The following is a 285,084-nucleotide window of genomic DNA, read 5'->3' as shown; positions in this document are numbered from 1 at the left end:
AACCCAACAAGGAACCTAGCCAACTCTATCCTCCAACAGCCGTTATTGCCAACATCCAAACTGCCATCAAAACCACTGTGACCATTATTGTAAGGGGAATTTGATTCTACACCCAAATTGACACACCTCTTTTAGAATAAACCCATCCATAAATGTGTTTTAATATACACCCAAACCAATTAATTAGATTTATGCAAAATAAAAAACCTATTAAATAGACTAAATAATAAAACCCAATGCTGTTAAGAATTACTGAATCTGCCACTTTCAAATTCCCATTCACCTATTAAATAGGATTGATAATAAAATCCAGTAATGTTGCTGATGGAAGTCGATCATGAAACGGCTGCCCATAGACGTCGCCCAGAATTACTCAACCCTTGATTTCAGCAATTGATAATTCTCCTCTGGGTTGGAGGTTACGTAACTTCACATTGAAAAGTGTAATCTGCACATTCAAAGCTGGTGTCAATATCTCTACAAGCTTGTGATATAAATGGATTGCACAATCAGAGGTTGGTGGGTTGCCTGTGTTCGACAGCATATCCGATTGGTACGGTTGATGAGTATTGTGATTGCTATCTATTCAAAAGGTGTGTGTGCTCCTGACAAAGAGGTATTTGTTTTGTAATGGTTCTAGATTTTTGATATTGAGTAGGTATGATAGACTATACAAGTTCTTGATTGCAGGGTTTTGTTTCATCTTCTTGTTTCTCAATAGATACTACAAGTTAATTTTGATGGCTAAAGAGTACACCCACCTGGAATTTAGGTGCGACCTTCTCAAGTTTGGACGTGTTATAACTGACGAGTTAATGGCTGAAATTACTGAAGTGCGCTTGATCTGATTGCACCCTCCATCATCTACAATAACATGGACCCTATTATGAAAAATTAATGAACATGGAATATTGATTCTATACCTACGCCTATTGGAATGGGGAATCAAATTTCATTCAAAAAAAGGGAAGGAAAAAAAAAGCAAAATGACATACCTTGATGAGAGGATGTTTAATCACTACATGATAGGAATACCTCCACAAAAGGATGTTTAATCATATTGAGAAATCTACGAAATCTAATAGCAATATCTACACAACCACATCTACTTAAAAATAGCAAATATAAAGATCAAATCTGAAAGGAAGAGATATACAATAATTAAGACCATTAATCTTTTTAAATAAGGAATATCTACACAAACATATCTCCTAAAATATGGCATCAGTTAATGGCAATTGATCACGTTGACATATTTAATAATAGGATTATCTACACAAACATATCTACTAAAAAATGGCAAATATATAGGTCAAATAAAAAAGGAAGAGATATGCAATAATTAAGGCAAGTAATCGTTTTTAAATCAGGAAAAATAAATTGATGGTATTAAATTCTAATTTGTGTTTATAACTCATGCCATATTTAAATTAAAAAAAAACACCTATATTTGAGGAATTTTTTCCTTCTTCGACGATATAGGTAAAATAGTCAAACTAAAAAAAGAGAAAAAAACTTAATTATAGACTTAAAACTCATACGGTAAGTTTAATTATGTGAATGAGTGTAGATTAAAAGAAAACATATGATTGGGTTTCCCTTAAAAGGAGCTTCATTTTTTGGGTTTTTTTCTAATTTTCTCTTATTGTAATGTTCCTCTCTGCCTCTAAACCATAAAATTTCAATGAACACGAAATCTGATGATTTCCTAATTTTCAGGTCTTTGGATTTTTTTTTTTTTTTTTGCCGGTACTTTGGATTTTGGGTGTTTACTTATTTCATACCTTTGTAGCTCAATATGCAAAGTCAAGTGGTTCTCTTAGCAAGAAGGCAAGGGTGGCAATTTCACTTGGATCTGTTACAGTTTTTATTCTCTTACTTACCCTTTATTGGTTGGTAAGGATGAAGATGAAGGGTAAATAAATTAACCTGATCTTGCCTTCTATTCATTTATCAACATTTTCACCTCACTTTTATGTAAACTCCCCCATTTTGCTTATGAAATATCATCTCATGTGGCTAACTAACCTTGACTATTTCAAGATATGAATATAGAAACAAGCTTATAAAAAATTACCTTTTTGTGTTTGATAACAGGTAAGCGTAGGCAAAACAAATGTTCATTCGAACTTACTGCTGGGTCAACCTACTTCGAAGAAGCTACTAGTGGATTAATTCTTGATGATAGTAGAATAAACTCGGAGTTACTATTATTTCATCTAAACACCGTAGCCACTGCCACAAACAATTTCTCCATTGAAAACAAGCTTGGAGAAGGAGGGTTTGGCTCCGTTTATAAGGTAGCTCCCCTTGTTATAATGTATGGAATTAAAAAAATAATAATAAAAAAAAGGTTCATGCATCGCATCAACTACTCTCTTTGATTTCTCAAATTCAAATTTTAGGGGATGCTTTACGATGGAAAGGAAATAGCTGTAAAAAGACTATCCAAGTTTTCTAGCCAAGGAGTTGAAGAGTTTAAGAATGAAGTTCTTCTGATTGCAAAACTCCAACACAGAAACCTTGTTAAGATTTTAGGTTGCTGTTTTGAAGATGAAGAGAAGATTTTAATATATGAATACTTGCCAAACAAAAGTTTGGACTCTTTCATCTTTAGTAAGTCTTTCTTTGATATATATATATATATATATATATATCTACAATTATTATTTGAAAGTTTCTTCAAGCAAGCAAGAGTAATTAGTTACTCTATATTTCTTACTCTATCCAGATGAACCAAAGAGAGCACTTTTAAGTTGGACAAGACGCTTCGAGATTATCTTGGGGATTGCTAGAGGGCTATTATATCTTCATGAAGATTCAAGACTAAGAATTATCCATAGAGATCTAAAGGCCAGCAATGTTCTATTGGATAATTCTTTGAACCCAAAGATTGCAGATTTTGGTATGGCTAGAATATTTAGAGGAGAGCAAACTGAAGCAAACACAAATCATGTGGTTGGAACATAGTAAGTTTCCTCTAAAATTAGAAAATCTCATAATAACTTTTTGGTCTATGTGTTATCAGACTCTTAACAAACACTAAAGAAGTACAAATAGCTTGTGGCAAGCGTACCCAATATAATTGTTATTGAATGAAGCTTAACATTCGATTTTTGTGTTCTACAGTGGTTATATGTCACCAGAATATGCAATGAAAGGGCTGTTTTCAATAAAGTCTGATGTGTATAGTTTTGGTATTTTATTGCTAGAAATCATTACTGGCAAAAAGAATGCTGGTTCCTTTGAGAAGGATCCATATTCAAATTTGATTGGACATGTAAGAGGTGCAAGTCTGTCTATTTTTAAACAATGATTGTCATAATATACACCCTACTTATAATGCTAACTTGATAATGACCAAACTATTTTCAGGTTTGGGAGTTATGGAAAGAAGGCAGAGCCGTGGAAATCATTGATTCATCTATAGGTGAATCTTACCTTGTTAGTGAAATTATAAGGTGCATTCAAATCGCACTCCTGTGTGTGCAAGAATTTGCGATTGACCGGCCAACCATGTCGGTAGTTGTTTCAATGTTAAGTAATGATGTAGCTTTTACTTCACCAAAACGACCTGCATTTTTACTAAAGAGCATGAGTCCTAGTGGAGAACCATCCAGCAACAAAAGAGTTAGTTCAATAAATGATGTCACATGTACAATTGTAGAAGCTCGCTAAGAAAGAATCTTGCGTGGGGCGGACCGCACAGCCAAGTGGTGGGGCAGATCAATCACTGCCCAGCAAGGGAGGTGTTTTGGATATTGCACTTTAAGGAGCAGGGGCAGTTTCAAAAAAGAGAAAAAATGTTCTTTCTTCTAATTTGTTGGCCTTAAAGCCACGTGGTGGGGAAACCCCCACCTAAGAATTTCTCACTCGCAAAAGGTTTATTGTATGTCTAGTTGCAACAGTAATCTAATTGAGCAACGTATGGAAGATTCTATTATCTTCCAATTGGGCTTCTGAGTTATAAAGAATGTAATTAGGGTGTTATCTTGAAGCATATAGAGATAAAGGTGATCTCTATCCAAATGAATTTTGATTGTTAGTTTCTACCCAGTTGCACCCTAATATATTTGATTGTGAGTTTTGATTGTTAGTTTTGATACCTATAGTATAACTATGTCACCAAGAATAAGTAATACCCTTTTAGCACATGAGCCAAGGTGCTACCCGACCATGACATGGATCTCGTATACCAATATCCAAGCTATCCCGTAGTGGTCAAAGGTGGCCAAGACCAATATCCAGGATGCTTCATAATAGGCATTTCTAGACTCTCTTACATCCCACATTGGAAAATAAGTTGATGGAAGAGAGCTCCCTTACTCATAAAAGGGACCTCCTCCCACATAGACAGGAATCCCATTACATCTTGTATTGAACTTGGGCCTCAAGGCCCAAACACATAGTAAAAGGTTTAAGTGGAAGTAGTCTCCTTTAAAGTGAGAGGCGAACCACTATACTTCTCTTTCTCTAACATTAACTTAATAACGTTAACAATCTACATTATAACTTTTATTTATTGTACCCCCAAGTTAATTCATAATTTGTTGAATGGCAACTCAATTTGCTTATTCATACAAATACCACAGTACTTCAATAAGCTTTGATGATATTTTGCCTTGTTTTTGTTTTGTAAGCATCAACATCAGATTAAAGCAATGTGGAAAGTTGTAACCGTCTAAGGGATTACTTGATTAGAAAGAGATATGTCAACAATGAATTATGCCCATGCGTTTTCAGTAATAAGAGAAGTTTCGGGTTTGCTACTGTTGAGGTATATTTCGATAACATGAACCTAATTAGAACTCTAGATGTGTTAAAGGAAACCGCAGAGCAACTGAAATCTCAAATTCGAGATGAAAGATCTTGGGAAAACTAGGTTTTTCCGTGGTTTAGAACTTGCACACCACGTTGATGGAATTTTGATTAATTGGCTTGCACACAAAAGATGCTTAGGCATTTTAATGAAGATAAAGTTAAGCATGTTAGCACTCCCATAGTCATTCGAAGTCTTAACCCTAAATAGGATCCGTTTCATCCTAAGGATGATGACGAAGACCTGTTAGAGGTTGAAGTATCCTATCTAAGTGCAATAGGCGCATTAATTGTTGTACTTAGCACAATGCACAAGACCGGATATCTCCTTGACTGTGAACTTATTAGCTAGATATATCTTCGCGCCAGCGTGACGCCATTGGACTGGTGCAAAGAATATCTTTCTATACCTAAAGGATACAGTAGATGTGGACTTATTCTTTCCCCACATAGAGAAAAACAAGTCTGATATGATGTGATTTGGTGCTTGAACGCATCTTACGTGCAACAAGAACATGGTCATCAAAGAATTGATAAATATTTAAACCTGAAAATATCATACCTCGGAGATCTTGAGGTAACTCAAATCCAATGATTTATGGGTCACAAAAGGCACTTGTTAAACTAAAATAAAATTGGAAAGTGGCTAAGTGAGACACCAAGTCTCACGCATACCTGGCTTAGGTCTCACTAGGCCTAAAAAGTAGCCAAGAACACACCAAAATAAATGGGTAGGCTCAAGGCCTTATGGTACTTACAATGAAAAATGTGAGTAAATTTTTGAGGGAATCGACTTTTGGTTTTGTAAATTAAAAACTAGGAAATTAAAAATTGCAAAAAGTAAAGTGCTTGAAATTTAAAGCTTTGGAAGACAATGGAAGGAATGCTGCCTAGACCTCCAGCCATCATAACTACACCTCCGGCATCCTCGGCCCACCACCATCTTTAGTTGACCTTGTTGGCACCATAATCATCTCACCACCCACAAGGAACGCCTACAGATCTGTTGCCAACTTGCCATCGATTTTAATGATGTTTTTTAAGATTTGGGTCTTGTCAATTTATGCATGTTCTATGGAAGAAATGGTATCTACAAGGTAATTTTATTTTCTTCTTTTCTTGATATCTAGGTTTGTAATAGTTGAGATATGGGTTTGTAAAAATTGATATTTGAGTTGTATTTGGATTTCGATAGTCTGCCTTTCTACATCGGTGATGCTGCTTTTGCAGTTTTGTTTGTTTTGTTTTGTTTAGTTGGCTGTATTTCATTGCTAGAGCCAAGAAGGCGGTCTGGCAGATGATCGCTCGAGAGCATGATCATTTTTAATTAAAAAAAAAAAAAAGAAGCTTAAATCCCGTACTGGGCCAGGGCCCGAACCGAACCCATTCGGTTTTTGGTACCGTTTGTACCAACTTTGGAAAATCAAAATCTCATCCCAGCTTGTGCCTAGCCCTACTAGGGCATTCACATTCCCATAGTACAAAAATAATGTACATCTGGGCTAGGGCATTCACATTCTCATCAACATACACATAATTAAGACCGGACTAGGGCTCCTAAAATGCATATAATGGCATTAAGTTCAATTTTAGAGATTAACAATTTGCTCATGACAACATGCTCATTCATAAAATTGAGCCATTAATTAAATGAATTTCATGATAAAGACAAGAAACTAGTCATAAAATTGGCTAATTTCTATAACAAATTTTCATCAAAAATTACGCAGAGTCATGAACAAAAAACCACAACACACTTTCATTAAGCACCAAAAATTAATGTCATTACATGGTAAAAATAGCTAGAGCTTCAAGCCCTAGACCCACATAAGAAACTACTCATAATCCACCAGCCTACCCACAATGAAATTCATCAATTGCAAGAAATTAAAGTAAGGAGAGTTAAGAAAAGAGGGAGAGACCAACACTAATATATTAATCACAACAACACTAAAAAGTGAGCATGAGAAGATTGGAATTGTACTCTCTCTTGGACCTAAACCCCAATCCTTGACGAAATGATGGAATTTGATTTAGCTATAGTGAAGAATGGATGAGAGGTGAGAGAGAGATGGTGGTCTTGGTGGTAAGGGAAGAAAGGATGAGAGGCTGCCATGTTTTTGGTCTAGAGGAATGAGAAGAGAGAATGAATAGATGGGTGGGTCGGCTGGTATTGTAGAGAGAAGGAACAGAATGAATTATATGGTCTCGTGGTCAAAGAAAGAAGTAAGAAGGAAAATGGGTGCAGCGCTGTGTGGTTGAGAGTGTTGGCGTGAGTCACGCTCCATAATTGTAGGAATTATAGTATAATTAGGATTGTATAGTTAAGGAGGATATCATGCAGTTAAGGGGGAGGATATCATGCAGTTAAGGGGGAGAATATCATGGTGTAATTAGTTTCCTATTAAGAATGTGTATACTTTGTATATATACTCTATCTTTGGAGAAGATCAATATATCAGAAATTCCCAAACTTTCATTCTTTGTCTTTGTTCTGTTTGACTTGCTATCAGAGCAAAGATTTGTCTGGACTCTATTCGTTTGTTTATGCTACAAATTTGTCTTTGTACTCTTTAAGAGTTTGTCCTTTGTCTTCCTCCTATGTTCCTTTTGCCCTAAAAGCCTAAAGTTTGCAATACCTTGTTGTCAGCCTCTCCTTCCATAGCCGTGTCAAATTTTGTGGTTTGTATTCCTGCTTGAAGAAGAAGAATAGCAGATTTGTCCCTTAGTTCGTTGTTCAACAGTCAGGTGACTTGCAACTATTGTAAAACTGTTGGCCACTACAAGAGTCAATGCCTGAAGTTGCTAAGACTCAACTCCAATAACTCTGGTTGGAAAAGAAGTAAAAATGGTCAGAAAAGCAAGGAGGCAATCCAACTGGTGCAGGAGCAAGAACCTGATTTCTATGATATGGAGGGTCAAGATCAAACTAAGGGTAATATTTCCCTAACTCAGGAGAATCGTGGTAAAATTGGTGTCAGTTTAAATGTTTCTGGCTTTACTGGTAATAATACATGGATAATTGATTCTGGTGCGTCTGATCATATGACCTATGATAAGTCTTTCTTCATCACGTTTTCCTCCCCATCCATAACACATGTCTCTAATGCCAATGGTGAGTCCTTTCTAGTCTTAGGAATTGGGTCAGTCCAGGTCACACCATCCATTACTCTTTATAATGTCCTCTATGTACCCTCTTTATCTCATCATCTTTTGTCTGTGTCTCAATTAAACACACAAAACAAATGCTCTGTCACCTTTTATCCTATGTATGTTATCTTTCAGGATCTGTGTACTCGGGTGATAATTGGCAAGAGAGATCTGAGGGAGAGACTGTTTCACTTGAATTGCATGTACGGAGGACCAACACAAGCACCATCAAGTCCACAAGGTCCTGTTGCCCCGACATTGAGTTCTGATTGGATGAATGAATTGTGGTTGTGGCCGTTTGGGCCACCCATCCTTTAGTGTCATGAAGAAGTTCATGCCTTCCCTTTTTTAGGAATAAGTGATTCTAGTCTACCTTGTGAAACCTGTTCTTTAGCCAAGAGTCATAGGTCTAGTTATCCTTCTAGATTTCAGTCTAGTACAATGCCTTTTGAATTAATTCATTCCGATTTATGGGGACCTTCCAACAATTCAACTCTTTCAGGAATGCATTATTTTGTTTTATTCATTGATGACTTCACTAGATTAATTTGGGTTATTTTGCTTAAGTCAAAAGATGCAGTTTTCTCTGCCTTTACAGCCTTCCATAAACTTGTTCGTACCTAATATAATGCTCATATTAAGGTATTTCAGTCTGATAATGGGGGGGAGTTTGTTAATCATTCATTTCATGATTACTTCCAATCTAATGGAATTGTTCACCAAACCACTTGCCCATAAACACCATAACAAAATGGGGTCTCTGAGTGGAAGAATCATCATTTGTTAGACATGGGTCTCGCCCTTCTCCTTAGTGCCAATATGCCTAAATACCTTTGGGGAGAGGCAGTGTTGTGTGCCTCCCATCTTATTAATCGTCTCCCATCTTCCTCTCTTCAAGGTCGTATTCCATTTGAGGTATTGTCTAGTTATGTCTCTATCCCATCTCTTAATACCCTTCCTGCTTGTGTGGTTGTGTAGCCTATGTCCATCTCTATAAGAACCAACGTTCAAGTTAGATGCAAGGGCTCTCAAGTGTGTCTTTGTTGGGTATGGGACTCAACAGAAAGGATACAAGTGTTATCATCCTCCCTCTCAATGATTTTATGTCACCATGGATGTGACATTTAGTGAGGATACATGTTATTTTTCACCTTCTACGACTCATAGTCAGGGGGAGCAGGGTGTTTTTTATGAAGGACAGTGCCAAACAGGGCCAATGATTGATCGCTTTATCTCAAACGATCGATCGGTTAGTGAATAGGAAGTGTCCAATGCCCCAGAAACCAACAACACTCCTGCAGAAATAGAAAAGGCAATTGCCGAATAGAGCGTTGCTAGTTCCGAAAGAGAAAAGGAAATTGCTGAATCGTCTAGCCTTCGCCATGCAACTATCTAACAGATCATTACAAGTTCTGAAACAGAAAAGGCAATTATTGAATCGTCTACTCTTCTCCATGCAGCTGCCAAACAGAAAAGACAATTGCCAAATCGTCTACCCTTCAAGAAAAAGCTCCTAATCATTCAGTCTCTCCCTCTCCATCAGTGGTCTCCCCTGTTCAATCTTCATCTGAGGTACGTAGTAGTTTGCCTTTGTCCCATAACCCACCTTTGTCTGATAGTGTTACTCCTTTAACTGATCCTATACATGTTCTAACACGAGTCTTACCAGAACGGTCCAATTGTGGCCAACCTACCAAGAAATATGAACCAAGTTTGTGTGCTAAGACCAAATATCTTGTAGCTAACTACGTGTCTACTCATAGGTTGTCTAAACCATATGTAGCCTTTGTGAATCAATTAGCTTCTGTGTCACTTCCTAGTAAAGTGCAGGATGCAATGAAGGACGAGAAGTGGGCAAAAGAAATGGCTGTGGAGATGGATGCACTTGAAAAAAATCAAACATGGGAGTTAGTATCACTACCTCCTGGAAAGAAAACAGTTGGGTGTATATAGTGAAGCACAATTCAGATGGTTCTGTGGACAGATATAAGGCAAGGCTAGTAGCAAAGATCAACACAATCCAAGTACTTCTGTCTCTAGCTGCTAATCTTGATTGGCCTCTGCAACAATTTGATGTTAAAAATGCCTTCTCGCATGGTGATTTGAATGAAGAAGTATACATGGACTTGCCTCCGCGATATGGTACTTCCACTGGAGTCAAGGTGGTGTGTCATTTAAGAAAGTCCCTATATGGCCTCAAACAATCTCCAAGAGCTTGGTTTGGTCGATTCACGACATTCATGAGGAGGATTAGATACAGGCAGAGCAATTCAGATCATACCCTATTCCTTAAGCATCAGAAGGCTAAAGTGACAGCTTTAATTATTTATGTGGATGACATGGTGGTGACAGGTAATGATCTTGAGGAGATTAAGAAGTTGCAGAGTGCATTGTCAGCATTATTTGAAATGAAAGACTTGGGGAGTTTGAAATATTTCTTGGGAATTGAAGTTGCTAGAGGAAAAGATTGTATTATGTTCAGCTAGAGAAAATATGTCCTTGACTTATTAGTAGAGACGGGTATGCTCAATTGGCAACCAGCTGACACACCGATTGAGCAAAACCATCAGTTAGCTGAGTATCCAGATCAAGTACCCACGAATAAGGCAAGATATCAGAGGTTAGTTGGAAGATTAATTTATTTGTCACACACTAGACCAGACTTAGCTTATGCAGTTAGTGTTGTGAGTCAGTTCATGCATAATCCTAGTAAGGCTCATATGGAAGCTATAGTTAAGATCTTGAGATACTTGAAGTCTGCTCCTAGAAGGGGGTTGGTGTTTTCTAAGCATAGGCATTTGGATGTTTTGGGATATATAGATGCAGACTGGGTAGGTTGTATAACTGATCGACGATCCACTTCCAAATACTTTACGTTTTTAAGAGGGAATTTAGTTACTTGGAAGAGTAAGAAGCAGAAGGTGGTGGCTCGTTCTAGTGCTGAAGCAGAATATAGAGGAATGGCTCGTGGAGTTTGTGAGATGTTGTGGTTAAGGCACTTGTTGAGGGATTTGGGGTTCAAGCAGAAGAAAGCCATGCCCTTATTTTGTGATAACAAAGCTGCAGTTGAAATTGCTAATCCTATCCAACATGATCGCACAAAACATGTGGAGGTTGATAGACACTTCATCAAAGAGAGGCTGGATCAACAAATCATCTCTTTTCCTTTCGTACCTACTGAGGAGCAATTGGCGGACATTCTTACAAAGGCAGTTTCTAACAAGGCGTTTTGTGACTCACTTGACAAGTTAGGTATCCGTGATCTATATGCTCCAACTTGAGGGGGAGTGTTGGCGTGAGTCACTCTCCATAATTGTAGGAATTGTAGTATAATTAGGATTGTATAGTTAAGGAGGATATCATGTAGTTAATGGGGAGAATATCATGGTGTAATTAGTTTTCTATTAAGAATGTGTATACTTTGTATATGTACTCCATCTTTGGAGAAGATCAATATATCAGAAATTCCCAAACTTTCATTATTTGTCTTAATTTGTTCTGTTTGACTGAGAGCAATGACCAAAATATTGAGTATTGAGGAAATATCGATGGTCTAGAAAATGAAAATTTCGATGGAAATATCGAGAAAATTTCGATATCGATAAATTTTCAAAGAAATTACTGAAATCGGGAGAAAACCATTGAAATTTTAAGTGAGACTTTGTGAACTACTTATTTGATCAATTATCTATTATATTGAAAAAAAAAAAGAAAGGCGAAGCCTCTTCATTTCATAGTGAATTATAGTAATTTAGAGTAAATGTTTGATGTCACCCTTATAATATTTGGTACTTTTACAATAAATAATTCTAATTAGAAATTTTATAAATTTGTAAAACTATTCAATCACTAAATACAAATGAATTAATATTACTACAATGTGGTAAAAGTATTTAGGAATGTTAGAGTCAAAAAACTAAAAATTTATAATTGCTAGAAATTATATCTTAGAAGTTAGAGGTGTAAATTATTATTTTTTTTTTTTTTGTGAAGAATATCATGTGATATATATTAATACTCAGGCCAGAAATGACCATTAAATATCCTCCCTCTACCATCTCTGGGTAGATAAATAGTTTGAGGAAAACCACAGCGATACATAGATTAGGTCCGATCATTTGATAGTACCCATGCTCACTTATTAAAGTAATCCTATAGACTATGAAATAACATAGTAAATAAGCAAGCCTAAAAATAAAACTTATAGTTGCCCTAAAAACAAAAGCAATAGAGTTCCCTAAAACAAAGGGAATTATTGTAACTAGACTCACTAAAACATAAAAAGGACTAGGGCAGAAACTCCAGCCCAAATCACTCATCCCAAGAGGGCAGCCCCAAGACAAGAGGCCCAAACTCAGGCCCAGCAAAGATTGCTTGACCCAGCCCAAACTTCATCTTCCACTCCACTAGCCGAAAGTACAATTCCGGTGCAGTTCCATCAGTCCCTTCGCCGCGACCCAAAGCTGTCCCGCACATGCCGCCGCGACCTTCAGCGCCTCACCTCAAGCCGCCATGCCCCAAGCCGCCCCGCCCCAATCCGCCAATGCCTCAAGCAGCAACGCTGTCCCGATCCCCACTGCGAGCTGCGCCTCCACGAACCAGCTTCACCACACCGACATTCCCTCCGATCCAACATCCTTCATCCCCGCCCAGATCTGGACGACGTGCATGAACACACAACCACTGCAAGGAAGATGGCGTCTGAGACTTATTGCCAAACCCCCCGGCCCAAAACCCAATTCAACCCCTCTCCAAGGAGCCCCCAGGCATGTAGTATTCAAATTCCCGTCCGGCAGCAGCCCTTGACCGGCGAGGCCGACCAAACTTCGACCATGAGCGCCGCCGGACAAGAAGAAAGTTGCAACCTTTAGACACCGAGCGGTCCGAGTTTCGCGGAGCAGCTGGATTTTACCCTAGAGGTGTAAAGTAATTGTCCAAAGGAATTAGTAATCTGTTTCATCAAAAAACATACTAATATAAAAAAAAGTACACAAGAACTAAAATCAGCCCCAGTCGAGTTGGTTGGGGTGTTTGACTTGATATCGGAAGGACATGTTAGCCTTTGTCAAGTTTTTCCTTTATTTTATTTGAGGAATATTCACTAATATTTGCTAAAATTTATGAAATATCGCACATTTATGAAAATATCGCACGAAATAATGTTGGTAGGCATCCAAAATATAAGAGTCTCAAAAAAATGAAAATTTCATTGATATTTCGGCAAAATTATCAATTTTTCAGTCATTGGTTGAAAGAGAAAATAGGAAGATATGATGCCACGTGGCAGCACAAGACTGGAATAGTGGAAAGAAAGAAAGGAAAAGAAAGGGCATTCACAATTATGCTCAATGACCAAAATATCAAATTTTGAGGAAATATCGACGGTTCGAAAAAGGAAAATTTCAATGGATATCAAGGAAATTTCAATGGATATCGAGGAATAATGAAATTGGTAAATATTTAAGAAAAATGATGGAAATTTAGAGAAAAACATGAAATTTTGAAATGAAACTTTAAGAGATGTTTATTTCATTATTTATCTACCATATTTCAAATTAAAATGTTAAACCAACATTACGACATAAGACTTATAATACTTTAAGGTGAATACTAGAATATTGAGTCACTAACAGTTCTTGAAATATGATTTAATAACACTTATTATTATTATAGATAATTATTGTCTGAATAAAGTCTCTATAACAGAGGAGTTTACTAAAAGTAGTAAAGTCAATATTAAGTGTTAACATATATATATATATATATATATATATATATATATCTATCTAATTTTATATTAAAAATGTAGGGGCGAAAAATGAAGTTGCAAAGGTGAATTGTGTCATGAGTTTAATGAAAATAATTTTATATTCTATTTATAGATATAAATTTTTTAAAAGATTGAAATTAAGAATGATAGATACAACAGCACTACGAGTCCTTCACGTATCAACCCATAGCACTACAAGTCCTTCACGTATCAACCCATAGCCACCGGATGTTTCAGCAATGCTGGATTTACCGGCAGTGTTGGTTGGTTCAAAGAAAGCGCCTGAGAGAGCTAGTAAATCAAGCTTGAGCTCCCAATCTATTTACTTCTGCACCCACTCCCCTTCTCTTCACCATTATGGGAATGTCAGCGTAAGCATTTGAAGCTCAAGTTGAATCTTTTCGCTCAAACCCTCAAACAATGGCTGTTAAACCTAGTCCAGATGTCTCCAATATTTTTGGGGACAAAGGCCGGTGTCTCTTGCCTTTGTCACTTTCAGCAAGTGCTCCAAACAACTGGTGAGTTTTTCTGTACCAATTCATTTGGATTTTGAACCCAATTTAGAGTTACCTCAACTTGATGGACCTTTGGTGGTGTCACTGACAAAGAAGCGCAAAGTTGGGGTTGGTAGGTAGCAAGAACAAACCTAAGGCCGAAGATGTCAAGCCTTGAAAGGTGAAGCCGGTCTCAGCGGGTTTGAAGAAACCAAGAAAGAAGCGTACATTGAAGCGTGCTCCAATTCTTGAAGAGGAGGAAGCAGAGACTTAACGTTTCTTGGCATCCTGGGGATGCCCTTTTTGCGTAGGAAAGTCCTGTGAGTTTATGAATAAATTGAATTTTGAATTGGACCTAGTTCGGTTTAATCTCTGGTAGTGTTAGGTTATTTCGTTATTTGAGGAACGCCGATGTCCAAGACATTTACTTAGGATTTCTAGTTTACTAGGGCCTCTAGGTAGTAACTCATTTTTTAACATGCCTAACATTTTGTGTATAATATATCTCTCACTATATTTTACTGGATTGACACCTCTTTTTGATTGAAAAAAAAAAAACAATAAAACATTTTACAATTCTTTATATGTGTGTAATACTCATTGTCATATTATAATTTACTATTTGATAATAACGACTAGTCTAAATGGGCAAATGTTTTGAAATTTGACCTATTTGGTATTTGGGGAATTTGATTCTACACCCAAATTCACACACCCCTTTTAGAATAAACCCATCTATAATAGTGTTTTAATATACACCTAAACCAATTAATTAGGCTTATTCAAAATATAAAAAAACCTATTAAATAGGATAAATATTAAAACCCAATGTTGTTAAGAATTACTAAAACTGCCACTATCAAATTCCCCATTCACCATTAATATTAAAATCCAGTCTTGCTCCCGATGGAATTACTCAACCCTTGATTCCAACAATTGAAAACTCTCCTCTGGGTTGGAGGTTATGTAATCTCCACATTCAAAAGCCTAATCTCTACATTCAAAGCCGGTATCAATATCTCCACAATCATGCGATTATGTTTTTGATTTCAAATTGTGATTGTGATATAAATGGATCAAACAATCAGAGGTTGGTGGGTTGCTTTTGTTCAACTGCATATCCCTTTGATCCAATTGGCACGGTTGATGAGCATTGTGTTTGCTACCTATTCAATAGGTGTGTGTCTTCCTGACGAAGAGGTATTTGTTTTGTGATTTTTTAGGGTTTATGCTATTGAATAGGTATAATAGATTCTACAAGTTCTTGATTACATGTTTCTTTTTCCTCTTATTGTTTCTCAATAGATTCTACAAGTTCTTGATGGCTAAAGAATACTCCCACCTAGAGTTTAGGTGCAACCTTCTTCACAATCATGCGATTATGTTTTTGATTTCAAATTGTGATTGTGATATAAATGGATCGCACAATCAGAGGTTGGTGGGTTGCCTTTGTTCAACTACATATCCCTTTAATCCGATTGGCACTGTTGATGAGCATTGTTTTTGCTACCTATTCAATAGATATGTGTCTTCCTGATGAAGAGGTATTTGTTTTGTGATTTTTCAGGGTTTATGCTATTGAATAGGTATAATAGATTCTTCAAGTTCTTGATTGCATGTTTCTTTTTCTTCTTATTGTTTCTCAATAGATTCTACAACTTCTTGATGGCTAAAGAATACTCCCACCTAGAGTTTAGGTGCTATCTAATAATAGGAATATCTCCACAAAAAATGTTTAATCACGTTGAGAAATCTACGAAATCTAATAGGAATATCTACACAAACATATCTACTAAAAATTAGCAAATATAAAGATCTGAAAGGAAGAGATATACAATAATTTAGGGCTGGGCGCGGTGCGTTTTGGTTCGGTTTGAGGCTCAAACCGCAACTAAACCGCTTTTTTCGGTTGACCTATTGTGATGCCCCGGAAATTCGTAATTATTTTCTGAAGATTTTTCCAGAATTAATTTTATAACTATTGGACGGTTTCGTGGCTCGTGGATGGAGCGGAAGTGTTTCGGGCGAATAATTAATTGAAGAATATGGTTTTAGGGGGGTTGCTAAAGGTTGACTTTTTATTCGTCGAGATTTTCCGAAAACTTCCTTCACGAAAGTTGTAGAGCGCGTCGATACGAGTTCGTGGACATGTGGAACGCGAGAATCGGAGTTCGTATGAGGAAGTTATGGCTATTGGAAAAAGTTTCCATTTTAGTATATAAAGGAAAAATCAGTTTTTTTTTTCATTATTCCTCATTTCCGTTTCCGGAAGCTTTTTTTTTCTCTCTCTCTTCTCTCTCGTCCGCTCCCTCAGTATCGAAGAAAACCGCCTGACCCGACCCGAACCCGGCCGATCCGACCCGACTTTTCCGGCCAACTGCGGCGGTCTCCGGCCTTGAAACTTGGCCAGCAGGGTCGTCTCCTCCGTCTGGTCGTCCCTCTGGTGTTCTCTTACGGCGATTCTCCGTCTCGGTGGCAGTTCAAGGCGGTGCAGACTGGAGAAATCGGACCCGACCGGAAAACACAGTTCCGACGTCGGCACGGCTTCGATTTTCTTGGGTTGAGTTCAGAACAAGCTCCCTGGTCGATCCATGGTGGTTGTTTGGATCGATTCACGTGAAAATTCGATCAACTCAGTTGGGATTACTGTTCACGGCTTGTGAGGTAGTTTTCGATCCCTTAAGCTTGTTTTCTGACTTCGAGCTAGTTATGAGAATTCACAAGCATGCTTAGATGAAGAACTTTGATGTTGGGAGTTTTGTGAAATAATGTGTTTTGGCCGGTGGCGGTGCACCACCGTCTGTGGTGGCGTTCCGGCGGTGTTCCGGCCACTTAAGGAACTGTTTTTGGTATTATATATGTTCTACTCGTTGATACGAGCGTTTCGATATATAATATGCAAATTTTGGAGTTCGTATGGAATTGTTATGATTTTTGCAATTTCATACCGATCGATTATTCTATCCGTGAGGATTTGAGCGTCCGATCGACTTGTGGTTTGGTCACATCGATCGTGGACGTATTCCAGAGACTTCGGGAGGTCTCGGATGTGGTTTTGCCTCGATTGGCGCCACTTTGGGGGATTTTAGTTCAAAACAGGGGTTTCGGACTTAAAATTGGTTATGAATCGTTACTGATTTGAGATCATTGGTGAATAGGTGCTTCTAGAAGGTGAATTGGACGAGTTGTTGGTGATAGTGTACTAGTTCGGTTCTGTATAGAAGACGCAGCGGGATTCTGAGGTGAGTAATCTCACGAAGTTCATTTCACGAACGGGAATACCCTTATTATTTTGAGAGTTATTTAGTTAACTGCAAACTATAGATGGTATTAGTGGCACTTTTGAGTAGATGATTACGTGTGTATATATGTATATTATGGGATGTATATATATACATACGTATTCATGTATTAGTAGATATATGTTTACGTGAAATATATATGTTTTGGGTGGTTTGTGGATTTATGAAAACAATATGCATGAAATGATGCTTTTTATTGTTTTGGGGTGTGGCTTTTGGAAAACAAATGATTTGTGGAAATGATTGATTCGATTTGTTTTGAAAAGCGTTGAGATTTGAGAAAAGTGTTGAGATTTGGGTATGAAAACAATGGGCATGAATTGATGCTTTTTATTGTTTTGTGTTATGGCTTTTTCGGAAAACAATGATTATGGAAATGTTGATTTCGATTGTTTTCAAAAGCGTTGCGATTTGTGTAACATTTTGGGTCAGATGCGACTCCTTTAATGTTTTGCTCCAAGGGACATTGCGGCCCGAGGATCGAAGGTCTAAGACCTTGGGCAGAATCTCAGGTGACCACGTCTTTGGCCGGACGAGTGGTTACGTTTTTCAGTTAGAGCTCTAATCTGTCTGCCATATAGGTAATTCATGGGGTAACGGGAATTGGTTATTTACAACTCATGACATTACGTATTTTTAGGGAACAAGGTGTGAGTTGCTTCCTTATTAATGGTTTTTAAGGGGACAAGGTGTGAGTTGTTTTCCTTATTAACGTTTTGATAGAAATCAAGGTGTGAGTTGCTTTCTATGGTACGATTATGGTACATTTGATAGGAAACAAGGTGTGAGTTGTTTTCTATGTCTTACTGATAGAAATCAAGGAGTGAGTTGCTTTCTATGTTTTACTGATAGAAATCAAGGAGTGAGTTGCTTTCTATGTTTTACTGATAGAAATCAAGGTGTGAGTTGCTTTCTATGGTACGCTTATGGTACAACTGATAGAATTCAAGTGTGGGTTGTTTTCTATGTTTCGTTTTAAAAGGAAACAAGGTGTGAGTTGCTTTCTTTTATTTCGATTTGAAAGGAAATTAAAGTGTGAGTTATTCTCCTTTATTTCGTGTTTTAAGGAATCAAAGCGTGAGTTGTTTTCCTTATTTTTGGCGTGAGTTGTGTGTGGTTTGAGTTACTCATACGGGCTTGCAAAAGCTTACCGGGTTTGTTGTGTGGCAACCCGGTGCACCATTCCAACGGTGTAGGGGTTAATCCTGCAGGTTAGGATAATCGAGGTTGAGGCAGTGAGCTAGCAGCTTTACGGTAGGAAGCCAATTTTGTGACTTTACCGTTATTTGGACTTCCGTTGTAGTGAGCTCTGAGGAGCATTACGTTTATCTTGTTGTTGACAATTTAATTCGTAAGCTTGTGTAATATATAACTCTTTGGAGTGAGTGTATATTAACTTTGAGGGTTCAGGGCATCAATAAGTGTGTAAGTTTAAGGGAAAAAGATTTCAGGTATTTTGTATTGATGACTGGACGTTCACGCATATATAATTATGGGGTTATATATATCGATTTTCATGTGTGTAAAATCAGGGGCGTGACACCTATATATCAAACCGCAACCGCATTACAAAAGGGTTGAACCGTTTATTTCGGTTACACCATTTTTCGGTGCGGTGCGGGTCGGTTTCGGTTTGGAGCAATTTATTAATTTCAACTTAAAAGAGAGGGCCAAAATCAGGCTTATTTTTACCTAACAATTTCAATAAGGCATAAATAAATTTTGAATGCATTTAGAATCCATACAAATCAGCAAATATCACCCAAATATCAAGCAACTTGCAGAAAGACCATAACAACTTATTATACACACACACACACACATATATATATATATCAATGATCAAGCAAACATAACAACTTATTACAAACTGAAAACCTAATCAAAAATGGATTTCTTATATATTGAAAACCAACATTTCCATCATTAGAGAAATAATAAATAAATAAAATGTAATTAAAATAAATTCGGTGTGGGTCAGTTTAAATCGGGCGGTTTATGACCTGAAATAGCAACCGAACCGCTTTTATACGGTTCGATGCGGTGTGATCATAAAACGACACCGTTGTAGTTTAGTGCGGTTACCAAACTGTTTTTTTGGTGCGGTTCGGGTCGGTAACCGCATTTTCGGTACAAAATGCCCACCCCTACAATAATTAAGGCAATTAATCTTTTTAAATAAGGAATATCTACACAAACATATCTCCTAAAATATGGCATCAGTTATATACTATAATTAAGGCGATTAATCACGTTGAGATATCTAATAATAGAAATAGAAATATCTACACGAACATATCTACTAAAAATGGCAAATATATAGATCAAATCAGAAAAGAAGAGATATACAATAATTAAGGCAATTAATCATTTTTAAATAAGGGAAAAATAACTTGATTGTATTAAATTCTAATTTGTGTTTATAACTGATGCCATATTTAAAATTAAAAAAAAAAAACTATATTTGAGGAATATTTTCCTTATTCAACCAGAAGGGTAAAATAGTTAACCTAAAAAAACGTGAAAAAAACTTAATTATAGACTTAAAACCTATAAGGAAGGTTTAATTATGTGAATGGGTGTAGATTAAAAGAAAATATAGGAATGAGTTTTTCTTATTAAGAGCTTCAGTTTTTGAGTTTTTTTTTCTAATTTTCTCTTGGTATTTTCATTATTTTTTATGTTATCACACATCATCGCACTTTTAGATTATTATGGAATACAAATCTAACCTGTTAATATCCATCTGCCTTTAGATGTAAAAGATATTTCAATATAAATGTAATAAAGATAATCTATTGCCTTGGCCGATATAAATACTGCCAAGTTGAAAGACCAAAGTTGAGTCACCCAAACCTTCCTCGTTGAAGCTATTGAGGAGCATGGAAATGTTTTGCTCTTCGATTTCTCCCATAAATTGAAGCAAAGCTCTTGCCTCCCCGATATACTCTTTTTTATTATCAAATTGCTCTTTTTTATTATCAAACTGCTCAAGAAATGGCTGAGCTGAAATCAATTGGACTTTGTAATGTCTTGTATCGAATTTGCTCAAAGGTGTTAGCTAACAGGCTAAAGAGAATTTAGGAGTTGTGATTTCTCCATTGTAGAGTGCATTGTACCAGGTCGATTGATAGCTAATAATACCTTAGTACGTGGTAATAGAAGTAGCACACTTTTTGCACACTAGTAGAAGGGGTAGTGAGGAACACTTTTCATTAAAGTTGGATATTAGTAAAGCCTATGATTGGCTTGAGTGGCACTACTTGAAGAGTATGCTTTTGAAATTGGGGTTTGCTGAAGAATGGGTGGAAGTGGTGGTGGCTAGTATTCAAACTGTTAGCTATTCATTCCTGGTAAACGGAGAAGTAAGAGGGTATGTAAGGCCAACTAGGGTTATCAGACAAGGTGATCCACTCTCACCCTATATGTTCAATCTTTGTGTGGAGGGTTTATCATCTCTTGCTGAGCACTTTGTGAACCAACAATGGTTAAAAGGCATATCGGAATAGCTCCGACAGCACCCACCTTACATCACCTCTTATTTGCCGACGATAGCTTCTTGTTTGGACATGCAGATGAAGAGGAATGCCAACAATTCAGGAATAGTCTCCATACTTATGAAATTGCATATGGTCAGCATGTTAATTTGCAAAAGATCAGTGTTGCATTTAGTAAAATATGGAGCTTGAGTGATAAGAATATCTGGCTGCTATACTCGGGGTACAACGAGTAGAAAAGCATGATAGATACTTGGGGTTGCCGACACATGTGGGGAAGAATAAACTTGCTGCTTTCGCTTACTTGAAAGAAAAGCTTACGAAAAAGGTAGTGAGCTGGAGGTGTAAGCTACTTAGTGGAGCTGGTAAGGAAATTTTAATTAAAGCAGTAGGACAATTGGTTCCCATGTATGTGATGAATTGTAATAAACTCCCTGTGGGTCTTTGTGATGATCTACATCAATTATGTGATGTTTTTTTGTGGGGTGATTTTGAAAGAAAAAAAAGATTCATTGGCGTTCTTGGGATTGGTTGTGTGTCCCAAAACAAGATGGAGGAATGGGATTTAAAAATTTACATTGGTTTAATTTGGCTATGTTGGCAAAGCAGAGTTGGAGGCTATTACAGAATCTTGATTCCTTAGTTGCTAAATTGTACAAAGCTATTTATTTCCCTACTGAAGAGTATGAAACAGCTGAGTTGGGAGTTGCACCTTCATTTTTCATGGCACATTATCTTTGAAGCTCGACAAGTGCTGCTACAAGGGTTGAGATGGCAGGTTGGTGATGGGTCAACTATTGAGATTTGGAACCATAACTGGATTCCGGATAAATATCCTAGATACCCTTCTTCTCCTCCTCCTCACGAATCACGATCACCTAAGAGCAACTCTAACAGATTCTCCATATCTTGATTTTTCTCCATTTTAGGGAAAAATTTGGCTATTTTGCTCAAACAGATTTCCTATAATTATCCCTAAAATAGAGATAGAGATGAGAGAGAAAAACAAAATTCCCTATATTTACAGTAATATGTAAAATTTAGGGAATGATTTAGGGAATAATTATGGAATCTGTAAAATAGAGAATTTGTTGGAGTTGGAGTAGATACTTTTTTGGAGATTTTAATTTTTGTTTCCCTATAATAATATCTCATAAAGAAGCTGTTGAAGATGCTCTAAATATGTGTCAGAGCTTATTCACAATGTTACTTGGAGATGGGACGTGCAATTATTGACCAGGTACTTTACTCAAGCATATATTGACTTACTTTTGAGCATTCCATTGAGTAGAAATGCAGCTATAGATCGGCAGATATGGCATTTCAACAAGAAGGCTAGGGTGTCTTCACTACAAACAGTGCATATTATGTAGCAAGAGATTTGGCTTTGGGGCTGATCTTATCCCCTCAACCACCTACTGACCCTTTAGAGGTGGTCTGGAAGACTATATGAAGTGTGAAAGTACTAGGTAAAGTGGCCTTGAATGCATGGCGAATTGCAGCAAATATTCTTCCTACAAGAAGAAATTTAAGCTTGAAAGGCTATGATGGTGATACGGGATGTGTTTTGTGTAGCCATGATCTGGAGGATAGTTTACACTTGTTTATTAATTGTCCTTAGGCAAGTGATATTTGGTCAAAGGCCGGTTTACAATGGTCAGTGAATGGTGCTGCGTCTATGCATGAATGCTTATTGGATACACTTCCTAGATTAAATAAGGAAGAAGTGAATAAGACACTTATGCTACTTTGGGGAATTTGGAAAAATCGTAATAGCCAAGTATGGGAACAAAAGAGTAAGCATGCTTCGAAAACTTTCCTGATTACTCTTGGCTGGTATGAAGATTTCAAGAGGAGCAATACTATTCCAATAGTATGTTGCAGACAAGGAGTTAAGTGGGTTAAACCTAGGGCAGGACAGTTTAAGATGAACTGTGATGGAGCGTATATAGCTTCAACTAGACGTGGAGGAGCTGGGTGTGTATTGCGGAACAGTGAGGGTGAGTTTTTGGCTGGTACATCTCGCCGTCATGCACTACTTACCTCCCTTTTTCACACCGAGCTGCTTGCACTAAAGGAAGGCTTAAGGATAGCGATGACTTTATAATACACAGAGATAACGTTTGAGAGCGACTGTGCTCTTTTGGTTCAAGCCTTCCAGCAGGAAGACCAAGACTTATCTACTATGCGCCTATTGATTGACGAGATTACAAGCATGCTTCAGGGGAATCCTGGTTTTCAGGTTACTCATGTACAACGAGAAGCAAACACGGTTGCACTTGTTAGCTTCTCATATAGCCAATCATGGTTTGTACAAGCTCCTGACATTATAAGGGGTGTCTTTTGAAACGAGAGTTCTCGTTAATTGATTCAATGAAATCACTTTTCAGAAAAAAAAAAAAAAAAAAAGAAGTCTGCAATAAATTTTTGAACAGCATCCCATTGTGGCCAATCTCAAGTCTAATCTTAATTGTTCTTATCTTGCAGGGATTCTGAAAAGTTTTGCCCATATTTCTGCCATAAATTGTAGTAAACCTCTCGCTTGACAGGTATGCTCTTTTTTTTACCAAATTGTTTTCCAGATATAATTTTCAATTTAAATTTTGGTCGGCGTCCCACTGGGGCAATCTCAAGTCTTACCGTAATTGGTCTCATCTTAACCATTTCTAGTTGCTCTAAAAAATTGGATCGACAAATCTTCATACCTTTTTTTCTTTTTTTTGATCAAGAATAACTTCATTAATAATGAACTGCTTACAACGAGTTTTATACAACAACTCTAACACAGAAATAGCCATTAGATTTCACACTGGAACTCTATAATGACTAACACTACAACTAAATGACAAAGACAACAAGCGTCGGAGCATTAACATCTCACCTCTCATCCAGCCAAGAAGAACACTGAAACTAGACAACTCACTTGTGTCGACACTAACTCGCCCCCCAGAGTTCACCTGACCATCTTTGATCGACCAAGCCAACACTCGTTGTGACCTAAACCCGACCAAAAGGATTGTCGGACATTTAGACCTAGGACTAAAGTAAACCTAACATCGTCACCACCCTATTGTCAACACTGTCCACCCACAATTGCTCCAAGCCGCCATCGCCTCCGACCCAAAACCAGACAGGAACGACCCTCTAGAAGGCCAATAATGCTCTTCTGTGCACAACCAAACATTTTCGCTGACCCAAAACCAGATAGGAACGTCCCACTAGAAGGTGTAGGAGAAGATTGTCTCTGTCACAACCTGTAGTGTCTTATTACCAAAAAAAAAAAAAGACAAACCCTAAAACACTATTAACAGTCAAGCCCGCCACCATGGCAAACCCGATCTAGTCGCACAGCCACCATCCCACCACCACCCTTGACGAACAAGCGGCGCCCCACCCACCACGATCTCCACCTATCAACCCCTCTTTTGCCATCCACGTAAAACCTGGATCACATGCTCAACCATCCACCAACCAAAAGGAACCAGCAACAAAACAATTAAAAAATAAAGACTAAAAGCCCACCAGCCAGGGCCCAAAGCCATAGACCCGGCCCAAAAACCTCCATCCTCCCAAACCTCCAGACTGATCGCAGAGAGCCAATCCCACTGTCGTCGGATCTGTGGCAGCACCACCAACGAATCATTGCTCAGCAGTGAACAACTACCTCCAGCTGACATTAGTGGTGAGACCATCGGACAACCAAATCTATTTTGGATCCGTGTTGTCCCACATATCGGAAATTCCACCACTGGTCAGATCTCTGATACTCCCTCGCCAACACCATGGAAAAAACCACCATGCATGCCCGCTCTGGTGACCCCAGATCCCGCCGCCAGCCATTAGCCCCCCAACGACTGACCTCTGTCACGATCGGCCAAGCCTCCAGGTAAACAGATCGCATCGATCCATCAGGCCTAAAATTACCGCGCAAACATTCATCTCTAGCCACCCCTACGCCAAAGAGTCCCGGCGGTGGTCATTGGATCGTCACAGGCCCGTCCGACGACGACGCCCCAAGATGATCCGCCGGATGGAGCATAACTCACTCACAGATACCAAGCGCGTGCAACGCGTTCTACAGACTATCACTTGTTGACTTTATATACGAGACGAGTAAGTTAAATCTTCAGACCTTAAATACTTGTTTCTTGTTTAAATTTAATTTCTTTACCTCTTAAACTATCAATTGATATATAATCAGCCTCTCATCAATGACTTAGTGAAGCTTTTGAGACTTAATATAATTGATCTTGTTTTATACACATTCAAGCTGAATCCGAACATTGCACTTTGCATAATCAATAAGTAACACATATTATTTTCCTTTGTTATTTTTCATTTTGGATCAAAGAACCTTTCATGTAATTGGTAAATTTTTGTTTTGATTTTGGGTCTTTGTATCTTTTATATGATTAAATTTTGAAATTATATAATATTCAAAAACTTATGGGTTCAAATGTGGCCACCCCATCTGAATTTGACGGGAAAAAAAAAACAAGGGTAAACGTTATAAATGGTCCCCGTGGTTTGGGGTCATAGCTATGTTTGCCCTTATGGTTTAAAAATATCTAATTTTAGTCTTTGGGTTTGATAAATCATTTAATCTTGGTCCACCTATAACATTTTGTCTAACACTGTTAGCGAAGCTTTTACATGCGCATCTCATGCTGGGGTAATTTTGTCTTTCACATTTAAACTATAGTCACGGAGTCATCCACTCCTTATTTACAACGCCACGTTTCAATTGCGTCGCATTCTTTACATCTGAATGTTTCCCGAAGAAAGAACTGCATAAACCTAGTGGTCGAAGCTGGTAGTGCAGGAGACAACCCCATAATCATTTCGACTTGCCATGCCAACCGAACAACAATTGAATAAAGTTCTCTGTGTTTCCTAAATGGAAGGGAGAGATTGAAATATTTATGATGTGTAAAAGCTTCATCAGTAGGCAATTATCCGAGTCATATAGTAATACTTCTATTTCTTGAGACTTATAATGTATGCTTGGGACAAAAAAATTGACTGGAATAGGAAGATCAAGAACAGTCTCATGTCTGTCATTGCATGATACAACAAATCCAGGATACCCACGATGATCTGGGTGTCTATCTTTCAGGCGAAAAGGGAAATAGATAGGCAGGCCATGATTCAAACACTTCCATGTCTTCTGTGCATGCATTTTGGGTTGATCCAAGAACATTGAAGAAAGTGGTGATCAATATATACGAAAAACGAAAAGATTTGCCGCAATCTGTTATATATGTCTTGGTCTTGGAAGAGAAGTTTCATGAAACTTGCGATAGGCCCATCTTTTAATTGGTTCGGAGCTATTCCCAAAAATTGAAATTGATGTCATACTTCACTCTGCATCGCCCATTCGATTTTTCTCTATTATATCTAATACCTAAGCCTCCTTTCACTCTTTGAAAATGCAATTCACATATATAGTCAGCCAAGAAGGATTGGTTGGGAATAATTTGACCCTTATATTCTCAATGCCTGTGCTCGAGTTTCTGATATTGTATCTAGCTAGTAGGCTCAAGCTTGTGCATTGAAACTTGGGTTCGAATCATCTGTTCGTTTCTAAACTTGAAAGACATGGGTAATTGCAGCTTAAATGCAAAAGACAAAATTATCCTAGCATGTGACGAGGTGAGGGTTTCACCAATGGTGTTAGATGAAATGTTTTTTTTTTTGAATAAAGGGCTGGTGTGGCTGCCCTCAAGCCTTGATTAATGAAACTGTCGAATATAAAGGGGGGGACATTGAGCCTAAATCTATGATTACAATAAACACCTAGAGTATTTTCCGAAATAATATCAGAAAGCTCTACAGGAGACTTGTATTCTAACAAGCACGATAAAATGTTATAACTAGACCAAGATTAATTGATTTATTAAACCCAAGGACCAAAATTAGATATTTTTAAACCAAGGGGCACATGTAGCCATAGGTCAAAACCACGGGGACGATTCGTAACATTTGCCCAAAAAACAATAATAATAAAGAAGGGGGAAAGTTGCGAGTATAGAAGGCAGAGCGTTGTTCTGAAAACTCGCTCATCGGACTCATCAGACTCATCCCCCACATTCATTCCACGTCAACCCAGTTCAAATCCAATTCGATTCACCAGCCCCCAAACCCTAATTCCCAATTTATGAGCCATTGCAAATTAGGAAAGCTCGAAATGGCTTTGACCCTCACGCATTTATACTCTCTGCCTCCTTCACTGTCTTTGCTTCTTGGCTTCAATGGTTGCCAAAGCTTCGTGCTTTTTCTGCAAGGCCGAGAGTGATCAGTTCGTTAATGGCTGGGAGCTCAAGGATGGGTCTTTCGCCCAGCTCTGCAAGAAATGCCGGTCAGCCCAGTTTTCTTTTTTATGTTTTTAATTTTGTGATGATATTGGTCTGTTTTGATTGAATTGAATTGGGTTTTTTGTTTACGTTTTTGCGTTGAGGGATTATGTTTCTTTATGTAAATTTTTTTTTTTTTGATTGAATGGATGGTTTGTTTCTGTGTGTGGTTTTGGGTTGAAAATGATTTGATGCTCCAGTTGATTTGTCATATTGTCTTTTGGTTTTAATTTGGTACAGTTGTTCATCTGTTTGTGGAAACAAATCCAACGCCTATAGAAACAAATCAGAAAACAAACCAGGTAATTGGAAAGAAAAAATGGTCTTTTTTTTTTTTTTTGGTTTTTATTACTCAACCTTTATTAGTCATAAGTTTCTATGATTTCCAGTTATACTTTGATTTCAAGTTTTCACCAAGCAAGTGAGCTACTACTCTGTACTTGAGTTTGATATGTGACATCATTGCTTCTAATAAGAACAATCTCCAAGGGACATTGAAACAGGTCCAACGCCTGTAGATACAACTCTGAAAGCAGACCAGGTAAATAGCGTCTTTTTGACTACTTGACCTTCATTCCAATCATATGTTTCTATAATTTTCATTCATATTTCTTTAAGCTTTTACTAAACAACGAGCTACTACTCTGTGATAGAGTTGTGACATGTTCTTTCATTGCTTCAAATGGGAACAATCTCCGATGGTTATGGAAACAATTCTAATGCCTATAGAAACAAATCAGAAAACAAACCAGGTAAATTTTTTTTTTTTTGGATTACTCAACCTTTATTACAATCATATGTTTCTATGGATTTCTAGTTATACTTGATTCTAAGTTTTTATGAAACAAGTGAGCTACCACTCTGTTCTCGATTTTGATATGTGACATCATTGCTTCTAATAGGAACAATCTCTAAGGGACTTTGAAACAGGTCCAATGCCGGTAGAGATACAAGTCTGAAAACAGACCAGGTAAGTAGCTTCTTTACGAGTACTTGACCTTTGTACAATCATATGTTTCTCTATAATTTCATTTATATTTCAATTTTATGCTTTTACTAAACAAGCGCTCGCGTGGTTGGATTGTGATATGTGATATATTGCTTCTAATAGGAACAAACTCCAAAGGATATGGGCGTGCACCTAGTCTTCTAGTCTTTTTTGTCTAGGCTTGCCATTTTGGCTTGCCTTAAGCTTGTGAGCGACCAATGTATAATGAGTGACCTATCACTATGTACCATCGTGGTACCACCACAACTTCTTGACTGTCTTTAGATGGCAGCGGAAGGGTATGTAATGGCTATTCTGGCTTCGTATCAATGATATGTCTAAGACGCATTTTCAAAAAAAAAACTCCAAAGGATATGGAGACAAGTCCAACGCCTGTAGAAACAAGTCAGAAATCAGACGGGGTAAATAGCTTCTTTTCTATTGTTTCAGTTATACTTTGATTCTGAGTTGTTAGTTTGTTACCACTGTGATGAGAGATATTATTGCTACTGATAGGGACAATCTCCAATGGATATGGAAACAGGTCCAACACCTGTAGAAACAAGTCTGAAAACAGACCAGGTAAACAGTCCCCCTTTTTTTTTTTATTACTCGACCTTTATTACAATCATATGTTTCTATGATTTCCACTTTTCCAGTTACAGTTTGGTTCCAAGTTTTTACCAAACAAGACAAGTAAGCTACTACTCTGTAATTGGCAGCTTGTGATAAGTGTGCCATTGCTTCTAATAGGAAGAATATCAAAGGGATTGGAAACAGGTCCAACACCAGAAGAAACAAATCAGAAAGCAGACCAGGTAACTAGCTTCTTTTGGAGCATTCTCCCCTCATTACAACATACTTTTCTATAATTTCCTGTTATACTTTGATTTCCATTCAAAAAAGAAAGTTATACTTCGATTTTTAAGTATTTACCAAAGAAAGTAGCTACTGCTCTGTTATTGAGTTATGATATGTGATACCATTGTTTTAATAGGAACAGTGTCCGAGCGATATGGAAACAAGTCTGAAAACAGACCAGGTAAATAGCCTTGTTTTGAGTATCGAACCTTCATTACGGTTGTATGTTCCCAGGTCATACTGTTTTTTTTTTTTTTTTTAAAATAAATGACTACTGTTAATTAAAAGTATTCACCATTCATAAGGGTGTCACAGAAGTCTTCCGCACTAGGCTTTTCAAACTTTTTGCTCCAAGGGGAAATTGAGTAATTTTCTATGTTGTTTCCGTCGAATATTATGACTGTAATCTGAAATGATAGAGGAGATACTTTTAATTATAAATTGCAGCCATATATACGTTTTAAGTGTGAGCCCTGGAAAAATTCAAAGATTTTAGTAAGATTGTTTAAAGAATTAGACTTTTGATCAGGATGGTTACTTAAATCCTCGAGAATATTAACTCAAACTTTCCACAAGGTGGAATCTGTAATTTTTGGACTCAATGCTAAAACACGCGACGCGACGAGTCCGTGAGAAATTTCTGGGAATTTTTTCGGACCCTTAATTTTTACGAATTTTGAAAGTTTTGAGATCAAAGAAATCAATTACGGGAAAATAGGAAATCACGTGGAGCTATCTCAGCCCTCCAATTCTCTACCGCTTAATCTTAACCGTTCAAATTCAAATAAGGGCAGCCTATAAATAGGCCTTCGATCTGATGAATGACTATGAAACCTCCAGAAGGATTCAGAGCCTTCGAGACCCGGCGACCCGTATGGAAGACCCGACCGGAACTTCCGCTTCCGGCGACGAAACGACGGCGGACCACCCGCGTTTGGCTCGTCTCCTCAGCGCTGACATGCCTATGATGGTGGATCGTGCAGGGAGATTCGAAGCTCGAAAGGTTTGTACTTTCCAGCGATGTTTCTGCAATTTCCGGTGATCTTCGGGGCTATATAAGGTAGGAAGACTAATCCTCTCTTCATGATCTCCACGCTAGTGTACTCAGTTTTTGAATTCGATCAAGTTTGGATTAAATCGCGTCTTGGTTGGTTTCGGTCTCGTTGCGGTTATCGGCACCGGCGGTTGTTCTAGCTCTTCTGGGTTCATTTTCCGTCTTGCCTGTACCTGCAGACGTGTCAACCTCAACTAGAGCTGAGTTTTCGAAGTTGCTGGGTTGGTGTACATCTGCTCCTTCGTTTTTCACCGTCGAAATTCCGGGAAGTACCGTGTTCTGAAATTGAGCCTAGAAATGATGAAGTGAACGGTACCCAGAGTTCGGAATTACCTCTGCTCGTTGTGCACAGAGCAAGTTGCTAATGGGTACTTTGCTTTTAGTCAAATTGATGAAGTTGGATTCTGATCGGGTTCTGTTAATTGTTTGTCAAAGGTAAATTTGGAATTCCGAAACAGAAATGTTCTTCTGTCAAATTTTGTTTGTGACTTTCGATGATGGTTTGTGTTTGAAATTGAGATTATCTCTGCTTGGTATTGTTGTTAGAATGGAAATATGGAAATTGAATGGATGTTATGATATTTGGAACATACTGTGATGTTTGCTGGGATTGAAGTCATTGAACTATAGATTGATTCCTAGATGGAAAATTGAGTGAATACCCCAAATGTGAAAGTGAAATTAGCGTGTGCCATGTTGGATTTCGGTTAGAACTTGATTCCTGTTGTGAAAAGTGTGATTAGTGAAAGGTTGTTTAAATCAAAATTGGGTGTTCATTGTAATTTGAGGGAATTACTATGCAACGAGATTACTAAGGAAAATTTATTGTTAAAAAAGCATGGGAGTTGGTCGGTATTCCAATTTTAAGTGAAATGTTCAGTAGTTGGGCTAATTATCGAATTTGTCAAGCTTAGGAGGGTGTATTGTATTTGGATTTGTACAGACTTTTTTCAAATGACAGACTTTTTGAAAAGTTCACAGATTCTTTAAAAAGTTGATAGACTGTTATGGATTTCTTAAAGCCATTTATTTTAGCAACAGATTTTTATTGATTCATGAAAATCTATATACTTTATTATGAATGACTTCTACAGATTACCTAGGATGTACAAAATATAAAAAAAAATAAAAAAATAAAAAAACAAATGCAGCCCAAACACAAAACAAAATAATAACTTGTTGTCTCTTCAATACTCCAGTATCTTCTAATAGAAATTGACTCAAATAAATGATTGTTAGTCTGTCTAGGAGTTTGTTCTCATTCCTAATCTCCCAACAACATAAATACACAATATAGATCACTTGATGTTTATGATTAATTATTCTCATCAATTTTATTTTCGCCGATTAACATATATTGTAGCAATATTGGTCAATGTCTTGATCTATAATCAATCAATTGAAATTCAATCGTTCAACCTTTGTTTGAACCATAATATAAATTCAAATTAATGAGAATAATTAATTAATAAGATAAAATTTAGTATGGTTCAAGGTCTTAGGGTTAGACCACAATATTTGAGTTTTAAGGTTTCATAAATCATTTTTATTGCTATTAGGGTTCGAAGTATCACAATTGAAAAAAAAAAAAACAAAACAAAAATCACATTCAACAACTACAATGAACATGTTGGATATCAAAAAAGGTTGATATCATAAAAGATTAGAAAAAAGACAAAAAATTAAGAAAGAGAGATGATGAAGGACAAACTTCTTCGCGCGTAGAGAGAATAACTTTGATAGACCTTTTTTTTTAAGAGGAAACTTTGATAGACTTTGAAATCTTTGGTCTGGAGGTTGGAAAATTATTGGAGTTTGGTATGTATAGTTAACACTACAAAGTCCATGATTATCCATGATTTTCTAATTCCATAAGTATGAATGATATTTTGAATACCTCTGTACTTTTATTCATTTTTAAAAGTCCTAATTGAATACCCCTAGATTTTAGTGGAATTCATGAAGTTTTTAAAAATCATAATTGAATACCTCAAGACTTTCATGGATTGTTAAAAGTCTATATTGAATATGCCCAGACTTTTAAATTCCATAGATTTCTTTAAAAGTTCCACTAATTTCATATACAATACACCCCCCTTAGTCAACGTTGGCAATTTGGGGCAAACTTTGATAAATTCTAGTCAAATCAGGAAAAGTTGGTTGGGCGATTAGACAACCGTTGAGACATTAAAGAATAGTTTTGACGGATTATTGCCGCTCATTATGTCGGAATTTAGGACTCTAATTACCCAAGGAACGGAAGGTTTGTGAATCTCAGACAATGTGAATTAAGCGACTTCGGAATTCAGATAGGGGATTCGAGGTCTTTTCTCGGTTAGTATCTTTGTTGTTTTATATAAAGCGATGCATGTTAAATTGCATGGTGTGGTAATGTTTAAATGCAATGCATACTAACCACTTCTTGAGAGATAACATTGATGGCTTGAGAGCGAAGGGTGACACTGACTTCATTGGGTTCGATCCTCAAAACCTCCGGAGGGTTAGCTACACCAGTCGGACGGTGCGCGATCGTAATGACAACCCGATTCTGTGTGTGTAGCTAGGTAGCGGATGCTCTCGCTACGCTTACCTGGTTATGAATTGATTTGAGGTAAGGTCGTGTAGTTGGCCTATGGGACCGGTCATCAGGTTGGGTCCACATTCATTTGGAATTCATGCATCGGATTTTATATCGGAAAATAATTTAAGTTTGTAGTTCTTAAAGAAATTGTATTTACATTTGTTTTATACTGGCACCATAAAAGATAAAAAGTTTTCAAACCTAGCCGGGGTGAAGCCCCTACTGAGCACGAAAACTCACCCCTATAACAGTGTGGATGCAGGTACTGTGCATTGGTGACGGGATTGTTGGACGGAGTGAGTGTGTAGATTCAGCTTGGGTAAATGTTTGTAACAGAAGGTTCCAAAGTTTAATTCAATTTCTTGAGTATTTAATATTACCTCGGATATCGTTGGTTGATCATCCAATTCAAATTCGATATTCGATATTCGAACAAGTTGATTATTTCTTGTTTCCTTATTTACTCAAGCTTTAGATGAACAAACATTTGAAATAAAGGTTTTAAAGTTTTCACCTCAAAATTATTTTAAACATTTTCGCTGTGCGGTTTACGAAAAATTATTTAATAAAATGCTTTGCGGGTTTCTGGAACGTAATTCGAACTATCGGTTTATGTTTTAGGTCTTGCAGCACTGTGACGTGCTCAAGTTGGTGAGGTGCAGTTTGGGGTGTTACATTAAGCGCACTTCAAATGTATTAAGGTTTAAGACAAATTTGAAGATACAAAACGACCATCACAAAACAGAGGTTATCCATTCATCAAACGAACCGACCGGAGAAATAAAAAATGTCAAAATCAGAAATTGGGAAGAAAACAAAACCTTTGGATAGAAATCTTGCGCATGGGAAGAATTAATGGCTCATTGTAGTTATTGGTAAAAATCTCTAATAAAAATACAACTTTTGAATATTACAATCCAATCAAAAAAGAAAAAAAAAACTTTTAAATATTAGTTTCTTCTTGATAAAAAAAAAAAAAGTATCCCGACCTGAAACCAAAACCGATTCTAAATTCAGACTTGGAGACGACCACTAGGAAATTGCAGAACCCGCATCAAAATTGTAGACGAGGATGGCCATACCAATACAACGACCCTGAAAACTCCAATGTCATACGGCAACATTGATGCCAAAAATGAATAACTAGTCTACGTTTTCCGGAGATTCATTTTGCCTTTTTTTGTTGTATCGATAACAATCATACTAGCTTCTGCACTAAAGTTAGTTTAGTTAATTAATTAAGCATCTAGGAAGCTACATCATATCTAATTCTGTAGACAAGTAAGAGAATTTTGTAATCAATTGAGAGAAATTGGAACCATGCTTTAATGTTCGTAGGAAGCTACGTCTTATCTACGTCTTATCCATGATACAGCGAATCAGCGATTCCGGCCACCTAAACTTTCAATCACTTCCAATGGTCTATCCACAAGCTTCGAAGTCCCATGTGACGAATTATTCGAATCGGTGAATTCTATACGGAAGAGCTAAATGCAATAGGGTTTTTTACTTCAACAGTGTTTGAACTCTTCAAGGACTTTTGAAATGATACCTGAACTTTCAAAGTTATCAATGTGATACTTGGACTCATTTTTTCGTATCAACGTCGTACCTGCGGTCGATTTCCGTCACAGAACCGTTAACTATGACCACGTGCCAGCACGTGAGGCACTTAATGGGGTTAAAAGACTAATTTACCCTCAAAAGTATATACTTCAACAGTGTCTGAACTCTTTGAGGATTTTTGAAATGATACATGAACTTTCAAAGTTATCAATGTGATACCTGAACTCATTTTTTCATATCAACATCGTACCTGCGGTAGATTTCCGTCACAGAACCGTTAACTATGACCACATGCCCAGCACGTGAGGCACAAAATAAGGGTAAAAATGACCTTTCCCACTTCCTTTAGTTCTTCACGTGTCCCGTCGTACCTTCAGTTCTTCTTCTCCATTTCTATTTCCTTTTTCATCTGCAAAATGCAATCAGATGGGATGATGACATTTCCTAGCAAAATGCAAAACCCAAAGTAAAACTTGAATCCAATTCTCTGATGGATGGACACCGCCGGGGACTCCATCTCGTCGGAGTTCTCCAAGCACAACTTACTCGACAGCTTTGCTTCTATGAATTTATTGCAGGCCGGAGCGGTGTAGACGGTTTCACGACTCTTGGCCTCCAGATCTGAGACTTGGAATTTACCTGAGATTTCAGACAGAGGGATTAGAGAGAGAGAGAGAATATGGCCGGCGGCAATCCAGACCTTCTTGTGCAGCTTGCCGGAGATATGACCTAGGCGGGCCACGCCGTCGTGGCACTTGGCTTCCAAACCGCAGCTAACATCACAGCATAAGTTCATGAATTTCAAAAATAGTCTGTGTCTTTGTAATTGAATCAAAATTTGCAAAAGTGAAGGAGACTAAGAGTCTCTCTCTTTCTCCTTTTGCAACTCTCTTTCTCTCTCTCAACAACGGTGAAAAGGCGAAGGATGGTGATGATGGGAGAAAACTCAAAACTGATTTTTCCGCGACTGCATGTCTGTGTATAACTATATCTATCTGTATATGATTTATCGAACAATGGGGCAATGATCATTTCACTGATTCCAGCTTCTAATCAATTTGTCCAAAAAAGAACCGGCCTTTGGTTATTTGCGGCTATAATATCAGTACTTAGTGGGAGCATCGGACGAGGTACTCCGTCGAGACAATCGGCGGCGGTTGGGGCGGGTAAGGAACAATCTGAGTGTTTTACGACGGCAGAGGTGGATGATGGGGCTGGCGGATGGGCTGCGCGTGGGGATTCAGGCAACGATGGGGTATTGAGTGGCGAGGAGCTTGAATTTTTGTAAAGTAGCCATATCGATCTAGCTGAGTTCAATGTGGTTGTAGTCAGGTAGTGCTTGGAAAAGGTTGGGTGGTTGAGAGAGAAGGTGAGATCTGATTGCGGCCATGGCTTCCAATCGGAGGGGACAAATCAAAGGGAAGAAGACGTCGAAAAAGAAAAACAAGAAAGAAAGAAAGCAAAAAAAATAAGAAACAATACTTTTGAGGGTAAATTAGTCTTTTAACCTCATTAAGTGCCTCACGTGCTGGGCATGTGGTCATAGTTAACGGTTTTGTGATAGAAATCGACAGCAAGTACGACGTTGATACAAAAAAATGAGTCCAGGTATCACATTGATAACTTTGAAAGTTCAGGTATCATTTCAAAAGTCATCGAAAGAGTTCAGACACTGTTGAAGTAAAAAACCCCGTGAAGAACTAAAGGAAGTGGAAAAGGTCATTTTTACCCTTATTTTGTGCCTCACGTGCTGGGCACGTGGTTAAAGTTAATGGTTCTGTGATAGAAATCGACCGCAGGTACGACGCTGATAAGAAAAAATGAGTTTAGGTATCACATTGATAACTTTGAAAGTTCAGGTATCATTTCAAAAGTCCTCGAAGAGTTCAGACACTATTGAAGTAAAAAACCCAATGCAATATGTAGCTAGCTTCAGAGACCTGTGGGAATCCCCAAGCTTTGAAACCTCATGGGAATGCCCAAGCTTCATAGGACGCTACGTCTTATCCATGTTTTGGCGATTCAGGCCACCTAAAACTTGCGATCACTTCTGATGGTCCATACATAAGCTTCGAAGTCCCATGTGACAAATTATTCAGATTGGTGAATTCTATACGGAAGAGCTTAATGCAATATGTAGCTAGCTTCAGAGACCCATAGCAAATGCAATATGTAGCTATCTCCAGAGACCCATGGTTACAAGCTTTGGAAACCTATTGGAAAGCCCAAGCCCAAGCTTGGAAGATTTCCCAATCTTCGAATACGGCGAGCCCTTTGGATATAAAAGCTGGATAGACTCATGGAAGTCATGGCATGAAGCGTACTGTGAGACATATAGAGAACGAATCATCGTTAGAAGCTTCGTCTCTCGAAAAGCACTTCCACTTTCGAAGCTTCATCCAGATATTCTATGTGAACTCCTTCTGAGTGTTGAGCAACATGGGTGGAGTACACCTATGTTTTTAAACTGGGGACGATTGAAAATCTTACCGGAGAGGTATGGAACGTGTTTCGAAGTTCATATATGTGTTTTCACTAAAAGTTTGGCAGACTCGGAGAGCGGACTAGAAAACCTCTCAAATCTCTTCGAAGCTGCGAATCATAGTAGCAATGTATAAAAAATAGTGCTACCAATATTCTACTGTGTTGATCCCTCCGATGTACGACATCAGACTGGAGGTTTTGCACAAGCCTTTGCCAACTATGAGAAAAAGTACAAGGATGATCCACAAAAAGTAGAAAGATATATGGAGAGCTGCTTTAAGGAAACTGGGAAATCTCGCTGGCTGGGATTCAAAGCACTGGTATATATTAATATATGCTTTTTTTTTTTTTTTTTTATCAGGTGAACTATCATTTATTAAAACTGCAATTACAACGCTGCCGCAACTACAGCACCCAAGCACGGGCTTACAATTAATCGAGTAAAGTAGCAATTGACTAGTACTACGCGTACTTACTCTGAAGACACTAAACTGGTATATCAATGTATCCAACGACGAAAACTAAATTGGATGGCTAATCGAATTAGCTAGGCCAAAATAAGTCGCACTATCTGGGATGGGGTCAAGCCACAATAGATAACTATTGGGCGGGCCATCCCAGGATCTCCTGGAAACCTCAGCAGAGGCTGATAATAAAATGCACGGCCAAAAGCCTGGCAAAAGACTAGATCCTATTAACCCTAAACTAACCATCCAACTCAAACCATTCATCAGAATCCATGACACTAACCCTAACAAGTAGGGACTTATTAACACTGCAAAAAACTGAAAAAACACAAACCAAACAAAACTAAAAACAAACAAATAGAGGCCCAAATAGCCAGGCCCTAACACAAAAGCCCGGCCCAACCACCACTCCCCACAAGACTCCAGCGCCGCAATCCACCAAGGCTGTCGCCAGTGCCTACACGCTCCGCCGTCCTTCCACCTTGCACGGCCCCGCCGCCACAAAGCATCCCAATGCCACAACACCATCACACCACAAAGCCAACCACACCAGAACCTGGGTGGTGTCCGAGATCGAACCCCGAGAAGAATCAGAACCCTACTGGGCTCAGTCTGTTCCATGAAATCGAGAACCCAGCCACCGCCCAGCATCCATCCTTATCCGAGACACCTGCAACAACCGGCAAATCACACCACGCCGGAAGTCCTTGCCAGCTCTCACCCACGATCGACGAAGAAAGGAACTAGATCGGTTATCTTCGTCACGATCCAAGCTGAAGCCGTCTACTTCCATCCCTAAGCCAGGCCTCCGCCATAGAGCCATACCGCTAGCCCTTATTATCATCCTCTCCCGGACCGGAACGCAGCGGCAGGGGCGTCGCCAGCGTTCGGCAGGGAGAAAGCGCTCTCGTTCTCACTGTTTTTCTCCGCGCGTGAGGCGTGTTCTCTCGCCCTAAACCTAGACACGTTTTATGCATTGTTACTTGTTTTTTTTTCCTTATTTGTCATCTATTAGTATTAAAAAAAAATTTAACACTTCGACTGATCAGTATGTGAAACGTCCTATATAAACTTGGGTCCAAGGTTCTAGCTAACAGAATCAAGCCGCTATTGAATGATATCATCTCTCCTTTCCAAAGCGCGTTTGTTCTGGGAAGGTTGATCTCTGACAACTCCTTGTCGGCATTTGAAATAGCTCATTTTTTGAAAAATCGCATATGTGGCCATGTTGGGTTTGGTGCTCTGAAGCTTGACATGAGCGAGGCGTACGATCGGGTCGAATGGAGTTTCCTAAAAGCAGTTCTTTTGCAACTTGGCTTCAGTCCTATTTGGGTTACTTGGGTGATGCGTTGTATTACGACGGTGTCTTATTCTTTTGTCATTAATGGGACTCCAAGGGGAAGGATTGTGCCGTCTAGAGGATTAAGGCAGGGTGACTCCATCTCACCCTATCTTTTTCTCTTTTGTGTGGAGACTCTATCTAGGCTAATTCTTCATGCAGAGGAGTTGGAGCTTATTCATGGCGTCAAGATTTGTACAGGTGCTCCTTCTATTTCTCACCTCTTCTTCGCTGATGACTCTTTTATTTTTTTCAAAGCAGAAATGGAAGAGTGCCTTGTGTTGAAGAATATTTTCAAGCAGTATGAAGAGACATCTGGGCAAACTATTAACTATCAGAAGAGCTCAGTGGCATTCAGCAAAAAAGTGGAGAGGCCCAAGCAAGATGTTTTGGTAGCAAGTTTAAGTCTTGAGCGGGTTGATAAACATCACAAGTATCTTGGCCTCCCCATTGAAATTAGTTATTCAAAGTCTGAGGCTTTTGAGTACCTCACAGAGAGCCGAAAGCACACACGAGGATGGAAAGAGAAGACGTTAAGTGCGGCAGGAAAGGAAATTAATTTTGATCAAGGCTGTTGTTCAATCAATCCCTACCTATGTCATGAGCTATTTTGAGCTTCCGCAACATTTGTGTCAGGATATGCATAGCTTAATGGCTAAATTCTGGTGGGGTGACAAGTCAAATGAAAGGAAAATCCATTGGCTAGCTTTGGAGAAGCTTTGTGTGCCTAAAGCAGAGGGTGGCTTCGGGTTTCGGAATATTGGTCTTTTTAATCAGGCTTTGCTTGCCAAGCAAGGGTGGAGAATCCTCCAAAACCCTAACTCCCTTATTGCTTCACTTTATAAAGCAAAATATTTTCCAGGTTGTAGTTTTTTGGATGCTGAATTGGTGAGTGGAGCCTCGTATGCATGGAGGAGTATTATTCATTGGCGTGAATTATTGAAGAAAGGGTTGCGTTTTCAGGTTGGTACTGGGTCTAACATTGCAGTTTGGTCTGATCCGTGGATGCCTCTTCCCTTCAGTTTTAAGCCTTTTACAAGACCACCGGATGGGTTGGAGAATTTACGGGTGGCTGAGTTAATCGATAGCGATTTACACGAGTGGAATTTAGAGGTATTGCAGCAAATTTTTTCACCTTCGGAAGTGGATATAATTGGGCGTATTCCCTTGAGTATGAGTGCTCCAGAGGACAGATTAACATGGTACTATGACAAGAAAGGGTGCTATAGTGTCCGATCTGGGTACCATGTGGCTCGAAGTGCAGGTGAACGTGGTTCTAGGGCTTCTACCTCTAATGGTTCCTCTGGGGTTCATAGTAGATTCTGGAGAAGGCTTTGGTGTGAGCCCCTGAAAATTTTAGATAATTTCCGAAAGTAATTTCTTGCCAATAAGATTTTTCCGCAAGGTGATTCTGGAAAAGGCTTTGGTGTGAGCCCCTGAAAATTTTAGATAATTCCGAAAGTAATTTCTTGCCAATAAGATTTTTCCGCAAGGTGATTTAAGTGAAGAAATTGACCTTGGAGATTAATTCGATGTCGAGACTTCGATTTGGGCCTTATAATTTATGTTTGGGCCAGAGTCCTTCGTTTTGGGCCTAGAAGGTTATTAAAGTTCATTGAAGCAAAAGATCGTCGAAGCAAATTTGAAAGGAAGGCGAATTGAGTTGTAGTGAAGATTTGAATTTTTAGTTTTAACGAAATTGAGTTTTGGGCCTAGGACTACATCGAGAAATAAGTTAGGAAGTTTCCGACGAAAAAAAAATAAAAGAAAAGTTACGAGCCCAAAATCGAAAGCAATTAGCTAGGAGAGTTTCGTAACTCGTCGCAAGGGAAAATTTGACTTTTCTCGCAAATGAGTATAAATAGGAACTTGAGAAAAACCCTAGCCTCATTTCTCTCCCTCTCTCCTCTCTCGGCCGAGTCTCTCTCCCCGACCTCTCGCACTCTCTCTCTTCTTCCCTATGCAAATGCCGGAAAACCCCATCTCCGGCCACCACCTTGCAAAACCACCACCACCAATCAACGCAGCAACCAAAACCGACCCAAACCCAACCGGAATCTTAGCCATGCACCACCATCCTCCTTCACACGAACACCCCAAGAATGCGCGCTACTGTCCCTTGACCTTTGCCAGTTTCTGGCGATTTTCCTTGCCCTTCTACCACCGTCATTCTACTCAGCAAGCAAGGCGGAGCCAAGCCCAAAAACCCTTCAGCTGGCCGACGCCTGACGAAGCCGTTCGAGCATCACCGGAGCTCAGCCCTGCATGTCTTCGTTTTCCTGTCTCCAGTCCGAAACAAGCCAAACCAACACCATACATGGAGTCAGCACCTCAAGGTCTAGAATAGCCCCTAACCTGGACCTCCGATTTCGACCAGAGCCACCCAGCACGCCGTGAGAGCCACCGACTTACTTCTTTCATCTGGTAAGCTCGATTTCGTCACCTCGTTTAGTGTTGAGGCCTCTGTTTAATTTCAGAAAGAAGTGGGTTTCTAACTTAGATTTTCTGGATTGGAGTTTGGAACCTCAAGCTCAGAGGTGAATGGAGAACACAGGAGCTCAATACGGATTCTGGAGGAGTTGTGTATTTCTGCGTTTTTTTGGAGTGTTGGAGGAGAGAGAGCTAGTGGGTTAATTTCAGTTGAATCTGGGAAGGTAAGGATTCAAGAACTCTGTTTTGGGATGAATTTGGTTAAGAGTTGGATTGTTGATCTTATTGTATCTGTAGGGTGTCCAAAACAATTGTTGGAGCTGGATTGCAGCAATGGCGAATTGGCTTCTAGTTTGGGAAAGAAGACTTGGTAAGGGCTTGGGTTAATTGGAAAGTAGTGATGCTCTGTTCGAAATGGTTATCAATGAGTTGATTGAGTTTGAAACTGAAATGGGGTTGTTTTGGTGATCTTATGATTATTGTGTTACATCTATTATAAACTTTGATTGTTGGTGACCTTGGTATGTGCTGAACGTGATGAAATTAGTATGAAGTTACTTTGGTTAACATAACTTTGGAAAGAAAACGATGTTGATGAAATAGTGAAGGGTTTGTTCAAAGCCATATGTTTTGGTAATGCGAGGCATAACTGTTGTCCTGGTTAATCAAGTTGTGGAAATAGTTAAGTTGGTTATTGTTAAAGAAAGTGCAAATGGAATGAGTTAAATTGATTTGTCAAGTATGCCAAATTTGATAAGGTACAATTTAAAATATCCTAATCTTATCATATCCCGGAATGACTTAAAGTGGCGAAGTATTTGGGAATGGTAATTATCATTTGTTTCCTTAAAGTAGAAATGTTAAACAAATGAAGGTGAATGTGTCAAGTATGGTCACCATATCCCAAATGATTTAAATGCTATATCATTTGGATTATTTGAGAATGGTGGTTGCTATTTAATTGCTTAAGGTTTAAAAGCTAAATAAAATGAGGTCAAACCGGTTGACCAAAATTTTAACATGGAAAGAAGTGTGATCACCATCTCCCGAATTAGCTTACTACGTTAAGTGAACTGTTCAGGAATGGTTGCAATTAATTATTGGTTAGAGATAAATTGGTGACTCATACAGAAATTGAGCAAATGAGTTATGAATTGAGTACTTATTGGATTTAGTTTTTGTTAAAGGACTTCAGCGTGTGCACATGAAATTGGATGAAGTATCGAAAGTCGGAAACAAAGCTTAGTTTGGGCAAGCACTCCATATCCAGGTAGGGTGAGCTGTCCCTTCCTTGTTAGAGGCTTTTCTATATGTGGAATGCTCTACTATAATAATATGTTGCCTGCAAGTACGTTTTTGGTTGTTCATTAGTCGATGCCTCATGATATCTGTGTTTCCATAACTGATATTTGTTGATTGCGAAAACCGAGGCTAGACTTGTATGTTGAGATACTGTACCCCATTGTATGTTTATACTTGTGACCTGAAAGTGAATGGGACCTAGACGAGTAGATTCCTAGGGATCCCACGATGTCGATAACCGTGAACCTCCAGAGGGGGCTGTGCTCCTATGTTTGTCAAGGAAAAGTGAGTACAGACAGTGAACCAGTCATAGGAGACTAAGAGCCAGGAAATGAACACTTTCGCTACTTGTAGTCACAAGGACTACAGAGTAGTTGGCCGGTTCTCGAAGGATGACAAACCGAGTCGGTCACCGATTTGTTTCAGTTTAGCCGGCAGGTAAGTATCTCGGAGCTCCAAGTTGTGTGAAGCATGCTGCATATGTTTTATAAAAGAAAACAAATGTTTGTGGTTGCCTCTTTTCTTAAAGCATTTTTCGATAAACGTGCACAATATTATGTAGTAAATATTTTCAAGTATATTATCTTTCAAACCTAGCATGGTTGGGTCGGCCCCTACTGGGCATGCGAGGACGAAAGCTCACCCCTACAATAGTGTGCAGGTTCGAGCATGTGGTCGGGAAGCGTACATGGGAAGCACATGGTCCGGCTTGGCGCACTTCTCTTTAACTCTGTTAAAAGAAGGTTTTGGTCCCTTGTTGGGTTTTGAAATCACTTGTTTGGTTACTTTTTTATTTATTTATTTCCTACTCGTTTACGAAAATTCCGGGAGACCTGTAACCCTGGGGCGCGTCTCCCATGCTTGTAGTTACTTAGTGTTTTATTTTATTTTCCAAATTGGGCTCCAATTACAAGCCCAAAACTCTTAGCCCATTTCAAATTCCGCTTTTGAAAATGTGTTGTTTGGTTGCTAGAATGACTTGTCCAAGAAAGTGTTTTGTAAACCAACAGTCTGAACCCAAAAGGCCTTGCGATTTCAGGTTGATGAGTTATCGGGATGTCATTCGCGACATGTCAGTTTCTCATTGGCTCGGGGTCGCGGCGCCTTCTTTTCTGTGGCGACCCAGAGACCGGATTACCACAGCGCCGCCTCCCTAAGGAACCCTACACCCGCAACACTTGGTGTAAGTGTTTTGGGCCTAGAATTCCTCAAAGAGACAAGGCCTTTAGGTTGGAAAACAAGATATCTATAAGCCCGAAATTCTTAGGCTCATATAGTGGGTTTGGCTCGTAACCACAAGATTACGAACTACGCGAGGAAGAGGAAAGGAAGGTGGTGTTGTGTTGATTTTTAGAACCTATGTCAATTTTTAGTTCGTAGCCCAAGTTTGCATTAAGTTCATTGAATGTAATTTACGTGAGTCTTCTAGGTCTAGCCCACTAGGACCTAAACCCAAATGGTCTGGTTATTAGTTGGTAATTAGATTAAGGGAAATGTTTACTTCGGAGAGTATTGAGAGTGAATAGCGAGCCTAGTTTATCGTTGTTAACGTCGCTTATTGATCTAGGCTCGATACTGTGGTGACCCGAGAGAGGGGTCCCACAGCGCCGCGACCCCGAGCCAATGAGAAACCGACATGTCACGATTGACATCCCGATAACTCATCAACCTGAAATCACAAGGCATTTTGGGTTCAAACTGTTGGTTTACAAAACACTTTATTGGACAAGTCGTTCTAGCAACCAAACAACACATTTTCAAAAGCGGAATTTGAAATGGGCTAAGAGTTTTGGGCTTGCAATCGGAGCCCAATTTGGAAAATAAAATAAATCACTAAGTAATTACAAGCATGGGAGACACGCCCCAGGGTTACGGGTCTCCCGGAATTTTTGGTAAACGAGTAGGAAATAAATATATATAAAAAGTAACCAAACAAGTGATTTCAAAACCCAACAAGGGGCCAAAACCCTCTTTTAACAGAGTCAAAGAGAAGTGCGCCAAGCCGGACCATGTGCCATTCACTTTCAGGTCACAAGTATAAACATACAATCGGGTACAGTATCTCAACATACAAGTCTAGCCTCGGTTTTCATAATCAGCAAATATCAGTAGTTATCACAACTAGAATTATGCTCATAGACATCACGTCATTTAAATCAGTTCAGATTTCACCTGATGTAAAAAAAATTTCTAACATCAATTTCTGAAAATCCGATTTCTATTTATATGATTAACATCGTATGTTACTGTTGACCGATGTCTATATTTTGATTCCAAAATTTTCAAAAACACGAAAGACTAAGTTAAAAGTTTTCGTACACGCGGGGAACAAAATTTTCATTCCCCCCACACTTAGTCAGTTCTTCCACTTTTACCTTCTCTCACTTTATCTTCCAATTTCACACTCTCCCTCTTCCGCGAAGCCCTAGCCCCATCCTCCTTCCTCTCCGCTATCTTTCCACGGCCACCTCCGCCTCCCTCTACTGTCTCTCTCTCATTAACGGCCTCCTCCCTCTCGCCGGCATCATTGCCTCTGTTGGCAAGCTCTCTCTCTCTCTCTCTCACTTACTCTCTCTAAAATCCTCTGTCTCTCTCTGGAATTGAAGAAGATGAAGTCTATGCAGCCGTGCCGCAATTTCTTACGGGAGACGATGAAGCCAAGCCTCCCCAATCGCCAAACCCTATCTCCGGCAAGCCTCCAAGGAGAATGCGCCTCCGCCTTCAGATCTAACTCGTCATCCTTTTTTATTCTTACAGACAGAGATTCCTAAATCCTCCCTCTTTCTATCAAGAATCGATTCACGACGACCCCTTTTTATCCTGATTCAATTTCCCCAGGTAGTGTGTTTGATTTTTGGTATATGGAGATGAATTCTGTTCCATTTTGAGTGGTTTCAGTTTTAGATTTTCAATTTTGAATCTTTTTTGTTTGGGGTTTCATTTCAGGGGGATGGCTGTGATGGTGCAACAGATGGCTACGATAGTGGCCTTTTTTGGTGTACTGTCTTTCATCTTCGAAATTATTGCGGAAAACAAGAAGGTATTGTGTGTTATGGGTCAAATTGGTGATTGTTATATCAGAAAGACTGACACCTTTGTGCATGTGTTCTATTTTTCCCATGTGTTGCTTCGTGCATCCTGAAATTTGATCCATGATATTCTTCGGTTGTTATTTGTGGATGGTGGTTTGTTCGTTTATTAGGGATTATTGATTAGTTATTTTGAGTGTGTTCTATCTCTGTGAGGTTGGATTTTGTGTAATTATACACCTTTGCCTGAAGCAGGGCTTGTTTCCCATGGCTTTATTACATCTGAGCAGTAATAATCTCATAAAGGTATTGAATATGTTAGTCTTTGCCTTCTATTTCCTTGTAATTGAGTATTTACCTAAAAGCATAAGCATCCATGTTAGGTATTTTCTTACTGTTACGTGCTGCACTTCATTTATAATTCCAAAATCCTGAGATTGATTTGCTGACTTCTTTTTTATGTCATATATTCTACAGACTTTATTGACTTCTTTTTATGTCATATATCAAACCATTTAGGGGTTCAAAAAGCTAGGTTTTGTGGGATGGTTCAAAGGATTTGTGGGCTGGAAACTTTTTGAAAATGGAATTGATCACCTCATGTCTCATTCTTTTTCTCTTGAAGATGGTATTGAGCATGCTGGAACCCAAACTGTTGGGAAGAGTAAGGTGTTGTTCATTGCTTAAATTTCTAAGTGGTTTTTTCTTTTTCGTCCAAATCATAAGCTGCCATATTATGCTTGTTAATCAAGTTTAATTGTCCTTTTCATCTTTTATGGGAATGATATCCACATGCACTTCTTTTCTTACCTTTGAGCTACATTTGGCAGTCTTTGACTCATCTTTATTTAATAATTAGTTGATATTGTAAAAGGCTTGTTGCTTTCCAAGATCTTTCATTACAATCAATTTGACTTTTACAATGAAAATGCTCCCTTTTTATGTCTCATATCTTTTCCTCTATCTGTGAATCTTTAGGTAATAAAAGATGCTACTAAAGAGTGAACTTGGGAAGACGATGTCACTCTATGTTTTGGATGCAATCATCTGTGTAGATCATGAGAGATATTTCCTGGGCCAACTTCAAAGCAAGGGTTTCCTAAGTTCTTGTCTTATGAACATCAGCAGCTTATCTTATCAGGTGCTTCTTTAATCAACTAAGTGAATTTCTGATAATTTGTTGGCTAGACATCAATTAAAAATAAAATAAATAAATAGATAAGAGTTAAAGCAGACCATGCTTAGGGTTGGGAGCCTCTTGTGGTCAATTTCCTTTTCTATAAGTCAGCTTGAATAATCTGGCTCCCAAATTGGCTTTTTCAATCATAAAATGGTCAGAAAAGAGGTATAATATCCATTTTCTGAACATCAAATAACTATTATGTATACACTGCAGATTTGCGACATAAATGAAGTATCAAGAGAGGAGGTGGATGAACTTACATCCGCCTATCAATATGTATGCTTAGCAAGTAGTGTTTCATCATCTGACAATATACAGAAAAGGTACTCCCTAAGTTTCTTGGGAAAAGTAGGCCAATTTAATGTGAAGGTTCTTCTGGATTCATTTCTCAAAGAATTTGGTTTAGCTGTGGTGCAGTTTACTTTCAATGTGAAATTATATATATATATATGTGTAATGCAAGTTTGAGTGTTGAAGGTATTTTAAGCAATAGCGAACAGGAAATACAAGTAATAGTTGGTGAAAAAAAGAGAAAAAAAGTGACAATTAAAGCCTAGTTTAGTGCTAAGTTTGTATTTCATTTTCCCTGGTAAAAGTAACAAGCTAATGTCAGTTAGATAGCCATATGTTCTGTCCATCACCATTTAAATCACATACTCTCTGGAGTAGTTAAATTACGTTTTTGTTTTGTTTTTTTTATCATGAAGCATCTGTTTTCTAATTGATTCGTTGATTCTATAGGAGTTATAATGCGATGGTGGAAATATGCTACGTTGTCGGGAATTGATATCAGTTAATAACTATATTACTTCCACTAGTAAATATGGGCACCATTCACTAAATATTCTGTTTATCGGGACCATCTACTTATGTGAAATCCTCTCTGTTTTTTTTTTTTTTTAAAGAGGGCTAGTACGGCTGCCCTTAAGCCTTGATCATTAATGAAACTGCAGAATACATGGGGGGGGACATGAAACTTGAACCCCAATTTACAATAAGCATATAGAGAACTACTCGAGATAATAACAAGAGTCTCAACAAAAAGTTCGTATTCTACCATGCACCAATTAGCGAAGAGTGCACTTCTGACTACTCTATTCGCTTTACAGAGGTGGTGACATACCGGAAAGTAAATGCTTACTTGAAATTCTGGGTGTCTTTGTCTCATCATATATATATTTTTTTTTTGGTTGAGAAAACTTTGGTATAAATACTATTTTTAAGGAGAGAACTGGAGCTTCTGTAAAGGTTTACCCAGTCAGAGTTCTTCCCGGTGAGTCAGTCCAGATTTTTCAGCACCGTTAATATGAAATTCCGGATTGAGAGTTTGAGATGAATGACCCAGTTCAATTTACTTCAGAAACTGATACAGGGTAAGGGTTTAGCTGTTGATGCTTAAATTTATTAATTTTGTAATTTTCATTCTCTATATTAATTTAGCAATTGAAATTGGTCGGTGCTTTTATGCTTTATATGTTTCAATGTGTCCGGAATCCAGCATATTATACATAACCTATAGTTGCATTCTCCCTGTTTTGGAATTAATTGTCTGGAAAAGAAGATTCATTTTTGCTTTTCAATTTTCCTCTTCAGAGTACAGTGGGACATGGAGAAGTGCAATTTTATACAAATGACCTCAGCTTTGTTTTCCACATGATTCAGTAATCTCTATCTCTTGTGTTAATATTTTGTACATTGATGAATTTGCTCCTTTGAAATTCTCAACATGCTTGAAATGGACAGTTCCCTAGCCAGAAACCAACCTTTAACCATGTATGATATCTCTCAACATAAGAAAGGGGCTGGTCTGATATATCTTGGTTTTACTTAATGGTAGGTTGAATTGTTTTTATCAGCTGGAGCAATTCAGTGCCTTGAACCATCCTGAATACTTTATGCTAAATATGAATGAAGTATGTAGGGAATGCATAGGGTGAAGAAGATGATTAATGATTCTGTAGCCATCCTCTCTCTCTCTCTCTCTCTCTCTCTCTCTCTCTCTCTCTCTCACTCTCTCTCTCACACACACACACACACACACCCACACCATATTGTTTATAACTTGGGAAATACACACACGCACCAGCTTCTTACTGTGACTAGTATATATATATATATATATATATATATATATATATATATATGAACCATGCTTTTGTAACTTTGTTGTCATCCTACCCTTGACTGATGCCAAATTAATTTAAGGAACGTACCTTGAAGCTTTATTTGACAGGACCCGCCCCGGATTTCACCTTGAAATCCAAAGTGGCCCTGCGGGGCCCACCTTAGAAGAAATTCTACCAAAAATTTGGCGGAACTCCCTCTAAAAGTGAACTACCCAAAAACCTGTAGAAAGACATTTACACTTTTAAAATAATCCACCCTTATTCTTCTGGAGCCACCCTGCTCCCCGTATCACAACGTCTCCCATTTCATAAACAATTCTGAACTTAAGAATATCAATATCCTGGGTTATCAGAGCAATCTAATGTACAGGCGTACAAGAGAATAGAATACAAGATAAAGGACCGATACTTTTATAATGCAGAAGCTATGGTAGCTATGCCTCAACCCCATGTACGCTCGACCTCAAGCTAAACTAGCCTGCAAACTGGGCATTTAAAACCGAAGGGCCCAGGGGAAAACATTTAAAAACCGTAAGAGTGAGTGGACGAAAAATAAGTAATTTCGAATGAATAAGTAAAACTTAATGTCTTCCCAAGTTATTCTCTAAAACCTCGCATGCAGTAACAATATTGGAAATACTTTTAATCATCATCTTTACTGCAATCTTAATCATGTAAAAAATAGAACATCTTGCAATCTCTTAAAATCTCATCCTCAATCCTTATAAAAACATCCTTTTCCAGAGGCTCGTTTGATGACTAGAAAGACTGCTGTTTAGTAATCTCATGCCATCTAGGAGGGACTGCCACCCAGATGGCGCATCAGAAGGGACTGCTAACCGAAATAGGAGGCGGTGGGTAGAAGGGACTGCCAACTAGCCACAGGTAGTTAGAAGGGACTGCCAACTAACTAGCTCATGTCATCTGGAAGGGACTGCCAACCAGAATAGGAGGCGGTGGGTAGAAGGGACTGCCAACTAGCCACTGGTAGTTAGAAGGGACTGCCAACTAACTAACTCATGTCATCTGGAAGGGACTGCCAACCAGGTGACACATCGGAAGGGACTGCCAACCGGAATGTAGTCTGGAAGGGACTGCCAACCAGACTATTACCTAGAAGGTACTGCCAACTAGGTAATATACACATGCGCCGAACATAGCCTCCTCAATAAACTGAATAGCATCCTCAATAAACTGGAAACAACATCTTTCAACTACTTGCTTTCGGAAAGAAACTCGCTATTGCTTCAATAAAACATTAATAATTCACCGGAAGCATAACTCAGGATTATCTCGCTAACTCAAACCTCAATATCTCAATAAATCATCGAAAGCATAAATCAAATACTCTGAAAATCAATAAATGCTTTCGGAAGAAATCTCAATCTAACTTCAAGGCTGATAAGTGCAGAGCTCAAATATTTGCTAAATCCTTCGTACTCGTATATCATCATATAAACTGATATTTGAAATCAATCATTCTCATAATATTTTCTGAATCAGTCACTTCCCGAAAATCATTTCCCAACTCAATAACTCATAAATAAATAGCTTGAAAAATCTATTGAAAGCCCTCGGGAAGGAAATCCACTAAAAATCCCGTAACTCATAGAGCATAATAAATCCCAAGAAATCAAGCTCATAAAATCATAATACTCAATAATTCAAATAATAAATTAAACCTCAATCGGAAAATAATATACTGCATGCACATTTAATTTAAAATAAATGTCCACTCACAGTACTGTTTAGGCGACCATGCATACGAGTTCCTTCGTCGAGCAATAGCTCGGTACGTCGCCCTGTACACAATTATTTTCCGTGAATAACTATTCAACAATCAAATACGATTCTCAAAATCAAATCCTCATAAATCATCTTTCCACTTCTTCTCTGATTCAACCCAAATTTTACATCTAATACCAATTCGTTATTTTAAAGGTTCCAAGTCAGAACCAAGAGATATCCGATGGTCGGATTCTCGTAAATCGATAATCGAAATCCTAAATTCCCAGAAATTCATAATCAATTAAAAACTTCTCCAATTCCAACCAAATTCACATATTCAACCTCTACAAAAATTATAGGATTTAACTAGCTAAAAAAAATATAATTTAAATTACTGTTTAAAGGCCACTACTGTTCACGCACGCACTGTTCACGTATGATACTGTTCATGTGGCGGCCAACTCCTCCTCCGGCCACCAAATTTCAACCACAGAATCATCTCAACATTCTAAGCAATTTTCATAACTGTGACCAAGTGAGAAAATACCTTGAATTGCTCCAATTTTGCCGATGAACACAAATCCAGAAATTTCCAAACCCACCAATTTGGAAATCCTTTAAATTCTCCTACCAAACGTGGAAATTTCAGCTAGAAGCCTTCATAGAAAACGATCAGTGGCTCGAGGTGCTCCTAATAGGACCAATTTCACCTCCGGAAATGGCTGGAAAACGGAGAATTTTTCCGGAGAAGCAAACTGCTACAGTAACAATGATTGCCGGGATTCGAGGTTTTTCGGCCAAATCGCCGATACCCACTGGCACCACCGTGTAGAAGAGGAAGAGACGGTCCACGATCAATTGGAATCACGTCGATCGGACGCCGGACCGCGAAGAAATCGGAAAAACAAGAAGGGAGGGCGACGCAGGGGAAGAGGGAGAGGAGAGAGAGTCGGGGGGGTAGGTTTCTGAAACCTACCACAGTAACTTCTTATATATATAGAAAGTTACCATAAACAGTAATTTCACATTTTAAGGCATAACTTTCGCATACAAACTCTGATTTTTACGTACCACATATGCACGCGCTCGGTTTAACGTCCTCTACAACTTTCATGAAGAACATTTTCTCAAATTTTGATCCGAACAAAAAGTCAACTTTTAGGGCCCCCTAAAATGTCAAAACGGAGCCAAAAATTAAATGTAATTGTCGTTTACCCATCGAAAGAATCGTAAACTGGTAAATTTAGGTTCGGGACGTTACATTATTCATGTGCATTTAATATATTATACTTCTCTGACCCTAACCCTAACCTAGCCTTCCACTCTTATCTTTGTGAAGACCAAACTAAAACCTTAATTTGTTTTGTACTATGCGGCCAGCCTAGAGACGATTGCTTGTCTATAATCACGAACCCTTTTACCTGATGATTATGACTTATGTTATTCTATATGTTTTTAGCGGGCAGCAAAGACTTGGAAAGGATACACCCAAGAACAACTTGACAAGGTGCACATTGAAGTGGCTGACTATTTGCAAACTTTGCTGTAGATGGAGACTAGCAAAGTGATTTTGAGTAAGGCTATCTAGATTTTTTTGAACCATTTTGGAGTATAGTTGTATTGTTGCGGCAGCTGTGAACAAATCAAATAAACTACATGTAGTTATTGCAATTGTATGTTGGATACAAATTAATGCAATGCCCCATATTCAAATTATTTGGGATTTCATGTTGTCAAATGTGGATTAGATAGATGCATTCTAGCAGCTATTACAAAGTTAGTGGACACCATGCTCATGCAAAGGACATGATGTATATACGTTTATTTCAAATCAGTATTAAACTACAAAAACGATGTCATTAAAGAGATGATACATCAGATTGGAAACAAGAATCGATGTCTCTTTATTCAGTGCACATCTAGTTATTAAGTAAGAAACGATGTAAAACAACGCAATGAACATCGACTTTTTAAGTAAGAAACGATGTAAAACAACGCAATGGACATCGATTTATTAAATGAAAAACGATGTCTAGTATAAGTATGAACATCGGTGTCAACCTCAAAAACTGATGTTTAATATAAGCTTGCACATCACTTCGTAAAAGGAAACGATGTTTAACATAATAATGAACATCGGTCGAGTAATACAAAAGAATGTAGATTCAATCTTAAATAGTTTGACATATGGCAAGTACCTATAAAGCTTATAAACAGCAGGCAAATTTCAAAAATACCGATGTGTAAGAATATATTACACATCGTTTCTAGAATGAGTAACGATGTTAAAATGAATACTAGTGCTATTGGACCTATATTTCGTTGAGCATTAAATGCATAAATATGAAGGTTTAACAATATCTAAAAACACCAATTTGTGATCATAATAGCAGTTTAACATCACCCACTAACACGTGTACAAATTTTTTTTTACATCGGTTTCTGGCCGATGTATATGAGAAAAATTCTAGTAGTGTCTGCTTGCAGTAAGGTACAATAAACTTCCAATCATACTTCGATAAAGAGTTTGATACACAGACTTACCAATAAGGTCTTCACTAAGCTTAGCACTAGTGCTCATAGGATTGGACAACACTTGCAGATTGCAAACCAAATTTTTTTATCAAATTTTCTGCATATTTAGTTTGGGATAGAAACATACCATCTTTCAATTGCCGAACTTGAAGTCCAAGAAAGAAATTAAGTTCACCACACATGCTCATTTCAAACTCACTTTCCATCACACTAGTGAATTCCTTCACAAATGTTTCAGAAGTGGATCCAAAAACAATGTCATCAACATACACTTGAGCAATCATCACATGGTTTTTATCTCTTTTTACAAACAAGGTTCTGTCTACAGCTCCCCTAATGTACCCTTTACCAAACAAGTAAGTAGATAAACACTCATACCAAGCTTTGGGAGCCTGCTTCAATCCATACAAAGCTTTCTTAAGCCTATACACATGAACAGGATTGCTGGGATCTTTGAATCCCTGGGGCTGTTCAACATAGACTTCTTCTTTTAGGAGACCATTAAGAAAGGCACTTTTGACATCCATTTGGTATAACTTAAAACGTAGGTGGCAGGCTATAGCTAGAAGAAGTCTTACCGATTCGAGTCTTGCAACCCGGGCAAAAGTCCCGTCAAAGTCTAGTGCCTCTATTTGAGTGTACCCTTGTGCAACAAGTCTAGCCTTATTTCTAGTGATATTCCCAACCTTATCAGTTTTATTTTTTAAAATCCATTTTATTCCAATAACATTCACATCACTAGGCCTAGGGACAAGATACCAAGCATCATTCCTAGTAAACTGATTCAACTCATCTTGCATGACATTTATCTAATCATCATCACGTAGTGCTTCTTTAACATTCTTTGGTTCAATTAAGGAAACAAATCCAAAATGAGTCATGACATCAATGTTTTCTTTATTTTCACTAATAAAACATAAAAGAGCAGCATCACTACTTACCTCACTTGTTGCCTGTCTTCTGGTCTTAATCCCATCATTCACATCTCCAATCACGTCAGAGGATGAATGATCCTTTTGCACTTGTTTGAACCCTCTTCTCATCATAGGTTGAGGATCGAAAATTGGATCATCCACCAACCCTTCTTCTTCTTCCTTGAATGCGACAACATCCTTGCTCCCAAAACTCTGTTCATCATCTGCACTCAAGCTCACTGAATTCACAATAGAATAATCAATTGTTACATTAATGGATTCCATAACTGACAATGTTCTTTTGTTATAAACTTTGTAAACCCTACTATTTGGAGAGTATCCAAGAAAAATACCTTTATCACTTCGTGCGTCAAACTTAGCAAGATATTCTCTATCACGATAAATAAAACATGGGCTTCCAAAGACTTTTAAGTGACTCACAGTGGGTTTCTTACCTTTCCACAATTCATATGAGGTTTTGTCAGTACCAGGTCTAAGAAACACCCGGTTTGCCGTGTAGCACGCTGTGCTGATTGCTTCGGCCCAGAAGTTTGGAGTTAATCCAGCAGAGTGCAGCAATACTCTCCCCATATCAAGTAGAATCCTGTTCTTTCTCTCCACAACACCATTTTGTCGTGGGGTGATTGGAGCAGAAAATTCATGTGTAATACCATGTTCATCACAATAATTTGCAAAAGATGCATTTTTAAACTCAGTTCCATGATCAGTCCTAAGTCTAACAATGCAAGAATTTGAGGATTGTTTCTTAGTGAGAATTCTATTACACAAACCCTTAAAATTGCTAAACGTATCAGATTTATCTCTTAAAAAATTAACCCAAGTGAAGCAAGAGAAATCATCAACTAATACCAGTAAGTATTTCTTACCTCCCATGCTTTCAGTTTGAGACGGACCAACAAGATCCATGTTCATAAGCTCTAGTGGCTGGGAAGTCGTTGTAACATTAATTGCACTATGAGCTACTCGGGATTGCTTACCCAGCTTGCATCCCGCACACACCTTATCTGGTTTCCCGCTTAGGCTCGGTAGACCTCTCACACTCTCTTTGCTTGAAAGTTTTAGCATGTCCTGGTAGTTCACGTGCCCTAAATGTCAATGCCAGAGTTCAAGAACATTATTAGAAGTTTTAGCTTTCAAACAAACCTGAGACACAACAGACTCGTTAGCATACACACAATAGCAATTATCTTTTGACCTTACACCACCCATGATACTCTTACCATCATTGCCAAGAACAATACACCTCTGTTATTGAAGTTAACATCCTCATAATCATCACTCAACTGACTTACACTGATGAGATTTGCCTGAAGACCTTCAACATACAAAACATTTTTCAGATTAGGGATACCTGAAGTGTTAACAATCCCTTTTCCTATAACCTTTGCCTTCCTTCCATCACCGAACGTGACAGACCCACTAGTGTACTTATCAGAAAAGGAGATGAACCAACTCTTGTCTCCAGTCATATGCCTAGAGCATCCGCTATCAACATACTAAGTGTCTGCTCTTCTGACTGAAAGTGTTGTCAATGCTACTAAACATGTTGCTTCAACAACCTCAAAATCATTAGAAGCAGGATATATGGAAGAAAACAAGCAAGTTGCTTCAACAAATTTAGAACCCACTGAAGAATCATTCAGACAAGAAGAAAAACAATTATATGACTCCTTTTTCACCCACACTTGTTTCAGTTTCGGATCCAGGCTGTTTGGGATTGAAACAAGTTTAGCAATCCTGTTTACCTCTCCCATTCCACAACCTTTGAGACTCTCTTCGCAACAGATTACACCTAGGGCGAATGTGCCTAGGTGTCCCATAATAATGACAAACAGGTGTAAAGTTCCTAGACCACGATGAATGACCGACTTGATGCACAAAAGAATTTCTTTCAAAGCTAGGACATCTAACTTGATTGTAAGGGCTGAACCCTAGACCACGTCTCTCTTTCTCAGGTTGTCTCACACTTGAACTTTTCACAAAGTTTAGAGGTTTAGAATTCTCACCAGCATTATAGCCTGATCCCTTTTTGTCATTATCAGGTTTACCCATTCCAATCATCTTAGACACTTTGTCTTACCCGATTGAGAACTTAGAGAACTTTTGCTGAGCATCTTCCAACTCAAGCTTTAGAGACTCATTTTCCGAAGCTAAAGAACTAGCAAGAGAGGTTTGAGATTTTAATTCTACCTGAAGAGTCTTTACCTGATCAACCAAGTCAGATCTTTCACTTTCCCACTCTTTGATACATGACTCCAACCTATCCTCAACTTTCTTTTTCTCTCTTTTGATCAAGACAATCTCTTCACTTTGCAAATGGTTTTTCTTGAGAATTGATCTGGATGCTTCATAAAGTTCTTTATACTTACCATCCATCTCTTCATCTGAATGCTCCTCATCGTCTAATTCATGGGAGGATTCTTTATGAAGAGTTGAGGTAAGTGCAAGATTCTCTTCCTCATTCTCAGAGTGAGTATCTGACTCACTATCACTCCAAGTGGATTTCAAAGCTTTGCCCATACGTGAGCTATACTTTTTATTTCCACAGTCAACAACTAGATGCCCAATCCCACCACACTCAAAACATTTAGGTTTTTCTCTGAAGTTTTTCTTTTGGAAAAGTTTGTTTGATTTGGAGTTTCTTTCAAAAGAATTTTCAGAAGGCAAGCTGCGTTTTGAACTAGAGTCAAAAGAATTTTTTGAGCCTTGACCACTAGAGTTTCTAGACTTAAAGAATTTTTTGAACTGTTTAATCAAATAGGCCAAGTCTTCTGTGCTAACCTCAGTTTCTTCTTCCTTTTTGACAGAATTAAAGGCAACACTTTTCACCTTTTTTTTCAGGATTAATCCTCATCTCAAAAGTTTTGAGATTCCCCACAAGTTCACACTACACCAAAAACGTTAACAGGCAACACTTTTTGCACAACGAAAAAAAAAATGTGTTGTGTGATGAAGAAAAGTGAATCAGACAACATGTTTAGTAAACTTACGTTGTATGAGGTGGTTAAAATCCTGAAGTTTTTATCTAGAATGTCATTGCACAATGGTTACAAGAATAATCTGTTGTGTGAATCAAAAAAAAAATATGCGGCAGATTTCCCTCCTAGATGGACTCAAATTTGGCTCCAAATTCTACCCTAGATGCCACTAAATTGTACAATAGTTTAGTTACTTGTGTTGTAGGAGTATACTTGCAAATCATCATACAATGGTTTTTAATGTGCCGTTGTGCAAGTGAGTGGCAAAATTTGGAGAAGTCTCCAAAATGGCATTCATTCTCCCCCCAAAACGAGCAGATTTGGCTTCAATGGTTTGTCATGCTTGCAAGTTCCTACAACATAATAACTATTTCTGTTGTGTGATTGAGAAATGCCTATCCTCAGCGCCAAAACTGAAATTTTGATTGCACAAGCGGGAAATTTCCATCTTTGTTCCCTCAGCTTTGCTACACTTCATACAACATATAGAGTTCTGAGTAATTAAAAAAAAAAAAAAATTAATGTGTGGTGCCTTATACAACTCAAGGGCACCATTACACACATTTAACCATATTAGCCGTTTTTCAAGTCTGAGAGCAAAACCCAGAGCCTTTCTTCACTTCGAGCAAAATCTCGAGCGGCCAAGCCTTCCATCTCTCACTCCTACTTTGGCCTTAGGGAGTTTTCAGCTAAAAAACTTCAACACTTTGTCAAATCAGCCGATTCCTCAACTCGCTTTCTTCGAGCAGCTCTCTTCTTAACATCATCAAAAACCATTGATCTTTCTTCTTCTCTTAAAGAATCGAACCCATCATTCTTCTCGAAAACCATCTTCTTCTTAAAACTCATCTTCTGAAAACACTCGATTAGGGTTCGATATACTCAATTAGGGTTTTCAATTTGGGGATTTGAAGGAGGAGGGAGGGGGGGGGGGGGGGGGGGGGGTTTCTCGGGTTTCTTCAATCATTGAAACCCTAACTCGCTCTCTCTAACTCATTCGCGACCCCTCATACTCCACCGCACTCTGAAGCTTGTCTATGACCTGGTGTCGCGACAGCCCACCTATCTGGCCTAGCCTTCGCCTTCGTTCACTCCAATTCAGTGAGTGACCTTTCAGAGATAGATTCAGACTCTCCACTATTTCTATCGCCAAAGCCGAAGGTACTACTAATTAATCGACTTTGATTTCATTTCTAGTTTCTCATATTTCAATTCTTGTTCTCTGAGCAGCGAAGAGAAGCAGCTTTTTTGGGCTATGGAGCCTCGCGTAGGGGGATGATTCCGAGTCTACCGGAAGAACAGTAGTGGATCCTTTGGAGAGATCTACTTAGGTGCGTTGCTCACTTCTTCTTTTTGCTTTCTTGCTTTTCGTTATTGCTAACTCATGTTCTGGTTTAGTATCTTAATCGATCTGTTTGGTTTGATTCTGGTATGCAATTATAGCTGTTTGTACCACAATGCTTGCTTTGTGCTTAGGTTTTACCAACACTAGCTGGCCGTGACTCCTGACCAGATAGTCTTCAATAATGTTAGCTGGTTTAGATAAGTTGGGGAGTTAGAAGGATTTATAGAATAAGTGGAAAGTACAGTGGGTTATTTACTTATTTATTAATATGTTTTTCCTCGTATGTTTAGGATGAAGGAAACAATCTTGTATTCATGTCAGTTGTGCATTCAGTGATCAATCATCATTAAGATCACTTTTCTGATACAATCTTAAGATTACTTACATATGCTTTTTGCCTTAAATGCAGATGTTCCTCAGTGCATTAATAGTTGTTGCTGGGCATGCTGGATAGCTAGATGATGCCTTTGAAATCATACAGGAAGCCAGAAATCGAGGAATACAAGTTGGAATTATATCATATAGCTCATTGATGGGCGCATGTAGCAATGTATGTCTCAGATGGACACTTTTGTGGTAAACATTCTTTTGTTTTTGGAAAGAAGAAAGAAAAAGAAATAACTGTGTTTAGCTGTAGTCCTACATGCAAACTGAGAATGAATAGCCCATCAGAAATATCTTATAACATCCTATATTAACACAAACTTGAGCAGGTGAGTGTTATAGGTTTTTCATTTTTTGTAACAAAAGTAATGTTCCTATATAAATGTGTGTGTGTGTGTGGCTTGGAATACTAAATTTTCTTACAAATTCTGGTTCAACCATACAAGCAAATTAATTGTGTAGTCCTGTGATGGAGAAGTAATTCATAAGCTTTTTTTGCTCTCCAATTGAGAGAGTAACTCTGATTAACTTCTCAACTTATTTCCTTTTGATGCGACCTCTCTTATGCTGCTAGAAATTCATAATAATTAATAAGTTGCATATTTCATGCTTCAGGCCAAAAATTGGCAGAAAGCACTAGAGCTCTATGAGGATCTTAAGTCAGCTAAAATTGAGCAAACTGTTTCAACTATCAATGCTTTGATTACTACCCTATGTAAGTGTCCAAATGTTACTGCCCTAACAAATGGTGTGATGACAATGCAATTCTGCTTTTGAAATCTGAAGTGTTCACCTTTTACATGCCATATATATAAAATATATGGGTCTGTATGTTACCAAAACTTAACTGAGATATCACATAATTACCATGTCAGGTGATGGGGATCAACTACAGAAGGCTATGGAAGTTCTGTCGGAAATGAAGAGTATAGGACTGCGTCCAAACAGTATAACATACTCCATACTTGTAGTGGCAAGTGAAAAGTAAGTCGTTTAGACTAGAGTTGATCTTGCACTTATATTTGGTTTATATCTCTCTGTTTCTTGTAAAAGTGAAAAGTCAACCTCTTTCCCGTGCACCCTGATTGTAGGAAAGATGATCTAGAAGCTGGCCTGCTGCTCCTTTCTCAAGCTGAAAAGGATAAAGTTGTTCCAAACCTTGTCATGTGTAGATGCATTATAGGTGAGTTTACATTGGTAGCTAATTTTTCATGTCCTTCTCACTTTGGCATCTGAGTGGTTGGATTAATTTTTTCCCCACACTAATATGTGAATTGGTTCTCTATTGCAAAGAAGGACCAACATTAAACAGGATGCCTTTAACACCGGCAGTAATGCTTGACAATTATCTAGGAAATCTCCCTTTTTTTTTTTTCTTCTCCACACACGAATGAGCTGTCCTCTGACCAAATAACCAGTAGTTCAACCTCCTATTTTTATTATCTCTGTTTATATGTAATGATTATGTATCAAGTCTGGCTATCTCTTGATATGAATTGTACTTTTTTGTTTTCTTTCCATGCACAGTCACACAGATGCCAAAACGCTTAAAGTTATGTTGCTTATGAGATAATATATGGGATCAAGTCTTTCCTATTGTCCTGTTCATGCCATCTTTGAGCTTCAAGGAAAGATGAACTGCACGTTTGACTTTTTGTCTGTTCAAACATACTCATGTCTTTAACTTCTATTGGGATTTTGTTGTCGTTTACAATTTTTTTTTCTCCTCCACATTTGATCTCTTTGAAGGCATGTGCTTACGGAGATTTCAGAAGGCATGTACACTGGGTGAAACTGTCTTGCCACATTTGTCTCACTAATTAATCGACTTTGATTTCATTTCTAGTTTCTCAGATTAATCGACTTTGAAACTGTCTTAATTTTTTTCAGTTTTTATTTTAGGTGAGTGGCGATTATTGCTTGTGAAATACAATGGTAGTTCTTCATTTTATCTGGGTGTATATTGTACTGGGATTTTTTTTTTATTATTGGATTGACTTTTCTGGAACTCAAGCAGATCTATTTCCCACCTTTTTTGGTTTCTCTATGTTTGGTTCAACTATTGAAGTAAATTCTGGATTGCAGATGATGGTCATATTCTCCTTGCTTTTCTCTAGTTTTATAGTGGAGAGGGTGGGAGAGAGAATTGGCTTAAGTTGCCTATTTGCACTCCTCTTCATTGCACTTCTTAGTACTGCCTATGAAAGTCAGTTTTGCACTTTAAGTTTGTATCTTCTCCTCTGTGTTCTTTGCTGGACTCGTATTTTGTAGGTAGCATGAAATCTCTTTGCTAACTATGGTTCTTACTAGTTGGTTGCAGAGCATGCAATGATATCAGATTGTACATGATTTTCCAATTGATTCCATGTATAGCAATATTAAATTGCATTGGACCAAAGGCTCCATGACCATCAAACTATTAATTGCCTAGTCTGAAATTGCAGAAATAGATGTAGGGATTCACTTTCCAGATTAGAGTTCTAGTGTTTCTGCTTCCATAATTCTAGAACATGTTTATGTAATCATTAATTTCACAAGAAAAAGATACTGATTTGTTTTGGTTTTTCAACTTGGAGAGGCCTGAAATTAGAGTTGAGTTTTCAACTGACCAAATCGTAGATGTAGCTGTCATTTGCAATTCTGGAACACAGAAAGTTGTTAAGAACTGGTAACCTCTATGTTTCTTTCTTTGGATCAATTTGTTTTTGTTTTGTATAGTATACATGATCATTGATTTGATTGGGAACCAACACAGCCTTAAAAGAATGTTATTTGGCTTTTTTAGGTCCCTATCCCATTGTTGTGCAGCCTAGAAATAATTCAATGCTGAAAATGCTTTCTTGGGGATCCTCTTCAACAAGGTCAGATTTTATGATTATACTTTTCATTTTTTTTAAAGTCAGGAGTTTCAGTGATAGCTCTATATGATTTTTAAGAAGAGCAATTGCTTGTATGTACATTTATATTACTAATGGTGACTTTGGCTAATTGTTTTTAAAGTACTCATGCATTTCACTTTTGTTTCATACATAAATGATCACTATATCGATTCAAAGTTTGTAAGTAACATTGGTTGGTATATATTAGCATGTATCAATCAAATCATATTAAGAGTATAGCAAATGACTAATATAAAGCTCAGAGATGTATATGACTTCTATTTGGACAACTTGACTTGCAACTTTCAATATTTAAATCATAAGCATAACAATTGGATATATGCATTTTTGGATGGCATGCAGAAGGTTGTGTTCTGATGGATAGAAAGGAATTTCAACTTTCTGAAGCTTATTTGTTTGTATATAGGTTATGGACTGGCTTTTTTGGCTGACATGTCTATGGTTGGACATTTGGACAGAAATTGCAAACCACTCGCTTCAACTTTAAAGGTTTGACACCATGGCTGCACAGACTAAGTTCGTGGAATAGTGGGAAGCCGAGTTTGTATCAATATGTTGGCTATTGAAACAAAGTTCCTGCACAAACTCTATATGTGGCATGTTTTACGTAGTTGTATCAGCTTTTGGGAAATGATCTTAACATTAAGTGATATATGGAATAGGTTTGATTACTCATTTGAGCATTTGCAATGTGTTTTCTTTCCAATTGATCAAAAATCTAGACGTACCATTATTTAGGTAATAATGGAGCATTAATTTTGCCTAATTCTGATCACACAATGATCAGGTAACAAAAATAGGACAAAAACACATTGTAATCAATCATATCACACATCGGTTTTTAACAAATCAGTGTCTTATAATTTATACTCATACAACAGAATTAATTGAACTCTGTTGTCCTAAAAGTTAATCACACAACAGAATTAATTGAACTATGTTGTCGTAAAAGTTAAATCACACAACAGAATCAATTGAACTCTGTTGTCCTAAAGTTAATCACACAACAGATATAGTCCAAGAACTGAAGTCTGAAGATCAATCAGACAACAGACAAAATAAAAATATGTTGTCTGACACGCTTAACATACAACAGCTTAAAACTGGCACTGTTGTCTGAAGACAGCGCCTCAACTGCTGCGCAGCTGCGCTTGGCATCTTCCGAGCTATCTGCCGAGCTATCACACAATAGTTATAACACATACCTGTTGTCTGTGTGTTTCTCACACAACTATGTTCCACCGTTGTCTGATTTTTCATCAGACAACTGCTCACTCTACAACGGTGGGTCTCCAAATCCCACAACAGTTTTCTGCCGTTGTCTGATAAGATTTTTGGTGTAGTGTCATCTAAAGAATAAGTGTCAATGTCTTGGGCTTCCTCTATGGCTGTTTGCTTGGACTGAAAACTAGGTGGAAGAGACCTAAGGAATTTCTTAACAATACGATGTTCTTCAAACAGATCACCAAGGCTATGACACTGACTTGTCACATTGATAAGTCTAGCATGAAAATCATCTATTGACTCGTCAGTCCCCATTGACATGTTTTCAAACTCTAAGACCAACCTCTGAAGTTTTTGAGCTCTCACTCGTTTATTACCCTCATAAGTAACTTGGAGAAGATCCCAACCTTTCTTGGCTATCTCACAATGACCGATTCTAACTCTCTCCTTTTTTCACAAGGCGGTGAACAAACTGTTCCTTCCCTTGAAATCATGATTACAATCTCGAATCTCAGTTTCACTCCATTCAGGCCTTGGTTTAGGGATCCTTTTAGAATCAGAGGATTCACTAGCTTTAGGATTTTCAAGTTTAGTTGGGTGAACCCATCCATTCTCAACAACGTTCCACCTATGTTCATCTTGAGAGTAAAGGAAAGCTCTCATCATGATTTTCCATTGAGAATAATCTTCCCCATCAAACCAAGGGGGACAGTTAATTGAACCCGAGGGTCGATTGCGCTCACATTCCATCCTTCCCACAAACCTTACTAAGACACCTTAGTAACCTACTCTGATGCCAAATGAAAATACTAGGATGAAACAAATATGCCTACAGGGTGAATAGGCTATTCTCGGAGAAATCACACTTTCTTTCAATTCAAAATGTAACAGACAATACTAAGGATTGAAGCACAGGTATGGATCCCAAAACTAGGCAAACCAAGATAATCACAAACACACAGCAACCAAGAAACCAGAATTGTTTGCGCAGTAAAAAACCTCAAAAATGAGGAAAACAACTTCGGGGCCTTTAAGGCTAAAGACCCTAATGAAAACAAATCACTAGGTAAAAGAAAACAAGTTCTTTACAAACAACCCAAAGCTCTGACCTCGGCTTACTTACTAGACACACTAGTAGATTGCCTGATCATGTCCTCGTAGATCTTCACCACCTTTGAACTGTCTTCACTTGTACGTTGATAGGTGCTGACCTCGACCTTTAACCTTGCACACACATCAATGACTCCAACTGACCTCGAGAGCACTTTGATGTGAAGAATGTAATGAATGATGAATGTGTTTGACTCAATGATCTACTTAAACATGGAACAAGTAGTACATAGACTCGAATCTGAAGTACACAGTTTCTCACAAAACAATTGAAAAAACTTTGACTCAATAGATGCACAAATTCTTATTCGCTTCAAAGTCACAGATGAATGGTTATACACGTTGTATATATATTTCAGACTCCCCCTAAAACCTTGGACAATAAAGACTCCAAAACCTAATTGACTCCTAATATAGAAGGAACAAATCATAAAAAAGTATTCAACAAGTAAACCCGATTCTATCCTTAATGAAGACGATACGACTTAACATAACAAATTATGTAGTGAAATATCCTTTTAAGACGCAACTAATTTTTTTTTTTGGAGAGAAAAGAGGTCAGAACTTTTATTGAACCTTAGGAAATTACAGAGGGGTAGATTCAGCCGCTAATGCAGCTGACAAAAATGAAGGGGAAGATGAAAAGTAAAAAAAACTCTTGCAGCTCAAAACAAGCTCTTGCTGCCATAAGGTGTGCAACCTTATTTGCGCTCCTGTTGATATGAACAATCTTCATATTATTCTGACCATCCAAAGCTAGCCTCAGGTCCTCATAAACTCGACCCAAGATAGAAGTGTTAATCCCATCTAGCACTATCAACTGCCTCTGCACAAGTTGAGAATCTGTTTCCAAAATGGCTGGAACAAAAGCATTTTCTACAACAAAATGCACTGCCATACTACAAGCAAGCACTTCTGCATGTTCAGGCGAAAGAAGACCATGTAGTGGTCGTCCTCCACCAGCAAGTAACACACCCTGATAGTCTCTAATAACAAAACCAATACCTCCATTCTTTGTTGTGTGATTATAAGATCCATCTACATTGATCTTGCACCAACCCAAAGGTGGTGCAGACCATCGAACAACCCTCACAGGACGTCCAATGCCCACCTTCAAATTATAAAATCTGTATGCATGCAATCGAGTCATAGACTTGAGCAGAACATCACATGCAGGAAGCCTTTTATTTTCCCAAACTCTATTGTTTCGTTCCTTCCATACTCCCCAAAGAACATAAATCAAGTCACCCAAATCTTTCAAAGCTAGCTCATAGACACAATAGCTAAACCATTCCAGTAAATCACAGTGAGCTGTATGAGGATTAAAACACACTTGAGCCAAGACTCCATTAGCTTGAACCAACTGCTTAGTATAAGGGCAATCCCTACATATATGCAATGTAGTCTCCAAAGAAGAAGAACATAGAACACACACTAAAGAGTCCAGTATAACCCTTTTTGAAGCAAGCCTCTCCAATGAAGGTAAAATATTATGACAAACTCTCCAGATATGAACCTTGGCAGAGTTAGGTATATGAACCTTCCATAACTTTTTCCAAAAACTCATTCCAACAGATAATTGAAAAGGCCTTCTAACATTAGAGCTAGCAAAATCAAAGCGGTAAGCTGACTTAACAGTAAACTTACCATGTTTCTCCAACCTCCACGTAACTCTATCTTCAACAGCTCTTGTGCTTAAGGGAAGGCTCAAGATAGCTTCTGCCTCCGCTACAGGAAAAATTTGTCTAACCAAGTTAACATTCCACAACCCTGCAGGAGCAATAAGGTCACTGATGAATGTGCACAAAACGTGAAAAAGAAGAAGCAATATCCCACAACTTGACCTGACAGGGATTGCAGAACAAATTGCAATCCTAGTATGCATGTAGGTTGACCTTTATGAAATGCAAATGCATATGCTCTTACCTGGAGTGCTTCAAAGAGTCAGCTGGAGCATTGTATGACCATATATCTCTTCCAGTTTACACTTGATAACTCTAGCAGACCTATGATTCTAGCTTTTGTATTAGGAATGCCAACATACATCAAACCTATACTAACATAAAACAAATCTTCAATCTTTTAGTTTCTTCCAATGGTTATCTTTATTGCATTGTGGACTTGTGGCCTGGTCTGTTCTTTGCTTAAACCCACCTGAAAAATAAAGCTGAAATAATGTCTCTTAATAATGTCTATAGATGAATTTGGCTATCAACCATTGTGACAGTTACAGCATTAATAATTTTGTCACTCCTTCAAGCTAGAAGCGTGGCCGGAAAACTAGTCATGGTCAGTAGATTATGATTCTGCATGTGATATTTGGCTGAGAATCTATTATGTTTGTCAGCTATTCTTAGGATTGCTTTCCAATAACATAAAAGACTCGTTTTTGTAGAAGTTAAAGGTTGAATTTTGTTGTTGTATGTTTTTAAGTATGCTGGCGTTTTGATTATTTAAGGTGGTATTCTTGGTTTTATATGTTAGTATAGATTCAATGTATGGATACACTAATACAATCTAGCACAATTGTTCCTCAACATTTCTATATTTAAGGTGCCCATCAGAGCGCTGAAGGGCCATTCTACACCTCAGAATGTTGGCCAAGATTTTGCACCATTGGCAAAGAATGATGGAAGCAGGAGCTTTCAAATGAAGACATTTGTAAATGCCATAGCAGGTAACAGCCTTTGTCTTCTACTTAACAGATAGGAAAAGTTGCGTTTCTGTTTTTGTTTTGGTTTTTTTCCCTTTTTTCTAACATTGGGAACACCTTTACTCTTTAAAGTTCAAATTTTGAGGAGTCAGTTGTTGTTTTAGCACAATTCTTGCCCGATTGTTCGTGTTCTTTTATTTGATGTAGTTTCTGAAAATTGAAAGGAAAATTTTCATTTACATGTGGTTAAGAAATTGATTATATCATTTACAGATGATACAGTTGCATATATACATGATATAAATGTGCATTGCGTTCATAGCTTTTCACCTTTACTTCTGACTATTAGGGGGTCATGGTGCTCGAATGATTTCATTGCTTGTAAGTAATAATTATTATGTTTGAGTGTTTTAGTGGGAAATTTGGTCTTCACAGACATGGCAAAGGCTGTGACTATGGGGAATATCCAGGTGAGAATTTGTTTTGTGCTCAAATACTAGTGCCCTCACTTTTTTCTAGTTGATTTATTTTTTCCCAAAGTTTTGGTTTTATTAGCATACTTTTTCCTTATAGCATATGTAGTGTACTATTTTATAGCAAATTGTTTAAATTCAAGGGTCTGAAAAAGTAAATATTTGTCTGCTTATCAGTCATTCTACTTTCAAATTTCTGTATCCAAGTTAAACTTCTCATATATAATATCAGGAACTAGAATTCTTTTCCAAGTCAGGAAGGTGTTGTCTCAGTTTATGACATTGCTGAAGGAGGAGCTCGAGATTGGTTTAGAGGTGAGTTCCAGCGCTCCAGACCATAAACTTTTAAACTTTACAAGCACAGTATCATCTTTCTCCTATTATGGTTGAGACAGATTGTCAGAGTTTAGTTTATGCTATTGAGTCTGAGGGAGGAGACTTCATCCTTGGGTCGTATTATTGAGGACATCAACTTTTCTCTTGGGATGTTGGTGGGTTCTTCCTTGAAACATGTGTATTGTGAAGCTAATATAGCTGCCCATAATCTAGCTAAACTAGCTTTACATTCTTCTCTTAATCTTTCATGGAGTGGGCTTGTCCCTCCTGTTATTAGAAGCTTTGTGGCTTCTCATTGTACTCTTTGAATGAGTAATACAATTCGGTCGTCTTTCCCTTAAAAAAAAAAAAGATGATCATGATCTCTTGTTGTCATATGCTTCCTTTTTTTTTTTTTTTTTTTTCTGAGAAGAGGTGCTGATATCATACCCTGGGAGTTGTTTGATTTTCAAGATTCTCAACCATATTTGTTGGTGCTGCAGTTGCTTTTACTTTTCATAATCGTTGACATGTTCTGGAATCTGAAAAGTCCTCAGTTATATCTCATTTTAAGATAATTGTTAAATTCATATTTGAGGCTGAACAATAATTTTGGCCATTCAGTTAATTAACTCTATTGATCCTTTTAGTTCAAAAGCAACAACCTTCAGTTAATTTACTCCAACCGTCCAACGCCAATAGAAACAAGTCTAAAACAGACCAGGTAGATAACTTCTTTTCAAGGACTTGATTACAATCATATGTTTTTACTATTTCAATATATACTTTGATTCTAAGTTTTTGTCAAACAAGTGAGCTACTAGCCTACTACTCTGTACTTGAGTTTGATATTTGACATCATCGCTTCTAATAGGCAAAATCTCCCATGGACATTGAAACTAGGCCTCATCAAAAAGCCCGCGAATCAAGTGGGCCGATGGAGGCCCGCCGGTCCTGAGGGCTAAAAGCCCGGTCCGGCCCGTTAAAAAGCCCGCAAAAGCCCGCCTTGGTGGGTAGTGGGCCGGCCGGTAAAAGCCCGTAAAATATTATATATATATATATGTGTGTGTGTGTGTGTGTGTGTGTGTGTGTGTGTGTGTGTGTGTGTTTATATATATATATGTAGATATGTGTGTGTGTTTATAAATATATATATATATATAGACACATATAGATATATATTTGTGTGTGTTTATATATATATATATATATATATATATGTGTGTGTGTGTGTGTGTTATATATATATATATAGATATATATATATATATGTGTGTGTGTGTGTGTGTGTGTTTATAAATATATATATATATATATATACACACACACATATAGATATATATTTGTGTGTGTGTTTATATATATATATGTGTGTGTGTGTGTGTTTATAAACATATATATGGAAGGTTGTAGAATCAGTGAGAAAAAATGGCTAGTTGGGCCTTCTGTTACTATCTTCTTCTCCTTGAGCTTGCTATTCTTTTTTGCAATATGTGAAGCTTCCAAATGTATATATATAGAAAAGATATATATGCATTACCGCATAATAAATATATATATATAGATATATATGTGTGTGTGTGTGTGTGTGTGGTGTGTGTGTGTGTGTGTGTGTATATATATATATATATATATCAATGTGTGTGTGTGTGTGTGTGGAAGTTCTTATACTTCTATATAAAATATGTGCTAATGTGCATATATATATTCTACATATCGGTTGACCAATCCGATCGGATTCGAAAATATGGTGAAATTGGCTAAATTTTTTACCACACTCATAATTTATTGTAATAAACTCATCCAACGGTCGGTTTTTCTATTTTCTTTGAATTGATAGGGGTTGCTCTTTGGAGCGTATGATATATAAATATAGGTTTATAAAGTAACTACGTTTGACCTAGTTGATCGAATTCGAAACGAGAACCAAATTGGCTGGATTTTCTACAACCACCATAAAACATTACAATCTCTCCATCGAGCGGTCAACCAATAAAACATATAAGTGACTACGGTTGACCAATCCGATCGGATTCGAAAATATGGTGAAATTGGCTAAATTTTTTACCACACTCATAATTTATTGTAATAAACTCATCCAATGGTCGGTTTTTCCATTTTCTTTGAATTGATAGGGGTTGCTCTTTGGAGTGTATGATATATAAATATAGGTTTATATGAGTAACTACGTTTGATCTAGTTGATCGAATTCGAAACGAGAACCAAATTGGCTGGATTTTCTACAACCACCATAAAACATTACAATCTCTCCATCAAGCGGTTGGTTTCTCCGAATTCATTTTCCACTTCATGGTTGCTTTAGAATGAACCTAAACAATTTAAATGCAATGTATGAGTCATATAACTTTAGGAATAAAATTGGTATAGTCCAATGTGTTTGTAATTAAAATTAATTTTTTTTTATCTTTGTCCACGCACATCCATCGATGGAATATATACAAACGTGATGTGAAAAAATAAGCACGTTTCGCGGTTGCCACGCCATCGGTCAACCAATAAAACATATAAGTGACTACGGTTGACCAATCCGATCGGATTCGAAAATATGGTGAAATTGGCTAAATTTTTTACCACACTCATAATTTATTGTAATAAACTCATCCAGCGGTCGGTTTCTCATTTTCTTTGAATTGCTATATGTAGCTCTTTGGAGTGTATGATGTATAAATATAGATTTATAAAAAATTAGTGTCTTTAAAAATTTATTTATCAATAAATTAGTATCTATATATAAATATAGATTTTTTTTGGTACAATATAGTTATATAGATTGTTATCTTTGGTTGTATTTGATCATTATCCATTGAATTTCCAAAGCTTGATTAAAAAAAAAAAAACGTGTGTCTTTAAATATTTATTTATAAATAAAGCCCCGCAAGGCCAAGCCCGGCCCGGCCCGAAAAAGCCCGCAAGGCCCTCTTTATATGGACGGGCTTGGATCCTTTGATTTTTAATAAAGCCCGGCCCGGCCCGGCCCGCAATTATTTAAAAATATAGCAAGGCCCGACCCGGCCCGTTGACGACCCCTAATTGAAACAGGTCCAACGCCTGTAGATACAAGTCTGAAAGCAGACCAGGTAAGTAGCTTCTTTTCAACCACTTGACTTTCATTGCAATCATATGTTTTTTATAATTTTCATTTATATTTCAAGTTTAGGCTTTTACTAAACAATCGAGCTACTACTCTGTAATAGAGTTGTGACATGTTATATCATTGCTTCAAATAGGAACAATCTCCGTTGGATCCAAATGAATTTATCTGATTATGAAGACCGCATATGAATCAAAGGGGAGTGCTAGGCTCACACTCTTAACTTGCCACGTGTGAGCAGAAAAACTCATACAAATTTGTTCTTTTATGTTCCTTGTATGCAGCAGCAGCAGCAACAACTTTTCTACTAGCAACAACAACATTCTTACCAACAAATGATGTCTCAGCCTTGCTATGAGCAATATCAACCATCCTTTCAGCAGCCGCAGCCTCATTACCAACAACTTCATCCTTCCTACAAGCAGCCGCAGCCTTGCTATGAGCACTATCAACCATTCTTTCAGCAGCCGCAGCCTCTGTATCAACAACTTCATCCTTCCTACATGCAGCCGCAACCTTGCTACGAGGACTATCAACCATTCTTTCAGCAGCTGCAGCCTCCGTACCAACAACTTCATCCTTCCTACATGCAGCCACAACCTCAGTACCAACAGCAGAATCCTTCCTACATGCAGCCGCCGCCACCAATTCATCAAGTGCCTTACCCGCTCAAGATGTTCTGGAATGATGCAACCTGAATATTTCAAGATTTCAACTTTTGGCAATAGTTTCGTCATCATTTTGTTAGGAAATATTATTCTATTTCTTAGGGCTTTGTAAAAGTAACTAGCAAAATTCGTGACAAAATTATTTGATGTATGAGTTTTCTATTGATATTTTCATATCTTCTTATCTGATCTCTTATACTTTTCACACATCCTTTTCATTAACTTTCTGGTAACAATACTTGCTCAATACACATCTGTCTGCTAGACCAATTAGACTCATATGGTTTAGTACAATTCCTTTCTTCTTCCAGAAGTATTGGGACTTAGTTGGTTCAGAGGTGAGTAGGGCAATGATTTTCTTTCTGATTAATCAAGAGATGCCTCACCAGGTCTTCAATCACCATATCTCTGTCTTCACTAGTAAGATCAGGTCGGTCTCTTAAATTTAAAAGACGCTGCAAGTAACTTGATATTATTAGTCTAAACAAATTTTCAACATGTCTTTTAATCATAATGTTCAACATCCTAAAAATTGAGCAAAGTCAGTAGCCGCTCACAGAAAGTCTGATATGTTTGTATTGTAAGGTTCCGCGATTAATTTGTGTAGGATGTGCAGTGAGAACAATCTCGACCTCCTGCAGCAAGAAGAATTTAAGGTTGAGAACAAGACATCTAAATGACTCAACAACAGTAGAAATACACACACACACATCTTATGTTCAACAGTGTGCTTATAAAACAAGGCAACATCAATGAAGCAACAACTTGAGCTCATTAAAACAAGATCATTTAATTGGTTCAGTTTTATCTTTACAGAAACCTAAACAACATGTGACATATTTTCCCCACTATTTTCTGTCTAGGCATACAAATCAAGACAAAGGATAGAAGGAAAAGAACCAACCTGCTTGCAAATGGTATCATAAAGCTGGTCTAGGGAAACACCACGCTGCAGAAGCTGATTAAAAATTTCATCACAAGATTTTGATATGGATGCCACATTTTTTTGTCTACGAACCCTGCACAAATCAACAACTTTATCTATATTCACCAAAATGCTTATAAAATTCACAGCTGAAAGAATTTCAACCAATTTTTATTTTTTCATGTTACCTTTTCAGAAGCTAAGAATGTCACAATTTTAACTGTAGAACCAAAGTTAGAAGTCAATCCTTGATAGACACTACTATTTCCTCAAGCTCTGGTGCTTCCTATTTCATTTCCAAACAAGTATAAATACACACAGGCACATATATGAATTTTAGTATAAAAAACAAAAAATTTAGTATAAAAAACAAAATAAAACAGAGAGATCAAGTCGTTGAGTGACCTGTGATGAGCTTCAGCAATGCCCAACAAATTGAGGTAATGGCTGAAAGCACGAGCGAGAGTGAGTGCCTCCTCTAAGCTCATCTTCGAAATTTCCGACGCTAGCTTCTTCTCCAGCAGCTCCGCCGTGTCCTCCATCCCCGCCAGCCTCATACTACAAGCACTCTGAACACAAAAACGCCCCGTTTTAATTTTCCTCATCGGCAACCAAACAAGGTATCGGAAAATAAGACAAAATCAGAAGCAAACAAAAAGGTGCAAAAGCGTGAAAGAAGAAGAAGAAGGGGGAACCTATTCTCTTATGCAGTTCCAGGAACACTCATTATTGTAAAGCTAAGATGACAACACCCACAAGCTATGCCCTTCTCTGCAGAATTGAATTCGAAGAGCGAAATATAGATGACTGTAAATCATTGCAATACTTAAAAGAAAGAAAAAACAATTGGGTAAAGCTGAGACAAGAACCTGCATCCATTTGGCGGTGTGACTTCTAACGAGGCAGACGATGAGTTGATTAGGGATTTCACCACACTCGACGCCACTCCTGATTTCACCAAAAGTTTTGCCTTACAGTTTCATCTTCCCTGTCTCATGCGCGTTGGACCTGGTCAATGTCAAGGCTAAACTGACGGCATCTGTTGGTCTAAAATAGTTTTGGTTCATTCCAGATAAGTCCTTGATTGAGCTTAATTACTAGTGTTTGAGCTTGGCTTGGCTTGACGAGCTTGAGCTTAAGCTTGCTTGGATTTGATAAACACATGCATATTAGTTATAACGATCATTGCCTCTGATTTTTTACCGAGTTTCTGTTGTTTATAGAGAACTTATTGTTTATGATCTTCCTTCCTTATTCTACGAAGTTGTTTCATTTCCTCTCAGTGAATCATACCTGTCAATGTAGTTCCAAGATAGATCCAAATTGGGCTCTTGTACCTATACATGACCTAGACTTGCGCACATTTTTCTTCCTGCGTGGCCCAGACTTTAGAAATGTCTAGCTAGTCTTTGCCCCAAATTGGGATCTTTGATGTGATTCAATTGCTCATCTATCTCTATCACACTGCCGTTTTTGGAGTTGTTAGATATTGAGAAAGAAAAATATTTTATATTAGGACAGGTGTTGCATTTTCAAGAGGAGCTGTCCATATCGAAGATTCTCTCGGTACGCAAGAGTGCATGCAACTGACCGTTTCATACAACAAGATTCTCTCGGTATGACGTAGACTTGTCAAACAAAGTCTTGAAATTTTTCAGATAAGGTTTGTGCGCATTTTTGTTCCTACGTGCCCAATACATTAGAAATATCTAGCTAGTCTCGTCCCTAGAATTCTGATCTGGTGTGCGATATGTCAGAATTATTGAACTTAAACTTGTGGTTGAAGGGCTCTCTAAACTAGTCAATTGGATTGACTTCATAAAGTCAGTCCGATGGAAATAAGTGATGCGCAAATAGAAATAGCCAAAACAAAAAATTTCAGTGAGAAAAACTAACCATGAGTTCCAGTATCGAAGCGTTTATCCAGATATTGCTTCTCTTCCTTCTTCTCCCCTCTAGCATTTGCCAGCTTCCCCTTGACGCCCTAACGCCAGACCGTCCCATCAGAGACGGCGACGTTTTAGTCTCTAACAAGCAAATCTTTGCACTAGGGTTCTTCAGCCTCGGAAATTCTCAGCACCGCTACGCTGGAGTTTGGTATAACAAGATTCCAGAGAAAGCCATTGTCTGGGTTGCGAACAGAGACAACCCAGTCAATGATTCCTATGGAATGCTATCGATCAATGGTGATGGAGGCCTTGTCATACATGGAAAGGACCGAAGTACGCCTCTTTGGTCCGCAAACGTTACTCTCTCTTCACCACACAATTTTACAGCCAAACTTTTGGATACAGGAAATCTTGTTTTACTTGAGAATGGTAGCCAAAGAGTTGTGTGGGAAGGCTTTGATTACCCATCAGATACACTGCTTCCCTCTATGAAGATTGGGCTGAACCGGCGGTCCGGGTTGGAGAAGCACATAACATCTTGGAAATCAAAAGATGACCCGGGAACCGGGAGTTGTACATATGGGATAGACCCGATGGGGGTTCCGCAGTCGTTTCTGCGCAAGGGTGGAGAACCATTGTGGCGGGGCGGCCCTTGGACTGGGCACAGATTGAGCGGTACCGTTGGAGACTATAATTCAAGTATTGTCAACAATGAAGACGAGATATCCTTCGTGTATTTGGACTCAGAGATCACAAGGGCGGTGATAGATGAATCAGGAATACTTCAAGGGTTCACGTGGAAGGATCAATGGATCAAATTCTACTCCTACCCGACTGGGTGGTGTGATTCCTACGGACGGTGCGGTCCAAATACTAACTGTGACCCAGGCAAGGACTATAAGTTGGCTTGCACGTGCCTACCTGCGTTCAAATTGAGTCTTGGTGCGGGTGGGTGCATTAGGAAAGCGGAAGCCTCCACATGTCAAAATGGAGAAGGGTTCGTGAAGGTGGCGAGTGTAAAAATACCGGACTCGTCTAAGGCACGTGTGAACATGAGCATGAGTTTGGAAATGTGCAGCCAAAAGTGCTTGATGGATTGTTCTTGCACAGCATTCACGAGTGCGGACGACCGGGGCGGTGGGATCGGGTGTATGACATGGCACGGGGACTTGATGGACACGAGGATTTTCTCCGATGTTGGTCAAGATTTATATGTTCGAGTCGATGCAACTTCTTTAGGTACGTTCTTTATGTTTAGTGTAGCTAGAGCTAAATGTGGTCGTCTAAACAAACATAGAAAAATAGTGAAATCAGAGTATTTAACATTTAGGCTTGCTCATCTAAGAGTCAGTTTTAAGGAAATATAAGAGACAAGTGGATCTCAACCATATGTATTAAATTTAAATACTGAAATTACAATAACTTAAAACTTGTATTTACCCTCAGCCGTCAGATACATTTGTACCTCACACTAGCTCAAAAATTGTTCCTTATATGAGTAGCTCTAATTTAACAATCCATACTCAATTTAATTGTCGTAATATTGTAATTCTTCAAAAAATTATATGGACCACATACTTAGGAATATGAGGGGTCATTTTTATTTACACTACCTTTATACTCATGAAATGCATGTGTGATTTGGTAAAGGTCTTAAAAGAAAAAGAAAAAAAATTGTATTTATGCTTTTTGTGCGTTTTTAGTTTTATTTGAATAACTATTAATATGCTTTGATTATGAGATTCTATTTTCTAGACTAAAGGGTATTTAATTTGCTCAATCCATATTTTAGAGAAGTCTGAGCACTTCCTTTTATATTATAAACTATAGATAGCAGTCATGCTCAACTGGTGCCCTTTATATTATAGAACTATAGAACTATAGATAGCGACCTACTCAATTGGTCAGTTGACTTTCGTGCTCAGTCATGCTCAATAGTGATGAAAAATAATAAGGCAGTTCAAGTGCTTATTAATTATTTTCCATTCTTGGATTTACATCAAACGTCAGTTGGATAGTTGTACACAACTTAGTACTAATTAATTGAGCACCAGAACATGACTTAGATAGATAGATAGATAGATAGATAGATAAATAGATAAAGAGATAAAGAGAAGAACTTGCTGGCCTAACATCAACAACATCAACCCAAAAACTAAACCAGACCCAACAAGGAACCTAGCCAACTCTCTCCTCCAACAGCCGTTATCGCCAACATCCAAACTGCCATCAAAACCACTGCGACCATTATTGTAATGTTCCTCTCTGCCTCTAAACCATAAAATTTCAATGAACACCAAATCTGATGATTTCCTAATTTTCAGGTCTTTGGATTTTTTTTTTTTCCTGTACTTTGAATTTTGGGTGTTTACTTATTTCATACCTTTGTAGCTCAATATGCAAAGTCAGGTACCTTTGTAGCTCAATATGCAAAGTCAGGTGGTTCTCTTAGCAAGAAGGCAGGGGTGGCAATTTCACTTGGATCTGTTACAGTTTTTATTCTCTTACTTACCCTTTATTGGTTGGTACGGATGAAGATGAAGGGTAAATAAACCTGATCTTGCCTTCTATTCATTTATCAACATTTTTCACCTCACTTTTATGTAAACTCCCCTGTTTTGCATTATGAAATATCATCTCATGTGACTAACTAAGCTTGACTATCTCAAGCTATGAATATGGAAACAGGCTTATAAAAAATTACTTTTTTGTGTTTGATAATAGGTATGCGTAGGCAAAATAAATATTCATTTGAACTTACTGCTGGGTCAACCTACTTCGAAGAAGCTACTGGTGGATTAGTTCTTGATGATAGTAGAATAAACTCGGAGTTACTATTATTTCATCTAAACACCGTAGCCACCGCCACAAACAATTTCTCCATTGAAAACAAGCTTGGAGAAGGAGGGTTTGGCTCTGTTTATAAGGTAGCTCCCCTTGTTATAATGTATGAAATAAAATTAAAAAATTGGTTCATGCGTCGTGTCAGCTACTCTCTTTGATTTCTCAAATTCAAATTTCAGGGGATACTTTACGATGGAAAAGAAATAGCCGTAAAAAGACTATCCAAGTTTTCTGGCCAAGGAATTGAAGAGTTTAAGAATGAAGTTCTTCTCATTGCAAAACTCCAACACAGAAACCTTGTTAAGATTTTAGGTTGTTGTTTTGAAGGTGAAGAGAAGATTCTAATCTATGAATACTTACCAAACAAAAGTTTGGACTGTTTCATCTTTAGTAAGTCTTTCTTTGTTATATATATCTACAATTATTATTTGTAAGTTTCTTCAAGCAAGCAAGAGTAATTAGTTACTCTATATTTCTTACTCTATCCAGATGAAACAAGGAGAGCACTTTTAAGTTGGACAAGACGCTCCGAGATTATCTTGGGGATTGCTAGAGGGTTATTATATCTTCATGAAGATTCAAGACTAAGAATTATCCATAGAGATCTAAAGGCCAGCAATGTTCTATTGGATAATTCTTTGAACCCAAAGATTGCAGATTTTGGTATAGCTAGATTATTTAGAGGGGAGCAAACTGAAGCAAATACAAATCGTGTGGTTGGAACATAGTAAGTTTCCCCTAAAATTAGAAAATCTCAAAATAACTTTTTGGTCTATGTGTTATCATACTCTTAACTAACACTAAAGAACTACAAATAGCTTGTGGCAAGCGTACCCAATATAAATGTTATTGAATGAAGCTTAACATTTGATTTTTTGTTCTACAGTGGTTATATGTCACCGGAATATGCAATGGAAGGACTGTTTTCAATAAAGTCTGATGTGTATAGTTTTGGTGTTTTATTGCTAGAAATCATTACTGGCAAAAAGAATGCTGGTTCCTATGAGAAGTATCCATATTCAAATTTGATTGGACATGTAAGCGTGCAAGTCTGTCTATTTTCAAACAATGACTGTTATAATATACACCCTACTTATAAAGCTAACTTGATAATGACCAAACTATTTTCAGGTTTGGGAGTTGTGGAAAGAAGGCAGAGCCGTGGAAATCATTGATTCATCTATAGGTGAATCTTACCTTGTTAGTGAAATAATAAGGTACATTCAAATCGCACTCCTGTGTGTGCAAGAATTTGCGACTGACCGGCCAACCATGTCGGTAGTCGTTTCAATGTTAAGTAATGATGCAGCTCTTCCTTCACCGAGACGACCCGCATTTTTTCTGAAGACAATGAGTCCTAGTGGAGACCCATCCAGCAGCAGAGAAGTTTGTTCAGTAAACGGTGTCACATGTACAATTGTAGAAGCTCGCTAAAAGTTTATTGTATGTCTAGTTGCAACGATAATCTAATTGAGCAACGTATGGAAGATTCTATTATCTTCCAATTGAGCTTCTGAGTTATAAAGAATGTAATTAGGGTGTTAACTTCAAGCATATAGAGATAAAGGTGATCTCTATCCAAATGAATTTTGATTGTTAGTTTCTACCCCGTTGCAACCTAATATATTTGATTGTGAGTTTTGATTGTCAGTTTTGATACCTATAGTATAACTATGTCACCAAAAATAAGTAACACCCTTTTAGTGCACGAGCCAAGGTGCGACCCGACCACGTACAACATGGATCTCATAGACCAATCCAAGCTACCCCGTGGTGGTCGAAGGTGGCCAAGACCAATATCCAGGATGCTTCATAATAGGCGTTTCTAGACTCTCTTGCATTCCACATTGGAAAATAAGTTAATGGATGAGAGCTCCTTTACTTATAAAAGAGACCTCCTCCCACATAGATAGGCATCCCATTACATCTTGTCATGAACTTGGGCCTTAAGGCCCAAACACATCGTTACTCTCCCCCAAAGCGGGAGACAAACCATTATACTTCTCTTTCTCTAACATTAACTTAATAACGTTAACAATTTGTAATCTACATCATAACTTTTATTTATTGTACGTACCCCCAAGATAATTCATAATTTGTTGAATGGCAACTCAATTTGTTTATTCATACAAATGCCACAGTACTTCAATAAGCTTTGATGATATTTTGCCTTGTTTTTGTTTTGTAAGCATCAACGTCAGATTAAAGCAATGTGGAAAGATGTAACCGTCTAAGCGATTACTTGATTGGGAAGAGATATGTCAACAATGAATTATGCCCATGTGTTTTCATTAATAAGAGAAGATGCGGGTTTGCTACTGTTGCGGTATATTTCGATGACATGAACCTAATTAGAACTCTAGATGAGTTAAAGGAAACCGCAGAGCACCTGAAATCTCAAATTCGAGATGAAAGATCTTGGGAAAACTTAGTTTTTCCATGGTTTAGAACTTGCACACCGTGTTGATGGAGTTTTGATAAATTGGCTTGCACACAAAAGATGCTTAGGCATTTTAATGAAGATAAAGTCAAGCCTGTTAGTACTCCCATGGTCGTTCGAAGTCTTGACCCTAAAAAGGATCCGTTTCATCTTAAGGATGATGACGAAGACGTGTTAGAGGTTGAAGTATCCTATCTAAGTGCAATAGGCACATTGTTGTACTTAGCACAATGCACAATATATAGACTAGATATCTCCTTGACTGTGACCTTATAAGCTGGATATAGCTTTGCGCCAACTTAACGCCATTGGACTGGTGCAAAGAATATCTTTCGATACCTAAAGGATACGATAGATATGGACTTATTCTTTCCCAACAGCTAGAGAGAAAAACAAGTCTGATATGATGTGATTTAATTTGGTGCTTAAATGCATCTTACGTGCAACAAGGACACGGTCATCAAAGAATTGGGAAATATTTAAACCTGGAGATATCGTACCTCGGGGATCTTGAGCTAACTCAAATCCAATGATTTATGGGTCAAAAAAGTCACCTGTTAAACTAAAGTAAAATTGGAAAATGGCTAAGTGAGACACCAAGTCTCACGCATACATGGCTTAGGTCTCACTAGGCTAAAAAGTAGCCAAGAACACACCAAAATAAATTGGTAGGCTCAAGTCCTTATGGTACTTCCAATGAAAAATGTGAGCAAATATTTGGGGGAATCGACTTTTGGTCTTAAAAACTAGGTAATTAAAAATTGCAAAAATTAAAGTGCTTGAAATTTAAAGGTTTAGAAGACAATGGAAGGAATTGGGCACTAAGGCATCCACTCTAGCAATCATTTACCGTAACAAAACAATTTTGGCACATAGCAAAGGGAAATGGCGCAATCCCTAACTCTAAGCTAGACTACAGCCTTAGAGTGATAATGCAAATCCGGACTAGGGCATTCACATTCTCATAGTACAAAAGTAATGTAAATCTGGGCTAGGGCATTCACATTCTCATCAACGTATACATTAAGACCGGACTAGGGTTCCTAACATGCATATAATGGCGTATTATATAGGGAAGTTTGTTGTAGCATCCCCAAGGGAGGCCTCCGAAGTATTTGGAGCGATCTCGTAGAGCAAAACCTAGGTTTTGCACGTTGGGGGCGGTGAACGCAGGTTCCCCAGACCAAGCAGTGGCAAGGCTCCGGCGTGAGGGTGGCTAGGTGACGGCGTGACGACGGGCGAGGGTAGCAAGAGCTGCAATCGATGACGGAGACGCGGTTGATCACGGTGGTGAATCTGTTCAGAGTCATCTGGGTGCCAAAGCTTGATCTCGGGATTTGGCAGCAACTTCACAAGACTCTACCGAGGTTTGAGGAGGGGGGCTCTGTTCCTCTAAGGCGGTCGGCGACAACTGCGGCCTTCAAGAGAGGGGGCGGCGACCCTAGTTTTTGGGGGTGGCGGTCTGATTTGCTTCTAGGCTGAGGTCCCGGAGTTTCTCCCGTAGTCCAAGGCAATGGTGGAGGAGCGCGCACGCCCACCAGAGGATTGATGGGGCGCGTCCTTCCAGCGACTCCGGTCTGCTCGATCTGAAGGGAAGAGAGGGAGGCGATGGGTTCTGGGCCATTGGGCCTCCAATCTGTCTGGGCTGCAGCTTTGTGGCCTGGATGGGTTGGCCCATCTCTCTCCTTTTTCTTCTCTTTCAGTTTTGGGTTGGGTGGAGTCTTTGGGAGGAGGCATATTCCTTTCTTTATCCTATGTTGGTCTTTGATTGGTACTGTGGCTGTGTTGATTTGTTGCGACGTACACCATTGGGTCTTAGGCGTCAAGATGCTCAAGACAGTGGTTCCATTTTTAGACTGGGTAGGGTTAGGGAAGCTTTATTTTGTTTGCTTTTCTTTTCGGCAGTTCCTTTAGGTTTTTCCTATTTGTTGGCTAGTAATAATTTGGCTGCTTGTTGCAGTCTGTAATGTGTTTGAATTTTTTAGTTTAGGCACCTCTGCCTTTGGCAGTCTGAATTGTACTCTGAGATGTATTATGAAGGATTTGCGAATCCTTCTAGCTTGACGCAGTGACGTCGTTAATATATTGGAACCTGATTCCATTCCCCTCAAAAAAAAAACATGCATATAATGGCATTAAGTTCAACTTCAAAGATTAACAATTTGCTCATGACAACATGCTCATTCATAAAATTAAGCCACTAATTAAATGAATTTCATGATAAAGACAAGAAACTAGTCATAAAATTGGCTAATTTCTATAACAAATTTTCATCGAAAATTACGCAAAGTCATGAACAAAAAACCACAACACTCTTTCATTAAGCACCAAAATTGATGCCATTACATGGTAAAAATTGCTAGGGCTTCAAGCCCTAGCCCCAAATAAAAAACTTCTCACAATCCACCAACATATATACCCACAATGAAATTCATCATTTACAAGAAATTAAAGTAAGGAGAGTTAAGAAAAGAGGGAGAGACCAACACTAAAAAGTGAGCATGACAAGATTGGAATTATACTCTCTCTTGGACCTAAACCCGAATCCTTGACGAAATGATGGAATTTGATTGAGCTATATATAGTGAAGAATAGATGAGAGGTGAGAGAGAGATGGTGGTCTTGGTGGTAAGGGGAAGAAAGGATGAGAGACTGCCATGTTTTTGGTCTAGAGGAATGAGGAGAGAGAATGAACAGATGGGTGGGTCGGCTGGTATTCTAGAGAGAAGGAACGGAATGAATTATATGGTCTCGTGGTGAAAGAGAGAAGTACGAAGAAAAATGGGTGCAGCGCTGTGTGGTTGAGAGCAATGACCAAAATATTGAGTATCGAGGAAATATCGATGGTCCAGAAAATGAAAATTTTGATGGAAATATCGAGAAAATTTTGATATCGAAAAATTTTCAAAGAATTGACTGAAATTGGGAGAAAATCATTGAAATTTTAAGTGAAACTTTGTGAACTACTTATTTGATCAATTATCTATTATATTGGAAAAAAAAAACAAATGGTGAAGCTTCTTCAATTCATAGTGAATTATAGTAATTTAGAGTAAATGTTTGATGTCGCTCGTATAATATTTGGTACTTTTAGAATAAATAATTCTAATTAGAAATTTTATAAAGTTGTAAAACTATTCAATCACTAAATACAAATTAATTAATATTACTACAACGTGGCAAAAGTATTTAGGAATGTTAGAGTCAAAAAACTAAAAATCTATAATTGCTAGAAATTATATCTTAGAAGTTAGAGGTTTAAATTAATTATCCAAAGGAATTAGTAATCTATTCCATCAAAAAGCGTACTAATATAAAAAAAAAGTACACAAGAACTAAAATCAACCGTAGTCGAGTTGGTTAGGTGTTTTTTGACTTGATATCGGAAGGGACAGGTTCACCTTTGTCAAGTTTTTCCTTTATTTTATTTGAGGAATATTTGCGAATATTTCCTAAAATTTCAGAAATATCGCACATTTCCGAAAATATCGGGATATATCGCGAAACTCTAAAAATATCGCACGAAATAATGTTGGTAGGCATCCAAAATATCAGTCTAAAAAAAATGAAAATTTCGCCGATATTTCAGCAAAATTATTGATTTTTCAGTCATTGGTTGAGAGAGAGAATAGGAAGATATGATGCCACGTGGCAGCACAAGACTGGAATAGTGGAAAGAAAGGAAAAAGAAAGGGCATTCACAATTATGCTCAATGACCAAAATATCGAATATCGAGGAAATATCGACGATCCGAAAAATGAAAATTTCAATGGATATAGGGAAAGACCCTATGCTCTGGTCTTGGGAACTCTAATTGATCCACTTCATATGGATAAGGAGGTTGGTATAGCTCTCTTGCGACTTGAGAAGAGATTCTACCGTTCTGGCGGGATCATAAATGAATTCGAGTACCATTCTGATTGCCTCTTTCATGATCTTTTCTATAGGTAGAACTACTGTGAGTGGTCTAAACTTCGATCCTTATTTCTTTCTTCATATTGTAAAGGGAAGCAAAGCCCCTTTGTTCGAGGAAATATTGATATTGGTAAATATTCAAGAAAAATGGTGGAAATTTAGAGAAAAACATGAAATTTTGAAATGAAACTTTAAGAGATGTTTATTTCATCATTTATCTACCATATTTAAAATTAAAATGTTAAACCAACATTACGACATAATGACTTATAATACTTTAAGGTGAATACTAGTATATTGAGTCACTAACAGTTCTTGAAATATGATTTAATAATACTTATTATTATAGATAATTATTGTCTGAACAAAGTCTCTATAACAGAGGAGTTTACTAAAAGTAGTAAAGTCAATATTAAGTGTTAACATATCTAATTTTGTATTAAAAATGTAGGGGCGAAAAATGAAGTTGCAAAGGTGAATTGTGTCATGAGTTTAATGAAAATAATTTTCTATTCTATTTATAGATATAAATTTTTTAAAAGATTGAAAGTAAGAATGGTAGATACAACAGCACTACGAGTCCTTCATGTAACAACCTATAGCACTGCGGGTCCTTCATGTATCAACCCATAACCACTGGATGTTTCAGCAATGCTGGATTTACCGGCAGTGTTGGTTGGTTCAAAGAAAGCGCCTGCGAGAGCCAGTAAATAAAGCTTGAGCTCCCAGTCTATTTACTTATGCACCCACTCCCCTTCTCTTCACCATTATGGGACTGTTAGCGTAAGTACTTGAAGCTCAGGTCGAATCGTTTCGCTCAAACCCTCAGACAATGGCTGTTAAACCTAGTCCAGATGTCTCCAATATTTTTGGGGACAAAGGCCGGTGTCTCTGGCCTTTGTCACTTGCAGCAAGTGCTCCAAACAATTGGTGTTATGTACCAATTCTTTGGATTTTGAACCCAATTTAGAGATGCCTCAACTTGAAGGACCTTTGGTGGTGTCACCGACAAAGAAGAGCAAAGTTGGGGGGGGGGGGGGGGGGGGTCGGTAGGTAGCAAGAACAAACCTAAGGCCGAAGATGTCAAGCCTTGAAAGGTGAAGCCGGTCTCAGCGGGTTTGAAGAAACCAAGAAATTAAGAAGCGTACATTAAAGCGTGCTCCGGTTCTTGAAGAGGAGGAAGCAGAGACTTATTGTTTGTTGGCATCCCAGGGATGCCCTTTTTGCGTAGGAAGGTTCTGTGAGTTTATGAATAAATTGAATTTTGAATTGGACCTAGTTCGGTTTAATCTCTGGTAGTGTCAGGTTATTTCGTTATTTGAGGAACACGGATGTCCAAGACATTCTTACGTAGGATTTCTAGTTTACTAGGGCCTCTAGGTGGTAACTCATTTTTTTAACATGCCTAACATTTTGTGTATAATATATCTCTCACTATATTTTAATGGATTGACACCTCTTTTTGATCAAATAAATAAAACATTTTACAATTCTTTATATGTGTGTAATACTGATTGTCATATATATATATATATATATATATATATATATATATATTAAATATTAATGGTAATTCCATTGATACTAGCGCATGCCAAGAAGGTCATTATATACTCATCCGCTGACACATGACAATGGCCAGAACAAGGATTCGTGGAGGAGCCACAGTGGCACATAGGATAGACCAACTATATTTGAACTTATTGCTCACTTAAAAGCTATGAAAAAACATAGCGAATAGACAAGCCAAACTACACTCGTCAGGTTCCTAATACAAGAAACTTATTGTAATTAGACAAAAATCTAAAAACATAGGTTTGGGCCAAAAGCCTAAACCCTAGCCCAAATTAGAAGCTATTGGACTAGGGTAGAACCCCAGCCCAGAAACTCAAAGCCCACCAAAGCAAAGGTCAACCCAAGGCCCATCAGCTTGGTCCGGTCCAGTCCTCATACGCCCACGTCCCTGTCGTATGTAACAGCAAGCCACTCCGTCCGCCACGCGCCGCCACCACCTGGGCCAGCCTCAATTCGCGCCACCATGACCTGCGCCGCCACTAGCACTCACAGCCTGTGACCCAAACCGCACGGGCCATGCCGCCCCAACCCACGCCACCATAGAGAAGACCAACCCCGATCCAGGCCCTCTCACCTCACACCGCCATCGAGTAAGACCGGTGGCGTCATCATCAGGGTTCGCTCGCCAGACCTGTTAGCACGATCACCGCCTCTCACCATCCTAGTCAGAACCACTGACAAGCCCCGAGCAAACCCCATCTGATGGACCAAGAGCAATAGCCATCAATACCCGTCCGGCAGCAGACCCCATGACGACGCCGAGGTCAGAGGCCAGCCCATGCGTCCGAGCGTCGCCGGACAAGGATGATTTCTCATATCGGAATGCCGGCCTTTAGGGTTTTCTCGCGGAGAGAGAACCTCACTATCAGTAATCAAAACCCCATTTTATACTGATTGTCATGTTATAATTTACTATTTGACAATAACGACTAGTCTAAATGGGCAAATGTTTTGAAATTTGACCTATTTGGTATTTTCATTATTTTTTATGTTAACACACATCATCTCACTTTTAGATTATTATGGAATACAGATCTAACCTATTAATATCCATCTGCCTTTAGATGTAAAAGATATTTCAATATAAATGTAATAAAGATAATGTATCGCGTTGGCCGATATAAATACTGCCAAGTCGAATGACCAAAGTTGAGTCACCCAAACCTTCCTCGTTGAAGCTATTGAGGATTGAGGAGCATGGAAATGTTTTGCTCTTCAATTTCTCCCATAAATTGAAGCAAAGCTCTCGCCTCTCCCATATGCTCTTTTTTATTATCAAACTGCTCTTTTTTATTATCAAACTGCTCAAGAAATGGCTGAGCTGAGATCAATTAGACTTTGTAATGTCTTGTATCGAATTTGCTCAAAGGTGTTAGCTAACAGGCTAAAGAGAATTTTAGGAGTTGTGATTTCTCTCTTGTAGAGTGCATTTGTACCGGGTCGATTGATATCTGATAATACCCTAGTACGTGGCGACAGAAGTAGCACACTTTATGCACACTAGTAGAAGGGGTAGTGAGGAACACTTTTCATTAAGTTGGATATTAGTAAAGCCTATGATCGGCTTGAGTGGCGCTTCTTAAAGAGTATGCTTTTGAAATTGGGGTTTGCTGAAGAATGGGTGGAAGTGGTGATGGCTGGTATTCAAACTATTAGCTATTCATTCCTGGTAAACGGAGAAGTAAGAGGGTATGTAAGGCCAACTAGGGGCATCAGACAAGGTGATCCACTCTCACGTACCCTATTTGTTCATTCTTTGTGCGGAGGGTTTATCATCTCTTGTTGAGCACTTTGTGAACCAGCAATGGTTTAAAGGCATCGGAATAACTCCGACAGCGCCCACCATACATCACCTCTTATTTGTCGACGACGGCTTCTTGTTTAGACATGCAGATGAAGAGGAATGCCAACAATTCAGGAATATTCTCCATACTTATGAAATTGCATTTGGTCAGCGTGTTAATTTGCAAAAGAGCAGTGTTGCGTTTAGTAAACATATGGAGCTTGAATGACAAGAATCTCTGGCTGCTATACTCGGGGTACAACGATTAGAAAAGCATGATAGATACTTGGGGTTGCCGACCCATGTGGGGAAGAATAAACCTGCTGCTTTCGCTTACTTGAAAGAAAAGCTTGCGAAAAAGGTAGTGAGCTAGAGGTCTTATCACTTAGTGGAGCTGGTAAGGAAATTTTAATTAAAGCAGTAGGACAATCGGTCCCCATGTATGTGATGAACTGCTATAAACTCTCTGTGGGTCTTTGTGATGATCTACATCAATTATGTGCTGGTTTTTTGTGGGGTGATTCTGAAGAAAAAAATTAGATTCATTGGCGTTCTTGGGATCGGTTGTGTGTCCCGAAACAAGATGGAGGAATAGGATTTAAAACTTTACATTTGGTTTAATTTGGCTATGTTGGCAAAGCAGAGCTGGAGGCTATTACAGAATCCTGATTCTTTAGTAGCTAAATTGTACAAAGCTATTTATTTCCCTACTGGAGAGTATGACACAGCTGAGTTGGGAGCTGCACCTTCATTTTTCATGCACATTATCTTGGAAGCTCAACAAGTGCTGCTACAAGGGTTGAGATGGCAGGTTGGTGATGGGTCAACTATTGAGATTTGGAACCATAACTGGATTCTGGATAAATATCCTAGATACCCTTCTTCTCCTCCTCCTCACGATGCTCCTAAATATGTGTCAGAGCTTATTGACAATGTTACTTGGAGCTGGGACGTGCAGTTATTGACCAGGTACTTTACTCAAGCAGATATTGACTTCATTTTGAGCATTCCGTTGAGTAGAAATGCATCTATAGATCGGCAGATATGGCATTTCAACAAGAAGGGTGTCTTCACTACAAACAGTGCATATTATGTAGCAAGAGATTTGGCTGCTTTGGGGCTAATCTTATCCCCTCAACCACCTACTGACCCTTTAAAGGTGGTCTGGAAGACTATATGGAGTGCCAAAGTACGGAGTAAGGTGGCCTTGAATGCATGGCGAATTGCAGCAAATATTCTTCCTACAGGACGGAATTTAAGCTTGAAAGGCTATGATGGTGATACGAGATGTGTTTTGTGTAGCCATGATTTGGAGGATAGTTTACACTGGTTTATTAATTGTCCTTATGCAAGTGATATTTGGTCAAAGGCCGGCTTACAATGGTCAGTGAATGGTGCTACATCTATGCATGAATGCTTATTGGAAAAATCATAATAGCCAAGTATGGGAACAAAAGAGTAAGCATGCTTCGGAAACTTTCCTGATTACTCTTGGCTAGTATGAAGATTTCAAGAGGAGCAATGCTAGTCCAGTAGTACGTTGCAGACAAGGAGTTAAGTGGGTTAAACCTAGGGCAGGACAGTTTAAGATGAACTGTGATGGAGCGTATATAGCTTCAACTAGACGTGGAGGAGTTGGGTGTGTATTGCGGAACAGTGAGGGTGAGTTTTTGGCTGGTACATCTCGCCCTCATGCACTACTTACCTCCCCTTTTCAAGCCGAGCTGCTTGCACTAAAGGAAGGCTTAAGGCTAGCGATGACTTTACAATACACAGAGATAATGTTTGAGAGCGACTGTGCTCTTTTGGTTCAAGCCTTTCAGCAGGAACACCAAGACTTATCGACCATGCGCCTATTGATTGACGAGATTACAAGCATGCTTCAGGGGAATCCTGGTTTTCAAGTTACTCATGTACAGCGAGAAGCAAACACGGTTGCACTTGTTAGCTTCTCATGCACTGAGATGTAGTGATAGCCAATCATGGTTTGTACAAGCTCTCGACATCATAAGGGGTGTCTTTTGAAACGAGAGTTCTTGTTAATTGATTCAATGAAATCACTTTTCAAAAAAAAAAAAATCTAAAATAAATTTTTGAACTGCATCCCACATTGGCCAATCTCAAGTCTTATCTTAATTGTTCTTATCTTGCAGGGATTCTGAAAAGTTTTGCCCATATTTCTGCCATAAATTAAAGTAAACTTCTCGCCTGACAATACTACCAAATTGTTTTCCAGATATAAGTTTCAATTTAAATTTTGGTCGGCATCCCACTGGGGCAATCTGAAGTCTTATCGTAATTAATTGGTCTCATCTTAACCATTTTTAGTTGCTTTGAAAAATTGGATCGACAAATCTTCAGACCTTAAATACTTGTTTCTTGTTTAAATTTAATTTCTTTACCTCTTAAACTATCAATTGATATTTAATCAGCCTCTCATCAATGACTTAGTTAAGCTTTAATTTTGAGACTTAATATAATCGATCTTATTTTATACACATTCAAGCTAGATCCGAACATTGCACATTGCATAATCAATAAGTAACACATATTATTTTCCTTCGTTATTTTTCATTGCGGATCAAAGAACCCTTTCATGTAATTGGTAAATTTTTGTTTTGATTTGTGATTTTGGGTTTTTGTATCTTTTATATGAAATAATATTCAAAAACTTATGGGTTCAAATGTGGCGACCCTATCTGAATTTGATGGGAAAAAAAGAAAAGAAGAGGGAAAGTAGCGAGTATAAAAAGCAGGTTGTTTTGAAAACGAGGAACCTGACCCACTTTTGGTTCTTCCTGAGCTTTGGAAACCATCAAAATTCTCCTACTTTTTCAATCTCGCCCATCAGATTCATCCCCCCACATTCATTCCATGTCAACCCAGTTCAAATCTAATTCGATTCACCAACCCCCCAAAACCCTAATTCCCAATTTGTGAGCCATCGCAAATTAGGAAAGGTCGAAATGGCTTTGACCCACACGCATTTATACTCTCTGCCTCCGTCACTGTCTTTGCTTCTTGGCTTCAATGGCTGCCAAAGCTTCGTGCTTTTCCTGCAAGGCCGAGAGTGATCAGTTCGTTAATGGCTGGGAGCTCAAGGATGGGTCTTTCGCCCAGCTCTGCAAGAAATGCGGGTCAGCCCAGTTTTTTTATTTTATTTTTTTTTTACGTTTTTTATTTTGTGATGATATTGGTCTGTTTTGATTGAAATGAATTGGGTTTTTTTTTGTTTTCGTTTTTGCTTTAAAGGATTGTGTTGCTGTATGTAAATGTTTTGTTTTGTTTTTCTGATTGAATTGATATTGTGGTTCTGTGTGTGGTTTTGGGTTGATTATGATTTGATGCTGCAGTTGATTTGTCACATTGTCTTTTGGTTTTAATTTGGTACGGTTTTTCATCTGTTTGTGGTAGTTTATGCTATTGGTTTTAATGGAGGGACTGAAAACGGAATGCAATCCGTTACGATTTCTAGTTGAGACTGGTGTATAAAATGTAGAGGTCGAGTCAAAATATGAAGATTTCTAGTTACAACTTCACCCATTTGGCCATTTAGTATAAAAATGAAGAAACTGAGTCAAAATATGGATAGTTACTTACACTATCATGTAATGGTCTAGAACTCTAGATTAAGAAAGGGCCCTTGATTAAGTCTATTTGTCTCGAGATAAGTTTATACGTTTCTTTATAAATCCTACTCAATGTACAACTGCTATTAGCTTCGAGTCTTTTACAAGTTAGTTGAAAGGCTGCAGCCCCAATGTCCACAGCCTCAAGGCTAGTTACTAGACGGTCTGCATGCAAGGGGGCTTCTGTTTTTATCCAAATGGCCATGGCCTAGAGGGTGCCTTAGAAGTTTCTTTTTTCTTATTTTCAATGGAGCAGAGGGCTTTTTTCCTGAAAGCAATCCAGTGATTTAACAAAAGAGTTGGTTCCTCTCTGTGCAACGTAAACAATCTTATATGTGAATATTTGAGTTAGGTAGAAGACTATGGAATGTCTTTCTGCAAAACATTTAAAATAATGTGTGCTTTTCCTAATTTCTTGCTTTGATAAATCCCATAAATTTTTCTTAGTTCTCCAAATTTCCTTGAGTTCGTTTGAAACAAATTTGAGGTGAAATGCATGACTCACTAGTAATGACTAACAACACAGAGCCACCTAGTGGTATTATTTAATTTTCTTCTTTTCTGATCTACGCTACTAAAGTTAAGTAAGGTGATTTGAAGATCAATTTGAACTTTTCAAAATACAAGATTATTGTTATGAAAAATCATAATTACAAAACTCATGACCTACTATCTGAAGTCAATTATATTTTTTCTTGTGATTATCACCACAAATTAATCCGAAGATCGTTTGAGTTATCTTGAAAGTAAATGCCTTGTCTATAAGTTTCGTTAGATGTTTTCATTGGGAAAAGGTCAAAATAGTTTGATGGCAGATCTTTGTAAGTATAAAGGTCTGTAAGTATAAGATGTCTTCTCCGTCTAAGACTTCTTTGGTCTTTCGCCATCTTTTAGAATATCGTGTAACCCAAAAAAATTTAGCCTAAAAGCAACTGGGACAAGGTTCTTGGTCCCACAAGAATGAATTAAATCTGAAGACACATTCTCAGTCTACACTGTAGGTGCAGGGTATAATTTGGTTTTTTGTGACAAATCACTAGGATACCATACAGGTGAATTCCTTACAGGAGAATTCCCAAGAACTTGCTCATAGCACTGACCTCATACTTCATGAACCATTCTTGGGAATGTTAATTATTGATAAAAGATGTATTTCCAGGATACTTCCCACACTCTTTCTGGATGAAGAAGAGCCCGAAGTGTATTGACTAAATCTACGTGCCTCAAGAGTGATAGTACTTTTTGTGGAATTGCAGGGTCCTGCAATATAAGAGCAAGTTAATTCAAATCACTTCCTCAACCAAATGGCACTAGCGTACGGGTTGCTTGCATGGAACCAATGACATAACATTTGGTAGTTGACAGGTCCAGTGAATTTTAAGCAATTTAATTTGTTATATGTACATAGGAAAAAAGGGAGGAGTATGATTAAAGTAGGAAACTTATTATTTATATTAAATGTTGCCGTAGAATATGAAACTTATTATTTGTATTAAATTTTGATGTAGAACAGTTTAAATAAATACTTGGTTTGAATAATTTGAGTTACCGTTCTTTTTGTTTTCCAATTCTCAGCATGTTCTGTTAAGTAAATCTGAAATGCTCCCAAGCACTTGTCTGCTGTAACATAGGGTTTTCAGTCTTATGATTGATTTTATTTAAGGTACCCAGCTTTCATACTTGGACTAGTACATCTGCCACAGTGTCATGTGTTGGACAGCTCTGAGCATTAAAAGAAGTAACAGATGATTATAGTTCAAGTTTGGTTTTATCCTTGGGTTTTAATTCTCTTATACTTATTACCTCCTGCAATCCTAGCAACAATTGGGACCTAATGTCTTGAATCCGCACAAGGAAGTTAATTCAAACAGAAATCCTTAGCTCAAATTGGTGATGATTAATAGCTTTCTTGAAACCGTAGTCAAAGCAAAATCTTACCTTAGAAGGGACGTAGGTAAAGAAGTTACCGAACTGTACCTCTAGCCCATCCAATGCAATTTTTTATTTTGTGAGGTCATACTTAAGAAAGTATCTAATGCATAGCAATTTTCCCATGTGATCGACATAAATGCTAGTCTTGAGTGTAAACTTTTTTAATTACTGTAGTGTGGTGTTAATTTTTCATATGGTGAAGTTTGAAAGTGCAAATGTGATTAATTATACATATATTCCTCATAGTTTTCGGTAAATGGTAACTTACTTAATCCTTTACAAAGTTAGTTTTGCTTATGTGAATGGTATATTTTGTGAAACTTTTCACATGGAAGCGGAAGGCTGGAGAGACTGTGCTGTTTGTGGGAAGGTGAGTCTTCTTTTTGTTTTTAGTATAATTTTATTTTTCCCAATTTTGTTTCTGACATCTGTTTGTGAATCAATACAAATTCTATTAGAATTTGATTCAGATAAGGACATAAAACTCTGTCTTTCATTCTATCATCAATAATTTTTGAAAGAAACTAATAATTCGTTTCCTTATGCAGCCACTCCATTGTGGGTGCATTATGTCATGCAACAAGTATGCACCACTGGATTTCGGAGGTGTAGGTTGCTCAAAATGCTTACTAGAAGTTGATCAGTCCATTGCTTCAGGTCGAATGACCAGAATGCTGAAAGAAATAGGTCAGTGATGTATGGTGAATTCTTTATATAGTGTATATACGTTTTGAGATTTAGTATGTGTGGATTCCTGCTGTAGCTGTCCAGTCTATGCTTTTTGTGGGTATTCCTTTGTTGGAAAATAGCGTGCTTGGATGAGTGAGGACCGAACATTCATATCCGCACGTAGCTGATGATCATGTGCAGATATATAAAATAACTGAGCTACTTTTGATTTGGAGCTGGTCTCACTGCAAGAGACAAAGTATACAATTATGTATGTCTAACATGGTAAATTTCACAATATAAACACGTCTTTGAAGATTATCAGATTTTTTTTGGAAGATACCTTATTCGCTTGTTAAATACAGCAGGCAGTGTTTCTGTGCTTGGGTTGAAATCTCTCAGGAATTAGACAAGGAAAGTTAGACAATAAATGAAATGAAGAAACATTGGTTACAAACTGCTTGTTTTGTTCCGAAGATTTTACCCAACTTCTCCGTTGGCTTCTTCAAGCCTGAATTTTTTCTTTTTTCTCTTATCACTTGGATTCAAAACAACTAAATAAGTAATGGAAATATACTACATAAATAGTTTATCTTCCATGTTCTTTTTCACCAACCAAACATAGGTTGGTTTGACCTTCTATGCTGTTATACTGGTAAAAAAATATTGTAATATGAGTATATGACTGAATGAGGGACTGACTACTGACCAAAGCCAGTTCTCTGCTATTGCAGTTGCCACGTATAAGACAGATCCAACAGTTTCATCTGATCCTACTGAGAAAGTTGTCGAGTCCCTTTCTCCTGGATCTTCACAAGCGCCTGCTCCTCATTTTGGAGAAGAAGCCAATACGGATGCATCTAAAGGAGATACAGCTTGTGAAACCAAAGTAGACAGTGAAACACCTCAAGTGGATATCTCCACAGGAAACCATTTACACCCTGACAATCTGCCGAAGATGACAAATGCTGAGCAACTCCAAAAAGTCTCCGGAAAGTATCCATTAATCTTGTGTCATAGGTTTTAGATGTTCAAAGAAGTAAGTAATCATGTTCTAACATTAGTTATATTTTTGAAGATATTTTGCTTTTTCTTTTTTCCAAGTTCATTTCAGTTTCAGTAATAAGCTTGGCTTACTGCGATGCAAAAGTTGGTTCTATATACTATCTACTTTGAGGTTTGCTTCCTTGACCAATCTAAGCTTAAACTCTGATCTTATACCTCTGTTTGAGAAGTCATCAACCACATGTGATGCTAATCGGAGTACAGGATGTCTTGTGATACCAAAGAAATACGCAGAGGTGAGTTCCAGTGCTCCAGACCATAAAATCTTAAATTTTACAAGCACAATAAAGATGATCATGATATCTTCGTTGTGTTGTCATATGCTTCCATTTTTTATTTTTTTTTTAGAAGAGCTGGTGATATCATACCTGTTGGCGTGAGTCATGCCATGTAATTAGGATTGTGAATATTGTGTATTATTAGGATTATTCTGTTGTAATTAGTTTCCTAATAGGTCTGGTAATTAGTTTCCTAATAGGTCTGGATGTATCTTGTATATATACTCCATTCTTGGAGAAGGTAAATAACATCAGAAAATTCTCAATCTCTTATTCCTTTGTTCTATTTGACTTGGTATCAAAGCCGAGATCCATTCGGATTCGGTTTGTTCTTTCCGCTGCGAATAGAGGGTTCTTTTGATTTGGTCCTTTTTGATTTGGTTGAATTGGTTCTTTTGGTTGGTTGATTCTCTTGCCTTGGTTCTTTTTATCGAATTGGTTCTTTTGCTTCTGCAAGTCGTGAATTAGTTCTTTTGCTTCTACAAGTTGATTTCATCCTTTGTCCATCAGTTCATCTTTTTTGTTCTTGTGTCCGTCCATATCCATCCTGGTTCTTTGGTATTCTTTTTGTTACAATTTGTAGGGTCTGAAAAAAAAAAAAAAAAAAAAAAGGATGGTGGATTTGACTCTTACCGACAGTAATACTGGAGGACGTGGTGGTAGTCAAAGAGGCAAAGCGGCAGTCCAATTGGTGCCAGAACCTGACTTCTACGGCATTGCAGGGCAAGATCCCTCACAGGGTAATGTTTCCTTGACTAAGGGAACTCGAGGTAAAATTGGTGTTGCTTTACATGTTTCTGACTTTACTGGTAGTGATACATGGATAATTGATTCTGGTGCGTCTGACCATATGACCTATGATAAGTCCTTCTTTATGTCTATGTCATCCCCTTCTATATCCCATGTTTCTAATGCGAATGGTGCGTCTTTTCCAGTCTTAGGTATTGGGTCTGTTCAGGTTACACCATCCATTGTATTGCATGATGTGCTTTATGTACCCTCATTGTCTCATCATCTTTTGTCTGTATCCCAGTTGGGGTCACAAAATAAATGCTCTGTAACCTTTTATCCAATGTATGTTATTTTTCAGAATCTGTGCACTAGGGTGATCATGGGCAAGGGAGACCTGAGGGGGAGACTGTTTCACTTGGATTGCATGTACGCAGAGCCAACACAAGCACCAGAACAACCTTTAGCCCTGACATTGAATTCTGACAGATTAAGTGAGCTATGGTTGTGGCATAGGCGTTTGGGTCATCCATCTTTTGGAGTTATGAAGAAGTCCATGCCTTCATTGTTTTTGGGAGTTAGTGAGTCTAGCCTGCATTGTGAAACTTGTGCTTTGGCTAAGAGTCATAGGTCTAGTTATCCTTCGAGTTTTCATTCTAGTACTATGCCTTTTGAGTTAATTCATTCAGATGTGTGGGGTCCTTCTAAACATTCTACCCTTTCTGGAATGCGATATTTTGTGTTATTCATTGATGACTTTACTCGATTATCCTGGGTGGTTTTACTTAAGTCCAAAGATTCTGTTTTCTCTGCTTTTACAGCATTCCATAAGCTTGTTCGTACTCAATATGATGCTCATGTTAAGGTCTTTCGTTCCGATAATGGGGGTGAGTTTGTCAATCATTCTTTTCATGAATATTTCCAACACCATGGCATCATACATCAAACTTCATGCTCACAGACACCTGAGCAAAATGGGGTGTCTGAACGGAAAAATCGTCATCTTCTGGACATGGCTCGGTCTCTTCTACTTAGTGCTAACATGCCAAAGTATCTTTGGGGAGAGGCCGTATTGTGTGCTTCTCATCTAATCAATCGTCTTCCGTCTGTCCCTCTTCAAGGTCGTGTCCCACTTGAGGTCCTGTCTAACTATGTTTCTATTCCATCTTCTAATACTCTTCCTGCTCGTGTCTTTGGTTGTATTGCTTATGTTCATCTATATAAGAATCAGAGGTCAAAGTTGGATGCTAGAGCCCTTAAGTGTGTGTTTGTGGGGTATAGTTCTCATCAGAAAGGTTACAAATGTTATCATCCTCAATCCCAGAAGTTTTATGTCACCATGGATGTTACGTTCAGTGAAGATGCATGTTATTTTTTGCCTCCTGTGACTCCTTGTCAGGGGGAGAAGTCTTGTTATTATGAAGATTTGTTTAGTGGGCAAGATGGGAGACTAGCATCCGAGTTCTCAAGGCTGGAGTGTTTTGGAACGGAACTTGAAAAAGAGGACAGCAGCCCACCGAATCGAGAAGAGAATTTGGGTGGAACGGAACTTGAAAAAGAGGACAGCAGCCCACCGAATGGAGAAGAGAATTTGGGTAGTCAGTTACTGACCAGTCTATCGGATCAGTCTGACCGGTTGGTTGAAGAGGAAGTTTCTGATTATGTTTCCGATGAAATTCCCGATGTCACCAATGCCGTTTTGAACAGTTCTTCTGTCTCTCCCTCTCCTTCAGTGGTCTCGCCTGCTCAATCATCACCCAAGGTATGTTCTAATCCTTCTTTATCTAATACTCCTTCTGTGTCAACTAGTGTTCCTTCTTCTGTGTCAGATATTGTTCCCACCAAAACTCTGCCTAGTCGTTCCACCCGTGGTCAACCCCCGAAGCACTATGAACCTACTCTAAATGCCAAAGCTAAATACCCCGTTGCTAATTATGTGTCAACCCATAGGCTGTCTAAACCGTATGTAGCATTTGTGAATCAATTATCTTCTGTGTCTCTCCCTAGTAAAGTGCAGGATGCAATGAGGGATGAGAAGTGGATGCAAGCAATGACAGTCGAAATGGATGCTCTTGAGAAGAATTGTACGTGGGAGCTAGTATCATTACCACCCGGGAAGAAGACAGTTGGTTGTCGGTGGGTGTATACTGTGAAACACAATTTAGATGGATCGGTGGACAGGTACAAGGCAAGACTAGTGGCTAAAGGCTATACTCAAAAGTATGGAGTGGATTATGATGAGACATTTGCACCAGTGGCCAAAATTAACACAATTCGGGTACTTCTTTCGTTAGCTGCTAATCTTGATTGGCCTTTACAACAGTTCGATGTTAAGAATGCATTCTTGCATGGTGATTTGCATGAAGAGGTTTATATGGATTTGCCTCCTGGATATGGTACTTCTACTGGAGAGCAGGTGGTGTGCAGATTGAAAAAATCTCTTTATGGTTTGAAGCAGTCTCCCAGAGCTTGGTTTGGCAGGTTCACCAAGTTCATGAAGAAAATTGGCTACCGGCAAAGCAATTCAGATCACACCTTGTTCCTTAAACATCGGTGTGGTAAAGTGACTGCCTTGATTATTTATGTTGATGACATGGTTGTGACAGGTGATGACTTTGAGGAGATTCAAAGGTTACAAGATCAGTTATCTTTAGAATTTGAGATGAAAGATTTGGGTAATTTGAAATATTTCTTGGGAATTGAAGTTGCTCGTGGGAAGGATTGTATTGTGTTGAGTCAGAGGAAGTATGTTCTCGACTTGCTGGCAGAAACAGGTATGCTTGACAGTCAACCTGTTGATACTCCTATTGAGCAAAACCATCGGTTAGCAGAGTACTTTGATCAAGTACCTACGAATAAAGCAAGATACCAGAGGTTAGTTGGCCGGTTGATTTATTTATCCCACACTAGACCAGATTTAGCCTATGCTGTTAGTGTGGTGAGTCAGTTTATGCATAATCCCAGTAAGACTCATATGGATGCTGTATTTCGTATTTTGCGGTATTTAAAGTCTGCTCCAGGGAAGGGATTACTCTTTTCAAAACACAGTCACTTGGATGTTTCCGGGTACACAGACGCGGACTGGGCAGGTAATATTACAGATCGCAGGTCTACTTCGGGCTACTTCACATTTGTGGGTGGTAACTTGGTTACTTGGAAGAGCAAGAAACAAAAGGTGGTAGCTCGTTCTAGTGCAGAAGCAGAGTATAGAGGAATGGCCCGAGGACTTTGTGAGTTGTTGTGGTTGAGAAATTTGTTGAGGGATTTGGGGTTCAGGCAGGAAAAGGCTATGCAGCTTTATTGTGATAATAAGGCTGCAATTGAAATTGCTCACAATCCTGTTCAGCATGATCGCACGAAGCATGTGGAGGTAGATCGACACTTCATTAAAGAGAAGCTGGATGGACAGATCATTATGTTTCCCTTCGTTCCTACTGAAGAACAGTTGGCGGATATTCTTACAAAGGCTCTCTCAAGTAAAGCCTTCTATGACTCACTTGACAAGTTGGGCATCCGTGATCTGTATGCACCAACTTGAGGGGGAGTGTTGGCGTGAGTCATGCCATGTAATTAGGATTGTGAATATTGTGTATTATTAGGATTATTCTGTTGTAATTAGTTTTCTAATAGGTCTGGTAATTAGTTTCCTAATAGGTCTGGATGTATCTTGTATATATACTCCATTCTTGGAGAAGGTAAATAACATCAGAAAATTCTCAATCTCTTATTCCTTTGTTCTATTTGACTATACCTTGGGAGTTGTTTATTTTATTTTTTTTTATTTCTATTACTCAACCTTTAATACAATCAAACGTTTCTATGATTTCCAGTTATACTTGATTCTAAGTTTATCACGAAACAAGTGAGCTACCACTCTTTACTTGAGTTTGATATGTGCCATCATTGCTTCTAATAGGAACACTCTCCAAGGGACATTGAAACAAGTCCAACACCTGTAGATACAAGTCTGAAAACAGACCAGGTAATAGCTTCTTTACGACTACATGACCTTCATTGTAATCATATGTTTCTATATTTTCATTTATATTTCAATTTTATGCTTTTACCAAACAAGCGAGCTACTAATATGTGATTGAAATAGGAACAAACTCCAAGGGACATTGAAACAGGTCCAACGCCTGTAGATACAAGTGTGAAAACAGACTAGGTAAATAGCTTCTTTTCGACTACTTGATCTTCAGTGCAATCATATGTTTCTATAATTCTCATTTATATTTCAATTTTGTGCTTTTACCAAACAAGCGAGCTACTACTCTGTGAATAGCTTCTTTTCGACTACTTGACCTTCATTGCTGATAGGAACATTTTAATGCGACGTTTTAACTGCTATTTCCCTACATTTCCTGCGTTATTCCCTTAAAGAAACTCTGTTTGGGGAAGTTTCCATTCTTCGATTGGGAAAGTTCCTAATTGTAGAAAGTTTCCATTTTGTAGTTTCTATTTCTCATTTTTAGAAAGTTTCCATTTTTCATTTCTGGAAAGTTTCTATTTTTCATTTCGGGAAAGTTTCCATTCCTCACTTTTAGAAAGTTTCTATTTTCGTTTTAGGAAAGTTTCTATTTTTAGTAATAGTTTCTATTTTCAGGTCCTCGGAGCTCAAAAGTGGAAATGAACTCACGAAAGGAAAGAGGAGCTAGCCAACGTTAAGAGGTGTGAAGATGAGACACATAGGGCTACACAAATGAGCAGAAATGAAGAAATAAGCTTTCCTGCTCCAACCAGGAGACCCTGTGCAAAAGAGGAAAGTGTATCAAGCAAGATTCCGAAGCTAACCAAGAAACTAGACCGGAATAATGAAGAAATGGCGTTGGAAGATGACAAGGCTTGAAGGTGACGCAACAAGGCCCAAGAACTCTCTAGAATAACTTGGATTTTCGGCAAAATGGATAAAAGCCCATAAAAGCCCATGGAATTAGGGTTTGTGACGCAATGAAACAATGTTGGAGGGTTTTGCCGTGAAATACCAAGAGGAAGAGAGAATATTGGCGTGAAAATCAAAGGGAAAATAAAAGATTACGCCAAGAGATTTTCTAGGGAGGAGTTTAAGGAAAGAAGAAGTGTGGACATCAAGAAAAAGCTCATAATGCGTCTAGATTCATTCCTATATTCCCTAAAGGTATTTTGGCCGAAATAAAAGAGAAAAATTAGAATATATTCATGCAATTTCGGCAACAATATATTAGGGAATCATTTTGGAGTTTTATGATTGGTTGGATGACACACTAGGGCTTACTTGGCAATTTATCATTGGTGGAAGCTATGTGGAATTATTAAATTAACTCCATGGAAAATAAAAGAAGAATCACGGCTTGAAGACCAAGTTTGGCCGTCCCCTATATATACTCCCCTCCTCTAGACGTCTCACACACCTGACAATTCAGAAAATCACTCTATACGCGAAAGCTCTCTCCATCCTCTAGTGCATTCAACGTTTCAAGCATGGAAGAAGAAGAAGAAGAAGGAGCCGTGAGCATCATCATCCATTCTCCACCTTGAAGCTTGCTTTCGAGATTCAAGAATCCAACCGTTTCATCCTCCATCCTCATCTCCATCCACGGTGTAATTCAACCTCTTTCTTTGTAACCTTGTTTGATTTCGTTGGAATTGTTCTAGTTGACATTGATATTTGAACAAAGTTTAATTCTGAAATTTTATGATTGAATGAAGATTTCGATTCCTATGATTGTGATTCTTTAGTTGCTTTTGTGAGTTTGTTCAATTAGATTTGCTTGATTAATATCTTTTATGTGTTTATCTTATGTGGTTCGAAACATCTAAGGTTTGCATGTAATTGGTGCTAGATTTAAGTTTATGATTCACCTAATAGTTTTGTGAACTTGAATCGAAAGTAGTAAAGGTTTTGGACAAGAATCGAATTTAATTGAAGAGGATTGCAATTAGATGAACTTATTCATACTAAGTTGTGCACTTAAGTTGATAACCTTTCTTTATGCTTATTGCGTTGAACATGGCTTGATTAGCTAGCTTTCTAGACTTTGATTGCATGTTTGATAGGATTGATCTTCGTGCCTTCACTTAGATTAATTAGTAAAGGAAAGTAAAATATGGGAAATCGTTTGCTTCAAATGTTTCACATGATCAACTTTTTTCTCATGACTTGGAAGAACAATTGTAGGGTTGATTCGAATTTGATTATGAATTTGGTTTTGATCTTTGTTTCTTATGTTTCATTCTTGTATTTGTGTTTTTGTTTATACTTAGTTTTATTTCTTTCTTTTGTTTTTCGAAAACCTAAAACCCTAAAACCCCCTTAATTTCGTAAATTGTATATACTTGTGTAAATATTATACTTTGTTTTTATTTTAATTGTTTAATTGTTTTACAATGACAGGTGTACCCTCAATCCCCGGAATAGAACGATCCCTACTTGCTTATACTACTAATGATATTTATAGGGTTAAATTATATGCTTGGTTTGAGCGTATCAATTGCAGTCATATGTACGTTTATGTAATTTTCATTCATATTTCATATTACTCTGTGATTGAATTGTGATATGCGATGTATTGCATCTAATAGGGACAATCTCCAAGGGATATGGAGACAAGTCCAACTTTTGTAGAAGCAAGTCGGAAATCAGACAAGGTAATTAGTAATTAGTTTCTTTTCGAGTACTTGACCATTGTCACAATCATATGTTTCTTTAGTTTCAGTTATACTTTGATTCTGAGTCGTTACCATTATGATGAGCTAATAACAGGGACAATCTCCACGGGATATGGAAACTAGTCCAATGCCTGTACAAACAAGTCTGTAAACAGACCACATTTTTATTTTTTTTTGATTACCCAACCTTTTTTATCATATGTTTCTATGATTTCCAGTTATACTCTGATTCCAAGTTTTTACCAAACAAGTGAGCTACTACCCTATGGTTGAGTTGTGATAAGTGTGCCATTGCTTCTGATAGGAACAATCTCAAAGGGATATGGAAACAGGTCCAACACCTGCAGAAACAATCCTTAAAACAGACCAGGTAAATAGCTTCTTTTGGAGCATTCGCCCTAATTACAACATATGTTTCTATAATTTCCATTTATACTTTGATTTACTGTTCAAAAAAGAAAGTTATACTTTGATTTTTAAGTATTTACCAAACAAAGGAGCTACTGCTCTATAATTGATTTCAGTGATATCATTGCTTCTAATAGGAACAGTCTCCGAGGGGTATGGAAACAAGTCTGAAAACAGACTAGGTAAACAGCCTCGTTTTGAGTATCGAACCTTCATTACATTCATATGTTCCCCAGTTATATTTAATGAATAAAACTAGTGTTAATCAAAAACATTCACCATTAATAAACTTCTCTCTCTTTTCCATATCCTCCAGGACTGTGAACCCTGTGCTATCCTTGGATGCATGAAGGTTTTTATGCAATTTCAGTCCAAAACCACTCATTTGAGTGTCACAGCAGTCGTCCTTCTCCATTAGGCTTTTTAGACTTTCTGCTCCAAAGCGGAAATTGAGTAATTTTCTTTGTTATTTCCATCTTGCGAGTGTAAACTGAAATGATAGAGGAGATACTTACTAGCCATATATACTGTAGGTTTAAGTGCACTTCAAATATACAATGGCTTTAAGGTTATTTCAGATAATATGCCTTTATTGTTTTTTCTTTTTGAGCAAAAGACGAGTGGCTATGAATATGATCAAAATTACGGCATTGTCTGCAATGAACCAATTGAATTGTAGACCAACAGATGCCGTCAGGATTTCCGTTAGATTGACCGCGTCAACTCACATGGGACAGGGAAGATGAAACTGTGAAGTATGAAGTTACCACGGGGGCTTTTAGGGAAGAAGGAGAGAGGCAGCTGCATCGAGGAGGAGATAAGGTTGGAAGACTGTTGAAGTCTTGTGGTCGTTGAAGTCTTCAGAAACCATTAACCTGCAAACAAACCATAAGAATGAGAAGAAAGGGTCAGATGTATCAAAACAGGGCGAATTTCCAACACGCTTTGTTGCCAATGAAGTAGATCGCCCGGGCTTTGCTATCGTCAATCACAATCTCAGACAAGCAGGTAATCCAACAATCAAATTGTTCTTCAACGAGGCGGATGGTAATTAGAATGAGTCGTGATTTAGGCATCTGTTTATCTTTCTTATTTTTCACTTGTTTTCTGGTGAATCATTGTGTTTCTATGAATCATTCTTGTGTATCAAACTAAAATCCGAGCTGCATGTTCATATATAGTTTTTTTTTTTTTTTTCCTTCTTTTTTTTGGGTCTGGTTAATACTCCAGTTTGAAGTTTGAACTATATACACCACCAGTGTTAATACAAACAAACAAAACAATTAGAATGGCTACGACAGTACGCTGACAAGGATGAGATATCCTTCATTTGTGATCGTTGAGTCTAATATAACGTAATTTTGCTACTCTTTTTGATTAATTCTGAACCGTTTGTCACTTTGCATTTGGGCAGTGATGAGATTTTCTGTATAGGCTGTTTGAAGAAACTAAGTTGTTTTCTTTTTGTTTGAGGTGCTAGGCTCAATTGGCATTCTTGTTTTTGCCCCTCAATTCATTGCTCACTCTAATCAGCTATCAGTTTGAAGAAAATTCCGCTACTCAAGTATGGTGATTTCAAGAATTACAGTGGACTTTTCAGTCATCAGGACCTTTAGATCATACAGCTGAGCAAGATAAACCACTATCTCCAATATGAGGTTCTACATAGCCGATATTGATGTATTTATGTCATAGTAATTTAAAGCTGGAAAAATTGCGTCGACATGCTGCAACCAAACAACGGAATTTCGTAAGGAGAGAGGATAGATTGTTTTCCATGAAGTAGGATTTTGGTCCTTCTCTTGCAAACCAGATCTCTGCTGTAGACAAAGTAGAGTTCAAATGTTTAGGATTTGGTATCTTGTAAAATTTCATCTGATTCAGCCAAACCAAATTTCATCAGCTGCTTCAAAATTGCTTTTCATTGTAACATTGAGGGTGATGAAATTTTACAGATTTTGATGCTTGTTTAGGATTTGGTATATGTTTGTAATTTTATTCGTGTTTGCTTTTCCTAATCAGACTTTTCTTTGTTTGAACAGAAATTAAAATGCAATAACCATAATTATCCCAACGAGAAAAGAAATGGTACTTACAGGTCACAGCTTTTAATGATGGTGAATGAGTTTATATCCATCTTTTCCTAGCATGAGTGATTTATATCCAGGTACAATAGTCCTCTCGGATATTCTTTTAGCTAGTTCAATATGTGTATTATGTGGGTCTTGCAGAAACTACCTACAAATAAGTAGTAAAGTAGTATTTTAAAGATAATGAGTGCTCATACATACATGATCTTAATCTTTGATATCTTCGAGTTCTAGGTATTTAGTATGCTACTAGCTTATGATGTTCGAGCACTAGCTTTTTGTTGTTAGTTTTCTTGTTGTTACTACTGTTCTTGTCTGACATGTCTTGCTGCAATGTTTTATTTTTTTGCTTTTTATCAAAATCTTGCTGCCATGTTGGTTGGAAATTTTTTGGAGATGTCAGAAATTCTGAAGTTTTTCCTAGCATCACTCTATTTTAATTTTTAGTGGTTAGTAATTGCTGGATACATCTTAATAGGGGAGCAAAGAGGGCAAGTGGATGGGACATGTTCATGATTAATTGTTGTTCAAGACTAGCTTGCTTACAAGCACAAACCTTGTACAGAATTTCCTTGATCTTGTTGTGGATCTATTCCTTGCATGTAAATAGAAATTTTGTGAGTTCCATGTAGAAATCATGTTTAAATTACCTTCATTGTTTAGAACTTGTGTATAAATCACTTCCATGCATAGTGTATCTCAATGTAACAGTTTGACCAAGAGTTGAACTAGCACACTTGCAGATAATATGTAATTGCATTTGGAGGTAAAGAACTTCAATTCTAGTACATGTTACGGATAAACATTGTATAAAGAGGAAATTGGCTGTTTTCATTATTTTGCTTATCCTAACTTCAAAGTTAGTGTAAGTACTTGATATGACCAGATTAAAGCGTCTATATATACTGAATATTAGACAAATGGGGACTAGGCTTCAATCATATTGACAACTTGATTCTGAATTTGGACACCTTGGCCTGTTTTAACATTCCCATCAAATTTCTGAAAAAAACTACCACTTATCATTTCTACTCCAGTGATGAAAAGAGCTCTGGATTTGGTCACGATGCCATCTCTTTACAATGTGTTTCAACATCCAGATTCCTCCAATGCCAAAAACAAAAACAAAAAAATGGCTGTCAATGCCAAGTCTGCCTCTTTTCCCTCTCGTATGGATCAGAGATTCATTCAATGCGAACTTGTTTCCTCTTCAAGGGAGGTAGGTACAAGGAAGTCTTCTCCTTCCAAATGATACAAAGACAAATAAGAGTGTCAATATAGTCAATTTAAAATCATCAGAGAGAGACTGAGAGAGCAGATACCATGTCAATTCAAAATTATCACAGAATAAAAATATCTCAATTTAGGTACTCACAAGTTCCAGTCATGAGATGAAGTAACTATTTTGTTTGACCTTGCACTCCAATCTATCCAGAAAAAATCGGTCACGCTGTGAATCAACCACCAGTATATTAGTTGTGTGCAATGAACTTGCAATCAATGACAACAGATATACCAACCAATCCTTCAACAAAGCAGAGACTATGTTAGCAGTAAAAGAAAAGGCAACAAGTTATTTTAATAGGAATGTCTGCCTGTAGCAATTGCAAATTCTCAATGAATGTGCATAAGATATAAGCTTAGATAACAAGACAAAATTTGTAATAAGCTTAGATGCATGAATTGACTAACTTCTTAGGTGGAATACCTATTCTTAGTTCTTTTCTGGTGTTATTTTACGAGCCCATCCACCTAACTAACAATTCACCTAGAATGAAATTCTGAAACAAAGAGAAAACATGCATCAATGTTTCGAGCTGCATATCTAAATGGAGATGATCATCACTTTTCTAAGTTCCTCGAACTAGAGATGGTCTTTCGAGTGTATTTTTTCTGCACTAATCTGTTAAACTATTTAAAAGCTGGTCTTATCAAAACCAATATAGAAGTGCGCTGAACAGAAAAACTGAAAATAGACAAATAGTACCACAAAGTATGTGCAATAAACTACTTACCTAACCAAAAAGAAAAACAGAACAAAAAAAAGCTCATCAGCTGATGATGATGGGTTTGGCATTCATGAATAAAATCATCATTTGACTATGATGGGTTTGGCATCACTTGAATAACATTCATTTTGGGTTTGTTTAGGACTGGATATATAAAAGTAATAAACAAGAGGATCATCTCAGCTGAAGATTTAAGTCAGCTTGTTCTAAATTGTTAGGTTGCGTAATAAAGTGAAGAAGAGCCATGAGAACCAAGAGAAAGAATGGGTGATGGAGAATGGGATCAAAGCTGTATATAGGCCTACACAGATATAAATATACCCCAGAACTCAATGAAATACGATTCATTGGCTCATCAGCTCAACCGCCCAACTATACTACTTTTGACTCATAAACCCCACAGTTGGTGGCTTCAAACCAAAGCTGCTTGATCGAAACATACTAAGGCTTGGTTTCATTCAGCAAAGCTCACTGTCACTCATGAGCAGTCACCTCAACTTTATAAACCTTTTCATCCATCTGCCTACTACAAAGATCAAAATAATGGAGATTGTTTTGACATGTATCACATCATAACCAAACTCTGTAACTGTAAAGCAAAACTCTATCTGGAAATTTGTATTATGCAAGTCATAATAGTAGCATATAGTTTGTATAGAAGAAGAAGCAAATCAGAAGAAATCATTAGTTATTCTCAAAACTAGACTCTGGCACATAAATTTCTATATATTACGAATCTCTACAAAATCTTGTAAACAGATCCCAACCAACAACAAGCTCAGAGACATAAAGACAGTGCATGGCTTCCAACTGCATACCTCAAGTTGTTCATGAAGCCGCTTTTGGAGTTCTACCTGCAATCGCAATGCTTCAGTAATACCCATACTGCTCCAGCAGGTACACATGAAAAAGTTTGAAGTTCATTTCAATTTAATAGCCCACAGATAAACCAGTAGACAGATTGGTGAAATGTTTTTGCAGTAGCTACCAATACATTGAATTTGCATATTTGAATTCAAAAATTTCTCCAACCAATTAACGAAAATATGGTAATAACAACCAGTAACTACAGTTGTACAAAAACTTTAGCTTTCTTATATAAAATAGTTTGCTCTTACAAGTGGGACAGTCTCTCAATTAATCGTGTGCACTGAAAGTTGCACAATACATGAAACTTTTCTAAGAGACATAACAATTGTTTCGAAATACAGAACATAGAAGGGGAAAAAAAAGTTTTGAGATAAAAGTAAGGTACATGATCTTCAATTTTCTAGGCGAGAAAAAATACGTACGTTTTGCTATTCAAACTGATTCCAAAGTAAAAAACTAAACATGGGTTTGTAACTTTCCACAAGAAATTACAAACCTTAATATGAATATCACTGCAAAAGTGCAAGCCACAAAAACCCAATTTGAGATGAAGCCATTTTCACAGACAGAATAAGCAAATTTGGTGAAAAAGGAATACCAATCAAAACACCAAGAAAAGTTAACACTCCAAAGCAACCTTAGAAGCAGCAGTGAAGAAACAGCAGGGAGATTTGGTGAAGTAGCACTTATCTTATTTAGCACCTGCAGTCACAACCAGTCACCTATGAGCACACGTAATTTGATAGATTAGAAGCTAACAACCCACCCAGATATACTAGTAAGAAACCATAGTCCAGTCTTGCATTCTCAAGCAATTTCCAAATCCGAAACAGGTATTTAAAGATCCTGAATTTACAGCAGAAGGATCCAATTCACAATGAATTAGTGCTTGGTTTTGAAGAAGATGATATGCATCCACAAAAGGCAGCAAAGGAAACTCTGAAGAAGAAGAAGATATATATGCCTCAAACTTGGACTGTGACTCACCTCAAAACTTTTGCAGTGTCAGGGTGATTCTTCTTCTTTTTCAGAGTAAGATCAAGGACTCAAAATCGATCAAACCTTTCACCCCATAATCACTACAGGCAGAAGAGAACATTTCAAGATAGTCAATGATATGCAATTCTCAAAATTCCAAATACAAACAACCTCTAAAATTCTCGACACAAACTAATAATCAACACTTTGGGTCAAACCATAATCTAAACTATATTTAGCAAAAAAGCCAACAGCACATCAAGATCATACACCAAGGTCTAGCTGAACCAATAACCTCAAACCACATTCCAGGCTAAGCAATTCTCATAAGGCAAATCAGCATCAACTAGATTTTCTTAAAAATTAAAGGAATAATCCTTCTGATTCTATTAATCACGAAGACTAAAGTTAATAAAACAAACAAAATTTCAACGATAAAATTTAATAAAAATTGCCTCTGGACCTTGCTCTGCGGCCTGATGACTCTGACTCCTCCACCACCGTCGATTACAGGTGTTGGGCTCGCGTCTTCAAAACTTGGTACGTGTTCATGCCCAGATCTAAAAGAAACCCCAAAATAAAACTCATTTGGGTTCTTACCCATTACCTACAAATTGAAATGGAGAGAAGGATTACCCATTGGTGCTGAGCGAATTTGCTTTGCTCAGACTTTGGATCTGAGCTCCCAGAGAGAGAGAGAGAGAGAGCAGGTTGGTTTTGAAGAGGGTGGCGATTGTGCAAGTAAGTGGAGGTTGAAGGAACGCGAGAGGACTGTGGTGATGGGAAGAGAATTTTGACAGCTAAAATGGGGGGAGTTGGAGCCTGGAGGGAAGTGAAATTGCACAGGCTGCCGAACGCGGGATGTTGAAATGTTAAAATTGAATGCCTTGTCCAATTCGTTCTTATAAGCAAGTAATTTTATTTATTTATTTTATTTTATTAACACTAGCATTAAAACTTATAATTGTCAGATTTTGATTGGAGTTTTTCTATTGGAACCTCCAAATTTACTTACTTGACCTCTATATTTTTTATACCTCTTATCAAATTTTCAAATACTAAATTTACTCACTAAACCTCACTAAACTTCCTCAAATAACCTCACTTATATAATTTGCAAACAAATTATCATCTTTAAAATAAAAAATTTAATCATTTCAATAATTTAATCACTCTATAAATCTTAACTAAATATGTATTTCTTAATCAATCTTGAGTTTCAAAAATTAATGTCTAATCAATAAGAAAATGCCATGAACTATTATGTCTTTTTTTAATTTTTTTTTGTCTATTTTAGCTGTGCCAAAAAAAAAATGAAGAAATCATTTGTTTTTATTCTCAAAAAAAAAAATATCATTCATTTTTTAATGTTTATTTTTTCTGTATTTTTTGTACCACATAATTAATTATTTAAATATTTTAAGTTTTTTTTTTTTGGCAAATATAATGGATTGACTTAGATTTAGGTGATAAATCATAAGAGGATTTATTTTGTTTTCCCTCACCAATATGCGTTCAACATATATATCATACATTTTTATGTCACATGATCTTAATCATATTTTTAATTCTTATTAAATATATATGAATGCTTTAATGAGTACTAGCCCTTTAATATGTGCTCCACACATGTCATTTGATTTTATTTTTTTTTAAATTAAAAAAGTTACAACAATTTCTCTTCTAATTTTGTGGAACCTTCTCCTTTTTTCATGGGATGTATTGCAATTTTTTCAAATATGATATAGTCTATTGCCTATCCACATATAGAAATAATTTGTTTATTAATATTTTTATAATGTGAGGGCATGTATGGTACTTTAAAAATTTAACCATTATCTAAAGAATTGGCTTAATTATATAAGATGTAGTGAAATTGGAAAATGAAAATAGATAAGGAAAATAATAAGGAATACTATCTATTATCTAATATTATTGAATTGGAAAGTCTACATAATATAAATATAATATTTTTTTGGGTATAATTATTGTCCTTAATAGTCATTTAAAAGTGGGTTATATATGTCATTTAATAATTCATAATAGAGTGAGGTCAAGTGAGCAGATTTGGAGGTCCCAATAGAAACTCTCTTTTAATTGTACATTGGTTTAATTACCGATCACTGGATGAGATAGAAGTATCCATTGTAAACGAAAAATTCAGTTAATTTTGTTTTCATTTCGACTTTGATCAATTTAGTCTATCATAATTTTATAACAGTACTATAAATATACATTAAATTACTCTAAGGATAACCTCGTCGAGACTTATTATTAAGTTTGTAACTGAAGTTAATTTTGTAAGTATTAGGTTGACCGGTGCCGTATTCGCCAACAACCATGCCAATAATTTCAAACGACATGTACACATCTATAAGGTCGAAAGAGAAAATTATCAATTTTGATTTGGTTTTTATGAAGTAAGATCAATGTGCCTACTAGTGTTGTATAACTTGTTCATTACAAATTGGAATATGTGAACTTTCAAAAGCGACAACACAATGAAAGGTTAATTTGGGAAAAAAACCTAAACATCTTATATTAATTATCGTGATTACATAATAAATATCAAACCTTTTAAGCAATCTAGTAAATAAATATTTTTTAATTGTATTGAAAAGTATACCTTCCACAAGCAACAAGATGGAGGAAATACAATTTATCAAAATCGACCGTTAGATGTTATCATGATAAGAATATATGGTTTTGACCCCAATTTCAGCTATTTTCGTGGTCGTTTGGGTCTCGATCTACGTGGACAACCTTAAAACTTAAATACACATAAAACTAATATGCACGTAACCCCTCATACACAACTTATTTTTTCAATCTGTCAGCTCTCACACCCTCATGGGTATGAGTTACATAAACTAATGTAAAATTTTCGGGAAATTTATCTCCTTGTGATTCAGCTCCGCTTAGGGATGTATAGGCGTATAGAGGGTTGACCGACAGCAGATCAGGTTAATTTTTTTACACAGTGCCCATATTAATATGCTATAAATAGACGAGTAATGTCAAACTTATCGATTTCTAGTTACGAATTTATTTGGTCGCACAAAATCTTTATATGAGTAGAAATATAAGGAAATATAATTTATTAGGTGTATTACAAAATTATTCCTTCCATGATCAACATGGTGGAGGAAATATAATTTATCAAAATCGACCGATGGATATTATCATGATAAGAAGATTCCTAATTATACATTAGATTCCTCTAAGGATAACCGAGACCTATTATTAAATTTTGTAAGTATTACGTTAACTGATGTCATATTCGTCAACAACCATGCCAATAATTTCAAACGACATGTGTAATTATTCGGTTGATACATCTAAAAGGACGTCAAAAATGAAATTTATCAATTTAGTTACTAAAAAGTAATATCAATGTGTCTGCTAGTGTTGTATAACGTGTTCATTAATATAAGAATATGTGGACTCTCAAAAGTGACAACGGGATGAAAACTTAATTTGGAAAATCCGACCGTTGGATGAGTGGATCACATTGTTTGATGGATGTGGTAACAAATTCAACCAATTTAATCATAGCTTCGAGTTCAATCCACTTGGTCAACCGTAAGTAAGTCTATAAAACAATATCTATATATATTAGGTTTCTCAAAGGGAAACCCTATCGAGACATATGGATACGGAGTAACTGACCACTAGAAGAGATGAGTGCAATATACTATGCTTTTTGTAAGAAAATCAGCCAATTTCATCGATGTTTTGACTTCAATCCACTTAGTCAAACCAAAGTTAGTTTTATAACTATTAGGTTGATTGATGTCGTATTCACCAACTACCATGCCAATAATTTCACATGACGTGTGTAACTACTTGGTGTATACATCTATAAGGTCGAAAAAGAAATTTATCAATTTTGATTTGGTTTTCAGAAAGTGAGATCAATGTGCCTATTAGTGTTGTATAACTTGTTCATTATATATCGGAATATGTGGACTTTCAAAAGCGACAACGCGGTGAAAGGTTAATTTGGAAAGAAAAAAAAATTCAAACATCTAATATAAATTATATAATTACCGAGATTACATAATAAATCTTGAACCTTTTAAGCAATCTAATATATAAATATTTTTTAGTTATATCCAAAAGTATATGTTCCATGAGCAATAAGGTGGAGGAAATAGAATTTATCAAAATCAACCGTTGGATGTTATCATGATAAGAAGATATGGTTATGGTCAAAATTTCAGCTATTTTCATCATCTTAAGTCTCGATCTACTAGATCAACTCTAAATCCTAAATACCACATAAAACTAATATACTCATAATCGGTCCTTCGCAATTTTTTTTTCCGATTTGTTAGCTCTCACACTGTCGTTGGTTTGGGATATATAAACTAGTGTAAAGATTTCTAGAAGTTTATCTCGTCCTAGTATAGCTCTCCTTAGGGAAGCATAAGTGTATAAAGAGTTTACCTCTTTGTTTGATGTCGAATTGACGACGGATTGGGTTAATTATTTTACACAGTACCTATTAATACACTATAAATAGACATGTAATCTCAAATTTACCAATTTCCAGTTATAATTTTTTAGATTGCACAAAATCCTTATATGCCCAGTAATGTGGTCTAACTTGTTTCTTAGATGTACTAATTACCTTTCAAGAGCAACATGGTGGAGGAAATATAATTTATCAAAATTGGCCGTTGGATGTTATCATGATAAGAAGATATAGATATGGTGAAAATTTCAGCTATTTTCATTATCGTTTGGGTCTCAATCTATTGGGTCAACTCTAAACCTTAAATACCACATAAAACTAATATGCTCATAACCGGTCCTTCACAATTTTTTTTTTTGATCTGTCAGCTCTAACACTCTCATGGGTATGGGCTATATAAACTAATGTAAATATTTCTGAAAGTTTACCTCCTCATGATATAGCTGCCCTTAGGGAAGTGTAAGTGTATAAAAAGTTGACCGTTTTGTTTGATGTCGAAATGACGGCGAATCGGGTTAATTTTTTTACACAGTACCTATTAATACACTATAAATAGACGGGTAATCTCAAATTTATCAATTTCCAGTTATGAATTTTTAGATTGCACAGAGTCCTTATATGACTAGTAATGGGGTCTTGTTTCTTAGGTGTATTACAAAATTATACCTTCCAAGAGCAACATGGTGGAGAAAATATAATTTATCAAAATTAGCCGTTGGATGTTATCATGATAAGAAGATATGGTTATGGTCAAAATTTCAGCTATTTTCGTCGTCATTTGCATCTCGATCTACTGGATCGATTATGAACCCTAAATACCACATAAAACTAATATGCTCATAGCCGATTAACTTGTTCAATTTATTTTTTTCATCTGTCAGCTCTCACACTCTCGTGGATATGAGCTATATAAATTAATGTAAAAACTTTTGCAAGTTTATCTCCTCCTGGCATAGCTCTCCTTAGGGAAATATAAGTATATAAAGAGTTGACCTCTTTATAAAGAGTATATAAATATAAGTATATATTCTATTGTTTATCTCCTCCTGGCATAGCTCTCCTTAGGGAAATATAAGTATATAAGTATACTTATAAGTATATAAGTATATAACTTGTTTATTAGGTGTATCACAAAATTATACCTCCTAAGAGCAACATGGTGGAGGAAATATAATTTATTAAAATTGGCCATTGGATATTATCATGATAAGAAGATACGGTTATGGTCAAAATTTCAGCTATTTTCGTCATTATTTGGGTGTCAATCTACAAGGTCAACTCTAAACCCTAAATAGCACATAAAACTAACATGTTCATAACCGGTCATTCGCAATTTATTTTTTTGATATGTCAACTCTCACACTCTCATGGGTATTGCCTGTATAAACTAATGTGAAAGTTTCTAGAAGTTTATCTCCTCTTGGTATAGCTCCCTTTAGGGAAGTATAAGTGTATAAAGAGTTGACCGCTTTGTTTGATGTTGAATTGATGGCGCATCGGGTTAATTTTTTTTTTTACAACTGCCTACTATTACATTATAAATAGATAGGTACTCTCAAATTTATCGATTTTCAGTAACAAATTTTTAGATCACACAAAATCCTTATATGCCTAGTAATGTGGTCTAACTTGTTTATTAGTTGTATTGCAAAACTATACCTTCCAAGATCAACATGGTGAAGGAAATATAATTTATCAAAATTGGCCGTTGGATGTTATCTTGATAAGAAGATATATAGTTATGGTCAAAATTTCAGCAATTTTTGTCGTCGTTTGGGTTTTGATCTACGTGGTCAACCTTAAATCTTAAATACACATAGTTTTATGCGCGTAACCCCTCATACACAACTTATTTTTTCGATCTGTTAGCTCTCACACCCTCTTGGTTATGAGCTACATAAACTAATCTAAAAATTTCGAGAAATTTATCTCATTGTGATGCAGCTCCCCTTAGGGATGTATAAGCATACAGAGGATTGACCGCTTTGTTCGATGTCGAAATGACGGTGGATCAGGTTAACTTTTTTACATGGTACCTATTAATACGCTTTAAGTACATGGGAAGTCTCAAATTTATCGATTATAAGTTCGATTATAAGGATCGCACAAAATCTTCATATGCCTACTAATATGGTCTGACTTGTTTATTAGTTATATGGAAAAATATATCTTCCATAACCAACAAGGTGGAGGAATTATAATTTATCAAATTCGACCATTGGATGTTATCACGACAAGAAGAAATAGTTACAGTCAAAATTTTGACTATTTTCGTTGTCGTTTGAGTCTCGATCTATGTTGTCAACCATGAACCCTAAATACACATAAAAACTAATATGCGCTTAACCACTCATACACAACTTATTCGAGCTGTCAACTCTCACACCCTCGTGGGTATGAGCTACATAAACTAATGTAAAAATTTCAGAAAATGTATCTCCTCGTGGTTTAGCTCCCCCTACAGATGTATAGGCGTATAGAGGGTTGACCGTTTTGTTCAATGTCGAAATGACGGCGGATCGGGTTAATATTTTACATAGTACTTGTTAATATGCAAGTTGGTGTAATTATGTTGTTTTCGCTGCAATATTAGATTTTCATGTGTCTCGATTGTTTTTTATGTTTTGATTTCAATGATTTCATTTTAAACAAAAGTCTGGATTTTTGATTTCTTGCTTTTATGATTTGGTAGATTTAAATTTATCTGGAGAATTTTTGAATTACATGGTTTTACGTCTATCAAAAAATTGAAGCTCATTATTACTCTGTTAAAAGCTTATAAACTCTGTTCAATTTGTGTGATCAAGTTAAAATAATATAACCACCACAGGTGGTCGAGTTGGAAAGAGCCTCCAAGTGTGGAACTCCCATACCCGGATTCGAATCCCACCGACGCTTATTGGAGTTAAATCTTAATATATTCTTGGTGGCCAGGGGGGAGGAAGCCTTCTGACAAGATCCCCCGGAATACGGATTAGTCTCTGAGCCTAGGAAGCCTTTGAAGACACCGTGTGATTGAACAATAAAAAAAAAAAAAATTAAGATAATATGAGTGGTGAGAAGTACCCCTCTGCTTATGCATTGGATATACTTGAATAGTTTACATAATTTCAGTTACATAAGTTTCCCTTTTTTTTCCTTTTCGACAGTTATCCGGTTGATATTAGTCATCTGGCATTAGTCATTGCATTTACAAGTGGAATCTGTTGTGAATGTAAATAGATCTTGACCAAATAACAGAATAAAGCTGACACCTAGAATCTGTATCTTTTTATATACAGCTTACACAAATTCAATGTTTAAGCCCGCAACTTAGACAAGCTTTAGGTTTAAGCACAGATTCAATGTTTAAGCACAAAAGTTCGTCCTCCTTTTCCCCATCAATCTTGCCAGATTGACAGACGCTGATGTGCATTTTACTAGCAGCTGAACCAAGGCAAAATTGGCGTGCTTTACTGTATTAGAGAGGTTTAAGCACTAAAAGAACTTGATTACTGTGACAAAGGCCAGGTATTTTCATTGGAGTGGGTTGAAAATCAATCATAAAAGAATCCATAAAACAAAACCAAGCATTTGAATTTTGCGCTGTTCGTAAGGCTTTGCTTTATTGTGAACATTCCAAACACAAACTGAATTGAGTAGCTGCAGACCAAGAGGATTCCCTAGACCAGATCTTGATTGAAGTTGCTCGAGTCTTGGCATTCACTTACATACATATCATCTGCAACTGTTGTGTCATTATTCAAAGCATGTATTGCAGAAATCAGTGAAAGCATGTATTGCAGAAATCAGTGTGTACATTGTATCTTTCTGTGTACCAGCTGAAACAGAAACAGAAAACTTATCAGGTTCACCTTTCATTTTAACTGGACGCTATAGTTCACAACGTCACATGCAAGTGGTAATGCCATGGCTCGAGATGTTAATGATGAAGGTACTTCAAAAGGAACATATTAGTAATGTCATACTTTAGCAGGCAACCAACATGTCTGAAACGTTTTTATGGGTACAATTACAGCTTCCATGCATAAAAAGGCAAATTAAGGATCAGGTCTATTATTGAAGTGACTTTGTTTAACTCTACGTAAGAGATGGGTACAATTACAGCTCTATTATTGAAGTAACGTGACATTGTTTGTGTAAGGATCAATCTACTGGTGACATGTAATTGGAGAACAGAACCAAGTTTATTCTTTAAAAATCAAGTTTATCTCCAAATTCAAGTAGGCATACAGAGTTACATCATGCAGCATCAGTTAATGAACATATCATTCTTCAATATATACATATATGGGAGATTCTGCTTCTCATTTGGTATATGTACTGTTTCAATTGTTTATATATATATATATATATTATTTCCAGCGTTTTTTGTACTAATCTCAGATTCTGTCTCTTATTTGATCGCGTCTTCTATTTTATTCTATAGAATACACTTGATACTGCTACACGTATAGCAAGTTCTGCTCTATGATGCACTGGCATTGTAGCTTTCACCAGCATATAATACAAGCTACCACATTAAAAAAATTCACTTCAAAATCTCAAAACCTTTACATACTAGTGATCAACCACTCATTGCATTCCACAAAAGATCCAAATTTAGATGCTCACAAAATATGATGCACCTTGTTTTGTTTTTCAGAAAACAAAATAAAAAACAATATATATTTATATATAGTTGGACCTAGTTTCATTAAGAATTGATCCAGTCTGTATCAGTTAACAAGTTAGCTTCTAAATGAAAGGTGTAATGAGTGCTGTTGTTAAATCATCCTATAAGCCAAAAAAAAAAAAACGGAAAAAAAAAGAAAAAGAATTTGAGCAAGAAGCAGCAGGGAACAAACTTACGTGTAAGTCCAATTCCAGGAATGGTGACGTTGTGCCAAGGGTTATAGAGTTGCTGTAGGTTCTGTCATGAGAAGCAGAATCAACAGTGAAGATCCATGGACTGAAGGAAGACATGCTTTTTGGTGATGGTCCGGTATTTCCTGCTGCTTGGACAACAAATATACCTACCTTTACGGCTGATAGTGAAGCCATATCTATGGGGTTGAAAAATGTTGCAACTCCGGGAGGACATCTATTGGGAGTGATTGATAAGCTTATTATGTCAACCCCATCCTAAGCAGCCTGGAATGCAAATAAAATATCAAAATTAAATATTCCATAAGCTGGCAAAGGATAACATAAAAATAAAATTCCAAAAACAGCTTGGTTAATATGAACAAGAGCACGGCAGCGAGCAAGCCCTCTCAACTCATTTTTGTACATCTTGTGACTCTCAAGTCTTAAAAACATCCAATTTATGAGTATGGATCAATGTATCTAAGAACAAGGATGTCTAGATAAATATATAGAACTCAACACTTTAAGATTTCATCTGAAGCTAACAACTATTCCTTAACTAATGAGTAGTTATATAATTACATAAGTTTTGTATTCCATACCAACTGAGACCTAGCAAGGATGCAATTTCAAATACCAACAGAGTAAATTTCATATACTCTTCTATACACAACAAGCAAAATAACAAATAGTACATTGAGTTGGACAGTCAACAATTGACGAGTTCTAAAGTTTCCAACCAAGAACAAGAAAAGAGGCAGTACAATTAATAAGTTTTATTTTATATAACTCAGACAATGATATAAGATTCCACTATGAATAAGAATAAGCCTATAAAGAACAACTAGGAATTGAAAAACTTACTCTCAATTCTGAAGGCATCTTTGTTTTGACTGGGCCAAGTTTCATCATTCCACCACCAACCTTCAGAGCAGCGGGAGGTACAGAACTGGGTCGAGCAACCTTGGCCACACCTTGCCTCAGAAATGCCAGGACATGACTTATAAAGTGTTTCTTGGAGTCAATCAGAGCCTCCCACAGCTGTACATCCTGGGAGAGATCAACCTCCTCAGCTGTAAGCCAATTAACATGTCATTAGAATAACTGTGGACGCAGAACACAATGAACTTAATTTCCTCTGAATTCCAATAAAGTCAAGTGAAAGCCACCACCATTGTTCAGATACCCTCTCAATTCCAAGCAAAGCAAACCCCAACTTTAAACAAATATGAATCAAATTCAAGAAAACAAACAGATACCCACTTCAAAACCCACATATACAAACAAGAAAACACCAAAATTGACATGAAAGAAAGAAATTTTCATGTTTGTTTCACTAAATGAACATGTACCAGTCCAAAACTAGCCTCAGCCTTGTTGTACATCTCCTAAAGTTGCTAGTACCTGATGCGAAACATACAGAATCTCTGGGTTTGCTATACTATAATGGGCTCTTCCTCCTCCTTGTCATCTCTCTCTCTCTCTGATTCATTTATAAGAGAACCCATGCCCACTGGGTTTGTGGGTTTCAGTGTTGTTGGGTAGAGACTAGAGAGTCCTATAAAGATAATTTTCGAACTGCTTCAACTGAAATTTCGGTGCTGTAGTTCAACTAGAATCATAGAGTAACGGCAAAGTGAAGGAAACGAGAGACTAGAAGCAGAAACAACTTACTGCTGGACGCCTGGACCGTGAATGCCGAACTTCTCGCTTATCTGTGCTTTTGATGAAGAAGCTGCCAAACCAGATGTCTTTCGTGGTTTTGATGAAGAAGATGCCTACCCATATATTAGCTGTAAGCCTCTCATCCCAGATGCCAAAATACCAGAAAGCCCTCGGCCTTTCACCACGACGGCACAAAAATTACTGATAACGTTTCATTAACAGTCAACAAAAAGTAATCAGTTTGTGAGGATGTTAACTGGCCACGTCACTGGGCCCCCCTTGGTCTACATTTCGGTTGGTTCATTGCAGCCCACTCCACCATGGAGAAGAATTGGTTGACTAGAAGGAAAAAACCAAAGCTAGATAAAACAAACCAATAAGCCAAAAGCAATAAGTAACTGTATTTTTATTGCACAAGCCTTTTGTACATAAAGCTAAAATGACCCTTTTCAAAACAAAAAAAGCAAAAATGTCAACATTAGAAATTGGGAAGAGTTCACAACGTTTGGATATTGTATATCAAACAACATCCTAAATTTAGATCCAGATCCAGATCCAGATCCGGGTCCACTCTAAACCGGAATCGATTCTAAATTCAAACCTGGAGACGACCACTTGAAAACCGGAAAACCCGCACTGAAATTGTAGACGAGAATGGCCATAACAGTACAACGCCCAAAAACTATATGTGATTTCATTCAGAATATGATGCCAAAAATAAATAACATGTCTTTCACAAAGACATATTTTTGTCAAATAGGAACATAATGCCAAAAATAAAAATAAATAAACACGTCTTCCATACAGACACATTTTTGTCAAACAGGAACATAATGCCAAAAATAAATAACACGTCTTCCACACAGACACATTTTTGTCAAACCGGAACATAATGCCAAAAATAAATAACACGTCTTTCACATAGACACGTTTTCCATAGATTCATACTTAGGGATGGCATTTGTACCCATTGGGTATTATCCACCCAATAATAATTTGCGGGTAATACCCATCAAATAATTAGCGGGTGTGGGTATTTACCCACCCATTTCTAAATGGGTAAAACCCATACCCACCCATTTACCCATTTTTAATATGGGCAGTATTTTTTTTTTTAAATACTTGCTACTATTTTTTTTTTTGACCAATACTTATTACTACTTTATTGTTTTTCTTTAATCTTAATATTTCTAATTTTCTACCACTACAAACATTCACCCGTTTTCAATATGGGCAATTTTTTTTATTTATTTATAATTTTTTTATTTTATACTTGCTACAAACATCTACCACTACATTATTGTTTTTTTTTTATCTGAATATTTCTACTTTAGTGTTAAGTTAGTAAATTAAATTAAATTTATTTTTCAACACCGACTCAGATAATGAAAATGAATAAGTATCTTCTAAATATAACTTCAATGATTAGAAGAAAAAAATTACAAAATGAGAATTCTAATATCTAAATCCTATATACTAAAATAAAGGTGAAGAGTGTGCTCTTCCTCTAGGTGTATCAATGTCGCCCTGCATCCTCTGAAGTAGAGTAAGATCATCATCAATATCATGGCAAGACTCCTCATCAACATCAACATCATCCTCTAATGTGCTAGGAGCATCTCGTATCTCACTCCACATCCAATCACGAGCACACATTAAAGCCTCCATTGTGTTTGAGTGAAGTCGGTTCCTATGCGGGCTCACAATCCGTCCACCAGTACTAAATGCCGACTCTGAGGCAACAGTAGATACAGGAATAGCTAGAATGTCACGATTAAATGTAAAATAATAAAATTCGGATCGTAAATGAACCACCCTCATGGATCGCCTTTTGAATCGTCTTTTCACAATTATATGATGATCCAACAGTCAGATTCTCACGGATCGCCTTTTGGAATCGTCTTTTCACAATTATACGATGATCCAACGGTCGGATTCTCACGGATCGCCTTTTGGAATGATCTTTTCACAATTATACGATGATCCAACGGTCGGATTCTCACGGATCGCCTTTTGGAATGATCTTTTCACAATTATACGATGATCCAACTATCGGATTCTCACGGATCGCCTTTTGGAATCGTCTTTTCACAATTATATGATGATCCAACGGTCGGATTTCCACGGATCACCTTTTGGAATCGTCTTTTCACAATTATACGATGATCCAACGGTCGGATTCTCACGGATCACCTTTTGGAATCGTCTTTTCACAATTATACGATGATCCAACGGTCGGATTTTCACGGATCGCCTTTTGGAATCGTCTTTTCACAATTATATGATGATCCAATGGTCGGATTTTCACGGATCGCCTTTTGGAATCGTCTTTTCACAATTATACGTTGATCCAACAGTCAGATCCTCATGGATCGCCTATTGAATCATCTTTTCACAATTATACCATGATCCAACGGTCAGATCCTCACGGATCGCCCTTAGAATCATTCTCTCAAAATTATACGATGATCCAACGGTCGGATCCTGATAGATCGCCTTTTGAACCAACTTTTCACAATTATACGATGATCCAACGGTCAGATCCTCATCCGAGACCACACAAAGTCATCGCAACACCCCGTATAGGTTTTCTGTTTTTTTTTTTTTTAGAATAAGGAAATTATAAAAATGTCCCATATGTTGGTTGAAAAATAATAGTTCTCAATTAAAAAAAAAATTGGGTGTGGTCTACAATTTTATATGGGTATTTGGGTACCCACGGGTATACCCATACCCCACCTATTTTTATACGGGCATTTTGTAATTACCCATACCCATACCCATACCCATAAACTATGGGTATTACCCATTAACAAATACCCAAAAGGAATAATTACCCGCGGGTACCCGTACCCGTGGGTTTTAATGCCATCCCTATTCATAGTACCCGCGGGTTTTAATGCCAATCCCTATTCATAGTTCATACTTGCTTAGCTGCTTTCATACTTGCTTCAGCACTAGATAGAGTTAGTTTAGTTATTTAATTTATTAATTAATTAAGCATCTAGGAAGCTAAGTCTTACCTAATTCTGTAAAATATTAAGTAAAAGAATTTTCTAAGCAAATTTTTTCGATTGAAAGAAATTTCTGAGCAATTGAGAGGATTGGTACCATGCTTTTGCACTAAAATTAGTTTAGTTAATTAATTAAGCATGTAGGAAGTTTCGTCTTACCTAATTCTGTGAATAAATAAGTAAAAGTATTTTCTAATCAACTGAGAGAAATTGGTACCATGCTTTTCTGTTGCCAGTTGACTATATAACCAACATGTAGCTAGCTTTTGCAGCATATCATGTGAAAGAAAAATTTGTGCTGAGTTTCGGCGATTCCGGCCAGGCGCCAGCTGAACTTTCAAGATGTTGTTCTATACGTATGTCATAGTAGGAGGAAGATTTCCATGGAGTAAACCTTCCGTGCAGCGTCTAAGGAAAATTTTCAGGAAAATTTTCTCCGACAATCCATTTATTAGAAGTGATCTATACGGCCTAGATCCAGATATAAAGAAACAAAGGGAAATGTTAGAAAGGATGGACGAAATCAATAAGGTAGCTCATCTATTTCTTGTGACAAAAAATTTGGCACGGTCGGAGGCTGCATTAGATAAACTCTCGGAGCTTCTGGGAGAAGCGGATAATAATGTAGAAAAAACAGTGCTGCCAGTATTCTACGGTGTTGATCCCTCCGATGTACGACATCAAACAGGAAGTTTTGCTCAAGCCTTTGCAGACCATGAGATAAAGTACAAGGATGACCCACAAAAAGTAAAAAGATGGAGAGCTGCTTTAACGAAACTGGGAAATCTCGCAGGCTGGGTTTCAAAGGACTGGTATGCATTATTTTTCCTCAGAATTCATTTTCTTATTTGTCATCTATTATTTAGTTACCTTATATAGCACTATAGCAGACCAGCAGTTGCCTCATTTTTTTTTTTTTTTTTCTTTTTTTTTTTTTTGAGAAAGAAAGGAGTTGCATTCTATAATTTTGTTATGCAATTGAGATTATATAGGGAATAAGTATATCGGACATGCAATTATATATAATTTTTTCAAAACTTTTTTTTTTTTAATCGAACTCATGACTTTTACAATGTTTGAATTATAACTTACCAACATGTCACAGATCACCAGCCAGAACTTCTTTCCTACATAGTTATTTTTCACCTAAAAAATTCATTAGATATTAATTGAAAGAAAACTTGTATGAGAAACATTCATGAAGGTCAATAAAAGAAAAATGAAAAATGAAAAATGTAGTAGGTCTTTTAGAGAAAAAGTTTTCCCAATTGGATGGCAATAGCTTTTTTTATTCTGGCAACTTCATTTTTTTTTTTTGGGCCGTGACCACTTATCCAATTTTAACCTAAAAATTGTCCACTTACTCCACAAAGAGTTTTTTTAACCCCATTTAACAGTGTTTGACAATATTGCCCTCATTTTAATTAACAAATTACACTCATATCTCTCTCTCCTCCCCCTCATTGATTTCTCTCTCTTTCTCTAACCTCGTCTCTGGCTCTCTCTCTCTCTCTCTCTCTCTCTCTCTCTCTCTCTCTCTCTCTCTCTCTCTCTCTCTAAGCCACCACGCCCACCACTCCACCATCGATGTCGGCCTCCACCGCCGCCGCTCTGTCCCACCGTCGGACCACCAGAGGATGACGCCATCCAACTACACGATCCCAACCCCTCTGGGCTTCGCCAGTTTTGTTCGTCAGATATCCGGGAAACTCTCCACGCCGGAATCGGGTCTGGGCTTCGCTGGTTTTGTTCGTCAGATGTCCGGGAAGCTCCGAAGCTCCACGCCTGAATCCGGTCCGGGCTTCGCCGGTTTTGTTTGTCAAATGTCTGGGAAGCTCCGAAGCTCCACGCCGGAATCGGGTCTGGGCTTCGCTTGCAGGTCTTGGACGACGTCAAAACTGTGGTCTATTGGGAGGCAATAGACAGATTATTGCCCCCCAATAATTTCTTAACTGTGGTTAATTAATCACTGAAATTAGAGTTTTGATAAGTCTTATATTTTTTTGAGTTTATTAAAGTACAATAATCTGTCAATGATAGAAACTGGTGATTTTTGGGGTGGTCTATTAGGAGGCAATAGACAGATTATTGCCCCACAATAATGTCTTAACTGTGGTTCATTTATTACAGGCCATTTCAACAAAATGCTTCTAGATTCATTAACCAAAATAATTAGGTTTATTGGGGGGTCATAAAAAGTTTATTACCCCCCAATAATTTTTTTTATAGATGGTCAGAAGTAACTCAGTTTGGTTTTAAATTAGTTTACAAAAGTACAGGTATTCAAATTCAATACTTGGTGAATTTAAGTCCCCAAACAATCAGGTTATGAGTGCCCATTTTGCCACAACGACCACAACGAATTGGCTTTTTTTTCACACTCTCCACTTGACTTGAACCGCTTCACCCTAGGCCTCTCGGGTGGCCTCTTAACAAGAATAAATGCACCTAACAACAAAAGGATCACCCATATTCCTGCAAAAAATAACAAAACAAATATATTATTGCCCCGCAATAAACAGATTATTGCCCCCCCAATAATATATCAGAAATACCAAAACACATTACAAGCAGTCTTTAAACACAAAGAAAAATATCACTGAACACAATTATAGATACTTTATAACAATTAAGACACATTATTGCCTCCCAATAGGAAGATTATTGGCCCCCAATAATCTCGACTCCGGTTGACGATTTTGCCCACAATTCTAGTCATTTTGCAACAATTCCGGCTGACCATTTGCCTTCACACTGATTTAACTATGATTGCAACGACTCCGGTTGCAGCCCGGGACCGGAGATACAATCAAGTTGAGATTTCTGTGATGATGAGTCACCGGCGAGATAGACAGAAGCAAATCGAAGACGTACTCGATTCTACTGGCGGTCGTCGATTCCTTCAGAAGGTCCAACCCGGCCTCGCCGAGCTTCTCAGCGACGAGGACAGTCTGCTTGGTGTTGAGTCTGGTCGCGGAGAGCACGACGACGAGTTTCGGCACGGCGATGGCGAGAGCCGGCGTCGTGGGCGATCTGCTGGAGGGATGGAGGGAAGGAGAGAGAGATCTGACGTCATCTGGAGAGAGAGAGATAGAGAAATCAGTGGGGGGGAGGAGAGAGAAATCGGTGGGGGGAGGAGAGAGAAATCGGTGAGGGGGACAGAGAGAGAGAGAGAGAGACTGAGAGGAGAGAGATTGATCAGGGCAAAACAGTCCAAAAATATGAAGAAAACAGGTCCAACTATTAGAGTTTTGGGTAAGTGGGGTTTAAAAATAAAAATTGTTGTGTAAGTGGGCAATCTCTTAGAGTGTTTGGGTAAATGGGGTTAATTAACCCCAAAATTGGGTAAATGATCATTTCCCTTTTTTTTTTTTTTTTGAGAGGAAGAGGTCAGCCCTTTATTAAACTAGTAGGAATTACAAATAACAAGCTTCAGCTGAGAGAAACGAAGGAGTAGAAAAATAAAAACAATCTTGAGAGAGAGAACAAGCATGAGCCGCCTAAAAGACTTACTACATTTTTCATTTTTTCATTTTTCTCTAAATCTCTTAAAAATTCAAGATCAAGATATTGCACGTATAACTTGAATATATGATGAAATATTATGCTTTCCCTAAACTAATCGAATAATATTATCTCTGTTCACTGTATAGGCACGAAACAGAACTCATTCTAGCAGTTATTCATAAGATACGGAAACATGTGCCGTCAACACCTGTTTGTCGACGGAGGCATGATGTCTTTCTAAGTTTTAGAGGGAAGGATACCCGCTTGAATTTTACGGACCATCTATATGCTGCATTAATTCAGTGCGGAATTTCCACCTTCAGAGATGACATAGATCTTGAGAAAGGAAAGTCCATTCGCAAACAACTCGACAAAGCAATTGAGGGATCAAAGGTTTGGGTTGTCATCGTTTCACCAGACTATGCTTCCTCAAAATGGTGCTTGAGTGAGCTTTTGAAGATTCTTGAATGCAGAAAAGCATCTAAAGTGGGAGGGAAGAATGAAACTTTGATGAAGCCATCTGCAGAATATGAAGAACAAGTTCATACCCTGGTGAATGGAGACAAAACACATAAGGGGAAGGCTAGTTTGCGGAACAAGGAAAACATCACTGATCATAATAAAAGGTTATTCATCTTCAGTTTCTTGCATGTTAATTAATCATTCTACTTCCTTTGCCAATTGTTTTAGTACCGTTGTTTTCAGGGAAATGGGTGAGTTTAGACTTGGTGTTACCTATGGCGGAAAGTGGGTTGGTTCTGTTTACATAGGTGGTAGGACAGAAGAAATAGTGGTTTCAGAAGACATTACTTATAATGAGCTTCTAGATCAACTGTATCATATTGTTGGAGTATCTCCAAATGACAATGAGATCAAGATCAGTACGATTGATGAATCAAAATCACCAGCTTATCCTGTGGAGATAATCAATGATGATGACCTCAAAAATTTTATTGATCAGAGCATTTCTTCCGATATGCACTTGAAGCATCCATTGCCAAATTCCTTTGAAAGGTACTCTCAACTTTTAATTTTGTGATACTTTTGGTAACACAACTTCAGACTTATTGATCATTTGTGTTTGTCTTCTTTAGCTACTAAAATGCTTTGATATCTTCTACTACTTTGGTTCACCTTGTAATAGTATTACTCTTATTTTAATTATTTACTACCACATTACTATTGCTGTTATTGTTTGGGATACCAGAGCTATAATAAAACGAAAAGTGGGGTTTTGTTTAGGGTTTATATATATATATATATATATATATATGTTCGGTCTATATGATATAGACATGAGTTATTTAGCTAGTTTCTCATTGTCTCATTATTCATGGTGTACTTTATCTGCTAATTTTCAGCAGGAGTATTGAAGTTAGAGTTTTGGTTAACCATGATGGGGAGTGGGTGAATTCCACATATGTCGGTGGCAAAACGAAAGGAATAATAATCTCAGAGGACATTACGTATCAAGAACTTGTTGATAGAGTGTATGGTGTTGTGGGAGTTGATCCAAATGAATATAAGTTGATTCTGAAGACTGCATATAAATCAAATCTACCTACTCAACCTGTGGAGATAATCGATGATGAAGGCCTTGCATTTTTTATCCACGATGAGAATCTTTCACTGGGTATGAGCTCCATATTTACTTTGTGCACTACTCTTGAACGACGGGCATTTCCTAATGGAAGGTATGTACTCTCTTTACTTTGGTCGCACTTATATGAAATCTATGCATTAATTAGTCTATTGGATTTGGGACCTATAATCGATCTTATTATTCTTCTTAGGATGGAGACGTCATCACAAAATAGTGCTACGATGGAGTCATCAAAGAGTAATTGTACAACACATCTGAGGAGGTTTGGGACATATCAGAGTTGCATTCCTTCTATGACACCTGATAAGATGCCTTATCTTCATACTCAAGTTAGACTGTCGTCACCAAATGTTCCTTGTATGCAGCAGCAACAACATTCTTACCAATAAACGATGTCTCAGCCTTGCTACCAGCAATATCAACCATCCTTTCAGCAGCTGCAGCCTCATTACCAACAACTTCATCCTTCCTACATGCAGCCGCCACCACCAATTCATCAAGTGCCTGTTGGTGCAGAAAAATTCCGTAGAGGAGTTTGACTCACCAATGAATGCGGACTGGAGCGGGAGCTAACCGGGAACAATCGAGAAGCTTCCCTCGAGCGTTGACTCGAAGTTTGACCGTCGGCTCGAGGAGGAGGGGGTACCTGCAGAAAACTCTCTGATGCCTAAGTCAGTACGTTTCTTAGTAGTGGAGCAGAGAGAATTGGAATTCGATTGATTACCTGGACGTCAAGCCTCCTTTATATAGGCGATGACTTACTTAGGGACCAAGCCGCCATTATTTCTGCTTTTATGACTGCATTTATTTACACACTTATGATGACAATTATTGTTGCACTAATAACAGTTAATCATTGCTTACTTACGATCGTCATTCATTGCGTATTTATGATAGTCATTCATTGCGCACTTATAATCATAATCATTGTGCGTAGTTATTGTCGTAATAATCGCCGCATTCATATCTGAAATTTAACGCCATACTAACTATGGAGTTAATCGCTTTAATTACAGGCCCAGCAGAATTTGACCACTCCCACAATGCCCCCAAATTTTCTCTTTGGACACTCGTCCTAAGAGGAAATTTCCATTCTCTGGCTGTTTTGAATCTTGCCTCGAATATTTCCTCTAGCCCTGGCAGTCCCGAATCTTTCCTCGATCTCTGGCCACCCCGATTATTTCCTCAGGCCCTGGCCGCCCCGAATCTTTCCTCGGGCCCTGGCCGCCCTGAATCCATTGTAGGCGTGGTCAATTAATTTGCCATGCAATCAAGGCAATTAAAGAAAAGTAATGGCAGCAGTAAGTGCGATAGTTAATGTAGCCATAAATGCGACGGTTAATGCGACATTTAGTGTGGCAATCATGGCCGCCAATAAGTGACGGTTATTACAGGAGTAAGTGCGGCCTTAATGGCGACTTGCCATCCAGGTTATCGGTATCTTGCCATGCAAGTTTACTTGCAACCCAAGTTGTAAGTTCCCACAGACGGCGCCACTTGTTGGAGGTGAAAAATTCTGATTAGGAATTTGACCCAACAATTAATGCGGACTGGAGCAGAAGGTGAACCGGGGACAATCGAGAGGTTCCTATTCGTCGTTGACTTGATGTTGACGAAGCGAAGACTCCTCTTAGCTTCGTAACTTGTCACCGCTCCGTGACTTCTCTCCACTTCGTAACCTCTCTCCGTCGCCTCCCTACGTAAGCTCCCTTCGTAGTCTCCCTTTGTAGCTTTTCTCCGTAGTCTCTCTCCGCTTCGTCACCCCTCTATATAATCTCCTTACGTAACCTCCCACCGTAATCTCCCTACGTAACCTCCCTTCACAGCCACTCTCCGTAACCTCCCTTCGCTTCTTGGCTTTAACGAGGAAGCGGAGACTCCTCTTCGCCGTCAGTGTGAGAGAGGAGGGGGGTACCTGCAAAAGACCCTCCGATGCCTAAGTCAGTATTTTTCTAAGTCAAGTACATAAGTCTCAATTAGAGTTCCATGCCATACCTGGAGGTTCTGCTTTCCTTTTATAGGCGACTTACAACTTGGGCTGCAAATAAACTTGCATGGTAAGATACCGATAACTTGGATGGCAAGTCGCCATTAAGGCCGCACTTACTCCTGTAATAACCGTCACTTATTGGCGACCATGATTGCCACACTAAATGTCGCATTAACCGTCGCATTTACGGCTATATTAACTGTCGCACTTACTGCTGCCATTACTTTTCTTTAATTGCCTTGATTGCATGGTCAAATTGATTGACCACCCCTACAATGCCCCTAAATTTTCTCCTTGGGAATTCATCCCAAGAGAAAATTTCCAAAGCTCAAATTTCTCTATGGGCTCCACATCTTTCTATTTCTCTTTGGGCACCCCTCTTTGAATTTCATCCAGGCCTTCCTCGTGTTGAAAATGTAGATGCTCGTATAGGAAGATCCTCGTTCCTTGTTTAGAGTCGGCATCTCATCTCGTCGACGACGCCGACGCTGACGTGCCCAAATCAGGACTCAAATCTGCCTTTGTCTTGCACCTATTCTAGTGTCGGGTCTTCGTGTCGCGGACTCGTCTGCTTGTTGCATCTCCGGTGCCTCGCCCACAACGCCTTAGCCTAGTTTCTAGTCCCGCCTGCGCTTGGTGCCCTCGCTAAGCTACCTCGTTCCTAAGCCGTGTCCCCAGCATAGCTCAAACCAGACTCCGAGCCTGAGGTACCCTGCTGCAAAAATCTTCCTCTTTTCCCTTCTTAGTCACCTAACATTATGTGACATCGGCCTCGACGTCATGACGTCTCCTTCACAATGACCATGACGTCGATGTCGGCGTAGGCGTCGATGACGTCTACTTTAATGTTTGCGGTGTCAACCTCGACGGTGGTGACTTCTTTCTCAATAACCTCGGCGTCGGCGCTAACCTCGACCCAACCTTGACGTCGGTGACGTCTTTTGCAATAACCTCAGTGTCGACCTCGATGTTGGGGTCTCGTCGTCGGCCCTTGGTGTCAACCTTGACGTCGGCGTAGGGTTTCTCTCAATAACCTCACCTTAGCGCTGACCTCGACGTTGATGACGTCTTTCTCAATAACCTCGACATCGGCGCCAACCTTGACGTTGGTGACGTCTTTCGCAATAACCTTAGTGTCGATCTCGACGTTGGCGTCTAGTCGTCGGCCCTTGGCGACAACTCGACGTCAGCGTCTCGTCGTTGGCGTAGGTGTTTTTCTCAATAACCTCACCTCAGCGCCGACCTCGACGTCGGTGTCAACCTCGACGAGGGTGCCTCGACGTCGGTGTCAACCTCGATGGTGTTTCCTTGTCTGTGCTCGCAAACGCTCAGAAAGGAAAACAAAACAACGGTAGAACATTCGAGGCGTGGAGCCTTCTAAACAAAAATGTTATATTTGAGGATTTGAAACCAAACCGTGTTGGAGGGTCTGCCCTCCGCGCACTGTTTCTTTACATCTTTCGGGGTTAGGATTGCCCCCATTTCTCTGCGCATAACCTCCACATCCTGCAAGTTTAAAATCCATCACGCCATCCCACCCCCGCCTGCAGCGAGGGTGTGGTCCATCATCCCACCCCCGCCCGCGGCGAGGGGTGAGGCACTCCATCCCACCCCCGCCTGCAGCGAGGGTGTGGTCCATCATCCCACCCCCGCCCGCGGCGAGGGGTGAGACACGCCATCCCACCCCCGCCTGCAGTGAGGGTGTGGTCCATCATCCCACCCCCGCCCGCGGCGAAAGGTGAGGCACGCCATCCCACCCCAACCTACGGCGAGGGTGAGGTCCAGAAGGTCGCACAAGTTTAATCGAACAATAGTTTAGTCATTCTTGCCACCGGCTTCCATTGCATTTCAAGATCAATTGTAAACTAAAATCATAGGAGTAACTGCTAAACGCTAATCGGTGTTACCTGGGTTGGTGCCTATTTGTTACTTTGAATGGAGACTTACCGGCGTCCCCCTCGATTTCTACTGCGAGCCCCAGAGGACTGGCTCGGTTACATTCATCAATCACTTTCCTCAGCACATGCTTCCTTGGATTGGCCTGTACTAGTTCTATTCATGTGTCACCTGCCCCCTTGACTAGAGGTCTGCCGAAGCTTCCACTATTGGCTCCTCTGGCTCCCGCGTTCATTACTCCATTGGTCTGGCAAGCACCGTCACTGGCCTCGCAGCTGCCTCAGCCTTTACAACTCGTCGTTCAGAGGCAAGTTTGGATCTTGGATTAGGTGCGGGGCAAGGCTATTTGGGGATTGGATTTCGTCACTACCAGTCCTCAGTGACAGAAATGAGATTTCTTGAGGTGCAGCTCCTGCCATCACTTTTTAGGGAAAAGTGTTCCCACAGACGGCGCCACTTGTTGGTGCAGAAAAATTCTGTAAAGGAGTTTGACTCACCAATGAATGCGGACTGGAGCGGGAGCTGACCGGGAACAATCGAGAAGCTTCCCTCTAGCGTTGACTCGAAGTTTGACCGTCGGCTTGAGGAGGAGGGGGGTACCTACAGAAAACTCTCTGATGCCTAAGTCAGTACGTTTCTTAGTAGTGGAGCAGAGAGAATTGGAATTCGATGGATTACCTGAACGTCGAGCCTCCTTTATATAGGCGAAGACTTACTTAGGGACCAAGCCGCCATTATTTCTGCTTTTATGACTACATTTATTTACACACTTATGATGACAATTATTGCTGCACTAATAACAGTTAATCATTGCGTACTTACGGCAGTCATTCATTGCGTATTTATGATAGTCATTCATTGCGCACTTATAATCATAATCATTGTACGTAGCTATTGTCGTGATAATCGCCGCATTCATGACTGAAATTTAACGCCATACTAACTACGAAGTTAATCGCTTTAATTACGGGCCCAGTAGAATTTGACCACTCCCACAGTGCCTTACTAGCTTTAGATGTTCTGGAATGATGCAACTTGATCTCTTATACTTTTCACACCTCCTTTTAATCAAAACTTGCTCAATACACCTGTTAAATTCTTAGAGTAACCTTAATTCCATATAAAACTTGAATGTTTTACTCTTTGGGTTGTTGGTTTTGTGTCCAACCCATTTTCTTTTCTTGATCTTTTTTTCCTTTTTGAGTTTTCAATAAAAAGGTCTATGTTTAAACACAATATTCACTATAGCTACACGAGCAGTGTTCAGTGTTCTCCTAGTTATAATTAGGTGATCAAGCATTTTATGGTCGTCTACCATTGAATTTAGATACTGATGGTTGAGATTAAAACTCTTAAAATACTTTCATTTAGTGTAAACTCTTGAATTTAAAATCCAATGATAGGTGACCAGGCCGGTGAATATATCTGGTAGTTACACCGTTATATCATATTAGGTCTATTTGAGATTACCTCTGGGAAAGTCGTTGAGTTTCTTACTATCCGTTCTAGTTACATTGCAGAAGTAAAGCTATTGAGTCTCTTCCTTTTAGTTAAACAGCTAATTTATCTACAAACCATCAAGAGCTTATCTTATTTATTCCCTTTAATAATTATTAATCCGTTGTTAAAAGATCTTTCAGAAAATAAATATAAAAGGATGGATCCTTAATTACCAGCTAGGGTGCAACGTACACTCTTCCACTTCGCGTACTAGCAGGACACTTGTATTTCTCTCTCACAATCTTGTTTCTAAAATTTAGGCTACTCCCATTTCGCTCACCATTAAAAGGCAAAAATTCATAAACAAAAAAGAATGATCCTTTATTTCAACTCCCACTTTTTCAATTATCTTCTCTTCTTTATTAGTTGATAATGAAGTTAGAAGTTTCTTCCTATGTAATCTTTTTAACACACACACATATATAGGGCCATTCCACTAAAGGGATCCCTTTTTTGGACCATTTTAAGCGATTTCTTGTATGACCCAATTTTCGATCGCATTTCGGCATCTCGACCATTCAGTTTTTATCCAAATTTTTCCAACCTGAACCGTTCATGTTTATAATTGTAAATCACAATTTTGAATGCCTTAATGATTACCAATTTGGCTAAAAATTTGCAGAGGTGATCTACTTATATAAGCCTAAACACTGAACGATGGAACACACACCGTTAGAAAAGAAAAAGCCTTAAAACTCACTAGGCTCTCTCCATTGCTCAGTCATGCCTCGTCCAACCGCACGCCCTCATGGCAGCGTCATCCAACGGGTTTTTCTAGGTATAGGGGCCGATCTGGGATGGTCCTTAAGTTTGCTCAGTCTGAGTAGAGTTTAGTTGTTGCTGGTATCAAGTTTTGGGTCGCTTGGATCCTGACGGGAAGGTCTTAAAGGATGGTGGTGGTTCAGTGGTTGGCAGAGGTGATCATGGTCTCCTGGCGGGATCTGGTTTCCCATTATCTCTATGTTTTGGCGGTGGGGATCGATCCAGGGGCCGGAGTAGGTGGTAGGCAATCGTGGGTCCTATGTTGATTTGGCCTGGGTGTAGGCCATGATGGTGCGTCAAATTCCATCTGCCTCATTTCAGTGTTGAGTTGGTCGGCCTAGGTAGATGAAGGCGGAGGTAGGGGTGTGGATGGTGGAAGGTTTGCGAAGGTATTCCAATCGAGCTGCTGGTCTGGTGGCAGTTGCAGATCTCAACTCGGGCTTGGGCTAAGGTTTCTATGGGCCTGGGCTTCTGCTTTGGGCCAAAGCTATTTTAATTTTTATTTATGTTATTGTTTCTGTTAAGTAGACGTGGCTTTAGGACAGTAATAAGTCCTTATCGATTTGTGTTGGGGCGACGTGGGTTTTGTCCTGGACTGCACACCTTGTGTGCCTTGTCTGTCCTAGTAAGGGGGCGAGTTCTTTACTTTGTCAAATGGTCGCAACCTTGTAATGGCAGGATGAAACTAGGTGTCACCGAATTTATATGCCAGTGGCAACATAGTGGGAAAGCTGTAATTATTATAACTTATGGCTTCGAGTAAACATTTACTTTCCAATATGACACCACCTTTGTAAAGCGAATAGAGTAGCCATACATGCACTCTTCTCTAATTGATGCAAGTTAGAATACATACTCTATGTTGAGACTCTCGGTATTATTTTGGGATGTTCTCCCTATGCTAATTGTAATCTAAGATTTAGGTATCATGTCCCCCCCCCCCCCCCCCTCCCTCTCAATGTATTCTGCAGTTTCATTAATGATCAAGGCTTAAGGCAGTCATACTCCCTCTTTCAAAAAAAACACTGAACGGTGAAAATGTGAATATGTGATTTTTTTTTGGATATGTGATTAAAAAAGTCTAATAACCTAATTCTTAAAATGACAAAAAAAAGGAATCCCTCACTAGAAGGGCTTGTCTATGTGTGTTTGTGTGTATCTTATGAATTTAATTTTCTATTTAGTGGCTTTTCATATATATTATTTTACTTCTCAATTGCAACAAAAGACTCTGACATGAATATATTCATCTACTATACCATATACGTACCATGCTGTTGAGGTGTGAATTCGTTGAGGGCTTGATCATTCTTCAGTATGCTACTAACTAGTGAACTGCTATCTGTTGAAGGCTGCAAAAGATTACAATGTCGTTAAGAGAAAGACCGGAGTGATCCTGTTTTTGCTCATCCGACGCTCGAGTTAGAGCTCATTGTTTAGTTGACGGGAGAATGAATTACCTCGCAAATGAGAGGTAGCTCTCCAATTATAGGCGCCGGGGGATCGATGAGAGTCGGTGCCTGTCGTGGGGCCCTTCGCACTGACTCTCAGCCATCGAATCCTCCATATACCCACACGTTCGCATGTCGACACCTCCTGAAGCCAACACCTAGCGCTTGACGTACACATGCTATCTTTATTTTAGATTCATTTAATAATTTTTATGCCGGTTAGTTAAAAAAAATTAAATGTACTTAAAATATTTTGAGCATGGTGGATTTATTTCTCCTTCAGCTCTCACATTCTTAAAGCTGGTCGGGTCCATATTCATTGTGCAACTAATTGGCTTGTTTCGCTCTACCGTCGTAGATAAGTATTTAAGGACATAACTGGACTTCAACCAAGTTCGTGTTCGGATCATAGCACAAAATGAAATTAGCGAAAGAGAGAGATTTGAAAATGACAATTCTCCCTAAATGATTGAGAACATTGTTTGAGATCCCAAATATTGTTGTAAAGTTTAAGTACCAAATACTTAATGACTATACGAGTGGTAAATTGTTATACTGTACTAAATATCATATCACGAAGTACTCAAATTTGGTCATCAAAACGACTATTGGGCTTCAACTTCTCTCTTGCATTGTCCCTCAAGGCCTTATCTACTTGCAGCAGTCTCCCATGAACCCAATAAACCCATATGTGAAGTAAGCCCGCAATCCCGCATGCTTTGACCATTGACGACGTTATCTTGGTTCCGTGTTCCAACGGTTGCCATATAGCTTGCTTTCTCTGCTGCTCTGTGTGAAGTAAATCCAATCTCCCAAGTCGAGGTAAAGCAAATCTTCAATCTCCCATTGGTTTCTTCCAATGGTTATCTTTACTGGGTTGTGGCCTGTTCTGTTCTTTGCTTAAAGCCACTAATGAAAAATGGAGCTGAAATACCCTCTTAATATTTCGTTTTTGTTTTCTATGATAATTCTGTAGATGAATTTGGCTATCAACCATTGCGGCAGTTACAGCATTAATAATTCTTTCACCACTTCAAGCTGGAAGCGTGGCCGGAAAACTAGTCATGGTCGGTAGATTATGACTCTGCATGTGATATTTGGCTGAGAATCTATTATGTTTGTTTAGCTATTCTTAGGATCGCTTTCCAATAACATAAAAGAATGGTTTTTGTAGAAGTTTAAGGTTGCATTTTGTTGTTGTATGTTTTTTGAGTATCTGGCGTTTTGATTATTTAAAGTGGTTTTCTTGATTATATGTTAGTTTAGATTCAATGTGTGGATATACTAATACAATCTAGCACAATTGTTCCTCAAAATTTCTATCTTTAAGGTAGATATATGGTGCCCATCGGAGCGCTGAAGGGCCATTCTACATCTCAAGATGTTTGCCCAGATGTTGCACCATTGGCAAAGAATGATGGAAGCAGCAGCTTTCAAATGAGGACATTTGTAAATGCCATAGCAGGTAACAGCCTCTGTCTTCTGCTTAACAAATAGCACAAAGTAAGTTTCTGTTTCTGTTTTGGTTTTTCTCCCCTTTGTTCTAACATTTGTGAATACCTTTACTCTTCAAAGTTCAAATTTTGAGGAGTCGGTTGTTGTTTTAGCACAATTCTTGCCCGATTGTTCATGTTCTTTTATTTGATGTAGTTTCTGAAAATTGAAAGGAAAATTTTCATTTATATGTGGTTAGGAAATTGATTATATCATTTACAGCTGATGCACTTGCATATATACATGATATACATGTACATTGCATTCATAGCTTTTCACTTTTACTTCTGACTCTTAGGGGGTAATGGTGCTCAAATGATTCTATTGCTTGTACTTGATAATTATTATGTTTGAGTGTTTCAGTGGGAAATTTGGTCTTCACAGATGTGGCAAAGGCTGTAACTACGGGGAATATCCTGGTGAGAATTTGTTTTGTCCTCAAATACTAATGCCCTCACTTTTCTGTAGTTTATTCATTTTTTTTTCCTCCAAACTTTCAGTTTCATTAGCCTACTTTTTCCTTATAGCATATGTAATGTACCATTTTATAGTAAATTGTTTAAACTCAGGGGAAAAGTAAATATTTGTCTGCTTATCAGTCATTTTACTTTCAAAATTCTGTAGCCAAGTTATACTTCTCATATACAATCTCAGGAATTAGAATTCTTTTCCAAGTCAGGAAGGTGCTGTATCAGTTTATGACATTGCTGAAGGAGGAGCTGGAGATTGGTTTGGAGGCTTCCTATTTACTACTGGACAACAAGCTAATGAAGCTGTTCAAGACCAGTTATCAGCCCTCAGTTTCTCCAGGTTCAGTTCCACACATGTTTTCATTCACATGTGGTTTGAAGACGTTGATCATTTTATACTAGCATCTCGAGTAGTACTCTTCTCATTACTTCTTCATCTTTACAGTTTGGCAGTTATTTTTGGTGCCGGGCTTGTTACTAGCCTTTCTCCTTGTACTCTTAGCGTTCTACCACTGACCCTTGGTTACATAGGTAAGCATTTTATATCTTTTGTCTCATAACTTTTCTGAGGGTGGGGGAAGGGAATTGGGCCTGATTGAAGTTGGGCTGTCAGTTTGTCACTGTTAGTGTTTTTCATAGATAACTGCAATGCTGATTTATGGATCCATTGAAATCATGCAGGAGCATTTGGTTCAGGGAAAAGCAGGGCACAGGTAATAACTTCGTTATCAGTTCACTTATCACCATTGCTCCTCTTTGTTGTCCAAATTCTTTGCTATGAAGTCATTTAGCTGTTCACAAGTCAAACTTCCAAAATGTGAGAACAATTGACTTATTTATTCTAGGGTTCTGATTACTAATAACGAACATTAATTTAAATATTTGTGTTAGCCTTTGTCCTACCAAAATGCAGAGTAAATGATTTTTTAACAATTTTTGAAGGCTGGTGAACAATTTGTCTTTTCCTGTGTTCCATATATTTCAATCTCTTCAATCAAACAATGGCTCATCATCTATTCTTGTGTTCTCACTTAAACATTGATCCAACATATTATCTTGTCCTTAGTTATCTTAGCGGTGGTTTCTTATGATTGCTTATGAAAGCTGCACACAGACATCTGAACTATAGCACTAGTTTAATGTGTTCTTTTTAGTAGGTTATTGGGGATTCAATTGCGTTCTCATTAGGATTGGCAACTACACTTGCACTCTTAGGCATTGCAGCCTCATTTGCTGGAAAGGCATATGGACAGACAGGGCAGGGATTACCAGTGGCTGCTTCAGGTTTAGCTATTGTTATGGGCTTGAATCTCCTTGAGGTATTTATTTATGTACTAGCGTCATTTTTCTTTTCAGCTCACGTGTCTTTAATAACATTTTCTTCACCTATCAATTTTTTATCCTCTCCACTTTTTGTCTCTGAGAAATACCCTTGATGTCTGATGGTTAATGGTTTAGCTTAATCACTTAGAGGAGTTTAATTTACTTGTTCTTTCTGATTTAAAGCTATCCCTCATTGCTATTTTGTCGTCTTATGGGTCAACTTTGCAGATAATTGAACTACAGCTGCCATCCTTTTTTGACAACTTTGATCCCCGGGCTGCTGCTGCTAATTTTCCATCAAGTAATTACCTATTGTAGTGTTGTGAGTTTTTGTTGTTTATATAAAAGCTGGTTTGCTAAAAGATATACAAATTTCAACTTGGAAAACCTTGACATGCAGGTGTGCAAGCTTATCTAGCTGGACTTACATTTGCTTTAGCGGCCTCTCCATGCAGTACGCCAGTGCTGGCCACTCTGCTAGGATATGTTGCTACGTCCAAGGTAAATTTGAATGTTTGATGTTTGGAATTTCTGTTGACAAGAGGTATATAGATAAAGAACAATGCTGTTAGTAAACGTGCTTGACTAATGCCTGATAGACGTGATACTAGTGCAAAAGTTGCTAGGCTTGAGAATCTTTTCGTTGCTCTCGAGATTACAGATAATCACATATCTAGACAAAAACCAAGGTTTCTTTGTAGCGTACATTAATTGCAATTAGGTAATTGCTAGGCTTGAGAATCTTTTCGTTGCTCTCGAGATTACAGATAATCACATATCTAGACAAAAACCAAGGTTTCTTTGTAGCGTACATTAATTGCAATTAGGTAATTGCTCGTTCATTTACCCTTTCATGATCTCTGTCATGAGAGGGTAATTGTTGTATAATTACTAGAGAGTGAGGGAACAAAGAACTACTTATTGTATGAGGTATTAATTTTCCTGATCAGGTTTCTCTTATCTTGTAGTTGGCCTACACATTACACATTTTGATTAGTATTATTTACAGTAAGAGGACAATTTTCATGACAGGATCCATTTATTGGAGGCAGCCTACTTTTGACGTACACAACTGGTTATGTTGCTCCTCTACTTCTTGCTGCATCTTTTGCTGGAGCATTGCAGGTATATATGATCTTTAGTAGATTAATTTAGTTTAAGTTCCGTTTGGAGATGAAGGAAAGTGAAAGCTTCCTCCATCATGATTATTATTTTGTTCATCTGCCTATAACATGCCTCACCTCATATTAGAAGACATTGAGAGTGAAGTTCTGATGTCGATTGGAAATCTGCTTAGCCAATTCCATGTTTGGTGTCGAAGTCTCAATTGATCATAGTGAATAATTTTTGCATTCTATTTCAAGCTATTTTCTATTGTCCTGAGAAAATCCATATATTTATGCAGAGCCTGCTTTCTTTTCGCAAATTTTCAGCATGGATCAACCCAATCAGGTAATACTTAAAACCTTTCTTTCACTCTCCACATGTTTGAAGCTCTTTAGTACATTTAATCTCCTCATAATGTGAGAACTAAGCATTCATCTCCATTTGACTGAATGCACTCACCTCAACATCACTTACTAATTGAACATAGTGCAGTAGGCTTGGTATAACTCAACAACTCATTTGTTCTATTAATTCTACCCACCACCAAATCAGCACCTAGTGATTGTGTGGCCTTCACGAGGCTTATATTCATGAGCTATATGCCAATTTCTCAGATACCTAATAGATTGTATGGCTGTCGCTAACATGGTTAAGTTTTTGTGTGCTTCCACAGTGGTGCCCTTCTATTGGGAGGGGGAGTGTATACTTTCTTGGATCGGCTTTTCCCAGCTACTACAATGGCAATGTAGAATCTGCTACATGAAAAAAATGTGTGGAATCACCTGTACAGGATGTAATGATGTGTAATTAATTAATATCGTAGTGTTGCAGAAATACAAAACTGGGGTGAAACAAAAGGAATTCCTGTACAGCACTCTGAATTCTGATATATTGGAAGAAAGAAATTTGAATGAATTTAGATGTAGATATGAGGTGTATTAATAACATTTTACTATTTTCTCTAATGTTAACTACATAAATTGGAAACTTAAAAGCACTTTGGACAAGGTCCAAACTCCAAACAAGCACAAGCCACAATCACAGGTACTTCGTGGACAAATTCTTACAAGTTACAACATAAAAGCAGAATTTTAATTGATGCATAGCGGTAGTAAGTCCCAGAAGGAGATTTTCAGGACCACACGAAAAGAAAAAATTTCATATATTTGAAACCTTTGTGCCTCCGCTGTCTTCCGGTTCATTCTTTGATTCTTCGAAAGAAAAACTTGAAAGAGAACATAGTTTTTTTTTTTTTTTTTTTTGTCTGAACACAATTTCTGTAAAATAGCTGTAAATCTTATGTAATTATGATTCTTATTTATTTAGGTTATCATGTAATTATAGGAATGATTGTTTCCTATTAGGGTTAGACTACTCCTCTTGTCCTTATATATATACCCCTTTGTGGGATGAATAGAATATTATTGAAAACCCTAAAATCAAAGTATCCTTTTCTACTATTTCCAGTTGCTTTAAGTTTTTAGTGTCCGACATTATAATTTCCAAAATTCGCAAAATGCTGCTAATATCACTGACAGGTATGGTTTTCCTTCTGAAGACGATCAGTGCCACCTGCACGCAACAATGTAAATTTTGCTGACTACAAATGAAATTTGCTATTTCAACAATATAGCCTCATACAAACAAGATTCTAGAGGAGTCGGATCCATTATATTGCACACGCTCGAAAAAAATGGTGAAAATCCACACGTCATCTCTTAAACACACGCGCGCACATGTGTAGAAACCATGAAGCAAAGAAGACTACCGACCAGCCATTCTGGGGTCTTTCATCATCATCATCAGTTAGCAATTTAGCATGGATCAGATAAGGTAACAAAAGCCCCTTCTTCTTTCAGTTTCATCACCATTGGGAATGGCATCACTAACCACAGACGGTACCGTCCAACATATCCGAGAAGATCGAGCTTTGTGACAATTGGTCCCCAATTTGGGATCGATGCTGCCAGAATTCTATAAATAAGGAGCTCCCTTTAGCTCCAAGTTTTGTTTGTATTTATTTCTTTCATACTTGCAAACGTTAAGAGTGAAAGCAGCTGAGGACTGTTTTTTAGATCGAGTGCTTATCCAGAACTCCCACCAATTTCCAAGCCTTTTTTTCCCACACCTATTGTTCCTGCCAAACGTTTGGCTTGAGTTATTATGGTGAGGAAGTTTTCTGGCATTTTGAAAGCGCTGATTTATAATATAACGGCTGTTTGACTGCTTGGGATTTGGACTTGTAACTTACATGGTGAAATGTGTTGTTTGGTACGGTGAAGGGATAATGTCCATTTAATTAAACGTACAAAACTATGGAAATTATTCTATGCAACAACGGTGCAAATAATTCAAACACTTATAAGATGATCTCAACCATTGATATTTATAATTAATATTTTTATTAATAACCTAAGAGTGTATTTAATATAATCTAACCATCAATTTATGTCGGTGCACTAAATCCTCTCCCGGTGGTTCTTATTTCAAATGATTCAGATAGATTATCTGATTTTCAGTATTGGATTAAATCTTTGAATGTAAAATTTTTCTAACCTTTTGGAGTGGAAACAATGTCGTATAGCGTATAATTGGCTGGTCTAGCTTACTCTGTTCCATTTCCATATTGATAAAGTAATATGGGGTTCACATCCAAAACTAATTTGCAATGAATGAAGTGACTCAAACCATTATAAACACATAAGCAAAGTTATATTTTTCCAATGTGGAAGTTATATTTTTTCACATTCTCAACACATGAGTCATTACCTGATTTACCTCCACGAACTTCTTCCCCACCAGAGGAAAAGTGAGAAGGTGTCTACTTTTGATATCCTCTTTAATCACGCCGGCCGGTGAAGATGAGATGTTTGATGTTCATCGTGTTGAGCTGTTCTTGTTACAGTTTTCTGTAATAGTTTAGCAAGATTTACACTATAATAATCCAATGCCCATAGAAAGAAAGGGAAAAAAAAAAGAGGTGAGGCGAGTTAAATGAAGAGGCCATCAACATTTGAACTCTCAAAATTTGCAGAATGCTGCTGACCGGTGGGTTTGGGGATAATTGGTTTTGTAAGGTGATGTGCTTGGAAAAAAAGTTTCTTATTGATGTATACTCGACCAGCAATGTTCTCCACTTCTCCTTCAGGTGAAATCTATGGAAAGTTCTTGTCTTTTGATGAGAAATCTATGGAGGGTGCATGATTTGATTTGAGGTGAAACTTATCCAATTGATGCGTTTCCTTCAAATGCGGCAATTCCCGTGGAGCATGCGAGAGATTGTCCAAGAGCCTTTAATTTTCACTCTACGAGTCTACGGTCTCTCACATCTTATTTTTTCTGGTCTCAAAAAATCTTATTTTATTTAAAATAAGGTAATTTTTAAAGAGTATTTTCTCAATCTTAAACTTTAAGGACCCTCTTATTATTGAGATCATCTATGGTACTGAGATGTTTATCATACACTAACTTTACATCTAATTGAACTAAAGTTATAATTAATTTAAACCATATTTGCGATATTAACAACAAAGTTACCACATTCGTTTATACTATTTACATATATATTGACGACAATTTGTTCAAAAACTTATAACAATATCGTAGATTGAGTAACTATCTCTAATAGAACTAAAATTATCTAAAAAATTGACTCTCCTTATCATAATCACAACAAATTTGTTATCATATTTACAGCATATCACATATTTTTAGGTATCATAGAATTTCCCCTTATTATTGACGTGTAATTCGATCAATAGTCAAAATCCTTCAATCTCTATCCTTCACTTGGCATTTAGGACTTGTGCAAAACCTAGTCGAATAATTGGAAAGTGTTTCGCCATTTAATTACCATCATCCAGCTAGAGTTTATCCAATAGATTGCAATTAATACTTAAACAATCTTGGTAATTAGTCGGCTTTTTTGGTGAGAGACGGAGAGGATTCAGGATTCTTGTATAGGAACCTAAACAACCAATGGTTTTGCTCCTTCAACTAAATGATGCTACAAAAATTAGTGGAACTCTACGCATGTCATCTCTAGAATGGACGCGCGCGCATACATATCTGTAGAGATAGAAACCATGAAGCAGAAGATTACCGACCACCACTAATTAGTAGCTAAGTAAAGCCATTAATTCCAGGCTCTTTTAACATCATATGATAAGGTTACAAAATCCCCTTCATTTTCAGTTTTATCGCCATTGGAAATGACATCACTAACCAGAGACGGTGTCGTCTAACATATCCGTGAAGATAGAGCTTTGTGATAATTGGTACCCAAATTTGGGATACTGCCAGAATTGAATAAATAAGGAGCTCTTTTTGGCTCCAAGGTTGGTTGTATTTATTTCTGTCATACTTGCAAACGTTACATGAGTGAAAAGCAGCTGAGAACTCTGCTCTTCTAGGCAGCCAAATTTCTGGGTTTTTTAATTAGTGGTCAACACTTGTCTGCATTTTTCTAGATTGAGTGCTTAACTGCTTATCCAGAATTCCCACCATTTTCCAAGCTATTTTGGCCACGCCTACTGTTCTTGGCTTCTTGCCAAACGTTTGGCTTAAGTTTATTCTGGTAAGCAGGGTTTTCTGGGTCGGCATATCACCGCCATTTTGAAATCGCAGATTTATAACATAACGTCTGCTTGACTGCTTGGGATTTGGACTTGGAACTTACATGGTGAAAGTGTTGGTTGGTGAAGGGTACGTTATGGCATGGTTTCCATTTGATTAAGCAAGTTATAGAAACAAATGCATGTTCTGGTATCCTCAAATACGCCCGTAGAAATGTGACAGCTACCACATTAGCTCTACATGTTTACCATTATGTGAAAACATAACCACCGATTTCAGATATTTTTGTGTTAATTACATTTCACCCCAATTATGAATTATTCATGTCCACCTATCTATTTTATTTATATAAAATAAAAAAGTTGAAATTATAGAACTTGATGCAAATTAATTAAGGATGTGACAACCGATGAACCGAAGAGTTACAATAATAGAAACAATATAAGTAAATATTATTGTATTATGTTCTCATTTATGTAGTAGATGTTTTGAACTCCCGATATCTGACTTTACATTGATATGTTGGTGATTAAATAGATTAATTTGATTCAGATGCAAGATGGCTCTATCTATTAATAAACTAATAATATCAAACTATTATATTATATATTAAACTAAATTTACTTGATATATCGATAGTCTTACACATGTAAGGTGTTGTTTTGTAATACAATTGTCTAACACATAAAAAAAGTATCATTTCTCACTTGATCTTGCATATGTAATTATCGAACATTCTAATTCCTAAAAGTAACTTCATCCCAATTTCAACTCTAAAATTTCTTGACAACATAACTGAAGTATAAACAAGCTCTTAATTACTCGCTATTGGATTTTGAGCATCTTACGAATAGAAGGTAACATTTCTCTCTTTGATTACAAACTCGTACTTTCTCAAGCATATATTTATAGTTCCTACTTCCTACAACTACAAGTATAAACAAGCTCTTAATTACTCGCTATTGGATTTTGAGCATCTTACGAATAGAAGGTAACATTTCTCTCTTTGATTACAAACTCGTACTTTCTCAAGCATATATTTATAGTTCCTACTTCCTACAACTACAAGTACCTTCATCCCTCTCGAACAAACGAGAGGGAAAAATAATGGACATTGGCAAAACAAAGCAAACGCGATAAACTTTTTGGCGATAGATATCTAGTAAAGTGACCAAAATAGCTCTCTAAACCGAATGAGCTAACGGCGCCGCCAGGGCCGCACGGCCGATCATCTCCTTGTACTGTTTCAACGACTCCTGCCTCTGCAGCCTCATCTCCTCGTTAAACTTGTTGATGAACGCCTCCACCCGCCGGTTCAACTCGTCCTGACTCAGCGACGGTTCCTTCCTCAGCCGGGCCCCCGACGACCCGGGCGACTGTCTCACCGGCGACCCCGTCGCCGTCGTGCTGCTCCGCTCGTGGAACGTCCCCGACTTGTTCATCGTCTTGTTGTTAGCAGGAGGGGTATTCTGGTCCATTCGCCGCTCCCACGTGTCGGACTTCTTCAAGTGCCTCGTTAACGGCACCGATCGGCCGTCCGTTATCGTCTTCCACGTGCTCTCCAGCGTGTCGTGCCTCTTCGACTTCGACACTCCCAACGACCTCCCTCCTGCAAACAATAAATTTAAACTCAACTTTTCGTTCAATTTACCATTCTGCCACTGTCTTTTCAAAACCAGCTCTCCCCCACAAAACGAGGCCATTATCGACTTTTCAATCTCCATAAGATAAACGTTTAGGTTCGGTGATCGATCGGACCAGTAGGATAGGCCGTTCCTTCATTCCTATCCGCAACAAAATTCAAAAAAAACGCAAAAACGACAAGTCGTTTACCTTCAGGGCTAGCTTTTCTGTGAGCGAATCTAGCAGAAACCGGTGGCCTCTGGTTCTCATTCAACCAAAACTCCATGGAATCCTTCCTCTGCAAACCACTCCGTGCAGGCCTGGATGCCGCGGCGGTGGCGACGGCGGCGTCATCACCGACGTTAAGAACCTCGCTCTTCTCCTTCTCCGGCTCCGCGTTCAAATCCTCAACGGTCTCAACCGCCGCTGCATCTCCGTACGAATCGGAAACCTCCGGCAACACATTGGAATCGTAACCGTACTCGCTCAGAGCGACGCTGTTGTAGGATGTGTACTCAGGCCTCACTTCCGCGGCGGGGATCTTCACCGTCAATACCGGAGCGACGGATACCATCTCCGGCGGCGGCGGAATAGTTTCGGAATCGTGATTATCTTCGGATTTTGGATTATGGAGCTTGGAGGAGGCGACGATGCTGATGATGATGCAGTTGATGAGGATGTAGAGGTAAGGAGGTGTGAGCCAAGAGAGCAGAGAGCTCCATAGAGAAGGCACTTGCGAGGCGACGAGGTCCGCGGCCACCGGAACCGAGAGCTTCAGTGCGACGGCCATGGAGACGACGCCGGTGGAGATCAGCACGATCTTGAGAGAGAGTAACCAGTTGTTGCTCCAACTCGTCGACATTTCTAGCGGGTGGTCGGAATCTTTCCTTTTCCGGCGACAGCTTTGTGTTTGAGAGAGGGTGGGGTGGGGGCTTTGGGACCACAGAGAGAGAGAGAGAGAGAGAGAGAGAGAGAGAGAGATAAAGTGATGAGAGAAGGGAAAGGGGTTATATAGGGAGGGAAGGAGAGGGCGTGGGGTTTCAATCAAATGAGAGCCGATGGATCAAAGAGAGGTAGGGTGACACGTCAGCACTATCGGGTGTTCTCAACCTGAAGAAGATGGCCCGACCCGCCAATAAAAATGACACGTGGCGAAAGTCGGGGGAAATAAATTTTCCGACCAAATGTTAGGAGTAAGTATGATAGGATTGTCATTCTCCCAAAAAAAAAAAAAAGTATGATAGGATTGAATATTTTTCTTTTTCTTTTTTTTCTCTTTAATATAAAGAAGATAAAGGGTTTCAGTTCTGCCTCCATTGAATATTTATCTATATGTACTAATGATGTACCTTAACGGCTACTTATTAAATGATCTCAACTTTTCATATTTGTAATTAATTTTTTTAATAATAACAAAAAATGCAACTAATATTATCTAGTCATCCAGTTTTGCTGGTGTAAAAGTGCACACCAATACTCTGAATCCCTTACAATGCGAGGATATGATTTGGTGTTTCATTTTTTCGTTACCGATCTAATAATTCAACAATCTTACACAAAATTTAATTTGTGCATTTAATTTTTATCGTTTGATTTTCGATTATTATCTTGTTTTTTTTTATTTTATCTTTTTCTTACTTTGCATTAACACCACCCATTCCATCTCCACCTTCACTGACATATCATATAACATCACAACTACATAGGTACACATCCTCTAACAAAGTCCAGTTGAAAGCTAATGAAAATGAGCAACAAGTTCGACCGACATACCCCGACAAATTTCAATTAACTAAGTTGTAATTTCGGCCAAATCTTGCCCTAATTTTATCAATTTTCTTAGATTTCTACAAGTCACTGGGATTTTTTGTTAGGGTTTAGAAGACGACGCTTATAAGAGATGAGCACTACCTCTCTTAACTTATTTTATAGTGGCCAAGCTAGCCGTACATGTCAAGATCACACAACAGGTAATTTTGCTTTCCAGTATATAACCCACCGAAACAACCTGGAGAGTCTAAAAGTACGCAGCAAATTCCAGACGATTCTCGGGGTCGGAGCTGGGGCTTTCCTTTCTCTGTTTATTTAACCATGGGAAAAGTGCTTTAGAAGCTGGGATTAACTATTTAATTAATCATGTGATTCATGTCCATATTTCCATGACGACCTTCGCATGTTTAAGCTTATAATCCAAGGGGGAAAAGAGAAAACCTTTGTAGTAGAATAATGGATAATTGATTGCAAGTACCTAGTGGGGGACCAGCGCATTGTTTACTTGTGAGGAACAGTAGAATACAAGTACTTAAAAGCGGATCGAACCGCATCTCTCAACGGCTATATAAAAATGTGACCGTTAACTCCGGAAGGGGAGTGTGCCTTTGCGGGAGGAGGGATCCTAAATCCCCGCCCCATCACCCACCGCCACCCACCATGGGCAATTGGGGGGAGGGTGGTCTCTCTCTCTCTCTCTCTCTCTCTCTCAATTTTCAGCTTCCGACATGATTAAGTAATAAACCGACCACGTTTATCAGCCAGTAAACATTCCAAGTGAGTTGAAGGATACTTTGTTGAAAATTGCTAATTAATTTGGTGAGTGCATTAACCAATTTAATCCAACATCTCAAATGGAATATCTATGCTTTTCAAATATTTAACCTCACTAAGCTAAACTAAATTTTGTGCAACCTCAACAATAGTTTTATTATTCATGCATCAATATAGATAATCTCTCTCGTATGTTTGACAATTTTATATACACAAAAGTGTCAAGAATTACTACATTTTAAAACTCTATAAGTTGGAATTATGGTGTCTATTTGAGGCTCATAATATATTCTCACTAAGATTTTGTGAGATGAATAAAGTTCTGCAACTATGTCTTTGATAGATGAGCAAAAAAAATTTAAAAAAATTTGCATTCAAAATTGTTTAGCCAAAGTTTGACATAATTTCTTATTTTATCATTCTTTTGTCAATTTTGAAATTCTAGGTTGTGTATCTATACTATTATTAAGAGAAGAGAGGTTGCTCTCCATATCTGATTTTTTTTTACCAATTTACCTCTTACATATTAAAATAATTTAAATCAGAAATAAGCAATAGAGATAATAAAGTCAATTAACAAAATAAAAAATAAAAACAGAAATTCAATTGCATTTAGTGGAGCCGTGGAGGGAGTTTCCACCATTTTTAACTACCTACACTGCTACACCACACACTCTTTAAAAAAAAAACAAAAAAACAAAACAAAACTTCCAACATGTAGCGTGTGTAGGCCACTGCTAGTCTTATATAATTAAGGCTTTGTATTTTTCTATCAAGTCTGTTTATCGAATTGCCTATATTCAACAATTAATGAACTAATTAGTTGTGGTGGCCGATTGGTAAAAAACCCAACTGGAGATGGTACATCCAGCGTCTGACACGGAATTCGTTGGTAAAGGGCCTAAAGGCCAATACCCACTGCTAACTATGCTTCATAGTTAATAGACGGTATACCCACAATTTAGTGGGTGTGGCTAAAGGTCAGATTTCTGGTAGTGCAATGAGGTTTTGTATGAGTTTATTCCGTTTGGAGAAGAAAATGTAGCTAACAAATCTAGTGGTGGCGGATAATAGTCTTGATTCGTGGTAGGAAACTAATATGCTACATTTGCTACCTCATACTGGAGCAGTACCCATTGGCAATTATGTGCGCGGCATGTAATTCTTGGCCATATACTCGTATATATACCTAATTTCACCAAGATTGAGACCAAAAGCAATCTATTACATAATGCAATTGCAGAGTCAACGGCTGAGTAGTGAGTAATAGTGTAATACAAGGAACATGTGGAGTTGTGGGTTGCCAAAACAAAAACAGAAACAAGAATAGATAATTTGTGGGTTGGCCATCTCATGTGCCTGTCAGTTGTCTACAGTCCAAAACCCAGAAAACTAATGTTCAACAAATATAATTGAGCACTTCTTCAAACCCACGCTAGCTACCACGAATCATTTACTTCTTGATTAATCTTATACCAAGTCACCCAGATGCAATCTGAGGGATCTACGTATTAATCTAGTCGTTGAAAAAAACCAGTAGGTGCAATGATTTAGCAGAAGTGTCTTATCGTATCAAATTTCTCAATGATTTGGTGGATTAATGACCGAGTTCAATCATGAGTTAAAGACTTAAACATTTGCCGCCAAACCAATCATCACCAAGCTTAATTACACTCGTGTTATTGTTTTTAGGAGCAACTAAACTCCTAGTACTGTTGTTTGGTCAAATATATAAGCATGCATGCTTATATGCTTATACGGAAGTATGTACGTCCAAAGAACTGCCAGAAAAGTCCCATCAGTTGTTGAGGGCCAAGATATTATTGCACATCTAAAGTCGTAAGATGTGTTATTCTAAAAAAAAAAAAAAAGTCGTAAGATGTGTTTGTTTTGCAAACTTCAGTTCACTCGTTGAAAATGTGAACCACCTATAGCCAGCTAGCAGGACGATGAGAAATACAAGACGCAATACACCAAGAAATTAACCTATTCATTTTCTTATTTCAATGTGCCCAGAAAATGCCTGGATAGGTTTTCTTTGGACAATACTCTGTCTAATGGAGTTTGGCTTCTGTCCAAAGTAGTATCAAACTCTTAAGTATCTCTATACATCCTACAGCGTCACCGCTGATTCTAAATTGTTAGATACCACTATAAGAAATTTATAAAAAAAAACATTTAGTCCTTCAAATATGACAGACACCTTCTTTATGAATCATTCCAGTCTTAAACTTTCGATCTCACCTAGCATTGCAACTCATTTATCATAAAATCTACCACATCAGATTGTTATATTAAATAATGATTTAGAAACTTAACGATTCTAATAATGAAATTACACTATATTTTGGACGTGCGAGCAATGTCTAAACTAATTTGGATAAAAATATTTTTTGATTATATTCTTTTCAAAACAGTAGTGGTCAGGGTTCGGATCAGGAGTAGGAGTAGGAGTATGTCCATTTATGGAATATACTCATGTATGCTTAATGGGGTTAAGGACTTGAGAATAACCTACATTGCGTAGGAATCATATCTTTTGTGAATGAGTCAGGAGAGTGCTCGGTCGACGTTCTACAACTTGTCCCATTCTCCTGATTAAGCCCCCGCCGGCCGCCGACACATCCGGGACCTTGCATCACCATCACCCATTAGGCCATTATATCAAACAAGAACAAAAGCAAGTATGGAGCATTTTTCTTTTCCTTTTTTTGGTCTGAAGCGAGTATATAGATAGCATGATATTCGATCATCTTCACCTGGAGCTATGAGCGTGCATGCTTCCAAAGCTCCGGTCAATACGTGGTGCTTTGTGATTGGTTCCCAATTACCAAGTGGGCTACTATGTTTTACTGTTTGTTAGCACGTTGCCGAGTGTGAACGTCAAGGAATCAATGATAAAGATTTTGGAACTGTAGATTGTAGCACACCATCTTCTTCATCTATATTCTCATGCCACTACCAGTCTACCACCGTCTAATTGTCCAGTGAGTGACACTTGTTCGTCACCAATTAATCGCACGGTATTAACCCGAAAGAGAAGTCCAAGATTTTTTTTTTTTTTTTTTTTATCAAAAAAAATTGTCCAAGATTGATACCTACACTTTGTTTGGAAATTTCAAGAAATACCTAAGAAAACTTGACTCAATTGGTTGCACGTAAGCTATTGTGTCCGTTAGTCAGACACTCGGATCACTACAGAAGAGAAGCCACACTCAGACCACTATGATGATCATTTAAACTATGGTGTCCGTCAGTCTCTAAATATAACCTAATACCTGCTTTCATTTTTCCTTCACTTCTTATATTTAAATGATTTAGTATGGAATTCTTTAGATAAGACCAGTCAATTCAACTAGATCAAAAGAAAGCCACAGTGAACAATGGAAGTCCGACGGCTAAAAATGGCTGAAACCGGCCTAGTCGATTGATTAGCCACACGACTTTACACACAGATCGTCATACACATGGTAGAGAGGAGCAATTTCTATTCGTGTTTGTGCAGCTATAAAGAGAGGATGAAGACAATCAATAGGATTGAGACTGAGGTTGGCAGCAACATAAGAGAAGCCATCTTCTGCTTAGAGCTTCAAACAAGTAAAAGACTGAACAATTGTAAATCTCTCTACACGCAGACCATCTTACATTATGTAGAGATGATCATGAATAGGTCATTATTCCTGATTTCTTTTCTTTAAGGTCCAAAGAACACAGTTGAGTGGAAACAATTTAAATGTGATCAATCTAAAACCATCTTATTTCTCAAATAGTTCTAACCATACAAATGAAGTAATCACCAATAGATGAAATGCCAAAAAGTGGTACTGCCTCTACAAATAGATTACAAACCCCAGTACAGGTGGAAAAAAGGGGAACGAAAGTAATATTTTCCTGTGATTCAACTGTTCTTTTCAATTTTTTTTAATGGTATAACAGAGACATCGGATCATCACCCATCATGGGTCCTCACTGTTTTGCGAACATCCCTTGTGTTAAGGAAGAGAAATCATAATCTTTTCCCTTTTGTATTGGGGTAGAAGAAGCTGCTGCCGATGTTGGAGCCGGTGACTGAGTTTTGTTCACTCCAGCATTTGTAAGGCCATTAGCTGGGCTAACTTGGGGCATAGAATAAAAGCTGTAAAAGAGAAGCAATGTCATGTTATGAAAATAGAAGATTCAAGCACAGATAAGTTTATTAAAATTTTTTCATGTGTTTAGTATCCAAAATCCAAATAGGGTGTCAAAAACTGTGAATACACTCCGGAACCAGTTACGAGATGTACTAAACTGCTAAAGAAGGACAACAACACAACTAGATGCTGCATTACCATGAAATGATGGATACTTTTAGAGAAGTAAAAATGCACCCATTTCTAGGTACTTGGGGTTTTATATTCCTCGCTTTCCAGTATAAGCTTGTGGGCATAATAATTGAAGTCATTATATTTAAGGATAATGCTTCCAAAAACAAAAAAACACCCAGGACATACCAGACAAAGGAAGTACCAGTCCCAGATTTATAACTGAAATTGAAAAGAAAAATCTGGGGCAATTCCCCAAAAGTTTGAGCTCTAGCAAAAACAAGAAAACAAAACTGAAGTATTCATATTGTGCTCAATTTCCAAATTTGAACAGTTGAGAGTACATGCACAACAAGGACAAATCACAAATATTACAATAAAATGTTCCGAAGCTCAATTTCCTGGGGATTATTTACATTGACTTTTACTAATTTCAGTCTGTACGAAAGCATGCCTCAATAACAGATTCTACCCATGTGGCAGCTAAAACTCAGATAAGCAGAGATATATGACATACCTAGACGTTGGATATGGAACAGAACTTCCAGTTGGATTTGCCGGTCCCGCTGTCCTTGCCTGATTCAGAAGGATAAATAACAAATGAGAAACTCAGTAGATGCAGATAGATGAACTAACATCACATGATTAAGTAAGCATGTCCATCTGTGGACCCTACCTGTCCATCTATAGGCATCATCATTCCAGGAATTTGGTAGCCAATGTTTGGCCAACTTTGGGAGGGTAAACTGCTTCCATTTGACACGGGCTGTTGAGCAATGCCAGGGAACTTTTGGTCCATGCCAGCAGATTTAGCTGCAGCAGCCATGAGAAAAGACTGCTGCTGAGCCAGCATTGCAAGTTGCTGTTGGGAAGGTAAATTGCTTCCATTCAAAACAGGTTGTTGTGTAGTGCCCGGAAACTTTTGGTCCCCACCAGCAGATTTAGCTGCAGCCATGAAAAGAGACTGCTGCTGAGCCAACATTGTGAGTTGCTGTTGATGCATAGCGAATGGTGACACCATATTGGACTGCAGACATTCAAACCATCATATAAGATAACACATATCTCCGTACCATTTTGAAACATTCACTAGACTAAGTTAGAAGGCTTGATGATAGTAAAATAAAACAAACTTCAACAATGGAGCAAAGTAATTTTTCCAACTAGCAGGGAAAAAAAAATTGTATTGTTTACTGATAATATACTTTTTTAACAGATTGTAATTGTACATAACAAGGCATCACATACCTTCTCAAAAAGACTCATAATATCATTTTTAACATCTTTCTTGGGTTTCTCTGCAATAGGTGTTAATGACGGTGAATCTGCAAATAAATCCTCGATTCCTGATGCAGACTTGCTACTGCCTTCTGCTGCATTTGGTGGACTGGTTTTCTCAATTTTTGATGCTTCATTAGCCGCTGCAGATTAAAAATAACCACATCTCTCAAACCCATATACTGACGAGAAGCCTGAACTCTGAACCAAACAGCCAAAATGAACAAGTAAAGGATAGCTAGTTCCGGTGATAGGGAAGAGAGTAAGGACATACACTGGAAACCTGCCCAATCATTATCGTCAGCTGGTGCTGCATCTGAGCTATTCTCACTGGGACTTTCTACTGAGAGCATGCCGAAAAGGTCAGTAGCATAATCAACTTTTGGAGGCGCAGCAGAAGCAACTTCAGCAGCTGGCTTTGTTGCTTCAGCCTGTGGAACTGCTGGTTCTGTTTTCTGAACATTTTGTGGTTTTGGGACCTGTACAACCTGTTGATATATAGATAGAGGATGGATCAAAATTTCTGAACATCAAACTACTATTTCCAAAAATGGGGTAACAAAGCAACCTATAAAAATAGCACATCCCCTCTCCTCTGCAGAACAGAGTGATAGCAGAAGAAACAGGCTTCATATGAAATGTATTTTAATCATCATATGGAATGTATCCAGTTTATCCTCATATGAAAGACCTCTATTTTAATCACCACTACAAAGTCCTACCCATCGACATTTAGAACATGTTTACTCCGCATAACTGAAAGCCTTTATCCTCATATGAAAGACCTCTATTTTAATCACCACTACAAAGTCCTACCCATCGACATTTAGAACATGTTTACTCTGCATAACTGAAAGCCATAGACATTTCAGTACTGGTATGAGACTACTCATAGATTTTTGTCCATGCGACCATCTTATGGCAATGCATTATTACCCAGCATAACATATATTCTAGTACACTGTTGCTACAGTCCTCAAACAAAAGTTGGTCCACACAAGTACTACAAGGGGACTAGCAAGCACATTTAACATGGTTTTTGGAGGAAGATAATTTCTGATTTTCCATAATTAAAAAAGAAAAGAAGGTAACATAGCAATGCATCCTCTTAAAGGAATTTGCGTTTGGGCTGTTTATTCTTTCCTTTGTTTCTTCTCAATTATTATTAATTCCTTATTTCTTAGAAAATCTAGTTGATATAATGAACTAATAATCTTTAAATCCTACATTTATATCAATAGTTAATAGTCTGATAACCAGAACCACAGGTAATATAGTTATGAGAAATCCATCGGGCACAATCACATGAAAAAGAATGTAAACAGACAAGTGGGAATTGACAGAGAGACACGCTATAACATACATGATCAGGCCCTTTAGGAGGAACAGGAAGACTGATTCTTCCAGCAGGAACACTGTCTCTTCTACTAGCTGTTTGTATGTTCTTCCTTTCCTCAAATTTCTTTTCAGAATTTGCGATATACCCATGCCCACTGCTTTCAACAGGTCTCTGCCAATGTGTGGAAGCATTTTCCTCACGTCCTCTAGAAGGTGATTTTGGTTTTCCATCTTTAGCGACCCATCTCTTATCTTCATACCTGAAGCGAATATCCAATCATTACAAAAGCAGTTTTGATACTTTAGCTAAATATGCATAACAGAGGAAATGGATGCTAGTTGTCTTAGGGATACCGCTGGGACGCACTTTGCACGAATAAAATTTTCAATACCAACTCTGTCATAGTTTGGAGGTAGTTCTGCTTCCCAGTAACTATTTGCCTTTTCATTTCCCATTGCTGTACAAAATCAGAAAAATGATTTCAATCCTAAAGAAAATATTCATCAGCCGGTAGAACTAGGGGCTTAGTCTAGCAGACAAGCTTACATTGAATAAATGCCACCTGCTCTGGTAGCCATGTGTCCAAGGTAGCAGACCTCACCTGCAGCAAAACCCAACAGTATCAGATGAGCCATTGGATAGGGAATAACTAAAATTAAAAGTCAAAAAAAGAGAGAGAAAGAACTGTATACGACAGATAAGAACATATGGGCGAATACTTGGTAGCCACATGTTATCAATGAATGTGATCATGATGCTATATGAGCACGGGGAGGTTGGTAAAATAAAATTGCTTGGTGATATGCTTCAATATTGTTGGGGGCAGGGGGGTTCCAAAATCCAAACACATGAAAATCATCCACCCTACAGGTTACATAATACTATAACAAACGTGGCATGAAAAATGAAAAACTCACCTTGGATATGTGGACCCCGAGACTTCTGTGGATCCCAGAACACTGCATGCATACAAAGATACCTAAGTTCACACTGGCCCATCTTGGACCCCTGCAAAGCAATTAAATCACTCAAAATCAGAACAGGCTACAACTGCTAAGGTTTTCTTTTAGAAGCATTGTTCTTAAGTCAAATTCATTCTTATGCTTCAGTGTTCAATATATATCTATGTAGATCATCTCTTTAGAATTCTTCCAGCTACATACTTGGCTTTGCAGTCAGCACATTCCCTATTCTCTGGCAATTTAAGAAGTCCTTCCAGAATCTGCATAAGTTGAAAAACAAGAAAAACATAAACAAGAGAACCACCAAATAATCAAAGAGGGTCATTCAAGAACCTTGAACTAGAAGGCCACAAGGATTATAGTTTATGTTCTTTTTCATTTGACTAAAATTTAGGATCACAATCACAATGTTCCGAACCACCTAAAATGGAAAACAAGGACCGCCGTTAAGGCCATTTGATTGTTTACGGTACAAGGACACAAAGCATAAAATGATCTTAAAACCACATGTTAGTCAGAATCGGCGACAGATTCCTTGAAAGGGTCCTTCAAGACTAAATCCTCTAAGTTACCGAAAACATTAACAAAGTTTCACCTAACTGATAACACCAAATGAATGCCAACTAAACAATTGCATACTCTCACAATAGTTCTTAACTATGGCTTAAAACAAAACAACATTCCATGTATATTATCAAGCATCCATTCCCTTAATTCAGCTGACAACAGAAACAAACCAATTCGCCATTCAAATTATTGCCAATTAACACTTAATCCATATGAATCAGATAAACCAATGAGTGCCCAGACCTACAGATCGAATCTCACCAAATCCATATGCGAAAAATTATATTTGATTTTCAGAAATCCGAATCAAAATCATACAAACAAAGCAACGGAAGGAGCAGAAATCCAACGCCACAATCAAAGATCAACGATCCAGTGGAAATCGTAACAGAATCGGACGAAATTTGAAAATTTTGAAGCTACAGAAGTTAAAAGAGTTTTCAAGAATTTAGAGGGAGAAAAAGTGGACCTTTCTGTGCTTGGCGTTGAGCTCCTTGGTGACGTTGGCCTTCTCGTTCATGGTGACCGTACAACGAAATCGGCAGAGAGGAGGAGGAGGAGGAAGAAGAAGAAGAAGAAGAGAAGGCAGCTGCAATGACGAAAGGTCAAAATAGTCTTTTCGGGGGCTATACCTCTCTCTCTTCCTGAATCGTTCTTTCTCTCTCTGTCTCTGATTATAATACGACCACCCAAAGAAACGAAGGAGAGAGATCGCAGCAGAGTCGCTCTTGACTTTGTTTTTGTTTTTTTTTTTTGGACAAATTTATTTTTGCTCTTCTATTATCTCAGTTTTTTTTTCTTTTATTTTTTGCGTTTGTATTTTGTCTCTCCCTCTCTCTCTTTTGTTTGTTAAATTGTGCAACGTGTCTCTCAAGTAATTTTATTTTTTTGGGTACAATACTCGAGTAATTATTTGGTTCGAGTCATATATTTTCTTTTTCCTCTAAATAAAACGTATATATACACATATATGGTTCAATTTTTTGGCTATTTTAAGAGATGTTTTGTGAAACATGATAATATATCGGTAAATGGGATGTTAGTGAGAATTCAACTTAAAAACAAGGACCATTACCCTAGACACATTCCCTCTTAATACCATACAGAATCCAAAAAGGAAAGGATCCTTACAAACTCAGAGTCCAAATGAAAGTCAAAGCCTAACTTTATGTTGAGAGAGAGTATGATCCACAAAGTAAAGACCAAATCACTATTAGAAACCTCAACAGCAATTGCGGTAAATTCACTAAAAAAGAAAAAATCTGAGATAAGAATGCTCGTCATCTCCTGAATTTGAAGTACGGAGGCCAAAATGTGTCTAAACATTGAAACCTTGAAGGGAATTTATGTTAACCTTAATTTTCATTTTTTGGGCATGATTAACCCTAATTGACATGGACATAAGTTTTTTTTTTTTTTGTTCGATGACAACATGGACATAAGTTATACAAATTAGGTATCGATAATGAAGTTTGTCTATATCAATGATAACTGAAACAATGTGTGAGAAAGAAGAAGTTAACATGTCATCCTCCAAGGTAGGAAAATGTGGCTTCAAAGTTATTCTCCCAAATTGATGCAACAAACAATAACACATCAACTTCAAATTTCAAATGTTATGAGAGAATATCATGGTGGGAATCTATATCCATCCACTAACAAGTGGGATGGCAATAAAGTTTAGGTTGGCCAGGTGATGATAATCCACATCATGGCTGGATCCCCTTTAGTGGGGTTTCCTATGCACAGATATGAACTATCTTATTCCATTCTGTTGAGAAGTCTTATTTATTGATTTGTCTAATTCTATTTTTTCTTAGTGACTTTTTTCTTGTTGGAACCTTTTTGGTAACTCGGCGATCATCTTTGTATGATTGGATGGTGGCATTATTATAGCTAATCACCTTTTAAATGAGTTTTTTTTTTTTTTTTTTTTGAGAAAATGGAAACACACCAATAGTATGTCCCGGTTTATAGATCAAGAATAGTACAGAAGACTACTCCAATAATACATTTCTGCTCAGAGTAGTCTATGGCACATAAAAATACCTCGCCTTGCAGGCAATCTAATCTACCTAACCTTAAAACGCCGAGCACGCAATTGTGGTACGCTAAAGCTAAGCACTTCCACAAGACTCATAGAAACATTCTTACCAGCATAGACAATCAAAACTAGGATAACCTACTAAGCAACTATAGGTTCCTTCCCATTAGACGGGTTAGAACCATTGACAACCTCAACTAAAGTAAATTTTGGCAAACCATTTACCAACTTTTCCACTTTTCGTGGAGACTTACTCTTCTTTGATGGAGATTTTTTCATAGGAGAAGCCTGAACCACCTTGAACTCCTTTGTTTTGTTTTTTGTACCTTTCGGCCTACCTCTCTTCTTGTATACCTTCTCAGTCGGCTTCACATTGCACAAACCCATGGTCATAGCATCCAGATTAGTTCTTCCTACTGCCAAGCTCAATCTCATTTTCTTTGGAGAGAATCCCTCCTCATCCACACGCTTACGACGCAGTCCACAACCAGGAGAATGCATTGCAGGATTCAGTGCATGATTTGTCAAACTGCTTGCTCCAAATGTCCCCTTACCTGAGCCATCAGACTTAGGCTATGTTTGGTATGGCTGTTCCTTGAGAAAAAGCTGGCTTCTGCTTATTTCTGAGAATAAGTGGCTGAAAAGCAAAGCTGCTGAGTGTTTGGTAAACTGGCTTTTTATAAGGGCTGTCAGTGGCAGAAGCAGTGGCAAAGTGTTTGGTAAATCAAACTGGCTTGTGCTTTTTATTTGTGGAATGACCGAATTGGACATGAGAGATTATTTTGCTTAATTAATTGTATATAAAACAATATTGTTCAAATGATCTTGTTATTCTTTTTAATCTTTGTTATGTCCGTATTAATTTTTGTTAACTTTGAATTTTTATAAAGCATGGTGACTATTTGATTAATATTGGACAATATGATTTTAAATCATGGTGACTATATTATTATAAATCATAGTTTCTAGTTCACATCAAATGTTCACGTTATTACGCGCATTCATCAAACTTTGAGTAATGCTATTTCTTATTGCTTCCATTTCTTGTGCACCGTGACCATGATATTCTTCTTGTACATCATCATCCATTTCTATCTCACCACTTGACCCATAACCTTCTCTTTCTTCACTGCGGACAAAATGTCTATCACCTTGTGCATGTATCCGTATATAATTATGAAGTGTCATGGTAGCAATGACAATCTTCACTTGCTTTTCAAATGAATAACCTTGCATGTCCCTTAAAATCTTCCACTTTTTTTTCCAAACTCCAAATGTGCGTTCTATAACGCCTCTAAGAGAAGAGTGTGCTTGGTTAAATACCTCTTTTTCATTTCTTGGTTCTTGCCTACGGTATTGTTGAAAATGTTGTCTCGGACCTTTATAAGGTCCCAAAAATCCATTCATTTGAGGGTATCCGGAATCTACAACATAATATTTTCCTGTAAAATAAAGAAATGTCAAATTTTAACAAAACTTCATTCAAAGCATCACAAAATGTCTATCACCACAATAGCATTCCCATAACTTCAATATGACTTGTTCTGTTTGAACCCAACACCCCAAATTGAACCCAACACCCCAAAATTGGATTCCTTTTTTCCACAGACTCTTAGGACTTCTTCTCTTGCCTTTTCTTGCCCGTCTGGGTGCATAGCCAAGACAATCATGGTCCATGTTAACAAGCTTGAGGTTGTTTCTTGGCCAGCAAGGTAGAACATCTTGCATTCCTCAACCACATCTTCAATTGTCATCATCTCCTTGCTTGTTGTGCTGCTACTTATATTTTCTGATAAATGTGTCTGTCTGCAACAGTAGGCCTAGCAAGTCATCAACACTTGATTCTCCGGCTCTTATGGCATTCATTTTGTTCCGGATAATATTTCGTAGCATCAATGTGATCTCATTGTGCAATTTCTTTCTCCTCTGATTCTTCTTTGTTGGAATAAATCTGCCCTCAACAGTTGTTCAGATATCAAGTAGTTCTCTCAAGAGTAAATATGAAAGCATGAAAGATGCTAAATTTTCTTTCAATATGGCAATGTACCTGAAACGCCAATTATAACAACAATTACCTGCTATTCTGGTTTGTAAAAGATATAACCAACAATTATAACAAGAACTACGACAATAACAACAATTAGAACAACAATTAGAATCTTTGCAGAACTGCGAATTTAACAACTACAAAAATAACAACAATTATAACAACAATTAGAACAACAATCTAAATCTTTGCAGAACTGCGAATTTAACAACTACGAAAATAACAACAATTATAACAACAATTACAACAACACTTAGAACGAAGCAGAACAACGAATTTAACAAGAACTGCGAATTTAACAACAATTATAACAACAATCTACGAATTTAACAAGAACTACGAAAATAACAATAATTATAACAACAATTAGAACGAAGCAGAGGGAGACTGACTTGCTTGATTCGAAAAGAGGCCGAGATGCGTTCTGTGAGAGGGAGATCGAACAGAGGGAGACTGGTTGGATGCGTTCTGTGATTGGATGGGTTCTGTGAGAGGGAGATCGAACAGAGGGAGACCGAGCAGAGGAGATAGACCGAGCAGAGACCGAGCAGAGATCGACCGGAGACCGAGCGGAGATCGGGCGGAGACCGAGCGGAGATCGGGCGGAGACTGAGCGGAGATCGGGCGGAGATCGGGCGGAGATCGGGCGGAGACCGAGCGGAGATCGGGCGGAGATCGAGCGGGGGAGATCGAGCGGAGGAGATCGACCGGAGATCGAGCAGAGGGAGATCGACCGGAGACCGAGCAGAGATCGACCGGATGGAGATGGGAGATCGACCGATGGAGATGGGAGATCGACCGGAGACCGAGCAAAGGGAGATCGACCGGATGGAGATGGGAGATCGACCGGAGACCGATGGGAGATCGAGCAGAGGGGAGAGGGGAGATGGGAGAGAGCAGAGGGAGATGAGAGATGGGATCGAGTGAGAGATGGGATCGAGAGACTGATGGAGGGTCGGTGGCATCGGCTGTAATTGTTTCAGCCAACGGAGGATACAAAACGGGATTTTGGAAAATTCATTAATGAACAGTGTTACCGCTACAGTAACACTCCGAGCTTCTGGCTTTTAAAAGCTGGGGGGAGCCGGCTTCTGCTTTTCGCCATAAGCTGGGGCAGCTTTTATTAAAGCCTGAAAATAAGCTGGCTTACCAAACGCCAGATGCTCTTGTGCTTATAAGCAGGGGAGCAAAAAAGCCCCCCCAAACATAGCCTTAGGCTCACTACCACCAGCAAGCTCCGTCGCATTTAAGTCTATCTACACCCCAGAGCTACCATCTCCACTGCCACCAGAAGGCCTCCGCCGTATGTCCTTCCTCACTTTAGGTTTAACAGTCGGCATAAACCTCTCTAAACCAACCTGGGGGGTATTCTGTGCCCCAAAAACCAACATTGGCCCAGCCGGCTATATCACTCCGACTTGGTTCAAAGCCCGCTCCAGATTTCGACGTGCTAAAGGAGTATTAGTTTGCAGCTCTGCCGGCAAAGGAGTTTCCGAACACGGTAAGCCAACATGAGTGACAAGTCCACAATCCTTGCATTGCCCATACAAATTTTCGAAGAAGAATTCCAAATCCACCACAATACCATCATCTACCGTGAAGCTACGCCGAAAGATGATAGGCTGCAGTAGGTCCATCTCAACCCGAATCCGGATTCATCCTGCAGCAAACTCTATGGTGTCCTTCTGCACAAACCGACCTATGGCACTCCCTATCCTCCTAAGGCAGCGATCCGTATGAAAGTCCGGCGGTAATCCACGCACCTTGATCCAGAACGCAAGGTTATTAAGCGACACATCTTTGATAGCTCCAACTCCATCATATGGTGCCAAAACCACCGGAGCCCTATCAAAACCCCACGGACCACCCCGGAGAAGCTGGTTACGATCGGTTGGGTCCGATAAGGTGAAGAGAAAACGGTCATCATGCTCCTAGACGGTGTATCCACCATTCAGCCGCCATGCTCGCCGGAACATCCCCATAAAGGATCTCTTGTTGAACGCTCGGGCTGTCAGAAGTTTCCCCACAAGGTACGTTTGTGATCGACGTAGTCCTTCACCACGAGAAGGCCGCAGGTCTACCGGCCGGCGTGCATCTGCCAATCCCAAGGATGCAGCCAGGCGCACTGCCATCTCGTCGACATCCTCCATGCAACCAACTAAGTGTTTTGGTGAGCTAGGTTTTCCTCTCTCTTGCTTAGGTGCGGCTAGGGTTTAATATATTGGATCATTTTCCACCTTTTAAATGAGTTGCCAAGCCTACAAAAGAAAAATAAACAAATGCAACTTTTAATCTTTTATTGTGATGGTAAAATGTAAGCCAGGTTGAAATTCGAAAGTAAAAGTAATAATGGTCGGCTAAAAAGACGTAGGTGTTGAGCACTTAATAAATTTTATACAATCTTTTGCAGAATATAAAAACAAGAAAGGATTCAAATGTGATTTTTTTTTTTTAATCAGAATATCTCTAGTTGTCATTCACCCAAGCCAGTACGGCGCATTACATATTTTTCCATTGTTATCTATAGCCATATTAGAAAAAAAGTGATACATAAAATATCACGTACCACTCATTTAACATTCAACGCTCATTGTGCTCACTAAAAACTAGCGAGCCTATTTAGAGCTAAAAGCATATAGGATGCACAAAAGTGCATAGCTCCAAGGAAATTATTGGGAACAAAAAAAACCTAACTAATTAGCAGCCCGAAGGCACTAAGGATAGCTAACACCCTAGTCCCAACAGTGGCCCAGCCTCATTCTAGTCTCCATTTCCTATGCAAAAATGTTGCACGCACACCACGGGTGGACAATGCCACCACAACTTGCCACGAACCGCCGCTATCCCACTTTAAGGACCACCACCACCTAGAGGACAAGCGACGAACCTGTAAAAATAGCCAGACCGAAATCCAAACTAGGTAAGGATCCCCTGCATCCAAGCCACCAAATTGACCCCATTAATGATGCCCTCGCTACTGCCGCCACCTAGATCCAAACCTAGTTCGCACTGCCCCGGCCACCTGGGTCCAAACCCAGTTCGCGCCTCCCCTGCCTTCCTTGAAAATGGTGCTCACAAAACGCTCTAGCCACAGAAAACATTAACCATAATAAACCCAACCACCACTGTTAAACCTCAAGCAAAGCTATCCTAGGAGCCAAAGGGACCATAGTTTATCATCACCCGTTCGACATCGTCACCGAGGTAACGCCAGCCCTGACGTCAGAGCATCACCGAGAGAAGGATAATCGTCGAAACTTATGTCAAGATCGGGCGTGCGTGGCGCGTTCAAACTCTCTATGTTGAGTATTGAGTTGTTTGTTTACATAACTTATCATACAATGTAAATTGAAATGTGAATGTTGGGTTAGTTATGATAATATATGTCAAACTTTTTTTTTTTTAAGATTAATATATGTCAAACTTAGATATTTAAAAAGAAATAAAAATTTGAGGGTCCACTCCAAATATCAAGGAAATACTAGCAATTCACAATGACTTGGGACGAATGATGTCAAAAAAGCACATACAACAAGAACACCATCTAGTAAAACCTCAAACAAATTTGTGGTAGTGATCTAACATAGGAAGGCCCGAGATTGAGCTAGTTCGCTTGCATGTACGAAGCCACCCAACGTAATTGACTGTGACTCCATCACCCAAACTACCATGCATAGCACGGACGTAGCCATGATTTGCTAACGGGTTGGGCTAATTTTAGCTATATACAAATTTTGATAATTTATATATATATATATTTTGAGGTTTGGAATTCAGTAGGAGGCTCATCCTCGCCAACACTACCACCATCTGCACAACAAAAGCAAGGTATTCAATTAGCCTAAGATATTCAATTAGCCAACTAAAGTTTTCACCGTCTGCACAATTAAAACAATTGGCTAGTATATACATTGATACCAGCATATATAGCCTAGTTCATGAAGAAAGTCAATACATGCCTGATTCAATTAAAACAGATAAGCTATATTTTGATACCAACATATATAGTTCAATTATAGAAACCAATCATAGAAATAGGAGGAATTGATGAAGGTATTCAATACAAGCCTGATTCAATAGTTCAATTAATTTATTCAATCCCTCTAAGTAACTAGCTGACTAAGCCTAAGATATTCAATTAACTCCAAACGAAGACGGAAAAACAATTGATTAAGATTCAAGAGGACCTTGAGCTCAAGAAACAGGAGGCGTGGCCGCGTGGAGCCATGGAGTCGCGGCGAGACTGAGAGTTTGAGCCTCAGAGAGTAGCCATGTTGTTGCGATGAGGGACAGAGGGAATCATGGTGAGGGACTGAGGGAGTCGCGGTGGCTGCGGAAGTGATTCTCACTTCTCAGATGGTGACTGAGTGTCGAGATCTAGTCTGCTCAAGTCGATCACTGATGGACTTGGTATAATTTTTTTTGGGGCTATATTTATACTTTGCAACTTTTGGCCCAAAATTTTCCTTGGGCTACAGCTATGTCCCTGATGCATAGGGCAACTTGCGTGTGTAGGACCACACCCACCTAATCACCAACCACCACTAGAAATAGTGAAATACCCACTCGTGCTTTGTGCTACCACCAAAGCTAGCAAAACATGCATAATCCCAAGGCATGCACCATATGCAGCTCCACCGCCAATCAACATTTGAATTGCTCCCAACCAAGCACCATCAAGGTCGTAAATAAGCAATTAGAAAGTCAGCCACCACTCACTCAAGGTTGATCTAAAGGAGAAGTCTTGCACCGGAAAGAAGCCGATACCATCCCCATCGAAACAAAGTTGACCAGCACCACCATGAGACCTAGAAAAAATAAAAAAAGCCAAAAATTGATCTATGCATCAAGGACTAGAAATAAGGTGCAAGCCTAGGCATGCAAGAAAATACCAGAGTAAAACATTAATTAGGTTACTTGCCAAAAAACTTCAAAAAGATTTGGAGTATAATGGATGCGTTTAAGGATATCTCTATTTGTGTTTAATCCAAACTCTAGGTTACTTGACCTAGTGGTAATAGGGTTCAATTAGAAGAATCTAGAGATTATATTTCCTTATATGATTCTATCTCTATGCATTGTAATCCTCTATATAAAGAGGGTCCTATTATCAATAAGAATACACAGCGATTATCTCTCAATTTCTAATTCCCTAAAACACGTTATCAGCACGAAGTTCTAACCCTGAAATCCTAAATTCGTAGCCTACAAATCCTAGAAACCACCGCCGCCCACATTGAAGATCTCAACTCCAGGAGTCCAGAACCGGCGGCCCCACCCCCAGAACAGGCCGGAAAACCACCGAACCGGCCACAGGAAGTAGCGAAGGTCCCTCTTCCCGGTTCGAAGCTTTCCTCCCTACCTACTGCTACCAAACTTCACCACCAGCTGCAGCAGGACCCCAGATCACCAGAGCCGAAAAATCACCATCGGAACCGGCCTAGAACCACGTGAACTGGCCGCCTGAACCACCTAACCTCTAAACCGCCGCCTGCATCATCAATCTGTGCTTCAATCAACCAATCCATCTCGGGTCAGCCCTAGGCCCAGCAGTCCAAAGCCCAGCAGCCTGAAGCCCAGCAGTCCAAAGCCCAGCAGCCTGAAGCCTCTGACGTCATCCTTGCGTCATCTACCACACCAGCACCCACGTCAACCTCCATTCAGCCTGCCACGTCAGCCTCCATTTAGCTTGCCACGTCAGCACCGAATCTGCCACGTCAGCACCGAATCTGCCACGTCAGCTCCGACCTTCCACGTCAGCACCCCCAGTCAACGGCCGGTCAACACTTTTCCGGCGACTTTTCAGGTCATCTACAGTAACTTTTCCAGCGACATTTTTCCAGTCAAGTTTTCCGGCCAATTTTTAAGGTAAACTTTTCTAAAAGTTCCCTTTTTTTTAATTTCTTCTTCTTTTCTCGGGGACTTCCAACATCCCTTCTTCTACCCCCCTTCTCTTCTTTATAGGGGAGACCAAAAGCCGAACTGTGGGGGGTTCGTGCTTACTCCAAGCTTGGAGCTTGTAGAGTCCTCCAAACTTAGAGTTTGTTGAGAAGAAAACGATCGACCACATACATCATTGTTTCGATTTAATCCAAAACCCCTCTTGGAATCGGATTTTCTTGGAAGCGACTACGCTCAGAAAATCCCTAATTTCTTGGAAGCGACTACGCTCAGAAATTTAATAGTTTTTTGTGGTAGCCTTTTCACTCCGAAACTAACCCTAATCTTGTATTGTTTTTCAGGATGAGTAACCTGAACAAGTTGAACTTCGTTCCATGATACGCTCAAAAGCAAGCGCATAATTTAACCCTGAAATGTCATCGTTAGTATATAGTAAATAGGGATCGTTCTATTCCGGGGATTGAGGGTACACCTGTAATTGCAAAAACAAATTAATAAAAGTAAAAAGTATTAATTACAAAAATAAAACAAAGAATAAAAATATATACAAATGAACACAAAAGGGGGTTTTAGGATTATTAAATTAAAAACTAAAATAAATAAAATAAAGAAAATGTAAAAACCATATATACACTGGTGGAATGAGAGAACAAAGATCAAAACCGAAACTATGATCAAATTCAATTAAATCATAATATTGTTCATCTAAGTCATGAGAAATGAGTTGATCATGTGAAATATTCGAAAGCAAATAATTTCCCATTTTTTACTTTTCAATGCTAATTAACCTAAGTGAAAGCACAAAGATTAATCCTATCAAACATGTAATCAAGCCCTAGAAAGCTAGTCAATCATGACATGTTTAACGCATTAAGAACAAAGAAAGGCTATCAACTCAAGTGGTGTGCAACTTAGTATGAAAAAGTCCACCTAATTGCAATCCTCTTTAATTAAATTCGGTTTTTGTCCAAAACCTTTACTATTTCGATTCAAGTTACACAAAACAAAAAGTTGATTTCATGTTCTTAAATCTAGCACCATTCATATCAAAACCCTAAGTGTTTCGAACCACATAAGATTAAAATACAAAAGATATCTATAAATCAAATTTAATTAAACAGACTCACATAAGCAACTCTCGAATTACAATATAAGAGTCGAAATTCTCATTTAATCATAAAAATTCCAGAAATAATAATTTTGTTCAATCATGAATGTCAACTAAAACAAAACCAACGAAATTCAAACAAAGGTTACAAAGTAGAGGTCGAATTACACCGTGGATGGAAGATGAGGATGGATGATTTTCGTTATGATCCTTGAAGCTTGAAAGCAAGTCTTCAATGGTGGATGGTGGAGGAATAGGTCACGGCTCCTTCTTCTCTTGCTTCGGCCTTGCTTGAACTCCGTGGCTTGCTTTAGAGGATGGAGAGAAGATGATAGAGGCTCACGGCAACAATATGTATTTTCTGATTTTTTTCTAAGGTGTGTGGAACCCCTCTCAACCTCAAAGAGGTGGGTATATATAGGAGCACGGCTAGGATTCACAAAGCAATCAGAAATTTCCACATAGCTTCCACCAATAGGAATTCGCCAAGTAAGCTTTGTGATGTGGTCCAACCAATCATAATTCTCTAAAATACCTCCCTAATATTTAATTGCCGAATTTCCTTGAAATTATTCTGATTTTCTTCATGAATTTCGGCCAACATTCCTTTAGGGAATTCAGGGATGAATCTAGACGCCTTTTTAGCTTTTCCTTGGTGCACACATATTTTCCTTCCATAAATATCTCCCTTGAATCTCTCTTGGCGTCATCTCCTTGATTATTTCTGATTTTCACGTTGGCAATCACACCAAATTATTCCTCCAACAATATTTCTTTCCATAAAAGTCTCCCAAGAAAATCTCTCCTTGAAATCCTCAATCAATCATCTTTAATTCCCACGTTGTCACCTTGTTTTTCCTTAAGTATTACACGGCAAATTTAATCCCCAAGGAAAATATATTTTCTTTTTTTTAAAAAACTCTTCCTTGATTCTCTCCTTGCCATGTCATCTTCATGAAACTTCTCGTTCCATTTATAAACTCAATTCAGCTTATTTATTCAAAAAACCTGAAAATAGAAGCTTTCTAAAATAAGAAATGGAAATTTTCTTAAACTAAAATGAAAACTTTCTTAAACTAAAATGGAAACTTTCTAAAAATGGAAAATAGAAACTACAAAACGGAAACTTTCTACAATTAGGAACTTTCCCATTCTAAGAATGGAAACTTTCCTAAACAGAGTTTTATTAAGGAAATAACGCAGAAAATATAGGGAAATAACAGTTAAAACGTCGCATTAAAATGCTCCTATCATTCCACTAGAGACAACTGGCGCAGGATACCATAGGTGGGTCCGAGATGTGCGCCAACATCTTAAGGCTGATGGACTTCTGGGAGCCATCCAAGAGCCTGGTCAGAACGTGCTCTCCATTGAGCAAGCTACTGCTTTCGAAGCAAAACAAGCTAAAGCCATAATTCTCACGACAAGACACATGAATGACGCGCTCCAAAATGAATACCTCAATGAGGAAGACCCAAGAAAGCTATGGGTAGAACTTGAGCAGCGATTTGGCAACGTTCGTGACTCCCTGCTTCCTGATTTAGAAGTGCGATGGCATAGCCTCCGCTTTTGTGATTTCAAGTCTGTGCTTGATTATAACTCGGAAGCTCTTCGTATCAAGTCTCTGATGGAGTTTTGTGGCCAAGCCATAACTGATACGATGTTGATCGAGAAGACTCTCTCTACCTTCCCCGTCTCTGCACTGATGATTTCAAAGAATTATCGGATTGATGTAAATGCAGGACGTATCACAAGGTTTCATGAGCTCATTGGCGCCATGAACGTAGCTGAAAAGCACGATAATATTCTTGTGAAGAACTATAATGCTAGACCCGTAGGAACTAAGCCTATTCCGGAGTCTAACTATAGTCGCGCCTCCAATGGAGGACGCAAGGAGTGAAACCCTAAGAGTAGGGACAATTCTGGACATTCTGGTCCATATGTTCGCCCTAAAGAGGAAGGAAATCGCCGAGAGAGGCGTGCACGGAACTGTGGAGGTCAACGTGTGAAGAGAGAGAGAGGCGGAGCCTCCGACCATGGTGGTAACGCCACCAAGAGCATAGGTCATCCAAATCACTCCCCAATGGCGCCTCGATCAAGGGAGCCTGACCATAATGATGTTTGTTTTCGATGTGGATCAACTGAACATTGGGCCAAAACATGTACTGCACCCCAGAATGTTGCGAACGCATACAAGACGTATCGTGAAGCAAGGGAAGCAAATTACATGGAACAAGAAGATCAAGATGGCGATCTAGATCTAAGGGTGGAAGACTACAAGGATCAAGACCCAGAAACTGGCGATTTTGATTAAGTCTTTTTATTTTCCAAGAGATGTAGGCGATTGCCACATTACTTTTTATTGGATTAGATTTTCTTTGATCAAAGAAACAATGATGTACTCCGTTGGCTTATGAATAAAATTTTGAGTTCTTTTCATTATGACTCAATTTTGATTCCGAGCATATTACTTTGTGACTACGATGGCTGGGCCATCAATATTAATTCAAGGACATGGAATAGCCCAAGTTCCACTTGCCAAATGGCACCTTGATTACAGTTGTCACAGAAAGTCTCTACGCTCTTAGGGCAAATCGTACCCTATGAATAGCCAACGAATTTCATGCGAAAATGCATGTAGAGAACAGAAATGAGTTCCTTTGCATCACCTCTAATGATTGAGAACAAAGACGCATCTTAGAGAAGTTTATGTGTCTCTCTAGTGGATTCTATGTCACTATTGGAGCTATTAATCCATTAAAGTTATGAGAGAAGATCTCTTGGATTTAGACACATATTGGCTTTGTCACGACAGGATAGATCATCATGGTCATGATATGATGATCCGTCTACAAAGACTTTACACAGACATCCATCCTTTTGAGCAAAACGAAGCAAGAATCTAATGACGCCAACTATGAGCATAACGCCATGGTTGTTCCTCCTTGTGGCCATGACGCCATACATGCTAACTTCCATAGCTCCAATGCCATGATGGGAGATGTAGTCACACATTTTGCTTCTAATTGCGCTACAGACGCTCAGACCCAACCAAAATCCTCATTGGTCGCTTCTAAGGCCTCTCGCTCATTTTGCAAAGCCAGTTCCTTTGGGAAATTAGGGCTGAGACCGTCCTACGCAAAGGATATGCAAATACTCATTCTGTTCTTACAAAGAATCCGTAGGGATTTCGTGGATTGATTCAACCAACTTGCGGACGCTTAAATATTTCATGATGTTGGTTGACACGCAAACACGCTGGTCACGTGTTGTGCCATTGTCCACTTATAAATGCTGCTTACCTACACTCCTAGCACATGTCAACGGGCTCACTCCCCAGATCATCCTATTCAGTCAATTGGATTTGACTATGCTAGAGAGTTTACATCGAAAAGCTTTCGATGGATATTGCAATGAGCTTGATGTTGGACATCACATTCCCATGTACACACCCAATTGGTCTCGCGGAAACGACTACGCTGGTAGTCCGAACATTGGTACTGCGCACCAATCTTCTTACATCTGCTTGGGGTAATGCAATATCGCATAAAGCTATGCTAATTCGTCTACGACCCACCGCCACTCAATGTACCTCTGCGTTACAGCTAGTGACTGGGTACACGTATTTTGTACTTACGCACATTTGAGTGAGCCATTTATGTGCCCGATTGCGCTGCCACAACGCTCTATGATAGGTCCTTACAGACAAATGGGCAACTACGTTGTATTTGAGACTCCAGCAATCGTCCGCCACTTAATGCCCTTGCAAGGTGATCTCCTTACCGCTAGATTTGCGGGTTGTCACTTTGATGAGACAGTCTTCCCGTCGTTCGGGGGAGATAAGAACACAGATGTTCAACAGGAACGACATGAATTGTCGTGGTCTGTCCCCACTATGTCTCATCTCGATCCCTATTACAGTGACGAGATCACACAAATATGCTGCAAACATGCCTGCAAGGAAGGACGTCCCTACGAGAGGACGTAGCGTCACCCTACACTGAGGTAGGCATGACGCCAACGCCAAAGAGAGTGACACTCTGGCATTACAGGCCATGGCCCCAGGTAGGATGCGTGGAGAGGCCCGTGGGTTCGAAGGATACTTTGGCACATTCCAATCCTTTGATCATCAAGACTCAAAATCCGTCTCATGAGTATCTTCCGGGTTATGGTTATCGTTGGAAGACGCCTCAACGTCAGAACCTATTCCTGAGAATATAGAGCTTTATGAAAATTACACTAGTGTACATGAGGCGTGGGATAGAAACTCCATCATAATTGATGATGTAGCTGCGTATTTCATTGCGCATGAGTTTGTTGAGTCCAATGATATCGAACCACGCTCCGTTGATGAATGAATGCCAACGTAGAGAGTTTTGGCCTAAATGGAAAGATGCGATCCAGGTTAAGATGGATTCTCTAACGAAGAGGAACGTTTTCGAGCTAGAGATGCTAATACCTCCTAACATAAAACCTGTTGACTAATGGGTCTTCGTTAGAAAGCGTAGTGAGAAAAAGAGATGGTAATCTCGCCTTATGGCGCAAGGCTTCTCACAAAATGCCCTGGAATCAACTACGATGAGACATATTCTCTCGTAATGGATGTCATTGCACTCCACTACCTTGTTAGTTTAGTAGTTTCCGAATAACTGAACATGCAGCTTACAAATGTGGTCACTATGTATCTTTATAGGGATCTAGATATAGAATATACATGAAGGTTCATGGTGAACTTCATTTACCCAAGTCAAGAGGTTCTAAACCACAGAGCGCGTTTACAATAAGGTTGAAATGCTCACTAATGTGACTACTTGATTGGGAAGGGATATGCCCACGCGTTTCTATGAAAATTTTCGGATTCTATCGCGGTTCATGTTGGACATGATCTTCATTAGAAGCCCTTAAAGAGTTAAGGGAAACCGCTGAACACTTGAAATCCGTAGTTTGAGATGAAGGATTTTGAGAGAACACGATTATGTCTCGGTTTAAAACTTGAGCATCGTGTCGATAGATGCTTAGGCATTTTGATAAGGTCAAGCCTTCAAGCACCCCTACGATCGTCCGTAGTCTTGATATTGAAAAGAATCATCTTCGTCGAAAAGATGATGACGAAGATGTGCTAGAGGCAGAAGTGCCTTACTTAGTACAATTGGCGCATTGTTGTACTTATCCCAATGCACAAGACCGAACATCTCATATGTTGTGAACTTGTTAGCTAGATATAGCTCTGCGCCAACGCGACGCCATTGGATTGGTGTAAAAGATATCTTTCGATATTTGAGATGTATGATTGATATGGGCTTGCTCTATCCCTACAAAGAGATGATGGATTCGGATCCATCACACACCAGGTACGCCGCCAACACTGGCCTGCGTCCACTATCCCCATCCCAAAACGACATGTGTTTTGGAAGGTTTTGCTGATGTTGGGTATCTCTTTGACCCACACAATGGTCATTCCCAATTCGGTCAAGTGTTCACCATGGGAAAAGGCTGTGACATCTTGGAGGTCTACAGAATAGACCCTAGTCGCTATATCTTCGAACAATGCAGAGATCATTGCTCTTCACGGAGTGGTTCGTGAATGTATATGGATTGGATCCATAATTACGCATGTTCGAAAAAATTGTGGTTTGAAGTCTACCACAGATGAGCCTACGGGCGTTTAGGATAATACTGCTTGTTTTGAACAAATGAGGCAAGGCTACATCAAAAGCGACAAAACCAAGCATAATCAGCAACAACAGGCTCTCCTAGAGATCAAAGTGAATTAGGTTTGATATGAGGACAGTGAGGCAGACTTGTTTACTAAGTCATTGCCCAAATCCACGTTCGTGAAACATGTGGCAAGAATTGGCTTGCGGAAATTATCTGAACTCCCATGATCGTAGTCATCAGGGGGAGATGTCTACATGTTCACCTCGAAACGTGAAGGGTGTGTTGTGCTCTTTTTCCCCTTCGATCGAGGTTATTTTTTGTCCCATTGGGTTTTTGTTACTCGGCAAGGTTTTTAACGAGGCAACGAGAGAAGCACCGCGTTTGGACAACACAAGGGGGAGTGTTTAAGAATATCTCTATTTGTGTTTAATCCAAACTCTAGGTTACTTGACCTAGTGGTAATAGGGTTCAATTAGAAGAATCTAGAGATTATCTTTCCTTGTATGATTCTATCTCTATGCATTGTAATCCTCTATATAAAGAGGCCCCTATTATCAATGAGAATATACAGAGATTATCTCTCAATTTCTGATTCCCTAAAACAGGATCAATGATTTAAGGTGGAATTGTAAAGCTCTATCAAAGTAGTAGGTTATCAGGAGTGCTTCCTTTACTAATTTTAAGAGAATGGTAGAACCATTAGATGCCGGATGACATCTTTGATCACATGTGACTCACCTATAAAAAAGAGGGTTGAACTGTTAATTCCCCCGTACGGGACCGGTAGAGAGCATTAGAGTCTTGCTAAGGTACATTGGTAATTGAAGGGGTAATTAACTGAGATTTTGAAGGTTTACCGAACTCGTAGCCGATGAATTCAACAGCTTAGGTCCTTTAAATATTGACCCCTTCTTCTTCTTCTTTTTTTTTTTTTTTGTTTTTTTTTTTTGAAAAATTCTAAATTCGACGAATATTGGCCGAAAATATTTCAAATATGAACCCAAAGTTGTTGGTTTGATCAGCAGCGAAGCCCGAAACCGAAACACGAGAAATATAACCGAGCTCCGTCCCCGCGCCTTTTCCATTTTCCATCTCTCTGAAATTGCTTCGTGGCACCGGTGAAGTCGTCCCCTTTCCGTTATCGACCAGCGCGACCTGTTAACTAGTAAGTCCTTCTTCCTTTCCTCAATTCCAGTTCACTTTATCTCTGTCTCCTCTATTCCCCAATTCCCTTCTTCCTTGGTAACCAAAAACGAATTTCCTATCCTAAATCACCAACAAGATTGGTATCAGTGAGCCCTAGAAACCAAAATTTCCTGCTTTAACTAAGCCCCTATGCAATTGGCTGCAGCTTGAATGCTTTACTAAACCCCCAAACCCAGAAACCCTAGCTTTTACTACCAAATTGTTAATAATTTCAATTGTGTTTGATTATGGATTCTGTTGAGTTTTGAAGGACATGAGTACGCTTGATGTGACCATGGAGGATAGTAGCGGTGGTGTCCGACCTAAAGCCCAATGGAAGCAAATGGGGCCTGCAGAGAAGGAGGCATCTGTGCACGAAGAAGTCAAGAGAATGCAGAGGCTGCCTGCACACAGCTCCTATGTTACGCATCGATTGCGGGTCCTTAATAAGATTCTGCAGCTCCTGTCCATTCAGGTGAGTGCACATTATTTACATTTGCTGTATTCTGCTCTAGGAGGAAGTTCAATCATATCTGTGGTTGGTATTTTGTGATTTAGTTTCCGTACTTAACCTTGCCTTGCTTTTAATATCAAAGTCCCAGTTACCTGCCTAGCATTTGTGCAACACTATTAGACTGCCGATTTGCATGGTGTATAGAGGAATAGGAACTATTCAATAACTAAATTGAGCATACCACAACAGAAAACTAAGGTTGGAATGATCTGGATCACGGACCTGATGGATTGGGTACTAGGTGGACAATCCTTATCCGCAATTAGGTGACTGAATCCTTGCTATTGCACAAAATTAAGCCTTCCAAGATAGACTAGAGTTCAGCATTTGAGGCACAAGAAATACTTTTGGATCAGTTAAGACACGGTTGCCACGAAGGCACCATCATAATCTTTAAGAACTGCTCCCTCCCTTCCCTAAATTATCTCAGCATCAAAAGCCCCTTTTTTATTGAGCTTGAGAAACCTAAGCCGTGGTTTCTCCCACCCAGCCGGTTGTGGTTTTGGCGGTTTCATACCGCTTTTATTAGCCTCTGTAAACTCCTGAAACCAACCTATAGTCAAGGAATCAATGACATCTGGTTGCTTCAAATTCCATTCCATAGTTTGTCATTATCGTGAAACACAAATAAGCATGAACTGGTTAATAGCTAGATGCTCCACACTCGGCTACCCATTTTGTAAAAACCATGGATGTAGGTACTACAGGAAGACCTGGCAACTGTTTAGGTGAATTATAATCAATTATATTAGAGCCACAATAAAGAATTTGGTTTTGAAAAGTTTTGTTTGAAGATCACTTTGCTCTGTTATACAGCATGAAATTTTGTGTTTTCTATATGATTCTGATTGTAGTTAGAAGATAAAAAGAATTTGATCCGAGTATTTGATGCTGTTTTGCTCTTCCTGATGTTCCTTTCTATGTCAGAGAACTACTTCACAAGATCGGGAGTTGGAATTGCTTTTTGCGGGGCTGTCTCTATGAACTGAACCTTTCAAGGCAGTGGTCAGTTGCAGTTCAACTTATTTTGTGGAGTTAGAGACCATAATCATTTTGCACTGGGATCTATGTAACTACATGTTAGTCTCACTGTAATGTTTGTTTTCAACATGCTGACCGATGTTTAATTGTTCTCTGTTTGTTAATCTGTAAAGGATGATAAGTTTTGTATGTATATTTCTGTTAAGGCATGAGACTTTAATAGTTCATTCTAAAGAAAAAAGCTGTATAATTTTTTTGAAAAAGCTTCAGCTAACAACACATGCATACATTTATAGTTTATTCCAGGCAGTAAAACATTAACCGAAATAAACAACTTGGAGGAAGGAGGAGGAGCACACACCTTGCTCTACCATTTCTTTTTATCTGGGGCCATTCTCTGTTAAGAGGCAAGACAATATTGTGATCTCGTAATCTCTGTCCTTTTGAATCATTTGATGTCCGATTTTGCTAGAAAAATTTCCATTTCTTTTACATTGATAGGCAATCCATCTGCACAGAGCACTCTCTTTGAGAACATGTTGCTGTTGCTGATATCTTTTCTATTTACTCTTTTCTTTACTTCTTGTGAATGATTTTTCGTCTTGCCTCTTTGGTGGGTTGAAATGTATGATTGTGGTGATATGGAAACAGATATTCTTTTGATTGAAGAGATACTTGCAATTTGCCATTTTGGTTTCCCAATTTGTGGTGTTATGGAAATAATTTTCAGTAAATGAGTAAGGATATAGTTATTGCAGCAATGCGACATTGCATCTTTGCTCCTTCTGGGTTGCAGATTTTTCTTTTTCTTTGCAGTTGTAGCTGAGGAACAGGTCGGGAGAGGGAGAAAATTATAAGACAGATCGGCATAAATACCCGGGATGAACTCTGCTGTCTGCACCACTTTTCTGATCCTATTGATAGCTTATTAATGTCTGCTCTATGCTTCTCATATTGAATATTACTTGGTTCATCAGAATATTCAAGCGAGAAAAGATGAGCAAGAAGAGGATTCTAAACAAGAATTTCCATCTCTGCTTGTGTTGGCAAATTGGCTTGTCTGGGTTTCTAATTCAGTTGGTGGATTTGTAATGAACCACTTGCATTCAAAGAAAGGATGGCCAAGAGAAAGAGAGGATTTAGAGTGCACTACACAGTATATACTTTTGTTTCATCAATGGTTTTTGAAATCCGCCCAGTGAGTTTTGCTACATTTTTCCTAATATTTTCTTTTTTTAACCCTACTCTATACCTTCCCCGACCCGCACACGCTTTCAGTTCGTGTGACAATTACAACTCAGTATAAACTATAAAGTGTTCAAACAAGTTTCTTGGTTGCGACTTGGACATAGATTTCGAACAAAGTGTTGATTTTTGACTCTCTAAACGGGATGAATGAAAAACAAAAAATTCAGATTTTCAATGACTTGCGGATGGAATTTTAATTTTTTCTAAAAGTCAGAATGAGATTAGACACGAACAGACTCGTAAACTCTAGTTGATAGAGAGAAGGGTGTTTTTTTTTTGGTTGTCAAACGAGTCATTTCTTTGAGATGTGGCATCGTGGCAGACTGGCAGTTGCTGTTCGAAAGTGATTTGTAGAGGGAGAGTGAGTTGTCAGTGAAAGAGTTATTGAGATCAGTGGACTGCACTTACAAATCCACTTATCTCAAAAGCAGGTGTAGATATATCGCTGTAGATTGACGTGGTGATAGGGGAGAATCTATTCGATCTCCTTTTTCCTTTTCCTTTTTCCTAAAGGAAGAGAATCTATTCGATCTCCTTTTTCCTAAAGGAAAAAAAAAAAAAAAAAAACAATGGAATTGGATTGCCATTTTACCAATTGTTTTCCACCTTTTTCATGGGAAGTAGTATCTTACTACTATCTTTTCACCAGCCACAACACAGGTTTGAGCAACTGAGAAAATGGGGATATGGGATCTCGTTTTTGGGGCATCCGATTCACTGAAACGGAAAGCGCCGGATCAAACGCCCGTTACCAAGGTCGCCAAGAACGTCTTCTCCACCGCTTACGGTTTTGGCTCCGCCGCCGTTACCAAGGTCGACGGCGCCGTCAGGGATAAAATGATCCCCTACTTTCGAAACGAGCAAGTGTGGTCCAAGATCTCCCTCTATGGCCCGATCCTCCTTAGAAACGGAGCCTCTGAGTTCTCTAAATTAATTCCAGGTAATTTACGTCCTAATCACACTGGTTGAGATTGTTATTTGATTGAATCTTTCACCTTAGGATTGTGTGATCAGTTTACTTTTGGGATTAATTGGATAAAATTGTGATTTAGGATTACTGAAACCCCCAAAACAGGTTTGACAAAAATGATTATTTGAGGTCGATGAGTTGTGCACTGTTGATCAGCTAGCCTAACTAAACACTGTAGAGTTCATTGATTTAAATTTATTGCCATTAGGAATGAGGAGGGGTGGGGAGTTATACTGTCGTCTAAAATAAAAAAATAAAAAAATTATTTGAGTTCCAAAACAGGTGCTTAATCTAAAATCGGGTAAACGTCAATTCAGCATTGAGTATTTCTCTTACGCATAACGTGCGGAGGTTCACAGAATTGATTGTGCAGACATAAATATTCTCATAGTTCGTGTAAGCCTTTGGTCCATGGATATTAACCAAAGCGATGGTAGAATGCATTGGCTTGGAATTCGTTTCTACTCTAAGCATTATTTTGTTCTACTAATTGGCAGGTGGAAATACATTTTATAACTTTGCTGCCGGATGCTTCTGTGACTATAACAATTCTAATAAACAAAAAGTGGATGTGAAAGAATTGCTGGCTAAAGTATCGAGATTAGAGAAAGAATTCGGTGAATTCCAGAAAAGGAAGACCAAGAAGGCTTGGTGGCAGGAAATTCTGAAGATGTGATCGATCAATGTCTTTATGATGAAGGAGTTCTTGGGCAGGCAATTCCGTGGTGATCCATTGGTTCCGCTTGCACCCAGGAAGATGGCAGTGACAAGTACGAGAGTAAATTAGACAGAGGAATGATTTTGCCTCGTTTGAAGCTTTGTGGTTGGGTCTAGCTTGCTCTATGTAAAATTATGACTTATGAAGATGAAGTAATTTTAGATATTTACTATTATCAATTTGGGTGTGGTGTATTAAGGATGATATGTGTTGGTGTACTGGTTATCATTTATCAAGTTGTGTTTGGCCTTTTCTGTACATTTTGAGCAAACTGAAATTGCGGAGTCTGCTTTTAGACTGGGTGTTCGTAAACGAAGCCAAGTAGTTTTGTATGGCTGATTTGGCATATTTCGAAATCACATACAATGTGAAAATTCGAATAGCAATCTGTACCAATGTGCAATACATTTCTATGTATCACTGTATCATTGACATCAAATATTAATGCCAAGTAATACTTGACATCTATCACGTATCACAGTATCATGGACAACTCCTATTTACTACCATACTCTCATGGCCCCACAGATTTTGAAAATTCAAAAGAAAGTACAGAAGAGAATGGGAAAAGAAATGAAGGGGCCCTTGAGAGGCGCCTTTCGACATCGTCCCGTGGTTAAGCACTGTGAATTAGGGGTGGGCTCGCAAAATCGAAAACAAAAAAAAATTGCATCGAAACTCGAACCGAAGCCGAACAAAGCCACACAAAAAAAAAACCAAACCGAACTGGACCGATTATGTTTGGTTTGGTTTTTGGTTTCAGCCCGGTAGAAACCGAACCGAAACACTGTTCACGTGACTACAAAAAAACGACGGCGTTTTTTCTAAGGGTTGGAGACCAACTTACCTCGCTGCCTCGAGTCGAATCCTCAGTCACAGTCTCACTTCCTCTGTTCCTTAGCCTAAACTCTTCGGCCCCGACTTTTTCCTCAGCTCTCAGTCGAATCCTGGTATAGTTTATTCCAGGCAGTAAAACATTAACCAAAATAAACAACTTGGAGTAAGGAGGAGGAGCACACACCTTACTCTACCATTTCTTTTTATCTGGGGCCATTCTCTGTTAAGTGGCAAGAAAATATTGTGATCACGTAATCTCTGTCCTTTTGAATCATTTGATGCCCGTTTTTGCTAGAAAAATTTCCATTTCTTTTACATTGATAGGCAATCCATTTGCACAGAGCACTTTCTCTTTGAGAACATGTTGCTGTTGCTGACATCTTTTCTATTTACTCTTTTCTTTACTTCTTGTGAATGATTTTTAGTCTTGCCTCTTTGGTGGGTTGAAATGTATGATTGTGGTGATATGGAAACAGATATACTTTTGATTGAAGAGATACTTGCAATTTGCCATTTTGGTTTCCCATTTGTGGTGTTATGGAAGTAATTTTCAGTAAATGAGTAAGGACATAGTTATTGCAGCAATGCGACATTGCATCTTTGCTCCTTCTGGGTTGCAGATTTTTCTTTTTCTTTGCAGTTGTAGCTGAGGAACAGGTCGGGAGAGGGAGAAAATTATAAGACAGATCGGCATAAATGTTGTAAAAAATATGGGACGGAATTCCTGTTAAATAAAAACACAAAATAATATAATAATATCTTGGGAAATAAGAATAATGATATAGATGAGAAAAAAAAATAAAGTAAGAAAATAATATAATATATAGATTTTATATAGGTAAACTTATCGAGTCGAGGCGTGCAAGCACACTGTCCTAAGAGAAGATTCGTCCCCTACTGCACAGGGTTGAATGACGAACTTCCCCCAAGATACAACAACTCTTCAAGCTCCGTCGTGCAACTAAAAAGCCCCATTGAACCTTTTTCACCCGTGCACTCAAAACGGTGTATAAGTAAAGTATGTATATGTATAGTTTGTAAGAATATCTTTGGTAAAAGTATTTGGCTAGAGTGGTTGCATTATGGTGGATTATACAGTCATGTATACCCTCATTATCCGACAATCTAAACTCCCACACATGTGCATGTTTCATGTCTCACCATATGCCTTCCAACCATAGCCACGTACCCTTATATATGGCACACTTACCATACCATTAATAGCCTCATTAACCATATAACGGTCAAATAATAATTATATATTTAAAACATAAAACCGTTAGACCATAAATAGAGTAATAAACACAAAATGAAAATAACCCCCAAAATAAATAAAGAAATAAATAAAATATATTTTAGTTTTAAATCATAAAATTTCCAACAATCCCCCACTGATTTAAAATTAAAATAAAATCATTTAAAACAAAATAAGTGAGTGCTTTTACTGTGCAATCGGCATAGGTACCTTTCGGGTTTGAACCTAGCTTAGTGTGATAGTCTCCATTTGAGCAACCAAAGTGACACAGTCTTGAACTTTGATACCTTTGACCAAACTTTAACATATCACACACACAGTACGGGTAATTAGATAGGTTCGGGTGTTTGCGCATTTATGGCAGTGCGCGTATCTTGATTCTCATGAGAGTATTAGAGAATAGCCCAATTCTCATTGTCGCGGCTTCACGAACAACTCTCACTTAGGTGAGTTCTCCAAGGGTACGTGTGCCCGAACCCTGCGGGAGTTTGCCCGTCTCGAAACTCATTCAGGGTATCATTGTTTTCCCTTCCTAACGTCACATTTAATATAGCACTTAATGCCTTAGGGATGCACAGGATAATATCTCTTTTGGATATATCCTTAAATTTTATGTGTGCTATATTTGAGTCACGCAATATGGATTGTTTCTACCACATTGAACTTCCTTCATGGGATCTCCAATCACAGAAGTTGGGTTACCTCCCTAGGTGACTCCCTTCTGGGCTTAAGCACATCCCCTTTCAGCGATTTTATATATATAGTCTCCTCCTTGAGACTATAGGGGCCTCCTCCGTGGGGCATGTTTATATGACTTTTGTCATATTATATTTATTTTATTTTTTCTTTTTGGTTATATCTTACTTGTCACTTTAGCTCGCAAAACCTGCATTTTAATTTGTCTGCAAGCTTCAAATAAACCATCAGCCACAATTCTCACAGGAGTGTTTTCCTCCACATGAGAACAAGAAAATTTACAACTCTACACTGATTATTTAATGATCACGTAAGATAAATTGCTACAAGTGTTACCCCCACATTAACATAGGGCATTTAAAAATACCATTGAAGTAAATATTAAATAGTGAACAAAAATATAACCATAACCCCCACATTTCCTGATATTAAATGTTCTTAAAGACATGTTTATAAACATTAATAGGAGTTATAGCTAGAGCTCCCCCACATCTCAAAGATAGACGCTCTTCATGAGAGAATTATACTCATAAGTCATAACAAAATCAATTATGTAAAAGTCTTAATAATAAACATTAAAGAATACTAATGAAATAGTTAAAATTTCAAATAGTAACCCCCTCTATTGAAATCAAAAATAACTCCTCAATGATTTATTGAAGCAAAATGAAAACCTTCTCGATCACAATTGAACTTGCAACTATTTTTTGAGCATGCATTTTCGTTTATGACCTGTTGCATTTTTGTACACACAAGCTAACATAGAGTAGCATATGTAAATCTCATAATGTATATATAAATTAATTTTTAGAGTAGAAGAAAACGTACCATCACTATTTTCTTTCTCTGCAATCACTCAGAAGTTCGATCAATCAATGTTACAGCTAATAACTCAACTAAATTTTAATAATGAGACAAAATTAATAGTATCACCACAATTTGAAGCAGCATTACTTTAGATATGAAAGAAAAGATAAGTAATCATTAATTATGATATGCAACTCGAATGAAATATATGCTTCTCCTCGAAACAAAAGGCAAAGATCATTTGTAACTAACCTGATAACATATAAAGCGCTGCAATAGACTTTAAGGTCAATCGCATTCATAATATAATTGATATTTTCAAAGGTACGTTGTACGCAAAACAATTACTAGTATGTATGTAAATACAATGGAATAACTCGTAAAATCAGTAATCAAGTACGTACCTCAAGTAACAACGTTTTATATAGGGTGGTGCTATTCACACACCCCTTCTAATTTTCTATTACTTTAATTCAATTTTTTTTATAAATTACCCTAACTACCATCCCTTGTAAATTTGTTTCTTTTTCTTTTTTCTTTTTTCTATTTGGCAATTCAATCATGAATCAAATATCATTATACAATAAATAAATTTTTTTTACCTATAAATGAAGGAAAAATAATACGTTTATTAAGTAGACTGATATGTATTATTAGACAAAGAATATGTTTCCTAGGTAATCACTTTCACCCAACTGAATCCAAATTGTAAAGTTTGTCGTCATACTTTGCAAAGTACCAAACTCAATGCTTGTTTGTTTATGACTCTTAATCCAGGTGCATCATCCTCAAATAATATATATATATATATATATATATATGGAATCTGCGTTTTATCCACTTCAGCCACAAGCTTCCACACTGCAGCTGATGATGTACACAAAATTTGGAGATGCTCTACATAATATTTAATGCAGTGAGTTGCAATCTCCGTGTGGGTACAAAATTATGTTCTACTAGCATAATATAGTAGAACAAATCATGTTTATAATCATAAGGCCATCATTATTAGGCTGTTGTAAAGTTCTATAGTTGCTCAATGGATTCAAATACACCAAATAATTTCAGTTAGAATCTTACTAGGAATAATGGATTCAAACGGGCTCGAATGATCATTGAACTCATATTTTTTTTTCTATGTCTCCATTGCAAATCAAATGTAAAATTTTCTCAAAAGATGGGTCTAAAGTTTCTTGTTCTACCATGATTAAACTTCAAAGCATCATATTAGAGAGATAGAATGACTATGCTAGAGTAGAGTTTTCGATGAAAAAGAAAAGAGGGAATCGAAAAGAGTTTTGAAGTTCTTTGTGTCTGCTAGAAAATCAGGATTTAGGATTTGAGGATGATTGACTTGCTAAATAGAAAAAAGAAAACGAAACATAATTATAAGAAAGGGTAGTTATGGTAATTTTTAAAAGAAAATTGAATTAAAGTAATAAAAAAATAGAGGGGGTGTGTTAATAGAGAAAAAGGGTGTGTGAATAGCACCACCCTTTATATATTATAGGCAATATCAATTTCATATAACAGTCAACAAATCATAAGTATAGCCAACCTGATCTCATGGCAGATTAATTGTCATTGAAAGCAAATTTAAATTGCAAATATGACTTGATGGAAAATAAGCTTATATAGTTAAACTTAACTGTAACATGCACATATACATACCTGCTTGTTGGCTACTAACATATATGTATTTTAATCACGATCTTTTAATTTGCTTATGTATGGGAAAGAACTCATATGCATTAAATATGAATTTATATGCCAAATGATATAATTGTAACTACAAAATGATAATATGCAAAAACATATATTTCTTACGGAACAAAAGTTTAGTTATGCCGTAGAAGTGGTGTAGGATTCCTTCGTCATGGTAGAGGCTAGTGTATGTATATGGCGTCACTAATTCCTCCATCAACTTTGGCATTTGAGAGATTTTTCCTATCAAGAATTAGTTGATATTCAACTATTAATTAGTATACATGCAAAGCAAAATGCAATTAGCATATTTAAGGCCAATATAAATTAATAATTGAAAGAAAAATATTGAGGTATTCATAAGTTGAGAAATAAAGAAGAAGCCAAATATGCGATATTGATTATGACTCCTCGAACTTCATATTGTCCGTCTTTGAGTCAGAAATTCCGCACGAATCTTCTCTTAGATTGTTGTAAAAAATATGGGACGGAATTCCTGTTAAATAAAAATACAAAATAATGTGATAATATCTTGGGAAATAAGAATAATGATATAGATGAGAAAATAAAATAAAGTAAGAAAATAATATAATATATAGATTTTATATAGGTAAACTTATCGAGTCGAGGCGTGCAAGCGCACTGTCCTAAGAGAAGATTCGTCCCCTACTGCACAGGGTTGAATGACGAACTTCCCCCAAGATACAACAACTCTTCGAGCTCCGTCGTGCAGCTAAGAAGCCCCATTGAACCTTTATCACCCGTGCACTCAAAACGGTGTATAAGTAAAGTATGTATATGTATAGTTTGTAAGAATATCTTTGGTAGATGTATTTGGCTAGAATGGTTGCATTATGGTGGATTATACCGTCATGTATACCCTCATTATCCGACAATCTAAACTCCCACACGTGTGCATGTTTCATGTCTCACCATATGCCTTCCAACCATAGCCACGTACCCTTATACATGACACACTTACCATACCATTAATAGCCTCATTAACCATATAACGGTCAAATAATAATCATATATTTAAAACATAAAACCGTTAAACCATAAATAGAGTAATAAACACAAAATGAAAATAACCCCCAAAATAAATAAAATATATTTTAATTTTAAATCATAAAATTTCCAACAATAAATACCCGGGATGAACTCTGCTGTCTGCACCACTTTTCTGATTCTATTGGATAGCTTGTTAATGTCTGCTCTATGCTTCTCATATTGAATATTGGTTCATCAGAATATTCAAGCGAGAAAAGATGAGCAAGATATTTGTATTTAGTTTGAGGATTCTAAACAAGAATTTCCATCTTCTGATTGGCTTGTCTGGGTTTCTAATTCAGGTGGTGGATTTGTAATGAACCACTTGCATTCAAATAAATATATAGCCAAGAGAAGGAGAGGATTTAGAGTGCACTGCACAATATATACTTTTGTTTCATCAATGGTTTTTGAAATCTGCCCAGTGAGTTTTGCTACATTTTTCCTGATATTTTATTTTTTAATCCTACTCTATACCTTCCCCAACCCGCGCACGCTTTCAGTTGGTGTGACAATTACAACCAAAGTGTTCAAACGAGTTTCTTGGTTGCGACTTGGACATATATTTCGAACAAAGTGTTGACTTTTGACTCTTTAAACGGGATGAATAAAAAACAAAAAATTAGAATCGTAAACTCTAGTTGATAGAGAGAAGGGGAGGAAAAAAAAAACGAGTTATTTCTTTGAGATGTGGCATCAGCTTGTGGCAGTTGCTGTTCGAAAGTGAGTTGTAGAGGGAGAGTGAGTTGTCAGTGAAAGAGTTATTGAGATCAGTGGATTTGTAAGTGCAGTTCGTTATTTGTGGTATAAAAGTTGAGAATCTATTTTTTTTGTTTCCTTCAAAAAAAAAAAAAAACCGATGGAATTGGATTGCCATTTTACCAATTGTTTTCGCCTTTTTCATGGGAAGTAGTATATATATTCACCAGCCACAACACTGGTTTGAGCAACTGAGAAAATGGGGATATGGGATACCGTTTCTGGGACATCCGATTTACTGAAACGGAACGCGCCGGAAGAGCTGGTGGCCCCCAACTGATTCGCTCAAGCGCAACGCACCTGATGGAACACCTGTCAAGAACGCGTGCTCCACCGCTTACGGTTTTGGCTCCTCCGCCGCTACCAAAGTCCACGGCGCCGTCGGGGATAAAATGATCCCCCACTTTCGAAACGAGCAAGTGTGGTCCAAGATCTCCCTATATGGCCTGATCCTCCTTTGATTGTCATCTACGCAATCTAACCGGAGTTTCATTGATGGAACAGCTGCATGCATAAACAACAACATAAGCATTCGAAAACAACTTCTTTGGGAAAGCATTACTGATAGGACTGGACATCGAAACATTATTTTTTTGTTGATTAATAGTCTGTTTATTGATTGAAGATTAGCTAATTGACATTCTGGTGACATATTGTATGAGAGCCTTGCTCACAAGAATTTGCTTAAAATCTAGCTAATAAAATAATTCTATCACCGAGGCTTGAAAAATAAATATTTGTATGGCTGGTGATATGAATTGTACAAACATAAATAATCTTAAAGTTCGTGCAAGCCTTTGGTCCATGGATATTAACCAAAGCGATGGTAGAATGCATTGGCTTGGAATTCGTTTCTACTCTAGGCCTTATTCTGTTCTACTAATTGGCAGGTGGAATTACACACCACGGTTTTGCTGTCGGATGCTACCGTGACTATAAAAATTCTAATAAACAAGATGGTGGATGGCAAAGAATTGCTGGCTAAAGTATCGAGACTAGAGGAAGAATTCGGTCAATTCCGTGGTGATCCATTGGTTCAGGTTGCACCCAGGAAGGGGGCAGTGACAAGTACGAGAGAAAATAAGACAGAGGAATGATTTTGCCTCGTTTGAAGCGTTGTGGTTGGGTCTAGCTTGCTCTATGAAAAATTATGACTTATGAAGATGAAGTAATTTTAAATGTTTACTATTATCAATTTGGGTGTGGTGTATTAAGGATGATATGTGTTGACGTATTGGTTATAATTTCTAAAGTTGTGTTTGGCCTTTTCTGTAGATTTTCTAAGGGTTTTTGTCCATTTATCTCATTTTTAGATATTTTTTCTCACTTACCCCATTAAGTTTTTTTAATTCTCTCTTACCTAAAACACTCTAAGGAGGTCTTCCCTAATACCCCATTAAGATTTTTTTTAATACCATTTTACCCTCACCTCTTTGTTAGAGCATCTCCAACCATTTAGTCATAAGCCAAAGCCATATGCAAAATTTGACTCCCCTAGTGTCATCACTATTCATTCAATTTTTCCATCTCCAACCATGTTTAGTCAAAACCCAAAGTCATTTAATAAATTAATCATTTTAGAGAATTAATTAACTACAATATGAATTTATATATCATACATAATTATGTTATATAATATATCGTCATTAATTGATTAAAAAAAATTATTTATTTATTTTTGGGAATCTATATATTCGTGCCACGTGTCAATGCTATTCGGATCCGATATCTTATCTCTATCTCGGTTGAGATTTTATTTATCACGTGATAAGATAAGATTTTCTATCTCAACTTTATTACCGATTCTAATGCCACGTGTCAGTCGTTGAAAGGCTGGTTAGATTACGTTTTTGATTTTTATCTGCCACGTGTCGTATCCTATCTTCAGATATCCTTTTCCAATCCTCCATAAATACGGAGTCATTCACTCCATCATAGCTCACCAATTCACTAACACATCTCTTCTCATATCAGAAGCTTAGAAATTCTGAACTTCGTTTTCATTTTATATTTTTGGTTCCTTGTTGCAATGAATAGGTTACGGAAATTACTGATGCAAGATGAAGAAGATGCCATTACAAGAAATCGTCAAAGAGCCCTGGTGATGCAGGCAGCTTCCTCTCATATCTTGAGGATCCAAAAGGAAGAATCACAGTGGGGTGGTTCACAGCCCGGGCGCCAGTACATCGCAAGAGATCGAGAAGCTATGGATCGACGATTGAAAGCTCTATACTTCACTTCGCTGTGCAGGTTCCAGGGCGATATATTTCGCAGAAGGTTCAGAATGCGACCTCATGTGTTTGACCAAATGATGCATGATGTCACCAACCATGATCCGTACTTCGTGCAAACTGATGATGCCTCCGGCAGAGTTGGTTTGTCTACCGAACAAAAGCTGACTTGTGCTATGAGGATGCTTGCTTACGGGCTTCCGGCTGACCTGTGTGATGAGTTTCTAGACGTAGCTGAATCTACAGCTTTGGAGATCTTGTCGCACTTTACTAGATCAATCTGGAACGTGTACCACGATCAATACCTTCGTCGACCAACTCCTGCAGATTTGCAGCGGTTGCTCAATGTTGCCGAAAAAAGGGGGTTCCCTGGAATGGTGGGAAGTCTCAATTGTATGCACTGACAGTGGAAAAACTGCCCAACCTCATGGCAAGGGCGCTTCACTGGTTATAAGGGAAAACCCACAATCATTCTGGAGGCGGTGGCATCATACGATGCTTGGATTTGGCACGCCTATTTCGGACTTCCAGGTTCCCTTAATGATATTAATGTACTTGGAATGTCTCCATTATTCAACGAAATATGCACAGGTGAGGCTCCTCGAGTTTCTTACTATGTAGGTGATAGAGAATATGGCCAATGCTACTACCTAGTCGATGGGATCTACCCTAAATGGGGATCTTTTGTGAAAGCAATTAGAAATACAATTACTCCAGAGCAAGCTCATTTTACAAAGATGCAGGAGTCATACAGAAAAGACATGGAGAGGGCTTTTGGCATTCTCCAAGCTCGTTTTGCAATAGTAAGAGGACCCACCCGTGGATGGGATAGGGAGGATCTATCATACATCATGATGACCTGCATTATTTTGCACAACATGATTGTCGATGATGAGCGTGAAGAAGATGAAGAGTCGCCTTTTGACCCCGATGATATCCCCACCAGACCAAGGAAAGCACAAATATATGAGAGGTATGAGGATGATCATGAGGTTGAGCGCAACCGTCCTGAACTTGAGGAGTTCATGACCCGTTACCAGGGGGTTAGATGCCCAATTGTGCATAGAGTCCTTCAAGGAGATTTGGTTAATCACCTCTGGAACATGAAGCTGTAAGTAGAGTGGAACCGCAGATGAAGAGATTGTATTTTCACGCTTTCAATAATTGGCAATGTGGCCATTGTGTGGTTTGATTATTTGTGTGTTTATGCTTTGTAATGTTGTGTGGTTTTATTTTATTGTTAGTGTGTTTATGCTTTTGTAATGCAGTGTGTTTTATTGTTATGAATAAAAGTGAGATAAAAACAAGTTTTTGTTTTTATTTGTTAACTATAAAATATAGCAACAATTTTATTTCATAATTGAAAAACATAAGTGAAAAAGTACAACCAATAAAATATTTCTAATTTCTCCCCATCCATTGAGTCTCTTGAACTGGCACGTAGAGGTCCAAGTTAGAGTCATCTTCACTGTGTGGTGTATTTTCTTCTGGAGAAAAGGAGGGTTGACGAAATGCACCAGCACTAGAGCTTTGTTCCTCCCTCTCAATAATCTGTGGTTGCTTCCTCTCCCAATAACTCCTTTTTTTGGGTGTGAAAATTGACGGATCCACTTTCATTGTGCGAGCATCATCCGCGTGCTGCTCAGCTAATTTAGTCTCCTCCCTGAGTCGCAGCCTATATTCGAGATCGCGCTCTCCTTGGTCTGCAATCCTTTGCATTTGCAATAAGAGTTCACCTGTTTCGTCTTGCCTGGATTTTTTCTTAGCAGCCTTTTGAGCTTTTTGACCTGGGGGGCGTGCATGCACATTTGAAGTGCCGTCATCCTCTAAGTTGATAGAGGTAGGAAAACTTGAGCTACCGACATTCATGCCCGGAGGATTGCTAAACTTTTTTGTATCCTTTAATATTGGCCAACAATGCTCAAACGCAAACTCCTCTCCTTTAGCTAAGGTACGATAGATTGACTTAGCTTGTAATACCTATAAATAAGAAGATATTAATCATGTACTATATATATTTATACGAAAGTCAATATACATAACATGCTCAAATAACGGTAAAATTAATTTTAAAAATAAGAATAAAACGTCAAGAATAAGGATGATTACCTCATCGGTGGCGTTATCACCACTTCCTCGAAGAAGTGCCGCTATGTTAAGAGCTTGACGCCATCTTTGGCATGCCGGTCTAATCTTTTTCCAACGACCGTCACACCCTCCTCCCAATCTAACCACACCTCTGGCAGGCTTGCAAGTCTCGTATACTTCATGTATACGCTCCCACAATTTTTTTTTTCTCTTGACTAGTACCCTTAGAGCCGTCTTCACCAACGGTAACTACAGCTATGCACAAGGCTATATCTTCGGCGTCCTTCCAACACTCTTGTCTTGGGTTAGGCATCTTCTAAAAAAATTGAAAGCTAGCTAGATGAAGAACAAAGGTGAAAAAGAATGAAGTTTGGAGGAGATTGGAGATGTTTTGGAGTGAAAAATTATGAAGAAGAGGGTTGGTATTTATAGAATTTGTTAAAGTTACTGTTCCAACGGGCAAAAACCATTTTTCTGATTTTTTAGAAAATTTTCTTTTATTGTTTCAATTTTTTTTTGGTTTAAAACACATTTACTTTATTATTAACCGTTGATTTTAATCCACACAGTTTTTTGAACCGTCAGATTAGATATTCCCTAAATTTATATTTACTTTTTGATTTTTAGAACCAATTAATCTCAGCCTTTCATTTTAAATTGAATTAATGAATCATGAATCTCAACCGTTGGTTTTCAGTACCGTTGGAAGCCCCAACGGCTTCTGTCACAGGCGGGGCCCAGTGTCGGCCAAAGTCTTGCGCGTGTATGGCGCGTTTCTCCCCCTCCAGCCGTTATTTTGTCCTTTTGCGCGTTTGAGGGATTCAGACTCCCCTCTGCGCGTTGTCTCTGTGTTCCAAAGAAAACCCATGTGCAGTTGGGGCCCAGCCGATTCCTTCCTCAGCCAATATGGCTTTCGTTCCAGCTCCCTTCGTCAGAATGACTCCCATTTTGACTAATAAGCCAAAATGGCTAAACTGAGTGAGTTGTTGGAGATGGCTTCCGGAAAAGCCAAAGCCATTTTGGCTTTTGACTACAACCGTTGGAGATGCCCTTACTGAGAGAGAGAGAGAGAGAGAGAGAGAGAGAGAGAGAGAGAGAGAGAGAGAGACCATAGGAGACTTTGTCGGAGCCCGGTCACCGACAGCTGGAATCCGGCCAACGTTCGCCAGATTCCGGTCATCGATTGGCTGATTCCGGTCATCGGTCGTTGGAATCCGGTCACCGGCTGCCGCCCACCAGAATTTACTGAAAATCTCACTGGAAATGTTTTTTTGCCCCCAATAGACATCTATTGCCCCTTAATAGACTATTGCCCCCCCCAATAGATGACTATCAGCCATGTATTTCCCCCTAATAGATGTCTATTGCCCTCCAATAGAACTTTCGGTAGCTGGAATGGGAGCTAATCTTCCTAAAATTAGACAAATAAAACTTTGATTAAAGAAAAAAACGAAGAGATTATATCAATTTGAAAACGACTATTGCCCTCCAATAGACGTCTATTACCCTCCAATAGACATTCAAAACTTTTTTTCCTTTCCTTATGTCTAGTTACTTAAAAAAAAAAAAAAAATCTGATTTGGGCACCCAGAAAATGCTATGGGCACCAAATCGGAGCAAAGCCACTATCATCTTGCCTCTACTGCCTAACCAAACCCATTTTCGAATTCAAATCATATGGATTCCTTTGCTGGGGTAGTTTGATAGCAGGGTCGGTTCACCACTGCTTCGAATCAGAGATGTAGTCGCGTGGTGGCGCTGGGGCCAGAAGATGGAGGAGTAGGTCGGGTCAGGTTTCCACTGCTTGAAATTGGAGTGCATGTCGCGTGGCGGTGGAGCCTGGAATTGGAGATCTTCCTCATGTGGTGGCGAAGCTTTGGAGGTCTTCTTCGCGTGGCGGCGGTGCTTCGGAGGTCTTTTTCGAGGTCAATAGCGACAGCAGACCATAACTCTCCGAGCTCACATTCCGGCAGACTGTGATTTTTGGATTTTATCGAGTTCTGATATCAGATTTAATCGAGAACTCGCGGAGGTCTTCTTCAAGGTCGACGGCGACGGCAGACCATAACTCTCCGAGCTCACATTCAGACGGACTGTGATTTCTGGATTTGATCGAGTTCTGATATCGGATTTGATCGAGAACTCGCTAGACAAAGGGAAAAGGAAGAGAGAGAGAGAGAGAGAGAGAGAGAGAGAGAGAGAGAGAGAGAGAGAGAGAGGGAGAATATCGTGCTGTGCTGGAGAGAGAGATATGAGAGAATGGCATAAAATGAAGTTGTTTAATTAGACTGAGGGTATATTTGTCATTGTACTTTGAATTGGGTTAGTGAGAATAAAAATCTGTTGCTGGGGTAAGTGGGAAAAGTTTGGCTCATTTTGATGCTTTTGGGCAAGGACCCTTTAAACAAACTAAAATTGCAATCTGTACCCATGTGTAATAAATTGCTACGTATCACAGTACCATTGACATCAAATATTAATGCCAAGTAATACATGGACAACTCCTATTTACTACCATAGTCTCATGGCCTCACAGACACTACTAGAATTATGCCATTAGACATCACCACTATTAAATCGGTCGGAATTGCACGCGATGTAAAAAATACATCCTAACATCGGTTTATGAAATATCGATTTCTATTGTGATCATAAACATCGGTCGTTAAATTAATCGATGTGTAAATTCTCGTTCAAAAATTTTGAAAAATTTGCGGAGGGACTAAGTTAAAAATTTTAGAAACACGGGGGGACTAAATTTTCATTCCCTCCATTCCTCCAACACTTGAATTTTTTTTCACTCTCTGAAACTTTCGAACCGTAATGACTAACTCTCACTCCTTCCAAACCCTACTCTTCCACCCTCCTCCCCCCCCCCCCCCCCGCGGACTCTCACTCTCTATCTATGATGGAATTTGGTCTTTTCCCTTAAACTCTGTTCGATCTCCACCGCAATCCTTTTTCTCTTTCTCTCCGTTCTCGATCTAACTCAACAAATTGAGCACTTGGTGGCCACTGTGTTGATCTAGATCCAGGGCTTATGGGCTTATTCTTTTTGGGTATTTCAATTTGGCTCTTTCCATTCGTTCCTCTTCCTCTCTCATGCGAGGTCATTCAACTCAGATGCTTTCAATTCAATGGCGAGTTCATTCGTGCGAGTTTCGTTCTGTCCGAGCGCAATTTCGATTCAACTCGGATGCTTTCTCTTCTCTGTTGACGGAGAGTTCGCGTCTTGGGTCAGTTCTCAACCTCTTTTTGCTTGGTTTCTGTTTTGGGCTTCTTATTTTTACTGGTAGATTGGCGCAGGCTTCTGGCCTCACCGGTGTACGTCTAGTGTGACCAGACAGGTTGCTGTCGGAGGTGATTGGGATGGAGATCAGAGACCGGGGCGTTGGGATTTCGATCTGTTTGGTTTTTATTTGATGACGGTGGCTGCACGGAGACTGGGTGAGCGGAAGATGGTGGTGACTGGGTGTGTGGCGGCGGTCGGGGATTCGGATCCGGCAGTAGGGTTGTTGACCCTCTGGGTTTGGGGATGGAGACGGTGGGAATACAGGCTTGGGTGTTAATCTTCTTCATGGAATTGGGCATGCGAGCTTTGTGTTTGTGGTGGTGGGTGATGTGTGGTCAACGACAATTGGGGTCCGGTATCGGCGGCGACGTGACGACCCTGGTGGTGGCTCTTGTTTGGAGCTCAATTCATGGCCTTGTTTTTGGTGACAGGTCTGTTTAGGTCAATGGTATTATTAACTCAACTCTTTTTAACTGATGAAAACCAGAAAAGAATGGAAATTTAAGTTTATGTTCTTGAGTAGTTTAGTGAAAAACGTGAACTTGAATCAGCATATGTAGCTAACTCAACTCTTTTGATCTAGAACTATTTTGTAGCTGTTCATGATTGTTCTTATTAGTTGTTTGATTGATCTTGAGCTTTATATATGTAAAGGATCGATCTATTTTGATGCGGTGATTCGATTTTAGTGTTTATGTGATTGACTTTTGTGGAATTGAAGCTATACATAATATGTGAGAGATTTGATTTGATTATAATTGGATTTCGTTGTGTGATGTATTGATTTGATTATGATTTATGAAGCTCACTTTCATGACGAAAGAGATTGATGTAATGGAATGGAAAGGGGACCTGCTTGCGATTGGTGTTACAGAGAAGGACTTGAGGAAAGATCAGAACTCGAAATTCGAAAATCCGATATTGAAGAAGCTGGATTCTTGTTTGGGTGGGGTGTTGGTTGAGGTCTCGACTAAGGAGGACTACACAGGAAAGTCTGGCCAGTCTACTGTTATTAGGCTTCCTGGTCTTGGCTCGAAGAGGGTTGGCTTGTTTGGGCTTGGACAATCTGCTTTTGACAGGTCTGACTTTTGACAGGTGATTACAGATTACTTACAACAATGTATTTTTTACCCTAGACCCTAGTCCTCATAAGTCATAACTCTTGGAATAGAAGAATAGCATTGTTAGTATACAGTAGATGCCTGTAAATGTTGTGAAGTCCTATAAGTGGTTGGTATTTTTTTAAATATAAGTTTAATGCTCCTCTTATTTGTCTATAATTTTTCTAGCACTTGGTCTTTATTTTCCTATCTTTTATGTTATCAGTGGTGGCTACAACATCAAGACAAGACCTGGCTGTTCAATTGAGCTTATGAAGGTTGATATGGGAGGTTCAGCAGCTGTATTAGGTGCAGCAAAAGCCATTGGTCAAATCAAACCTTCTGGTGTAGAGGTGAATCATTAATTTTCTTGTGTTTGTGTTGTGGTGGAAGTGCATACCTGACCTACTTGCAACATGTTTTTCCTCACTTTCCAATTTTCAAGATTAAATTAGTGATAATAATGGATCTCGTTGTGCAGGTTCATTTCATTGTCGCAGCTTGTGAGAATATGATAAGTGGAACAGGTATGAGGCCTGGGGACATGGTCACAGCTTCTAATGGAAAGACCATTGAGGAACAGTTTATGTGGTGGTCAGAAATGCACATCATATTATTGATGATAGGTTGACAGTAGTAGTACTACAAGCAGAGGAGCCATGTTTTTGTAAACTAAAATTTTTTGTTTGCTTCTATTCCTGCTTGCAGGTCAATAACAGAGATGCTGAAGGCAGACTGACTTTGGCAGGTGCATTAGTATATGCATCTGGGATTCCGCATGTTCTGGATCTTATGTCAAAATCAGACTTCTGATTTTCTATACAACTTAGATTTTACTATTGGTTGGTTATAGCCCTCTATAGATTAAGCTCTATCACCAAGGAAAGAGTTTTAGGTGTTATGGAAACAAGATGGTATTGTCTCAGAGTTCATGTTGTGTTGGTGTTTAATGTCAAACATAGAGATTTTAGGAGACTTTTCTTCTTGGAACTCTCTTTTGGAGAATGAGGAAGTTTGGAGTGTAGGCTACAAGTACATTAAGCAAAGTAGCTTTAATCTATATTTACTTACGTATCTATATAGTTTTGTATTTCTTGTAAAGTTGTTGTTTTCTTCTTACAACATCATTCTTAAATAACTTGGCAATGTGTACTTTTCATTGTAGGTCAGGGAAATGTTTTATCATGCATTTAATGGGTACATGGACCATGCTTTCCCACTTGATGAATTAAGGCCTCATTCTTGTGGGGGTGAAGATAGCCTCGGTGGATATGCCGTAACTTTGGTAATACAAATCACAAATTCTTATTTTAAATTATTTCTTTTTGTACTACTGCGATCTTCTTTTTAATGTTTGTATTCTTAAACTATTGTGCAATGCGTCTGTCATTTTGTTGTCACAGATTGATACCTTAGAGACACTAGCTTTACTTGGTGATCGGGGCGGCTTTGCTACCTCTGTTGAATGGATTGGTAAAAACCTTCAGTTTAAAATAGTGAGTATAGTATTTGTCTTTCTTATCACTCCTTGTATCTCTCTCTCTCTCTCTCTCTCTCTCTCTCCATGGTTTCTGAATTGCTTTTTTTAATGTAAGATTTTGATGTTGTGTTTTGGGTTATATGCATGAATCGCAATAAAAAAATTTAATTTTATTTATTTGTTTATTTATTTTATTAGTATTTGGATATATAGACCTAATTTCTTGTTTTCTGGAAGATATCTCATTAGTTTAGTTGAGAGCGTTGCGTTCAGTATAATGATTTAACTATTTCAAATCAAGGTTATACCAAGAGGCTAGTTCTCAAGACATGTAAAAGTTATTTTACATGATTTTGAAGATGACAATTGTTGTTGACTTGTTACATGTGAAATTATCTGGCGTAATATATAGTGGTAGATTGTTATTGTGAATATCTGTCGTTGAATTGTTTCCCTCATGATCTTGATCTCATTGTTATTATAGATTCTAAATATATATGTATGTATGACTAGCTAATTTACTATCCTTATGATATTTATCCATTTATGATAGGATGGAGTTACTGTTATATATGTTACTTTGTTAGTAATGAACATCTTCATCCATCGAACTTTGAATTGTTTGATTGTTGCAGAATAAGACGGTATCTGTTTTTGAGGGGGCTGTAGCCAGAGGCCGAAATGTCAACAACATTTATGGACTGGTTGCCGATGAACTTGTAGAAGAGTTTTCTGACCCTATCAATGGCGTTACATCCCCTGTTTAGGTTTGATAACTAAACTGACAGATTTTCTATCTGTATAATTTATGTTTGCAATCATATTGGAAAAAGTTGGTAATATTAGTTGTTTCATTTACAGATACCTATTATTAGAAAGATGGCTCTGCAAAAGCTGATGGAAATCTGCCGGTATTACTGTAACAAATGTTCTGAAGGTCACATTGCAATAAGTGACCACTTTGAACAAATTCCATGTAATTAGTAGGTTAATTGGGGTTTTATTTTGCCTATTTTGTGAACTGTACGTCAAGGATGATGATTTTGGACAAAATACCTCAATATTCAAATCACTTTTGTCAACTGTGGATATTGCATTTTATAGCAGCAGCTGCTATTTTGTGGACATCAATCCTCTCATTCCAAAGTGATGTCTATGTATAAAGTTTAAATCAGTTATAACTATAAAAACTTATGTCCACTGAGAGAAATACATCAGTTTCAAAATCAAAATCGATGTCCCATTAACCACAGGAAATTGAATTATTATGCTGGAATCGATGTGCCACAAGCTAGTGCATATCGTGCTTTAGATAGAGATCGATATCCAATATAAGTATTGCCATCGATGAAGACAAGAAAACCGATGTTACGAAAATCTACGGACATCGTTTTTCTTTAGAGATTCGATATATTACAAGGCTTTAGACATCGTTGTTTTACCAGAATCGATGCAGTATAAGATAATTAACATCGTGTTTTCTCTAGAATCTGATGTTAATGTAAGTAAATAGATCGGTTCATACAATATTAAACTGTGTATATTGAATATGAAATCGTGGGATATGAGGCAAATTATGCGCCTAAATCATGAACAACAATAAACGTTCATGGGAACTGATGTGTGAAACAATATCAGTCATCGTTTTTAAATAAATAACGATGTTAAAATGCATAGTTGGGCTGTAGGATCTATATTTCTATAAGCATTAAAGGCAAAAAGATGAGGGTTTAACAATATATAAACATACAAAATTGTCATTATTTAAACGTATTTACATCGATTTATAATGAAGAACCGATGTATATAATGATACCAGACATTGGCTAAAAACCGATGTCTGGATTTTCCGGACCTTTCTCATCACCCACTAAGACATCGGTCGGAATTCTTTTTCTCATCGATTTTTGGCTGATGTCTGAGGCCATAATTCTAGTAGTGAGATTTTGAAAATTCAAAAGAAAGTACAGAAGAGAATGGGAAAAGAAATGAATGGGCCCTTGAGAGGCGCCCTTTGACATCGTCCGGTGCTTAAGCACTGTGAATTATCTTCTCCTGACTCCCTGTAGATCCTACTCTGCTCAAATATGGTGAATGCTAATCAAATTTTACTCACCCTCAGGTTGAAGATAGAGCCGGCAGCGTAAAAAGGCAAGTTGTTCTTCCCTTTCCTGTGTTCTGCTATTGTCATCGTTGAAGTGCGAAGCAGATGTATGTTCTTGTCCTTGTTTCAAGATAAGGCTTAGTATCATAACTTATTTTAAATTCTTTTGAACCTCAGGAAAGTGTTTGATGCAATCATTTTACTATTATAGTGCCTCATCTGTTTTGCCAGTCTCTTTGCTTCCTTAATAAGTACCAAACAATCAGATGCCTCGCTTCAATAACTCAGCTCTTTCTGTCGTTCACTTTTCTTACAAAGGCTGGACCAAGATTTTAAGGTAACCCTTGACATGCATATGTACTTAACTGGCATTGCTCATTAGTTTATTTGAGGAGTGGCGTGATCGCATACACTGTAGGTACAAGGGTTGTACTTGGTATATTGACATTCCCATACAAAACGTTGAAGTATCCTATTCACTGGTCTCGGAGAAATCATAAAAGTAATTTCATCTCATGAGTTAGCATTTGCACCTAGGTTGTAGGAAGTTTTCGTTAGGAAAGTATCTTTCTGTTTTCTTAATCTTTATCATGAAAAGATACTTCCCGCATGTTAAGTTGCATTGGTGAAATCCAAATTAATTTAGGATGTGTCCAAATATATTTAGGATTTGTTTATTTATTTTGGAAAATCTTTTATTTAAAGTCTTATCCTATTAGGAGTCCAATTAGGGTAAATCTTGGTTATTGAGGATTTGCTTTTTGGACGTGCATATATTCAGAAACATGCGTTCTTTTTGTCACGGCTCTTGAGTAGCAAGAATCATTGTTCTTCTTGTGTTGCTTAGAAATGATTACATAAGAGTCTCGAGACACTTGTTCCATATAGAAGAGTCTCACCAATCATTCATTCATATACATTGATTCTCTTGAGATCAATAGAGAAGTTGGTGCTACAAGAGAAGCGATATTTGCAGATCGTTCAAGTGAAGAAGAAGGTCAAGATTCAAGACAAGCACCTCTTTAGTAAGTCTAGAGATTGTAGCCACGTAGAGAGCTATATGTGTTTGTAAAGAACCATATCCTTCACTATTATTGGATTGATCTTATTTTGGGTTCTCAAGAGTAAGAGCCCTGCAGTGTTTTTAATTTCAAATTTGAGGTTTTCACTGCGTAACCAAAATTGTGCTTTCTGTGTGAATTTTTTGATTTCTGCCCAGTAAGGATTGCAACATGCCTATCAATCCCCGATTTCCAGAAAACACGTTCTGTTCTTGTATTTTCATTTGGTATCAGCAGGTTCTAAAGCTTTTTAGTAGATCCGAGGACATGATGGAACGTGAATATATCTAGTTCGATAAACTGCCCCCCTTTGTTTGATGATGAAGATTAATCACAATGGAAGATTATGATGAGGACCTTTCTCTACTCTTAGGATGAAAATATGTGGAATATAGTTGAGACTGGATGGGAACACCCAACCAAGGCAGAAGACTCAAAGAAAGTAGAAGGGACATATGCAATAGTTCTTAAGCCTAGGAAGGAATGGATAGAAGAGGAGGTTCGTGACAGAAGTTGTGATTTCGAGGCACAAAATTCCTTATTCACAGCATTATCTAAGAAGCAGAGGGTGAGAATCAACCACTGTGAGACGACTAAATAGGCATGGGATCTTCTTGAGGTGGTTTAGGAAGGCAACAAAAAGGTTAGAGACCAGAAACTTCAGAGACTTGTCTTAGAGTTTGAGAACATGCAAATGGGGGAGGATGAAACAATAGATGACTTTCATGCTCGTCTTCTGAACGTGACAAGTCAGTGTCACAGTCTTGATGATCCTTTTGAAGAGCATCGGATTGTCAATAAAATTCTTAGTCTCTTTCATCAAAGTTTCAATCCAAACAGACAACTATAGAGGAGGCTCAAGCCCTGGACACCTATTCTCTCGACGAACTGATAGGTAATCTTAAAACCTTTGAGATGAGGATCAAGCCCGAGAAAAAGGTAAAAAGTGTTGCTTTCTCTTTTGTTAAAAAGAAAGATGATGTTGATGATGATTATGTGGATTTATCGTTGTTGACAAAGGAGTTCAATAAATTTCTAAAAAACAAAAACTCCTCTAGAAACTCTTTGAAAAATTTTCCTAACAAACCTAAATACTTTGAGTGTGGTGGAATTGGACATCTTGCTGCCGATTGTGGCAACAAGAAGTATAACTCAAGTGGGAACAAGGCTTTAAAATCCACATGGAGTGATAGTGATGAAGGCTCTCAATCTGATGGTGAAGAGGTAAATCTTGCTTTTACTTCCTCTCTTGATATTGATTTATCTGATGATTCTGACTTGGAAGATGATACTCTTGATGAAGAAACTAATGAAAAATGTAGGCAATTGTATAATTCTTCAAAAATTATTCTTCGAAAAAATTACATACTTGAAAAAGAAATTGAATCATTAAGAGTGGAAAAAGAAAAAGTTAAGCAAAATTTTGAAACTTCTTTAAAAGAATGGGAAGAAGAGCGTACTGACCTTGTTAATAAAATTAAAGTTTTGCAGGGTGAAGTTAAGTCTCAAGATTGTGACAAGGAGCATGATGATCTTATTAACAAAATAAAAATCTTGCAGGTTGAAGTCAAGGCACAATCTACTCTAAATGTTTCACTAACCCTTGAGAATGAGAAATTGTAGGATGAGTTGCTTAAAGTCAAGGAAAGCTTCAACAAGTTCTCCATGGGGTCTGAAAAGGTCTCCAAGATGATGGGCTTTGGTAAAGCTCACGGCAACAAAGAAGGGTTAGGTTATGCAGGTGAGTTTTGCAAGCCTTTGTTCTTTGTAAAAGGTGTAGAATGTGAAAATTCTTTGGGTCAATCACAAGCGGAAAATGACAAAGATTCTGATCCCAAGTTGGCCAAAAATTCAGAACCAAATGTGGACCTTCAAACCCATAAGAAAGTTACTCAGGTAAGTCCTGACAAGCACACTTATGTGCGTCAGCCCAGGTATGTTCACAACTCTAAAAGTTTCATTCCTACTTGTCATTATTGTGGAAAATTGGGACACATAGGTCCTAGATGTAATATGCTTCGCAGGGTCACTCAAGATTAGAGGAAAGCTTCAAAAATTAGCCCAACTGCATCGCTGCTAGCTGAGCTTAAAATGAATCTGAAGTTGATTAACAGGATTGCAGAGCGTATTGCAATCACTAAAGAGCAGAATTTGAAGCAGAAACAAATCTGGATTAAAAAAAGGTTCTAATAATTGTTTCATTCTCTGCTCATATGGATAATCTTGATAATATGCTTGAGCTTGCTTTTGTTCGTACTGAACATAAATTGGTTGATTCGCTTACTAAGCCCTTAAACACAACTCGATTTGAATCACTTAGAAGCACCATTGGTGGATGCTATAAGTATTGATACTCTCACTTCGCTTGATCCATTTTGCATGAATTCATAGTGTATGATATCATACTAGTATAAGTGCATTATGCTTTTTATTTTTGCATTTTGTTTTCAGTTTTCTGGAAAATCAGGATTGCATGTGTGGTTTGTATCCCTACATGTCTGACAGCAATTGAATTGAACTTAGATTGACAAGTGTTCTAATACTTTCCTTAAATATGATTGAGATGAGTCGAATAACATGTTTTGAATGGGTTCTTGCATCACTTTGTAATTTTGAGCATGAACAACATATTCTTTATCACTTTGTATTCTCACATGCACACATACTCCTTTGTGGTGGTATGTATCCTCTTGGTTGATTTGATTTTAGTTCACACATACTAAGTGAGTGAATATTGTTGTTGCTCCTTGTTAAAAAGGTATAAATATTTGAAGCAAGGCCAGGCTATTCCCAAAGTAAACAGGCCTTGGTCGTGGTGAACGATATGAGGTTTGGGAAGAAAAGGGAATGGTTTGGTCACCCCGGTGGATTGTGAAACTATTGACTCGAATTGATATGTCCTTTGAGATGTCCTTGTTACATCTAGTACCCTAAAGTCAACTGACTTGGGAGTTGCTGGCATAAAACTTGTTACATTAGTCTTAGTTTTCTTGAAAAAAAAATGTGAAAAGCTTAAGTGTGTGAAAGGCAAAAAGAAAAAATATTATGCCCACACGGTGTCATAAGGGGAGATTTGAGTTGATTGTGATTATCTTTTTCACTTCTTATGTGTGTTCTACTTTATCTGATTTTGAGATTCTTACAAACCCCACTTTGAGCTATGTTCACTTACATAACAAAGGTACTGAATACTCGATAATCTTCTTGCTTACTTTGTTGTTGTCAAAATCTTTTCACTCATGTGACCTTAACTCACTACAACAAATCTAGGCATTAGTGACCAAATCTTAGTGACCAACTTGTAATTGGTCATTGATAGAATAGTATTAGTGACTAAAATTAGTCAGTGGTCACTAAAGTAGTTGGCGGCATAAATTTTTAGATTCCCGCCTAATCATTAATTATTACTGACTAAATGTATAATTAATAGTGACCAACTTGGGTGTGGCCACTACAAGTTTGATTACATTTAAACAAATACGTTGTCGTTTTAGGGTTAGTGACCAACTATTTTTTTTTTTAATGAATTTTCAAGCTGCAAAGTTTTATAGCCCGATAAATTTTGCTGCACCCTTCTCTCCAAATTCTGAATTGAAAGCTCCATCGTGTTCTTCTCTCCGTTGGGTTGGGTAGTTTGAATCAACGACTCCATCGGTTATCGACTCCAACTCCGTCGGTTATCGACTCCGACTCCAACTCATATCGACTTCTCCTCTGTTCCTATTGGCTTCTTCTTCTTCTTCTCCAACGAATTACTTGATTGTAAGTATTTCTTTCATGATTGAGAGGCTTGTTGAACTGATTCCACTTCATGATTGAGCTATTTGGCTTTAGGTTTTGTTTATTTGGCAATCAAATTGATTTTGGGTTTGAATAGAGAAGTTTCATGAAAAGATTTGGTACTAGAGTTAATTTTAGGGTTATTAGTGTTTCGGTTTTGATTTTTCTGAAGTGGTTTCAAGATGCTATGTACCTCTTATAAGATAACTATTGCTATTTGATATGTTTAAATATGAAAGAGGCTTTTGCGGAGAATTCATAAACATGTTTCTTGGCATGGAGTAAATGACAACATATTAATTTTGAAAACTATTGCTACTGTTTCTTTTGAAGTAAATATTTGAAGTAAATAAAGAATCCTCAAATTTTAGCAGGTATTTGGTTATTCTCCGCTAAGAAAATGAAGGAAAACTGCCCTGTGTTTCCACTCTCAATCCTGATAATGCTTATAGGATTGGTTGACTTGGCAAGGTGTTGGAAATGAACAGTAGGCAAATTTTGTGGATCCCGGTTCTTTGTAATTAGAAATTTGCTGCATTTCAACTATATTTAGAGAAACTTTCATGTATCTCGAAATTGATTTTCTCTTTTCCTTTCCAGAGGGACCCTTGGACTCATGGAGAGTGAGCAACACAACTAAGTTGTAATGACATGCTATAGTAGAGACATTGCTACACAGGTGACATGCTAACATGTTTATTTGGATTCTCATTTTTCTAGTTTAGTCTTGTTTGGCATTGAAAACCTCACAGACCTATTGAAATGTAAAACAAAGTGTGTTTGTAAGTTCATATCACCTAGTACACCATAACTATTTGATTAAACTTACTGAAGCCATATCCCAACCTTGTGTGAGACTGTGAGGTGATGTTCTGGAGCTAGATTTGTTTCTCTCTCTTTTTTATATAAGATGTTTGGTCCTTCTGTTAGTATAGTTAGACATTGCTAGCATTTATGGGATATGTGATGTATAAACATATGGACATGGAGCCATTTTAGCGGATTAGAAAATGACCATATGTTCTAGTAATCATAAGGCCAACTTTTCTTCATTTCTCTGTTTCGGTTACCAACTAAAGAGACAAAACTTGGTCATATTGATACTTTTCTTTCTGACATAATATGTATCCTTATCTCTCATTGTTCATTTTCTTTAACACTCTTCAATGCTGTGATATATCTCATATCATTCAGTAACATCTTATTTGGTATCTATCCTCTGCAGTTTGTTATTCTTCTAGTATATTTGATTGGTGGAATAGTGATCAGTGTCTTTATTGGAAGGGTAAGTTATCTGTAACTCATCTAGCAAAAATTTGTTTCCATCGGTATGTAATGGTATCTCTGGCAATAAGAGATGATGCCAACTTGATTTGATGAAACTATGTTATCTTTGTTTTCAGGGTTTGGTGACGTTAAACTTCTTGCAGTAGAAAATGGAAGCAAATTTTCATTATGGACTTGTGCGCGTTCGAGAAAATGTTGAATCGATAGCTTTCTATAGTGGTGAAGCCAAAGAAATGCATCATTTGCTTTAATGCTTCAAAAGTGCTTTTGAGAATCTGACTATATGAACAATTTTAAACTTCTTCTGCTTTCACTTTAGTTTGCTTTGCATGCAATCTGTGACTTTACATTGACAACCTTTTTTTCTCTGAATCCTGAAATTAGTTGATGCAATAATTTGTGTATTTGAGTAGTTACTTTAAACTGCAAGATTTTTTTTCTTTTCTTTTCTCCGTTTTTTCTGTTATTGTAATAACACTATATGCTGGTCATTCCCTATTGCAGTTTCCTGGATAAAAGAATTATTGATGGTACATTTGATATCCACAAAGAGTCTTTATTTTATTGTGTCTCTTATATGATTCCTTGTCTTAAGTCAAAATTGGATTCACAAAATAACCATTCCTATGTCAGTCTACTTCTGAACACATCGAAAAATACGTGATCAGCTGTGGTTAATTTGCATCATTTTTTTCTACCATGATCTTTTATTTCAATTAAGTAGTTTTACTGATGTAAAAGTTTCTGTACGTAGATTTGTTATGTTGTCCATTTTAGATGTGTATGAACGTCATATTCCTATGTTACCTTGCAGCAATTGTTGATAGCTTCAAGAAATCTTGAGTTTTTCACCAGCGGAAATCTTGAGTTTTTCACCAGTGGATACTGCTATCTTATTCAAATTCTTCATGCTGCTGTCGTTGCTCCTTGTACCTCTCTAGAAAAATTGAGCTTGGTGTCATTAATCAGTCAGTATCGGCTTTTAATCATATCCTGGGGGACTTCTCCCTCACCGTGTACCAATTTCAGTCTATAAGCGCATTTTCAGTAGTAATTGATCGACTTGGTACGGTCTTTGTATCCTTCTCTCCTCCTCTGCTATAGCTTTGGTGTGTTTTATATCTCTAAAGTCTGTCCAGATTAAACTTTATCAGGAAGCTGGCTAATTCGGTTGATGCACCCATTTTTTTCTTCTGTCTAACCTATTATTCTCCAGAAATTTACTTATGACTGCAATATTGTTTTTCACTGCAATGCATACTGTACTGGTTCTACATAAGATCTGTTTAGTGTTTTCGTACTCAACTTTTTACCACCTAATAATATTCAACTCATGCAGATGAATTTGATGATTATTTGGATATCAGCTCTCAACACCATTCTGACCCTGCAAAAGGGATAAGTCTTACGTATAGTAATGTTAAAACTTTAGTTGAACTGGAGCCAAATGGATCCATACCCATAGATAAGCAACAAAAGCTACTGGACATAGAGAATTTGACTGTGCAAACACCAAGTAGCACTACGTTGGTTAGGGATTTATCATTGGTAATCAACAATAATGAGAATCTATTGGTTAGTAAGTCCATTTTATGCTGAAACTTTTATCAATTCACTAGATAAAATGATGATCTAGTAGAAGCTGAACATGTGAACGTGTTAACAGGTGACAGGACCTAGCGGGAGTGGTAAGACTTATTTGTTAAGAATTTTGGCTGGTCTTTGGAGTGTTGGAAGAGGAAAGATTACATTCTATGTGGAAGATGAAGAAGAGCTTGTACCATCCAATTCTCCAGGTGTAGGTCCTCTTGGTACTGCTAATGATAAATATGGGGAACATGAAAGACCCTCAAATAGGAGTTATAAGGGCATATTTTTTGTTCCTGTGAAGCGGAAAGACGAGCAATGCCACCTGCAGATGAATTGATGGCTGTGAAGTCTACTACAGCTCAGCAAAATGAGGAGTTAGAGACGGTCAAAGCTGGTGCAGCTTAACAAAATGAAGAGTTAGAGGCAGTGAAGGTTAGAGCCGCTCAACAAAATGAAGAGTTGGAGGCACTAAAGGCAAGACAAAATCAGACTGACACACTTTTACTCAAATTAATGGCGTAGTTGTCCTCCCAAAAAAGAAGGTATGAATACATATTCACTTGTGCTATTGCAATTGCATAATATCATAGAAATATAATTTTACTGTAATATACAAAGTACTGGGCATTTCTTTTACTTTGTCTCTGTTATGATATTATCTTATTTAAGCTTCCATCAATATCTCAGTTCCATTACCTACATGTTGTTGCAAAATCAAGATTGATAGGTTTTAGTGAAGTTGTTACATAGAAGATTTGTATCTGGATATGACTGATGCATATTTTGCCATTGCTACCTTCAGATTGTGTTTTGCCCATGTGCTCTTGTTAATTAATTTTGCTATACACAATATGTACAGGTGCAGCATTGAAAAAATTGGCAGATGAAAAGGGCATCAAGCAACATACATATCATTGAAGGCTTATTGAACTTCTAGAAAGACTTGTATGTATTTCTTTTTATTATGAAATGGCTATCAAGGATGGATATTGATATTTGTATATTTTGGATTTAGAAAGTTAGTATTTCAAGATAGAGGTTGATGTTTATTATTGGACTGATATAATCAACCCTTGTTAAGCAGCAATTTTACAGTACATTTTCATATGGTGGTTTTGGAATATGCAAGGCTACTATGATCCGTTTATTGCATAAAGAATTGACCGTTGTTCACATATTTGATTTGTAGTGACATTGAATGACCAGATTTGTTATAGTTAATAATGCCAATAGAACAACCAAGAATAAATGCCAATTTAGTTACCAAATTACCAGTGACCTAGAAATATGGTCACTAGAACCATGCGAGGGCATGGCTTTCAATGAGTTGATTTTGCAATTTAGTGACTATTGGTAATAGAATTTAGTGATGAACATGTAGGTCACTAAAAGCCATTATTATTTGTGACAATAAGATCGTGGTCACTAAAGACATGTTGAATTAGTGACCATAAAATCGTGGTCACTAAAGACATTTCGATTTAATGACCATAAAATCTTGGTCACTAAAGATATTTTGAATTAGTGACCAACTTACAATTGTTGGTCACTAAATAGAATTAGTGAGGGACCTATAGTGACCACCTAGTGACCACCCAAATTTGGTCACTAACCAAATTTAGTGACCAAATTTCCTAGTTTTAGTGACCACTGTCATGGCCACTAATGCCCAGATTTGTTGTAGTGACTTATTACTTTCATGTTTGAGGATTGGTGCTAACACTCTTGTCTAAAAGCTATGCTTTTGTTTCTGTCATTTGTACAAGGATACAAACCCACTCATTGTGTGTTTGCATTTTATTCTTGCATCTTTCATAACATGATTACACTTAGGGGGAGTATTGATACTTGGACTATTTCCAATTGATTGATTCTACATAGCTTCCGCTACATAAGTTGCTTTTGTCATTCCTATTCAAAAAGGGGGAGAAATATGATGTTAAACTTGATGTGCAATGTTGTGTGATATGTTGGATTTACATGCTCTGTTTAAACAGTGGTAACATTATTCTATCTTGTGTATTTTTTACCCATTGTGTGATAAGTGTTTCAGGAAAAGTATGGATGATGAACTGTGATGTCTCTCCTATACTTGTTGAGGGGGAGTTTGCCTTGATTAGATGGGTTTTGTATAGGAATGCCAAAGGGGGAGATTGTAGGTACAAGGGTTGTACTTGGTATATTGGCATTCCCATACAAAATGTTGAAGTATCCTACTCACTGGTCTCGGAGAAATCATAAAAGTAATTTCATCTCATGAGTCAGCATTTGCACCTAGGTTGTAGGAAGTTTTCGTTAGGAAAGTATCTTTCTGTTTTCTTAATCTTTATCATGCAAAGATACTTCCCGTATGTTAAGTTGCATTGGTGAAACCCAAATTAATTTAGGATGTGTCCAAATTGATTTACTCTTTTCTATTGCTGTTGCTGATATCTTTTCTATTTACTCTTTTCTTTACTTCTTGTGAATGATTTTTAGTCTTGCCTCTTTGGTGGGTTGAAATGTATGATTGTGATGATATGGAAACATATATACTTTTGATTGAAGAGATACTTGCAATTTGCTATTTTGGTTTCCCAATTTGTGGTGTTATGGTAGTAATTTTCAATAAATGAGTAAGGACATAGTTATTCCAGCAATGCGACATTGCATCTTTACTCCTTCTGGGTTGCAGGTTTTTCTTTTTCTTTGCACTTGCACTGAGGAACAGGTCGGGAGAGGGAGAAAATTATAAGACAGATGGGCATAAATACCTGGGATGAACAATATATACTTTTGTTTCATCAATGGTATTTGAAATCTGCCCACTGAGTTTTGCTACATTTTTCCTAATATTTTCTTTTTTAACCCTACTTTATACCTTCCGCGACCCGCACACGCTTTCAGTTGGTGTGACAATTACAACTCAGTATAAAGTGTTCAAACAAGTTTTTTATTATTATTATTATTATTTTTTTTTTTTTGCAAAAAGATGATCAAAAGATTTTACTTCTACCCCCATGGTGATTCGAACCCATGACTTCGTCATTAAGTTTCTTGATTGTGACTTGGACATATATATATATATTTCCAACAAAGTGTGAATAAAAGGGGAGAATCTATTCTCTTTTTTCTTAAAGAAAAAGAAAAAGAAAAAAAAACAATGGAATTGGATTGCCATTTTACCAATTGTTTTCCACCTTTTTCATTCATGGGAAGTAGTATCTTTTCACTAGCCACAACACAGGTTTGATCCCCTGAGAAAATGGGGATATGGGATACCATTTCTGGGACACTGAAACGGAGCGCGCCGGCTTTAACGCCCCTGAAGAGCTGGGGGCTGAAACGGAACGCGCCGGATCTAACGGCCCTGAAGAGGTGGTTCCCCTCAACCGATTCGCTCAAGCACAACGCGCCGGATCTAACGGCCCTGAAGAGCTGGTTCCCCTCAACCGATTCGCTCAAGCGCAACGCACCTGATGGAACAGCTGTCAAGAACGCGTGCTCCGCCGTCAGGGATAATGTGATCCCCTACTTTCGAAGCGAGGAAGCGCGGTCCAAGATCGCCCAAGTTGGCACGATCGTCGCTAAAAACGCAACCTATGAGGGCCTCAAATTCGTTCCAGGTAATTTACGTCCTAATCACACTGGTTGAAATTTGACTTTAATCTTTCACCTTAGGATTGTGTGATCAGTTTACTTTTCGGATTAATTGGATAAAATTAGATAGGATTACCGAAATCCCCAAAACAGGTTTGACAAAAATGGTTATTTGGCTTCATCTAGAATTGAGGTGCTTATAGTAGAAGCACACTAACCGGAGTTTCATTGAACAGCTGCATGCATAAACAACAACATAAGCATTCGAAAACAACTTCTTTGGGAAAGCATTACTGATAGGACTGGACATCGAAACATTATTTTTCTGTTGATTAATAGTCTGTTTATTGATTGAAGATTAGCTAATTGACATTCTGGTGACATATTGTATCACAAGAATTTGCTTAAAATCTAGCTAATAAAATAATTCTATCACCGAGAGGCTTGAAAAATAAATATTTGTATGGCTGGTGATATGAATTGTACAAACATAAATAATCTTAAAGTTCGTGTCAGCCTTTGGTCCATGGATATTAACCAAAGCGATGGTAGAATGCATTGGCTTGGAATTCGTTTCTACTCTAAGCCTTATTTTGTTCTACTAATTGGCAGGTGGAAATGCATTGTATAACTTTGCTGCCAGCTGCGTCCATGACTATAACAATTCCAACAAACAGGAAGTCGATGTGAAAGAATTGCAGGCTAAAGTATTGAGACTAGAGAAAGAATTGGGTGAACTCGGGGAAAGGAATAAGGAGTCTCCCAGCATGACCAATAAGGCTTGGGAGCAGGCAATTAATTCTGAAGATGTGATCGATCAGTGTCTTTATGATGATGAAGGAGTTCTTGAGCAGGCAATGCCTGATCCGGTTGCACCCGGCCAGGAAGAAGGGCGGAGTGACAAGTACGAGAGTAAATAAGACGGGGGAATGGTTTTGCCTCGTTTGAAGCTTTGTGGTTGGGTCTAGCTTGCTCTATGTAAAATTATGACTTATCTTTACTACTATAAATGGAGGCCATCTTTTGGTGTTAAAGGACTTCACCAAATTTTGAAGTACCTATAATATCCTTCAATAACATAATTATTAAATTAAGTTAATAGAATATAAATAGATAAAAGTGTAAAAACGTAATTAGTCAAACTACTATTATTTTATGTCTAAAAATAAATAACAACTATTCTTTTTAGTCGATCTATTTTTCATTAATATCATAATATCACCTGCGAGAAACGCGAGCACGTTGCTAGTGATTCATGAAGATGAATTAATTTTAGATATTTACTATTACTCTCAATTTGGGTGTGGTATATTAAGGATGATATGTGTTGATGTACCGGTTATAATTTATAAAGTTGTGTTTGGCCTTTTCTGTAGATTTTGAGCAAACTGAAATTGTCGAGTCTGCTTTTAGGCCCACGGAATTGAGAGATTTGAAAAGGAAATGTATTACTTTCCTATGTTTGGTGTGCATAAGGAAATGAACAACTTTCCTTTGAGAATGGAAAATATGGGGGAAAGTGAATCCTCTCATCCTGGATTCAAATTTGCTCACCACATTACTAAATGCAGGCCTCATCATATGACCCTTAGGCCCAAAGCCGGCCCGACCCTTTCTCAAATAGGGTAGGGTATGGGTCATATAAATGAAACCCGACCTTACCCTACGGCCAGGCCCTAAAATTTATATTTTATTTTTGTTATTTTCTATTACATGTGTATAAAACTATAGAAGTATAGAACTTATATTGAATTATTTGAATCTGTTACATTAGAAAATGGGTTTTTAAATTAAGTGAGTCCATTTGAGGCTCAAAGGTATGAAGCCCAACTCCAAACTCCAATAGGGCAAAGCAAAACCTAGACGTTATCGAGTTTTTCAGACAGAAACCCACCTGCCTCTCTCTCAAAATCCTCTCTGGCTCTCTTCCTTGAGATAGTAAACCTACACTCCTCCGCCGCTGGTACAATCACCACCACCACCTCTGATTCCCAATCGGTCGGCGAGGGCTTGGTGGACAGATCTGACACTATCTGCATCCACCGCCAACGCACACGGTCTGCATCCAAACCTAGATACGGTCTGCATCCACCCCAAACCTAGCTTTTCCCGATCGTTGAAGGTTCCCGGTCATCGCTCTGCATCCACCACTGACGCACAAGGTGAGGAATTCGTTCCTGGTTTGTGTTTGTTCTGGGTTTGACTCTCTCTCACTCGAAATCTCACACTTCTTCCAGATCAAGAATTCTCATATCGAAAACAGATAGACTGGAGATCTTGGCGAGGCATTCATTCCCATACATCGCTCTGCATCCACCGCCGAGGGAATGTAAGATCTTTTTCTCTTTAAAGCTTGTGTCTTTACCTTGTTTATGATTCAAATGGTATCATTTTGCTTAAATTTTGGTACTTTTCTGTGATTTCAGAATCAATATAGACCAGGGAGTCTCAAGAGCTACCGTACATTCTAAATCTTCAGTGTCCATTTCTCTCATAAATCAATGTTGACTCTGTGTGTGTGTGTGTGTATCTATATATATGTATGTGTATCCTCAAAATATATATATATATATATATATATGCATATGTATGTGTGTGTCTCCAGTTGCTTACATGAAGTGTGAAACTGAAGTTCAGAGTTTTCATTCTATGTTGAATGTGGTGTGTATACATGTCCAGTGGCTTACATGAAGTGTGAAACTGAACTGAGTTTAGAATGGTTTTGGTTTATAATTTGGTGTACAGAGGAACTTGAAGTTTGGGTTTTGTGCTTTAACAAAATAGTGCACAAGTTATAGAATATGTGAGCCGTGGTGGTTTAATACATATATACTGAATCATATACTTGCATATTCTCATATAAATTGAATGAGTACTGATCAATTAGAAATCTTTATTCATAATTGCAGGAAATTCTGAGTACAATAGAGCATGGTGGAAGTTGATTGCCATAATTGCAGAAATCTTCAAGTCCACAAGAATGATTGATTTTGTAATTTTTTGTTTTTAAAGAAGTAATTGAAAGTTTTAGTTTCACTTGCTGTAATTGATATCATTAGACTTCAGGCTACTTTCTTTAGTTTTAAGGGACTTCTATTTGCATATATTGAAGAATTTTTTTTTTCCCAAATTGAGTTTATTTTAAGTAAAGCCCAGCCCGGTCCGGCCCTTTTGACCCGTGCAGAATGGGCCTTAAGGGCGGGTAAGGGCTTACGTATTGAAGCCCCAGCCCGGCCCTAAGCCCTAAAATTTGCTGGCTTATATCCGCGTGTTTCATTACCAACCAACATTGATGTGATCAAGATATCCTATGATAGCCCCCCTAGCTAATAGTTTTTTTTATTGTGATCACCTATTCCAATTATTGCCGACTCCAGTTATAACTGACTAGTTTAGCTTAGTCAGTTGCTTAATCTTTGCCGTCGTCATTAGATCTATTGACATAACAGTCCGTCATCTTTTTTTTTTTTTTTTTGAGGAAAGGAAATTCATTGAACTAGCGATAGAAATCGCTCATGAGGGCATCCCAATGGGAAGCATACAAAGGCCAAGAAAGACTTAACCCTAGAGCTAAAGTAGAACAAATTAGGAGGTGTACTACACCAATAACTTGTCCATGTACAATAGAACATTGCTCTGAAACACTTATAGGAAACCTAGCATAAACTAAAGGTAAATCCTCAACCTCCTCAAGATAATTACTAACAATATAACTATTGTCACGACCTTGAGATTTGTAGATCAAACCATCAGAATTTGCAATCTGAGCATGCAAGAAATCGGTCAACCAATCAAATCTAGACTCGTCCCAGCCTAAAACACACTGCTCGCCAAGGCACACAATTGTGGTACTCATAGCGTGAATGTACTGAGACTCTTTATAGAATATAGAAACGAACAGTCTACCGGAAAGTAAAACCAGCATCCTCAGCGAAAAGAAAACTGGAGAATTGAACAACATCATCGCATCTCCTGGTTCCCAAATCCACCCCTCTGGAGAGGTTAAGCCCATTGAATGGATTTTGATCTGATCCCAACAGCAACCCAAAGCCTTTGCTAGATTTGATCTGGACACCCAACTTCTGTTTGGCATCCAATCACGCCATCTCCACGCGGCCATCAGCACTGACAGCGTCTGCATCTCCGACGTAGCCGCATTGAACGACGCCGTGGTCAACCACCACTCTAGCCGACCACCAAACCTCATCACGACACACAGCATATCCTCCGTTGTCAGCCGCACGTGTGCACAGCCCCACCCCACTACCATCACCATCAATGACAGAGCTGCAAGGAAACAGCGAATCCAGCATCTAGGACCCGGATCCCAGAGCCATATTAGATCCCTTGAGCTGACAACCCTATCCAAACAGTGATCAACGCTCTCTTGATCCCGGTGAAAGAAAATAGATCCATCTAATCGTCTGTCGAATTGATGGTATAAGGGCAGCGCGCTACCCTTTGTCGCGGTCACGGTGGACTTGTGTACAGGACCTCCACCGATCTTCCCCAAATATGAGGCACGACCCCCTTCAGCAAGAGCAAGCGAGGTTGCAAAGCTCGCTGTTACCGCATCAATGGAGGCCATAGTCAATGAGAAAGTAGACGAGAAGAGAAGGGGACGAAGCAATTGTTGAGGGAGGCAAGGAGGCCGTAGACAAACTAGGGTTGAAAGAAAAACTCTCCTAATGTATACAAAGTGATATATTATACGGAATATCTTTTGATAAAAACAATCCGTCATCTTTTGAGTGAGGATGCTTAATGTTAAATCATTGATGTCTCTTATTAGTTTTAATATGATATTTAGTGTTGTGATTACGATCAATTTGCAAGAAATTGCTTTCGGTTCAGAAAAATAAAAATAAAAAACAAAACAAAACAAAAAAAGGTAAAGAGAATGGGATTGGATTGCAACTTTACCAATTTTTCACACCTTTTTCACGGGAAGTATCTTTTCACCAGCCACAACGCAGGTTTGAGCAACTGAGAAAATGGGGATATGGGATACCATTTCTGGGACAACCGATTCACTGAAACGGAACGGGGCGGATCTAACGACGGCCCTGAAGAGCTGGTGCCCCACAGCCGAATCGCTCAAGCGCATCGTACCTGATGGAACAACTGTCAAGAACGCGTGCTCCACCGCTTACGGTTATGGCTCCGGCGTCAGGGATAATGTGATCCCCTACATTCCAAACGAGGAAGTGCGGTCCAAGATCTACTAAATTGCCCCGATCCTCCTTAAAAACGCAACCTATGAGGGCCTCAAATTCGTTCCAGGTAATTTACGTCCTAATCACACTGGTTGAAATTTGACTTTAATGTTTCACCTTAGGATTGTGTGATCAGTTTGCTTTTGGGATTAATTTGATAAAATTGTGATTTAGGGTGTGATGTACAGGTTTGACAAAAATGGTTATTTGGCTTCATCTAGAATTCAGGTGCTTATAGTAGAAGCACACTAACCAGAGTTTCATTGAACAGCTGCATAACCGACATAAGCATTCGAAAACAACTTCTTAGGGAAAGCATTACTTATAGGACTGGACATCGAAACATTATTTTTCTGTTGATATGAATTGTGCGAACATAAATATTGTTAGAGTTCGTGTAAGCCTTTGGTCCATGGATATTAACCAAAGCGATGGTTGAATGCATTGGCTTGGAATTCGTTTCTACTCTAAAGCCTTATTCTGTTATACTAATTGGCAGGTGGAATTACATTTCATGACTTTGCTGTCGGATGCTACCGCGACTATTTCAATTCCAATAAACAAGAAGTGGATGTGAAAGAATTGCAGGCTAAAGTATTGAGACTAGAGAAAGAATTAGTGATGTAGGACGAGAATGGACTCAGTTTAGCCGAAAAATCATAAAAGTAAAGAAGCGGTGTAGAATCAAGAAGAGTGATTGGAAAATAGGTAACTCACGCGTAATCAGGTTACTAGCCGCTGGAATATTCAAGAAGATTTGGTTTTGGACTTTTCAGGTTTCTCGTGCGAAAAGTCAGGTTTTGATTTTGAATCAGATTTGACAAACTTTTGGCCAGAATGTCCGTTTGAAACGCATGATACCTTTTCAGAATGGGAACGACGAGATCTTCAAGACTCACTTTAGTGAGCCCTATCAGATTTAAGCCAAAATGTATCGTCTTAATTATCCGATTCGTGATTTAATATTTTTATGTTAGTTTTACATTCTTTTTATTTTAGGTTTTCTAGTTTATTTTGGATTTGTTTTGTTTTAATCCGTGGGCTTTAGGGTTTCATTGTTAGTCGCCCTAGGGTTTCTTTTCCCATATATAAGCAACCTTAAACGGCTGCAGAACTATCTTTTATCATATTATCAAAATTGAGAGTTTTCTCTTTTATCTCTGGTGGACTCCAGAATCTTTGTTTTAGGTTTATTGCTTGTAAACCTAGGGTTACTTCCGCCTACGTCAGTTGGTATCAGAGCGGGTTTCGCCCGCTTCTTAGCAGACGACGATCCAAGGGAGAACTTCACTACCACCAACCTCAACGACGCTGGTCGTAGAGTATCTATCAAAGAAAGTTTCGTTGAAGAGGAACATACCAAGGGATTTGCCCTAGGACAACCTCATCAATCAAAAAAAAAAAAAAAAAAAAAAGGAAAACAAAAAAAGAAGAAAGAAGAAACATGGAACATTGGATATTCACAACGCCGGATTACGACGACTTCCGAACTACATGTGTCATCAAAGACAAGGTATGCTCTGTAATAATTGACAGTGGTCTACGAGAGAATTTTGTAGCAAACAAAATTGTGGATTATTTTCAATTGCCGACAGTGAAGCTGAGTGATCCATACTGGATTCCATTTGGAGATGATGAATATGCACAAGTAACAGAGGTTTGTAAAGTTCCTGTCTCTATGGGAAAATTTTATAAAGAAGAGATTACTTGTCATGTGATTGACATGGATGACACTAATGTGCTTTTTGGAAGGCCATGGCATGAAAGCGTCAAAGGTGGTTATTGCAAAGATGACACATATTTATTTAGATGGGAGTCACACAAAATTAAAATCAAGCCTGGAAGGAAGAACATCAAGAATTATCCTCCTAAGGTTTTCGAGAAGAAGTTAGAGTCCAAGTTTTCTTTGCCGATTGAGATTAATAGTTTAATTGAAGAAAAGCCAGAAGAATTTCTAATGGAAGAACCTCCACAAGAATTCATGGATGAAGACCAAGAAGAGGTTAAAGATGAAATTGCTCATGAAGACATGGTTATTTGTACTGATGAAGTCTTGGAGCCTAAAATAAATCATTCAGAGCCAGATGTTATTCAAGAGTACAACCTTGAGAGCTGTGAAGAATCTACTAAGGTTGCCTATAACAGACTCATCTATGGTGTTGGGTTCATGATTGTGTCATCAGAATATGCAGAAGATCCAGCCAATAATCCACATGTCCAATTGTCTAATTTTTTCTCAGGTCTTTTGTCTACCTATTCTTGTCCTTTATTCAAGAGGAACTCGAGGGCGAGTTCTTTCATAGTGGAGGAGAATGATGTAGGACGAGAATGGACTCAGTTTAGCCGAAAAACCATAAAAGTAAAGAAGCGGTGTAGAATCAAGAAGAGTGATTGGAAAATAGGTAACTCACGCGTAATCAGGTTACTAGCCGCTGGAATATTCAAGAAGATTTGGTTTTGGACTTTTCAGGTTTCTCGTGCGAAAAGTCAGGTTTTGATTTTGAATCAGATTTGACAAACTTTTGGCCAGAATGTCCGTTTGAAACGCATGATACCTTTTCAGAATGGGAACGACGAGATCTTCAAGACTCACTTTAGTGAGCCCTATCAGATTTAAGCCAAAATGTATCGTCTTAATTATCCGATTCGTGATTTAATATTTTTATGTTAGTTTTACATTCTTTTATTTTAGGTTTTCTAGTTTATTTTGGATTTGTTTTGTTTTAATCCGTGGGCTTTAGGGTTTCATTGTTAGTCGCCCTAGGGTTTCTTTTCCCATATATAAGCAACCTTAAACGGCTGCAGAACTATCTTTTATCATATTATCAAAATTGAGAGTTTTCTCTTTTATCTCTGGTGGACTCCAGAATCTTTGTTTTAGGTTTATTGCTTGTAAACCTAGGGTTACTTCCGCCTACGTCAATTAGGTGAATTCCGGGAAAGGAATAAGCCATGTGCAGATGTGAAGTCTCCCAGCATAAGCAACGTTCAGTCAGTTGCGACTCGTAAACCTGAAGATGTGATCAGAGTCTTCGTAATGAAGGAGTTCATGTGGAGGCAACTCACTGATGATCTAATGGTTCCGGTTGCACCCAGGAAGAGGGTAGTGACAAGTACAGGAGTGGATAAGATGGAGGAATGATTTTTCCTCGTTTGAAGCTTTGTGGTTGGGTCTAGCTTGCTCTGCCTCTATGTAAAATTATGACATATGAGCTATGACTCATGAAGATGAAGTAATTTTAGATATTTACTATTATCAATTTGCTAATATAGTAACGTGGAAGATCGAATAAAGCCAGTGAAAACAGCAAGTTACTTGGCCAAGCACAAACAAGGTGCAGATTTGAAGGCTTTCAAACACAGCCAAAAGACATCTGGTTGTGAAACTGAGAGCAAATATGAAGATGATAACGGAATTCCTGGGCAAGCAATATTCCTAGTTCTCTTTCTAAAGCTTTTGCTTCCTCTGGTTTGTGTGCTTCGGCATCTATTTTGTTGGGGACCTAGAATGTACACTAGATCCATTGGGTGTGGTATATTAAGGATGATATATGTTGATGTACTGGTTATAATTTATATTTTATAAAGTTGTGTTTGGCCTTTTCCGTAGATTTTGAGCTAACTGAAATTGCCGAGTCTGCTTTTAGACTGGTGTTCATGAATGAAGCCAAGTAGTTTTGTATGGCTGATTTGGCACATTTGGAAATCACATAAAATGTGAAAATTCGAATAGCAATCTGCACCTATGTGTATACATTTACCACGTACCATAGACTTCGAATAATAATGCCAAGTAATACATTTATCACGAATCACAGTATCATAGACAACTCCTATTTACTACCATAATCTCATAGCCCCACAGATTTTGAAAATTCAAAAGAAAGTACAGAAGAGAATGGGAAAAGAAATGAAAGGGCCCTTGAGAGGCGCCTTTGACATCTTCCCGTGCAAGATATTCAAGCAAGAAAAATGAGCAAGATATTTGTATTTATTTTTAGGATTCTAAACAAGAATTTCCATCATCTGCTTGCGCTGGCAAATTGGCTTCTGTGTTTCTAATTCAGGTGGTAGATTTTGCATTCAAATAAAGGATAGTCAAGAGAAGGAGAGGATTTAGAGTGGTCTCCACAATTTATACTTTTTTTTCATCAATGCTTTTGACATCTGCCTAGTGAATTTTGCTACATTTTATCTTTTTTTTTTTTTTTTTAACCCTACTTTATACCTTCCCCAACCCGCACTCACTTTCAGTTGGTGTGAGTCGTGTGACAATTACAACTCGGTATAAAGTATTCAAACTTGCGAGTGAGCCACTAATAAGACATATTTTTTAAAAAATGTTAGACCAATATTTGACTCCCTTAAGGGGATGAATAGAAAATAAAAAATTCCTAATGAGTACTGTTCTAGAATGTGACATCAATGATGTATTGCTGGTGTTATGAATTGGGCAAACATAAGTATTGTTAAAGTTCGTTTAAGCCTTTGGTTCCATGGATATTAACCAAAGCGATGGTAGAATGCATGGGCTTGGAATTTGTATGTACTCTTCAGCTTTATTTTGTTCTACTGATTGGCAGGTGGAAGTACATTTTATAACATTGCTGCCAGTTCCATCCGTGATTTTAACAATTCCAATAAGCAAGAAGTGGATGTGAAAGCATTGCAGGCTGAACTTTTGAGTCTGAAGAAAGAATTGAGTGAATACCGGGAAATGAATAAGCCATGTGCAGATGTGAAGTCTCCCAGCATAACCAGCGTTCAATCAGTTGTGACTTGTAAACCTGAAGATGTGATCAATGTCTTTATTATGAAGGAGTTCATGGGCAGGCAATTCTGTGGTGATCTATTGGTTCCGGTTGCGCCCAGGAAGAGGGCAGTGACAAGTACGAGAGCGGATAAGACAGAGGAATGATTTTGCCTCGTTTGAGGCTTTGTGGTCGGGTCTGGCATGCTCTATAGTATATAACTCTCTTGCAAAGGTGGAAGTCGGTCTTTGTTATAACATATGACTCATTAAGATAAACTAATTTTAAATGTTTACTATTATCAATTTGCTAATATGGTAACATCGGAGAAAGAAGCAAGAACAAAACAAGGCCAGATTTGAAGGTTTCAAACACAGCCAACAGTCATCTGGCTGTGAAACTGAGAGCAAATATGTGATCAGAGTCTTCATGATAACGGAATTCCTGGGAAAGCAATATTCCTAGTTCTCTTTCTAAAGCTTTTGCAGCTTTTGTTCCTCTGGTTTGTGTGCTTCGGCATCTATTTTGTTGGGGACCTAGAATTTACACTTGGTCCGTTGGGTGTAGTATATTAAGGATGATATGTGTTGATGTGCTGGTTATAAAGTTTTGTTTGGGCTTTTCTGTAGGTTTAGAGCAAAATGAAACTGCGAGTCTGCTTTTCGTCTGGTGTTCATACATGCAGCCAAGTAGTTTTACATGGCTGATTTAGCATAGTTGGAATCACATACTAATGTGGATATCAAATAGCAATCTGTATCTATGCAGTATTTATATCAATGACAAACAATACATTTACCACGTATCACAGTTTCGTAGACAACCCCCATTTACTACCAGAGTCTTATAGCCTCACAGATTATGAAAATTCAAAAGAAAGTATAGGAAAGAACGGGAAAAGAAATGAAGGGGTCCCTTGAGAGGCGCCTTTCGAGATGGACAGATGGTCCCGTGCTTAAGCACTATGAATTCTCTTCTCCTGACTCCATGTAGATCCTACTAATCAAATTCCACTCACCCTCAGGTTGAAAATAGAGCCGACAGCGTAAGGCGGCAAGTTTTTCTTCCCTTTCCTGTGTTCTGCTGTTGTTATCATTGAAGTGTGAGGAATACGTTAAGCATATCTTTGTTCTTGCCCTTGTTTCAAGATAAGGCTTAGTATCATAACTAATTTTAATTTCTTTTGAACCTCAGAAAAGTGTTTAACGCAATCATTTTACTACTATAATGCCTCATCTGTTTTGCCAGTCACATTCTTTGCTTCCTTAAGTACCAAGCATTCAGATGCCTTGCTTCAATAACTCAGCTCTTTCTGTCATTCACTTCTCTTATAAAGGACCAAAATTTTAAGGCAACCCTTGACATGTGTATGTACTTAACTGGCACTGCTCAGTAGTTTCTTAGAGGAGTGGCATTGTCGCATTCACCGAAAAGGATTCGCATCAGTGAGGCCAGGTACATTTATGTATTCTTCCTTGTACATTCCAAGCTTTATTAATCACAATGGATTTGATTAGTTACCAATTTATCATAGTAATGGGAAATTAATCAGATCACAGATATGAACTAATTTGAGGTAAAATTGTAGCAAGTAACCGCTAGCGAGAGTAAACATAACAACTGCTGCAACACACCTTCCCCTACTTTTGCAGTTCTACAATTCATTAGAGTTATCACAATTTCCCCTCGCATAATTTTTCGAGCATCCTATATATGCTGAGGTTAATTCCAAACAAAAACTAGGAAAAGTAGTGGTGATAGTTTTACCATCAGTTGGTTTCATAAGGTCTTCTGCTCTAATGGTTTCATATCAGCAATGTTAAGATCACTTTTTTCTAGATTAAAGTTAGCAGGAAGGTTGAATTTTTCTTAAATAGATTAAGAAATTGTTGACAATAATTGTTGGTATTGTTTAAGTATAATGTATTTGAGAGAGATTGATGAGAGAGATGTGTTCTTATTATTGAGAATAGGAGCCCTATATATAGGGATTACAAAGTGCTAGTTCTAATGTTACAAGGAATACCAATCCGTGTAGGATTGGGAAATCTAGAACCTTCTCTCCTATTGCTACTCCTAGTTTGATAAGGCACACTAAATCGATATTCCTTCAACACTCCCCCTTGTGCCGCTTCAAACTTGGTGGTGACGCTTCATCCGTTGCCTCGTTAAAAACCTTGCCAGGTAACAAAAACCCTGTGGGATAAAAATAACCCTGGTCGAAGGACAAAAAGAGCACAACACGTCCTTCACTCTTCGAGATCGAACATGTAGACATCATAACTCCCCCTGATGTCGATATCTCCCCCTGATTGCTATAATCGTGGGAGTTCGGATAACTTTCTCAATCCGATGCTCTTCACATGTTTCTCGAAGGTGGATTTAGGTAACGACTTAGTGAATAAGTCCGCTACATTATCCTCTGATCGGATTTGATTCACTTCAATCTTTAGGAGTGATTGTTGTTGCTGATTATAAAAGAACTTAGGCGATATATGCTTGGTGTTGTCGCCCTTGATGAAACCTAACTTCATTTGTTCAATACAAGCTGCATTATCCTCATAAATGCATGTAGGTTCATTTGTGGTAGACTTCAAACCACAACTTCCTTGAATGTGACGAATTACGGACCTTAGCCATACACATTCACGTACAGCTTCATGTAGAGCAATAATCTCTGCATGTTTTGAGGAAGTAGCAACAAGGGTCTGTTTTGTAGACCTCCAAGATATCGCAGTGCTTCCCATGGTAAAGACATAACCAGTTTGGGAGCGACCTTTGTGAGGGTCAGAGAGGTACCCTGCATCAGCAAAACCCATCAAGACATCATTGTCGTTTTGATGGAGGGAGATAGGAGAATGCCGGCCACCATGAGCGGTGGCGGCGCCGGCGGCAGCAACATGGACGGGGGCGTTTTGCCTCTTGGGGTCCAATCCCAATTTTCCGTCATTCCTTTTCTCTCTGTAGGGATAGAATAGGCCCATATCAATCGTACCTCTTAGGTATCGAAAGATTGTCTTTATACCAATCCAATGGCGGCGTGTTGGCGCAGAGCTATGTCGAGCTAACAAGTTCACTGCGAATGAGATATCCGGTCTTGTGCATTGAGCTAAGTACAATAATGCGCCTATTGCACTCAAATAGGGCACCTCGGCCTCTAATGGTTCTTCGTCCTCATCCCTTGGACGAAACGGATCTTTTCCGGGCTCAAGACTACGGCCGATCATGGGAGTACTCGTAGGCTTTGCTTTATCTTCATTAAAGCGCCTTAGGATTTTCTGAGTATATGCAGACTGATGGATCAAGATTCCATCACTACGGTGCTCGAGTTCTAAACCGAGACAAAACCGTGTTTTCCCAAGATCTTTCATCTCAAATTCGGATTTCAAGTATTTAGCAGTTACCTTCAACTCATCTAGAGTTCCAATTAGGTTCATGTCATCGACATAAACTGCTACGATTGCAAATCCGGAACTTGTTCTTTTAATGAACACGCATGGGCATATTTCATTGTTAATATATCCCTTCCCAATCAAGTAGTCACTTAGACGGTTATACCACATCCGTCCGGATTGTTTTAATCCATATAGTGAGCGTTTTAATCTTATTGAAAACGCGCTCCGTGGTTTAGAGCCACTTGATTTGGGTAATTGAAGTCCATCTGGAACCTTCATATATATCTCTGAATCTAGATCCCCATAGAGATATGCTGTAACCACATCCATAAGCTGCATGTCAAGTTTTTCGGAAACTACCAAACTGACAAGGTAGCGGAACGTTATAACGTCCATTACGGGAGAATATGTCTCCTCGTAGTCAATTCTAGGGCGTTGTGAGAAACCTTGCGCCACAAGGCGGGCTTTGTATCTAACAACCTCGTTTTTCTCATTACGCTTTCTAACAAAGACCCATTTATGGCCAACAGGCTTTACACTTGGGGGTGTCTGCGTTACAGGCCCAAATACCTGTCTCTTTGTTAGTGAATCCAATTCAACCTGGATTGCATCTTTCCATTTAGGCCAATCCGCTCTTTGTTGACATTCTTCAACAGAGCGAGGTTCGATATCATCATATTCTATAATTCCTTTTGCAATATGATATGCAAATGCATCATCAATCGCCATAGAATTTCTATCCATCATCTCATGTACACTAGTGTAATTTATGGAGATCTCTCTATTCTCTGGAGTTGGTTCTGACATTGGAGCGTCCCCCAATGATGTCTCTTGGACATAACCATAATCCGGAATATTCTCATGAGATGGATTATTTACATCGATGATTAATGGATTATTTTGTGCCGAACTCGCTTTCTTTCTTGGGCGAGAATCCATCGAACCTATGGGCCTCCCGCGCTTCTTGGCGGGAGCCGTGGGCCTAGCCACAACGTCACCATCATTGAGAGATGGGACGTTGGCGCCATGCTCATGCATTCTTGAGTTGGCGTCATGTCCTCTACTTTTAGGGACATCAATCCTTGCAGGCACGTTTGCAGCAGGTATGTGTGATCTCGTCACTTTAGCGATATCAGAAAACGCATCAGGCATCGAATCTGCTACGTTCTGAAGATCGAGAATTCTCCGCACTTCAATTTCTGACTGTGCGGTTCGGGGATCAAGATGAGACAGAGTGGGGACAGACCACGACAATTCCTGTCGTTCCTGTTGAACATTGATGTTCTTATCTCCCCCTAACGACGGGAAGACTGTCTCATCGAAGTGACAATCCGCAAATCTAGCGGTAAAGAGATCGCCTGTCAAGGGTTCTATGTAGCGGATAATTGTTGGAGAATCATATCCAACATAAAGGCCTAATCGTCTTTGAGGACCCATTTTGGTGTGCTGTGGCGGCGCAATAGGCACATAGACTGCACACCCAAATATGCGTAAGTGTGAGACATCAGGCTCATACCCAGTAACCATCTGGGACGCAGAGAAGGGTTGAGTGGCATTGGGCCTCAGACGAATAAGCACAGCTGCATGCAATATTGCATAGCCCCAAGCAGAAATAGGGAGATTGGTGCGCATCACCAATGCTCGAGCAACCATTTGTAGTCGTTTAATGGTGGCTTCTGCGAGACCATTTTGGGTATGAACATGAGGAACAGGATGTTCAACATCAATCCCAATGGACATGCAATAATCATCAAAAGTCTTTGATGTAAACTCCCCAGCATTGTCTAATCTTATAGACTTAATGGGATGATCAGGGTGGTGAGCCCGTAACTTAATTATTTGTGCTAGGAGTTTAGCAAATGCAGCGTTCCTTGTGGACAATAGCATGACATGTGACCAGCGTGTCGATGCATCAACCAACACCATAAAATATCTAAATGGTCCGCATGGTGGTTGAATAGGTCCACAAATATCACCTTGGATTCTTTGCAAGAATGGTATATTTTCTTTGGTGTCCTTTGCATAGGATGGTCTCGATCCTAACTTTGCTAAAGAGCAGGCTTTGCAAAACGAATGATGGGCTTTGGAAACAACCAATGAGGATTTTGGTTGAGCCATGAAGTCACAATGGACTTTAGAAGTCGAAATTTGAGTCAGAGGAGCAGAGGTGGCGTCAAAGCCACCCTTGAGCCGCAGGGGGATGGCGGCGCCGGCTAGTGGTGGCCGGACTTGAAGGGGGAAGGCACCGTGAGGCGCAGGTGCTCCTCCTTGATCCAAATTTCGAGTTTTACTTCCTTTCGTTCTGAAAAAGGGATGTCCGGGTGAAGTCTTTAATATACGGATCATCATGTCACGACCTGGGTGTCCCAAACGGTCGTGCCAAAGCCTATACGTGTCGGAATCCCATAAATCATCTCTCATGACATGGTTGGATTCAATGACTCGAATAGTGGTTGCATACAACCCACTAGAGCGACACATAAGTTTCTCTAATACTCGTTTATGTCCGTAGTCATTAGAGGTGATGCAAAGGAACTCTTGTCCATTCTCACAATGTGTTTCCACATGAAAACCATTGGCTCTTATATCTTTGAAATAATAAAGTTCGAAAAACATGTCTACGACATGAGATAAAATAAATCGATACTTTATTAATAATATCCAATGATGACACCAAAGTTTCGTGACCATAATCTAATCCAATATAAAAATCAAATCGTAGACAAATCGTAGTCACTCTATCTGTTCGGCAATTTCAATTTAGTTGTGACCAGGTAAGGTAAGGCGAGATTTTGGTGGAGCGTTGCTCACTTTTAAAACCGTTCTCTCAGATCAAACCTTGCCTAGACATCACAAGTACTGTTGAGTACGCTTAGAGGGAAAGAGTTAATACAATAAGTCATTTTATTGATATAAGGCATAATTGCCATGACATAATTCTTGGAAAAATAAAAGACTATAAATAAAAATCTGCGGTATTTTGTCTTCATCGCCAGATTTAAAGTCTTTGTGAACTCGAAGTCTTGATCACCATGATGCGACTACCTTCGTAGGTACATTGCAAATTCAGGTCCATTGATCAGACGTTCCATATCAGAAATAGACACCATAAAGAGGATTCTCCCTTGATTGAGGCGCATTGGCGCAATATGCATAGTCCCTAGGACTGGTGGCGTTGGAAAGTGGTGCCCATGGCCAACGTTGGCTCCATGGTTTCCAACCCTATTTCCCTCAAAATCACGCCTCCTACGGTCGTGGGATTGTCGCCTTGAGCGATTACCTTCTTGAGCATTTCGATCGTATGGATCATGACGTCGATGGCGACTTTCTCTAGCCATAGGACGATGCTCTTGATAGCTATCTTGAAGCCTATCAAATCTTCTTTTCACAAGTTCATTGCCATGTCTTTCAGTAGTGACCATAGCTTCAATAAGCTGTTGAAAACTTGTGATTCGCCTTGCATTTACATGAGTCCGGAATAAGTCAGAGGACCTCATAGCATAGACGGGGAAGGTATTGAGGGTTTTCTCAATCAATTGGTCTTCTGTGATTGTTTTTCCACAGAGACGCATCATTGCTTTGATGCTGAGAGCTTCCGAATAAAATTGCATGACAGTGTCAAATTCATAGAAGCGAAGATCGTTCCATTCTGCTTCTGTATTCGGAAGAATGGAGTCACGAACATTGCCATATCGTTCGCGAAGCGCATGCCAAAGCTTTATGGCGCTATCCTCATTTATGAACTCAAACTGGAGGTCACTATCCATGTGACGTTTCATAAAGGCAAGTGCCTTGGAATTATCTTTCTCAGTTTGAGGGTCTGGAGCTGTTTCTATAAGACAAAGCTCTTGGATTGTATGCAATAAATCACGGGCAATGAGGTGGATCTCGACATCAGTGACCCAAATTAAGTACCTTTTGCCTGCATAATCCAATGGAACAAAATCGAGTTTGTTTGTGTTTGACATCCTGAAAGATGAAACAAAAACAAGTTAGTTTCGGAGTCAATGCTTCCACGAAAACTAAATAAGATTTCCGAGCTATGCTACCAAGAAATCGATTTCCAAGAATAATTGGATTAGACCGAAACAATGATGTTTAAATGGTCAAAATCTATGCTCACGAACGCTCTTAGTCCGTAGCTTACGAACGCTCTTAGTTCGTTAAATCGATGCTTACGGACGCTCTTAGTCCGAAGTCTTACGAACGCTCTTAGTTCGTTAATTGCGTGAATCCCCACGATTCCGCTTTTCTCAAAAATCGAACCCACGTTATAAGAAAGGTGGGATGTAGAAGAAGGGAGGTTTTCAAGTCCCCGAGAAAAGAAGAAGAAATATAAATTCTGAAATTATAGGAACTTCAAAACTTACTCTTTTGAATACTTACTTGTATTTGGATCACGCGCGTGTCGATGCAGGCGTGATGGAGCGAAGCAATCCGAGTAGATTCTGTTCTGAACAGCTTGTACCTCGATTGGTGTACAGATCTCAATATGACTCCGATAAGGCTGAAATTCGGAGGTTAGATGGAAGAGACAGAGACGAACAACTTTGATGAAGAAAGTTTTTCGATCTGAGCTTCCGAACTAGACGTTTCGAGGCTTGCAAGGAGACGGATGTGCACAGGAACGGGAAAAAGATGCAGTGGGTGTGCGTTGGCTTGTTTGCGCAGCAGGGATGCTTCGGTGGCAGCAGGCTGGAACGCAGGGCTGCAGGGAGGGGGCAGCAGGGGCTGCTGTGCAAGGTTGCAAGCGCACGGGCGCTCGGGCTGCAGCGAAGGCTCGGCTAGCTCGGGCTAGGGGCTGATTTGTGAATGAGTTTTGGTTTTCTGTTTTGTGGTTAGAGTCGTGCTGATAACGTGTTTAAGTATAATGTATTTGAGAGAGATTGATGAGAGAGATGTGTTCTTATTATTGAGAATAGGAGCCCTATATATAGGGATTACAAAGTGCTAGTTCTAATGTTACAAGGAATACCAATCCGTGTAGGATTGGGAAATCTAGAACCTTCTCTCCTATTGCTACTCCTAGTTTGATAAGGCACACTAAATCGATATTCCTTCAACAGGTATAAGTATAAAATAAAATCGATTTTAAACCACAGTTAAGCATTACTTCATTCAAGCTACTAGTCCAGCTAATCTTAGATTGTACTTTTATTAGCTTCTGATTGCTCGTTACCAAATTAATGAAATCCTCTTTTCATCCAATTGTTTATTAATGATTGATACTAGGGTGACTGTTTCTTTGCATTGTTTGGGTGCTGATGTGTAGGAACTTACCTATGGCATTGTTGAAGCAAATTACTGAAAGAATACTAGTCATATGGGCTCTGATTACTAGCTGGTCGAAGTATCAAAGAAACCGTGAAGGAAATATGGAACTTCTGAACAGATTGTTAGAAGAGCTAGATAGCCAAACTGCAGATATAGAGCAAAAGCTAGACGCTGAGCCTCCTCATCCAATCGAAAGACAAGAAGATGAAGTCTATGTGTGGTTGGAAAATGTGGAAAGGATCAAAACTGAAGTGCAAACCATTTACCAAATCGCTGAAAGGAACTATCTCTCACGGGAACATTTCGGGAAGCTTGTTAATGAAAAAGTTGTAGAGGTTAAGGAGTTGCTCCAGGAAGGAAAATTGTACACTGGGATTTCCGAGGAGAAGAGTTTCAAGTACTTGATCATTGGTGGTGGAGTTGCAGCTGGATATGCAGCCAGGGAGTTTGTCAAACAAGGGCTCAAGCCAGGTGAGTTAGCAATCATATCAAAAGAAGCAGTGGCGCCTTATGAACGTCCTGCGCTTAGTAAGGCCTACCTGTTTCCTGAGGGAGCTGTAAGACTTCCAGGGTTCAATGTCTGCGTTGGAAGTGGAGGTGAGAGGCTGCTACCTGAGTGGTATGTGGAGAAAGGTATTGAATTAATTCTTAGTACAGAAATTATCAAAGCAGATCTTGATTCGAAGATACTCACCAGTGCAGCTGGGATGAAATATAGTTATGATATTTTGATAATTGCAACTGGTTCCAGAGCACTAAGGTTGACAGAGTTTGGAGTACACGGAGCTGATGCAAAGAACATTTTCTACTTGAGAGAAATCAGTGATGCTGATAAGCTTGTAGAAGAAATTAGAGCCAAGAAAAAGGGAAAGGTAGTAGTTGTTGGAGGAGGATACATTGGTCTTGAAGTTGGAGCTGCTATGAGAATCAACCAGTTTGATGTTACCATAGTTTATCGCGAACAATTGTTCATGGCACGGCTTTTCACTCGAGAGATAGCTGCTTTCTATGAGGCTTACTATGAAAACAAAGGAATCAAACTCATCAAAGGTACAGCTGCTGTTGCCTTTGATTCTGGTGCCAATGGAGAGGTAAAAGCAGTCAAACTCAAGGATGGTAGGGTGCTTGAAGCTGACATTGTTGTTGCTGGTGTTGGTGCAAAACCTCTCATTGAGTTATTTGAAGGGCAGCTTGATAAAGCTAAAGATGGAATCAAAACTGATGGATTCTTTGAAACAGATGATCCCGACGTATATGCAGTAGGCGATGTGGCTACTTTCCCTATAAAGTTGTACGATGACATGAGAAGAGTTGAGCATGTTGACCATGCTAGGAAATCAGCAGAGCAAGCGGTAAAAGTTATCAAGGCAAGTGAAGAAAATAGATCTATTCCAGAGTATGATTGTCTTCCATACTTCTATTCGCGCGTATTCAATCTTTCGTGGTCGTTTTATGGAGACAATGTGGGCAATCCTGTGCTATTTGGAGACAACAATCCGGCATCAGCGAAACCAAAGTTTGGAACAGCATGGATTAAGAATGGGAAGATTGTGGGAGTTTTCTTAGAGGGAGGGACAGCTGAAGAAAACAAGGCTATTGCCCAAATTGCAAGGGTCCAACCGCCAGCTGAGAAGTATTTGGATCAGCTGAGAAAGGGTGATTATTTCTTTGCTTGAAAGATGGTTAAGAACCCTTCCCACTTATAAACTGAAACTCTGCAAAGTACCCTGTATAAACTAAATTGATGCATGATTTGTGTTTTTGTTTTGTTTCTGCTGTAAAAGTTAATGTGTGCTCTCGATTATGGTTGTCTTTGCTTGTCTATAGTATTCATTTGATTGCTAATAAGCTTTCCTTAATTGAGGTATTCTCTTAATATTGTGTATGGTTGAAAGATACATCTGTTGTGTCAAAGAAAGTGTCGTGGTATCGATATTGTCCCCAATCAATCATTTTGACGAATATGTGTGAGGTTTTATTCAATCACTTATATTCTTTATGTTGTTATGTTTCCTTTCTTACGTGACACTATTCTTTTCACATCCTAATTTGTATCGAGCCACACAACCTCAATAACACGTAATTTGCGTAATAAAGTGTTAGACGAATATAATTTTGGAAGAAAGAGCAACTCTTTCTTTTTGCCAAACAATGTCAAAAAATCGTTTTTGATAGTCTCAAAAGGCTTTTGAAGTCTCAATTATCAAAACTTGACTAGAATTCTTAAACATAGCCATAGTATATAATACAAGTATTATAGCTCCGACCCCATTGCTCGCTAATCGCTATCCAAATGGGTGACATTAGAATTGAGACGACGGAGAAGCTGAAACAGCAGAAACCCAACACCGACAGCCGAGAAAACACCGGCGGACTTCTGACCCACATAGCCAAATTCGCTATTGACTCCACCATCAACTACTCTCTCAAACTCAAAGCCCTCGCCGGTTAGTTTCTCATCTTTCGACCATTCCTGGGTTTCTGTTAGTTGATTCAAATTGTTTATCTGGGCTCGTTTTGTTAACCATGGATACGCTTATTTGATTATTGGTTTTGCTCCTCAAGTACTTAAACCCATGCTTTCTAGATCCAGAATCTTTTAGTTCAATCTTTTAGTCTTCAGGATGCTCATGTGTTGAATTTTCCAATGACAGTGAAGAAACATAAAGGAGGGTTGGATTATTGTAGACTTGTAGTAGTATTTATGTCTCACAGACCAAATTTGTCGGAAACTGTTATCTGCAGTTATTTGGCTGTATGGGAGAAACAATCTGAAAGATGAATTGATCTGGATGTCAAAATATAGGGGGTATGCGAACTTTCCGACTATGCCGACTATAAACAATTAAACAGCAACATTTAGATAGAAAATGTCAAGTGGTCAGGTATGAAGGTTGAGGTAAACTATGTGCCGCTATTTTCAATCATGTCATGTGTGAAATGATATATAGCCCCTGGGAAGCCAAGGAGTCTTACATTTCCATAAAACAGTTGCAGTTATTTGATTCGGGAGGCAATGATAACTTGAGAATGTTTAGATCAAAGATGCAATTGGTCGTTGATAGGTTTATAAGTTCACTTCACTTGAGTATAGAATGGTACCTAAGCAGCGCATGGATCACAGACCAACTCTTGGCGTACGGATCAAGAGTCGTAAGCTTATTGCGCAGAATTGTTCATGTGCAGGATACCAGACTATTCAGTTTAATTTGGTACAAGGTCTGACATTGCCCATGATTTCTCGACTGTTGAACAGAAATATTTAAATCTTTTCAATCTTTTAAGGATCTTTGCCTATCTTATGGTCTCAGTGATAGTCATCATCTTCGGAACCCATCCACACACATTTCTCTATTGCTCTTTGCAATAGTTGCAAATTTGACAGACTGCTCTGAAGCTCAGCTTGTAATGCATCCATCCCATGCTGATGGGATGAATTACATGTTTGATCTGTAATTCTGTATTTCCCAGCTTTCAGTGTTGTGCTATAGAGTAACATTGACTTGGAAATATGCTTGAGTTCATATTCATCTTTGCTGATCAGAACTATCTTACTTTGCAGGGCCCTTAATTCACAGAACTGACTACTACTATATATTTTCAACTTGGGCAAACTGTTGCTGCATTCACCACCATTTTCTTTCCTCATCTTTAATTTTTGTTCTTTTCATTGTTCTTGTGCTGCAGGTAGGAAGCAAGTGTATGAAAATGTGCAGGAACGATTAAAGGATCAAACCCTTTCAACTTGTCTGGATGACAAGAAGAAACCACAAGATGTTAAGTTAGGGATGGAGGAGATGCAAGCAAAAATGGAGAAGATGCAGGAAGACATGAATATCGTAAAGCAACAACATCAGATATCAGCCAAACATGTAGAGAGATCAGATCACCCAAAAAAGATGCCAGACAGAAGCATTCATGGAGCAGATCTTCCTGAGAACAATCGGAAAAAGATCTTCATCCGTTCCCGTCTTTGAATAAGGTTTGTCTGAGTAACCATAAATGCCTGTAAAAGAAAGAAAACAGTCGGGGAAAGAACATTTAAAAAGTCAACAAAAGAAAATCCTAATAGAAAAAAATGTAATGCAAAATTGTATCAGTGAGAAATCGTGGTTTCTGAAGCTTAGATTGCATTTGTACTGTGTGATCCAGTACATTTTCATTGGAAAGCTGGAATTTGATATGGATGTAATCAATCATGAACTTGAGCTGGATGGTGTATGCTGTGTTATATATACTCGTTGTAGTTATAGTCAGTATTTCTTGTATGTTGGTACGATGCAAATCCAGTAATCCACAGTCCAGTAATTGTTGAGTCAACTTCAGACAAAAGCTAGCTGGGCACCAATATCTGTTCAAAAACTGAAAATAAAAATAAAAATGTTGCATTAGTTATTTGGTGTGATAAATCAAGTATTACTAGCCGCTCAGGTGGTACATGTACACAAATGTGATGGTTGATGATATGAAGGTTGTGGTTGATAAATGAGGGCTTTATAACCAAAACCAATACGCAGTTGTTGGCGAGGCTCAAATCCTTATAATCACATTTTTAAGGTCCATCGATTGTGGGATATACTCACATTTTCACAATGACTCTGTTGGAAGTATGTGGCTGCTGACCGTGGGAAGGTTGCAACTGCTGGTAGAAAGGTTGATAGTTCTTGTGGTGAGTCTGCAACTCTGTTCACTGGCTACAAGGATTTAGGTGCGGGTAGGAGGCCTGTTGCTGCAGATAGGGCACATGTTATAATGATTATCTGACCTGAGTTTGAACTGAAAGGACCTTATCATCGGTCACACCCTGAACGTAACCATGATAGGTAGGAAATATTTTAATTAGTGTTATACCGGCCACTATTTTGTGATTATTTCATCCTGAGAAGAAGCATGAGATTATAATTAGACGGACAGGATATTAGACTAACCAGATCTCTAAGTTGACATCAGCTGAAAGCTGGGTCAGAAGTGTTGCGTACAAACCAGCAGGAGCAGCTTGTTTCAATAGACTAAGAAGGTGAGCAGATATCAAATCCCACATTTGGCCTACGAGCATGCTTTGACAATCAAGCTTGGAGTCGCACTAAAACCATTCGACAAGTAAGAAGATGTAGCCACTACTGGTAAGATGTTGGTGGGTACGTATGGGGCTGATAGTGATGCCAGAAGATTTCGGGGGGCTGTTGGCATGAAGATTGTGGCGGCATGTAGGAATGATGGGGCTGTTGGTATCCCCATTGCAGCTGCTGATAGGAAGGTTTGTAGTAAGGCTGCCATGTCCACGTTTGTTGGTAAGACGGTTGTTGCTGCTGGTAGAAAGGCTGCTGCAGATAAGGCACTGGATCAGGTGTCCAACCATGAAAGTAACTGTGATAGGTCCCAAATCTGTTAATATGTGCCGTATTGCTGTTCTCTGATGACTCCACCCTGAGAAGAAGAAGAAGAATATTAGTGAGATTATAATCCTATTAAGAGGCCATTAGACTATATGCACGTACAGATTTCATAAGACTCGAGAGAGAAAAACAATAATATAAGGTCAAGACAGTACCTTCCATAAGGAAATGACCGTCGTTCAAGAGTCGTGCACAAAGGAATTCGGGAGCTTATATCCCGTGAAAGGTTCTCTTTGATGAAGAATGCAAGGTCATCATCATTGATTATCTCCACCGGTTGAGTAGGAAACTTTGATTCATATCTGGTCTTCAATATCAGCTTATATTCATGTGGATCAACTCCGACAACACCATACACTCTCTCCACTAGTCCTTGATACGCAATATCCTCTGAAATCACTATTCCTTTCGTTTGACCACCAACGTATGTAGAATTCACCCACTCCCCGTCATAATTCACCAAAACTCGAACTTCATTCATTCTTCTGAGAATATTAGCAAATAAAATATATTAAGAGTGCTGACACAGTAAATGGGTAATCTAAGACGTCTATTTCACAAACCCCAATCGAAACCCCAGAATATTTACTAGGATTTAAGTTTTTCATAGCTCCACCCTAAACAACAACAGGAAGAAAAATCTGGGATAACTAGAACAACATATTCAAGAAAAAGGCGGACTAACAAAAGTACCTTTCACAAGCATTCCGCAGTGGATTCTTGAAGCCCGTACTGGAAGAAAGGCTCTTACCAATAAAAATTCTTTGGTTATCATCAGTATTGCTCTCATTTTGTTTTGGATCCACCCCAACAAAACTATGTATTTGATCCAGAAGCTCATCAGGAGTACTGTCATCTGAAATCACTATTTCTTTTGTTTTATCACCAGTGTAAACAGGACTGGCCCATTCTCCATCATAATTAACCGTGAGGCTAAGCTTAACCATTTTCCTATAAAAAAAAAAAAGGAAAAGAAAAAACGAAAGATGCCGAAGAGTTAGCAAAGCAAATATAATAACAAAGTTAACATAAAGTGATAAAACTGAAGATCGATGACCAACCTTTTGTTATGATTAGAGATGTCTTCCTTGTTCTGCAAACTAGCCTTCCACTTACTTATTTTGTATCTGCTCTCCAAATTATGGGCTTTTTCATGATGTTGCGGTAAGGAAGAATCTTCAAAAGCGCATTCAAGAATCTTCAAAAGCTCATTCAAGCACCATTTTGAAGAAGCATAGTCTGGTGAAACGATGACAACACAAACCTTTGATCCCTCAATTGCTTTGTCGAGTTCTTTGGGAATGGACTTTCCTTTCTCAAGATCTTTGTCATCTCTAAAGGTGGAAATTCCGCGGTGAATTAATGCAGCATGTAGATGGCCCATAAATGCGCGGGTATCCGCCCCTCTAAAGCTTAGAAAGACATCATGCTTTGGTCGACAAAAAGAAGAGGACGAAGACGGTATTGATGACACATTGTTTATGGCTGATTTTGAAGTACAGGGATGCAATTTGCTCCATATCACTTTAACAACATCTTGAATGAGTTCTTCTTCGCGCCTATACAAAGAAAGGAGATATTGTTGTAATCAGTGTAATGGATAGTATGCTTCATACATCGATCAAGTTGGACATGCACTACTTTTATGGTACCTACAGGGCTACAGGCTACTAGGGTGCATGAATTATCTCATACAAAATGGCTTCTTTTTTTTCTTTCCTTTTTTCCCTTCCCTTTTTCAAGTAATTCCTGCATCAACAACAACTAAAGATCGAGTTGTTGACTGAAAAAAACTAGTGGTTTAAAATAAAAAAGTCCTCACAGAAGTGAGTTTTAGATTGAGTAATCAAGTTCCCAAATCAGGCAATTACATACACATATTCTATACAATCCTGTGTGTGTGTGTGTGATATATACTAGCTTGTGTAAATTTGCTTCTCAAAAAAAAATTTAAAATACACATCCCTAATCACTTAATTCACATCCCTATTATTTTATATTTCAAATTAGATTTTGTAGATAGGTTGAATGACCAAAATAGACATCTATGCATTAGAAAGAAAAAAAAAAGTCATATTTTCCTTATATAGAATAATTTATGCATAAATAGTTAGATAAACACAACAAATTTTTATACATGACCTCCTAATTTAGTACAACAATAAAGTTAGGAACTATCTAATTTAATTTTTTCTTAAATAAATTGTAATTGAATGAGATTAGAAGCCATAATATTTAGAATTGCAAAATCAATGGTATTAAATGTTTTTAAAACTGATCGTTTTACTCCCTTTTTTAGTTAATTTCCTTTTCTTTCTTTTTTCTAAGAGATACGATTAATTCATTTATTTTCTAATATAAAACATTACTGGTGAAAAAAATTTGTAATTGTTAATTTGTTTGGCCCCTCTAATGGCAACTTTGTAGTTCCACCATTGGAGAGAAACTAGTGATATAGCTTTGGTTAAATGTTCAACTCATAATTTTATACTTGATCAATATGGTGTTTGGTGGATGAGAACTCAAATAATATAAAACATATTTATATGCATCTATTTAAAGGGAACAATAATAATTCTTTATGGATTTCTGAATAAGTAACACAAATAATCAATATGGTCATTTAAAAACATCAATATACTAGAATATACTAATCATATTAAATAGTAGCCTTAATATAGTCAAATAATAGGATATTTCATGATTTTTGAGATTAAGGATATTTTAGGTACTTTGGATTGTGTATTTAGTAGAATATTAGAATGAGAAATTAAATGGGTGGTGTATTAAGTATGGAGTGTGTATTAAGTAAGTAGGAGTGTGTATTTAAAACTTCTTCTTTTTTTATTAAGCTTAAAAAGAAATAGAAAAAAAATAGTATTTTGCCATTGATGACATATTATATTTTATGTTTTTAGAGTTAGTTTTAGAGTGCTTCTATTCATGCCTCCATAATTGATATATGCACCTCCTCTGATTTTTGTAAACATTTATTTCCTAAATTACCCCTATAGTAAGCAGATAAAAAAAAGACAAAAAAAGAAGAAGATCGAAGAAGCAATTATCTAGCTCTTCGTCTTCCATATGTTCTCCTCCCTCTTGTTTCTCACTCTCTCTATTTCTCTCCTCTTTTGGTCTTGCCTCTTCTAGAAGTACTCGTGTAATTGGTGTTTACAGCTTGTTAGCTTGACTTCCATATCTTTTTCTCTTCTCTTCCTTTCATGTTCTTTGGGTTCTTTAGTTCAGTCTAAGATTATTCACTCCATTAAAGACACTTCAATTCATGATGCGAGTCACTTCTTTTATATGCCATAACCATTTTTTTTTATTTTCGTTTCAGTGTTATGAATTCCTTGAGGCCATGTTTGACGGTTATCGATTGAACTTGATGAATTCCTAAAGGGGTATTATAGGAAATAACGTTTTACAAAAATTAAGATTTGTCTACTTATCAAATGTGGAGGTATGAATAGAACGGCTCTTAGTTTTGTCCATGAGACCATGACATATTATATTTTCTATTTTTAGGGTTTTAATCAATGTAGCACAATTGTTTGGATTCTAAAAATTTAACCACTAAGCATTGTTTGTTTAAATGATACTGATAAATATACTTACAAATTTACAGTAGATACTGCTCCCCAAAAGGAACAAGGGTATGGTGGTTTTGTGTCGTGCTGAAGCTCGCTGTGAAGATGCTTTGGCATTGGTACCAGTGGAGGAACCTCTTCTTGGTAAAAAGAACAGGGTTACAGCGCATTCTGCCTCAATGAAGTCCTCATTGAAACTAGGTTTAACTTGCATCTGTCTCTAAAGATGTTGAAGCAGCCAAAATTCTCTTCCAAGTTTACTGCGAATTTTCTTGGCCTTGTTGAAACACCAGATGGGTGATGGTACAAGCAGACCAAGCAGTGGCTGTAGCAAAGAAGAAAAGGGGTAAGGCTTTCGGAGCACCACAACTGAGTGTACTGGCAAAGGACCTTAGAACTAGGATGAGAAACCTATGTTGTGCTTTTACACTAGATTGAAGAGGTTTAGGTTGTCTTTGAGAAGATGATCGAGTGTTAGGCTCATTGTGAACCTTGGGCCTGACATCTGAATCCTGTAGAAATTCTCGAGTCAGAAAATCTGGAATGTAATTTTCACTGCATATCATTTCAAAATAAATAAATAAATACTTAGAAATGCTTTGCCATCGGACAAATGTTTTTATACTGGCAATGTTTTGAACATATTTTTATCAAATTTTGAAAATATGATTTATTCATGTAATCTATTAATTAATCTCATTTATTAAGGATTCATAATTAATAACTAGCCGAGGTGTACCTAGCTCTTTCTAAATCAAAATTCTTTTGAACATAAAAAGCAAGATAAGACCAAGGAGATTTAAGTAATGCTGTGAATTCATTCTTGCAGTAAGGCAATAAATGGAATTTCAAAGATGACTTTGTTAGACATATTTGTGATTAAAACAAAAGCCGTTTTAAAACAGACATTATTTTAACGAACATGTACCTTGGGAATTTCATACTCTAAGTTCATTTTACTACCATTTGCAGATGTTAATCTTATTGTTTTACTAAAATATTTTGTGTTTATTACTCTTTCTTGGTGCAATTTAAATATGCAGAAGAATATATAAGTACATTGATTGCTAGTTCAAAATCATTAATTATTATTTTTACCTTCGAATACCATTTTATTACTTTAATTTGATTAATTAGGTCACGATAGAGGGACTCTCACTCAGTGAAGAATCAACTTACATTTTTAGCAAGTCTTCTCTAACAAGCTTAGGAGCTCATATAAAATATCATTTTTATACTTTGTTTAGGCTACTATTATTATTATAAATCACAATCTTAACCTTCCACATACATTTAAGGTTTTGACTTTTGAACTTGTAAGTCATCAAATTCAGTCATCAAGTAGATTTTTTATGTTTTGAGACTCTAAGTTCTTAAACCCATTCAGTCAAAGCATTTTTATGTTTGTGCATGTGTGTGAATTAGATCATCATATAAGGAAGAAAAGAAGAAGAGTGAAAAAAAAAAAAAAAATCATACCAGTCCTTTGAATGCCACCCAGCAAAATCTGCTAATTTCCTTAAAGCACTTCTCCACCTTTCTACTTTTCCCGGTTTATCCTTGTACATTTCTTCATGTTTTGCAAACGCATGTGCAAAACTTCCCGTTTGATGTCGTACATTAGAGGGATTGATTCCATAGAAAATTGGCAGCACTATTTTTTCTACACTATTGTTCGCTGCTTCTGAAAAGTTTGAATGTTCATCTAACTTCGTTCGTAACCAAAACGGGCCCTGAGATATTAGAGCCATGCAGAAATTAGAAAAATGTTTTATTATTTTATATATATCTATATCTATCTATACTATTATTAAGAGAACCCACTCTGTTAGCCAAAGTGGCTGTGAATTTACGTAAATATCCTTAGACTATAGGTTTAATTGAAAATACTTTTTAATATATGAGAGGTGTTATGGTAAATAGCAAAATATAAATATAAATAAAAATTCAGAAAAAAAAAGGAAATTCATCTCACTTTCTACAGATATAACTTCTCACATTTTACGGGTGTAACTTCCTACAGATATAATTTTTAATAATTGAGTGGTATTATGGTAAATGGCAAAATTAAAAATTATGTAAAAAATAAAATAAATAATTTTCAGATAGTTAACTACCTATATATCTGCAATAACCACCCACAATTTCAGATAAGTTTTTTCAAATAACGTCTATTTTTTTTCTCAATATCATAATTATAAAAATTTTACATATGCAGAGCATGTAGCAGAAAACTAGTAAATTTAGAATTCTGACAGAAATGACCCTAGAAGATTAATAAACTTTAAAAATTAATTAAATCAGAAGGATAATTAAGACATTTAAAAAATATATTTTTATTAAAAAAATAACAAAAAAAGTATCCACAATCCACTTTTCTCTGCAATAACTAAATCTTTTCTTTTTTATTTTCTGAAAAAAATAATAATAATTTGCACATGCAGAACATATGTGAGGAAATGCTAGTATGTGTGTGTGTGTGTGTGTGTGTGTGTGTGTGTGTGTGTGTGTGTGTGTGTGTATGTGTGTGTGTGTGTGTGTGTGTGTGTATAGACACCTGTAAAAATGAAAACTGAATTGAGTCTAACGTATGTGCTATCATCTATACTATTATTTAAGAGAAGAAGATCGAACTGCCAACATAACACAAATTTTTGAGATAAATACCCTATAAATTAATTTACAGTAGACAGTAACAACATAACACTTTTTGAGATAAATACCTTGTAAATTTTAGAGTAGATAGTAAATCTGTTTAAGGAGGGGTATTAAATCTAAAACAGTAAAAAATTTAAATGAGTATTATTAAAAACTATTTAACCACTCATTCCACTTTTTATAACAACTCGTATATGGTTAGATTTTTGAATTTCCAAAAAAGCCTTTTTATCAAGTGAAACAAATTTATTAATAACAGAAAAAAATGTAAATTACATTTTTAAATAAAAAAGAAAAAAAAAGTAGAATTTTAACTACTATTGAATTTCTATTTCCTCTCTTTCCTTTTTATTTTTGTCTTCTACAATTTTAAATATTATTTCTTATTTTTAAAATTAAAAAATACCAAGCAGCTACATTAAGTACAGTTCTGACCAAAACAAGGAAAAAATATACCGAAATACCGTTTAAAACTTTAAAAGTTTTGTAAAAGAGCTAACAATTAGAGCCAATAATGTAAAATCAATATTGTTTTAACAAATTATATAAAAAAACGATAATTTATTTCTTCCATGTTCACCTGTGCTCGGAGTAAAATTTAGACTTAGTCACCCTCAGATCTAGATATGACGGTGGACACCACTGTAGTTTCCTCTTCTTGTTTGATGGTTCGTTGACTCCATCTCACAAAGTTAATTACAAAAAATTGCAAACAACAATAAAACTAACAGTTTTAATTACAGATAATTACCTGTTTTAGACGCTTTTAAACTTTGACGAAGCTATTAGTGTCGAATGTTAGTGATGAAGAGAAGTCGTCACTTTGAAGCTCTGACGATGCCAAACTTTGGGGTAGATGAAATCATGCAGATGCTCAAAACTCAGAAGAACTTCACATAGAATATCTCATCTGGGAAAGTGAAAAACATGCATGGTCTACTAGGTTAGTAGTAGCAGTCATGATAAGGTCGTTGTACCATGGAGACGTGCTAATGGCTCGATATTTACCTGAATCTTTTGGGTGGTGGCTAATAGCTTAATATTATCCAAGACTCCGTATAAATATGGAAAGCCCTTTGCGCTCCTTGTTATCCAAGACCCCATGCCAAGAACTTCAGCTGGAATCGCCTCCACGAGAACCAATCGATCAGTAGTACCTCTGAAACTCAGCAACAGATAAATGACTTCAGATGATCGATCTGCTCCAAAAACCACATGTTATAATATAAGGAAGCAAGGAACATCAATGCTATAGTTGTGTGTGCGTGTTGATTTCAGTTATGAAAAGTACCTTAAAAATACGATAGAACAGATGTTAATATTGAATTAATGCCACTACATCTAAATGGAAAATTGTGATTTCTACAAAAGTTTTCTAGCTAGACAGAAAAAAAAAAAAAAAAGTCTTCTTGCTTCGAAGAAATCTGTAAGAAAGAGTGGGAAGTCAGCTGGCTAAGATTTTAGGAAAGGGTGGAGGGTCGACAAAAATGGTCTCTCCCCTTAGGCTGGAAAGACTCTGTTTATGGGAGTACTCGACTGATAAGAGGTAGTGGGAGAGTGAGAGTGAGAGTGAGGGAAGAACTAAGAGAAGCTCTCAATTTATGTGCACTAATAATTGCAGCTCCTCCTGTAGTGGCTTTGTCCAAGTGATACCGTCGGTGTGGAAAAGTAGGTATAGGATTAATCTATCTAAAGCGTAGTGGTTTTGTCCAAGTGAACCGTCGGTGTGGAAAAGTAGATCAATGATTCATTGAAGTAGGGTGCGTCGGCAAAAGAACTTTATTATTTAAGTAGCTAGTTTCCAAAAAATATTCAGACCAAAAAAAGTACATTTTCAAAATTACTTGTTGCATGCACTGTCGGCCAACAGAAACCAAATTAAGATACAAATTTGAAGTAGCTGTAACGCTGTATGCCTGTATGTATCCAACTTTTTGCACGTTCTGGTGATCTGCTGATTGGTACCCAAAGATAGGAATGGTATCCGAATTGAGGGCGGTTAATTTCTCGATCGTTAAATTGTCGTTCAGTGTAATATGTGGAACTTCTTATGATCAAGACTTAGCAGGGTTTTCTTTGGGTGAGCTTCAGCAGTACAAGTTTGAGCTGTGTTTGGTCAAGTGGAAACAAGGTGATCGAGTAGCATACGGACCAAAATTCAGAACCCATGATAGAACACGTACAACAATCTAAAAGAACACTAAAAACACCACCACACATCCACACATATAGCCTTATGTGTTGGGTTTCTTCAAGTTCCACATAAATATTAGCTAGCCTTTATCGCTGGTTTTAGGTAGGTCATTTGCTTTCATGAATCATGATGCAGGGCGCATCTAGATGGATTACTATAAATGAGGAAAAATTTTATACACATACCAAGTTGATATATACGTTATCCAAGTTGATCATCTGATCCAAAATATCTGGGCCCACGTAGTGTAACCAATCAGAGTTATTGCACATGGGCCGTGTATGTACCGAAGACTCCGGCTTGATTAACCTCCCCTCCTTCCTCGAATTTTATACCTAATCACTATGCTTTATCCGTTTATCGGCCGAAACTTCATGAGTTTTTGGATTTAATTGGAGTAGTAGTACTGATTGAAGTTTAGTACGTTGTTCAGGTTCAGGTTCTCTAGATGCTAATTTAAATAATAGCAATGATAACGGGCCTTAGCCCCGACACAAAATAGTGACAAATCAACAAAAGTATAGGACACAGATTCCTTTCCAGCTTTGTAGAATTGTAGTTGTAATAATGTAATTCATGCATCCTGCATCAGTGCTCTTACTAACGGTCGATTTATTATTTATTATTTTTCTACTGATAATAAAGGAAGATCATTGTCGGATCTTATACAATATTTGGTCAAACAATACTATTTGAGAAATATAAAACAAATTTTTTTAGAGTTAATTAGTTTTAAGTCCAAAAATCATGAACTACTTTGAATGTAATCTGGACGGAATTTTTTGAAAAAAATAAATAAATAAATTGTGACGGAATTTTTTGTTACTTGCGGTCCAGTGACTAGCATGATGAGTCAGCTTCTACCTTTCCACATACCGAATTTATCCATAATAATATTACTAAAAACAATCAATAATTTATGAGTTAATTAATTGAGAGTTAATGTTGTTTTCAATTAATTTGGTATTCATGAAAATCATACTAATTATAATATGTCATCAACACAACAAAACTCTTAATTGATGCATCGTCATTAAAAAAAATTATAACTTAAAAATAAAATGATCATACCTTACCATCATTTTTCTACACCCTATATATATCTTGTCTATTTTCTTCTTCTTTATTCTCATCACTTTTTTCTTGTTTTTACTCCTTCATTATAGAATTGTCATGTTGTTCAACTTCATTATACAATCAAATAGATATTTCAGATGAGTATTCATAAGAAGGTTTTGATCCATCTAAAGAGGTAATATTCTACATTGTGCATATCTACCTTTGCACATTAAGATAAATCGTACAAAGGAGAGATATTCTGGAAAGGAAGATGCATTTTTCATATCTTAAGGGAAAGACAAGTTGCTATGGTTCCTTTTTTTCCGTACCATTTGATTAGGAACAATGTTATATCCAAACACTATTATGGTGAAATTCATGCCGATGATAAATTTTTATCAGTTACCGTATTTGATTCTCTAAATACATTATCCAAACTAATTTAGATAAAAATTTGAACTTAGAGGCTTGAATTTTTGAAGAATTATTGCAATCCACCGAGGCACCAAGGTATTTGATATAATATATAGAAAATTACATACAAGTAACAGCCCAAAGATTGAAAAACAGAAAACCCACCCAAGATTTAAACAAATAAGGACATGGAGCTCACGTGCAAAACAAATGAAGTAGGACTGTTTCTAAGTTTTAATGAAAAATTACCAAAATTTTCAGTTTTTTCAAAAAATTACGTTGATGCCATTGAGGATCAATTAACCCGAAAATTCTTCTACCCACCTAGGTGGGTGGTCACCTAATGCGTTGTCAAGAGATCTAGCTTTCTGAGGCGACTAAGTGATCTGAGCCATCAGATCAGCGGTTTGTTAACAAAGCCGGTCACCGTCAGCGCCGTTAACTGGTTTGAAAAAAAACTCCACAGTCAAAGAGGTAAAAATCCCAAGAAGAACGGGTAAATGAAACAAAATAAATAATCAAGCTTTCGCGGAGTCACTGAATGCTTGAGCAAATCGGCGGACTCTATTGCCTGCCGATTAGCGGGGAGTTGACATCATAGGAAAGGTGACACCCAAAGCATCATGGTCCGCCTAACCAGTCCATCTTTCTGTTAAACTTTATGTTTTTGAATAAGATAGTTTGGTATGTTGGGTATCCTAATCCCTAGGAAGTCAGTTTGTTTACCAAGTCTTTAGGAGTGAAGTTGAGTAGGAGTCTTATTTTGGTTTACTTCCTTAATTTGTGTAAAAGCTGTTTCAAGTGCAGTCTATATATGTAATTGAAACAGAGGAAATATATATGCTTTTGAGTCAAATTACTCAGTAAGCTTTCAGTTACAAAATTCTCTCTTGTTTTTAACATTGTGGTATCAGAGCCCCCACTGGGCCTGAGGTAGAAGGAAGCAGCAGCTTTCTTGCAGTAGAAAGTGAACATGGCATCCGACAACAACAACTATGTGCAACCAGCAATTCCACGCTTTGATGGTCACTATGACCATTGGAGCATGCTTATGGAGAATTTTCTGAGGTCCAAGGAGTATTGGAACATCATTGAAACCGGGATTGCTGAACCAGCCGCTGCTGGAGAAGTGTTGACGGCTGCACAGAAAAGGGTGCAGGAAGAGCAGCAGTTGAAGGATCTCAAGGCGAAAAATTACTTGTTTCAAGCAATTGACCGCACAATTTTGGAGACTATTCTTCAAAAGGACACATCCAAGCAAATTTGGGATTCAATGAGAAAGAAGTATCAAGGATCAGCCAAAGTGAAGCGTGCACAGCTTTAAGCCCTCCGCAAAGATTTTGAGACTCTTCAAATGAAGACGGGAGAGTCAGTCAATGATTACTTCTCAAGAGTCATGGCTATTGCAAACAAGATGCGAATCCATGGTGACAAGCTGGGAGATGTCACCATTATTGAAAAAATTCTTCGATCGATGCATACAAAATTTGACTATGTTGTATGTTCGATTGAGGAATCACATGACATTGATGAAGTTTCGATTGATGAGCTGCAAAGTTCGTTGTTGGTTCATGAGCAGAGAATTAATCAAGGGGCTACAACAGAGGAGCAAGCTTTGAAGGTCTCTTCCAACACTCCAGTTGCTTTTGAGGGTGTAGGACGTGGTCAAGGAAGAGGCAGAGGCAGATTCAATTCCTATTCCAGAGGCAGAGGGCGTGGTCAAGGATCAAGGTTTGACAAATCCAATATTGAATGCTTCAATTGCCACAGGTATGGCCATTATAGGTCAGAATGTCCTAATTTCTTTAGAGGTCAGGGAGAAAGATCAAATTATGCTGAGATAGAAGAAGAAGAAACAACCTTATTGATGGCATGTCATAACAAGGAAGAAAAGTCTAATAATCTGTGGTATTTAGATTCAGGATGCAGTAATCATATGTGTGGCAATAAGTTGTTATTTTCTGACTTGGATGAATCCTTCAGAGATATTGTGAAGTTCGGAGACAATTCTACTGTCTCTGTTATGGGGAAAGGAAGTATCAATGTTCGTATGAAAAATGACGTTGTTGAAAGAGTTCCCAGTGTGTTCTATGTTCCAGATTTGAAAAGCAACTTGCTTAGCCTGGGTCAACTACAAGAGAAAGGCTATCAGATCAGCATTAAAAATGGAGTTTGCCTCATTGAAGATTCAACAAGAGGTGTAATTGCTCGGGTTAAAATGACATCAAACCGATTGTTTCCCATAATTATTCAAGATGATGGACCAAGTCTCCAAGCTTGTCTCTCTGCAAAAGTAAAAGACTTGGCATGGCTGTGGCATTTTCGGTATGGGCATCTCAATTTCAATGGGCTGCAGACTCTAAGACAGAAAAGCATGGTGATAGGTCTTCCACATATTGTCTCTCCATCACAAGTGTGTGAAGATTGTATTGTTGGCAAACAACATCGTGTTCACTTCCCCAGAGGAAATGCATGGAGAGCTCTAAACCCATTAGAGCTGGTTCATTCAGACATTTGCGGACCAATAAATCCAACCTCTAATGGTGGTAAGAGGTATTTTATAACGTTCATTGATGATTATAGCAGGAAGACATGGGTATATTTTTTGCAAGAAAAGTCTGAAGCTTTTACGGCTTTTAAGAGTTTCAAAACTCTTGTGGAGAATGAAGTTGGAAGAACAATTAAGGTCTTGCGAACAGATCGTGGTGGAGAGTTCAACTCTAAAGAGTTTGCAAGTTTCTGTGAGATGAATGGCATTAGAAGGCAACTCACCGCAGCTTACACACCACAACAGAATGGCGTTAGTGAGAGGAAGAACCGTACAATCTTGAATATGGTTCGAAGCATGCTGTCAAACAAATGCATTTCCAAAAGCTTCTGGCCTGAAGCTGTGAATTGGAGCATCCACATATTGAACAGAAGCCCAACATTTGCTGTCAAGAACATGACTCCTGAAGAAGCCTGGAAGGGACACAAACCAGCGGTGGATCATTTCCGAATTTTCGGATGCATCGCTTTTGCTCATGTTCCAGATGAGAAGAGGAAGAAACTTGATGACAAGGGAGAGAAGTGCATTTTTCTTGGCATCAGTGAGCTCTCAAAGGCTTACAAATTGTACAATCCCATCTCAAAGAGGATAATTGTTAGCCGTGATGTTGTATTTGATGAGAGTAGAACATGGCAATGGACTGTTGGTAGCAATAGGAATCATATTTCAGCAGATCTTGATAAAATGGATGAAGAAAAAAGAAGTCAGCAGCCACCAAGTTCTATTACCACTCATGTAGCAGATTTGCAGTCATCAGTCACACCTACAGAAGTTGAAAATGATCAATCACCTGGCTCAAGACCTCAACGAACAAGAAAAAGGCCAAATTGGATGCAAGATTATCAGGTTAGTGGAATTAATCGAGATGATGATCCACTTGTCCATTTTGCTCTTTTATGGGATGTGATCCTGTTTCTTTCCAAGAAGCAGTTAAGCAATTAAAGTGGCAGAGAGCTATGGATGAAGAGATCAAGGCCATTGAGAAGAACAACACTTGGGAATTGACAGATCTTCCCAAGGGGCAGAAGTCTATTGGAGTTAAATGGGTTTATAAGACGAAGCTCAATGTAGATGGTGAGGTGGACAAATACAAGGCACGGCTGGTGGTTAAAGGCTACAAACAAGAATATGGGATTGATTATAGAGAGGTGTTTGCTCCAGTTGCGAGGCTTGACACAATCAGATTGGTTATCTCAGTTGCAGCTCAGAATTCGTGGCCTATTTATCAACTTGATGTCAAGTCAGCATTTTTACATGGTGAGTTGCAAGAAGATGTTTATGTTGAGCAGCCTTTGGGATATGTGCAGCAAGGGAATGAAGAGAAGGTGTACAAGTTGAAGAAGGCACTATATGGACTAAAACAAGCACCCCGAGCTTCGTATAGTCGTATAGAGTCTTATTTTACACGAGAAGGCTTCGAAAAGTGTCCATATGAGCATACTCTTTTTATAAAGTCTGAAGCTGCTGGGAAGTTCCTAATTGTCTGCTTGTATGTAGATGATCTCATCTACACAGGGAATGATGAAGATTTATTTAAGAGCTTCAAGCATTCAATGATGGCTGAGTTTGAAATGACTGACCTGGGACTCTTGCATTATTTTCTTGGCATTGAAGTGGTGCAATCTGCAACAGGTATTTTCATTATGCAAAAGAAATATGCTATGGAGATTTTAGACAGATTTGAGATGAAGACTTGCAATTCAGTTGGAACACCAATTGACCCAGGATTGAAGCTAACTAAGGATCCTAAGGGCAAAAAGGTTGACAGCACTTTGTTTAAGCAGATTGTTGGAAGCTTGATGTATCTTACAGCAACAAGGCCAGATATTATGTATGCAGTAAGTCTTATTAGCAGGTATATGGAGCATCCAACTGAGCATCATCTTTCTGCTGCAAAAAGAGTGTTACGCTACTTGAAAGGTACAATTGATTTTGGTATCTTTTATAAGAAGGGAGAAATGTCAGAACTTGTTGGGTTTACTGATAGTGACTATGCTGGAGATTTGGATGACCGAAGAAGCACTTCTGGCTATGTGTTTATGTTGAGTGGTGGGGCTGTTTCATGGTCTTCAAAGAAGCAACAGATAGTGACTTTGTCAAGTACTGAAGCTGAATTTGTTGCTGCAGCAGCTTGTGCTTGCCAAGCTATTTGGTTGAGAAGGTTGATTATAAAGTTTGGTTTTGTTCAAGAGGAACCAACTTCAGTGTTCTGTGACAACGTTTCTGCAATTAAGTTGTCAAAGAATCCTGTTTTACATGGGAGGAGCAAACATATAGATGTCAGATTTCACTTTTTGTGTGATCTGTGCAAGGATGGTGTTGTTGATATGATTTTTTGTAGTAGTGAAGACCAACTTGCAGACATTTTGACAAAGCCACTCAAGCCTGCAGTTTATGTGAAGCTGCGAGAGTTACTTGGAGTATGTTCAAGGAAGGATGTTGATTCTGATGGAAAAGAGCTCAGCTGCTGGAGTTTTCTGTGCTATAAACTGATGTCTTAGGGACATTCAGTTTAAGGGAGGGTGTTAAACTTTATGTTTTTGAATAAGATAGTTGGGTACGTTGGGTATCCTAATTCCTAGGAAGTCAGTTTGTTTACCAAGTCTTTAGGAGTGAAGTTGAGTAGGAGTCTTATTTTGGTTTACTTCCTTAATTTGTGTAAAAGCTGTTTCAAGTGCAGTCTATATATGTAATTGAAACAGAGGAAATATATATGCTTTTGAGTCAAATTGCTCAGTAAGCTTTCAGTTACAAAATTCTCTCTTGTTTTTAACATTTTCTCCAAAGAAGCAACCCGCCCGCTCGAAATCGGCTTTTCAACTTCTTTGATTGATCTGCTTTGTTGAATTTGATTCAAATTCTAGGAATTTATCTATGGTGGAATGAAGGTGAAATTGGAAGCTGATAGAAGCTATGAAGGAACAAAGACAGAGGTCCTGCAGTGCTATTTTTCATCTTCATTTTCTTTCATCTTCTCCGCCATTGCTCGTTGAAGTTTCTGAAGCCAATCAAGACTGTGATCCTCTTCTAGAAGTCGACGGTGAAGCGCTAGATCATGCTTGATTTAGAATATGTGGGTTTCGGAATTAAATGGTGGATCGAATGTTATGGGTGAATAGATGGATTTCTAATTGTAGTTGGAAGAATGTTGAAGAAGGGATTAAAGACTTCGAAATCGTCGCAGGATCTGGAGAAGGAAGAAGAGCCCTCACAACAAATTAAAGTTGATAAAACCAAGGTCAATAAACTTAAGTGTTGGTGCGGTGGCTAATGGCAGCTCAGGTTTGAGCCATCTCATCCCCTTTTGGTTTTCACATTTTTTTTTTTTTGTTCAATTTGTAATAAACTGAATTTAGGGTAACAGCACGTGTATTGCACGCACAGTTGAAGTCCCCCAGGTGAGCACCCACCTAGGTGGGTGGAAGAAGCTCCGTAATTAACCCCGGACACATTATCGTCCCCAAACAGTCAAACAGAGAGTTCATCATTGCTACTACAAAGTATAACCCAAAAAATTTGGGATCTGAGAAATCTCTAATCAGTTGAAATTGAAAACCTAGAGGAGCCTTCATAAATCTCCAATTGCAGATCATCCTCGTCCTCCAATTTTGTCCTCGGCGGTGGTAGTGGTGGTCATCCTCGTCCTCCAATTCTGTCCTCGGTAGCGGCGTCGAAGACGAGGGGGTTGGTAAGGGAAAGGTCGTTGTTTTGGCAGTTGAAGGTTTAGTACCGGTAGTTGAAGTGGTGGGATTGGGAGTGGAAGAGATGGGAGTAGAGGAGAGAGATGAAGAAGATGAGGAGGAGGGTGGACATCACTGCACAGATGTAGTCGGCATAATGATGCAGTGGGGATCATATGCTTCTCAACATTTTGGGTCAGATTTTGCGTTGCGGGAATCAAGTTTCATTGGAAGTAGCAGAGAGTCAAAGAGAGTGAGAGATTGAGGGAAGTGAGGAAGAAAATGAATCTAGATTTGTTAAAAAGGAATGCATTCTTGAGAAATTATCAACGAACGGTGATAGAGACCTTAATCTTGAAATTCTTATGTTAATTCATTTGTATTATTGCTGGGATTAATCCCAACCCATCACCATATAAAAGGCTTCCGATAAATAAAAAGAAAAAAAAAAGAGCTATGAGTCTCAGTCTTATCTCTTTATTGTGAGAACAAGCTTGTCGGCGAATTGTTCACATAGGAGTGAAATGGGAGATTGAGTGTATTAGCAGCTAAATTTCCAGCGAGTGCAGTAGCAGCTTAAATTCCAGCGAGTGCAGTAGCAAAACTCGTGGACTATGAGTGCAGTAGCAGAACTGGACGAGTATGAGTGTAGCAGGATTAGGCAATGACGAGTACAATAGCAGAATAGTACAAGTGCAGTTGCAGAACTCGACGAGTATGAGTGCAGTAGCAGGATTGGACGAGTGCAGTAGCAGGATTAGGCGATGACGAATGCAGGAGCAGAACACGAGTAGCAGAACTGAACGACTATGAGTGCAGCGAGTGCAGTAGCAGGATTAGACGATGAGATGAGAGTAGTAGGAGAGTGAGGTTTTGTGAAGTAACCTAAAAGGATTATTCTCAAGAAAAAAAAAAGTAACATAAACGGATTATTCTTACTAAAAAAAAGAGTAACATAAACGGATTATTCTCAGAAAAAAAAGAGTAACATAAATGGATTATTCTCATAAAAAAAAAAGTAAAAAAGGGGATTAATAAGGGGGGTGTATTGTATTTGGATTTGTGCAGACTTTTTTTAATCGACAGATTTTTTGAAAAGTCCACAGACTCTTTAAAAACTTGATAGACTGCTATTGATTTCTTAAAACCATTGATTTTAGCAACATATTTTTTATTGATTCTTGAAAATCAATATACTTTATTATGAATGACTTGTATAGATTTTCTAGTAAATAAAAATAAAAAACAAAAAATACAACTAATGCAATCCAAATGCAAAGCAAGATAATAACCCGTTGTCTCTTCAATGGTCAAGTATCTTCTAGTATAACTTGACTCAAATGAATGATTATTACTTTGTCTAGCTATTTTGTTCTCATTTCTAATCTCCCAATCAACTTAAAGATACAATACAGATCACTTGATGCTTATGGTTAATTATTCTCATCAATTTTGCTTTCACCTATTAACATATATCATAAAAATATTGATCAATGTCTTGATCTATAATCAATCAATCGAAATTCAATTGTTCAAGCTTTCCTTGAACCATGATATAAATTCAAATCGATGAGAACAATTAATTAATAAAACAAAACCTAGTATTTTATAGCAACACTATTCAAGGTTTTAGGGGTAGACCACAATATTTGGGTCTTAGGGTTTCATAAATCATTTTTTATTGCCACTAGGGTTTCAAGTATCACAATTGAACAAAAAAAAAATCACATTTAACAACTACAATGAACATGTTGGGCATCGAAAACTATTGATATCATGAAAAATTAGAGAAAAGATAAGAAGAAACAAGAAAGAGAGATGATAGATAACCAACTTCAATTCTTAGCGCAGAGAGAGAACTTTGATAGATTTAAACAAAAAACAAAAAAAAACAAAAGAAAAAATATTTGATAGACTTTTTCAAATCTTTGGTCTGGTGGCTAGAAAATTATTGGAATTTGGTATGTATAGTTAACACTATAAAGTCTATATTGAATACACCCAGAGTTTTTAATTCTATAGATTTCTTAAAAAGTTCCACTAACTCCATATACAATACACCCCCCTAAAAGTCAAAAGAAGTAGTTAAGGGTAAAAAAGTAAATTAACTCATGCCATATGGCAAGTGGAGAGCAGATTGTCATTATTTGTAAGATTTAATCTTTATAAAGTGATTAGAAGTCGAAAGAAGTAGTTAAGGGTAAAAAAGTAAATTAACTCATGACATGTGACAAGTGGAAAACACATTTTCCTTATTTGTAAGATTTAGTCATTATATGTTTAATTCAATCTTTAAATGATGTATTTTTTGAATAAGAAGCAGCTGACTTTATTGAGAAATTAAGGAGCATGAGCTAAGTCATGCTGGAGTACATCAGTAATAGAGCTTGGCGGTACATGAAACCAGACCTCAAGTTGGTTTGACTCAAAAGCAATTGCAGCCAATTATGAGCCACATTGTTACAAGTACGAGAGGCATGCTTAATCTCTACACTTGGAAGTGCATTCACAAGGACTGCAATGTCATCCAAGACATCTCGTTGCTCATCAAAGTCGTGGTCCTCACTAGTGATCAGTTGTACTGCTTCCAAACAGTCACTTTCTAAAGTGACATTCTGCAGGTTTAGTGATCGGACTAGATCAAGACCCTCTCTAACGGCAAAGAGCTCGGACTGCTTCGCTGAGGCTACATGGGGCATAGTATGGGCAAAAGCTGCAATAAAAAGACCCTTCTCCTCTCGAATGACACCTCCTGCCCCTCCTCTTTGCATACTTGGAATGAAAGATCCATCCACATTCAACTTAATTCGGCCCTCAGTTGCCGGTTTCCAAGTCTGCTTGACACTTCTATCACCCGTGTTGTGATGCACATCCCGAGCTTTATGGAACTCTTCCAACCAGGCCATGGAGTATAGAAGAATATGAGGTGCTGTTTGAGCCACACCATCCCAGAGCTTACTGTTTCGATTCTTCCACACAGACCATAAAACCATCATCAACTTTTCAAAGGTAGCAAGATTCAGATGCATAGCACAATCCAGTAGCCATTCTTTGAAGTTTATATGAGGTAGTAAGGATTGTTGGAGATTTAGAGGAGGGGAAGATAGGAGCTCAACTGCAATAGGGCATTTGTACAATACATGAGATACATCTTCTAACCTGTGATTACAGAGGACGCAGCTGGTATCACCTGTGTATCCCTTTGTTGTTAGACAGGCTCTTGTTGGCAAGAGATTGTTTGCAGCTCTCCAAATGCATATTTGCACTTTACCCGGAACCTTTGCTTTCCATATAGCCTTCCATAACATATTAAAAGGATCTCCATCCGAAGAACTAGTCAAAACATTTCCAAGTACCGATTCACGGGCAATCCAATAAGCTGTCTTCACTGTAAAATGACCTCTCTTGTCTGGACTCCAACACAATCTATCATGGATGGCACGTCGACTCAGTGGTGTAGCTAGGATACGACTAGCAATATCCGGGCTGAAAAGAGAATGCACAGTCGAAGGGATCCATGTACGATCATGAGAATTGATTAGGTCTGCAACCATGCGAAAATCCGTATGGTCTGGTCGCTGTAGCATAGGCCCATTTTGCAGCCATCTATCCGTCCAAATGTTCACAGAGGTGCCATCCCCAATTCTCCATCTCACACCCGCCTGCAACACCTGTCTACCATTCATAATACTTCTCCACGAAAAGGATGGCGCTTCTCCCATTTCGGCCTCCCAAAAGCTGCAATGGGGAAAATAACGAGCTTTGTACAACTGAGCAATAAGAGAATCCGGATTTGTAACAATTCTCCAACCTTGCTTTGCAAGCATGGCAAGATTGTAAGCATATAAATTCTTAAATCCCATGCCACCTTCTTGTTTCGTGAGGCATAATCTCTCCCAACTACGCCAATGAATCTTTTTTTTCTCATCTGTATCACCCCAAAAGAAAGATGCACACAATTGATGGAACTCATCACACAAACCTTTAGGTAGCAGATAACAATTCATAGTATATAACGGCATTGTCTGAGCCACTGCCTTGATAAGAGTCTCCTTACCTGCTGAGCTAAGAATTTTGGTTTTCCACCCAATAAGCTTTTTACTGAGTTTCTCCTTCAGGTATGCAAAAATGGCTGACTTGGATCGACCTACACGAAGCGGGAGACCCAAGTATCGATCATGTTCCTCTACACATTGCACTTCCAAAATTTCTAACAGATTGGCCTAAACAGGTGCAGGCACATTTCTGCTAAAAACCACACTACTTTTCTGGAAATTGACTTGCTGTCCTGATGCTTGCTCATAGAGATTTAGAAGTCATCTAACCTGTAAGCATTCAATGGCAGTAGCAGCTCCAAACAAGATGCTATCATCAGCAAAAAATAAATGGTGCAAAGTAGGAGCTTGCGGACACATTTTCAAACCTTTAAGAAGGCCTTGATTGACAGATTGCGTAATCAGAGCTGATAGTCCCTCCGCACAAAGAATGAATAGGTAGGGTGACAGGGGATCACCCTGCCTAATGCCTCTTGTTGGAAGAATTTTTTGAGTCACTTCACCATTAACCAAGACTGCATAACTAACTGACATAATACAACTCATGATCATGTCAATCCATGCTCCTGCAAAACCCAATCTAGCCAGCATAGCATACAAGAAACTCCATTCAAGCCTATCATAGGCTTTGCTAATATCAAGTTTCAGAGAAAAAAAGCCCTCCTCCTGTGTTGTCAACTTGTGCATAAAGTGAGCTGCTTCTGTGGCCACTAAGGTGTTATCAGAGATTAGCCTTCTTGGGACATAAGCACTCTGCAAAGGTGAAATAATCTCCGGCAAGCACTTCTTTAACCTATTTGCAACAACTTTTGAACAGATTCTGTAGATAACATTACAGAGTGCTATAGGCCTGAAATGAGCTTCTTCAGTAGGGTTTTGAATTTTAGGAATCAAACACAAGTGCGTAAAATTTGAGTCTGCCCAAGCTTCACCTTTCTCCAAAAACATTTTGATAGCAACACAAACATCTGTACCCACAATATGCCAATACTTTTGAAACAAGAATGGAGACATACCATCAGGTCCCGGGCTTTTTGAAGGGTGCATCTGAAACAATGCAGCTCTGATCTCATCCTCAGTGTATGGTTGAAGAAGTGCTTCATTCATCTCCATGGTTACCATCGGAGAAGTGGCCGAAATCACCTCATTAATAGCCTCCAAATTGGCACCGCTGCTAGTGAATACATTCTTGTAGTAATTCACTAACAACCTCTGTACAATGACGGGGTCAATTTGCCACTCACCCTGACTATCTTTCAAGCCCTTAATAGCATTCCTGGTACGTCTATTAGTGGCCTTTCTATGAAAGAAAGCTGAATTACGATCCCCATCCTTAAGCCACATAGCTCTACTGCGTTGTCTCCAGTATTTTTCTTGTTGGGCTAGAAGTTGGCTAAGTTTGACATGGAGGACTCTTTGTTCCTCATATTGTGTAGGAGAGTATGGTGCTTTCATTATGTCATTGAGCTTTTCTTGCACAACACGCAATTCAACGTTCTGCTTTTCAAACTCCACACTATGCCATTCAAATAGCCTTTCACCCGTATATTGAATTTTATGGCCCAACTGTTGAAGAGCATTACCAGTGAGAGGACGAGACCAATTTTGCTTGATGATATCCATACATTGATAGTGGCCATGCCACATTTCCTCAAAACGAAATCGTTTTGGTGATCGTTTGGAATTCTTTTTCTCTTCCCTCACCTCAACTAGAATTGGACAGTGGTCCGAGTCAGAGGGATTCAAGGTAATAACTCTGCTGTATGGGAACCTCCTTCTCCATTGCTCACATTGGAAACCTCGATCCAACCTTTCCTTAGTGAACTTATTCGACCAAGTGAATCTACATCCCACAAAGCCCATGTCTATCAGACCACAGCTGGCCATTGTTTGCCTAAACTTCAACATCGGAGTAGCAGCCCTAGGTACACCCCCAGACTTGTCTTCATTGCTTAAAATCTCATTGAAATCTCCCACCATAAGCCATGGTAGGTTACACCCTTCAGCAGCAAGGGTTTCAATGAGGTCCCAGGTTCGACGTCGTTCTGTTCTAGCTGCAACCCCATAGACGCCCGTAAATCGCCAAATTGCAGGTGCACCCACATCTGCAGAAATGTCGGCATCAATGTGATTGGGTGAGTATGTGCGTAGACTAACATGGAGATCTGCATTCCAAAGTAAGGCAACACCCTGCGACCCATCTTCCTGAGGAAAACATAAATTACCCCGGAACCCTAATCTTCCTTGAAAAGAATCAATGATGTCCTGCTGAGCCAAGGTCTCAGCGAGAAAGATCAAACTCGGCCTCTTAGCTCGCACTAGATCAATGAGAGCATGCTGTGTTTCACGGTTAACCACACCTTTGCAATTCCACACCAGAATATTGCCATGTATCATGACTAGAGAAAGACCCTTTAAATGATGTATTTGTTAAGTCATCTTTGACACTTATATGTAATTTGTTATTGATTTAATCCTTACAACATCTTAATTGGGAGTTGAGAGTCTTTGAAGATGGATGAGATTAAGATGTATAGGCCAACAATTAAAGACCATAAGCATCTGCTTGCAAAACAAAAACAAAGCCAATCGTCATTGAAATAGCAATTACAATTATACCATTGGAGTCTCTAAATTACAAAACCAGCGCTAGTCTTTCTCAATTTTGTTAATGAACCATCAAAATCTGATTTATAATAGTTAATCATAAGAGTTAGGACGAAACCATCCTATTAGATTTTATATTTACTCCTAAATCTAATTAGAGGTAGTCGTTGAGCTTTCCAGAATTCTTGCAAAAGATGCCTAACATGCAAAATAAATTTGTTCCCATATTTGCCAAACGAGTCATCAATTTTTATCTAATAAGGAAAAAATGTGAAGAAGACCAAGGCCTAAATATTTTCATTAGGTATGGCAGGATGAGTAAAAGATTTGAGATGTTCCCAAAATTCTCGAAGTATGCAAACAATTCACAATGATCCATAGTTTCAAAATGAAGTTGACAAAAAGGACATTTGTCTTTTTTTATTTTGGTCAACAAGGACATTTGTCCTTAAAATTGGTGAATTTGGCTAAAGTTTATTTTAAAGGTATAACATAGAGAAAATTTTAACCTTAAGAGGTAATTTAAGTTTAAAGTTGAGTAGCTAGAATCTCAAAGGAGGCCTCCGAGCTTTTTAGAGTGACCTTGGTAGAAATCTAGGGTTTCATACATTGGTGGCGGTGAACTCGCGTTCCCCAGACCAAGCACCTGTAGGGCTCTAGCGAGAGGGTAGCGAGGTGACAGGCATGGCAACAGTGCAGGCGTGGTGAGAGCTGTGATCATTGACGGAGTGTTGTTTGATCACGGTGAAGATTGGTTCAAGGTAGTCACATCGATCAGCGGGGCTTCCAGAGGCGGCTTAAAGGAGTTTTGATCTGTGCTCCTTGAAAGCGGTCGACGGAGGTTCTGATTCGCAATCGGAGGTTCTAAGGCAGAGGTCGTAGTCGGGTCATAGAGGAGCAGAGGCACCTTTTGTGATTCGGGTCGGGTTGGGAGCTTCTCTCCAGACAATGACGATGGTGGAGAGTCGAGGCCGGGCGCTGGAGCAGTGACGAGGTGCCACCCCTGGTGGCTCCGATTTGATCGCTCTGAAGGAAGAAGGGGAAAAGATGGGTTATGGGCCCTGGGCCTCTGTCTGGCTAGGCTAACCCTTTTCCTTTCCTTTTTTCTTTTGGGTCAGATTTGGTTTGGGCTGGTGGAGAGTGGCAAGGCTTTTTTTTGTTTTGAATAATCGAGCTATGCTCGGCTATTACACTGTACTGCCTTTGATCGTTGTTGTTTGCTGATTAATGAGTGGCGATGTATACCAATGAAGTCTTAGACGTCAACGCTTGTCAAGTTGGTTGCTCTGATTTAGAATTGGATAAGAGTATGGGTGTTTTATTTTTTACATTTTCCTTTTTAGTTTGGTTTTGTTTTCTGCTCTGCATTATGCAGAAAGATTTGTGCATCGAGATCTAATATGAGGAATTTTCGAATTCCTCTAGCTTGACCGAGAGAGGTCGTTGGCTCCTTTCTATTATTAATGGAAGAATAAATTTCAGTTTAGTACCTTGTGGTTTACACTTGACATCATGTCAGTCCCTATCCTTTCAATTTGATCAGTAACACCCCTGAGGTACCAATTTCGATCACTCGTGTCCATGCCGTCCAAAACAAACGTTAACTACTGACCTGGCTCTGACAAGCTCAGCAAGAAGGCCCACATGAAGGGGTAAAATCGACAATTGACAAATCTTGCCTCCAAAAACCCAGAATTTGACAGAACCTAATTCTTTCATTTTTTCCAATTCAAACATATTTAAAGACATGAAAACAACCTGATTTATAACAATATAATGAAACAATAACAACGACCAATTGAAACAATAACAATAACATCAATATCGTCAATTGTATTTCAGAATAGCAGACCCAAACAAGTTACATGACTTACATCCATCACCCAAAAAAACATGTCAAATGGGATCCAAAGATTGCAGTTTTAGTAGACCTAATCATCTTATCAAAAGATTAGGTCTAGCAACCTTGTACCACAACACAAGGTTGCACAAGAGATTGAAACACAAATCATCATCAATATCCCAAAACAAAAATTGATCACCTAAAAGTAAACTAAGGCCAGCTAATCTAAAATTCTTTTGACTCTATTTTCCACTTTCTCTATGCCTCTTTGATGATCTAGTGGGTGCTGCAGAGGCTGTACCTTTTGCAGCAGTTCCTTTCGAGCTTGAAGCAGGAGCAGCTCTTGCATTTGTAGAAGTAGCTCTTGCATTTGTGGGAGCAGCTCTAGCTGTAGCAGCCTTCTTCTCATCCCTTTTTTTCTACAATCACTCAAACCACACCAACTTAGCTCATAATTAATTGGACCATTTTAATCATAAGATTTTGATCGATTAACTAACCTTTAGTACTTCTTCCCTTTCCCTTGCCTTCTGCCTTAACTCATTCTTTGTCTTGGTAGCCTTTTTCTTACCAGTATCCTACAATAAATCAAGAAACAAAATCAGCATTGTATTATTCGAAAAGAATGGTTATGTAGTAAAACTAATTGGTTGATTATACAAAAAATAAAGTTTGGTTGCCTGATTTGCAGATGTTCCTGCCTCTTCATTGTTCCTCTTCCTCTTGTTCATATTGGTTGCTTTTGACTTGGGAGGCAAGTGCCTATGACATGATCTCTCATTGTGGCCAGCCACACCACAATTACCACACCTCAAACTTCTCTGAACTTTGCCAAGCTTGGAACCTCCATTTTCAGCCCTCTCTGATGCATCCTTGATCCTTGCTGTCCTTAGCCTTCCCGGCTGTCTTGTGTACTGGGGGGGTAGGATTGTAGGTTCTCCAGAAGTGGACCACAACTCCATGCCATTAACAGGCTTGATGGTGTGGCTGTAAGTGGCCATATATGTCTTTTTCAAGTAGCAATCATCAACAAAGTCATCCGGGTTTAGCCTCATGAAGTTAATTGCAGCAACACCATGTTTACATGGTATACCACTCAAGTCCCATCTCCGACATGCACAACTCCTTCTTTCAAGATCAACAACATGCTTACCTCCTCCAAAACTTTCCACTTCAATTTGTGGACCTCCAGAACCATGTGGGATACAATCCCTGGCAACTTTGACTTTGTTTTTTTCCAAAATTCCTCGAGGTTTAGGGCAGATGGTACCCTCATACTTCATCATCTTTTCCTTCCTCAACATAATCCTCTTCATGAGTTTAACCCTCATATCCTCAAAGCTTGACACAACCGGCTTGTCTCTTGCACCTAATATGAATGCGTTAAAGCTCTCACATAAATTATTCAGAAGAATATGACACTTAGTGTGAGACTTGAAGTGTGCTCTACACCAGTGAAGGGGAGGCCTTGTTGGATCTACAAGACAAACACATGTATTAATCCGAATGGTGCAGAAACTAACTTGGTGAACCTTTAAAAAAAAAAAAAACAAGAACAATACTAACCTGTCAGCCAATCATAAGCCTTAGGGTCCATTTGTTTGATTAGAACCATTTCCTTGTGAAAATATGCCAAGGTGGTTGACTTTGCTATTGCCCAGAGTTGGTCCTTCATGGCTTTACCAGGAAACAACTTCGTATTGTCCAAAGGTGTCGCACACAGAACCGATGGTCTGCAAGGGGGATAATGGACTCAAAGGCTGGTAAGAGGCCTTACTGCTTGTCACTGATAAAGGTCCATCCAGCCCCCTCATGCTCTATGTCTAAGTCCTTGACTAGCAACTGTAAGAACCATTTCCAAGAGTCTGTGCTCTCCATCTCAACTTGAGCATATGCAACTACCCAGGTGGTGTTATTTGCATCAACTCCTACTGCGGTTAGGAGCTGTCCACCATGAGGACTCTTTAAATGGCAACCGTCCAGCCCGATTACTGATCTGCATCCAGCTTTAAGACCAGTCTTCAATGCCCCGTGGCAGATGTACATCCTTTTAAACACAGGCAACCCACTAGCATCATTGAAATCACACTTTATGTCCACCGTGGTTTCAGGGTCTACTCTTTTCAGTTCTGATCCATAGTCCCTTACTCTAGCATATTGCTCCATGATGGACCTTTCAAGCAGCTTCAAGGCTGCCCTCTTAGCTCTATAGGCCTGCTGCACGGATACTTTTGCCTTTACACCCGCTGACATCGTTTGTGCAAGTGATTCTGTTCAATAAATAAAGGAACATATTAGGAACGGACTAGGAACATAATCATTCCAAAGAGTTGAAAATCAAAAATATGAAAACAAAGGTACCTGTTTTCCAATCAGGATTTAGCTTGATCTGATCCACAAACTTTTCAGTTAGGTAAGGTGCCTTGACCATAGAGTTGACATGAACCCTAGAACATGTATGATTTGCATGATATGTCTTCACCATCAGGGTTGACTCATGTTGTATTTTGCTAGCATACAACTCGAAGGGGTGGTTGTACGCTTTGCAAATCACTCTCACCCTCTTTCTGTCACTATTCAAAAAGCAGCATTCCCTTAAAGCAGCTCTCAAGATTTTTGCTGATGCAAATTTCATCCCCAACTTAAACTGTGGGTCCTTCATGTCACTCTTGGGATTGAACTCCGAAAAGTCATCCCCTATCTCACCATCAGAGTTGGCTGCACCTCCTAGTACTTCCTCATCAGAATCAACTGCTTTATACATATCTTCATTGTCCTTGACCACAAACTCTTCCTCAACAGTACTTCCAACAGCAGCTTTTACTTGTGTACTTGGGCCAATACTCTCACCAAAGACATCAAATTCACCTTCCATATCTACCAGCCAATCGTCATCCCAACCATAATCTCCATATTCATCATCCTCAAAATGTGGCCTATAATATTCATCTGCAGAATCATCAATTCCAGATTCTGTACCATCCTCCTTATAATCAACCTCCACTCTTCCTCTCTTCCTAAACCGCCTCACTTTAATGTCAAACAAATCCTCACTTTCACTGACCATTTGTTTACCTTTAGCCTTTGGATCCAAGGCAGGTGTTCTGCTTGCTTGAGTAGGTATGCTACCATCTCCATTCCATTCTCTAATCACAATCCCAAGCTCTTTTTTGGCTGCTCTCTCTATCCCAGTTTCTTCCTTGGTGAATCCGGAAGCTCTTTTATGATAACCCCAGGTTTCTTTCTTGGAGAATCCGAGAGTTCTTCAATCACAACTCCACTCTTTCTAGCTGGACTTACAAAACAATCTGCCTCCCCATCTTCATACATATATAACTCACTATCTGAGTTTGTTTCTTCATAGTCATCATGTAGATCCAAGTGATCCAAGTAGATGATGACTAGTCGAATTTCTGGTACACAACAACACAGCGTAATTACGTCCTTGTCTGTCTTAATCTTAGTCATACCATCATCCTCATTCCCTATACTGTACCAATAATCTATTCTCCTTCCACTGTAGTTCTGGTTTAACCCTCTGACCATCCCATCAACCTCTACAAGTGACATTTGATCCTTATCTACATGGTCATAGTAGTTCACTTGACCACCAATATATTTGCTTCCACTGATGTATCCACCATGATACATCTTGACAGTAAAGTAATCTGGGTGATCTGCAACATAGAGAAGGAATTAATCAGCCATTATTAAATGCAAAACAACAACACAACCAAATAATTGAATGAATGAGAAGCACCACAAGTCCAAACAAAACAACAACTTTTAAAAGCCCTCCGGTCAAATTTCTTCTTTTGTCCACCTTAGGACCACACATGCAGTACTATATTAAAGTGCATAAAGCAACTCCCCAACAACCATCACATGCATTCTTTACACTTTAACCGACTTTACACCACAATTTCTCTATACAATAAACACAAACAGACAACAGCTCAATTGAATATGAAAGATGCAACAATAAAGCTACACACAATCATTTATAAACCCATTCCCCCCACAATCTAACCCCTAAAATAGTCATTCACATTTCCAAACACCAAATCAAAAACATGTTTAATCCCTAAACCATCAGCGCAAACAGATAAGAAAGGTACAATACACTAAATCAGAAGCTTCGAAGAGGGCATAAAAACGATGCCCTAAACCCTAGCTTATAGCAATAACCCCCAAACCCATTCCTAATCGAACACCCAAACCCTCAAAATTTCAAAAATTTCAAAACCATTGTTCAACCCACTCTAATCGAAGACCGGATTCAAATTTTCTAAACAAAAACAACTCACCATATTTATGAATTTCATCAGCAACTGTATCACACCCCCCCCCCCCCCCCCCCCACAATTTCGGGGTCTCCATTCATCCATTGACGCTTCAAATGGAGGATTTCCTTTATAGGGTTGACCGATTTTAGGATAGATTTTGGTGCTAGATTTTGGGGGAGATTTGGGTCGCTTGGGGAGGATTTTAGGAGAGTGAGGTATTTGATTTCGTTCAAAATGAATTAGGTTAATCGAGTGGAGGCTGATGGGAAGTATTAGGGGCAGATTCGGAATTTCACCCTTCTTGTGGGCCTTCTTGTTGGGCTTGTCAGAGCCAGATCAGCATTTGACGTCTATTATGGACGACCCATGAAATTTTGGACACGAGTGATCGAAATTGGTACTTCAGGGGTGTTGCTGATCAAATTGAAAGGACAGGGACTGACATGATGTCGAGTGTAAACCACAGGGTACTAAACTGAAATTTTTCCTTAATGGAACTTGATTCCGTTCCCTTAAAAAAAAAAGTTTAAAGTTGAGTAATTTGAAATTTTATTGAAAATAGTGCCTATGGATCACATCTCTACTGTTAGGAATGGAGATAGGCTTGGTCTTTAGTGTCAAAGCCTCAAAGGTTTCATTAAAATTTAGAATACTCGAAATGTCCTTCCAAAGACATAAAATTATTTATACAACCATCATGTTCAAAGGCCATTACTGAAATCTGATAATTGTAAATTATTTATAAAAAAAATCCAGAAATCAAGCGGAACAAAAGTGGGATCAAAACACCTTTGCAACGCCCAGTACCATTTGGTCTAGTGGCATAGTCTCCCCTTTGAAAGTGGGAGGTTGTGACTTCGACTCACGAAAGACTAGTTGTAGCATTTAAGTTGTTTATCTGATCAAAAAAAAAAAAACACCTTTGCAATAGTTTTGCAAACAGTTCACAATTTGTATAAAAGGAGAAGGAGATAAATGTATACAGGCAAAATAAAAAAGTGATTTGGAGAAGAAAATCCGGAGACCTAGGTTGTGAAAGTGGAGCACGCCAAGTATGCTTCTAAACAAGATTTATGAGTATTTCAATTATGAACATAAACGAACATGGAAATTCTTCTATACACTAACGGTGCAAGTGACCCAACACTTATAAGATAATCTCAACTCTTGATATTTATAATCGTTTTTTTCTAATAATTAATTAGTGTATTTGATGTAATTTAATCATCCATTCATGTTGGTGCAAGTATTTGATAACCATCCATTTTCATAGATTGTCATAAATTTTCCATTTATGCCTACTGACTTTTTTTTTTTTTGAATAGGATTTGATGTTATTAGATATCAAAGCCATGAAAACGGGCCAGAGTCTAACAAAACTTACATAAGAAATCCGGTAACACCAGATAAATCTATCTAAGCCAATACTAAACTCATTGAAGTCTAAACCAATACTAAACTCATTAAAGTCTAAAGGGACGCTCGCTGGAAAGCAAGCCTAAACAAGCAAGAACAACCTCGCTATTCTAAGAAAAAATCATTCATCTAGTCTAATCTGCTAGCACGCACTTGTGGTACAAATAACAACTAGAAACATCTTAAAATAACTCATAGAGATTACTCCAACTTTAGAAGGCTTGTAACCAGATGTCTAATAGCAGAGAAACTTAAGAAGATGCTAGCTCCTTCCCAATAGGTTGGAGCGAACACCGTCCCCAGCCTCCTCAGGAGCCAACAACCTCGACAACAGGTTGGTCTTGCTCTTCATTTCCACTGTAGCAGACTCAACAAGCCCAAGATTGAGCTCAAACCTAGGCCTAGAAGCCCAAGCACCCCTTATTCCAAGTTTGAGCCTAGGTCCAATGACCCAAGCCCAAACCCGAGCAACAGGAACCCTCCGATGCCGGGTCGCCACTGCCGCAGCCAGATCCTCCGGCGGCCGACCGTGCCACTCCTCCATCAGGCGACGATGAAAGAAATCTCCTCCTGCACGATCTGCTCGACTGCACACCTTACTGACAATCAACGTCGATCACCCTACTTCGACCTTGATCTGTGCTCCGATAATCAGAAAAACCAGGCCAAGACCTACATCTCTCGATATTCTTCGCCACTCAGCGCTGAGCCTTGACTCCCAGCAAAACAGATCCACCTAAAACCCAGAGGCTCAGGTCAAGGGATCCAAATTTATTTCGAAATCTGTCTCTCCTCAATCTGCCTCCGCGCTGTAGGACATGCCAGAATCAATCTGACCTTCTGCCACCACTGATCGATGCTAAACCCTACGACCAGCGTTACCGCACCCCACGACAAGAGCTTTCCGGGCTGAAATAGACGGCAATCGGAGGAATGCCGTCGCATTGGACTCAAAACCCTAAGGCTCTGCTTGATTTATGCCTACTGACTTGCTGTTTCTGCCATTTCCATTGCTTAGCGAAATTTTTGCCAATTAAATATTGGAGTATTGGCGGGCAAAAGAACAATATTTGCAAGAATAACTTAATTAGAAGGCTGATAGTTGCAAGTGACCCTATTCAACTTTCATGTTTTATCCACTAGTTCCGAATTCTCGAGTTAAAGGTGTTGTCTACGATCACTTCATAGTTACTCTCAGATATTGTAAATATGGCACTTCTACAGCTACAAAGGCTTTTCCATAGCGTTTTAGGTAAATATGGCACTTATGGAGCCAAAGACAAATTTTTAATAAAATTTAAATGGAGTAGATTGGAGGTGGTCATAATGTACATGTAAACTTAAGCGAATTTAGATGCGTGGTAAGTTATTCTGATTTGTATAATAAAGTTACTTTTGTTTTGTTTTATTATAGATATAAATCTAACATGAAAAGATAAATAATGTTTATAGATCTATTACATCAGTATATTTCTGTCTATCACTATCAACATCGATGGATATAAAAAAAAAGGCCAATACAATGATTCATGGTAGTTTTTTTTTTTGGTTGCTGAGTGAGCTACCACTCTGGGGCAAGGAGCAACTTGGGTATTGACCCCTCTCCAGGGGATGTTTTTCACAAGTTGTGGTTCGAATCAGAGACTTTTTTTTTTTTTTTTGTTGCTGAGTGAGCTACCACTCCGGGGCCGGGAGCAACTTGGATATTGACCTTCCCAAGGGATGTTTTTCACAAGCTGGGGTTTGAACCAGAGACCTCCTATTGCCAGGAGAAGCCCTGCAGCATCCGCCTCACTTACAGCCTAGCATGCTTCCACTAGACCAACCTCATTGAGTAGTTTCTTTCAATTTCTCACAATACAATTAGCCTTAGGGGAAATGATCATTTACCCAATTTCAGCTTAAAAATTACCCACTTACTCCACTAACAGTTTTTAAACTCCATTTACCCAAAACACTCTAAGAGATTATTTCCCTAATACCCAATTAATTCTTTTTTATTTATTTTTGGGACTTTTTTGCCCTCTCCTTCTTTCTCACTTAGAGGGAGAAGTCATCCTCCACCTTGCCGGACTTCGGTGACCAGTGGCCGGCCGCTGACTCCGGTGATGGGAATCCGGCGACCGATGGCCGGAATCCGGCAACCGATGAACGGAATCCGACGACCGGTCACCGGAATCCTGCTACCGGACTGGTGTCGGGATTCCGGTGTCTGAATTTATTGCCCCCTAATAATACCCAGTAACCATATTATTCCCCCAGTAATTATATTATTGCCCCCCAATACTCATATTATTGCCTCCCAAAAATCATATTATTGCTGTCTAGTGAACTGTATAAACTCCCAAAACCAAAATGAATACACTACAGGCACAATTGATCATATTATTGCCCCCCAGTAATTATATTATTGCCCCCTATTGCCCCCCAATACTCATATTATTGCCTCCTAATAATCATATTATTGCCCCAATAATCATATTATTACCCTCCAATAATCATATTATTGCCCTCAAGTGAACCAAAATGAATACATTACAGATACAAAAAAATCATTTTTTAACTGCTCTTTTAGTTACAAGCTTAAAAAACACACGTACTTTTAAAAAGGGAAGTGACAGATCACAAATCTTGCAATAAATAATTGAACAAGCTTGGTAATTTGGTAGTATATAACATTTGGGTATTTGTCATCACCTGTTGGGCATTTGGACAGAAGGTTTTCCAGAATTTTGCTTCTGGGCAAATCTCTACACTACCGTAAATTTTAAAAAATCTCAGGATACCAAAAAAAAAAAAAATTCTCTGGGCACCCACAAGAGTGTGAAGCTGATGCAAGAGTGGTCGGGGCGTGTTTTAGGGTGACGGCGACGTTGGAGCGGAGTCGATTCGGGCTGGGATCGGAGTCGGATCGGCGTTGTTGCAATGGGCCTTGGATCGTTGGATCTGTGGTTTGGGTGACGGCGATGCCGGAGGTGGATCGATCGAGTTGTTGGCCCGAAGCCGAAGGTGGGGCGCTAGAGCAGCCATGGCAGAGAGAGTCTGGTTTGAGAGAGAGTCTGTTTTGGGTGACGGCGGCGCTCGGAGGTTCAATTCGAATCCGGATACAGTGCTCCGATCTTGGGGCTGGCTTGGGGGATCTGGCGGTGTTGACTTGATGGAGGTGTTGGCCCGAAGCCGGAGGTGGGGCACCGGAGCAGCCATGGCACAGAGAGAGAGAGAGAGAGAGAGAGAGGGAGTATGAGGGCAATACTGTCAAACACGGTTAGATTGGGTAAATAGAATTAAAAAATTCTTAGTGGACTAAGTGAGCAATTTTTAGTTTAAAATTGGGTAAGTGGTCACGGCCCTTATATATCCTTATATATATGAACTTAATGTGAAAAGATAAAATCAGGTGTTTTCTTCTTGAAACTGTTTAAAGCTAATAGTCGTTTAGAAAACGGGACAATAACACTATTTTATGAGCCACAGGCATCAAGTAACTGTGTTTATATATCATGCCAAAAAGCTTGGCATAGAGTGATAAAGGTGGTGCGTGATGGTCTAATACTCATGATAATCTGATTTATCAAGTGAAGGGCATTTCTGTAAAACTCAAAAAACCATTTTCCATTTGTTTCTGGAACAAGTGTAGCTTCTCAAAACTTCCACATGCTCTCTTTCTCACACCCTCGGAAATCACAGTTGAGTTGAGTTAAAGGTGACCACCGCTTAGAGCACCGAACAATGGCGCCGTGGATCGCTGCAACTCGCCAACTGGCGAATATGACGCGGCTTTCCTCTCCCAAGTCCGTTACTAACGCTAAAGCCGTTTCCATCCTCCAACGGCGAGGCCTCGCCGGCGGTGCTGGTAATAATATAACCTCTAACCTTTCCACTTCATCCCATTTCATCTTCTTCCTTTGTTCTAGTTCTGTTAGTAGATATTATACATGAATTAACACTTGTATGATCTGTACATGCAATCTGTGGGCTGGTGGAACTGGGTGGCAATGTTTGCATGGTTTTTAGTTTTTTTTTTTCTTTCTTCCAATTGTTAATTAGGTGTACTTGTATTGATTTTGGATTGAACAATTGCACTCCTATCTAGTTTAGCTGATGTTCATGAATTGCTCGTGTCATGAAAATTGTGGAAAAGCTCGATCGATTTTACTACGAGTGCTGCTAGTTACCCTTTAAGTTGACATTTTAAATATGTAAGTACTTGTTTGTTTTACTGTACTGCAGATCATCATGGACCTCCAAAGGTGAACTTTTGGGAGGACCCCTTGAGTCCATCTAAATGGAAAAAAGAACACGTGAGTTTTTTTTTTTTTTTCCTTTTCTTTTTCCTCCAAACTGATAACGTTCTCTGTGGTACACACACACATTAGTAGTCACAATTGAGTTTACTTTCCACATTTAAACAATGATACAGACAGACCCTGTTTTTACATAATGCCACACTCATTCTCTAGCATTTTCGATTCACTTTGGTTTATTAGTTTCTGAGGAAGATCTATTCCAGCAAGCAAATAAAGTTGATTGTCAATGCTATTAATTGTTCTTGAGGGTGTTTACATTGTCATATGAGGCTTTAGCTCAGAGGAGAATAAGGGAGAGAAGAGGTAATGTCTAAGAACGGTGAAGTTGTCCATTGAACTAGGGGATCTGTTTGAGTAAAATTAATTCCTGATACTGAATACTTTCACAACTAGTGCTTTATGCTCAATTCAAACTTATTACCTATGATGAGTTGGCCTAATTAACAGTAAAACTGTAGAAATCTTATGGCTTGCTAATTAGCCCTTTTCCTTGTTGGCATGGTTTCCTTGTTGGCATGGTGGCAGTTTGTGATTGTCTCCTTAGCGGGTTGGGGGTTACTCATCTATGGGGGTTACAAGATTTTCACTGGCGACAAGGACAAGAAGGAATCTAAAAAGGAAGAGGTATTTTTTTTCCCTATTGATTATGAGTTTCGACTATCCTCATTCCTAGCTCTCAGAATGTCTTGAAACCAACTCATCATTTTCAATGTGTGAGGTTGTTTCGGATCTACTCCATTCAATGACTGTTCTCATTGTTAGAATGACTGGGATATGCCACAAAGATGAGAAAATTCTTTCAGCACTCCTAGATCTGTATGTGTATGTGGATTTTTTGGCCACCTTCTGTTGTGTTCGATCTTTCATTTATTTCATTCATAGATATATCTGAACTAGCAGTTGTTGAATCTGGATACATGGTGATTAATTTGAGGTATATGTAGTCATTTTTACATGCTATAGATGTTCTTCTATTCATTATATATGATGCTAGCTATAGGTGCTGTTCTTAGACCTGAAACATTTGGTTGTGTGTTATTCCGTGACCTTCAAATTATTTCAAAAGTTTATATATGGATCTTAAGCATTTGGTTATCTGCTTTCTTTGCTTGCAGATCAGAGTTCGAGAAGTGCCGCGCTAGCTTTTTGCTTGTTCTTGATTATGTGTGCAGACAAATAAAACGGTGTCCTGGAATCAGAATATCTACAATGAGGATTCAAACTAGTGGACACCATAGGTCTAGGCAGTTTCCAGTTGTAAATCACTTGTTCGTTAAGGGTTTATGAGTATTTACTGCTTTTTCTTGTATGATCATTTTGTCTTCTGTCCATATGAATGATCCCAAGGGTTTCGACTCTCATGTCTCTCCAACCGCATCTAGAAACTCTTCTCCGTTTCGACTAATTGGTTGATGCCTTTACAAATCCGCATTTTTAAGAAGTTGCTTTGGGCTGAAAACTTTTTATAGTAAATGATTTGGGTTATGTTTATGCACTTATGCAGAAAGAGTGAAGAAAGGTAAAATCTAGTTTATATTGTCATCAAAAAAAAAAATCCAGTTTATAGTTTTATACACTGATGTGTACAAAAATAAATTGTTATGGTACTTTATACGTGTACTTTTGCATTACACAATCAGTGTAGGCCCCATTTTTACTAATGATACTCAAATATGTGTAAGTTATCACTCAATCAGATTTTATTGTACACATAATTTTGCATTACACAATTTTGTGGACCCCATTTATACTAATGATACTCAAATATGTGTATTAAGTTGTTATTCAAACAGATTTTAAGAAATTTATCTTTTGCTCTTTCATGTCCGGTGAAATGAAAACAATCTCCAAATAAATTTAAATCTTTTAAATCGACTCTTTTAGTTTTCTCGAACACCAAGGCAGATTGCCTACATGATCAATGCATGCTGCTCTTATCACGGACCCTATAATCATTCGTCTAATTCTCAAATTATTTGATAGCTTGCTTTCGTTTAGGCTTCAATATCAGCAGGGTTGCGGAGTGACTTGAGTAAAATATGTATGAATTTGACTGTTATTCTAATGAGTTCTCACTACGTTATAATATAGAATCCGTGACAAAACTATAATGCACAACTTGTTGTCTTGTTGATTATTGTTAGTTTCATCCACTATCTCAGATAAAATATATTTTTCCTCATGTATAAGCAGAGTCTAAAATGTAAGAAAAGAGTTCAATGATTCTCATTTTGTACGCAAAAATATTGAATATGCAATGTTTCATCTTTAATTTTCTTTCTAATATATAAATCACTGTCATGTTAACTTACTTTCTACAGTTTGTCATAACTTGTGAGTTGTGAATGTCCACACAAGGAAGGTATGAAGATTATATCCTTTGTTCTTCATTGTTCTATTTTTGTAAGCAAACTGTCTTATTAGTTTGCATTGGAACAATAAATACAAAAAAATTTGTTATTAGTACTAACAAATAATTTTCTGAAATAAAAAGGTGATATATCATATATGTCTATCAAACACTGGAACAATAAATACAATATTAATGAGGTGCTCTTATCTTCTGTCTAGTTGCTTAATTCCATACAGGACTTTAGCATGATTTTACAGCAAAAACTTGCCATGCATGGAAGGCTACAAGTAACGTTGCATGTTGGTAGAGGTTGGTTTTCAACACATAACGTTGGCGAAATCCATATTCCTGACATTGTTGGCTTTAAGGAGTCAAACCAATGCATTTGTCTGCTTTCCAAGCTGAAAATACCATCGGTGAAGTATATAGACTTTGGATGACACTCTGGAAAGTTCAAGGCAGACACACAAATAGATTGATTTCGATCCAAAAACAAAGCATCACTTCCAATACTCTCAATGGGTATGGGTGTGAGTTCATCACCAAAATCATATATCAATTTATCAACCGTGACGATCAGACAACGATCAATATCAAGCAAGTGAAACCTCCTAACCATCAATAGATCTCCCTTTGACGATTCCACAGGTATGTATTCATAACCTCATGTCGGCGCACAAATTGTTCACCTACATGAGTTGAGTAATTCTTTTTCTGCAGACATCTACCTCAAAAACCGAAAAATCAACATTTGTGCCACCACAAACTAGAAATTGACCTTTGTAGCAAACTGCATGGGTGAATCTGATAGTCGTCCCACTATCTATGACTCTATGAGAGTCCAAGTATCTTCCCCCGACTTCAAATGGGCTATCCTGGTGTCAGCATTATAAACACGCTCGTTATAAATTACTGGAACTTGATAATCATCAGGGAACGAAGAAGGGTCAGCAGACAGTACAACTTTCTTGATGTAGTAGGAACCTGTTGCTCGTACTGGTGGAACGGTTGCTGGTACCGGTGGAAGGGTGATGGTGCGTCCGGTGAAAGGGTTTAAGAGGGTTATTGCTACCAAATTGCCTTGTGCATAAGCCAACCAACCATGGGAAGATTCACAATACTTCATGTTATCGTAATTAGGTACATTATTCAGTTTCAGCTGAAACTTTTAAGTCTTGTCTTGTGTAGCACTACGCAAGGTCATGCTTCTTTCGCCGCTCTGTTGTTGTTCTGTAAGAATCATTAGAGGAGGCTGTTTGTGACGTGATCCGAAGCGTTGCAGCTGCTGATTTAAAGCAACTAATTGCCAATGCTTGCGGCAAACCACACCAAACCGAATGTACGTAGTCATCGATTTTTAGCAACTTGTCTAGTATCAAATCCAGAAGGTCCCTTTGAAGCGATTCCCAAACTGAACCTGTGGTTAATATTCCCTTCTCCCGGGTGCTCGTATTTTGCTTTTTGGTCATTATCTCTACCATAATGCTAGTATTAAATAACGTTAAGATATTCTTTTTCTTGTTACGAACTTACGATCACTCTAAAATTGATCTACAATCTATATGCTTTTATACTATATATTCCCAGCTGTAAACCCTATAACATAAAGCATTCCCACGATCATCATCAAAACTGAAAGGGAAAGGGATTATTAGGTCGCACTATTTCTCAATCAATCTGGTTATCTGGATTAGAATTTCATGCCACTTATATCCGGATTAGGATTTGATATATATAGTTTTATCTACATTTTTCTTACTTAAATTGGTTAATAAAGAATAAGCTAGTAGATGATGAGATTCACTACTAGAAAATTGGCTAATAGCCACCCTCCTTTGGATACACTTTACCAATCGTGCTATTTGAGTAGTGCAAATAACACCCTTTTATTTTTTTAGTATCTTTTGCTCTATAGGTACTGATAACCGTGACAAATAAAAAATATAGTCAACAAAATAATTTAATACACTTATTAAAGACAGAAATCCGTATTCATTGCTAAATAAAAGACTAAATTAATGTATTATATTAAACATCAGATAAGCATCTTATATATACATACGGTTGAGGGTGTGAAGTAACATTATCCAAGTACTTATTTCACATTTAATATATTTAAATTTACAAATTAATCATTCCTTCCTTGCAGTCGTATTGGGAATAAAAAAAAAATTATTTAAAATATTATTAGAGCTTTTTGTATTAATAGTTAAATGATTAGTTGCAAATTAACTATCCTATATATCCATTGTATTAATATCTTTGATATTAATAGCTTTTTCTAGTCGATAAGTTGTAGAGAGAGAAAGAGTTTAATTGAATATGGACAGCAAATACTAATCAAATCCCAAATTTTTCTCTTACGATATTCAGTCTTTAATATCCAATTATGCATCAGATTTATTCAAAATACAGAGATATCCACTGCTCATCTCTTCCTTTACCTCCTTGACTTAAGAGCTTCATTTCCAGTTTGAGTTCTTTCTTATTTCTTCTTCTTTTAATCTATTATGTTTTTACTTACTGAAGTTCTTTTTGTTTTTGTTTTGCAGAAGAGCAAGCCTGACTTTGCTTGTTTTACTTAAAAAGAATTATGTAATCTCCTTCATCAACAGGTATTGAAACAAAGGTTAACAAACTCAAACTCAGTTAACCATCTTCAGATATGAAAATAACTATAACTGATATTGAGCCGGTTATTCACTTCAAATAGGACTAATATGTGTTTGATATGCAGAAACAACAGCGATGTTAATATCGAAGTGCAAGACAAGCATCGACAATGATCCTTGATTAAATATCTTACGATTGGGATTGAGAGGTTTTATGTACCGGGAAAAAATTGAAAGACTGTGTGTTTCAGCTTTTGATCTCTTGTTCGTTGCTATCAGTTTTGGTTGCTCGATCAGGCTTTGACAATAGGAGAAAAGGGAAGGAGAGGATGTGATTTTCTGGAATTGGCGATTGAAAGCTCTTTGCAGTATAATAGTATATACAGATTTTGAAAGGAGAAAAGGGAATGAGAGGATGTGATTTTCTGGAATTGGCGATTGAAAGCTCTTTGCAGTATAATAATATATACGGATTTTGTGTATTTTCTATCAGGGTATGCAAATACACAAAAATACGATGAATAATATTTGGTAAATATGAAATTAAGACCTAAAAACAAAATATGGGGACAAGAAATAAAAAAGGAAAAAGAAAAAAAAAGGAAAAAAATTTGTAACAGAAAAAAAGGAAAAGAAAATAAAACTGATGCAATTTAAAAAAAGAAAAAGTGTACACACCAAAGTCATGAGGGTGGCTAAGTGGCTTTTGGTTAGTGAAACCTGCAATAGAGAAATACCATTTTTTATTCCGTGGCTGCACCGTATCCAATGAGTTTTAAATACTGTTATTCATATCCTCTAGAGCAAAAGATACAGAAAAATAACAGTGTCTTATGAGGCTTATGCTAGTAGTGATTGTAGAGATTCAGCCGACATGTTTTTACCATCTTCCTAAAGAAAATACAAAACCAGAAACCTGCTTCTGCCTTGCACATTACTAATTAAAATTGCTAACACCACGGATTTCAACAGGGAACTGAAAACTCATAAAAAGTCCAGCGGGGGATCGATTCTCGCTACCACGTCCAGCAAGTTGTCCCTTCAAACACAACACCACCTTAGGTGACTTTTAGTAGTCCAGTATCATACAAAAATTACTCAAAATTTATTGACAGCTTTCTTTGGCACGCAAATTCATTCATGTAACAAGAAAAACCCTGAAAGCATACAACTAAATTCCTGTGCTTCCTCTCAAAACTGATACGATTATAAAGTATATATAAACAGAAGTGAAATAATTTGTATCAAGAAATAATATACAAGGCATGAAGCAAAATCCAAAACATGATCTACACTTGTGATGCTAATTTGGTCAGTTCTAATATCCCTCCGGCCAGTTCACTACCAAAAGGTTCTGCGGGATTAGTATTCTTCTTCGACCATATCCCCAATTTAACATCACATTACAATTGTAGACAAGTCGGTGATTACAACCCTATTTCCAAATTTCTAGGAAATATTTCTCACTCTATCCCCAATTTAACATCACATTATCATTGTAGACAAGTCGGTGATTAGAACCCTGTTTCCAAATTTTCTAGGAAATATTTCTCACTCTATCTTATATCATCGTTTTCATTATCTATGAGTACTAAATTATCTTTTAAGCATCACTAGTTTTCCACTATTTTCATCAACAGTTCTTATTCCAAGCAATCTCAGTCTGCATCCGTTACTTCTGCTTCAACATCAACAACTACCGTAGAAGAATCCTTCTTCCCTGTAACCCAGTTTCAAGCTCAGAACATGTAATGATTCAGCATTTACAACTATGCAGAACAAGTACAATTTTAATTTCATCTATCATTACAGGTTTAAATCTGTCCTGTATTAGATAAAAGTGGAGGCGCACAATGTTTATATGACATATTTTCAAAGAGAATGGTGAATGGTGACAAGCCATTATAAGAATTGCAGGAAGAAAGTATGGATATCAACAAGAAATAGGAATGATGCAGATGTTAATATCATCAGATTCAAATGCAGGCTGGTAATGCTACGACACAATAGATGAATGATAATCAAGAAGAAAATAGAAACCTGTTTTTGAACGTGTGTAGTCATTAAATGCCTGGCCAAATGTTGTAGATTGATTAGAGAAATTCACTGGGTCCATTACAAACTTGTTGTCCACCACTGAAATTAAAACAATGTCTTAACACGAGGCAATGCCAACAGTACTTTCACATCAGATACTATAGCAAACTTATTCATAGTTCAGAAGATTAGTCCTTAAAAGCATGCCAAGAAGCAAGAGCAGCTCCTGCTGATAGTACGTGGACATACAGAACGGAGGTAAAAAAACAGAAAAATCAATGAAAGCATAACCACTAGTTTACTAGTTTAGATCTGAGATTTAGCAACATAAAAGTATGGGTTTGTACAAAGTAAAAAGATATGTGTTACTAGTTGCACCGGTTGCAAAAACTTCTTCATTCTACCAATAGGAGAAAGATCCATGAAGGGTTTTTTAAACTCAAATAAACAAAAAACAAATTGGCTCACCATAGTACAAAAAAGTCCTGTACTACAATTCCTAGTGGCAATCCCAGTAAAATGTCTACAGTCTGAGGCTATTAAAAACACCAAAAGCAGAATTCAAAATACAAGCGCAAGACATAGAATGTACCAGAGAATGGCTGACTACAGTAAGGGCACTGCTGCATATCATCATTTAAAGTAGATCTGCATAAACATTACAACATTCCAAGTTAGGTGAATTATTATACATAAGAATGTTGTATAACGTAAAGATAGACAACTGTAGGCGTCCATAAGTTAGTTTGACATCATAACAGATTCCAACAGGTCTTACTTGAAAATCTGAAAATCATTTCCGCAGTTTAGGCACTGCAAGTACATCACACATAAAATCAATCATCAAAGGCAGAAAGACACCGGGACTACGAATATAATCCTTTATATTTGAAAATCACCATCAGGATGCTACACAACAATTTTTGGATGAAGAATTCAATTATTATTTTACATTAATGAGTAATCCATCTCGTACACCAACTCATTCTAATATCCTATAACATGCATTTCCCCCATATATCTGACATGGGAAAGAATGTACTGATCATGATACACTAGATTTTTATCACCTATCTTCATTGTCTACGTAAAAAGCACCTCTGTGATACAGTTACTCAGTTACAATTACCTATATTATAAGATTTGTATATGGATAAACTAATTCCAGATGCTTGCAAAAGCATTATGAAATTATCTGTGATAATATTTGAAGCTTACAGAAGGAATCTAAAATATTTGTTTTACTAGAGGAGGCTTTCAAATACCTATTTGCTTTATTGGGGGTCTAGGTAGGTATCAATATTTTTTTTCTGAAAAAAGAAAAAGAAAAAAAAGGTAGGTATCACTATTGTAGTGATCAACATGGAAATTAAAGCACTGGAGCAAACAATATTCGGTTGTCAAAGCAAGAGCAAATACCAGTTGCAGAAACTATAATGAGCTTTAAAAAGTGAACAAAAGCCAAAAAAAATTGAGGTATTCTTACACTGTCTTGAACCATATCCCGTCCTGCCCACCACATAAAATCACCCAAACCAACAATTGGCATAAGAAATGCTATGAGCTGCATGTTGATAAAGCATCAATTTCATTACTGTGACAATAACACAATGAGTATATTCAACACAAATAGAATACCCAAATGGAAAGAAAGAGAGTACTCAAATGGAAACAATTGCATCCAGAAGCCAACCAAGCTGCCCAGTAAATGAAAGATAAGTCAACCCAATAGCCACAGCTATATTACCCAACACCCTAGCAGTAGTTCCATCATCTTTCCCACCACCTCCACCATTAAACCCAAACCCCTGATTAAACCTCACCAGACAAAGTGACCTAACAATCTCTATCAGTGCTACTTCTTACTACATATGTGACTCTGAGTATGTGACCCATGTGTAGCCAACACTAGTGCACTGGTGCGCTTTTTTTTTTTTTGGTGTCTTAAGAATCCTCCAAAGGAATTCCCAATTTCATTATGAACCAACCAAAGTGAAGCCCTTAGCATATGTACAATAAAAATGCAAAGCATGCAGCACTGACATGAAAGACAATCGATGAGCAAAAACAAAAACTGTAATTCATGTTATTTGGCTTGCCAAATAGGCAACCATAAAAACATAAACTAGTACACTAGTTTAGCTCTCATACGGTTATTACTTTAGCTCTAATCTAGACACAAGGTTACTAAAGTCTTGATTCATCATCATCATCGAAGCACTTAGTCTCTTTGTTGCCTACAGAAAAGCTCCTCTCCTCAAACTGTACAGTGCACTAGTGTGCTTTTAATTAAACATGCAAAAATTAAATAGCCTCCTGACTCCTAAGAATAACATACATTCATGATTCATGATGTAATTGCTATTTTTCTAAATGATTTTAAATCTTTTAAATTTTTTGACTGACTGAGAGTTAATTCGTTTTTTGTCGCTTGAAATGCAGGCAGAGAACACTTGACCTGATAGCCAACATTAGAATCTTTCCATGACGAAATGCTAGAGACCAAAGTGAAATTTTGAATACAATAAAAATAAAAGAGAGACCCACGGCAAAAACTAATTTATAATACGATCCCAATGAAAATAATTTAGAATACAAGAGAGATGCTAGAGCTTGCAATCTCTAGCTTCTAAGCAAACCTTTTGGACCAGATTTCTCTACATCACCATCCTTGCACTCCACTTTCCCTCTCCATTGCCTCTTCACTGCAACAGCCTCACCATTGCTTAGACAATCCTTGTAGTTGTACACTTTCCCACATGACCCTAATTTTGGTATTCCAATCTCATACTCACTAAGACCAGTTTGTGAAACGACATCAAGGTACATCTTCATTTGTCTATAGCTCTGTTTGCCTTCTCGAACTTCTTGTAACTAAAGTAAAGCAAAACCACACCCACAGCAAAAACTAGACCAGCTAGAATTAAAGTGCTGAAAATGCACCTTAGCGTCTAAATATACCCTTGGCATTAAGCGTCAGCTCTGCTATTACATAATTCATCACAAAGACACAAGATTTCCCATACAGGAAACTCATTTCTGAAAACGCCTTAAGCAAACAGATGCAGAAGCTCACCTGAAAGATTGATCAACATTTTGACGCTGTGAGCTTCATGTTCTACACCCCATGTGGGACATCCCCCGAAAATAGATTTCCGGAAAGATGGAGGTGATTAAGATTGCTATATTTTATCATTTTAGGCCAGTTATCCGTGAATCTGCACGATACTACCAAGGAAAATTTTCTTTTGGTAACAGTAAATAACTTCTCAACTTGGGAAGAGATTAACCTCACTGGAACAGAGAAAAACGTACACTGAACCTCAGTTAGTTTCATCAAATCAATCTTACCATAGATAATAATCTAATATAAATCACAGAAAAGCAATGATACCTAGTCATCCGAATTAATATTGACATCATTGTTGTCTAGGATACAACGAAAATGAAAGCAAAGAAATGAAGAAAGTAATGTTAAAGAGTCCAAGGGATTATGTGCCAACCACTTTTAATAAATGGCTCCCAATGACAGATGATTTATGGTTATCTGGGATAAAGACATAGACTTAAGGTAAAGACAGTGAAGAAACTAGGGCCTAGGAAAAGGTAAGGTGCATGTTACTTCTGAGATAGAAAGAGGGTTATGTACCTTATTGAGTACTGAGCTCATTGCCTCGTATTAATAGTGTGAGGGAATATATCCTATCGGTTGCTCACAATCATCAATATCCAATTGGCTGCACCGATCATCAATAGCTACGGGCCTGTCTCTACCTTGTCTACTAGACTTCAAAATCTGTCATTGAATAAGAAAATATCAGGAAAATAAAGAAATTTCCAGAACATATTTATTAGACTCCCTAAAACTGTCTTTCAATGAAAACTCTTCCATATTGCGCGGCAGTGATCATCATTTTCCATAGGATGCCAAAGGTTACAGCCAATTCTATTCCACCAGTTGCAAGAATAGGCAAATGAGATTAGCTCCTGTTCTTCTTCCAAATAAACATATGGCCGCAGCTACTCCCACTCATGACATAATCATCATTCAGTTCAAAGTATTTCTATCTCCATAGAAAACTTGTGGCAATGTCTTCAGGTACAATAGGAGACGGAAGGGATGCCCTAATCCCAAATTCTTCTGAAACAGATAAACGATCTCATTATTATAAATCGAATAAAAGTATTCCTTTTCAGTTAAAGTAAACCAACTCTCAGATGAAAATGTCGCTCGTCTCAATCAGGTGGTCTGGGAAAATAGGCTCACAGGTTTATCTAAAGAACTAAGCAGATCCCTGCCGTATGTTTCTGAGGTTATAGCATGTGCTGATGCACCAGTACCTTCTGTGAAAAGTAATTTGGATTCCTTGGGTCAATTACCATAAACCCCATGGTCTTTGGATTGTGCTTCCTTCTGACAGTCTCTAGCAATGGAGTAGCTTTGTAGAAGAACTGCTTAGCTGATCAAACTACCAAAGGGGATCATAGGATTAAGCAGGTAAAGCAACATAGCAGGCTGATCTGTAACCCCTCAAACATCCCCCATCCTGCATCCCATTTTGACTAATTAGTCAGCGGTACTGTGATGCGTTCATGTTCTAAGGATGACATCACCACCACAGCTTTCAAGTCTGTTTCGATTTCCAGGCTCGTCAGCAGGCCTACTTGCACCAACACCAAGTGTCCCCAAACAGATGAACTGAACATCCTCCCAAGACCTCACCTAAGGATATAATGACAACAAAGTAATCAATAACAGTGCACATCTATATATCTTAATATAAACTGTGAAAACAGTGAAGACTATTAGCCATGTCAGCTTTTTATGAATGCTATAGGAACTTCACTTTCAGTTTCAGGAGGATTTAGCAATCTTTTCTTTAGAAACGGGTCAGGTCTTATCCCCTTTATTATCTGTTCTTTACTAATCACATGAGGGGGAGCTGATGGCGGATTCCAGGAAGTGGTAGTCCTCTCTGCTTTGGGATCAAGGATAGGCACTTCCATAGACCATCAATGAGAAATAAGTATCACCTAATAACTATATATATATATATATATATATATATATATATACACAGTCCGTCTCAGGTGCGGACGTCCGTACCGAATTTTCAGTACGGATTTCCTGTTTTCGACCACTTTCCGGCCACATTTTTACATCTTAACCGTTCAGTTTTTGGGTCCTAGTGTATAGATCACCTCTGCAAAATTTCAGCCAATTTAGTGATCGTTAAGGCATCCAAAACTGCAATTTACCATTATAAATACGAACGGTTCCGGTTCGACAGATTCGGTCCGTTCGTGTAAAATGCAGTTTTGAATGCCTTAACGATCACCAAATTGGCTGAAATTTTATAGAGATGATCTATACACTAGGACCTAAAAACTGAACGGTTAAGATGTAAAAATGTGGCCGGAAAGTGGTCGAAAACAGGAAATCCGTACCGAAAATTCGGTACGGACGTCCGCACCTGAGAAAATTCCTATATATATAAGGTGAAAGGTGATAAAATGTACAGTTTTATTATAAGAATGATAGGCCTTATCTTGGTATGGCATACCCCCAGTGCTAGAATCATAGCAGTCTTATAGGTTTAGTTTCCAGTTCCAAACTATGATTGGTTAGTCTAGAACCTGACATAAGGTGGTTGCCAATGGAGTTGAATTCAACTGCCATTACTATACTGCTTAAACCCATCTAACTTCAGATATAGATCTGTTTACAGTACTCTGCGACTAGTAGAAACTGTTGATCACTAGTATAGTTAATAGGATGCATATCAATCAACCTACAAGTGTTGCACCAAAGACTAAGTGAAATGATAATCTGGTTTATCTTTTATGATTTTAAGCTCATGAAAACTAGAAACTTATCTCCCTGCCTCCCATTTGGTTCATTTTATAGTTTTACTATTTTTTTTATAAGAAAATACACAAAATTATAATAATATATCAAACAATAAGTGAAGAAAAACCAAACAAACACACTTGAGTAAAATCTTTCTTTCTCCCATGATCTTCTATTTTGATCAAGAGAAAATTTACATATATATATAAAGCCACAGGTGAAACACAAATCCAACAGAAATAAATAGTCTGCACTAACAATTATCAGACAAAAGGAGGGATCCTCATGATGACATAATCACTATACTCCAATTAATTGCAGCAACCTATATCTGCTATTGCTGCTGGCATGGATATATATGTGGTAAAAACTGCAACACAGATTTCAGATTTTGGTCCCTTTCAGATTCACAAGATGAAGCTCTGACAGTTTACTATGCTCGACCAATCTAGGGTGCAGAGTACTTAATTCATGTATAGATATTCCAGGTCCCATACAGGCCGGACACCATGAATTTATTTAGTTATGATCAGGCAGGACTCTATATTCCATCCTAAATTAACCTCTGTTATGTCAATGTCATGTTTGTTTAGTCCTGTTATTTTCAAAAATGATGTATATTAAAAATCTCCAGGTAGCACAAGTACAACAATGAACAAAATCCACTGGCCGAACCGTACACTTATGCTGCTATATATGAATCTCAAATCTAAGGGGTAGTTATACTTATAGAAAGTTAGCTCTTCTAAAAGCTGAACTGATAGAATAGCTTACATATAAACTTGCCCATACCCATATGAACTTCTCAAGCAACTCTTGCATGATCTAAGGCATCTTCAGAGTAATAGGGTGACAAGTTCCCTTCTTTCTTAGCAATATGGGGATGCTCCTCTGCCCACTTCTTGCAACAATTCCATCACTCTTCTCATGGATGGTCGATTGTCTGGACGAGAATCGGTGCAGAGAAGCCCAATATCGAGGACCTTGCATACTTCTTCCTTGTAACAAGAATCGAGCTTGGGGTCAAGGACATGGTCCACTCCTTTCTGATCCAAAGTGCTACGGACCCACTTCACCAGGTCCTTTTCTCCTAGTTCTGGGTTAACTGGAAGTTTCCCGGTAACCAATTCCAGCATCACCACACCAAAGTTGTATATATCACTCTTCCCATTCAACCCATGTGCGTGCAAAAATTCTGCTACAACATTAGATTTGCTGGATTAGAATAACAGGAGAGCATTTAAACTCAAGTAATTTTTGACTTATAAAAGTGATGGTGATATAATTGAGATTGAATATAGGGGACATAAATGATCATTGTGTAGCAAACACAACTAAGTATCAGCATCAAAACGTAAGCTTTATCTACGAGGATGAAAATATAACACAGATTTTATTTGAATATAATCCCACATGGGAATAAAAATAGAAAAATGCACAGAATCTCAAGTTGTTCTTCAATCACTAACCTGGAGCAATGTAACCACAAGCAGCTGCAATGACTGGCCCTTTTCCAGATGCATCAACGCCATTAGTTGTTCCAATATCCACCACTCGAGCTTCGAAATCACCATCCAACAATATATTGTTTGATTTCACATTTCTATGAACAATAGAAGGAGAACAATCATGGTGCAGATAAGAAATCCCCTCAGCAGCACCAAGAGCAATCTTAAACCTTGTAGGCCAATTCAGCAACCCTGCTTTCTTATTGTGCAGAAAATCACCAAGACTACCATTTGGCATGTAATCATAAACCAACAGCTGCTGGCAGTCTCTAGTAGTACAACAATGCCAAAGCTTCATAATGTTCTTGTGCGTAATCCTCCCCAAAGTGTCAAACCCTGCTATAAGGCCATCATCATGGACCATATCTTTCTCAACATCGTTGTTTTCGCACTGGTTCACTCTTCTTCTCTGCAGCTTCTTCACTGCAATAGTTGTACCATTGCTTGACTCAACCTTGTACACTTTCCCAGATGGCCCTCTGCCAATCACATTATCTTCACAAAGGGCACACAAAATCTCAGCCTCACAAAACCTCAGTTTCTGAAAAGACTGCATTTGCGAATCGACTCTATTACGAACATGATATTGTCGACCAGTATAATTGTAATGGAGGAATATGACTAGAGCCACAGAGGAAACAAACATTGGGATAGGACCGAAAAACCATAGTAGCAGAATGCCAGCACATTGTAGACATCTCATCCCAAGAGATTTGAAATGAACTCCACCTAAAACTGCCCCGGTTGCCGCCTCCACATCTCCGGCCTCAATATTGCTGTTTTGGGAGCTCATTAGACAGTATGCTTGGGTGAAGTGCTCTGCTGATTGAGCAAAGCATGCCATGGCCTGGAGAAAACATGCAATGAGGCTTCCAAACTTGAGTTCACTCTGAAAGACGTAACTGGAAGAGCTTGCAAGCCAAGCTATAGGAAAGATAATTAAGCAGGCTCCACACAAACTATATGCTGCTGTTATGCTGGATGAGATCACAGCAAGACTTGTATCCTTGTTATCACCCTGCAATCATGGTTATACACTGGTGAGATTCAACTTTGATCAATAAATTAAGAACTCACAAATGAAACTTAAAAAATGTGAACCGAGAACTTGGGGCTCCAGCGAGAACAAATTCTGGAGCCTCAATCTCAAAAGAAAACAACAGAGAACTCAGACCACAATTCGAGGTCTGTTTTTTTCTCAACAAGACCCAACATTCATTTATAGAACAAAGGAAGTACAACAGATGCCCAGAGCAACAGAGATAACTAACATATGCCCAGAATTGGGCAACAGCCAACAACAAAAAGAAACCCAAATCGATAAGCCCAACAGGCAACAGATTCGAACAGCCCAGATTCCGACACCGAAACAAAGCGGCCTCCAAAATCGAACCAGAGAACACAAAGATCCACAAAGGGATATAGAGCAAAAGCAGCGAACTGATTGCTGATAAACTGCGGGAAGCCGCTAAGAGTGACGGTGATTGAAGACAAATATAAATCGGCAGAGTTGGTGAACATGCAAAAGCATAAGTTGTGAATCAGAGACAGAGAGAGGATTAAGGGATCAGAGAAATGGTCGAGTTGGTAAGAGCCTCCAGGTGTGGAACCCCACACCCAGGTTCGAATCCCGCCGACGCTTATTGGAGTTAAATTCCAATATATTCTTGGTGGCCAGGGGGAGGAAGCGTTCTGACAAGATCCCTCGAGCACGGATTAGTCTCTGGGCCTAGGAAGCCTTTGAGGACACCGTGTGATTGACAAATCAAAAAAAAAAAAAAGGAATAAGAGAAGAAGCAAAGAAAGGAAACCAAAAGAACAGATGAGTAGAAGAGAGTAGATGGTTAAAGTAAAGCTAAAAAGGATTTAAAGTTTTTAGAGTCAGTTTGCCCCGCAGATATTAGAGAAATTCCCCACCACGTGGCTTTACCGCCACCTAATGAGAAGAAATGAAATTTTCTATATTTTCCAAAACTATCGCTGCTCCCTAAAGTGAAATATCTAAAATTCTCCCGGTTGGACAGTGATTGGTCCTCCCACCACGTGTCCGTGCAGTCCGCCCCACGCAAGATTCTCTCCGGACATTATGTAATAAAGTTTTGACTCTCCTCCATGTGGAATGATGTCTGAAATCTAAACATGATATAAAATTATAAATATTTTTCGGTATAAATTGACGTAGCTAGAACACAAGGAGAGAGCTTGTAACCTGCATAGTTCGTTTCACCCAGTCTCTTCCAGTGCTGTGAGGATCATTGCTGTCTCTGCAACTTACGATTATATTGTAGGCGATTATGATGAGAAAGCCACAAGGAACCAGTAGAGTGTCGAGGTCTTCTTTCTGGAAAATCATAACTTTGAGAGTAATGATGTACGTGTATTATGAAACTTACGTTGGTGGAGACTAGGGAGCTGTGCAAAGTTGTTTTACCCCTTGATATATACGGGACAAGATCATCAACATCATTCTCTGAAATTTCGAAAGTTTCAGATAGGAATCGAGAAGCATACTAACCTCTGTCGGGTCGTAAGTTGTTGGCGCCGTTCTGAGATTGAGTTCCAATGGCTACTCAACCAAGATTTGGAGAGAGGAGAGATATATGCAGTAGGTGATGGGTTAAAACCAATAAATGGAGCTCTCTAGCTAACTCTGCACTCTCACTCCAGCACAGAAAATAAGGAGGGTGCTCTATCGGATTTAAATATAAGAGCTGCTAGCTCAGATTCAAGGTGTGAAAGGGTTGAGTCATTCGTGTTTTTTCTTTGACTTTCAAAAATGCTTGCTATAAAGATGCTCGCTATCCTACTAAACCGAAACATTTTTATTTATTTT

General features: G+C 38.2%; 23 protein-coding genes and 5 long non-coding RNA genes across 98 annotated transcripts in view; 18 read left to right on the top strand and 10 right to left on the bottom strand.

The window, feature by feature from the left end:
• LOC112164905 (G-type lectin S-receptor-like serine/threonine-protein kinase RKS1) overlaps positions 1 to 4,052 on the top strand; it is a 7,102-nt gene extending 3,050 nt beyond the window's left edge. The window contains exons 3-8 of one of the 5 annotated variants that reach the window (XR_002922546.2): positions 1,793 to 1,915; positions 2,098 to 2,300; positions 2,406 to 2,616; positions 2,732 to 2,969; positions 3,213 to 3,280; positions 3,376 to 3,449. Coding sequence is in view for 4 of the 5 variants with exons in the window: in XM_024301259.2 (XP_024157027.1) it covers positions 1,793 to 1,915; positions 2,098 to 2,300; positions 2,406 to 2,616; positions 2,732 to 2,969; positions 3,130 to 3,289; positions 3,376 to 3,678 (1,238 nt within the window). In the remaining variant the exon portion in view is untranslated. Of the gene's footprint in view, positions 1 to 1,792; positions 1,916 to 2,097; positions 2,301 to 2,405; positions 2,617 to 2,731; positions 2,970 to 3,129; positions 3,290 to 3,375 lie in introns of all 5 variants that reach the window. The other 4 variants (XM_024301260.2, XM_024301259.2, XM_024301261.2 and 1 more) reach the window with 4 other exon arrangements.
• Positions 4,053 to 27,012: 22,960 nt separating this feature from the next.
• Positions 27,013 to 33,628, top strand: LOC112203590. 10 transcript variants are annotated; one of them, XR_005799792.1, is made up of 11 exons: positions 27,013 to 27,389; positions 27,625 to 27,686; positions 27,774 to 27,925; positions 28,038 to 28,136; positions 28,287 to 28,354; positions 28,496 to 28,794; positions 28,889 to 28,954; positions 29,032 to 29,190; positions 29,370 to 29,414; positions 30,074 to 30,236; positions 30,333 to 31,271. XR_005799792.1 is itself a non-coding variant. In XM_040506358.1 (8 exons), exons 4-8 carry the CDS (start codon positions 28,707 to 28,709, stop codon positions 33,341 to 33,343), a joined length of 519 nt encoding a protein of 172 aa, XP_040362292.1. In that variant the 5' UTR covers positions 27,013 to 27,389; positions 27,625 to 27,686; positions 28,287 to 28,354; positions 28,496 to 28,706; the 3' UTR covers positions 33,344 to 33,628. The 10 variants fall into 10 exon arrangements, 1 of the variants encoding a protein (XP_040362292.1); XR_005799797.1 differs by lacking the exons at positions 30,074 to 30,236; positions 30,333 to 31,271 and adding an exon at positions 33,120 to 33,619 and having other exon boundaries at positions 29,126 to 29,190; XR_005799795.1 differs by lacking the exons at positions 30,074 to 30,236; positions 30,333 to 31,271 and adding an exon at positions 33,120 to 33,619 and having other exon boundaries at positions 29,376 to 29,414.
• A 7,410-nt stretch (positions 33,629 to 41,038) lies between these two features.
• Positions 41,039 to 41,670, top strand: LOC112164912. Its single transcript, XR_002922555.2, has 2 exons — positions 41,039 to 41,378; positions 41,452 to 41,670. It is a non-coding gene; the product is annotated as an uncharacterized LOC112164912 (long non-coding RNA).
• Positions 41,671 to 66,169: 24,499 nt separating this feature from the next.
• Positions 66,170 to 70,677, top strand: LOC112164911. Its single transcript, XM_040505798.1, has 6 exons — positions 66,170 to 66,222; positions 66,487 to 66,610; positions 67,001 to 67,056; positions 68,025 to 68,098; positions 68,249 to 68,290; positions 70,623 to 70,677. Exons 1-6 carry the CDS (start codon positions 66,220 to 66,222, stop codon positions 70,675 to 70,677), a joined length of 354 nt encoding a protein of 117 aa, XP_040361732.1. The 5' UTR covers positions 66,170 to 66,219.
• A 1,791-nt stretch (positions 70,678 to 72,468) lies between these two features.
• On the bottom strand, positions 72,469 to 74,086 carry LOC121049383. Its single transcript, XR_005799801.1, has 4 exons — positions 73,976 to 74,086; positions 72,949 to 73,223; positions 72,775 to 72,850; positions 72,469 to 72,648 (listed from the first exon to the last, which is right to left on the bottom strand). It is a non-coding gene; the product is annotated as an uncharacterized LOC121049383 (long non-coding RNA).
• LOC112203589 (G-type lectin S-receptor-like serine/threonine-protein kinase RKS1) lies at positions 73,901 to 78,321 on the top strand. Of its 4 annotated transcripts, none has more exons than XM_040506340.1 (7): positions 73,901 to 75,207; positions 76,390 to 76,512; positions 76,693 to 76,895; positions 76,992 to 77,202; positions 77,302 to 77,539; positions 77,699 to 77,849; positions 77,944 to 78,321. In XM_040506340.1, the coding sequence occupies exons 1-7, from the start codon at positions 73,977 to 73,979 to the stop codon at positions 78,244 to 78,246; spliced, it is 2,460 nt and encodes an 819-aa protein (XP_040362274.1). In that variant the 5' UTR covers positions 73,901 to 73,976; the 3' UTR covers positions 78,247 to 78,321. The 4 variants fall into 4 exon arrangements, with proteins under 4 accessions (XP_040362274.1, XP_040362273.1, XP_024200300.1 ...); XM_040506339.1 differs by having other exon boundaries at positions 76,378 to 76,512; XM_024344532.2 differs by having other exon boundaries at positions 76,360 to 76,512.
• Positions 78,322 to 89,252: 10,931 nt separating this feature from the next.
• Positions 89,253 to 102,485, top strand: LOC121048805 (B3 domain-containing transcription repressor VAL1-like). Of its 7 annotated transcripts, none has more exons than XM_040506345.1 (12): positions 89,256 to 89,663; positions 92,376 to 92,457; positions 92,636 to 92,774; positions 93,491 to 93,752; positions 93,958 to 94,057; positions 98,745 to 98,810; positions 98,931 to 98,996; positions 101,390 to 101,455; positions 101,571 to 101,619; positions 101,781 to 101,846; positions 102,022 to 102,066; positions 102,201 to 102,485. In XM_040506345.1, exons 1-7 carry the CDS (start codon positions 89,557 to 89,559, stop codon positions 98,994 to 98,996), a joined length of 822 nt encoding a protein of 273 aa, XP_040362279.1. In that variant the 5' UTR covers positions 89,256 to 89,556; the 3' UTR covers positions 101,390 to 101,455; positions 101,571 to 101,619; positions 101,781 to 101,846; positions 102,022 to 102,066; positions 102,201 to 102,485. The 7 variants fall into 7 exon arrangements, with proteins under 7 accessions (XP_040362281.1, XP_040362279.1, XP_040362278.1 ...); XM_040506344.1 differs by having other exon boundaries at positions 102,001 to 102,066; XM_040506348.1 differs by lacking the exon at positions 101,571 to 101,619 and having other exon boundaries at positions 89,257 to 89,663; positions 92,426 to 92,457.
• On the top strand, positions 94,724 to 98,404 carry LOC112202395 (retrovirus-related Pol polyprotein from transposon RE1). The gene is made up of 2 exons (XM_040506338.1): positions 94,724 to 94,869; positions 95,190 to 98,404. The coding sequence occupies exon 2, from the start codon at positions 95,211 to 95,213 to the stop codon at positions 98,364 to 98,366; it is 3,156 nt and encodes a 1,051-aa protein (XP_040362272.1). The 5' UTR covers positions 94,724 to 94,869; positions 95,190 to 95,210; the 3' UTR covers positions 98,367 to 98,404.
• Positions 102,486 to 104,711: 2,226 nt separating the features above from the next.
• LOC112202396 lies at positions 104,712 to 108,703 on the bottom strand. Of its 23 annotated transcripts, none has more exons than XR_005799783.1 (8): positions 108,468 to 108,703; positions 108,295 to 108,391; positions 107,841 to 107,932; positions 107,641 to 107,699; positions 107,452 to 107,555; positions 106,802 to 106,868; positions 105,350 to 105,424; positions 104,712 to 105,215 (listed from the first exon to the last, which is right to left on the bottom strand). XR_005799783.1 is itself a non-coding variant. In XM_040506349.1 (5 exons), exons 1-4 carry the CDS (start codon positions 108,433 to 108,435, stop codon positions 105,359 to 105,361), a joined length of 555 nt encoding a protein of 184 aa, XP_040362283.1. In that variant the 5' UTR covers positions 108,436 to 108,461; the 3' UTR covers positions 104,712 to 105,215; positions 105,350 to 105,358. The 23 variants fall into 23 exon arrangements, 8 of the variants coding, with proteins under 8 accessions (XP_040362283.1, XP_040362284.1, XP_040362285.1 ...); XR_005799786.1 differs by having other exon boundaries at positions 106,802 to 106,837; XR_005799784.1 differs by having other exon boundaries at positions 107,491 to 107,555.
• Positions 108,704 to 115,497: 6,794 nt separating this feature from the next.
• Positions 115,498 to 118,958, bottom strand: LOC112201651. 4 transcript variants are annotated; one of them, XR_002936842.2, is made up of 5 exons: positions 118,831 to 118,916; positions 118,561 to 118,714; positions 118,021 to 118,229; positions 117,160 to 117,441; positions 115,498 to 116,129 (listed from the first exon to the last, which is right to left on the bottom strand). It is a non-coding gene; the product is annotated as an uncharacterized LOC112201651 (long non-coding RNA). The 4 variants fall into 4 exon arrangements; XR_002936839.2 differs by lacking the exon at positions 118,561 to 118,714 and having other exon boundaries at positions 118,831 to 118,958; XR_002936843.2 differs by lacking the exon at positions 118,831 to 118,916 and having other exon boundaries at positions 118,509 to 118,824.
• A 3,136-nt stretch (positions 118,959 to 122,094) lies between these two features.
• On the top strand, positions 122,095 to 127,786 carry LOC112166035. 2 transcript variants are annotated; one of them, XM_024302787.2, is made up of 5 exons: positions 122,095 to 122,647; positions 125,489 to 125,968; positions 126,048 to 126,356; positions 126,707 to 127,036; positions 127,136 to 127,786. In XM_024302787.2, the coding sequence occupies exons 1-5, from the start codon at positions 122,178 to 122,180 to the stop codon at positions 127,332 to 127,334; spliced, it is 1,788 nt and encodes a 595-aa protein (XP_024158555.1). In that variant the 5' UTR covers positions 122,095 to 122,177; the 3' UTR covers positions 127,335 to 127,786. The 2 variants fall into 2 exon arrangements, with proteins under 2 accessions (XP_024158555.1, XP_024158554.1); XM_024302786.2 differs by having other exon boundaries at positions 126,704 to 127,036; positions 127,136 to 127,785.
• A 7,453-nt stretch (positions 127,787 to 135,239) lies between these two features.
• On the top strand, positions 135,240 to 139,863 carry LOC112165800 (cytochrome c-type biogenesis ccda-like chloroplastic protein). Its single transcript, XM_024302466.2, has 13 exons — positions 135,240 to 135,366; positions 135,521 to 135,611; positions 135,875 to 136,009; positions 136,402 to 136,457; positions 136,718 to 136,848; positions 136,954 to 137,039; positions 137,190 to 137,221; positions 137,666 to 137,827; positions 138,060 to 138,132; positions 138,232 to 138,332; positions 138,864 to 138,956; positions 139,237 to 139,283; positions 139,612 to 139,863. Exons 2-13 carry the CDS (start codon positions 135,521 to 135,523, stop codon positions 139,685 to 139,687), a joined length of 1,083 nt encoding a protein of 360 aa, XP_024158234.1. The 5' UTR covers positions 135,240 to 135,366; the 3' UTR covers positions 139,688 to 139,863.
• A 4,585-nt stretch (positions 139,864 to 144,448) lies between these two features.
• On the bottom strand, positions 144,449 to 146,116 carry LOC112167529. Its single transcript, XM_024304557.2, has 2 exons — positions 145,347 to 146,116; positions 144,449 to 145,122 (listed from the first exon to the last, which is right to left on the bottom strand). Exons 1-2 carry the CDS (start codon positions 145,996 to 145,998, stop codon positions 144,698 to 144,700), a joined length of 1,077 nt encoding a protein of 358 aa, XP_024160325.1. The 5' UTR covers positions 145,999 to 146,116; the 3' UTR covers positions 144,449 to 144,697.
• A 5,292-nt stretch (positions 146,117 to 151,408) lies between these two features.
• Positions 151,409 to 156,877, bottom strand: LOC112165285 (ADP-ribosylation factor GTPase-activating protein AGD5). The gene is made up of 11 exons (XM_024301773.2): positions 156,597 to 156,877; positions 155,762 to 155,820; positions 155,516 to 155,606; positions 155,145 to 155,199; positions 154,965 to 155,055; positions 154,623 to 154,857; positions 153,534 to 153,747; positions 153,230 to 153,402; positions 152,658 to 153,008; positions 152,499 to 152,557; positions 151,409 to 151,815 (listed from the first exon to the last, which is right to left on the bottom strand). Exons 1-11 carry the CDS (start codon positions 156,645 to 156,647, stop codon positions 151,647 to 151,649), a joined length of 1,548 nt encoding a protein of 515 aa, XP_024157541.1. The 5' UTR covers positions 156,648 to 156,877; the 3' UTR covers positions 151,409 to 151,646.
• A 3,758-nt stretch (positions 156,878 to 160,635) lies between these two features.
• Positions 160,636 to 161,192, top strand: LOC112203588 (translation initiation factor IF-2-like). Its single transcript, XM_024344530.1, has 2 exons — positions 160,636 to 160,644; positions 160,713 to 161,192. Exons 1-2 carry the CDS (start codon positions 160,636 to 160,638, stop codon positions 161,190 to 161,192), a joined length of 489 nt encoding a protein of 162 aa, XP_024200298.1.
• A 2,496-nt stretch (positions 161,193 to 163,688) lies between these two features.
• Positions 163,689 to 164,657, bottom strand: LOC121053133. The gene is made up of 2 exons (XR_005810852.1): positions 164,406 to 164,657; positions 163,689 to 164,028 (listed from the first exon to the last, which is right to left on the bottom strand). It is a non-coding gene; the product is annotated as an uncharacterized LOC121053133 (long non-coding RNA).
• A 9,232-nt stretch (positions 164,658 to 173,889) lies between these two features.
• Positions 173,890 to 176,625, top strand: LOC112168012. 2 transcript variants are annotated; one of them, XM_024305127.2, is made up of 4 exons: positions 173,890 to 174,050; positions 174,342 to 174,545; positions 175,512 to 175,589; positions 176,382 to 176,625. In XM_024305127.2, exons 2-3 carry the CDS (start codon positions 174,345 to 174,347, stop codon positions 175,566 to 175,568), a joined length of 258 nt encoding a protein of 85 aa, XP_024160895.1. In that variant the 5' UTR covers positions 173,890 to 174,050; positions 174,342 to 174,344; the 3' UTR covers positions 175,569 to 175,589; positions 176,382 to 176,625. The 2 variants fall into 2 exon arrangements, with proteins under 2 accessions (XP_024160895.1, XP_024160894.1); XM_024305126.2 differs by lacking the exon at positions 176,382 to 176,625 and having other exon boundaries at positions 175,512 to 175,844.
• Positions 176,626 to 177,419: 794 nt separating this feature from the next.
• Positions 177,420 to 178,761, top strand: LOC112168011. The gene is made up of 2 exons (XM_024305125.2): positions 177,420 to 177,753; positions 178,281 to 178,761. Exons 1-2 carry the CDS (start codon positions 177,492 to 177,494, stop codon positions 178,457 to 178,459), a joined length of 441 nt encoding a protein of 146 aa, XP_024160893.1. The 5' UTR covers positions 177,420 to 177,491; the 3' UTR covers positions 178,460 to 178,761.
• Positions 178,762 to 187,638: 8,877 nt separating this feature from the next.
• LOC112203587 lies at positions 187,639 to 188,955 on the top strand. The gene is made up of 2 exons (XM_024344529.1): positions 187,639 to 188,233; positions 188,372 to 188,955. Exons 1-2 carry the CDS (start codon positions 187,639 to 187,641, stop codon positions 188,953 to 188,955), a joined length of 1,179 nt encoding a protein of 392 aa, XP_024200297.1.
• A 5,138-nt stretch (positions 188,956 to 194,093) lies between these two features.
• On the top strand, positions 194,094 to 194,898 carry LOC121049329. The gene is made up of 3 exons (XR_005799620.1): positions 194,094 to 194,315; positions 194,547 to 194,673; positions 194,802 to 194,898. It is a non-coding gene; the product is annotated as an uncharacterized LOC121049329 (long non-coding RNA).
• A 13,842-nt stretch (positions 194,899 to 208,740) lies between these two features.
• LOC112166453 lies at positions 208,741 to 210,275 on the top strand. The gene is made up of 2 exons (XM_024303298.2): positions 208,741 to 209,227; positions 209,814 to 210,275. The coding sequence occupies exons 1-2, from the start codon at positions 208,867 to 208,869 to the stop codon at positions 210,119 to 210,121; spliced, it is 669 nt and encodes a 222-aa protein (XP_024159066.1). The 5' UTR covers positions 208,741 to 208,866; the 3' UTR covers positions 210,122 to 210,275.
• Positions 210,276 to 220,376: 10,101 nt separating this feature from the next.
• On the top strand, positions 220,377 to 229,685 carry LOC112166452 (monodehydroascorbate reductase). Its single transcript, XM_024303296.2, has 2 exons — positions 220,377 to 220,623; positions 227,836 to 229,685. Exon 2 carries the CDS (start codon positions 227,846 to 227,848, stop codon positions 229,511 to 229,513), a length of 1,668 nt encoding a protein of 555 aa, XP_024159064.1. The 5' UTR covers positions 220,377 to 220,623; positions 227,836 to 227,845; the 3' UTR covers positions 229,514 to 229,685.
• A 324-nt stretch (positions 229,686 to 230,009) lies between these two features.
• Positions 230,010 to 232,105, top strand: LOC112165110. Its single transcript, XM_024301536.2, has 2 exons — positions 230,010 to 230,284; positions 231,525 to 232,105. The coding sequence occupies exons 1-2, from the start codon at positions 230,131 to 230,133 to the stop codon at positions 231,812 to 231,814; spliced, it is 444 nt and encodes a 147-aa protein (XP_024157304.1). The 5' UTR covers positions 230,010 to 230,130; the 3' UTR covers positions 231,815 to 232,105.
• Positions 231,041 to 241,103, bottom strand: LOC112165109. Of its 10 annotated transcripts, none has more exons than XM_040506234.1 (12): positions 240,773 to 241,098; positions 240,490 to 240,640; positions 240,233 to 240,391; positions 238,303 to 238,556; positions 236,852 to 237,335; positions 234,295 to 234,792; positions 233,927 to 234,184; positions 233,389 to 233,718; positions 232,766 to 233,264; positions 232,421 to 232,566; positions 231,993 to 232,199; positions 231,041 to 231,843 (listed from the first exon to the last, which is right to left on the bottom strand). In XM_040506234.1, exons 5-9 carry the CDS (start codon positions 236,938 to 236,940, stop codon positions 232,955 to 232,957), a joined length of 1,485 nt encoding a protein of 494 aa, XP_040362168.1. In that variant the 5' UTR covers positions 236,941 to 237,335; positions 238,303 to 238,556; positions 240,233 to 240,391; positions 240,490 to 240,640; positions 240,773 to 241,098; the 3' UTR covers positions 231,041 to 231,843; positions 231,993 to 232,199; positions 232,421 to 232,566; positions 232,766 to 232,954. The 10 variants fall into 10 exon arrangements, with proteins under 10 accessions (XP_040362168.1, XP_040362167.1, XP_024157300.1 ...); XM_040506233.1 differs by adding an exon at positions 232,689 to 232,715 and having other exon boundaries at positions 231,041 to 232,199; positions 232,821 to 233,264; XM_024301532.2 differs by having other exon boundaries at positions 231,041 to 232,199; positions 236,852 to 237,148; positions 237,235 to 237,335.
• A 10,627-nt stretch (positions 241,104 to 251,730) lies between these two features.
• On the bottom strand, positions 251,731 to 255,828 carry LOC112203585. Its single transcript, XM_024344528.1, has 2 exons — positions 253,702 to 255,828; positions 251,731 to 253,599 (listed from the first exon to the last, which is right to left on the bottom strand). Exons 1-2 carry the CDS (start codon positions 255,826 to 255,828, stop codon positions 251,731 to 251,733), a joined length of 3,996 nt encoding a protein of 1,331 aa, XP_024200296.1.
• Positions 255,829 to 259,654: 3,826 nt separating this feature from the next.
• LOC112203584 lies at positions 259,655 to 260,948 on the bottom strand. Its single transcript, XM_024344527.1, has 2 exons — positions 260,243 to 260,948; positions 259,655 to 260,151 (listed from the first exon to the last, which is right to left on the bottom strand). Exons 1-2 carry the CDS (start codon positions 260,946 to 260,948, stop codon positions 259,655 to 259,657), a joined length of 1,203 nt encoding a protein of 400 aa, XP_024200295.1.
• A 6,300-nt stretch (positions 260,949 to 267,248) lies between these two features.
• On the top strand, positions 267,249 to 269,208 carry LOC121049083. Its single transcript, XM_040505566.1, has 4 exons — positions 267,249 to 267,436; positions 267,814 to 267,884; positions 268,416 to 268,514; positions 269,006 to 269,208. Exons 1-4 carry the CDS (start codon positions 267,313 to 267,315, stop codon positions 269,030 to 269,032), a joined length of 321 nt encoding a protein of 106 aa, XP_040361500.1. The 5' UTR covers positions 267,249 to 267,312; the 3' UTR covers positions 269,033 to 269,208.
• A 4,851-nt stretch (positions 269,209 to 274,059) lies between these two features.
• Positions 274,060 to 284,619, bottom strand: LOC112203583 (receptor-like protein kinase HSL1). Of its 13 annotated transcripts, none has more exons than XM_040519764.1 (8): positions 284,461 to 284,619; positions 282,213 to 283,269; positions 281,536 to 281,938; positions 279,234 to 279,615; positions 277,532 to 279,033; positions 276,379 to 276,456; positions 275,485 to 275,540; positions 274,906 to 274,991 (listed from the first exon to the last, which is right to left on the bottom strand). In XM_040519764.1, exons 1-3 carry the CDS (start codon positions 284,602 to 284,604, stop codon positions 281,613 to 281,615), a joined length of 1,527 nt encoding a protein of 508 aa, XP_040375698.1. In that variant the 5' UTR covers positions 284,605 to 284,619; the 3' UTR covers positions 274,906 to 274,991; positions 275,485 to 275,540; positions 276,379 to 276,456; positions 277,532 to 279,033; positions 279,234 to 279,615; positions 281,536 to 281,612. The 13 variants fall into 13 exon arrangements, with proteins under 13 accessions (XP_040375704.1, XP_040375705.1, XP_040375706.1 ...); XM_040519767.1 differs by having other exon boundaries at positions 278,542 to 279,033; XM_040519766.1 differs by lacking the exon at positions 274,906 to 274,991 and adding an exon at positions 275,671 to 275,705 and having other exon boundaries at positions 275,513 to 275,540.
• Positions 284,620 to 285,084: the final 465 nt, after the last annotated feature.

This window comes from Rosa chinensis, chromosome 5, assembly GCF_002994745.2.
Source record: "Rosa chinensis cultivar Old Blush chromosome 5, RchiOBHm-V2, whole genome shotgun sequence".
Classification (NCBI taxonomy): Eukaryota; Viridiplantae; Streptophyta; class Magnoliopsida; order Rosales; family Rosaceae; genus Rosa; species Rosa chinensis.
The sequence above is the reverse complement of the archived record's forward strand: the minus strand, read 5'-3'. Positions and strand labels throughout refer to the sequence as shown.

Bases quoted from the DNA above. Each gene is read 5' to 3' on its own strand.
- LOC112203590 (XM_040506358.1), top strand. From the start codon at position 28,707: ATGTCTAAGACGCATTTTCAAAAAAAAAACTCCAAAGGATATGGAGAC. The intron at 28,795-28,888 runs GTAAATAGCTTC...TGCTACTGATAG, and splicing joins CAAGTCAGAAATCAGACGGG to GGACAATCTCCAATGGATAT. The intron at 28,955-29,094 runs GTAAACAGTCCC...TGTAATTGGCAG, and splicing joins CAAGTCTGAAAACAGACCAG to CTTGTGATAAGTGTGCCATT.
- LOC112164911 (XM_040505798.1), top strand. The intron at 66,611-67,000 runs GTAACAGCCTTT...TGAGTGTTTTAG, and splicing joins ATTTGTAAATGCCATAGCAG to TGGGAAATTTGGTCTTCACA. The intron at 67,057-68,024 runs GTGAGAATTTGT...TGATCCTTTTAG, and splicing joins TGACTATGGGGAATATCCAG to TTCAAAAGCAACAACCTTCA.
- LOC112203589 (XM_024344532.2), top strand. From the start codon at position 73,977: ATGAGTTCCAGTATCGAAGCGTTTATCCAGATATTGCTTCTCTTCCTT. The intron at 77,203-77,301 runs GTAAGTCTTTCT...TACTCTATCCAG, and splicing joins TTTGGACTGTTTCATCTTTA to ATGAAACAAGGAGAGCACTT. The intron at 77,850-77,943 runs GTAAGCGTGCAA...AACTATTTTCAG, and splicing joins ATTCAAATTTGATTGGACAT to GTTTGGGAGTTGTGGAAAGA.
- LOC121048805 (XM_040506345.1), top strand. From the start codon at position 89,557: ATGGCTGCCAAAGCTTCGTGCTTTTCCTGCAAGGCCGAGAGTGATCAG. The intron at 94,058-98,744 runs GTGAGTTCCAGT...TGCTTCTAATAG, and splicing joins TACCAAAGAAATACGCAGAG to GAACACTCTCCAAGGGACAT. The intron at 98,811-98,930 runs GTAATAGCTTCT...TGATTGAAATAG, and splicing joins CAAGTCTGAAAACAGACCAG to GAACAAACTCCAAGGGACAT.
- LOC112202395 (XM_040506338.1), top strand. From the start codon at position 95,211: ATGGGCAAGGGAGACCTGAGGGGGAGACTGTTTCACTTGGATTGCATG.
- LOC112202396 (XM_040506349.1), bottom strand. From the start codon at position 108,435: ATGGGTAAGAACCCAAATGAGTTTTATTTTGGGGTTTCTTTTAGATCT. The intron at 106,869-107,349 runs GTTTGTAATTTC...CTGCTGGAGCAG, and splicing joins GCAGTGATATTCATATTAAG to TATGGGTATTACTGAAGCAT. The intron at 105,500-106,801 runs GTATGCAGTTGG...GCTTTGTTGAAG, and splicing joins GGCTTCATGAACAACTTGAG to GATTGGTTGGTATATCTGTT.
- LOC112166035 (XM_024302786.2), top strand. From the start codon at position 122,178: ATGTTGTTCTATACGTATGTCATAGTAGGAGGAAGATTTCCATGGAGT. The intron at 122,648-125,488 runs GTATGCATTATT...TTCACTGTATAG, and splicing joins GGCTGGGTTTCAAAGGACTG to GCACGAAACAGAACTCATTC. The intron at 125,969-126,047 runs GTTATTCATCTT...CGTTGTTTTCAG, and splicing joins ATCACTGATCATAATAAAAG to GGAAATGGGTGAGTTTAGAC.
- LOC112165800 (XM_024302466.2), top strand. From the start codon at position 135,521: ATGAATTTGGCTATCAACCATTGCGGCAGTTACAGCATTAATAATTCT. The intron at 135,612-135,874 runs GTCGGTAGATTA...TCTATCTTTAAG, and splicing joins TGGCCGGAAAACTAGTCATG to GTAGATATATGGTGCCCATC. The intron at 138,333-138,863 runs GTAAATTTGAAT...TTTTCATGACAG, and splicing joins GATATGTTGCTACGTCCAAG to GATCCATTTATTGGAGGCAG.
- LOC112167529 (XM_024304557.2), bottom strand. From the start codon at position 145,998: ATGTCGACGAGTTGGAGCAACAACTGGTTACTCTCTCTCAAGATCGTG. The intron at 145,123-145,346 runs GTAAACGACTTG...TATTGTTTGCAG, and splicing joins CAGAAAAGCTAGCCCTGAAG to GAGGGAGGTCGTTGGGAGTG.
- LOC112165285 (XM_024301773.2), bottom strand. From the start codon at position 156,647: ATGAACGAGAAGGCCAACGTCACCAAGGAGCTCAACGCCAAGCACAGA. The intron at 154,858-154,964 runs GTGCGTCCCAGC...TATTCGCTTCAG, and splicing joins GAAAATTTTATTCGTGCAAA to GTATGAAGATAAGAGATGGG. The intron at 151,816-152,498 runs GTATGTCATATA...TCTCTTTTACAG, and splicing joins GTTCCATATCCAACGTCTAG to CTTTTATTCTATGCCCCAAG.
- LOC112168012 (XM_024305127.2), top strand. From the start codon at position 174,345: ATGAGTACGCTTGATGTGACCATGGAGGATAGTAGCGGTGGTGTCCGA. The intron at 174,546-175,511 runs GTGAGTGCACAT...TTTCTATGTCAG, and splicing joins TGCAGCTCCTGTCCATTCAG to AGAACTACTTCACAAGATCG.
- LOC112168011 (XM_024305125.2), top strand. From the start codon at position 177,492: ATGGGGATATGGGATCTCGTTTTTGGGGCATCCGATTCACTGAAACGG. The intron at 177,754-178,280 runs GTAATTTACGTC...ACTAATTGGCAG, and splicing joins GTTCTCTAAATTAATTCCAG to GTGGAAATACATTTTATAAC.
- LOC112203587 (XM_024344529.1), top strand. From the start codon at position 187,639: ATGAATAGGTTACGGAAATTACTGATGCAAGATGAAGAAGATGCCATT. The intron at 188,234-188,371 runs GTATGCACTGAC...TCGGACTTCCAG, and splicing joins AATGGTGGGAAGTCTCAATT to GTTCCCTTAATGATATTAAT.
- LOC112166453 (XM_024303298.2), top strand. From the start codon at position 208,867: ATGGGGATATGGGATACCATTTCTGGGACACTGAAACGGAGCGCGCCG. The intron at 209,228-209,813 runs GTAATTTACGTC...ACTAATTGGCAG, and splicing joins GGGCCTCAAATTCGTTCCAG to GTGGAAATGCATTGTATAAC.
- LOC112166452 (XM_024303296.2), top strand. From the start codon at position 227,846: ATGGCATTGTTGAAGCAAATTACTGAAAGAATACTAGTCATATGGGCT.
- LOC112165110 (XM_024301536.2), top strand. From the start codon at position 230,131: ATGGGTGACATTAGAATTGAGACGACGGAGAAGCTGAAACAGCAGAAA. The intron at 230,285-231,524 runs GTTAGTTTCTCA...CTTGTGCTGCAG, and splicing joins CAAACTCAAAGCCCTCGCCG to GTAGGAAGCAAGTGTATGAA.
- LOC112165109 (XM_024301531.2), bottom strand. From the start codon at position 236,940: ATGCCAAAGCATCTTCACAGCGAGCTTCAGCACGACACAAAACCACCA. The intron at 234,793-236,851 runs GTAAGTATATTT...TTCTTTGTATAG, and splicing joins GCAGTATCTACTGTAAATTT to GCGCGAAGAAGAACTCATTC. The intron at 234,185-234,294 runs GTTGGTCATCGA...TTTTTTTTATAG, and splicing joins ATCTCTAATCATAACAAAAG to GAAAATGGTTAAGCTTAGCC.
- LOC112203585 (XM_024344528.1), bottom strand. From the start codon at position 255,828: ATGATACATGGCAATATTCTGGTGTGGAATTGCAAAGGTGTGGTTAAC. The intron at 253,600-253,701 runs GTTAGATGACTT...GCACCTGTTTAG, and splicing joins CTGCCATTGAATGCTTACAG to GCCAATCTGTTAGAAATTTT.
- LOC112203584 (XM_024344527.1), bottom strand. From the start codon at position 260,948: ATGGTCAGTGAAAGTGAGGATTTGTTTGACATTAAAGTGAGGCGGTTT. The intron at 260,152-260,242 runs GTACCTTTGTTT...TTTATTGAACAG, and splicing joins AAATCCTGATTGGAAAACAG to AATCACTTGCACAAACGATG.
- LOC121049083 (XM_040505566.1), top strand. From the start codon at position 267,313: ATGGCGCCGTGGATCGCTGCAACTCGCCAACTGGCGAATATGACGCGG. The intron at 267,437-267,813 runs GTAATAATATAA...ACTGTACTGCAG, and splicing joins AGGCCTCGCCGGCGGTGCTG to ATCATCATGGACCTCCAAAG. The intron at 267,885-268,415 runs GTGAGTTTTTTT...GCATGGTGGCAG, and splicing joins CTAAATGGAAAAAAGAACAC to TTTGTGATTGTCTCCTTAGC.
- LOC112203583 (XM_040519764.1), bottom strand. From the start codon at position 284,604: ATGATTTTCCAGAAAGAAGACCTCGACACTCTACTGGTTCCTTGTGGC. The intron at 283,270-284,460 runs GTTACAAGCTCT...CCATGATTGCAG, and splicing joins GGGTGAAACGAACTATGCAG to GGTGATAACAAGGATACAAG. The intron at 281,939-282,212 runs GTTAGTGATTGA...ATGTTGTAGCAG, and splicing joins TTGTGGTTACATTGCTCCAG to AATTTTTGCACGCACATGGG.